This window comes from Podarcis erhardii (genome assembly GCF_964252035.2).
Source record: "Podarcis erhardii genome assembly, chromosome: 8".
Classification (NCBI taxonomy): Eukaryota; Metazoa; Chordata; class Lepidosauria; order Squamata; family Lacertidae; genus Podarcis; species Podarcis erhardii.
Window position 1 is genome coordinate 38458331 of NC_138499.1, and position 236897 is coordinate 38695227.

The following is a 236897-nucleotide window of genomic DNA, read 5'->3' on the forward strand; positions in this document are numbered from 1 at the left end:
TTTCACAAAGAAGACTTTTATGCTAGGACTGAAGGGGATGCAAAGCTGTGTCATACTACAGGGAAGCAAACTATATGGTTTTAGTGTCCATGCACCATTCAAGAATCAGCTGTGAAATTGGGACAGTCCCCACCATGGCTCTTTTGACACCAGAGTGCTAAATCAGAAGCAGGGTAGGATAGTTCTCAAGTGTTTGCCTGTGACAGACAGCCTTTTGGACAAGTGCCTCTGCTGTCGTTTGGACTAGCTTGGATCCACACAGGGGTTGTTCTGGTTCTCAAGTACATTGTGAGTGACAGGCATGTTCAAAAGCTCTGAATTCAAAGCCCAAATCACTCTCCTTCCCATGCCAAGGGAAAGAGGGGTGGACATGTATGGGGAGGGCATGCCACATAGGTGGCAGCAGCTGGGAAACAATGCTGAAAGCCTTAGGCTACCCAGCCTCTTCTCCCACAGCACAGGTGGCAAGATGCAGAGTGGAGTCACTCACAGAACCTTGAGGACAGGTGGTGGAGCAGGAAATATATATCGGATACAAGCTTTTTAGCGGGGTCTTTTTCAGAGTGGCACCTCAGCTATGTAGTGGTCTCCCCATACAGACTCAACTTGCACCCCAAATCCTTCTGTATCACCCAGGATTTAAAATTGTGTTTTAAATTCAGGCTGTATATTGTTTTATGTTTTTATGCAAATTGTTTTATGTTGTCTCTGTAGGTGGTTTTTGGGTGGATTGTGCTCCTGTCTTTTACTGTTCCTTGTTGGTTTCAATCCCTGCGTGTTGTATTTTTAATATTGCTTCCTCTGTAAGCTTCGTTTTGCTTTCTAAGCTTAACCCAGGGAATATTTATTCATAGCTATTGATGAGCAGCTGTATAACTAGGACATAACTGATGAACTAATTGATGGGCAGCTATATAACTTTAATGAACCTATAAATATGGCTTGGCAAACTGTTGAGCACCAGAGTGACGTTCCCAATGGCATCCCTTCACTATGATCTGAGAAACTGATTCACGTCCAACATCCTCCCTCGACGGTGGACGACTCAGGGTCAGAGCCTTCGAAAGCGGGAAGAGATGTATCCTGCCAACATCCACTCCTCACAGCTAGAGGGGAGAAAAAATATGACCTCAACACGTGGGGAGGGTGCACCCTTCCCAAGTGGCAGACTGGAAGTACTCGTGTCGTGTCCCTTCCCCGCGCCATCCATTTTTACGGGGGGAAAGCTACCTCGGGGTGAAATGGATCCCTGAGTGGGGTGGGGAGATGGGGGGACTGCCGGTGAGTAGTGCATCTGCCCACCCACGCCGGGGAACAAGAGAGTCGTGCGTCGTCTGTTGGCCTCGGGCAGCGTGCGAGAGCCCCCTTCCTCCCCCTCCCCAGAGTGCCAGGAACTCCTACTGGATGTCGTCGGTGCTGCGTCACATGGAGGCTGGAAGCGATTGGGGAAGGCTCGGCGTTTCTCTTTTTTGACTAATTATAAAGTCGCTCGCTCCACTTCCCCGGGTGCTGACTTTGCTGGAGAGCTCCCGAGTCCACGAAACAGACCAGCCTCGGGAAAGGGAAAGGAGGCAAACAAGGAGCGGCTCGTCCTCGAAGTTCGCTTCTCGACCATGTAAGCTCTGCTGGAGCCGGCCAGCCTCGAGGGAGCTGTCCGCAGCGCGGCGTTGAACTCTCGTCCACGCCTTGACTCGCTTGTTTTGTTTTCTCTCTTTCTCTCCGCAGATCCTCGACAGCCGCACCTGCGCTCTTCTTTTAAAAGAAGAAGGAAAAACCACCGAGCGAGCTTCTCTAAACTTCAACGGAGCAGCTGCCCCCCTCTGAAGAACGGCCAGGAACCCTCGAGGAGAAGAGGTAAGGGGACGGAGGGAGATGGGCGTCGAGGGACGGGAGGGGATACCTCCTCAGCCTCTTTCCAGCAGCCCAATGTTCACTCTCGTTTCTACTTAGTGCAGAGGTTCGAAGGTCTCAGGTTTCCACCCCCGGTGTCTCCAGGTAGGGCTGGAAAGGGCTCCTGCCTGAAATCCTGGCTAGCTTCTGCCAGCCAGGTTGGCAACACTGAGCTGGATGGAACAGTATGAGGCAGCTTCCTATGTAAATCCATGGGAATGGGTTGCATGCTTTTGCTGGTGCTGCAAGCTTTGCCATGAAGGTGTATCAAACTGTTCTGTCACCAGTGATGTGCTCCCTTTCCTTATGGGACTAACACCGCCGTCTTCTTGCCTTCTCTTGACCTGGTGGCCAAGACCAATGCTAGTCAATATCTGTTCTTCCAAACTCCTAGACAAGGTGTCTCAATTTAGATACCTATTTAATAAACCCGTCTTACTTGTGCTCTTGTGATATAGCCATCAGTGTGATTAAAGAGTAGCAGAGAGGATCCACATTTCCCCTCCCACCCAAAGTATGTCAAATGTCATTCTAAACAGCATTAGGAACCATGTATACAGAACCAATGAGTGGTAATTATTCCAGGTTAATTAATTTTTGGAGGAAGGTAGAAATCAAGGGATTTAACTCATAGTTCTTTTAAATGCTTCTTCATCTGTTGATAACTTTCAGGACCCTACATGCTCAAATGAAGCAGCACAATTATAAATCAGGAATGTGGTCTCTGGACTAAGGAATGAGAGATAGGCACTCTAACTTTCTGATGTGCAGCATTAACACATTAGGTTTAAAAGAGCTTGGATAGATTTTAATGCTTTGGTCTTCAGTGTTCTTTCTTGGAAGCATCTGCTTGATTATGAGCAAATTTGTTCAAATCCATGGTTGTAGAGGGTGTCATTGGTGTATGATGGTTAGTGCTCTTTCACCAAACTTCCTTGTGCATATCAATTTGGAACGCAATGTATGTGCCTTGAACAAGGAAGCAAGTGATTAAGTTCAATTATTATTATTTTTCTTTTTGCAGACCATGACATTTCTTCTGAAATGTTATTTCTTGCTCTTCGCTCTTAGCACATGCCTCATCCTTACAGTTCAGGCAGAATGCAGCAAAGACTGTGCATCTTGCACCCACCGATTGGCATATCATGCAGACATCAACCCCCTGGTAAGCAGAATTTAGGCTTGTTTCTGAAGAACCCAATTAATTTATTAGCCATTTAAGAAGCCTATCATTACTCACATTCCATCTCTATCTATTGCAAGGTGATGTACAATATATAATAAATAACAACAACTTTAAAATATTTTAAAACAACACAAAAAACAGAATATGAATTTTGAAAAACCAATATAAAATAGAAATGATGAATTACCATGAAAAGCTCTGCTAGTGCAATCAGATTTCAAAACTCAAAATTGTGTGTATCTCTAACACAGATTAGCCACCCCCTAATGCACTTTAGCCATTCTTGAAGGGCTGTTAAATAATATTGCAATGTCGTTTTTTACATATGTTTGTGTGTAATGTGTTGCTTCCAATATGTATAAATGAACCTGAGTACAGCTTCAGAGAGAATGAGTTATTCTGGATTAACAATGCACAATACAAGCATGTAATTGTATATGCCCTCAGAGACATATACCTTTCCTCCAAGGAGCTTAAATATGTGCTTCTTCACCCACTAGCAGAAGATTGCCTGAAACCTGATCTTAGTGTAACTGAAGATCATATTGAATACTTAATATTTAGAGTTAAATTATCTATGCTTCTTTGATAAATTAATAATAAATAACCACAAAACCTGTCATATTGGTTTATGCTACACTTCTGTACTTCACTACGAGCTAGTTCAGCACCTTGGAGAACTCCCACATTTCTCACTGTTCAAATACTAGATCTAGCTTGGTTAGGTAATCATGGAACTGATGAGCATAGAAAATGAGGCAGAAAGAATAGGATTATTTTTGCTTACGTAAAGTATGTAAATTGGGCATTTGCATCTCTAAAATTATATGTGGAATCTATTGTTTTTAAGACCAGCATGAACACTGAAGACTTCAATTCCATTGTTCATTATTGTCTCCCTGTACAATATTAATCCTAGAGTTATGGTGGTGGCATAATTAATACCATTCTTGGGTTTTGTAGCCTCTTCCTGGAGCGGGTTATTTTGATCTGCTGTAAGTCTTTAGGCACCATCAATGAACTAATTTGCCAGGGTGCATATAAACATGATTAAGGAAAGTAAAGCAGGCACAGTTCAAAAATGGGTGGTTTCCTTTTTGAGCCCATTTCAACTTTGCCTTTGATTTTGCTGGAGAATGTATGCCTTCTCTATCAAATATTGCTTGCCTGAATATCCAAAGGTTTATGTGTTGTCTGCTTGAGATCCTCAGTGGTACAGATGTTTGGAGTAATCAGTCTGCATGGGTTCATGTGAACTATTATTGGCATTTGGCTTTTCCAACTCTAATGCTCAAATCCATAATAATGCACAACTAGTTCCATTTGCTCATGAGACATTTGAATTTTGGTGGCTCAAACTGAAATCCATGTCAAATGGCAAGCCAGTTTTGAAATGTATTATTTAATTAGGTATTAAATGTACACACCACCTTTTCTCCAAGGAGCCTAAGGTGGCATGCATGGCTTTTTCATCCCATCTCAATTTTACCCCACAACAGCCCTGGGGGTTGGGTTGGGTTAGGTTAGGTTAAGATAGGTTAGGTAGTACAGGGTCATTGAGTGAATTGCATGACTGATTGAAAATGTGGACCTGGTTTCCAAGCCTTGTGACAGCCCAAAATGAGATGAGCTTCAAAGAGAGCTTTTGATGTGGAATGTTTCACAGGTTCTGGTCTTCAAAGGTAATATTTTTAGAAGTCCCATGGGGTGCACAAAAGTCCTTCAACTCCCCTAAGTGAACTCTTCGATTTCTAGCCAAATCTGCTAGATGGAAACCTGAGGGAGAGCCACAGAGGGAAACATGCTTCTGCCTCTGCACTCGGTCTTGCTGGCATTTGCAAGCCTGGGGCAAAAGAATAGCAGACATTTGTTTATAATACCCATATTCCACACCTGTCCAAAATTTCCTTCACCATCTTTTTGCTGAGGGTGCTAGAGACAGTGGAGATGCAGAACTGTTTTTGAATGTGGAAATTAGGCATCACCAGGGAACTGACCTTTAACAACCCCATGGGGGAAAAATATGAAGTACCATGTTGCTTCATCTCCATGTACATCAAAGGGAATGGAGGTAGTTCAAATTTTCAGTCAGACATGCAATTCAAGAGGTTCAAGAGGGTTCCTGTAATTTTGTTAGGCTTTTATTGTTGTGCTTTATTATTTTCTTCATAACTGCATATATTGCAGGATCGTAACAAGGATCCAGAAACATAGGAACTTGCAACTAAAAGCATTATTTAAGTTCAGGACTCTCATTATTTTGACCATATAAAGTTGAAATCCGGTACCCCTGGGAATAAGTCCCATTGCATACAGTGTGATTTACTTCTGACTGAGTAAATATGCATACTAGAACATTAAAGATCCATGTAAAAAAGGTATGGTCACATCAGATCACTTGTTTTAGTACTCACTGGCAACTCTTAACAATGTTTCAGAGCACATTATCTATAAACTGGTGGGCTGTACTGCAAATTAAATACACCATGTTCTAAATTTGTTTCCATTTTAAGCTGTTAACAGATGACATATTTTGACAAAATGTTTGAGCTGGCATTAAATGAAGTACTTTGTACATGAATAGAATTGGTTTTAACATTTCTTTCTGCTATAGTGTTTGATACCATCACCCTTATTATATAATCCACTATAAATCACCTTCATTAAGACCAGACTAAGGAAATAGAAACGTTAATACGGAATGGTATATTCCTTGTATTTAATTTTCACGTTGAAATTAATGGGATGTGCTTGAATTTGGGAGGAAGTCAAGTGGCTATTTATTTTAGTTCTGTGTGTATTTGAACCTATGTTGTTTATAACCATTGTATAACTGTTCTGTCTTGCCTGAAAGAAAAAAAAGAGGGGGGGAAACCCAAGGAAGTTAGACAGCGTAAGGTAAAAAGGTACCTAGAATTACAACATATAAAGATGTTGTAACTCTTTGAAAAGGAATGGATTTTGAAGTGGCTATATGTTTTCCAGATTGTTCATTTATACATGCAAATGACAGCTCTGTTGGGAACAATAGTAGATGAAGATCGTGTTGATAATGATTAACATTTGTATACCATCCTTCATCCATAGATCTCAAGACAGTTCATCACACAAAAATTCCAGTTAAAAAACACAAAATACATAATCAAAACCAAAACAAACCACTAACCTACCCACCCCATCCTCCCACCCACTGAAAGAGATGTTTATGGTCACTGTTAGGACACCTACTTTATTCCAGATATTCCTATTCAAGCATGAACAGCTTCTATTTTGCAGATGGGGGGCGGGCGGCAGCTGAGTATTAACTACCCCTGTATCAGAACTGCGCCACAGGCAACCCTTACACAGTGCCTGCTATAATTTTTTTTGGAAGGGTGTAAAACCTCAGTCTGGGGTCCTCCTTTCCTCTAGATTCCATTTTCAATCCAACCAACAATTTTAATCAGAACCCTCTGAGATATTCATTACCAGCAAACACTATTCGAATTGTAATACTATAGACAATACATTGGATAATTTACACCACAAGCATATATTGACTAACATTTCAAACAACATTTTGCAAACCACTGCTGTCACTTCTCAAGCAATGAGCTAGGTGTTCCAACCGTCATGTTAGATATACTAAATGGGGATTCTGAAATTTGTTATCAGTATTAGACATTTTTGTTGCTGTTTAACTTTAATATGGATATGCTGGCATGATTTTTAAGAAGACTTTTTGGTGCATTGGGCTATTTATATTTGTGCTACAGAGATTTTATTTCTTTCTATGAAGTATTCCTGTTTTAAATTTTGGAAAGCCTTCTGTGAGGAAGTTATACTAAACAGTGTGGTCTAAATATGCAAAATAAAAGAAAAAATAATCCTTTGTTTGAATGAATAATGTATGGTTCTGTTGAAAAGATGCTTGCTTCCAATACGGTTGTATTAACTGGCTGGTATAGCAACCCTGTGATCCCCATCCTATGTGAGTACACAGCCAGAATTGCCCAGGGAGGGCCATGCATGCCGGCACGATGATGCGTGTATTTACAGCAACTTAAATTTCAGCAAATGAAATGGTGTAGAGCCGCTGTGTGGAAGTGCTGCTTCGAAAGCCAATCCCTTCCCATCAGTGCCTTGTGCCAGCCACATGCTCAGCAGCCCCCGCCCCCAAGGTCATGTGTCACCTGCTTTGTTGTTGGCAGATGTTGGCTGCCTGTGGACTGTCTCACCAGAGTGGTGCATGCTCTAATTATCTCCTGCTTAGACTACTGCAATGCACTCTATGTGGGGCTACCTTTGAAGGTGACCCGGAAACTGCAATTAATGCAGAATGCAGCGGCTAGACTGGTGACTGGGAGTGGCCACCAGGACCATATAACACCGGGCCTGAGAGATCTGCATTGGCTCCCAGTATGTTTCCGAGCACAATTCAAAGTGTTGATGCTGACCTTTAAAGCCCTAAACGGCCTCAGTCCTGTATACCTGAAGGAGTGTCTCCACCCCCATCGTTCAGCCCGGACACTGAGATCCAGCGCTGAGGGCCTTCTGGCAGTTCCCTCATTGCAGGAAGTGAAGTTACAGGGAACCAGACAGAGGGCCTTCTCAGCAGTGGCATCCGCCCTGTGGAACGCCCTCCCATCAGATGTCAAGGAAATAAGCAACAATCCTATTTTTAAAAGACATCTGAAGGCAGCCCTGTTTAGGGAAGTTTTTAATATTGAATGCTGTCTTGTTTTTAATATTCGATTGGGAGCCGCCCAGAGTGGCTGGGGAAACTCAGCCAGATGGGCAGGGTATAAATAAATTATTATTATTAATTCTGTTAAATATTTTTTAAAAGATGCTCCTGGTCCTAATGTGACTTCTTCATCTAAAGAAATTCAGAGTTGGCCACACAATAAAAGGCATGGCACCCACCCCACCTCATGCTGCTTTGGTGGATAAATGTTTCACCTCTGCACTGAACATGCAAGTACACATTTGACCCTACGTTAAGATGCAGATAGCCAGTCTCAGTGTGTGCAGCCCACAGACAGCTGTAGTTCCATCAACAAATGTAAGAAAAGGGTTAAGGACTTAAACTGCATGTAGCCCACTCACATTTGCTATCTGCTCTCATTAGGTTTGCCGGGCTTCCCTTCTTGTAACAACATTACATATTGCCACGCAATCTGTGGCTCTGTGCCATGTAATACATTTCATCTTTAATAAATAAATGCATTTTTGGGAAAATGTGATGATGCATCTCTTCTTGTCAATGTAAATCCCACCACAAATCTCAAAGCAATGCTAAGCCAACCCAGGTTAATGGTTCCCAGTGAGCTAAGTATTTCAGAGAAAGATAAAAATAGATAGTTGTGACATCGCCCCCCCCCGCCCCATTATAAAGAACTTGGTTTTATATTCTAACATATGGATTTCTAGTATTGCTGCTTTTAACAAGGCAAAAAGAGGTCACAAATATGTTCTTACTTTGTAAATCAAACTATTTTTCAGGCATGTACACTAGAATGTGAAGGAAAGTTGCCCTCTGCCAAGGCCTGGGAAACCTGCAAAGACCTTCTGCAACTGAGTAAACTGGATCTTTCCCAGGAAGGCATTGGTGCCCTAGGGGACAACCCAAAAGAACAGGATGAGAGTCATTTGCTAGCCAAAAAATATGGTGGCTTCATGAAAAGATATGGTGGCTTCATGAAGAAGATGGATGAGCTCTATCATATAGAACCAGAGGAGGAACCTAATGGAGGAGAAATCCTTGCTAAAAGGTATGGAGGCTTTATGAAGAAGGATGCTGAAGATGATGCCTTGGCTAATTCTTCTGATCTGCTGAAGGAGCTTCTTGGAACAGGGGAAAATGCTGAAACTGGGCATTATCGGGATCTGAATGATGGTGAAATCATCAAGAGGTATGGTGGCTTCATGAGGAGCATCAAGCGCAGTCCTGAATCGGAAGATGACGCCAAAGAGCTGCAAAAGAGATATGGTGGCTTCATGAGAAGAGTGGGGAGGCCAGAGTGGTGGCTGGACTACCAGAAACGATATGGTGGATTTCTTAAGCGTTTTGCTGATTCTCTCCTTCCTTCAGATGAAGATGGAGAAAGTTATTCCAAAGAGGTTCCAGAGATGGAAAAAAGATATGGCGGATTTATGAGATTTTAATTATCTTCCATTTGTCCTTTTTGTCCCAAATCAAAGACTGCCTCATTGATCATAATTTATTGTCATGTGTTGCTTGTACTGTACAGTTTTTTACTGTCCTAGTTTATAATGCAACCTGCTGTCTGTTATTTCAAGTTCTGTGCTCTTTTAAGTCAACAAATAACTTCTGTAATGACTTCTAATTTGTCTGTTGTACTTTTCATGCTAAATCTATTTTAATTACCACATCCATTTCTTTAAAACAGCGCAATTGCTTAGTTGTATATACAATAAATTGTTCATCCTAACTGCATACTATATCCTGAAGTATTTTTTCCCCAACAATCACTACAATTCATTTCTTTCTGCACATGTGAAATTGAATTTATTCCCCTCTTCTCTCTCTTTCATTTTAATTTTTCAAATTTATTTTAGGAAACTTGAAGTGAATAGTCACTACAACAGGCATAGGCAACCTTTGGCCCTCCAGATGTTTTGGACTACAATTCCCATCATCCCTGACCACTGGTCCTGTTAGCTAGGGATCATGGGAGTTGTAGGCCAAAACATCTGGAGGGTTGAAGGTTGCCTATGCCTGCACTACAACCATCTATGCCACACATACACATTTAAACTCTAGAGGATGGTCAGTATATAATAATTTGTACACCATGTTTGCAAACTGAATTAACAGTACACATCCCCATTTTAAGAAAGAAATTACAGTCTCAGAATTTCTGAGGACTTGCTATTTCTCAAATTTAACAACTTTTAACAGAATTCCAAACCTGTATAAATCAGTAGGGTTTAAATTAAGAAAAATGACACCAAACTGCATTAGTTTGGGATCTTCCCGTATTGTATGTGTACAGAAATGGCTTTGCTGGATCTTGAGCTCAGGTTGCAGCTGATTACTATGACTATTTATTAAATTTGTATACTGCCCTTCATCCATAGATCTCAGGGCAGTTCAAAGCATAAAAATACAAGATAAAAACACAAAACACATAATAAAAACAAGACCAGGAACAAAACTAACCAATACCCCCTCTCTCCCACCTGCTCTCACAAACATTTAAAAGGGTATAGGATGTTAATCAGCTGGAGACCTGGTTAAAGAGGAACATTATATCACCTTCTTGGAACTGAATTAGCCTTTTGTCAGAATTATAGGAACTCATAGGAAGCTCAATATCTCTCAAGAACAATCCCAAAATGGATCTGACCTTGTACTGATCTCTACACTTTGCATTGGCATTTCAAGATTTGCTATTCTTTGGTTTTCTAACTACTTTCTCTAAACATGTTCACCTCGTATATGAATATCTGTGAGTCTATCTCACAGGCTTATGTTGCTTCAAACAATGGACTAAATTCCATAACGATGAAGGTCAAGCTAACCTGGTTACTCACGAAAGGACTGTCATTGTTGCCATCCTGATTTTGTTTCATACGCCCGCATGGCAATCAAATAGCAGTAAAACATATTAGAATTTATTTCGGAAAGTAGTAGTTCAGGGTCTCTGTAGTGCACAGCAAATGGTGTAATTTACACTATGATTCCTTATGAGATTGGCCCAAGCACAAGGATTAATGTTAAATTTTTAAAAGACAAGACTGTGTAGCTACCCCTAATTTTATCCTCACAATCGGGTCAGGTAGACTTGACTGAGAGACTGTGATGAGTGGAGAATCACTGGGTGAGCCTCATTGATGAAAGAATTTGAACCTGGGTCTTCCCAGCCTAAGCCCAACCCTCAGATCATTCCACTACATAGGCTCCATTCACTTTCAGCAGGGATGAGGATCCTGTGACCCTGCAGGTGTTGTTGGGCTCCAACTCCCATCAGCCTCAGCTACCATCAGCCAAAAGCCATGGATGATGGGAGCTGCAGCCTAGGAAAATCTGGATTCCTCTTGCCTGGCTTACAGCATCCCAAGCTCCCTTTTTTCCTACACAGTGAAGACTTCTCTTGCTTAGTTGTTTTCCTCCAGTTTCTTTTCAAGCTTTTCTCCAGATGCAGGGCATCTGCTGCATAAACTTTTCGTGCATCTCTCTTTTCCCTAACCAGCCCTTTTGAACTGTCAGATCTTATCTCGTTTCCTCCTTTCACAAAGGGCAAAAATCACAGCTTTTTCCATATGTTTGACAATACGGTTTATAATGTTTTAAGGGGAACATCTTGTAATAGTGGATTACCAATGAATGTGTCAGACAAAAGGAGGCATCTCTGAGTGAATGTGGCAGCAGTTGGGGAAAGGTTGCATGTAGTCTATAGTCATTTGAAGACATTAGGAAAAATATTAAAAGTGTATAAATCATAGTTATTTTAGGGAAGCTTTTAATATTTGATGAATTATTGTATTTTAATATTTTGCTGGAAGCCACCCAGATGGGTGGGGTATAAATATATTATTATTATTATTATTATTATTATTATTATTATTATTATTATTTAGAAAATCAATCATTTTTTCCTCTCCTCATATTTTTAACTTTTTTTAAAAAAAATGCATCTTTGTTTTAGAAGAAAACTCAAGGTAGCTAACATTACAGAATTAAACACAGCACAAAAGCATCAGTATCCACACTGAAACAGCAATCAATAATACCTCCACATCTGCTGGAACAAGGTCGCTGATTATGGATGGGTTGCTGATTATCAGAATATAATCAGCAACCCATCACTCAGCGCTTCCTGGAACAACCACGTCTTTGCCAAATAGCATACAAATAAGATGATCGTGATCATGATGATAACATTGGCAGTTACGTTCTAATGAAGGGCTAGGGAACTTGTGGCCCTCTGGAATTGTTGGGCTTCAACTATCAACAGCTACAGCCAGCATGGCAAAGGCCAGTGGTGGTGAGAATCATTCCAGTCCAGCAACACCTGGAGGGCTGCCTGTTCCCCACCCCCTTTTCTAAACTGAAGGTGTCCTTTCTCCCAAAGACCTCTGCTCTCAATCAGAATGCATGGGAGGGAATTATGAGACAACCTTGCTGTGAGTTCTGCAAGACTTGGTCCCGGTTCTGCTCATTTTCACCTGGCCTGAAAGGGAAGGATTCCGACTGCTCCTGCTGCTCACAGTGCCTAGAGAGCAATCAGGGTGGTGTCTTGTTTAGGGGTTATTCCTGGAAGCAACTTTTAGTTGTGGAGGAAATGTATTGTTTTTGCTCCTGTTTGGATTCTCTTCTTGTATTTCTATGGTTAGGCCTCCGTATGAATTACTAGTGAATTGTTTGATTGTAGCGTATATTTGTTAATATGAGATGTGAGTAGCCTTTAAATATTAGTATGAGAATTTCCGTTTTTGCTATGTCTTGTATTTGTTAGTGAATTATCTGGAAGCGTTGCTATTTAATGTAAACTTTTCTGATATTGTGAGCCGTTTGCAGCATGGCTTATCATGGAAAAACGGCATACAAATAAACAGATGATAATCATTTAATGAGCACTTCCTGTTGTTTCCTCCAAGGATAAAATGAAACCAAAATCACACTTAAATTTAAGCCAGTGCCCAGCATTCCATCCCATGCTAGCAGCACTAAAATGGATTTGTATGTAGTTACTGGGACTGTAGTATAATATCCCCACTCTTGGTGGTATTCTTGAATGTTTCCCTTGCAGACAATTGGAGGAACATTCAGTTCCCTGAGCAACTCCCATTCTATAAAGACAGGGCCAGCCTAACTATGAGGCAGACTGAGACAGCCGCCTTAGGCAGTGGAATCCAAGGGGCTGTGGTGGCTTCCTGGTTCTAGTGAGATCTCACAAGAGGGAACCTGCAGAACCCCAGTAAGTGAGGCTTTGGCAAGGGGGCAAGGGGGTGGAAACCTTGCACACAGAGCAGCATCTTCCCACTTCACCTCAGAAGGCAAAACAGGATGGGCCATCCTTGTATAAAGGCTTTCTAAGCAAGAAAAAACATATTAGAAAAATGCACAAATGTGTGGCAGCTGCGTGCTTTTGGGTTGTGAATTAGGATCACATACCACTGGAAAGTTCTAAATTTCCATTTTAAAAAGGCTGCATACAGATACAACTATAATGGCAAGCAGGTGATTTTGTTATTGTAGTAACATGTTTCTGGTCACTACAACTGTAAAAAAGAAAAGAAAAAAAGCTGTTGTGTACCATTCTCGTCTATATAAACTGTGTTTTCCTATACTCATATACTCCTGAAAAGACTTCAGTCCATTTTACATTAGACGACTTGCAGTGGCTATGAGGATGTCAAAGAAGAGTTTGAAGAGAGTAGTTGTGGAAAATCAGAGCATTCTCTTTAGGAAACTTAGATACAAAAAAGTCTACTTTGTTTGGAACAAATTTTAATATGGTTAGGCTGCAATCCTATGGGAGTAAGCCCAACTGACCCCGATGGGACTTACTTTTGAATAGACATGTGTAGGATGACATTGTAAGGATTCTACATATGACACTCCAGACTGTGTACATATGACACTCCAGACTCACCATGACTAGACCAGTTGAAATGAATGAACCTAACTTTAATGGATCTACTCTGAGTAGGACTAGCACCCAAGTGTGTTGGCAAATATACTAAGCCTTCCTTTCTGTGGTAGGTTTGTGGCTCCATTCCTTCCTGGAGGAGTATGTGATTTTTTCATAAGTCACTCTGAATTACCTTTTCTTTAAAAACAAACCAACCCACAAATGACTAATGAATTCAATAAATAATAGTAATAAATGAAGGGGATACAATTTGTATGAAACATTAGTTTAGTCTTAATGGATATGTTTATTGAATTCTTTTACCAAACACCAAAAATCAACAGACATGGCCTCTTACTCAGCTCCAGAACAAAGAACAAAACAACTCACCCGAACAGAGTTTGTGTTGTTGCTCTTCCAATCGAGCAGTTTGATGACTTCTCCATAGATGGGGGAAATTATATGTATAATAACTAGAAATAAGTAACTTTATAAAAGACATTTTCGTGCTGCGATTTTGGAATACAGCCCCCACAAGGTACACAGTGTGAATTCTTCAAATCCCCAGAACAAAGAGAAATACAGCTCATCAAAAACTCATCAGAAACTCGTGTGTAGGGAGTGCAGAATGGAGCGGAATCGTGTTTCTTTCCCTTTCTCTTTTTAACATTCTTTCTTGCCATCAGAGTGAGGCTCATCAGATCTTCCAGGAATTGGACACGAATAGCATTTTAAGCTCTTGGCACATCCTCAGCATTTTGTCATCCGCTGAAATCCTGGTGCAACAAAGTTTACAAAATCTGGGCGAGTTTCTAAACTCATTCAGTGGAAGGTGTTTAAAAGTTTCCTTCAGGCATTCTAAGCTCTCAATAGTAGGGTGTGCCTGTGTATTCCTCCTTCATACCTGTGTAACCTTTAAGCCCCAACGCAGCTGGCATCTAGTCACACAATTAATTTAGCTTCACCTCCAATATTGCACCACCTTCCTTAGAGAATCATGAATTTCCCAAGGCTGCCAGACAGAAGTCAAACACACAAGCTCCTAGGCCTGCTCATGTATACAGGTTCTGGGCAATCGTGGCTTATGCTCAGCCAGGTGCCCTGCTCATCTACTGGATTCACGTCAGATGACTGCTGGCAAAGTGCAGTGGGACCCAATGCTAAGATGGACCTAAAAGCCTGAGTCTATTCCAAAATCATGACTTTAGTGAGGCACGAGTAGGGCTTCTCTATAGGAAGTGAAGTCCAGTACACAAGCATCCCCTTGTGAGCCATGGCTGCATGTGTTTCTGTCACCTTGGCCCTATTCACACCTTACTCACCTGTGAAGCATACCCACACATGCAAGGCAGAGCTTCACTTTTAGGCCCACCCCCGCTCATCTTTTTCAATAGCAGAGAAATAGTAACAAGGACTGCCTCTTTCCATATGAACCTACCCAGACCTTGAAATCATCTTCTGATGCCCTCATTCATGATGCCCTCCTTGAGAGGTTCGGAGGGTGGCAAGACGAGAACGGGCCTTCTCTGTAGTGGCTCCCCGTCTGTGGGGAGTTCACCTGACGCCGTCATTCCGTCATTATACACCTTTTTAACGTTCCTTTTTAACCAGGCCTTTGGTTGATCCAATTTACATCCTATGCTCTTTTAAAATGGGGGGTGTTGGGGGGACTACTGGGTTGTTGTTTTTATTTTTATTAGGTATTTTGTGGTTTTATATCTTGATTTTAGTCTGTGAACCACCCTGAGACCCCTGGGTATAGTGTGGTACAGATCATTTCAACAGCTTAGGTTGAAGGTGGTCTATTAAATTTCATTTGTGAAATCTCCCCTTTTCTCAAAGTTACTCACCCCTATGAGGTAGACTAGACTGAGAGATGCTGACTTGGTTGAGGCCATCCAGTGAGTTTTTTTGACTGCGTGGAGATCTGAATCCTAGTCTCCTAGGTCCTAATCCAGCACTCTGGCCACTGCACCACACTATAATAAGCAGTACTTGATGAAGCTTAAACAACCACTAAAGCAGCGCCAGTGTGATGGCCTGGGATTCGTGCTCGGACTCGGAACCGGAGGAGTCTGCCTCAGGCGGCATCTGAACTGAGTATGGGGCCTGATTCTGAAGAGCCCCAGTCTGCACAGGTTCCCCTGCAAGAAGCACCAGTTGAGCCGAGTCAGAGGCCTGAGCCTCACCAGGCTCCAGATGCGGGGATTACCTCGTTGCCCTCTGCTGGGCAATCACGGGCAGCTGCTCCATTACCAGTTGGGTCAGGAGAGGCTGAGGTGGCCTCTGGGCCCAGCACAGCCAGATACATTTATAGTGTTTCAAGATAATTTATTTATTGCATGTTAACACAATTTACTGTTTCTACCTCTGCTTGAGTTAAACATCTGCTACGCCACACAACTGGCTTCTTGACATTTTAAGGATCAGTTTAATTTTTGCTGATTATTCTTAACATGTCAGAGCTGGCAACCAAGTAAAGCCGCTTTATCTTATTACACATAACACCAAATTAATATATATAACAGCAAATAATTGCCCACTCATCATAATTCTTAACATGTCAGAGCTGGCAACCAAGTAAATCCGCTTTATCTTATTATACATAACACCAAATTAATATATGTAACAGCAAATAATTACACACTCATAATGCATAGCGTCCCCATATAAACCAGAAAATTCTGTTGACGCCCAGGGGGCGGTAGCTATCGTGGCTACCTGGGGAGATTTTCTAAATTATGTCTGGGATTCTTTTCTGTTCCCTTACGGAAGCGGAAGCACTGTGGAGAGGTCGCTTTGTTGTTGCCTCCTAGAAGACCCGCCCGCCACCCTGCCATCCACTGCTGCCAGTTGCCCACAAAAAGCTCAACAACTTTGGATTGCTCAACTTTGGAAAACTCAGTTCAGTGGTACCTTGGGTTATTTTTTTCTGCCTGTTGTAGCAGTTGTAATGTGCAATGCAAGATGTTGCATGATTTTAAACCACATTTCTTGTGTATTTTACAGTGGTACCTCGGGTTAAGTACTTAATTCGTTCCGGAGGTCCGTTCTTAACCTGAAACCGTTCTTAACCTGAAGCACCACTTTAGCTAATGGGGCTTCCTGTTGCTGCCACGCCGCCAGAGCCCAATTTCTGTTCTTATCCTGAAGCAAAGTTCTTAACCTGAAGCACTATTTCTGGGTTAGCGGAGTGTGTAACCTGAAGCGTATGTAACCTGAAGTGTATGTAACCCGAGGTACCACTGTAACTTTTTGGATGGTCGCCCCAAGAAAGCCCAGCAACTGTGTCTGGATTTTTACCTCTTGAAATATGGCAACTCTAAGTTAGGGAGACTATGGTACATGACTCCACTTAAGACTGTCAAATACCTAGAGAAATTGTAATGATCATTCCTGGAAGTGTGGAAAGAGAAGGCCGGGTCGCACGCCTTACCAAGCCACACCCCCAGGCTACATTCCGAGGCTACATTCCACAATGGCGCTGCCCTGCCCTCTCTTTGTCTGCTGTGTCCTGGCTGGGATGAGTCCTTAATCACTGATTGTGCCTCTTGCTTTCTTAGAACCAGAGAGGTGTGTGTTTGAAAACTTCTTACTCTGACTGTCAAAAGGTAAGTGTCCCACCTGCTGCTCCATCCACTTTTGCTTCTGGGCCTGCCCAGCCCAGACATATGGCTCCCCATTAAGGTTGCCCATGAAGATATGCAACCCTACAGCTGAAAACTCCTGCTTTTAATCCCAAAAGTTATTTATTAACTCATTTAAAAGATGCAGCATTTGTGGGGGGGGGGGGAGAAATAATTATTTTGTTATATAGTGCCATTTTTGCTTTTTGATATATATAAATGGGAAAGATAAAAATAAACCCCTTGCGTTAAATAGTGGCTCATTAAATTATGGGAACTGGCAGTCCTAAGTGAGGTACTATTGACTCAGTGGAAGGAAAGCAACAATGAGAGTAGGAATGGGAGCCATTAGGGAGTTATTGGAATACAAGGCAAGGAATGCTATGGTGCAACGTCTCCCACTCCTTACTGGTGTCAAGCTTGGAGAGTCCTCCCCTTCCTTTGATAACTTCACAGATAAGAATTAACAAGCAGTCAGTGAATTTATAATCCTTTTATTACAGCTTCATTTTGCGATCATAAAATCCACAGCTCCTGGCAAGGAGGGCAGTTGCCTACTCTAACCCCTACTTCCAATTTCCGCAGGAAGAAACACACCAATGGGAAGTTCCTTCCCCCCCCCCACCTCCTTTGCTCTCTGATACGTTCAGACCTCCGAGTCTGGGGAGAAGGAGAGGTCCCCCATACTTTCGGTTGACATCTCTCCTAGCTGCCCCCTCCCTTCTGGTTCCCGTGTCATTACCTTGTAGCTTGGTAGCTCCTCTCTAATCTGTTCAGCTTCTGTGTCTTGTTGAAAGTACACTGAAAAGGATATACCAAGAGCTCTGGCCAAAAGTTTCAATACAAGGAATAATTCCTACTCGAGAGTTGAAAAGAAAAACGTGTATATTCTGCTAAGAATAACAGTTTTAAACTAATAGTAAATTTAAACACAACGTATAAGTGCGACAGTTTTAAAATAATAGTAAATTTAAACACAACGTTTAAGTGCAGAAATAATGTAGTTTCAAATATGCAGTGATATAGTATAAAGGTACATAAAATACCAGTACACAACAATTGTTTTATACAAGTCTCAATGGCAGTCAAAAAGAGTCCATATTATATAAAATCAGAATAAAGAATCAAATAGGGCCAAAAAGAAGTATCCGAAATATGAATTAGATGTACACCTCAGTAGTGGTGACCAGGGAGTATGAATTAGATGTACGACTCAGTAGTGGTGACCAGGACAGGGCCCTGTTTTGGAGTAAATGCCTTCTTCAGCTGGTAATATCAAATAATATGTCAAAATAGATCAAGGTTCTCCAGTACCATAAATCATAAATATAATGAAGTATATACATTCTAAAGTGTATTATCACATATCATGATATTTGGTTCCATACCTCGGTTTTTTAAGAAATATAAATCTGTTGGAAGTCTGTGTCATTCAATTCTTTTGTGTTTCTTTTTCCAACATGCATCTAGAATTGAGAATTTGCAAAAGTTATTATTTCCAGTCAAATTGTTTGTGAAAAACGGACATCAGATGAGTGTTTTCTCACCGTATTCCGCTGATGAGAAAGAAAAAATATTTGGTTCCTTACCTTCCCTTACAAATGAGACTTCTACCAAACCTAACAATGATTGGAACACTTATCTAAACATTTTAAAAAGGCAAACTAGATATAACCTACATGCTAGACTCATGGCCGATTATACTAAAGTTCAGAGGATACCCAGAGGATTACGCATTCAAAAAGCTCCAACTTTGTTTTCCAATAATGAAGAATTTAAAATTAAATGGATGTCTATTCTAAATAGATGCTAAATAGATGCTCTTTTTATAAAGACTTCATTATATGTATGATTTATGGTATTGGAGAACCTTGATCTATTTTAACATATTATTTGATATTACCAGCTGAAGAAGGCATTTACTCCGAAACAGGGCCCTGTCCTGGTCACCACTACTGAGTCGTACATCTAATTCATACTCCCTGGTCACCACTACTGAGGTGTACATCTAATTCATACTCCGGATACTTCTTTTTGGCCCTATTTGATTCTTTATTCTGATTTTATATAATATGGACTCTTTTTGACTGCCATTGAGACTTGTATAAAACAATTGTTGTGTACTGGTATTTTATGTACCTTTATACTATATCACTGCATATTTGAAACTACATTATTTCTGCACTTAAACGTTGTGTTTAAATTTACTATTATTTTAAAACTGTCGCACTTATACGTTGTGTTTAAATTTACTATTAGTTTAAAACTGTTATTCTTAGCAGAATATACACGTTTTTCTTTTCAATTCTCGAGTAGGAATTATTCCTTGTATTGAAACTTTTGGCCAGAGCTCTTGGTATATCCTTTTCAGCTTCTGTGTCTGCCTGTCTCTCTGCTTCTGAAAATGCTGGAGGCTGGGGGGGGGGGCGGCAAATACTTCCCCTGCCCCTCTTCTGAGAGAAGCTAATCTGCCTGCAACTTCATTCCCCCATCTTCAGATCCAGACCATTCCCTGATATCTGGTTTATCTCAGGGCTTCTCGAACTGTGGACCGCAGATGAGCGTTAGTCATGTGGTCTGCAGTGTCTGTGGATTCATGGTTGAAGACAGGAGATGGTACATCTCTCCCATTAAATATTCATACTGATTTCTAATTATATTTCATTTATTACCGTATATACTCATGTATAAGCTGACTTTTTCAGCACATTTTTTATGCTGACAAAGCCCCCCTCGGCTTATACTCAAGTGAGGGTCCTCTTTGCCACTGTCGGTGATGGCAGAGGAAGAACGAGCAGCCCAAACACAGCCCTTTCGGGCTGCTTGTTCTTCCTCCACCACTGCCACCATCAGCCTCTGCCTCTTGGCAGCACCCTAGGTAGGCAGGGGGACGGGAAAGGCTGAGGGGGAGAGAGAAGCCCCCTTTGCCGTGTGCGCATGCATGCACACACACACACTGGCCCACCAGGAGGTTTATGGTGTGGTGAACCGGCTTATACTCAAGTATATACAGTATATTGTATTACAATTTCTATGCACAACAATATACAGTGGTACCTCGGGTTACATACGCTTCAGGTTACATACGCTTCAGGTTACAGACTCGGCTAACCCAGAAATAGTACCTCAGGTTAAGAACTTTGCTTCAGGATGAAAACAGAAATTGTGCTCCGGTGGTGCGCAGCAGCGGGAGGCCCCATTAGCTAAAGTGGTACCTCAGGTTAAGAACAGTTTCAGGTTAAGAACGGACCTCCGGAACGAATTAAGTACTTAACCCGAGGTACCACTGTAAAATACACAAGAAATGTGGTTTAAAATCACGCAACATCTTGCATAGCACATTACAACTGCTACAACAGGCAGAAAAAAGTATTTAATTGGTCTGCCAAGACTCTCAGCAATTTTCATATGGTCAGGGGGCGGGGAGTTGGAAAACCACTGATTTTTATATTGTTTTGTGTGTGTGTGTGTTTTCTATCATCCCTGGTTTGGAAAGGTACCATAGAGAAAGAGGAAGAGGGTATTGTTTAATTGGCAATGTTATTTTGATGTGTCTCGTTTTGAGGTCCCTTACCTTTTTGTTGTTGCAATTGTCTTTTTCCTCTTCTTTTTCCTCCTCTTTAATGATTATCCAGCAGTGGAAAATGTAGAAGTCCTAAAAAAATTAAAAATTGTAATTCCTTTAGTGCCTTAAAATGTTTATATAATGGGGGTGGGTGTTCACATGTAGCGTTTGATAATTAGTACTTTGCAATATTTTATTCCTAATATCCTTAGTAATTACAATAAATATATTTCCTGGTTCTAAAAAAAAGAACATGGGCAACACAATAAATGTGCTGCTGCAACCATATATATATATATATATATATATATATATATATATATATAAACTTCTTTTTAACCTGCATTCCAAGCCAGCCTACTAGATAATCAGAGGCATTGTTCACTCCCTGGGTAAGAAAACAAGTTCCCATTTATATTGCTCTAAATGTCTGCCAACATTTTATACCTGTTGTAAGTTCTTGATTTCAAAATGCCCATAATTATTTCAATCCTGGTTGTGTATAATAAGCTTCAAATGACAGGTCACTACTTTATTATAAATATGATTATTTCTAACATGCAAATGCTAAACACGTGCACAGCAGAAATGCCAACAGCTTACTAATGTATAAACTGGAGGTGGAGCTTCTCCAGTTATACTGCCTATCATTTATCTCATAGTAGCAGCTAATTAATTGCTACTTATACACAGAGGCAGCTCTGTTTAGGGAAGCTTTTAATGTTTGACAGACTATTGTATTTTAATATTTTATTGGAAGCTGCCCAGTGTGGCTGGGGAAACCCAGCAACTGGGCATGTTGCCAGGCAACTATGTGTTTATGTGCAGATCAGAAAAAAATTCACCCCATGAACAAGGCTCATATTCTTGTTGGCTATCTGGAACTAATATCTGTAAAACACCTCTGTGGTATGAAGCATATTGGACAGGCTATAATGATACAGATTAAGCTTTTTAAACGAGGGCATAGTTGCATGCCTCTTTTTAATACTATACTGTATAATGCTGAAAGCAGTCCAGCTACAATCTTTGGACTCCTTATGGTGACCTGTTTATTACGCATTTATCCTGTTTAGCTTGCGCAAAGCTTATGCAGAAGTTGGATTAAATCTGGTCTTTATTAGGCTTTGTTTACAGGGCAGTTACACAACAAGCATTCCTCCTGATTTGGTCTACCCTTTAATCAACTGATTATCCCACACTTCTCTGTGCATTTCGTCCTCACTTTCCTAACCACAAAAGACCCGCCTTACAAAATTACTTTACTCCAATTTAATTCCACATATAATTGCAACCTACATTTCCAGCATGCGACTGAATTACACCTGCAAAATACTGGCAGGCCAGAGGTGACTACAATCATATCTATGTAGAAGTACATTCCCATTGAAATAAATGAAACCTGTCAAGTAATACACTCAGAAACAAGGGGAAAGTGCCACAGAGTTCAAAACGTAGTCGGTTCAAAACTCCAGAGACCCAGAATTTCACAGTGCAGGAACTGTGATAAAAATTGGTTTGGACAAAACTGGCTTTCTGCTTCTGCTTCAGTCATTTATACTCTGGCTAGACATATGTGTAAACTAGTGAGTTCAAACTGCTTAACAACAACATTGTGAACTGATTCTGTAGAAGCAATGTTAATTGATCACCATAGAATATATTTTTGTACAATGTGACTGAAGTTACAGTCAAAAGGCAAGATATTTTTGTCAGCAAACGTTGGTTATAATTATTATTCTTTATTATTTTCGGTCACTGCTGTTTTTAAAAATTCTCAAAGCAGTTCCCAAATTCCAGTTTGTCAAGGTAATATGACGGTCAGGGCAAGGAACGTTTGCAAGCAGAACATCAACTCATGGCTGTCTTTGGCCAACCACACTTCTTATCTTCTTGTCTTCTAATTTGACTAAGGCAGGGGTGAGAAACAGATGTTTGAATCCATCTCCCACAACTGCAGCCATCATAACTGTGAAAAGAAAGTCTTTGGAGATAGGTGATAGATAGATAGAGTCAAACCTCAGTTCCCGAATGCCTCCATTATTGTACATTTTGGCTCCTGAATGTCAAAAACCTGGAAGTAAATGCTCCGGTTTTCGAATGTTTTTGGAACCTGAACGTCCGACATGGCTTCCACTCCACGCCTCAGTTGTCAAACATTTCAGAAGTCAATCAGTCTTCCAGAACAGATTACGTTTGAGAACTGAGGTTTGACTGTAGAGATAGATAGATGAAGATGATAGGTAGATAGATAGATGATAGATAGATGATAGATAAATAGATAGATAGATAGATGATAGATGATAGATAGATAGATAGATAGATAGATAGATAGATAGATAGATAGATAGATGATAGAGAGAGAGAGAGAGAGATGATAGAGAGATAGATGATAGAGAGATAGACACTGTCATGTACTACTAAAGATTAACTTAAATATACCCCAGAACAGCAGCAATTATGTTAAAACTTTAAAAATGGCATGTTACATTGTTCCAACCTATTGAATCCTTAGCCTAAACATTTGAAATGGCTATTCAATTACACTCAGACTTGTAAAATGCTTATATGATGCTTAGACCAGATAATAGTTTACTTTCTCAGGCAGTAGTTAGATTTTCCTCAACAAATAATCTGAAAAATCAAGCACTCATTCCTGAATAACCAGCAGAAACAAAAACTGATATGATAATCAGACAGCAGGGAAATGAAAGACTTCTGGAAAAGAAAGGCTTTCAAACAATGACAGAACACAAAGGGGACAAGCTGGTTTCCCAAGACAGGGAATTCCATAACTTGTGTGTCACTACCGAATGGCTACTAGCCATGGTGGTTCAACCTCCAGTGTCAAAGGCTGCATACAAGTTGCTAGTCATCACATGTATGGAGAGTGATGTTGCACTCAGACTCTGCTTAAAGGCTTCTCATGGGTCTCATCTGGTTGGCCATGGTGATAACAGGATGCTCAACTAGATGGGCCTTTGGCCTGATCCAGCAATAACCTAGATTACTTCAAAAGTCAAATTAGAAGAAGGGAGAAAACCTATGACTAACATACCATGTCCTACTAGATAATTATTTTAGGTTTACTGCATCAACAGCTTCTTCTTTTTCTTAATTCTTTTGGGTCAAGTTTTCTATATCTTTCACTTAATATAGACAAATAATTAGTCATTTAGATATCCCTATTAAAGCAAGCAAATGTTCCTTTGGTCATATTTGTCTTCATTTGTCCAGAGTGCTTAGCATTATTTTTGTTTGTGTGATTATATGGGGGGGGGTTGTCTGGTACAGGGTTGAAAGTTGTACTATGCCATTTCATAACAACACAATTGTAGGAAACTTTTAAAATTTACATATGTTAGCACCATATGTTAGCAAAATATTCAATATTATTAATTTCACCTTTTTAATCTCCAGATTGTGATCTAATCCCTATCCCCCGGTAAACAGGAGAGCATCACTAAGCTAACAAAGGAAAGGCCTGGAATATCATTCAAATTCAAATCTTGACCTATGAGTTCTGCTGCCCTGTAAGTCACCTTCAAGAACACAGAATCCTTTAAAGGTCAAAGCTCTTCCAAAGGCATCTGCAAGAGTTGTCCATCTGGCTTCTTCTTTAGCCCAGCTCTCTTTGTTATACTTGGTTGATTTTTTACCTTTTTAGTAAAAAAATTAACTTTTCTTCTGCCTTGCTTAACATTTCATTTTCCCCTGTTATGTAGATTTTGGCCAATGGCTTTAGCTATCTATTTCTTTTCAATTGGGTTTTGTTTTTTTCCAGTGTGGAAGTTGTGGCTTTCTTTTGGTTTTGTTACACACACACCCACAGAGAGAGAGAGAGAGAGAGAGAGATGGGTGGTGCTGTGGCCTAAACCATCAAGCCTCTTGAGTTTGTAATGCCAGCAGTTCAAATCCACACAACGAGGTGAGCTCCTGTCGCTTTGTCCCAGCTCCTGCCAACCTAGCAGTTCAAAAGCATACCAGCATGAGTAGATAAATAGGTACCACTATGGTGGGAAGGTAAACAGCGTTTCCATGCACTCTGACTTCCATCACGGTGTTCCGTTGTGCCAGAAGCAGTTTGGTCGTGCTGGCCTCATGACCCAGAAAGCTGTCTGTGGACAAACGTCAGCTCCCTCAGCCTGAAACCAGAGATAAGCACCACACCCCATAGTATAATTTGACTGGCCTTAACTGTCCAGGGGTCCTTTACCTTTACCTATATATTAGTACTGGGCTTTTTCACTTTCCTGCCTATAGAAGTTGCTGTTTCCTCTGGCTGAAAAAGTATATTGCAGCTAGCTCAAACGTTCTTAGTTAAGGATTTAGATTGAATAATAATGTTAACTATGTAGAGATTACAATGTTCTCCTTTCTCCTTTGCTCTTAATTATGTGCAGGTCTTTCTAACCAGTGGTATAGTGGTTAGAACAGTGGTTTTCATCCAGTGTGCCATAGCATCCTGGGGACAACACTGGCCTCTGTGCCTATTCCTTCCCTCTGTCCTCTGATGCCCTCTTCATCTCTGCTTCCCAAAGACTCTGCAGGCAAAGGGTGGCATAACTGGGCTCCTGAGCCCCACAAGGGTGCTGTAGAAAGAATGCACAGTGATTCATCAAGGGAGCCATGGACTCAAAAAGTTTGAAAACCTCTGGGTTAGAGTGTTGGAATAGGTCCTGGGAGACCAGGGTTCAAGTCCTGACGCAGCCATGAAGCTCACTGGGTGACCCTGGGCCAGTCGCTGTCTCTCAGCCTAACCTAACATGGTTTATTGCAACTATTAATATTGCTCAGTTTGATGTGGCTGGGTACATAAAAACTGAGACCTTTTGGGATGAAGCATAGTCCAGACCCATTAGATATTATTCAAACTTTTACTTGCAGAACTCTCTTTAAAACATAACCAAAAAAAGTAAATGATACATCTAAACAGTTCCATATTTTGTGCATATCCAGCACAGGCTCAGCACCTAAGCACCTGGAACCCCTGGAATCTCGCACCACTCAGAGATTTGGGGGTGGGGTGGGCCATGCAACAACGTGTTTAGCATCCATCTGGTGTGAAGTTGCTATACTCATGTCCAGGAAAACTGACAATCTCAAGCTAAACTATACCTTTAAAACACATAATTCCCCTCAAATAATAATTTACCCTTCACAGATTTACCATTTCCAGCAACCCTTAACAAACTACAGTACCCAGAATTCTTTGAGGGAAAGAATGCACTTTGAATGTTCTGTAAAAGTAGTGTACATGTAGCCTCAGCCCCTATGTATAAACCCAGATATTTCAGAGCACATTTCAGTAGCTTTTCAACAGACTGGAGTAATTTGATCTCATTTGCCTGAATGCACCAGTTCCAAATGCTCGCTTCTTCACACAAATCTATTATATTAAAATTACCAATCATAGCCAATAGCATGTAACCATAGTGATGAGTGTTACCTGACCTGCCACTGTAGAAACCTCATCCCTATAGTTCATACTACATTTGAAGACACATCTACCCAGGACTTCAATTTTATTCAGCCAACTGAGGGCTTATCCAAACTTACATTTTCCTCTACATTTTCTAGGCATGGTCTGCATTCCATGTCCAAGTGCCTTCTTTCTTTCTTTCTTTCTTTCTTGTCCAGAGCTTTCCCCACAAAAAATTGCACTTTAAAGCTGAATCGGAGTAAATGGCATTCCACAGAAAACCCCAATTGCCATTTGTTGTGCTTCAGCTTTAAAGAGCAGGTTTTCGCAGGGAAAGCTCCAGACAAAAAAAAGAGCGGCTACTCAGACACAGCACTTTAAAGCGGGGATCTGTGCCTGAAAAGAGTGGAACAAAAGGTAAGTGTGGATAGGCCTGTAGTGCTTTCCTCATTTCCCTCTTTATGAATGCCTAGGATGGAAACAAGGCAATATTATTGCAACCTACCTTCCCTCTCCGTTTACAGACCTTGTAATACGGCGGGGGGGGGGGGGCTATGGCCCTGCAGGTGTACTTAGCACGGTGTTATTTTTCTAGAAAAAGAGGTGCCGGAACTCAGCACGAACTTCTCCCTTCTTGTCTTGGAATAGCAATGGCACCCACCTGAGAGAGCTCCTGCTGGGGGGAAAGTCCTGACTCAGCAGGTATTGATGTCAGGTACTTAGCAGGCAAAACTGTTGAAATAAACATGTATTCATTACACAGTGAAAGACAGCCATAGAGTAAGCCACCCACATCTCACATAGCAAGGTGTCCCACCCTATTAGTTGCCATCAGCCGTGCCTCCACTCTAGATGGGATGCAGACAAAAGTTTCTCTTTCTGATCTTAGAGTTCAGGCAGGTTAGTACAGGAAGAGGAGATCTCAGGAATTTCAAAGTTATCGCTAGCACTTTGTATTGTAACCCAAAGCATACAAGTGTAGACTGTTGTGCATGGTCTAAAAGGATGTGGGCAGAGAAATAAGAACTTGTGGACATCCAATGACAATGGATGTTCAAGTTTCAAAGGGACAAAAGAAATTACTAATTCACAAAGTGCATTAAATCACTCCCACAAGTGGCAGTGAAGGCCACTAACTTGGATGACTTTAAAAGAGTATTAGACAAATTCATGGTGGATCAATGGATACTGGCTAAATAATAATGATAATAATGATAACGATAATAGTTTCTATACCACCCTTCATCCAAGGATCACAAGGCAGTTTACAATATAAAAACACAAAAATACCTAACTTACAGGCAATGACCGTTTTGCATGGGGGTTGCATTCCTCACCCCCACACGCATCAGTGTGTGTAAGCCACCTCTGCCCCATTACGCCTCTGCTCACACCTTTCCCAGCCAATTCAAATTTGTGGTGATGTGTGTGTGCATGATTGCTATGCTCTGCCTCCCTGATCAGAGGCAGCATGCTTCTGAATAATACCAGTTACTGGAAACCTCAGGAGTGTGCCCAAGTCCTGCTTTCTGGCTTTCCATTGGCATAGTGCCCAAATGTATAGAGTGCCAACCACACCTGTAAAGGGATGGCATTTCAAGGAAGTGCCAAAGGCAATACTGTATGTGACAGGTGTAAGGTAGCAATTAGAGGATAGTGAGACAATAGGATCACTAATATGAATGCTGAAATAAACCACGAATATCAGGTAAGAGCTAGTTGATGGGAGTTGGCCGGTTGGTATCAGGAGGTGGTGAATGCTTCCTTATGGAAAGGGAAGGTGCTGGTTACCTTGAAAGAGGTGGTGCTTTCTGCACCCATGGTATAACATATTTTTCCGTGTATATGACTATATTTTTTCCTAAATTTTTGAAGTTTAACATAAGGGGTCGTCTTATACACGGATAGTGCATAGTGCATTTTTTTTTTATTTTGAGTCCCAAAAAATAAGGGTCGTCTTATACATGGGGGCATCTAATACACGGAAGAATACGGTAATTATAATTCCCTCCCAGCCATAAATATTCCTGGCGAAGGTGCATAAGAAGTTACTGTTTAGATTTTCTTGATTAGCCAGGCATTTTAATTATTTTGCATTGTTTTTATGCTTTGTTGTACTTGGTTGCCTTTATGTTTTCAAGGTAGGTGTTGTTGTTAAATACCAATTAAATGCCAGAAGAGACTCTGTTTTAAATACATTCATCTGTAATGATCATAGAGTAAAACACTTCCTCTGTGTTATTCAATTCCTGAGGAACACCACCAGGGTGGGTTTTCATTCTATTCAGAAAGCTTGTGAATTTTGCTGTTGCTAATGTTGAGGTAGCTATTTCAAACCAGTTTTGCTACGGCTGATGGTTTAGACTTGTCTTAAGAATTGTTTCTGCTGGCTTTTCTTTCTTTCTAGCGTGTTTCTTGTTTTTGCTGTGTACAGTGGTACCTCAGGTTAAGTACTTAATTCGTTCCGGAGGTCCATTCTTAACATGAAACTGTTCTTAACGTGAACACCGCTTTAGCTAATGGGGCCTCCCGCTGCTGCCGCACCGCCGGAGCACGATTTCTGTTTTCATCCTGAAGCAAAGTTCTTAACCTGAAGCACTATTTCTGGGTTAGTGGAGTCTGTAACCTGAAGCGTATGTAACCTGAGGTAACTAGTTGTTTAATAATTTATAAGTTGCCTAGAGAGTTTATTAGTTGATTATAGCAGGGTAGGGTCCCTGAAAAATAAAATCTTCACTGCAGGTGAGTTAAAATATTATGGCATGAAACCCAATCTCCAAGTGGTGAGAGACTCAAGGGGTGTCTTGTCTAGAGTTTAGTTTCTTTGGAATAAAGGGCAATGGAGAATGTGGCGTCTTTAGGATACTATAGGGTTTCCCCCCACACACAAACTTACAACCTGAGCATAGGATGGAATGGCTCACAGCACTAACACCCCAGCAGATCTTGCTTCCCATTACATTTCCAGGGATGCCACAGCAAAGATCTAGCACAGAGCAAGACATGTCTCTGTGTCTCCAGCTTCCAGCAGTGCTTAACTGGCCAACTGTAATGGTTCTAGGGGTTGCTCGTGCGTAAATCGGTGCCACGCTTGGCTGGGTTACCTGGGTGAACCCTTTCTGTCCGGACAGCCACCCTCTGTGGCTGCCTCAATCTCTGGCAGAATCCGTCAGTGGGCGTTTCTTGAACTTCTTCCAGCAAAGAAGCTCTTTGATGCCTAGTCTCCGCCTACTCTCGCTGCGCGGAAGTCTTCTGCGCAGGGAGGGTGTGGGCAGCGGAGGACCCGTGCTCTCCCCGCTGGTCTCCTGCGAGGAATCATGGAGCCCCCTCGCCGATTCCCCCATCTGCCCCCCTTCTCCACTGGTGCTACGCTGATTTTCTTCCCCAGCAGATGGGCTGCCTCTCTCCCTCCTGGGACGCTCTCTGGCATCCCTCTGGAGCCCTCCCTCCTCCTCTGGCTCCGATGGCAGTTCCCTGACATTATACTTTGAACTTCTTTGAGGTCTCATTTGAACACACACTGTTCTCAGATTAAAGATCTAAACTTAGAATGCGGAAGTACTAAACTTTTTTTTCTAAATTGTTATTCATTGTTGTTTTACACATTGGAGGTTGCTGGGGGTTTTTTAATACATGTATGGTAGTATTCATGGTTTCTGTGAGAAACCTTCTGTGAGAAAGAATTTTTTCAGAATTCCCTACATACTGTGATACACAGAGACAGAGGAAATAACCAAGGAAGGGAAGGGAACTTGTCGAAGTACTATCTCTGTATTAAAACAAAATGTTCTGTGCAGCATGTATCAAAACCCACCTATATTGTTAGTTCTAGGAAGCTCGCTTCTAGATTTTTTTCAAAGAGAGGGGGTTGGCAATGCTTTTCTTTTTCTGTAATTTTATTACACCAAGTTGCTGTGAAGATGGAAAAAGATTGTTATCAGTTAAAATCATATTCAGAAACATTTAATTGTCCTGAAGATATGAAGGATTAACAATTCCATGGTTTATAACCTAATATTATAACTGCAGAAATAGCTAAACAAAAGCATTTTCTATATAAACTGGCCTCTAGCACCCTCCAATGGATTATGGCAGTATAATAATTTGTTGAGGCGAAGCATATTTGTCAAAATGTGTGTGTGTGTTTAAGCATCTTGTTCCTAAGGCAGCCCTCACCAACTTGGTCCCATGCAGCTGTTTTGGACTACAATTCCCATCAGCCCCAGCAATGCTGGAAGGCTGTATTAAAGGATTCTGAATCGGAAATGCGTTCTGTTTAAATCCTAAACTTTAGAAGAGAATCATTCTTAATATTGGATAGAAAAATAAATGCAGAATACATACTTCAATATCTATATAGCCCTGTACCGCAAGACAGCTCCATGTAATCTACATGCCCTTCCACACAAACTAATGGAGATACATCCCAAATTCCCCCCTTGCAAGGGCTTTTCTGAGAATGACTGAACTGGCTGGATAATCTTTTGATGGGAATCAACCCCCAGTCCCCTGCTGTGATCCAAACAAAAATCATCTCCACGCTGCTATTAGCCTTAGCAAAAGACTCCCGTGGCTTTTCTGCTATGGGAGCTTCTCTGCCTGTGGCTAAAAACGATGGGTTTTTTTGACATGGTGGCCAGGGAAACAAAATGTAAACCTTCCCATGCACTACAGTCTTGTCAAAAATGGCCCTGTGTCTTTTGGTATTACAGTGGTACCTCGGGTTAAGAACTTAATTCGTTCTGGAGGTCTGTTCTTAACCTGAAACTGTTCTTAACCTGAAGCACCAGTTTAGCTAATGGGGTCTCCTACTGCCACTGTGCCGGCGGTGCATGATTTCTGTTCTCATCCTGAAGCAAAGTTCTTAACCCGAGGTAATATTTCTGGGTTAGCCAAGTCTGTACCTGAAGCATATGTAACCCAAGGTACCAGTGTACTTTCTAAGACGCTGACACAGTTGCTAATGAAGCATTATTTGTAACATCTAGGTTGACCCTTACTTAAGTACAGGCCACACACTCCCATTTACACGCATTCAATATGTGCACAACCACATATACCCGGTATGTGCATCAAACCAAACCTGGCAAGGGCCCCAAAATGTCACAGAACCGTCATGAAAGGGGCAGGTGTGGCAGGGATGGAACAGGGTGTTTGCAGGATTTTCCAATGATATTTCAAATATATGCAATTTTATTTATGCATGTGGTACCTCAGAATATAATCGCAGCATAAATGGGGGATTGCCTGGATAGGAAGCCATTTTCAAACGAATATCCAATAGCAACTTTTCATATGTCATTTGAAATGCTTTTTAAAAATTGTTCTGTGAACCGCCCTGAGACCTCCAGGTATAGGCCAGTATATAAATTAAATCAAATCAATAGATAGATAGAAGGGGAAAGTGAGTTCCAATCTAACATCAGAGGACTTGTTTCCTTTTGCTATTTGTGCAGAGATTTTTAATGCAGCTCAATAGTCTTTCAATATTATTTCACAAGATCTTTGATTGTAATAAAACCCCAAATCAGTTTGTCATAGGGATATCACATTTTTCAAACAGCCAAACTGCTTTTCCCCCCTAAAAAAATAAATAAATTCCATGTCACATAAGCATATCTATTTATCTATCACTGCCACTGACCTTTTTCTCTTCCACTTATGGTAGGCAATCTCAGGATTGTGTCCACAACTCAAGATCCAAAGGGATGGTCAGGGGTAAATATACTGGGATTTCTTTTTTCTTTGAACCTGTTTTTGAAACTCTCCTTAATTTCAGAAATGATTCACCACATGGCATGAGAATGTTAAGGAATGTTAATGTTAGTATTAAGGAATGTGAATGGATTAAGTCCATTGGTAAGGAAAGAGTTGGCTCCTTCTGAGTCATTTCTGAGATGCTCCTGCCGGAATCTCCTGACTTCCTTATCAGTGTTTCCATGTATATCTGTGAATAATTTGGCTCAGATTATGGTGGTGGATCATAGCAGAACTGGGGAGTTATCTGATGCAAAGAGCTTGTCTGAGAAGAAAACTTGGAGACAGGGTGGATTTGATTTAAATCACTAGTCAGTAAGACTTGATTTAAATTACTAGTCAGTAAGACTTGATTTAAATCAATTTTTTTTACAGAAAGACTCATTCTTGCTGGTATAATCTTAATGTTTACAACCAGATGAAGGTTTCATTTTTGGAATAATAAATTTTCAGAGTAGTTTTTACAGTTATATCAAAAATTACTGATTTGATTATACTATTAGAAATACATAGACAGATAATTATGAAATTATTGTGAGGTTTAATAAGTTAACTGTTTATATTTTGACAACTTTTCTGCTATACTTTATTGGAAGGAGAAAAATAATCATTTCCTTAATAACAATTTAAACAATTTATTTAATTAAAACAATAACATTATAGCATATGTATCCATGTTTGTTAACTGATGTGGTTAAATGTTTTTTTAAAAAAAAAAAAATAGACTGAGTTTTAGCACACATGAAAAACTTAAAACAAATCCTTATTTCCTTTGGACTCTAATGTAACTTAAATAGAAAGCTATCTTTAGAAAGATTTTCCCTCCCAAAGCATTTTATTTTAAAAATCCAATTTAAAATTTAAAAATCCAATTTTTAAATTATTATTTTTAAAAATCATTTATTTTTATCCACCCTGCTTGGAGAACTGACAGACTTCAGGACAAGAGAGCTCCAATCTGTTGCAGGGCTCTATGCAAACGGACTTGGAACTTGCATGTGGACTTTGTTCAACAAGGACTTTGGAGTACAGAAAGCCCCTGTGGGACCAAAGAGAGAAAAGCCTTCAGGTAACCTGTGTTATCATGTGTAACTACAGAGTGTGTGTTTTGTCCATGCCAAGTAAAATAACTCTGCTTAAAAACAATTGTTTCATGTTGGTGATCTTAATTACTTTGCTGACGCTTCTGTTGCGCATACAGATACATATCAGGGAACACATATCATCTTGAGCACATAAAACCACATGAAACCAGTTGCATTGGCTCCTGGCTATTTTCTTTTCAAATTATGGCCAGCTTTTTCCAGCACTGCAGCTGTCACTGCCATCGTGGCACAGCAGCATCAGCCAATGCATTCTTTGGAGGCTAGATCTGCTGCCCCTGTGAATCCTCACCTTGCCTCATGGGTGGGCCAGCCCTGTCCCACAGGCATCTGGGTGGCCACTGTGAGAACAGGATGCTGAACTAGATGGGCAACTAGTCGTGACCAACTCTGGGGTTGCAGCGCTCATCTCGCTTGATTGGCCGAGGGAGCCGACGTACAGCTTCCAGGTCATGTGGCTAGCATGACTAAGCCGCTTCTGGCGAATCAGAGCAGCGCACGGAAATGCCATTTACCTTCCTGCCGGAGTGGTACCTACTTATCTACTTTCACGTGCTTTCAAACTGCTAGGTTGGCAGGAGCAGGGACCGAACAACGGGAGCTCACCCTGTCCTGGGGATTAGAACCGGAGACCTTCTGATCAGCAAGTCCTAGGCTCTGTGGTTTAACCCACAGCGCCACCCGCGTCCCTTTGGATTCACTTACTTAGCTCAAAATGTAACTTCAAAACTTTGAATACCACCTCAGCAATTTAGCTCTATGAGCGCTGGGCTGGCAAAGCCTCACTCCTGTCAGCAATTGTGCTGCAGCATTACGGCGTTCCAGACTAGCTGCAGCATCCCGACCAAGGGCAAGGGAAGCCCCACAGAGAGCGCATTGCTGCAACCCAGCCGACCCTCTGCTCCTAAGTTTGCATGTGTAGAGTCCGAGGTTTCTTCTCCACAAGTGACAAAATACGGGAGAAGTTGTAGCCAAGGTGTAGGGAGGCGACACAGTAGCCGCGCCGGCTCTCCCGGCCCCCTCGGAGGTAGCTGAGATTAGCCGGTAGCCGACTAAGGAGGGCGGGGGCGGAGGCGGAGGCTGCAACTGCTCACACAGCCCAGGAAATCGCTGCCTCTTTAACAACCGCGGCCCTTGGCCGGAGGGGAGGAGACGGGAGCAGCGGCGGGGGAGTGGGTGGGACCTTCCCGGGGCGCGTGCGCTGGCCAAGTGCTTTATAGCTCGGGACTGCAGCCTGTTGTGGGGCGAGGTCGGCTGCGCCGCCGGAGGAGCGTCGCCTGCGGTAAGGCGAGAGGCTTCAGGCAGGCGCGCGCGCGCGTGTCTCGGGCGACTGGCTGGCTGGGGGAGAGAGAGAGAGGGAACACGGGCAGAACTTGGCCCCTGACGCATTTGGCCACTAGCGGCACAGGGAGGAGCGCCGCCTCGGGGGTCCTTCTGGCTGAGCGGGGCCGCGGAGGGGGGCCTGGGGAAATGCGACGCTCGGACGAGGGTCCCCCTGCTGGGCTTCAGCGCGCGCTGTAGGCCGGGGACTTGGACGGCCGCCGGGCAGCTCTTGGAAGCGCCGGCCCTCTTGACGTCACCGCTTCCTCGTCGCCGAAGCCAGCTGCGCTCGGGCGAAATGGTGGCAAAACGGGTCCTGGCGTCGCTGCGGTTCCGGAAAGGGTGGCAGCGGGGGAACTCCTCTCCGTAGGATGCAAACCGACTTGCATGACAGCTAGTCGCGAGCACCTCCGTGAGGCCGACTTCTAGAGCAGACGTCAAGGTGGACGTTTCGTAACGTCGCTATCATCTTCTTTCTTCTTCTTTGGCGATCACTCGTAGCTGAGTAAGATTGTCTTCCATAAACACAGTTTTAACAATGAGTCCCTAAGTGACTGTGGAGGCCAATTCTGGATCCACACGCCCTTCCACAGTGGGGACATTCGTTTCCCGGTGGGAGTAGATTACATGTGGATTTGCCAAGCGTGCCTTCCTCCTAGCACGTTTCTCCCTTGCGTCCTGAGTTCGAGTGTCTTCAAAGCCCATGACACCTTTGGTGAAGGCTGTTCTCCAACTGGAGTGCTCGCAGGCCACTGTTTCCCAATTGTTGGTGTTTATACTACATTGTTTTAGATTTGCCTTGAGACAGTCTTTAAACCTCTTTTGTTGACCACCAGCATTACTTTCCATTTTTAAGTTTGGAATAGAGTAGTTGCTTTGGAAGACGGTCATCAGGCATCCGCACAACATGACCAGTCCTACGAAGTTGATGTTGAAGAATCATTGCTTCAACACTGGTGATCTTTGCTTCTTCCAATACACTAGTATTAGTTCGCCTGTCTTCCCAAGTGATATGTAAACATTTTTGGAGACCCCGTTGATGGAATCTTTCGAGGAGTTGGAGATGGCATTTATAAGTGATCCATGTTTCACAAGCTTAATGTTAAGATGCTTCTAGCAAGGGATTGTTCAACCCTTGGGAAATCGCTTTTTATGAGGTAGAGCTTATCTATTCCTGGCTAAGCCCAAAGAGTTCTTTGCACAAAAGTAGGCTTTATTTGACAAACCAAGGATTCTTGGCTGGGATAGTTAAAGTGAAATATTTTGTTGGTTCCTTTGACTTCAGTTGTGTAGCAATTTCTTCTTTTAATGTGGGGGGGGGATTACTTACGCAGATGGTGGTACGCATGTATGTCCTGAAAGGGAAGCAGGCTGTGGGTAGCTGGAAGCTATATCATGTAGTGTCATTTTCTCAGCTTTTGGCATATTGTAGACAGCAACAATGACCAAAACAGTCTACTAAGACCTCACACCCAAAAAACTGTGTGTACGATTGCACTTGCTCAAGTTTCTTGAGTTGATCAAAAGTGCATAATTTGACTGGATTGAACCAAGTTGGTCCCTCCAGAAAGCATGAGTAGAAAACACCCATGATTTATACATGGTGGTAGATTGCAAAGATTCAAATGGATTTCTGTAAAACACACCCACGTCTTTGTCACTCTACTGTGTCTCTAAAAGTAGCAGAACTTGAAAAGCCGTTTTGCAGTCTGAGGAAAAGTGAGAAGGTTCTTGTAATAATTGAGACAGCAGGCAGTATATCAGTAAACATTTAGGCAGCTTGGAAGCACTTACTGCTGAAACCCAGGACATTTTAATTTGTGGTTAGTAGATGTATTCAGGGCTACATGAGCACACATTGAATTGAGGCCAAGATGCATGAGCCTCTGGCTGGCCATATCTCGCAAGCTAATCCAAATAAAATTAAGTGAAAGAATGAAAGAATATACAGTAGACCCTCTGGATATGGATTTCATTCGTTCCGGGGGTCCATGTGCACCCCGAAAAATCTGTAAGCAGAGGCACCGCTTCTGCACACGCATGCAGCATGCAGAGCACTTCTGCCCATGAGAAAGCAGCAAAACCTGGAAAAATACTTCCAGGTTTGCCGCTTTCGCAACCCGAAGATTACGTCTCCAGAGAGGTACGTAACCCGAGAGTCCACTGTAATGAAAGAAGACTGGATCAAAAACTAGAGCTGCTGAGTTGCTAATCTGTTCATGGTCAGTTATCAAAAGATATATTAATGGACATAATTCTGTTGACCTTTTGGAGATGCTTTGTGGTGGGAAGTTTCACTTGGATCCATGGGCATAGCCAGGATTTTTGTTGGGAAAGGCAGGGCTTTTGTTTCGGGGGGTGCAGAACAGAAGTGATTGGTAAGTTAGTTAAGTATTTCTATTGTTTTACTTGATCTAGGGGGGCAGCTGCGCCCCCTTGGCTACGCCCATGCTTGAATCCTTTTTGGGTTCTTTGATCTGTGTTGCTCAAATCCTTATGTGGTCCCCTTCAGTCATAAGGTCTAAAAAATTACTGTTAAAAACTGAAGGCACAGGCTTTCTGCCACTTAGTTTATTAGATCTTGTGTTTGTGCAGTTTGCAATGCAGTTCTTATTAAGAACAGCAGACCACAATCCTCTGTGTTCCTGGAACCTAGGGCTACCACCTCTCTTTTCCCAAGCTTTTAAAAACTGCCAGTCAGGAAAACAGCAGCTTCAGCTTTTCTCTACTTTTCTGTGCTGGGAAAAGTATTGGTTGCAGACGTTGCTACCTCTTCAAGCAGTATTGCTGTCCATCACACTCTCACTTATGTCCTGCCTTCTGCTGTTCCTGCCAACAACAACTTCTGCTCCTGTGGTTCTGTGTTAGCCCACCCCATTGCACAGTGTGCTGATTTCCTCAATTTCCTCTCTTTTCCTTAGGTCCCTGTTTTCTTTATGCACTCTTTTCCTACATTTGTATTCCTGATGATCATGAATGTTTCAATTTACTTCTTTTCCAGCTTTCCTAGGCAGCACACACAAAAACTTGACATTTATTTAATCGAATCTAACTCATCTTTTTAATCATTGAACAGCTAGTTTGAAATATATATATTGTCCAAGATGAACTTCTTCCTGGAAACACTCAGAGTCATTGGACTGTCAGTATATTTTACACTGGAGAGTTTCATTTTATTATTCATCCCTGTGCGGAAGAAGAATGTGACTGGTGAAATAGTGCTTATCACGGGAGCTGGAAGCGGAATCGGAAGGCTGATGGCTCTGAAGTTTGCTCGTCTTGGAGCTACATTGGTACTCTGGGATATCAGTGTAGAAGGCAACAAAGAGACAGCCAGACTGGCAAGGAAAAATGGAGCTGCCAGAGTGCACAACTACACATGTGACTGTAGCAAAAGGCAGGAGGTCTATCAAGTAGCAGATCAGGTAACTTTGTTTTGCAAGTGGAGTTTTATTTTGCATAACGTTTTATCTAGTCCTCAGTTTCACATATGCTCTTGCAGCATGTTTATGTGTTGCAAGATACAACCATAATCACAGCTTCACTGTGCTTAGCTGCATTTGTTTGAAGCCACCATATCAACCTGATACTACCAGCTCTTTGGTTTATTCTTCATAGCTGCTCCAACTATTCACTTCTTCAGTCCTTTGAAAGAGTTGGAGCAGCTTAATAGTGACCCTGAAGGTAAACAGTAATGAGGCAAACCAGAACAAACGTACCTTCATTCAAAATTACATTTGGCTGTTGTTGGTTTTTTTAATACATCATAATACAACCAATGCTTTGATCTCTTGGGTGTAATAATCACCCGTGTGGTATAGGAGTTGCTGCTATTAGATACCTTCTCTCACCACAGGCAACTCAAGGCTTCTGTTACATTTGTTGTGGATATTCTACATCCATAGGGTGAATTACTGTTTTTCCAATTCCATGACTGCTTCATATTTAGAACTCTTAACCACACTGATTAGCATCATTCCATTGGGAGGTCCTTGCCCCATCTGGGGATTACATAGAAACACATAAACAGGCATTTACAGGTGAAGAGAGAGAGAGCTCTTCAAGGAATGTGTGGGAGAGATTGGCTTGTTGCTTTTTCAAGAGTGCTAATGGGATTGTTTTTTATTTCACACACCCTGATGAATAATCAAAAGTGAGAAGTTGCCCACATCAATTTCTCTGGTTTGTATAAGTATGCACAGGGCCAGAACGTCTCGTATCCTGGTGTTTAATCTGAGAGCAGCTTTTTAATCTCCAGTAGAAGTACCGTATTTTTCGCTCTATAACACGCACCTGACCATAACACGCTCATTGTTTTTAGAGGAGGAAAACAAGGGGGGAAAATTCTGAAGAAACAGTGGATGTATCATTTTTGTGCCTCATGCTGTGGCCACAGACATGTGATCTGATGGTGAATTTGGGGTGACCCAATGCAAAAATCCTGAGGATCCATGTGGATCCATGCTTTGTAACCACGTTTTTGCAGCACTGCAGCCCCGGGCAACAGTGGGTGCGTGATTTTTTTGGTGCAGGCTGTAGCCATGGACATGTAATGTGATGTGATGGTGAATTTGGGGTGACCCAATGCAAAGATCCCGAGGATCCATGTGGATCCATGCTTTGTAACCACGTTTTTGCAGCACTGCAGCCCCGGGCAACAGTGGGTGCGTGATTTTTTTTGGTGCAGGCTGTAGCCATGGACATGTAATGTGATGTGATGGTGAATTTGGGGTGACCCAATGCAAAGATCCCGAGGATCCATGTGGATCCATGCTTTGTAACCACGTTTCAAGTGGGGAGGGAAGGAAAAACACAGAAGGGACAAGGAGCACGAGTGGGGTGTGCAGAGAAGCAGCTGGCTAAGAATGCAGGAGAGGGGTTTAAAGGGAGGGAGGAAAGGAAAGCAAAAGTTTTCCCCCACCCAGCCACCCAAGCCAGCCCTCTCTCTCTCTCTCTCCCCCACCTGCATAAGCACGGAGAGGAATTAGAAGGAAGGACTGACGCGATCCTTTCCTTTCCCCTCTGCTTGCCTGGGGGGGGAGGGGATTTGCCTGCTCTTTGTTCCGTTTGAGCAAACAGCAACCGAAACAGAAGAGGGTGGGCAGTAAGACCCTGAGGCAGAATGCAGGAAAGCAACAGCTTCCTGTCTCACGGAGCTCCCTCCTCCCTGATTTTTGCCTGATTTTTGCCCGTGCGCTCGGGAGGGTCGGCTCCAGGGACCACACATTCGCTCAATAACACGCACCGACATTTCCCCTTACTTTTTAGGAGAAAAAATCTGCGTGTTATAGAGAGAAAAGTACGGTATGTTGCTTCATGAGCTACCTGAACCTCTCAGTGGAAGCATCAAGGATAGGCAATTTTACAGTGCAGTTCTATATACATAGGCACAAACTATGTGGGGCCCTGTTCCATTTGCCAGTATTTAAAGGGGAGATAAAAATTGTGTTGACTGTTTAGAGTTGAACCTTGTACATGGCCTAGACAAAGGGATTGTGCCCGGGAAGGCAGTCTAGACATTGTTCAATAAATAAATGTGTGGGAACTTCTGCATGCAAAGCCCTCCCATGTGGACCCTTCTTTCCTCTCTCAATCCTCTGCTTTCTCTTTCTTGGGATCTGTGAAGTCAGAGGATGCCCTGCTAGGGGAAAGAGGAAGGGGGTGGGGTTTCAACATCCAGCTCTAGTTCAAACCACTGCCCAATACCAGTTCTTACAGTGACCCAAAATCTAGCTTTATTTTGCAAAATATTTACTTGAAAAATGGTAAGACAGTTTTATACCTTAACATAAAGGAGCTATAGTGCTTCTAATTCTGAAGGGGTAGGAGTTTTTAATTGTAAGAAGCATTTGTTTCTGGCTTCTTCTTTTTTAAAACAATATGTTAACTGGCAAAAATGGTTTAGAAAAACCAGCCCGAGAACACTGAGGCTGTTAAAAACTGTTAAACCAAGAGAACAACATCTTGACAATATGAAGAATCATGCAAATCCCTTTATATGCAGAGTCATTTACAGACATTGGTTCTCTCTTTTTAACTATTAAAATTTGTCATAGTTTGAAACATCCTCTGATAAGATGTTGTTGTCCTAGGTGAAAAAAGAAGTCGGTGATGTTAGCATCCTGATTAACAATGCTGGCATTGTGACGGGAAAGAAATTCTTGGACTCTCCAGACGCAATGATACAGAAGTCTATGGAAGTGAACACAATGGCACACTTCTGGGTAATAGCATTTGTGATTTAAAATTTGATTTAACTATGAAAGTATATTTGCACTTGGATTGGGCTTTGATTAGTAAAATGCAGGCTTGCAGCTGTGTTAATAGATGCTCCATCCAGGTTTATCAGAATGTAAACTGAGCGCTCTCCTACGTAATACAGGCCTGCTAGATCAGGCCAAGGGCCCCTCTAGTCCAGCATCCTTTTCTCAATGGCCAACCAGATGCCTGCAAGCTTGACATGAGCAGTAGGCCATCTAGTTTAACAAATCACCTGGACTAGAAGTCATTTTCTCTGTAAATGAAATCTGTGAGTTCAGAGGGAGGAAAAGCACCCTGATTAAATCCCATCTCCTTACAAAGGATTGGAGAGTAGCCACATCGATGGGATTCAGGGGATTTGGGAAAGTGCACATCTGACAGCCTAACTTCTGTCCCAAGTAACTGGTAGTCAATATGATTAAAGTTGGTAATGTTTAAACACATCTTACATGAGGGTAAACATGGCCTTGGCAAAGGGAAGTGCTGCCTCACTTTTTTTTTTTTTTTTAAGTATAGTTGATTTAGACTTCAAAAAAACCCCAAATGACTAAGTCCCTTGACCAAGGCTCCGGAGTAAATTTAGTCACAGTTTTAATAGAAAGCCCAGTTATGTCAGTTAAATATTCTATTGTTCTTGTCTAGCACTCGTCATGCTCTCCTGGTCCCTCAGCACCATAGATATAATCATTTTGGATTGGAAACTGAGTTTAAAGAACAGGTAGCTGAGAATAGGAATAAATGGACAGTTTCTTTTTCTCAGTGGAAGGAGCTAAGCAGTGAGGGCACCTCAAGATATAGAGCAGACCAGTACTATTTAGCTTATTGCTTAATAATCTAGGGGATGAGCAGTAAGGTGGTCAGGCTTACACATGAAACAGTTGTTCACGACAATGAAGAACTAGGTGGAAGGGAAATAAAACATGATCAGGTGTCAGTATAAACTGCAATTATCCACAGAAGCACTTGAGAAGGATGCCATAGCAACAGCCCCTCTTTGCCCTGGCAAGCATCCACTTCTTCCTCAGACAAGTGGATGAACTGATAAGGCTTGCTTGCATAGGCTTTTAATTATTGGCACAGAGTCTAAAGGTCTGGAGATGCAGGTAGCCAAGCACACTTGGGAGTGTGCAAATCTTTACCAAGCAGGGACTCAGGATCAAAGTGCACCTTCTATAAAAGCATGCTTAATGCTGCCCTGTGTAATTTGAAAGAACTTTGAAGGAAAAGTAGCCAAGTGGACAAGTAGAAATTCCTTAGAAGAGCAGCCAAGGCTGCCTTTTACTTGCTCTCACCCTCTGGGTGGTCCCAGTGGGCTTATCACTATACTGGCCCAAGAAGGGGAAAGGGGACGGGTGGAGCCTTTCAGAGAAAGAAAGCAAGAGAGATTGACCAGAGGCCGTGGCGATTATTCACTTCCCTATTCTTTGCAGTTGAGAGAGAAGCAAGGAGTATCCTCCCCCATCTTCCCACATGGCCCCTTACTGGGCAGTGGAATGGGGCCCTGTCTGCTATGCTCAGGTGAGCAAGTAAGAGGAGGGTGTGCCTGATCTTTCCAGCGCTGACTCCCTATGCCTTGACACTGAAAGAGGAAGGATTAGAGAGCAGGTGAAGGCAGCTTCTTGTTATTTTTCTCTGGGCAGCACCATGCCCCCCTTCTTCTTTGCATGGCTCCCTCCCTGGAAGTGGCAGAGCTCAGTGGAGATGGGGCTGATGAGGAGGTAGGGTGTTTCTGCGGACACCCCTCCTTCTCCAACTCTTCTGGGAAAAGGAAACAGTGATTTGCTGTTTACTCTTTCTTAGTGTGCCTTTTCCCTCAAAAGTGACAGCGTTAAGCATGCTGTGTGTGTGTGTGTGTGTGTGTGTGTGTGTGTGTGTGTGTGTGTGTCTCCCCTTTATATAACTAAAACCAAAAGGAGAGCCGGGTGTTCAGGCTTGTGCAGGCAACATTTGATTTCGTTTTTTTGATCTGAGAGTCACAGGTCATACTTAACCAAGCATTTTTAATCCTTGGATTTCAAACTGTTGCCTGTGAGATGCAAGCTAAAACAGAGTGAGTCAATTTAAGACTTGAATCAGAGCCAGGTTGTATTAAATCTCTTTTTCTCCTTGTTAGGATTTCTAGCACTGTGTAAAACCTCTTGCAGAATGAACAAGCATTTTGAAACTGAGTGTAAGGTCATCTAGCTTTCCATCAGACATGTAACATTTAAATTACTGGCAGGAGAGCATGAACATGCTTAGGGTGTGCTGCAGGGTGTGATTGTTCACACTAAGCCTGATTGTTCGCACTGATAGGCGTTCAATGGAACTTTGTCCCATGCAAGTGTGTGCACAGTATTGCAGTCCTAGTTTGTATAATTAGTTGGACGTTCAGAAGTGTTATAATTTGAATACAGCATCCGTGGCGTAGCGTGGGGGGTGCCGGCCGCACCGGGCGTAACATCTGGGGGTTAGGGGTAGGGTTAGGGTTAGGGGGCGCAAATCCACAGGTTAGGGGGCGCAAATTACTTGCCTTGCCCCGGGTGCTGGCAACCCACGCTACGCCACTGTACAGCATTCCCCACCCTCACCCCACCCTTTTAAACATTTATTTTGAAATACTGAATAAAGGTATAACCAATGGGGCTGTTGCATATCATTGAGACCTGGGAGCACCTGTAGACCTCAAGCCTGATCAGACAGGGTGACTTTTTAATGTCAGGGTGAAGACAGACACACATTCAAAAGTATGGTGGAACTTGCATTCCCTGCACCGTGAGGCATTTGTTTTTCAGGACAGAGGGCTATATTCAGCATAGCACTAAAGAGATTGTTCCATTTCTGCTTGCTCAACAGTATAATGCCCTCTCTCTGTGTGCTGTTCTGAGGGTTCTCCCAACCCTCTGGAGCAGATATGGGAAGGGATGTGGGGTACACACAGGGGGAGGAGAAGGCCTAGGTTGCTAGCAGAAATCCTTGCACTGGCTCCCTCTAGCACAGCAATTTAGAGAATGTTGTTTTGGTGTTGTATTTTTACTGTAACTTTTAACATCAGTTTTCAAACCATGTACACCATGCTTGGAATGTCTCCCCATTTTCACACTTTGCTTCTGTCTTAACTACAGAAGAAATCAGAAGCTGGAATTTGTTCTGGGGGTATGATGCTATTGATTTTTTACTAGAAACTGGAAGAAGTTCTGATTTCAGTGGTGCAAACAAGTGCTTAAAAGGCCCAGTAGAATTGGTGAGCAATGGAAAATGGATCTAAGATGCATGTAGAGGAGTGATGCACTTCAACATGATGTTGTCTGAAAAGTGTTTTGTGTTTGCAAGTAATAGTAGAAATTAAAAGAGTTCTGTATAAAATCTGTATTTATTTATCCACTTGCTATAATTAGAAATGGGGCTAAACTGTGGTAAGTTTTTCAGCAGAACAGTCTGTTTGTAAAAAAAAAAAAAAAAAAAATCAGGCATCTAGTACTACTAGCAACTTTTTTTGGTTTGGTTAAATGGTAAGTCTGTAGTTTAGATGTGAAACTTTTGAAGAAGAAAAATTTATTGCAGTGTAAAATCCATAGACTAAACTAGGTGGTATTTCTGAGCATGAAATAACAAATAAACTTGCAGTATTTAGCTTCTTAGATTAGAAAAAAAGAGAAATAGTTAATCTAATAAAGGTAATGAAACTGAACAGCAGCAAAGACTGTCACTGCCAAAAACTAATGAACTACTAAAACTCCACATTTTAAAGATTGGATTACAAAATGTATGGCATGTTGTTCAAATGTCTACAGGGTTGGCGATAAGGAAGGTAAGCTTCCAATTCTATGCTAGTCTTCTGTTGAGCATTAGAAGATGAGTTACAGTGTTGAAATAAGATAGTGGGCCTGCCAAGGTTAAGTAAGGGTTATGTTCCAGGGGTGCAAAGCCAAAACCACATAATCAGCAATCTCTGGAACCACCGCCACCACCCCACAAGATGGAGGCCTGATATTGTTGTAGGAGATGTGAGGACTTTGGCAGCATCCTGGAGCCCTCACGCCTCATTCTCCGTACACTGGTGCCTCACTTACCCAGCTTTGAGGATGAGGTGTCACACTGCCAGAGCCCTTGTGCTACCTTCTGAAAGCCCAGTAAGCAAGGAAAATCCACTGGGTGGGGGAAATAAATAAATGGATAGTGGGGAATGGCAAGTTTCCCACGTCCTCCTTTTTTTATTATTATTCCCTACCCTTGCGAAGCTGTGGATATAGGAAAGTAGCATAAGTTTACTGTACGGTGCAATGCGCAACCCAAAAACGCGCAACCTGAAGCGTCTGTAACCCGAGGTGTGACTGTACTATGAAATGTAAACCACTATGATGATGATGAGGATGATGATGAAAAGAGTAGAACATCTTGCCTTTTGCCACATAAATGCTATTTCTATAAACATTGACCCTGTACGGCCTACAGGAATAGCCTCTCCTCCGGCATGCAACATGCCTCTCGATAATTTTCAATAAGATGGCTGATAAAAACTCATTGCATGGATAATTTATTGCTTTTGCTACCTGTTTCGTTTGTAATTTGTTGTTAATGTTATCACCCTGGGACTCTTGAGTGAAAAGCTGATTGTAGATGCCTCAAGTAAATAACACGTAGTACTAACTGATGCTAAAGTAGCAACAGCAGAAGTCCTGTGCCCAAGATCGCCCAGGAAGGTCGTGGCTGGGGTGAAATTGTTAGAGGGAGTTTGTTTACTACGCTAGCACATGCATCCTTGTATATTTATTTGTTATCGTATGACTGGTTATCTTTGTTTGCTTGTTCTCTAGACCACCAAAGCATTTGTTCCAGCCATGGTAGCTTCTAATCATGGACATGTGGTAACTATTTCAAGTGCAGCTGGCTTAGTTGGCGTTACAGGACTGGCAGGTTAGTACACATCAGATGCACCGATGAACAAACAAAATACACAAACCACAGATCCTTTCATCTCTTTTAGACGTGTGGTCCAGCAGGTGGATAAACAGGGGCTTCTCTGATGTAGAAATAGAAGTCTCACACAGCTATATGGAAGCAATTGGGGATAGCCAAGAATGAGCTGCTCTTGTAGATGACACCAGTAATGATAGATTAGATTGTAGGTGCAGAGAAGTTGGTAGCAGAAGCAGTTTCATTAAACATTCCTGCTAAGGCTAGCATGCCAGGTTATAGGTGCAGGTAGGCCTCTGAACACAGTCTTCAGATTAATTGTCGTATGTTAGCGTTAAGCTACGATGGGTAGCTTTGGCAGGAATAGAAGTTAACTGGGAGGTGGGAACCAACAAAGGAAATACTTTACCAAAAAAGGACAAGGAAGAGTGTAACTCAGAGGATGGGGAACATGTTGCTCCCCTGATGTTAACTCCCATCTGCTCCACCCAGCATAGCTAATGGTCAAGAATGATGAGGAGCTGCAGTCCAGCAACATCTGTCAGACCACAGGTTCCCCTATCCCCTAAATGCGTGCGCTGACAAGGCTGCAGTAAACTGAGGAATGTGCTTGCAGTCTGAAGAAAGCTAGAAGCTTCTGAATGATGATTGTGGAGAAATGTTAGAACATTACAAATAATCATTGCCAGCACCTGTGTTGTTGCTTGTGCATTGGGCCAGAGATGCTTGTGCGGGAAAGGATCTTGCATAGAGAAAATGGTGTACAGTCATACCTCAGGTTACAGATGCTTCAGGTTGCATTTTTTCAGGTTACAGACTGCCGAAACCTGGAAGTAGCGGAACAGGTTACTTCCGGGTTTCGGCGGTCGCACATGCGCAGAAGCACCGAATCGTGCTTTGCGCATGCGCAGAAGTGCCAAGTCGCAACCCACATGTGCACAGACACGCAGCTGCAGGTTGCGAATGCCGCGGGTTGCGAACATGCATCCCGAGCGTCCACTGTACATGCAATGCAACCCGAGCGTCCACTGTACATGCAAGCGATGAGCCAATCAATGGCACAGGTGGCTTTCAATGTGTTCATAATTTTCAAATTCATTCCCAGTAATCTCTGTGTTCGTCCTAGTTCTGTAGAAAGTTCTGTAGAAAATCAGACTTAAACCAGGGAGCCCTGAATTCATAACCTTACTTAGCCATGAAGCTGATCATGTGTCACTGGGCTAGTCAATCTCTGTTGATGTAACCATCCTCATAGAGTTGTTCTGAGTTCATTCGACATTACTCTCTAATCAGTTGTTGTTTTTAAATACCACCTATAATTGCATGAGACTGTTGAAACCATTAAACCAGGATTGCCAACTATTTTACATGTAGGCCATGTCACAAAAGATCCTGTCTTTAATACCTTGCTTTACTCTGATATTGTCCTGCTGCAATGTTTCTAGATCTTTCCTCTCGTTTCACAGATTACTGTGCAAGTAAATTTGCAGTAGTTGGCTTTGCTGAGTCTCTAGCTATAGAGATGTTGGCATTGGGAAAGACTGGTGTTAAATCCACAATTGTCTGTCCATTTTTCATAAACACGGGAATGTTTGATGGCTGTCAAACCAAGTGAGTTAACTGTTTATATATTTGTGTCCATATAATGTTAAAATAATTGTATAAGAGAAATGCTGAAATGGTGAAGATTGATTGAAACATAACCTAAGGCCTTGGAGAACCGCTGTCATTTAGAGTAGACAACAAGGGGCCCAAAAAAATAATCTTTCCTATTATAAGGCTGCTTCCTGGGTTCCTGTATGCTCAAATCTGCATGATATACATAAATTAAACAGCAGGTTCGCCATAGTAGCATATATGCGCTGAGAGAAGTGGCACTTCTTGAATTTGTGCCTATTGTGTCACTCTGCATTTGATGGATAACTGTTGAGGATGGCGTTTTATTTATTAAGTTTCTATCCAACCGTACCTTCCAGGGCAGTACACAGCAAAACAATAAAATAATATAAACAATATGTGGTATAAAAGTATACTACAGTCGTACCTTGGAAGTTGAACGGAATCCATTCTGGAAGTCTGTTCAACTTCCAAAACATTCAGAAACCAAAGTGCGGCTTCTGATTAGCTGCAGGAAGCTTCTGCAGCCAATCGGAAGCCACGGTAGCCCCATCGGACATTCGGCTTCCAAAAATAGTTCGCAAACCAGAATAGGTTTGCAGCGTTAGGGAGCCAAAACGTTCAAGAACTAAACTGTTCAAAAACCAAGGTAGGACTGTATTTAAAACCATTTAAACTATTAAACAACTTTTAAACATTTAAACGAGAGGGATAGCTCTGTTGATAGAGCATGAGACTCTTAATCTCAGGGTCATGAGTTTGAGCCCCACAGTGGGCAAAAAAAATCCTTCATTGCAGGGGGTTGAATTAGATGACGCTTGTGGTCCCTTCCAACTTTACACTCCTGTAGTTCTATATCTAAAAATGTGCAGCCTAGAAGATCTGTTCATGACGGCAGCGTGATGGTCTCGATCTCTCCCCCCCCCCCAATCTCTCACACAATCACTAGTTCTTTCCCAGTATCCTCTGTAGCAAATACCAGATCTAGGGTATGACCTGCAATGTGTGTCAGCTGTTCAAAGTGTTGACCTGATGGTCATGGCAGCCATGAAGTCCTGAGTGGACCCCAGCATGGATATTGAAGAGACCCAAGACTCGTGTCCTGGGATTCTTTAACACCATACTGTCTCCACCAGCTCGGTCCTGAAGATGGTTGGGCAGTGGGGTGGATGGGAGCACCCACAAGATCCCTGTCCTGCCTCTGTACCCCAACATCATGTACAAACCCAGATCCCAGAAGGACTGGCCTCCTGACCAAGTTGTGGTTTTTTTTGTGGGCTGACCCGATGTTTCAAAACAATACCATCAGATAGGACAGATCAACTTGGCTACTGGGGAGTGATTAAGAAGGGGCTATATTCATCGAGTCTCCCACTCTCTTCTATGCGGATATGGTTTTTCTCCACCTGTATACAGTCTCAACCCTCACTCCAAATGATAGAGGTCTTCAGATGACAGGTCTTCTCAAATATTTGCCCTGAAAAAAATGCCCTTTGAAAGTAATAAAGGGAAATCATATTGAAGAAAGAATAAATGATTTCCCCCCTGTTCGGAATGGTGCTGTAGTAGGCAGCAGTCTTCATATCTGAAACTCATTGGCACAGGTGATAACTGTGGGGAACTCCTGACCATTGAGAAGTTCTCTTACCTGCTTTATCTCTTCAGGTGGCCACGGTTCCTGCCTGTTATGGAGCCAGACTATGCAGCTGAAAGAATTATCTCTGGTATTCTGCGAAATCAGGTGTATGTCTACATCCCGCGTAGCATAACCCTTTTGGTTGCACTGAAAGGGTAAGAATGTCATTTTCCTTTTGCATCTATTTTTCGTACATTTCTTTCTTGCTCTGAAGCCTGGCAGCAGGCAAGAGAACTGTTAGGGCATAAAAATATTTAAAATATTAGCAGATTGAAAAGGGTCTTCTCAGTGATATGGGGAAATCTAAGCATTGTGTTTAGAGGCAAATGAGTGCCAGGATCTCCCAATTCTTTCAGAGAGTTTTTGGTATATTCATTTCTCTATTGTTCCAAATCTCCAATCTCTGGTCACACCTGGGGCAATAAGTTCTATTGCCTTGTTAACGACCCACAATGGCTTTCTTAGGTGTTATGTACTAAAGTTCTCACCCTGGGCCAGCAGGGGGATACTGTAGATAGTTCAGGTCCACATATGCAAATAAGGGATCGAAAGTGACGTTCAGTGATTGGATAGTTACAGAAAATGGTTACTGTTGCGTTCTAGTGGAGCTCTATATAAGCAGGCTGGCTGAACACTTCAGTTCAGTCCTGTTCTGGCCTGTGAATAAACAAGAGCTGTTTGAAGAATCGTTGTGTCGTCTGATATGTTCACCCACAACTTAACATTAAGGGCCCTAGTTTGGCCAGGCTACCCAGGAATTCCTTTCACAGTTTATATTCTCCCCTTGTATTACAAATAACCCAAAATCCTAATGCTTATTAATTTCAGTGTTTAGGGGAAAACCCGCCCTCCCCCAGTTTTGTAACAGTATGATGCAGCTGCTTCGGACAGCAAAGTGACTTGGGGCAGATATGGGTGGAAATGACTTACTTTCACAAGAATTTGGTTTCAAAACAGGAGTTTTGAACAAGTGTCAGTAGAAATCTAAAAGAAAGGCAGGTGTTAAGGCAAAAACTTGTCTGGCAATTTATACACTTAAAATCTTGGTGTGACAAACTACCTTCCCTGGCCTTGTCCACAGGCCCCAAAGAAGGCAGGAGGAGTGACTTCAGGACCAAGCTATATAAAAATGATTAGGACTCCAAACACTTTACTCAGTAGATGTGGAAGACGTCAGTTTGCTTGGGCAAAGCTGCAGGGACAGTTAACGCAACCCGCATTCCCCATGCTTTGCTAGGTAAAGGGAACCATTAGGTCCAGTTGTGGCCGACTGGGGTTGCAGCGCTCATCTTGCTTTATTGGCCGAGGGAGCCGGCGTACAGCTTCCGGGTCATGTGGCCAGCATGACTAAGCCGCTTCTGGCGAACCAGATCAGTGCACGGAAACAACGTTTACCTCCCCGCCGGAGTGGTACCTATTTATCTATTTGCACTTTGACGTGCTTTTGAACTGCTAGATGGGCAGGAGCAGGGACCGAGCAACGGGAGTTCACCCCATCACGGGGATTCGAACCGCCAACCTTCTGATCGGCAAGTCCTAGGCTCTGTGGTTTAACCCACAGCACCACATCAGTCTCTAAATCCTCTTGTCTTTCCTAACAATGCTGTGTGACCTTGAAGGGGGTGGAATGATGCATAGGTGTCTGAATCCTTTTTCCCCCTTGTGAGAAAGCAAGCAACTTGAGTTGGGGAGGACCTTAAGTTCTAGAAAAGCAGGATGGGGAGAAGCATGCTAGATAGACCACATGGTCTGGCAGCTTCCTGCTGCAAGTGAATACCTCTCTCTGGATTGTGAAATGTTGCACTGAATTTATTATCTGGAAAAGATTCAAGTGCCTTTTGTGGGAGGGGAAGAAAATATGCAGGTACTGACATGAGATCAATGTAAGGAATAGAAAAGTATTATTATTATTATTATTATTGCATTATTTTTACATATGTCTGAATGCCTGCTTTCCTGTAGGATTCCTGTCTCTTCAAAATCACACAACTTTTAGAAATGAGCAGGAGAAGCTCTTTTTATGTATTTGTTTAGAAGCATTTCTAAACTACTCAGTATTTTAAAATGCCTGAGTGGTACACAAAAATACCAACATAAAAATGATAAGACTCCTAGAAACAGAGCTATGACATAAAAAACAGGATTTCATTAATAAACAAATACATAAGCAGAGGAAATTATCTGTTGAATAAATATGCTGATACAATTACTTTGCCCTTTTATAATTAACTCACTCTGCAGACAGAATAAATATGCTTTTGTCCTTAATTTTTGACAGTTATGCTTCTCATAATAGCTGCTTTATATCCCTGGAAGAGAGAAATAGATGTCTGTATTATTACTTTTCCCACAAGGTGTAACAGGACCTTTCGATGTATGGGCAGGAGCTAGATCAAGGGAGTTGTGTGGAGGTGATGAGCTAAATGCATGGCATTTGAGTAAAATATACTATTTCAGGAGCTCTAATCTTCTATGCCACGTGTGTTTTGGTCCTGAGGTGCAAAAAAAGGGAGACATGATAAATAAGGGCTGTATAAAATGAACAGCAGAGGGAGAAGTTAGGTCAGGGGTTAGCAAAATTTTTCAGCAGAGGGCTGGTCCACTGTTCCTCAGACCTTGTGGGGCCAGACTATATTTTGAAGGGAAAAAATGAATGAATTCCTATGCCCTACAAATAACCCAGAGATGCATTTTAAATAAAAGGACACATTCCACTCATCCATGGGCCGGATTTAGAAGGCGTTTAGGCTGGATCTGGCCCCTGGGCCTTAGTTTGCCTACCCATGAGCTAGGTAGTTCTTATGGTTTGTGGAGGGTGTGGTTGTGGAAGAGAAATGTGTGACAGGTACAGCTTTCTTTCTTTTTCCTGCTTCTGGACGCCCAGGGCAGCTGTAGCCAAGAAAGCCTTTGGCTCACTCTGGTTGGTGATTTCTCTGCACCTTAGTCTGGGACGATCTTACTTAGCCCCAGTAACATGTGTCTTGGTTACATCAGGATTGGATTAACATGACAGTGATGCCTTTGAAGCATCTCCAGAAAGTGTTGAGAATGCAGCAGCCAGGGTTTTCAGAGCATATTGTTGCCCTTCCTGAACACCTGCACTGATTACTGTTAAGTTTCCAAGGAGCATTCGGATGTGCTGGTTATTAAGCCCTACATGACAGGGGTCCAGGATACTTAAGAGACTGCCATGCCACCCTGCCTGTGCTCTGTTGAGAAAGTTCTTCAGGCCCTGCACAGGCTGGTACACACATGAAAGGCTGAGGGCATGTCTTAGTTGTGGAGCTCTTCCACAGGAAGGCCCTCTGCTCCCTCAACTTATTTTGGCTCATCTGGTTCCAGATGTTTTTGTGTTGTTATTATTAACCTGTCCAGGTTATGTATGGATGCTTGCCTTTTTAATCACCTTCCTTTTGATTTTCCAGTTCTGTGGCATGTCTGTGTGTTTTTAGTTTGCTTTAATGAACTTTTTGTTGGACACCTTGAGCATTATGTGCAAGTGGAAAGGTGGGAAAGGAAATAAAACAATGGTGCCAAAGCAGAAGAGAATCTCAAAGTTTGACACTCATCATGCCTGTGTTCGTTCTTTCTTTTTCCCCAGTTTAATACCTACAAAACTTGGTATACTTCTCGGAGACTATATGGGGTATTTCCATTTTATGGAGACATTCACAGGTCGTGCAGATAAGATTGAAGACAATAAATCTCAGTAAACAGCAACAAAAATTCCAACTTTGACTTACCTCCTGAGTGTCAGACATGTGGAACTCCTATAATGCCAATACTTAATGTGTGTGCCTGAAACATCAAAGATAGCATGACTTGTTAGTAAGAAATAAAATTATTTTTGAACTAAATTTCACTGATGGTGGAATATGAATGATTTTTAATTACAACTCTTTTTAGAACTGCTGCTATGTCGTTGTATGTAGCTTGTGAATTAAGTGGTTTTTATTGCAATAAAATATTAAATCTTGGAACAAATTTGTATATACTAAGGCTTTTTGAGCTTTACTTTTTCATGTACAAATTAAACAGCAGCAATAATTTTAAAAACTGTTTTTCTTAATAAATGATTTCTCCAACTCCTGAACTCGTATTTATCCTGTGTATTTTTGTGTGTCTGGCCTAGCACTTTTAATATGGGTGAAATGGGAAGAACAGTAATTTTGGTAACAGAATAGTGTAATATTGATGTACCCATTTGTGTATCGAATTTTGTCTTCCAGCTTTGTGAGGTTCAATTGGCAGGAGCCACTTAGTGAGCTTCGTGATGAAGAAGAACTTTATCTTGAGCCTTCTGTGAACCAACTCTCCTCTCTGCCCATTACATACAGGCAGAGACCATTTAGCACACGTCCAAGTGACATGTGACCACCAATGTGTGGGTCCTTTTGGACCTCAGAGAGGGCAGAACGGGGGGTGGGGCAAGCTTATGCACACTCCACCAACACGTGCAGGAATCAGGAACAAAACACCTGTGCAAAATGGTTGCTGTCTGTACTACCTAATATTAAGAGTTGATGGTATATTTTTACTTTACATTGTTTATGTACAAGTAACAGCTACAATTATTTTTCTTTTTAATTAATTTACTTTCTTACATTTAACAATGCACATGTTTCAGAGATACAAAAATAACAATGACTTGCCTGTTTGACATCATCTGTTCCACAGCTTAAGGAAAAAAATGATGCAGAATTGTTATCGCAGAGAGTTAAAAACAATGCCGTGAATAATAAGATCACGATTCTGTGGAAGCACAACAGAACGATCAATAGTAAGTCCTGGAATATAATATAATCCAGATAAAATTATACTTTGCAGAAACTTTAAAGCCTTAATTTTGTCTTTTGACATAAGCTGTGAATGACCACCATGTAGCTGCATAGAATGAGTGAGTTTTTGGGATATTGTGATAAGACCTCCTTAAACAAGGTGTCAAGGGGGAAAGAGTTTGTCCTCCATCCTGGGCAATGGTTAATAGTGTGGCATCAAGCAAATAAATTATATGAGGTTTACAAGTAAGATCATTCTAATTGGTGAAGATGGACAGCAAAGTTGAGGATATGGTTAGACTAGGATATCTACTATATCCTTGATTTCTGTAAAACTTGGTCAGCTAAAAGTCTTTTAATACTGAATTGATTACTTCCAAGTAGCAACAGCAGAAATCTGTTAAAAATGTATTCCAAAGATCCTTATTCAGTATAATCATCTGTGGAAAAAGCAAAGTGAAACAGAATGCAGTTACTATACAAAGCATCCTGCCACTCCTCACAATCCAAATGGAAAGTGGTGCAATGTGGAGGACAGAAGATGGGACACACAATTCTTTCAAAGCCGTCCCTTGGTTGCCCTTATTGTAAAACTGCCTAAATAGCAACTATAGCAAAACTGGGCAGGGAATCAAGAGATCCATCCTGAATGTGTGACACAATAGTACCATTTTTCACTGAGCATCTAAATGTCAGAGGCAGGGCCAGCTGTGCATCCTGTAACAAGATGCTGCTCCACACCCAACCCTGCACTTGGGCAAGGGAGCACTGGATAAGGCATAAGAAGAGCCAGCTGGATCAGGCCAATGACCCATCTAGTCCAGCATGCTGTTCTCACAGTGGCTGGCCAGATGCCTGCAGTGAACCCACAAGCAGGGAGCCCTAGGCCCAAGAGCAATCTCCCCTCCTGTGGTTTCCAGCAACTGGTATTTGTAAGCATGACTGCCTCGATCAAAAGGTCAGGATTGTGGGGGTGAGGCCCTGGCAAGTCTCACACCGTTTAAAGGCAATGAACTGCACCACGAACTCGAAAACCATCTCTGAGCAAATGATGTGTTCACATCCCTCTCTGTGGAAAAACAGTACACAGCGCTGACGCTGCCTAGTTCATCTTTATATGAGTTCTTAATAGTAGCTGATGGTAGTGTTTGCAAATTGATCTTGTAAACGGGCCATAGTCTAAATAAAAGTTAGGCTAAACGGTTTATTAAAGGGAGTACATCTTCTATTCCTCCTCCTCCTTTTCTTTTTTCTTTTTTCTTTTTTCTTTTTTTTTCATTCAAGCCCCACCTATGGTTGTGGCAGATGATACAATCGGTGCAGAAACACCATTGTGCTCTACCTGTGTACAGGGGGTTGGTTTTTTCTGCTGGGGAACGCATCAATACAGACTTTGATATGCTGCAGATGAGTCACTTTTAAAAGTAATGTATTTTTAAAGTCAGCTTTCTTAAAGAGCAGGTATTCCCAAACTGGTCCACAAGTTTTGTTGAGGTGATCCATGGCATGTCTGTGACGAACACTTGCACAGAATTCCGATTGTCCTAAAATATAAGAAATGATGATTAAAAAATCATACAGCATCTAGCACAGTGTGTTACAATTGCTGTAACAGGAAGAAGAAAAATCCTAAGTTCATGGGGGAGAAGGTTTGGGAAGCAATGTTTTTTGAGCGAAAATCTCAAAGCCCTTTTTTATAGGGTCTTAATATGAGGAGTGCACACAAAAGGTCAGGAGAGGCGAGGTAAACTTCATAGAGTGCTACTAAGGAAGGAATCGCTTACAAGGTGCTGATGTATCAAAATCTCACACTGAATTGCCTCATGTGAATGGCAAATGTAGATGGTTAAATCCACACTGAATGTTTGAGTCAAAATCCCAAACCACTTAATCCAAAGACAGCAACTACTGTCAGGCAACTCTGGCAGATGAATGCATATGTCTGTGTTTCCATATGGAAACCTCAAGCTTTTTTGAGTTACCTCCAATTAGTGTGCTAGGGTGATGATAGCTAGGATAAGAAAATTAAGTTAACTTCACTTGCCTGTAACCAATTTTTTGTGAGGTGTGAAGTATCATTTTACATCTCTCACCTGCATTGGCTATAAAAGGCTCACTAATTTTGCTTAAGAACAAGTAAGATGGTTTAGTAAATGGGCAGCAGCATGCCTGATATTGCCCTTTTCAGTTGGGCTTTCTGTGCTAGTTTAAAAATTTGACCAGTCTGGAGAATATTCTCTCTCTTGGCTTTCTGCAAGGATGGGGAACTAACTCCCATCAGCCTCAATGTGCATGCCCAGTCTCCAGGGATGAAGGGAGCTGTAATTCAAGCACAATATGTTCCCCTAAAAAGCTAAAACCCTGAGCACACTTAAATTTAGGCACCGTTAAATTTAAGTGGGACTTGCTTTTAAGTAAGTAAGCATAGGATCTAGTTGCTAAAACGTTGGGCAATATTACATTGGGCTGCATCCCATTCTAGTCCCACTTGGAGTAGAGCCATTGAACTCAATACCCATGGATTTTAATGTTTCTACTCTGAGTAGGATTTAGATGGATATGACCCATTATTTTTTCAGTAAAAAAGACAAAACGTGTCTTGTTTTCAAACACATATCACTATGTGATGGCTGTAGCTTGACAGGGAAGTTAGGAAATTTTCTCAGGCTGTTTCTTATGACTATTGATGTGTTAAAGCAGAGAGAAAGATCCCTAGATCCATGTTGTGTGCCAATGCGCAAGTATGGCTTCCCACTGAGAAACAAGCACCACATGGCGCCCCGTATTATCATATGTGCTGTCTGATGTATACATTTGTTTTATATTTATCCAGAGACTGTGCAAACCTTTCAGCCTCCACCCTCCCGCCCCTGTTTGCCACATATTAGTTACAGAGATTTACTTCCAAAATAGGAGTTGCTTCTTTATTTTCATTGTGGGGAAGTCTGGTTTGTGTTTTATATAAAAGCTGGTCTCTTCATCTTGATATGGTAATATCTGAAGACAGGGCTAAATGTTTAGCAGACGGTGCTGTAGCAAAACCGTCTTTTGAACAGTGTTTTCTATTTTTATCTAAAACAGCTCACCGAAAGACACTACTCCAAGAAACAATGAAAATAGGAAAGTTATCTTTCCGATCAATCCCAGACAGTTAGCAAGGAGATACATTTGAGTTATTTCTTAGTATCGGGTGGCCCCAGATCTTGTTTGACGCTAGACTTGCACATGAACATTGCGTATTTACTTGTCTTGAACATGTGTGGCAAGTTGTGCTTTGTGATATGTTTGCTTCAGCTATGAATCATCTAGCAGAGCAATCCTGGCCCTCTTTGTGCACTCTGTGTGTTGTGTTTTTTCCCATTGTCTGCTGTCTGTCAAGCTATGTCCATCACTCCATTTCTGCGGTGGATTCCCCTTCCACCCACCAAATGTGCAGGGGTGGAAATCCCATTGGCAGGAAGGTTCAAGATGGGGCTGAGCCAGCCTAGGACCCATTGAATCCCAACTTAGCCCTACTGCCATCGCTTGATGCCATGAGTCTCAACTGCTGCACAAACTCCAGGCTGCTGTGTGTGGCAGGGCTGCAAATGGGGTGGTAGCCCTGCCAGGCTGTGTGGGAACTGAGGATTTGCTCCCTAACTTCATGAAGATTCAAGCTGGTTGGTATGCTGCCATGCTGGCTGGGGGGGTGGTGAGAATTGTAGCATCACCTACACTTTGGAAATCCTTGTCTTTCCATATTAGGCAGGCATCCATACTGCACTGCGGGGACCTTTTTGGCTCCATGGGCCAGGTTCTTAGTAGGATTGGCTTTGAAGGCCCAATTTGACAGGTGTGTAGGGGCGCCCTCCAGCCAATCACTTGATGTCACAATAGTGTCAGATGTTTTGGTGCTTTGAAGTCTCAAAGTCAAGACTTCAAAGCACCTCACACACAGCAAGGCTCACCATCCATCAGAAAGGAGGCTTGGCTCTCCCACCATCAACCAAGGAGTGGGAGAACACAAGCCTGTTTTCTAACAGGGGGTTTTCTCCAAGAGCGTGGAGCAGTTTTTACAGAAACAACCACTAAAACCGGCATTTCTTATTCCATGTTAATGGCAGTTTCAAGGAAAACCTCTACCTGGCAGAAGGCAGACAGTGTGGGCGTGCGTGGTTCTTAGAGGAGCAGTTGAAACACCTGCTAAAATAGAGGGAACACCTTCACTTTAGCAAGGGATTTAATGCAAACCCCCTTTCTGATCACAAAGGGGTTTGCACTGAAACCCCAAGCACATCAGCTAGTATACAGAGGGTTCACTCTGCTTTCTGCAGGGATTGGCAGCTGCATCTCCCCTTGCTCCACACCTGATGCCACATATAATGCCAGGTAAAGGATGTGGGTGGTGCTATGGTCTAAACCACTGAGCCTCTTGGGCTTGCCAATCAGAAGGTCAGCGGTTCAAATCCCTGCAACGGGATGAGCTCCCATTGCTCGGTCCCAGCTCCTGCCAACCTAGCAGTGCAAAAGCACACCACTGCAAGTAAATAAATAGGTATCGCTCCAGCGTGAAGGTAAATGGTGTTTCCGTGCATTGCTCTGGTTTCACCAGAAGCGGCTTAGTCATGCTGGCCACATGACCGGAAAAACTGTCTGCGGACAAACATCAGCTCCCTCGGCTAGTAAAGTGAGATGAGCACCGCAATCCCAGTCTCGATTGGACTTAACTGTCAGGGGTCCTTTACCTTTTTTTATAGGCAGTTATGTGGGGTTTGGGGGAAATGGCCTCATGGGGAAGCCCTGATGGGACAAATTTGTTCTATGAACCGCAGGTTCTCCAGTCCCACTGTTTTAGACTTCTGCTAAAAAAACCTTTTTCCCAACAAGTGTATATATAAATTAGTCATGTATACTTGTTATGTATATCTTGCTGGTCTTAGCTATGCATTGCTGATCATTATTTTTGGTACACTGCTTATTCTTTTATGTAGTGGTTTATAGGGTGTTTTGTCCCTAAACAAATAGTTCAAAAGACACCAGGTTGGCAAAGGCTGATTGAATTCAATGAGAGGCTTATTTGGAATATAGGCTGCTTCACATTTTGTCAAGATTGAGGTGATGGTGCCAGTCTGGCTCGTAGGCTTGTTCTCTTTGACATGCGATGCAGAATTTGTACAGCTCATCTTTCTCTGTGGAGAAGAGTTTTGTACTTTTTAAGACAAGCCTCTAGAGGGCACCAGTTTGCTTTCCTAAATAACTCGCTCTGTCCTTCTAAGCAAGCAACATGTCTGTCTGCCAAACGGCCAGTTTCCTCGGAGCTGCGTCAGTGTCTGTTGCCAGAATCCGTACTTAACACTGGTAGTAAAACTGGGATGGATGCACAGTGGTGCTGCGTTATGATCGCTCAGGTAAGCCAGAGCCCTCTAGAGGTTTCACGTGGAACATATACAAGATTTACAAGCTCCAAAAGGTGGAAAAAGCTTACACTTTAAACTTCAAGTTTCAAATCAGATATTACAAATACCCCCAAAAAAGGCAAGTGTGCTTCCTGGATACTTGCATGTCCTGGGTTCAAAGCCACTCTTTACTGGTGTGACACATGAGCTTCCATTGCAGGAAGAGAAAATTTTATTCAGTTTGCATTTCAAAGCATTCCTGAAACCAAAGCTACCCTTTAACATTCACACTTCTCTGAATTTTGCAATGCAGTTCTCCAGCCAAGTAATGTGTAAAGTGTAAAAAAATGCACATAAGTGTGCATATAAATGCGTATATTAAAGAAAGTACAATACAAAAAAATACAATATATTAGGGGGGGGATGCTTTGCAACTATGTGTATATTTGGATGAATTGCATAGAACAATGTGCATCTTAGGAAAACCTGTACAGTGGTATCTCGGGTTAAGAACTTAATTCGTTCTGGAGGTCCATTCTTAACCTGAAACTGTTCTTAACCTGAGGTACCACTTTAGCTAATGGGGCTTCCCGCTGTGGCTGGGCCGCCAGAGCACGATTTCTGTTCTCATCCTGAAGCAAAGTTCTTAACCCGAGGTACTATTTCTGGGTTAACAGAGTCTGTAACCTGAAGCATCTGTAACCTAAAGCGTCTGTAACCCAAGGTACCACTGTACACTGGTACTTTGGTTTAAGAACAGCCCTGTTTATGAACTATGCGGTATACGAACTCCACAAAACCGGAAGTAGTGTTAGCGAACTTTATCTCGGTCTACGAACAGAAGCCGAATGGTGGAAGGGCACCGGTGGCGGGAGGCCTCATTAGGGAAAACACACCTCAGTTTAAGAACGGTTTCAGTTTAAGAGCAGACTTCCAGAACGGATTACAGTAAGTTCATAAACCGAGGTACCACTGTACTAAAATGCATCATGACTACTGTTTTCCATTGATTCATATATTCAAGAAATCTACTTATCCTATGCCCTTTGGCCCATGGTGACTATCCCATTCTGAAAGCAGTCATAATTGAAACCTTTCTATAAAAATATTTTATCACATTTTCAAATGCTTGGTTTTTCAGAGCTTTTATAGTTTAGAAATTACTTGAATAATTCTCAGGTTCTTAAATATTATGAACAAAAAATCTTTAGTGCTCTGCCTCATTTATATAGAGTATACAAACCAAATGCTTGCATGAACACAAAGCATGCATGTTAAATAACACACCCAAGATGCAGAGACACTCATTTTTTTATTTTTTTTAATCATTTTATTTTGTTTTACAAATATAAAACCTGCCCAGGAGGACTCTCCTGTGTGAGTGTCTGAGGGCCCTGCTCCTTCCTGCCACTTACCACCTGGCCTGGGGCAGGGCCTGAAGCCTCACAAGGACTGCTTGCTGCTTGCTGCCTGCTGCCCAGGAGGACTCCCCTGTGTGAGTGCCTGAGGGCCCTGCTCCTTCCTGCCACTTACCACCTGGCCCAGGGCGGGGCCTGAAGCCTCACAAGGACTGCTTGCTGCCTGCTGCCCAGGAGGACTCCCCTGAGTGAGTGCCTGAGGGCCCTGCTCTTGCCACTTACCACCTGGCCCAGGGCGAGGCCTAACAGGCCTCACTAGGACAGTTGCTGCTACTGCTGGAGGGGTACAGAGTGTTTTTAAAATGTTTTTAAAAATTTCTTTTGAATTTTTTGTATGTGGGGGTGGGGGTGGGATGGATATTTGGTTGGGCTTGGGGAATTTTTTTGATTTTGATGTTTTTGTAATTTTTACAGTTTTTTGTTTGTATTGTTTTATTGGTTTTGTTTGTTTGTTTGTTTTGTTCTTAAGGGGAGGGGTCAGGGCTGCCGGGGAGTGGGCCCCAGCCCACAAAATGGCTGGGGCATGTTCCCCAGGGGGGGATGCACTGGGACAACCGATCTCAGTGATCACGGGTAGGAGGAGGAGTTAAGCTAAGACTAGACCATGTCATTACAGAGGAGGCAGGTTTAGTCGTTGTCTGAGGACTATTCCTGCCTCCGGGTCTGGTCCTGACTGGATGGATACTAGAATCAGCAAGGGATACCCACATGACCTGAAGGTGCTGCTGTGCAATGCCAGGTCAATGATTCACAAGACTACTGCCATCCATGACTTGATCATGGATGGAGGACTTGACCTGGCATGTGTAACAGAGACTTGGTTGGATGAAGCAGATGGGCCTGTCCTTGCCGCTGCTTGTCCACCAGGTTTCTCTTACGCACAGCAACCCAGGTCATGTGGGCGGGGAGGGGGGGTTGCAGTTATTTTTAGGAAGTCATTAGTTTGCACCAGGCGTCCTATTGGGAAGACCCAGTTTTCCGAGTGCATGTTCTGGAAGTTGGGCAATAGGGGCAGTACAGGATTCCTTTTGGTGTACCGACCTCCCCGCTGCACCAAGGATTCCCTGCCCGAGTTGCTTCAGGTCATGGCGGCTGTTCTCCTGGAGACACCTAGTTTGGTCGTCCTAGGGGATTTTAACATCCATGCCGACACGACCTTACAAGGGGCCGCTCGGGACTTCGTGGAAAGCATGGCCTCCATGGGGCTGTCCCTGAATAAATCTGGCCCAACCCATAGCCGCGGACATGCCTTGGACCTGGTGTTTACCTCTATGGATGTTGGTGATCTGACACTAAGTAAAAGCGAAACGAAAGAAGTGCCATGGTCAGATCACTTCCTGGTGCAACTGGACTTCTCTGCGACCCATCCCCTCTGCAGGGAGGTGGGACCAATTTGGATGGTCTGCCCCCACCACTTAATGGATCCAAATGGTTTCCAGAGAGTGGTAGGGGATGCTTTATCCCATGTTGATGGCCTTTCAGCTGATTCCCTGGTGGCCCGCTGGAATGTGGAATTAACCAGGGCTATTGACTGTTTGGCTCCGAAGCGCCCTCTCTGATTGCATGGAGCCCGGACAGCCCCGTGGTTTTCCATGGATCTGAGGGCAATGAAACAATCGTTGAGACGGCTAGAGCGCCGGTGGCGGATAACTCATTCCGAATCTGACCGGACACAGGTTAGAGCTCAACGTCGAGCCTACCAAGTGGCGATAGCGACGGCGAAGAAGAATTTCTTCACCGCCTCTATTGCATCTGCAGAAAACAGTAGCAGGAGACTTTTTCAGGTGGTTCACAATTTAGCGGAACCACCTGCAACATCGGGGCCCAGTACGGGCCACATGTTCTCCTGCAACGATTTTACAAAGTTTTTTGCAGATAAAATCGCTCAGATTCGGGAAGAAGTAGACTCCACCGTGGGAGCAGGGCCGGGGCAGGAGAGTGCTAGATTTTTGTCTAGTCAAGTTGAGTGGGATCAGTTCCAATCTGTTACCTCCGAGGATGTGGACAGGCTGCTTGGACGAGTGAAACCAACCACCTGTCTCCTGGATCCTTGCCCATCCTGGCTTATAAAAGCTAGCTAGGAAGGACTGGGCGATGGGCTTCGTGGGGTGGTGAATGCTTCCCTCCGTGAGTCAGCCTTCCCAGACCCGCTGAAAGAGGCGGTTATTAAACCGCTTCTTAAAAAACCATCTTTAGATGCGGCCACGATGGCCAACTATTACCGAGTCTCAAATCTTCCATTCTTGGGCAAGGTGATTGAGCGAGAGTGGTTGCTGAACAACTCCAGGCACGCCTGAAAGAAGCGGACCATTTGGATCCCTTCCAGTCGGGATTCAGGCCTCATCATGGGACTGAAACTGCCTTGGTCACACTGGTTGATGATCTCCGGCGGGCTACGGACAAAGGTGAGAGCTGTTTCCTAGTTCTGCTGGATCTCTCAGTGGCGTTTGATACCATCGACCATAACATCCTTCTGGACCGTCTTAAGGGGCTAGGAGCTGGGGGCACTGTCATACAGTGGTTCCGCTCCTTCCTCCTGGGCTGTGTTCAGAAAGTGGTGGCGGGGGATGAGTGTTCAGACCCCTGGGCTCTCACTTGTGGGGTGCCTCAGGGTTCTGTCCTCTCCCCCATGCTTTTCAACATTTACATGCAGCTGCTGGGAGAGATCATCAGGAGGTTTGGGCTGGGCGTTCATCAGTATGCAGATGATACCCAGCTCTACCTCTCTTTTAAATCAGAACCAGTGAAGGCGGTGAAGGTCCTGTGTGAGTGTCTGGAGGCGGTTGAAGGATGGATGGCGGCTAACAGATTGAGGTTGAATCCTGACAAGACAGAAGTACTGTTTTTGGGGGACAGGAGGCGGGCAGGTGTCGAAGACTGCCTGGTCCTGAATGGGGTAACTGTGCCCCTGAAGGACCAGGTGCGCAGCCTGGGAGTCATTTTGGACTCACAGCTGTCCATGGAGGCACAGGTCAAATCTGTGTCCAGGGCAGCTGTTTACCAGCTCCATCTGGTACGTAGGCTGAGACCCTATCTGCCTGCGGACTGTCTTGCCAGAGTGGTGCATGCTCTTGTTATCTCCCGCTTGGACTACTGCAATGCGCTCTACGTGGGGCTACCTTTGAAGGTGACTCGGAAACTACAACTAATCCAGAATGCGGCAGCTAGACTGGTGACTGGGGGCGGCCGCCGAGACCATATAACACCGGTCTTGAAAGACCTACATTGGCTCCCAGTACATTTCCGAGCACAATTCAAAGTGTTGGTGCTGACCTTTAAAGCCCTAAACGGCCTCGGTCCAGTATACCTGAAGGAGCGTCTCCACCCCCATCATTCTGCCCGGACGCTGAGGTCCAGCCCCGAGGGCCTTCTGGCGGTTCCCTCATTGCGAGAAGCAACGCTACAGGGAACCAGGCAGAGGGCCTTCTCGGTAGTGGCGCCCGCCCTGTGGAATGCCCTTCCAGCAGATGTCAAAGAGATAAACAACTACCTGGCATTCAGAAGACATCTTAAGGCAGCCCTGTTCAGGGAAGTTTTTAACGTGTGATATTTTAGTGTATTTTTGGTTTCTATGGAAGCCGCCCAGAGTGGCTGGGGAGGCACAGCCAGATGGGCGGGGTATAAATTATTATTATTATTATTATTATTATTATTATTATTATTATTATTATTAAATTGTAACAATCCAAATGCATATCCATATATAGAAATTACTCTGAATCATGAGACTTCCCCCCAATCCCCTCCATGGGTCCTTTTGTCAATATTTACAACTGCATATTATTCCATAGTCTATGTTTTATATCAATCTATATTGTCCATAATATTTGTTACAAGTGAGATTAAAACCCTGCTAATGTTTTCATCTGCTTGTAGTGGTCTCTTAAATAAATTATAATTTTTTCCCATTCTTTTTTAAAGTTTTTGTCCTTTTGGTTCCTGAGCTTTCCAGTCAATTTTGCCATTTCAGCATAGTCCATCATTCCTCTCTGATAGGGACTCTTTCTTCTTTCCATCTCTGGGCTAAAAATACGGAATGCTTCACAAATGCAGAGACTCACATATAGATAGGGAGGGGAGGATATTTGACCAAACGTCATAAAGCCCTCTCAGGTCATCTAATTGAGCATTGGAAATTCCACATGAAGAGTTTGGATTTGATATCCCACTTTATCACTACCCGAAGGAGTCTCAAAGCGGCTACCATTCTCCTTTCCCTTCCTCCCCCACAACAAACACTCTGTGAGCTGAGTGAGGCTGAGGGACTTCAGAGAAGTGTGACTAGCCCAAGGCCACCCAGCAGCTGCATGTGGAGGAGCGGGGTTCACCAGACTATGAGTCTACCACTCTTAACCACTACACCACACTGGCTCATGGTACACACACTTAGTTGCACACGTTCCAGTGTCCAGTTTCTCTTTAGCTTTCTAACTCCTGGTTATGTTTGGGGAGGGGACTCTGAATAGATGAAAGCAACATTGTGATTTTGACTCACACTTGTAGAAGCTGCAGACTAGCCTTATCTCAGTCTTGTCTGATTTATTACTGAAACCAAGCTTTGCTATATAGAGCAGTTTCAGTCTGTGTGATGCTTAGCATCTCCCATTACAATGCTTTTGTGCTTTTGTTGTAAAATAAAATGTTATTCTTTCTGAAAACTAAGAATCACTTTTCAGCCCAAGTTCCATATAGCCCAACATTCTGTGCCCAACTGTCATTGTCTAGATAAAACATCTGTTCCCATGATGCTATGTGAAAAGCTCCCAATATATCTCTCTCTTCACAAAACCTTTTCTTAAATTCTAATTACTGGATATTTATGCTCGTGGAACTCTGCCATCCCTCATTCAGCCCTGAGAAACACAGATAAAAAATTTCCATGAACCTCGAGGTTTGCTTTTAAAAACAGAAAGGATTAACAAAAGTGCCAAGCCACATATGTTCACCCGGAAACCAATCTAAAACCTGAAGGACACGAGGTAATGCTTACTTATCTTTGCAACAATCTATTCCCATCTGGTTCTAGGAGTAGAAGGTAGTTCTAGGTTTAAATAAAAATTAGAGTAGCGGCAACAGTTGCCACCTTACCCCTCCCAGGCTTACCTCTGTGATTTTAGTAGCCATTGGATATGTAAGTTTAGCAAATAAATCACTTTCCTGCACAGAAATCCATAGTGGGAATACTTTCATTGATGTGATAATTGTCTAAATTGGGTTAACTGGTAAAACTGTTGAATAAAACTGTTGAATAAAAACAACAGTTTTGCTTCCATTTCAATTTAGAACGGTGTTCCATCAGCCTTTTATCTTTCAGATCTTTGCATATTTTGAAAAGAAAGAAAAAGAAAACAATTCATCAACTCTAGACGTGCAATCATTCAACCTCTTACTTTACAGAGGCAACATCTGAGGCAACAGTACAGAAACCATATGAATGATACAGACAAGTAGTGACACTTTATACAGTGTGGCATTTTATTAAGGTACAGTTCTTCCAAAAGTGGAAGACCGTAAACTGAACTTATTTCATTGCAGGAAAATTTGCTTGTTTTGCCTCCTCTCCGGAGGTTACCAACAGCACCTTAGACAGGAGGTAAAGTTTTCAAATACCTCCAATTTACTAAATGCATGCTTCTGCTTTTTGGAGAACAAAAATCAAAGCTCCCTCCTAATGAGAACCATGTGATTGGCAACAAAAGGATGCTTTGTTCCAGCTTCAGTAACCAGGAAATGATGGAAGAACCAGAAGAATGTATATATTTTCAGAAGTCCACTGTTGAACTTTGCATTCCACAGTATCCACTTCTCACTCTATAATACATATTTTATTTATGGCGCTTGCTAATTGTGAGGAGCTACCAACTTCAGTAAGATAGAAAAGTCATACCCAATCATTTGAGAGAACTATGATTTCACTACAGAAACTCAACTTTGGGGGGGGGCAGGTTTCAGAGATAAAATGTTGCTACAGGTATACTAAAATTTATTTATTTGAAAATTTACAGGCAGTTTTTCATAAAACATATTAAGGCAGCTTACAACATATCAACAACAGTCTATAAGTAGATGTCATTAAAAACACCAGTAAGGCAGCAGGAAGATACATTATAAGTTTACTTAAGACACAATATGAATTCATCTGTTAGGTTTAGCAGGCAATTCTAGTATATGCACTTATGAAAAACTGGCTTAATCCTGAGTTCTCTTTGGAATTCTGGATTCAGAAAGTGACAATTATAAGCCATATTAAGGAAATATCTTTATTAAGACCAATTAAAATGTCATGAAATAGTGAACAAGCTTTTGAGTTTTGCAGAATTCCCCCATCAGGCAAGATGTTAAAGAAAATACCATTTTGTGAGATTTTTGTTTGTCTGATAAGTGAGTAGAGAGGCTGTTCTGAACAGCCTTATACTCCTCTGCAAGAAAAAAGTCTGTGTCATGGGTATATTCCTGGAGCCAATGTTGGCCTTAGTGGCTTTGGAGTACCTGTTTCCAGCTTCAGACCCTATTACACAGAGATGGCTTGGCCACTGTATTCCATTCAACTTCCGGATTGCCTTGCGCTCTGTATGGGACTGCCCTTGAAGGCTACTGAAACTTAAACCATTCCAAAATGCATTGTTCAGGTTACTGGCCAGGGTTTCATTTAGGGCTCAAATAACCTGTTAACCTGTCCAATTAAAGGTGCTCCTGTTGGTGTTTAAAGCCATAAACAGGCCACAAACAGCTGAAACCTACATGCCCTTTCAGCTGTTAAGATAAACAGAGAGAGGGCCTTTTGGTAGTTCCAGTATAATCAGAAGTACAGTGGTACCTCGGGTTACATACGCTTCAGGTTACAGACGCTTCAGGTTACAGACTCCGCTAACCCAGAAATAGTGCTTCAGGTTAAGAACTTTGCTTCAGGATGAGAACAGAAATTGTGCTCCGGCAGCGCGGCAGCAGCAGATGGCCCTATTAGCTAAAGTGGTGCTTCAGGTTAAGAACAGTTTCAGGTTAAATACCGACCTCTGGAACGAATTAAGTACTTAACCCGAGGTACCACTATACAGGGAATGGTGGCCTGGGACATGTCTTTCTCTGTGGAATCCCATCCCCAGAGAGGTGCATATAGCATGAGTACCCTATATCCCACACTATTCTTACAATTGTTATTTGTTTTAACTATTTTAATATTGTGATTTTATATTCTATATCACTCCTATATTTTATATAAATTCCCCACTCAGTATTTTTCCCCTTCACGGGCCTATACTTTCTCTCTCCCTCTCGTGTGTGTGTGTGTGTTGGAGAATACTAACTTTAATCATACAGGGGAGATCCTGAAACTAGAGGGAAATGGCAGACCACCATGTGAAGAAGCAATATTTGAGTGTTATATGCCTTCTATATGCCTTCCAGCCATCCAATAATGCTACAGAGTTTGACTCCTATTGAGGTTTTCTATTGTGTGTCGCCTAATCAACATGAAGACCACGACTTTGCTCTTTATTGTTTGCTCAGTGCCTCCCAGGCTTCCAGTTTTCTCAGTTTATACTTATATATGAACTTGTTTGTTTCTTGTGTGCTCATGGAAGCCGTTCTGGTTATGTTCCATTTCACTGCACAAAGCAGCTACTATTGTCCATACCAGTTTACCAAAGTCAAAATATTATTGCATACTTGGAGGAATTAGAAAAGTCAATAAATTTCTCCATAAATATTATTTAGTCTAAATTTCTGCCGAAATGGGAGACAGTGAGTAAAATATATTAGCAGCTTGGTGTGCCAATTGCAATGATACAGAATAGCAAGTTGGTTAGTTGTTACAAGCTAATCAGTTGTAACAATAACCAGGCTACTCAAACATATATTGCTGAATCTACCTATAGACTCACACTTAAGTTTGTTTGTACGATAGAGATAGAAATAGATGGAGGGCTCCTGGCTAACCATAGAAAAATTATTGCTAAGCGGCAAGGTTATACGGGAGGCAAGCAGATGGGATCTAGCCAAGGCTAAAGAGACTTACTCTTGCAGACATGAGCAAGGTCAAGCAGGCTTAAGAAAAACAGAGCATGGACCAGCCTACTGAATAATTAAGAAACAGAACCCCTGGATGCTCAGTTACAGGTAAAGGTTTTCTGATGGGTGGTGGCTTCTGGCACAAAGAGTGGCTGTGTTAGGGATAAAGCTGGAGGAAGGCTAATTAAACACTATTAAAAAAAATACAACCAGTCACAGCGGTCAGCAAGCAGCCTACACACTGCCAGAGCTGACTAGTCACACTATTGCACTAATGATTCCCAGCAAAGTTAGAAAATGCAGCAGTTCATCCCAAGAATGAAGGCAAAAAGCCTCAGTGGAAATGTACCACCCACAGTACATACGTTTTTCAGGTTCCTTATTTGAAGTTGATGACAGGGGAAAGGGTCTTTTCCATTATGGCTCTCGTGTGAAATGCTCTCCACCTGCTGCATTCACAAATTTCTTTTTGGCATCCGGTAAAAACTTACCTTTCCCCCCAAGCTTTGGATGGACTAAGATGTTTTTGCTGCTTTGTGCTCCAAAGCTTCCTGAGGCTGTTAGGGAGGGTGTTATATATTTTTATGACTTGCACCTGTTTTTGTATGTGATACATAAATATCCATATATTTGTATAATACGCGTACAAACAATGTGCTTTTTAAAATATGTTGTAAGTTGCTTGAAGACCTCTGTGCAACAAATGACTAATAAGTCTCATAAATCTGATGATTCCTAATGTAATCCTTTGCTTTCTATATGTTCCACTGCTCACAAGCAACAAATTATTAACTCAGCTGATGTTTTCAGAGGAAATAGTTTATTTTTTCACAAAAGCATTGTATGAAATCTGTGCCCATTGCTGTAGACTACATCAATTAACAAGCATTCAAGAAATAAAGGCACTCAAATCAAATCAGGCTTAGCTGCTAAAGGAACACTAGAAGGAAACCAGACTATTTATGAGTAAGTCACCTATGGAGGAATTTGGAACTCACAACATTCCCTGAAGGGAGGTTTACTACTCTGACATATTAGGTCTAACACACTGGATTCTTCCTTTCCTAATTCCCTTATACATCGGGGAATTCCCTTATGCATTCCTAATTACCCTTATACATTGGACCTCCAGGTTACGTTTCCCCATTGTTACAAGGCCTTTCCCCCCAGCATACAAAGGTGGGGCCCCAATTCACTTCAGCTATTTCAGCTACAAAAGCAGAAGCAGCTGAACAGGCCAGAGAACACCTTGCCTCTCTTTCAGTAGAGACCCAACCAGAGCTTCCACAGCCACCACCCACTACTGGCAGCATTATATGTTTTTATTTTATTACTAATTTAAATGTGATGTTTTAAATGTGCATTTTATATTTGACTTCCTTTAGTAATGTTCTTTTTGAAATGTTTAAGATATATTTTTTGTTCACTTTGCTGCATTAAATGCGCATTCTATAGTTGACCTCCTTTGTAATATTTTGAAATCGTTTAAGATAATATCTTAGTTTCCTGTTCATTATGTTGCTTGGAATGTATACTTGATTTTAGTTAGTGACATTTTATTCTTGATTGTTGTATTTAATATTTTAATGTAGGTTGTAAACCACTTTTGAGATTCCGCCCGCCCCGCCCCCCCTAAAAATATAAAGCGATAGAGAAATGAAATGAAAAATAAAGCTAGCAGCTGAACAGAAACAGAAGTAGGATGCAACATGTAGGGGCAGGCAAAAGTAGGCATATTAGGGATTGTAAAAGTGTAGAAGTAGCTAGACCATGTTGTATCAGGTTTTCTTTGAACTTGTTGCAATGTTGCACTCCAAAGATTTTGTGTCAGTTCAGTCTTTGGCAGCTGAAAATATCTCTTTGTTTTCTTACAATGTGTTGCAGTAACTTCATAACATTCTGGTTTCTGCACTGTTTAGAGTCCGAATGGCTAACCTCCAGCCCTCCAGATATTGTTGAACTACAACTATCATCAACCCTAGCCAATTGTCAGGGTCGATGAGAGTTGCAGTTCCATATTTACAGGGTCAGTTTAGCCACTATTGTTCAGTTTTGCCAGCTGTGACTAGTACAGTAACTTTGGAATAATATTATGTAATGTCAAATGAAAATATGCCCTGGCTTTAAGCCTGAACTTAGTTGATTAAGCAACATGCTGTATCAGTGGTAAGACTGCAGCTGTTGGTACTGTGTTCATCTTGTGAGGCGCTTCCACATGCCACTTTTTTACAACTAACTACTGACCGGTCAGCTTGACATAAATACCAGAAAAGGCCCTAGAACAGATCTGTGAGCACTTAGATAAGGATGCTGTGGTTTCTCAAAAACAAGCCATGTGAGATAAATCCTTTTTCTTTTTTTGATGAGAGTTATAAGCTTGGTAGATCAGGGGAATGCTGTGGACGTAGTTTATCTTGATTTCAGTAAGGCTCCTGACAAAGTCCATGGTTCCTCCTGGGAAAAAAGTGAGAAGTGGGGTGCTGCAGGGTTCTGTTATGGGCCAGCTGTTATTCAACATTTTTATAAACAACTAGGGTGAAGGAACTGAGGGGATGCTCATCAAATTTTCAGATGACAGCAAACTGGGAGGGGTGGCTAATGCTGCAGAAGACAGAATTGAGAATCAAAATGACCTTAACTGCTTAACAAACTGGAGAGCTGGGTCCAAACAAAATGAAATTTGAACATATGGCTTCAAATTACAAGAAATGAGATTCCAATTAGACATTAGGGAAAAACTTTCCGACTGCTAGAGCTGTTTTGACAGTGGGCTCCCTCAGAAGAGCTCTCCTTTGGAGATTTTTAAGCAGAGGTTGGATGGCCACCTATCATGAATGCTTCAATTGAGATTCCTGCACTGAAGGAATTGGGGTTCCTTCCAACTCTACAATTCTATGATTCTATGAACTCAATAGGAAACATGCTAAAGATGCATCACAATTTGCAAACTGATGACAGTTTGAGATATGCTGAATCGTACCTCAACTTCTACACAATTCCAGAATTGTGATGTAATAATTGGTGGGAAATAGTGTTGGTTTATAGGAAGTTCTGTGATAGTTTATCAGAAGACTCAGTTGCTATACTACTGAATTATTTGAATCAATCTTTGGTGAAAGGAGATACTGAAGATGTAACTAGATCTGTTACTGTGGTGAGAATATAGTATTGAAATGAAGAATAGCATAACACCAATTAAGTGTTTCATTTTTCAGGATGTGCAATATTGATAGAATTGCAAAACTGATTTACTATAGACAAATTAGAGAATCCCCCAATTATGTAAAGCAAATCTAACTAAAAGTGGTTCTCCTTCTTTCAGAACAATATTCACTCTTTCTCCTAATATAGTATAACCTAGGCTTTTTCTTTCAAATTAAATTCTTATTTGCCACTGTTTGTAATCTTATGAGATTCAACTTTTTGCTTTTTAATAGCATAAAAAATAAAAACCATAGTTTCATCATTAAAAAGGCTGATTTATTACTAAACGTTTCTCTTACATGCCATGTAAGTTACTTTCCGATAGTCATCAAGGCTTCAGGTTTCTGCATTCGTTTCAATAAAAACCAGCTTATAGAGGCAATAGCCTAAATTATTATTCAGAAGGGTATTGTACAAAGGTGTTTAAGAAGGTGGCAACAAGAGCCACCTAGTCTAAAGGTGTTTTTCAACATTCTTTCCAGAATGCCTTGCTTGCAACAACACCACTGTAACACTGCACAATCAGTACGGTATTCTTCCAATTGATGCCAGGATCTTCTCTCTCTCTTCTGCTGTAGGCATATCTGGTTTGATTCCATCTTTTCTTCTCTGCATCACGATCCCATTCTAGAAATACAGAGAATCAGTGTGGCAGTGAATTAAATTATCTTCATTATTAGCAAAATAAGTATTTTAAATATTTAGATAACTGGAAGTCTAGCTGTCTTCAAAGCTGATATATTGGCAACTTTCCCCTACTTGTTTCACTGGGTTACAAGAATTATGCTGCAATACAAAGGTACAAGGGGACAACCTACCAAAACCAGTTTGCACATAAAATGCAATGTATTTGCTAATTAAAAAGCAGCATTTTCTCTGCTAAAAATATTCCGCTTAATTAGAGTCTAAAGTTGGAGAAGTCATGTTAACTCAAAATAGTCATGAACTTCCTGCATAGCTATGCCCATTAAGATGGCAAAGACTGATTCAAAGCGAAGCAGGTTAAAGGAGAATGGTATCAGATATCTAAAGTGAAATTCAATCAAGTGAACTGTTAATGATCCACACTAGCAACGATCGAGCAGTTTGGAAATGGAACGTGGTCCTGAAATGATTTCTTGCACAAATCTGAACTGGACTGTTTGCACTTCCTAGAACTGCCTGGAGAGCACTGTGCTTTAACTTTCCCTCTTTAGCCATACATGGGCATTTAGTTTACTACCAAGGAAGAGCTAGAGATGTGCTAGCAGCTTTAGCAAGGATGTCAGCTTGAGGAGCTACTACCTGGGCAAAGATGGAAATAGTGTTGTTGCTGTAATGAATAACAGCATCCGGCTAGCTCTACTTTGTGAGTCCACTGTCTCACATGAAGTCAATGCTATCTAGTTTTGATCTATTTCTCAAGTTGGCTGCAAAAGCATATGCTCCTGCAGGCCTAGGGTAAGGCAACTCTTGTACTCTTATTGGGACTGGGGTCTGCATCTAAATTCTAGAAATTGGATTATGTGAGTATCACCATCATAATTGTGTTTAAAATATCTTGCCTCGTTAAAATTGCCAGCTTTTCCAGGATCAATGGCTAATTAAAGTGCTAAACCCATTTCCATGATCTTGCAAGTTCAGATATAAAAAAATACCACGGATAACCACAAACATTCTGATTACAGTGTGATTAGCCTACTTACCCAAAACTTTTTGCAGCTCTTGTATTTTAAAAAGTACAGGGTGCATGCATCTCTATTGTAGTTATTCTTATCCATGCATTTGCTAGAGGCATCTGCTTCCTTGAATATGAAACAAGATACACTTAAAAAGCCAATAGGGGACAAATATTAACTTCCCACATGTTTTAAATGCCACACATACTGGTTGAAATGCTGCTGAACAACAAAGCTGAAATTCTGTATGTACGAACTAAGTGGTATTCATTTTGCTTCCTCAGAAGATTGGTTCAAAACTGCAATCCTAAGCATATTTAGAAGAAAGCAAGTCATGCTACACTGAGTACCTAAGAGAGAAATGCCCATTAGGATTACCCTGAAATTGAGAAGCTTATGAAGAAAGGACTCTCAACTGCTTTGCAGTTTTAAGTTCAAATAGACTGGTGCTCAGCCATCTAGATGAAGGTCATTAACAGCAGTCAGGATGCCTCTAAGTTATTTCCCAAATGGAAAAAACCCTAACAATCTGTGCCAAGAAATACATTTCAACTAATGTGCAAATGCAAGAGTGATGGTTGTTTAAAAAAAACAAAAAACCACCAAAACTTATTAACCCAGGGGATCATCCAATCTGCCTACCAGGCACACAAGAAATCAAATCATTCTGTATTTCAGACCATATAATACTAAGAATGCCTTAAACTAACTGATTATATAATTTAATGGGATCCTATCCCTCACATTAAAGTTTGTAGAAAACAACTGTACAAAACAAAGAAAAAAGTTAGTACAGAATGTGGGGTAGGAGAAAAATGGCTCTGTTTCACTCATTTGCAATGAATGATGAAGGATCACTATGTTCCTTCCTAGGACTAATAGGTGTTTGGGGTGTGGTTTTTTAAGGATCACAGATGTGATTATCTTTCTTTCTCCCTTTGACTTGTCTCAAAAATGTACAATTAGGACATATATACTTGTTAAAAACAATAAATCCTATTCTCTGGTGAACTATTTAATGATTCAGTGTTGTCAGATGAAATCAGTACCTCAAACTACAAGACAGAAAAATATCAAGACTGTGTGGCTTGAACAAAAAAAAAATCTTGATTCTTTACATATGTATCCTTTGTTCTCCAGCTGGCTGGTATTTTTGATAACAAATTTTAAATACCTTATTAATGAAAAGGAAAATATTTATAGTGACAAACAATTCTGTACTAGTTTGTACTTAAGAAGGCATCCTGGTGTATATTTGCATTTTTGACAGATGGCAACAAATTGGTTCTATTTATGGAACTTTACAAGAATACAAAAACTATTCAAATGTTTTAAAATGCCTAATAGTGTATAGCCAACTGAAATAACTTGCAAGCTTCAAACTACATAATAATACTAACAAAAAGAATCTGTTTACTACAATTCACATTCTTACCACAAGACAGGGATTTATGTCATGATCTCGAAGACGTTGCAGTTTTCTAGGCATAAAGATATTGGTTTGTGGTGGTACTTTAAAGATAACACCTAGAAGAAAGGAGGAGGTTTTAAAAAGCAAAACTGGCTTTCTCTTAATTAGGATTTAAGGCATTTTCCAAGGAGCGGTGCATATTATCAGCAGTACTTTTTTGCAGGTGGGGGGAAGCACATAGGTTCTCACCCCAAAATTTAACATTTGAATATTATCTTCATATACCACCACCAAAACTATAGATTTAATCCAGAGATCAAATTTCCAAAAGCCATCCTATGTGTTAATGCAGACCAATGCTAGCAGCTAAATGGGTTGCTAAGGTGAGCAGGAAAATACAAGTTCCAGCCAAGTCACTTCTATGTAGAGTCATGAGAGTACTCTCAAACTGGGGCAAAATCCCATTTTTCCATGGTTTGAAACTGAAAAATTAGAAAGCAGAACTGAATAGCCCATTATTATTTTGTCTTTCAGTAAGTTGAATTAATGTTTTAAATCAATGTTTTAAATTACTGTTTCACAGCCAATTCATACTTCTGCAAATCTCTTATAATTTAACAATAGTAAGGCTAGAGATTAAAGTGCTGCTCCTGGCTCAATGCAGATATGTTATCACAGGTTTTGTGCTAACCATGGCTTGCACTTACAAATGTACAATAGGAAATCCACTATTTTTACTTTATTGTTAGAATTTATAGGATTAAGATTCATAACCATAGTTTAAAGCTGTCAGTCTGCTTTCATTTTCCATCTGCTTAGCATTCATAAATTCATTCCAATCTTCAAAGTCTAACAGCTTTCTGAGATGGAGCAACAAATGTAACTGTGCTAGAACTGTGGTTTGTTAAGTTAACCAGCTTAAAGCCATGGTCTGAACGATATCCTTACTTGGTGGCCCCTTGCAGCTGGTATGTGACCCAACACAAGTTTTTACAAACCATGTCTTTATGAAAATTATGACTGTGATGCTGTACTGAATGAGCAATACTTTTAGCACTTATGTAAGTAAAGTGCTTTCAAATTCTTAAAAAATGTAATCAGGGAGAGTGTAAACCATATCCCTCCCGCAATATGGTGGCAAGATTTTGATATAACAGAAGATTCATTCCTCTTACTTCTCATAGATTTCACATTTCTCTTTACTGCATTCAGTGGAAAACCAGTGAAATTTGAAAATGTAGTGCAGCAACATCAGGTGGGTCATAGGCTCCTCACCCCTGCCCCAAACATATTACTAACGTAAGACCGAACTATTATTTGAAGAGAATGTAGATATTTGTAATTAGAAACATATAGGCTTCAGTTTGGCTAGAAATGATTCCTCAAAGTAGAGCTGGAAGAATACTTCAAATAAGAAAAATGTTGGTCTCTCAGGGCGAGAGGCTGGGAGGAGAAAGCAAAGATCCTAGACAACAACTGGGAGGAGCTTCTGTGAATGGTAAGAGCTAAGAATTACTTTGAAGAGAGGACTCTGTATTTTATTTGTGCTATTTGTATCTTTTGAAGCTGCTATTTTTTGTATTATGGAAAATATTTAATAGAAATCATGTTTTAGAAAAAAGGAAGAATACTTCAGATTCTAGGTGCCAGTAGCATATTTTACAATACATCATCACTTCAGATTTTCCCATCATTATCACAGCATCATCTAAAAATCCATGACTCAGTATGCTTTATGAGAGAACTAAATACACTTTCATAAAACACTCTGAACAGCACTTTTAAAAACCTGCTTACTTTTATAATCTTACCAGAAATAATATTGGCAAGATACTACTAACATCTGCAAGGCATCCAAGAAACAGTACTGTCGCAGAGAGAATTTAGATTTAATTTTTTGGCCAGTATGACTAGACCAAGTCACACATCCAAGGAGGTTTGTATTCTAATGAGTACAATTCCAAACTTTTGGTTAAAATACATACATTGTTCACCAGCTAATCGGAATATTTGTTAAATTTGTAAACCACTTTCTCATCAATGGTGCTCTCTAACCTTGGTTCACCTTCTAAGCTTTGGTTTCATTTTTTTAAAGCATGCAAGTCTAGATATATGGGAACAAATCTACCTTCTTACAATTCCTTAAGCGTTTTAATTTAAATTCTTAACACAGCCATTCATACTAATGTGCTGACAACATATATTTGTTCTTACATTTGTTCTACACCTCAGGTCTTTTTTGTTTTGAAACACCTAAATATTTTTTGCTTCTCTCAGGTGGCAGTCATTAATTATAATTATTAGTAATTATCAGTAAAGATGAAAGCTTTGGAACCCACAAGACTTTTTTTGTGTGTGCAGTCATCACAAAAGATTAAACAGCTTCCTCAACTAGATAACCTTGTCTATGGAGGCTAAACACTACATATAGTCCTATCCCTCTTGGCACACTTTAGGAATGAGGAGTGGATCCTCTACTATACCAGATCCCTAAAGTAGTCATTCAGCAAGTTCCTCTTTTCAGCTAAAACATCTGCCAACCACACCTCTAAATTGAAAACTGCATCCCTCAAATGGCAGCTCTTAAACTAGCACTTGAAATCCAGTTTCAAATCCCAATAAATTGCAGTTTTCCCACAGAAGGGGCAAGGTACATGACCCTGCCCTTATTTGGATGAAAGGCCTAAACCATAGTTCAGTGCTATGGAAACAGACCTTGATGAGCCTCAGACTTGTATCTCACCCAGTTCAGAAGAATTTGCTTTCATTTTCAATTGTTGTGCATTGTTATATCCATACAAAGAACTGAAGCTAGTTTTAACTGTGTTCTATCCAAATCCAAACAAGCCAGGATTGTAAAGCCTCAATTTGAAGTTAAAATGAATCCCAGTGTATCCCAGTGCACACTGACAAATCTTGGTTAGTTTATGACAGGAAGCAAATGCTTTTGATCTCTTCCTTGTGGCTGCAATGGAGAAGAGAACAGATGGGAGTGTGCTTAAGTCCAAAGCTGGCAAAGGCTCATTCCTGGAGTGTGAAACTCTAGTTTATCATTGCATCGAAATGATGCTATCTGTCTAGTTCTCTCTCACAAGCAACTTTTTCAGCTGTTGGATAACAGTCCCAAGTTTTTCTAGATTACAATGAAGGTGTCTGTCTCTCATAAGGATGGGGGAAAGCCTAAAAATAATGTGCTAAGTACAAAACCATGTCAATTAAAAAAACCAACTCAATGTGGTTTTGACAGGTTTGTCTTATATAGAAGGTTGGAGAAAAGAACTTGCCACACTTTAACACCAATAGATTGTTTCCTGAAAGTGAAAGGCCACACACAACCCAAGGTACCGATAGCTTAAGTAGCCTAGATGTTCATCTAGAACAGTGGTTCCCAAATTTTTTGGGACACCACCCTCTTGATTCTTAACCTCATTCACAGTGCCCTCTACCCTACAAAAATATTGTTCAGAATAGAACTTTTCACAACCCACTAAGAAGAAGAATTAACACAATAAAATCCAAGACACTAACAATTAAAACATTTATTCATAATTTGGGTTGCTGTTGCACTATAATAACCCCTCTGGACAACAATAATACAGTAGCATTGGAGAAACATCACAGAATAAAGCTATCACTAATGCACTATTACCGGGACGCGGGTGGAGCTGTGGGTTAAACCACAGAGCCTAGGGCTTGCCTATCAGAAGGTCCCAGCTCCTGTCAACCTAGCAGTTTGAAAGCACATCAAAGTGCAAGTAGATAAATAGGTACCGCTCCAGTGGGAGGTATACGGCCTTTGCATGAGCTGCTCTGGTTTCACCAGAAGTGGCTTAGTCATGCTGGCCATGACCCGGAAGCTGTACGCCGGCTCCCTCGGCCAACAAAGCGAGGCAACTGGACCTAATGGTCAGGGGTCCCTTTACCTTTACCTTAATGCACAGAAGACTGCCAATCTGGAGGATCCCCCCCCTCCAGTCTAACATACTGTTCCTTTCCAACCAAGTGATTTCAGGGAGGCCCAGCAAAGCTGCTTTCTCTACCATTTACTGAAACAGTAGAACTCAAGGCAGTCTCTACAGATGCCAGAGTTGGAATAGAAAAGAGTCGATGCAACATAAGAATGGTGCAAAAAGAAAAATGAATGAATGAATGAATGAAGGGGCGGGGCGGGGGAGCCAAACCGCTTTAGATTTGACGTCGAAGCCCCCCACCCTTATCTCTTTAGTTCCTGTCTCACCCGGCGGATGGGCTGGAGGGTGTGGATGCTGCAGCGCCCAACCCACCCCGAGCCCTGGAGCAGCAGCTAGCTATAAGGGATGGGAGCTACAACATGCCGCGTGTCTCTTACACACCCATACCCCGCGCACCCACTTCAGCTGCCATCTCGGGAGCCACCGAGGGCAAAAAGGAGAAGGAAGCGCTTCCTGGCCCAGCCACAGAAACGGCAGCGATGGGCGGAGCAGCCTCAGGAGGCGCACCTGGGCGCACCCACGGGCGCCTTGCACGGGCCTGCAGCCGCCGCCGCCGCCCTCCACGAGCCTCTAGCCTAGCGACAGCTCTCGGGGGCTGCTCCGCGTGGAGCCGCGGGGCCTGACGCCGCCGCGCTCCGTTCCCAACTCGCACGCCCGGCAACGAAGCCAGGCGCCGGAGGGAGCGGGCGGGAGTTTGGCGCTGCCCTTTAGAGCGGGCGGGAGGTTGGCGCTGCCACGGCGAGGCCGGACCGGGCGCCCGGCGACCAGGCGGCTCCTCGGGAGGAGACACTCACCTCGCCCGCCGTGAGGGAAACCGACTCGCGGGCTCGGGACTCGCTTCCAATTCGAAAGACGTCAGCGGCTTGGGCAGCCACCTTATAAGCGGCGCAGCCTACCCCGTTACTGCCCCGCAGCACTGCCGAAACGGACAGGCCCGGCGCCCAATCGCTCTCGCTGAGGCGCTCTGAAAGACAGCTCCGAGCCCGCCGCCGCCGGGCCAATCCGCGCGCGGTTCCTCCTCTCCCTTCCCGGAGTGGCGTCCCGCCCAACCAACGGGGCGAGCCGCGAGCCCCGAAGTGGCCGCCTCCAGGGTGCGGCCAAAGGGCTGAGTGACAGGGGGAGGTGTCCAACCCGCGGCGCGTGTGGGCGGCTGGCGGTGTGGGCGCGGCGTGTGCGGCAGGCTGAGCTGCACCGCAGCGCATACACTACAATGGCTGCTGGAAAGAGGGGAAAGCAAACAATTTCCAGGCCCGCCTCGTCCAGCCCGAAATATGGGGAAAAAATTACAGAAAAATCGGAGAACCCTGTAAAAGGCGGGAAGAGGGCGCTGAGGGGATGCTGAGGCTCCCGCGGTGAGTCTGCTGCGGGTTTGGGGGTCAGGAGCCGGGGTTCAGCAGGGAAATATTAGGGTTATTTAAATTCTGAAGGGGGAGGTAGGAGGAGAAGGGGGGGGGGAGAGCGGAGCGGCAGCGATGAGGGAAAGTTTGTGCGGCTCCATCTCCTTCCCCTGCACTCCTGGGCTGCGTCGCGCTTCTCGCGGGGTCCCCAGGAGCAGCCCCTCGAAAGAAAGCCTCGCTTTCCTCAGCTTTCGGACTTAAGAGTTTCTCCTCTCCTCCGCCCCCCCCCCCAAACTCCTTCAGTGAGGTTTTCACTGAGAGGATCGCACCCCCCCTTCTTCCCCCTCGTTTCTTGTTATACAAACGGGGAGGCGGTTTTGCAGAAACTTTTTGGAGAAGCCCCCAGCCCCCCCACCCCGCTTTCCTCGCTCAGAGTCTCTCTCTTCTCTATCTCTCCCCCCCCCCCGACCTCCGGAGCTTGTGCTTTGAATATAGTGACAGCAGCAGTAGCAGCAGCAGCAGCAGCAGCAGCAGCAAGGAGGGAGCGGAAGACATTAAGAGCCCGCGGTGCCCAAAAAATGAGAGAAAATTAATATAAATTCAGCCATAGCACCAAAGCGGCCACATTTTGCGCAGAAATGTCGCGGGCGGGTTGCACTCTCGGGACGGGGCGGCGGGGACCCCGCGGCCAAAGCTTTAGGGGGCTCCCGAGTCGCTTTGGGGCGTGCAGCGCCCTTCTCCTCCCGCTTTTTATTGGACAAAAGTTTTTTTCTCTCCTTTCCCCCCCCCCCCACCCCATCAAGAGACTAGATTGCCTCCCGCCTGACTTGGACCGGCGGCGGAGGCTTTTCTTTCCCTTCTTGCGTGGGTACGAGAGAGGAGTTTGGGGAAGGCGTTTGGAGGGTGGGTTGTATTGGGGAGGTGGGGGGGGGGGTTCCTCTAACTGGAAGCAGGAGAGATCTGGAGAGAGAGCAGGGACAGCTTGTTGTCAGTATCATAAACAACCAAAATGGAGGGAGAACCGAGGCATATAACAAAATAAAAAATAGCCCCAAAAAATCCTAAAAAATGCCCCAAATCGTCTCCGTCCCCCGATTTCTCCCCTAAGAGATCAGGTTGAACCCCGCGTCCCCTCACGTCGGGGTTTCAGCTCTCAGATAGCAAGGAATTAAAACTGATGCCTATTTTTGTTGTTGATGACTGCTTTGGAAAGGCAAAAGCTCTTTTACAGCTCGTTCCCGACAATGCGAGAACGTGAAAATCCCCTTTCTCCCTTGAATGGTGGTGGGAGGTGGGAATGCACGAGCTGCACAACTTTGGGGCAACGAGGAGCGATTGCACAGGAGATAAATGCTGCATTTGCCAACTTTGTACCTTCGTTTTTGTGCCCTTTGTTTGTTTGGGGGGGCACATGTGGGGGGAAAGGGGGGAGGTGGCGCGAAATGTAATACCTATGCATTGCTTTTCTCCCGACCCAATTATTATATGTAATGCAAAAAGAGCAAATATTTCCGATTTATGGAGTACCTTTTCGTTGCCTAAGGATCCCGGTGTTTGTGTCCACTGTCTGTGAAGTGCTTTCTGTTAGAGTAGTATGGATTGGAAGCAACGTGCCGTAGGAAAAAAAAATGAAAAATACACATAGTGAGACCACACTTTTGGAGGAGAACCGGGGCTTACTTTAGCATGCTTTTTCACCTATTTTGTATTCCGGGGAAGAATGTATTCTGCAATTTTCTCATGTTTATTAAAAAATGATGCCTCAACTTGCATCACATAGAACTAAACGCGAAAGTGCTGCTGATGTTGGTTTCCACGTGGGATCAGGGACAGAGCATGGTATCTTAAAGAGACAGCTCCTCTTTTCTTCTAGCTATGCTCACCTATGCAGAAGTTCTGGCTAAAGTTGGCTTGGATTTGTTAAAGTGTAAAGTCATAAATCAAACTCTGAAGGCAAGCCAGTGGCTACTTATCCTGGTGGATTGCATTAAATCCAAGGGGGCTGTTGAGGTGTAAACAGTGATTGGCTTACCCCTTTTGTAGGAGAAATTGGTGGATATTGTTTGGACCTAGCATTTATTATCTGTAATGCAACTCAAGATTTTGGTATGGTGGCTGAATTTTAATTCCATTGTTGTGTCTTGGATTTAGAATGGTGTGTGTAGAGATAGCCTAAATTATAATAATGTTCTGCTAGTTTTCAAGTCGCTGGAAGAACACAAGACATATAGTGGACTTTATGGTATAATTTTAAAGCCATTTTGCAGACATTGACAACTTGTTTGGATATCTTCTGTTTCATTCCATTGATTTAAAATACAAATCTGTTCATATTTCAAACCTGCAAGTAGTGTTCAAAGGATCTGAATTTCAAACCTGCAATGTTCAAGGGGTTAGAATACATGCAGTGTTCTAAATTGCGCTATTACAGATTTGTGTAATGTCTCTAGATTTTGTTTTATTGAAATACATTCTAATTTTAGGTTAAATCTTACATAGTTGTGCTTTTATTTGTTGGACAGTAAATTTTTGTTAACTGAAACAGATTGCAAGAAAGCATCTATGATAGATGTTGCTGTATCTTTGACTTATAAACGTGTGACTTCTATGATAAGAAATGTTATCTATAAAGACTTGGCTTAAATGTTTAAAATGCTGCTGGGTAGTAGAATGGTATTTCGGAAATCTATTGCCTCAGATCTTGTGTTTCTTATGCACAATTACATTTTCATTTCAAGTGATTTGCTCTTTCACTGTCTTGATTTAAATCTAAATTAAACTCTTGCTAGCATGTATTCTGCTCAAAGAGATGGACCAAATCTTGAGAGAAACTCCATCAGTTATACTTTCTTTTGTTCTTTATATACCAAATCAATTTTCTGCTCAATGTGTAACCTGTTTCTATTCACTTTTATATAAGTCTCACTGTGTTGAGGGGCTTGATTCTCCAGTGTACATAAGATTTCATCATTTGTTATCATAGATGTCTTGTACCTTTATTGCATTATGTAGTGGACTATTGTCCTGGATAATCCTGTGGCTTCAGGTGAAAGCACCTTGTTTTCCAGTGATACAGTCCCCAAAATTAAACTGCGTCATTTATTCTTAGAGAATGGATTTATACAAATTGTATAGTAATAATTATGTGTCTGTGGGAGGGGGTTATTGGTTTGTTTTTATTGTATTTTGTGTTCTCATTTTGTATTTTTATGTTGTGAATCACCTGTGATCTTTGGGTGAAGGGCAGTATACAGGTTTAATAAATAATAATAATAATCAGCTCATAAGGGGAACATTGATCTGTTAACATGGAGTTGTATACACATTTTTTTTTATTGAAAACAACTCTATTTTTGGCATAAACGTTATCATTTAAATCAAAATAGAAAATATCTGAAAGCAAACTTGGCAAATGGCTGATGCATGCCATATGGTTTAAGAATGTCACATGAATTACTAGTGTTTGTAGATCATTTTCATCTACCAGTTAAGATACTAGGTTCATAAGTGCACCTAGCATAATAAGCAGAAATTTAGCTTGTAGTCAGTTCTTATCCTAAATACATTTGATACAGCATGCACGTTTTATCACAGGCATTAACCATAACAATAAGTTTGTGGCATGAATTGTTAAGCTCAGAAGTCAGAACACATGAAGTCTGGTGGCTTTTCCTAATCTAAATTTTAAAGCTATTTTGTAGATATACAGAAGTACAAAACTTGCATTTGGATCTTTAGATGTATATACAGATCTGCTGTGCAATTATTAAGTATCATGGTAAAAGCATTGTGGAAGAAATACATTTTTCTGAAAGCACAAATTACAATTTTGCTTTCTTCCTCTGTCATGAAAGTTCTCCATCATATGCAAATTTAATGCCTTTAAGTTTGAATACTCATTCCAGTAATACATTTAACAGTAAGGAGACTGAGAAAAGTAACTGTTAGTAGAAAAATAGCTTGAAACATTGAATTTATGGATGCTGATAAAGCTGTATTTATCTTTGAGAACTATTTTGTTAAAACTATGGAGCACTTGCATATAATTTTAGTTGATTGGTTAAAACAATGTTCTATGAAATTAGTTGAATTCCTTATAATTCATATAATGTAGATCCATTATTATATACTATAGATTCTGCAGACAGATTCCAAGGTGTCTTGAGTGAATCTTATTGGCCAAACTACTTTGTGACACTACTTGCCTTAAGCAAAACCTTTGAAGTCTAAAGTAGTTTTTGAGCTTTTCATTGTAAGTTTTAAATGTTGGTGTATATAAATATAATTGTAATTAATTGTCATCTTCTTATTATGCATTTTTGTTGGTCAAAATGGTGACTCACCACCACAATTTTACTCTGTTAATACATATATTTGAAGTTGCTCACTTCATTGCATTCAGCTGATTTATTCATGTTGGGAGTTTGCTATGGAGTTGGAGTACTCTTAGAAAAGCACCTTGTAGTGGTAAAATCCTCTGCCACTAATAGTGACAATTTTATGCACTTAATGATATACCATAAAAGCATACTGAAACATTACTTTGATTATAAGAAACTTATATTTTGGGGTATAGTCTTCAAACCCCTTTTGTGGTTCACTATACTGTAGTGCTAAAAGGAAAATCTGAATATATGTTGATGGTATGCTTCTGAAAGCAAATATCTGCATAAACCATTCATTTGTTTTAGTAGAAAGATTTAATAGCTGTCCAAATGAGCTGTTGACCATCTTTAACCAATTCCTAACTATTTAGAAAGCCTTTCGGAACAATGTAAAATAATTCAAATATGTGAACAACGTAATATTTTGTACTGATCTGACATACAATATGTGTTTGAAATCTAACACATGATGGATGGTTGCTGCATCAAACAAGTAAAACATTTCAGTAATAGATAATATATTAGGAAGAAAACATATATATAATTGTAGTTCAGTTCTTGATTTTGAAATGTCATGTATTTGTGAATAGAATCAGTAGACTGAATATGTAGCTTCTTTATTGGAAATTTTAGTATTTTTCTTTGCTATTGCAAAGATTTTATTTGCTATTGCATAAGTAGCAATTAGAATATTCTGTGCACTGTCTTACCCAGCACTAAGTCAGCCTTTAAAATAGTAATGTTTGTTTTTATACATAATTGTTTGATTGGTATCTTATAGCTACCTATCCTTTGCATATATATTTTTCAGTATGTTTTAGGACTTGGCAAAAATAACTTTTGGAATCTCATACCTAAGAATTCAGTTTCCAAAAAGTGTTTATATCAGTTGAAAGTGCCATGTTCTTTGATCAGAACAATTGTTAGAATTCATATAATCTATGGATTGTGCTTTAATTTGCTTCAAAATTGTTATCAAAGTTAATGTGAGTGCTGGGATTTTTTATATGTAAGCTGAATTCAACAAGTAGGAAAGATGATGCAGTCATATTAACATTAGTTAGTTTATAAAAACAGGTTTTTTTACCTATCTCAGTATGTTTAAATATATATTCTCTGAACTTACTGTATTAAAGAATGTACATAGTAGCAGAATGTTTCATATGTATGCATATCTCTTGCCAGATCTATATCCCATTAAATGTTAAAATGTGTGAGTATAGTAATAACTGGTATAATTTCCAAGAAGAAAATGAAGCAGGTTATTTGCAAGACAGCATAATTTCTTAATTCAGCTCTTTTTAAATTGAATGTGTTCTAAGACTAAGCTATAATATTCAAAATGGAATTCATACATCTTGCATTAAATAAATGAAGTATTAAGAACTTAACAAGAAAACAGAGAATTAAGAAAAATATACTTTTAAAGAAAAATTAGGAAATTCAGCATGGGGAGAAAGTGTCTGGCCATAAGCTGTTATAATCTTATTTGCACTTGTTGAGCCAAAAGTGTCGCTTTGTGGAGAATATCCCTAGAAATCAGATTAGAAAGTGTTTAATGGGAATTAGTTATCAGCTTTTTTATGGACAAATACTACTTTTATAAAAGCTAAGATCTGATTCATATGTTGACAAGGTGAACTGGATTCATTAATTTTTAACACATCTTTAATCTTGAATACTGTGATAATGTCCCTCCCACAATAACATCAAACTCAAAATTACTATGGTTACATTGAATTTCTGCCATTTAAGCAGATTTTAAGCATGGATCTCTGATTTTAATTACAAAAGCAATTACTTATTTGTAGCTACTATGTTAATTTTGCAAAGTGCTGGTCAAGTAACTAATAAAGTACTGTGTTACAAAATGTATTTTTCCATTTGACAAGTGCAATAGGGATAGTCCAAGCTTATTTAAATATGTTCTTGAATAGTTGTTTCTTTCTTCCCTGTGTTTCCTTAATGAGAGATGGCTGCAATGTTCTGCAATTACATTTTGAGAAGTGAAAGAAACTTGTTTTGTTATGTTAGCGTATGAGATATATATTATATGTTATAAAGTTATATATATTGTATGATAGCATATAACATATCCTGAATGCTACTGTTATCAGAAGGCTCTTAAAGATATTTTAGTTACGTACTGGTGATCAAGATTTGTTCAGCCAAGAGAACCTCATTCATATGTGTTTGTGTGTGTAGATAGATAGAAAATCATACAAAACATTTTTATTCTAAAAGAGTAGGAGAGTGTAAATAATTGTTTAAAATATGTTTTGGGTATTAAATAGTTGTATATATTTTGATACTAAAAGTTTTCTTTAAAATGCTGACATTTTTTATTGAGGTTACACAGCAAATCATTTAGTATTCTTAACTAGCACAAAACTATTATTTGCATGTTCAGAATAGATTAGTCCTAGTAATACTAACATTACTAAGTACAAACAATTTAAAAAACTTTCTGGAACTAAACTTTTCTGTCAAGTCAAACAGATATTGTTAAAGCTGATTGTGCTTGTTGGAAGAGAGTGTAGTTGATGCAGGTTTAATCGCTTTCCTCTAGGGGACTTTTAAGAAACTATGAACCATGCATCTAAAGAGCAGATACAGCATTGCATGCTTATTGAAAATGCCAGTTCAGTTGGATCGTGTATTTTTTTCAGTGTCAACATTAGAAATATGTATAGAGTGAAGTATAAGAACTTTCCCATAAACAGATAGAAAATGCATTTCAATCCATTGAGAGAGGATACTGTTGTTGTTTGAGCAAGCAAACAAGCAACTTTAATAGTAATTAGATACATATAGCTTGATAGTTGCCTTTTAATGTTATCATTAATAAAAACTGTGATTTTATAGCATGCTCTGATCCTGAGACTTGGAGTGGAGAAGAAATATTTTTAATTCTCAAACCTACAGAAGGCTAAATGATTTCCCACAGTTACTCAAGGAGTCTGTGGCTGGGCTGATTGCTACTAAAGTCCAGGTCCATTACCAAGTAAAGATTAGTTTGAAACAAGAAAATAAATTACTTTAATAAAAAGGTCAACTGTATCCAATATGCTTACTGATTTGTTTCAGTAACCTAATTTTGTTTAAACACCTAACCACCCTAGCTCCTGATAACCGTCATTGCTTTCTTGATTGAGACCATCTGCCAAATAGCAACGCTTGCCAGAGAACTACCAAGCAGAGGTGGCAGTGGTGAATATTGGACCCATGGAGATATAAGCGGCACTTCCATAAAACAGTGAGTTGCAGTGGTGGGGTACTGCAGCAGAGGCAACCCTAAAGGGTATGACACCAAAGCAAGGGTTCTGCTTTAGGAAGGTGCAAGGGCACTATTCTTTTGGTTTTAGTGGCTGCATGTGCCCATTTGAAGGATTCCTGAGTTGGAATACAAATCTTCTGAGTGTTGGGATAGGACCCACACCTATGACCAGGTGAAAGCTTGATAATGGAATCCTTCAGCTAGGGTGGAGGATTCAACTGGGATCTGTTTACAGTATGAGTGCTGGGTGGCTTGAGAGTATGTGTGGCAGTTGAGGAAATAGAATGGGATAGGAATAGGTTTGATGCATTGACTGCTAGGTGGTGGTAGTAAGTGATTGATGAAAAGTTGGCTTGTATAGATATTCTTGGGGATTATGGGCTGGTAGTGGTTGGATGAGATTGTGTTGAGTGTTTTTATGTTGGTACGGTAATCCTGTATGTGTTTAACTGGATATTGAGAATTAATATTGTAAGGGTGGATGGAGCAGAGTCATGATAGTTTTCTGGGATGTGCCTGGGGAGGTCAGTAGGCTTTCCTTGATTCCATTGGTTACAGGCAGAAGAAGTTATGACACTGGAGAGCAGACATACCATTTGCAGAAAAAAGGACACAGCCATGTACAGACTGTGTCCCTTTCTGATCTTTCCCTTATCTCTTGTCTGCTAGTAGCTTGGTTGTTGGGCCTTCTGCTCCGACAATGAAGCTGTTTAACACCAGTTCAGTTCACAATAACACCATACTCACGAGGGAGCCATTCTGGGATGCGTTTCTGAGACATATGTGGGCTAGATATCAAGAAAGTGTGTTCACCTATGTACTTTCTACAGCACCAGCTGAATCGGATAAACACACATGTGCGAGTTGGAGTTGTTATAGTCCATATAATTCATTTATATGGCTAATAAACCTCCCTGATCTGGAATGGGCTTTGAGAGCCTACTATTTGGCCATCAAGACAGACTGGGAGTATTGCTTGTGTACCCCTAACCCTTCTGGACTGAGTTTGCTAAGGTGGTGTTGAAGAACTGTTATTCTGAGGACTAAACATCCATGCTGGCTTTATAACCTCCATGACTGTCTGTTTGTCATTGGCAAACAGAGATGATCACACCCTCAATCTTGTGTTTGATTCAGGGCAGGTGGGAATGAGAGTCTGGAAATGGAGAAAGGTGTCCTGATAACCCCATTGTTATGGTCAGACCATTTCTTGGTAAGCTTTGATCTTATATTACCAGTTCCCCCTTCAATGATGGGACCCCCATTAAGATCCATGGTGCAACTAGAGGTACCTCAGCCCAATGAGTCCCCAAATGCATGGTTTTTATCCACCATGAACTGTGCATTCAGTATTGTAAAGCCAATTTTGTAGAACTCCCTTCTAGTTGAGATCAAACAGGTGCCCTATTCTTTTTCACAATTATATTGATTGGATGGTCTATAAATATTTGTTACAATCCAGTGAATTCAGTCCCAAATTCCATTGGAATTGGTTTATTTTGGTGCACAATAACTCCGTTTTGCAATATGATAACTTACATTTTATAGGTCATAAAAACCAATTAAATCATTGTGCAGGTGAAATGGTTTCCACAAGTGCAACAGTACTTCTCACTCTCCTCCCCCTACAACACCCTCTAATCTGCTCCAGAGGGCTGAGGGAACCCCACAGAGCAGATCTGGGAGGTATTTGGATGAAAGGGAAGGGAACTGTCATTGCACTAACAGAAGTTGTTTCATTTTTGCAGTGATTTAGTTGGGTTGAAGCCATGGATTGGAATCCAGTTGGTGCCCCTCCCTTTCACTTGATGATGAAAGAGTCCCTGTTTTGCCTGAAAGATTGTCTACAATAGTACACAGTCTTAGGGCAAATAATTTTGATGTGTTCATTATGATCAAAGAAATGTGTATAATTTTGACTGGTATTGTGTAATAAATGAATAAAGTGAGTTTTCCAAGGCTTGAAGTCCTGCAAAGTCATGAAGCTTGTCTAAGTTAACTTAGGCAAGTTTTTCCTCTCAACCTGTGTCAAATGTTTCTGTGAGGATAAATGAATTTGGGGCCCAGCATCCTGAAATTAAGTGACAAATCTGAATTGGGTTGACATTCCCACTTATCAAGAAGCTCATTACAGAGCATTTTTATTGTTAGATTATTCAGCTATGCCACACTATTCCAAGTGCTTTCTAACTTGTATGCTTTTTAATCAAGGACAGTGATAACATCATGTATGCATACAAAAACCTGAAATCCTAGATGTCTTTCAGCAGGAATGGGACTTGCGTTTAAGAAAATAGTTCAACATTCACCACCAGATTCACTAAATAAACTGAAACCTGCTACTTCAACAGAAACAAATGTTTTTATCCAAGTTTCATCAAACACATGCCTCAGTAAGAATTTAAAGGAATCTGGTACTTATAGCCTTCTAAAAGTATACATGTGTCTATGCATTTGTAGAAATACACTGTAATTTCGTACCATTCTAAGTGTTAGATAAGAGAGTAATCAAATATCCATGCAACCTTTTCCATGTGGTTACCTGCTCAGATGTTTCAATCTTCAATTACTAGATTTTAATGCCAGAACTAATGTTAGTTGAATAGTGAGCCTATTCACAGAAAAGGTATACATGCTAATTCTGACTAGTGTGAGATATTATTTTTAATGTTTTTATTTTATTAGTATACAGCCCTTCATCTGAAGAACACATGGTGGTTCATAACATAAAAATACAAAATGACAACAATACATAATTTTAAAAACCCAATAACTCTGCCTTCCACAAACACATTTAATCAGCCAGAGGACTGGTTATAGAGAAACATTTTTGCCCGGTGTCCAAAGAAATGTATTGAAGGTGCCAGATTCTCTGGGAAGAGCATTTCACAAATGGGGAGCCATCACAGAAAAGGCCTGTTCTCGTGTTGCCACTCTCCAGACCTTGCGTGGAGGAGGCTCATGAAGAAGGGCATCAGAGGATGATCTCAGGGTCCATGCCAGTTCATATGGGGAGAGGGTGGTCTTTGAGGTATTGCAGTCCTGATCCATTTAAGGCTTTACAGTGGTACCTCTGGATGCAAATGGGATCCGTTCCGGAGCCCCGTTCACATCCAGAAGCGGACGCAACCCACGGGTCGCGATTTGCCGCTTCTGTGCATGCGCGTGATATCATTTTGACCGTCTGCACGAGCGGCAAAACCCAGAAGTAACACGCTCTATTACTTCTGAGTCGCTGCAGCACGCAGCCTGAAAATACTTTAGCCCGAGGTAAGACTATATAGGTAAAAACCAGCACTTTGAAATGGGCTGGGAAACTAACTGGCAGCCAGTGCAGTTGGGCCAGGATTGTTGTAACATGCTTAAACCTTCTTACCCTGGTGAACAACCTAGCCACCAAATTCTGCCCCAGCTGAAATTTCCAATTCACCTACAGAGGCAGCCCATTGTAATCTAACCTAGAGTTTACCAGAGCATAGACAACAGAAGTTTGGCCATTCCTGTCCAAATAGAGGTGCACTGGGCCACTAGCTGAAACTGATGGAAGGCACTCCATGCCACTAAGACCACCTGAGCCTCAAGTGACAGCGGTGTGTCCACTGCTTCCATCTGGTCTGGGGAACCACCCACTAACATTGCCTTGGTCTTATCTAGATTGAGCTTCAGTGAATTGGCTCTCACCCAGTCCCTTATCAAGGCAGTCCAGCAGATCCACAGTCGCATCTACAGATGTAAAGGAGAAGTAAAGCTGTGTGTCATCAGCAAATTGCTGACAATGTACTCCAAACTTCTGGATAATCCCACTCAGTGGTTTTCAGTAGCTTAAAGGTGGGGATTGAATCCTGAGGAACTCCACATTGAAAGTTTCATGGGGCCGAAGAGCACTCCATAAGCATCATCCAGAGTGCAAATGGTTGCACTGACTGTTCCAAGCCCCTTGTCCACATTCTCGAGCCTTACAGATGAACTCTCCTGAGTTACAGACTTGGTTATAAACTTACAGAATATTTCATAGCTCTGTCTCTGAATTTGCCAAGCACTGTGAATTTGCCAAGTGCTACTGAGACTATATGGTTCAAATAAGATAGTTGATTGGAGTTTTGCAGAGCAGCTGAAGTCCAGCTTAAGTTTCACCATTTGATCACCATCCTGTCTTACACATACAAAATATACAGGAATTTAATTTGTGCTTCATAGTTTATCAAGTCAGATAATGTTTGCCACTGACCTCTCAATAATGGAATAAACTAGCTCACAGAATGTTCAAATGGTTCTATTAGTTTGCAATCTGATAATATTTAAACATTTTGTGGGCTGGTATTTGACTGGGGTTGGTACTTGATTACAAAAGTCTGTGATTAACATAACCTGCAAAATAGTGTCTGCCAACTAAGCATATGCTCAGGCTTCTAAAACAACTGCCAAGACAGTTGCCTATTTTGTTGCTTTGATAAGCTTGTACCATTTAAGCAAAATGCACACTTGGAACTTGCTGGTATGAATAGCAAGTGCTAAAAGCACCTCCATGCCCTGTCTTTTACAGATGTGAGTGCTGCAAGGGCATGAGGCTGCACCTTCTCCACAGTGATGCCCACGTAGTGGAACACTTTGCCAGCTAAGGTATACCTGTCCTCATCTCTGTTAGATTTCTCTTGGTGGGCTAAATTTTTATTGAGAGTGTTTACTGATGTCTGAAAACTGCTATGTATCCTTGATTTTGTATGGAATCTTGCCTAGTTCTGTTTATTTTAAAATCTCTTTTTTTAAAAAAGATGGTTTTATTTTTATTTTTGACTGGGTACCACTTTGCTGTTTTTTTAAAGGCTACAACAAATGTGGGCATGTTAACAAAAGCCAAGTTTTTTCTTATTGCTTACAGTTCACCACTTACCTTGAAAAGTAACAACAATGGGATGGGGGTGGGGAGTGGTGAAATGTAGATTTACTCTTTGACTAGTGATGTTTATAAATCTCTAGGTGGGTGATGGAAAGATAGTGTGATAGTAGTTTGGGGTATCAAAGGACCTTGCAGACCAGATACCTTGTTTGGCATGTAGGCACCATAACATCTTACAGAAGTATCTACTGTAGATACTGTAGTTAGCTCAATAAACAAATTACAGTCAACTTATTTATGGCAATACTTTGTGCATTACTTCCCATAATTCCTTCATTGAGGGTGGTGTTGTCAAAATCTGATGCTTGCTATGCTTTGTGCCTGGATAGCTGCTGGTTGTCATCCTCCCTAGTGTTGTTCTCTAATATTTATTTCTTATTTAAAGCATCTTTAAAACCAGATATTCAGCCAAAAGAGCTTACAGATCAATAAAAAAATTCAGGCTTACAGTCTTAAAAATGTAGCACAGAAGGGGGATGAGAAAGAGGGTAAAAAAGCAAACCGAAAGACGCCTTCATCTTAAGAGTTCCCCCTCCCCACAAAAAAACTTAAATTATAACCCAACCTGGCTGGGATGGAAGCAGTTCCAGAAAAGGAGGAGCTGAAATGATCTGAGGCCTCAGGATTGCTTATGGAATGGTAAGTGGTGTTGCTTTCCATGTGTATTTGTAAGTTTTGAGAAATAGGGGATATAAGAATAAGTCATACTTAAAATAGACCTGTTGAAATCAATGGATTTAAGTTCATCATAACTAAAGTCAGTTGTTTTCAATAGCTCTACTCCGACTGTGACTTAGTCTGATAATACCAAGTGATTAAATAGAAGAATGTAAGAGACCTGAGGCATATCAGATCCAACATCCTGTTCTTGTAGTGGTCAATGAGATGCCAAGGGAAGCCTGCAAGCATGACCTGAGTGCAGTAGGACTCACCACTTAAGCTCCCTACCAACAGGTATTCAGGGCATGTTTCCTCTGTCTCTGGAGGCAGTATATAGCCATCAGGGCTAGTAGCTGTTGATACTCCATGAATTTGCTTAATATTTAAAAGACATCACTGCATCTTGTGCGCTGTGTGAAGAAGTGCATGCATTGTTTCATCTGTCCTGAATCTTCTAACATTCACCTTCATTGGATGGCCTTAGATACTATGAAAGAGAGGGTATTTCTCCCTGTCCGCTTTCTCCACATCATACATAAATCTGTATACTTCTATTATGTCCCCATTTACTCACCTTTATACCTTTTGTTAGTAGTTCTAGATCCTTGATCATTTTGGTTGCTTCTATCTGTAACCTTTCCAACTCTACAATATCTTTTTTGAGGTGCTGTATATAGTATTCCAAGTGTACTGTAGTTGTACCATAGACTGTGATATTAGCAGTCCCTTTCCTAATTATCTCCAAGGTGGATTTCACCCTTTTTCATAACTACTGAACACTGGTTTGGCAACTTCATTCCAAAGTCTCATTCCTGATCAGTTGCCACCAATTCAGATGTCATTAGCATATATAAGTTAGGAATTTTGTATCACCTTACACTTAAACTGAATTGCACTTGCCATTTTAATTCTCATTCTTCCAGATTGGAGAGAACATTTTGGAGCTCCTAGCAGTTTCTTGCTTTAATTAAACGATTAAAGGATGCCTCTGCTGAGACACTAGCTGCATTCCACCCAATGTTTTTAAAAGTAGGAACTGTTAGTTAAGTTCAGTCCTAAGTTTGGATGTTATTGGCATGAATTTCTAAACTTTTAAGACTTCTTTGCCACTTCCCTAGCAATAGTATAACTTGTGAGGATTATCTAATTAAAATTACAAGTTGAATGAAATACCACTTTTGACAATTCTCCTGGCACTGTTATTGAGTCTTCTGAAAGAAAAGCACTGCAGTTTTCTGTATTATCTGTGGTACTCCTTTTTAGATTATTAGCACACATGTACATTTTAGGAGTTCTTAAAATCTAACTCCCACAAGCTTCTTTCAATAAACTTATACCACATTATTTTAATGTGGTATTGTGCTTGTGTGAAAAAGTGAGAGCCCAGGGTATATAGGATAGCAGCTGCCATAATTTTAGTTGATTTTCAGCCTCTGGATTAGTTCATTAGGTTACTTTGACCTGCAGATCTAGTCTGTTCACAGATCAAGGGAAAATGTGGATGCATAAATACTGAGCTGTATGTAAGCACAATATGAGACTGTAGGGAAGTGTAGCACTTACGTAGTATGGAATTAAGGTAAAGGACCCCTGAATGGTTAAGTCCAGTCAAAAGCAACTATGGGGTATGGCACTCATCAGGTGTCATATCTATTTCCACGCTTGAGTGAATGTATAAGCACCATGGCTCTTTCCTGAAACTGAAGGCTATACCATCCTAGCATAACTGATTCTGAACTATGGATGCAAATATTAAGTAAGCATCAGTATCTTTTTAAAATGTATTTGAACTTGCATTCTGCAGGGCATGTATAAAACATCGGGGGTAAAATAAAATCACATACCTTTCTGCTAATTGCAAATTATTTGACAGTTGTGACGACGCATCCATAGAAAATATGGGCTTGATACCATATTCACTTTTATGTGCATCAGTTTTTAAAATAGAGCTGTACAGTTCCCCTGCAAATTAAACGCATTGTGGGTTTTTTGAGAGGAAGCCTATTGAATGGAACAGCTTACCTGCCAAAACTCATCCATCAAAAGGAATTTCACACTAAACCACTATATTTGTCATTTGGTTGGCCAACTAAAAGCACAGCTGGAGATCGCATTATATTGTCCAGTTACTTTATGCTGAAGCTCTGTGGGGACAGTAAGCAGTCAGAAAGATTATTTGAGATCATGAAGATGTAATAGTATCTAATGGTATAAAACTTTTAAGTGTGGTGCTGGTTCAGTCATTTGACTTTATATTCCATCTCATGTAAAAGGATCTTGGTTTTCTGTATAGGAATTGGTCTGAAGTATTGACCCAGGGTATGCCTGATCTGAGTTAGTAATCACAGAGACTGGTGGCAGTGACAAGTGGAGATTTCTGCTCTGTGCTAAAACAAAGAGAAAAGAGTTTGCATTCTAAATCAGAGGAAATTATTTCACACATAGTGGTAAAGCCGGGGAAATTAAGATAGCTATGCCATGAGGGTGAGTGCTCCCTATGACATTTTACACCTTTGCCCATTATTGATTTATAACTAGCCTCTGATGCTATTGACCACCATTCTCTTTTTTCACCCAGCCACCTGAGTACTATTTATTTCTGTACTTCTTTTCTGTTATCACTTACCCTTCTGCTTTCCGTTGCGGTCATCCAGGGTTCTGTTTTCAGCAATTTGCCTTCTTTAGGGTCAGTTTTTCAATTCTTTATGTGGGTTTCCCTCTTCTGATCCAACGATCAGCTTCATGTAGACCGGTGGTAGCAGTGTCCTCTGAGAGTCTCATGAGGTTTGCATGTGCAGAGTAGGGCAAAGTGAGCATGTGAGCCCTGGAAGAAAGAAGCAGGGAACATGCAAATACATGAGATGGCCCAAAGCATGGAGGAGTGTGACACTTTGCAAAGAATATGACTTTGCAAGTAGCAGAAGCCCTGCTCTGAAGTCGGCATGAAGAGTTCTCCCATGGAAATTGAATGAACTGTACCACCTCTGCCCATGAACTCCACTCACATTATGACTCAGCATCCTGAGTACTTAAGTGCACTGTACCTACCTTGCCCCAAAAGTGTAACCTGTGGATATGTGCTTACTTGCTGCACACACTCTTCATCAGATCCCCTTCTATAAGGTCTCCTTGCTGGACCCTGACATGCAAATAACAATGCTGCTTCCTCTATGATTCTCATAACTGGCCCCCTTCTAGCCACGCTCTTTTAGCCATACAGCAACTTGGGGGAGCATCTGGGTGCACAAATTGTTATGTTCACTGCAAAAAGGGCAGGACTCCCTCCACCCACCAGTGGGCAAGCATGTTGCCACTACCAGTTGCAGACCCCAAAGAACCCAGTGTCACAGTAGACCTGCCCAAATCCCTAACCCCAAGGAAATTTGCCTGCTTCTTCAGTAACCAAACCCATCTAAAACTTAGACACTCCCCCTTTACTCCCAGCAGCTTAAGAAAGGAGGTGGCATGGGCATAGCAAGAAGTCCAGACCTGGCATGACCAAATACTTATTTAGAATGAGGTATATATAGCATGCTCATTGTTGCAATGTACTAGTTGATGTTAGAATTCTTTTAACCTATGGAATATTATCCCAGCATTACAGGCACTGACTGTATTCAGAATTTGTTTTTCTACAGAGATTGACATTTAAAAGTGGTTAATATTTAGCCCATAGGGACACCGTTCTGCAAACAGATGTCCCACATGTACCAGACCTTCCGGTGCATTTCAATTTTCCTACAGTTCCTAAGCAGGTTTCTCACATGTTAACTTCCTATATTTCCTAACACTAGATTGTTAAGGTAATTTTTATCTGTGATCAGCTATGCTGAAACTTTATAGTTGACAAGCTAACTAAATAGGCTTTGAAGCACCTCACAATCATTCTTATCGATCAATCAGTTATATTTCTCAAACCAGTTTATTACTTTTGCTTATAAATCTTAATTTACAACATTGCATTCCTTTAAGTTCAATTACATTTTAAATACAGGCAGTGACCTGTGCAGGGGTTATGTTCCAAGGTACAGCACGCTTACATGAAATTGTGTATAGTCAGAACACCCATTGAAAAAGCCTGCAAACTCCCCATTCTACCCCTTTTTGTGACTTTTGGGTCACTTTGAGTTTGGTGTGATGTGTACATGCGCAGTCACACACATATTGGACATGCCTAAAATGGTCACTGCCTATATAGTCAGAACACATCACATTCAATGACAGGCGGCATTGCCAGAGTCTTTTCTGGATATCCACCCCCTTGGTATTTATTCTTTAATTTTTTTTGCCAAGTCTGGAAAGCTTGGCAAAAATTTTTTTCCAAGTATGGAAAGTTAAGTGTGTAAGTTGTGAGCTTTAGCGTACATGTTGTTGCATTTTTGTGGTCAATTACCAGGTCTCCATTAGGTACAAAAAAGATAAAGTGGCAGTGCTATTTGCAAAAGAAAGCAGGGGGCTTTTCAGTGGAAATGTAAAAATTAAAATAAAATAGAAGCTGTCTGCTGAATCTTTATTGGCAGAGCATTCTAGAACTGTGTCAATGCAATTTCTTATTGCTGTCAGGTGAGCTTTACTAACTTTGGGAGATGACTAACAATGCTCTTGCAGATGAACTCAGTGATTGAGCTGAAATATAAGGTACCCTGGATCTCTCAAGTTGTCCAGGGCTATGCGAATCAATGAACGTGACGTAGTAATAAATGGGCAGCTAGTGAAAATGTTTTAACGGTGGAGTCACAGTGTCGGCTATGCACCCCTATCTGTATGGGCTTCCAAATCAGGAGCTTCCAAAGCAGCCCTAAGGGCAGCCCCGTATAGAATGCATTACAGTAATCCAGCCTTTAGGTTACCAACACATATAACGGCAGTGGCTGCTGAGACCACATAACACCGGTCCTGAAAGACCTAAATTGGCTCCCAGTACATTTCTGATCACAATTCAAAGTGGTGGTGCTGACTTTTAAAGCCCTGAATGGCCTCAGCCCAGTATACCTGAAGGAGCATCTCCACCCCCATCGTTCAGCCCGGACACTAAGGTCCAGCACCGAGGGCCTTCTGGGTGTTCCCTCACTGCGAAGTTATAGGGAACCAGGCAAAGGGCCTTCTCAGTAGTAGCACTCGCCCTGTGGAACGCCCTCCCACTAGATGTCAAGGAAATAAACAACTATCTGACTTTTAGAAGACATCTGAAGGCAACCCTCTTTAGGGAAGTTTTTAATGTCTGATGTTTTATTGTATTTTTAATATTTTGTTGGAAGCTGCCCAGAGTAGCTGGGGAAACCCAGCCAGATGGGAGGGGTATAAGTAATAAATTATTATTATTAAGTTATCACTGTGCAAGAAAAGCTGTAGGTGGTGAACCAGACAGAACTGGTAAAAGGCATTTTTGGGTTCTGATACCTGGAAAGTGTAAAGTTTCCTCAGCCCTCTGCGATGGAATTTTATTTTATTTTTAAAGGGCTAGACACGAGATGTGGATGTACTGCAAATCAAGAGTTCTGAGTTCCCACTTGCCTGTGAGCTGCTACATATCTAGGCAAGTGGTTATTTACATGTCTGGCTTGAAAGGTGGGTGAAGGTTTTTTTTTTATGTTTTTGCTTTAACAAACTTTTATTACATATGTACTCCGGTATTCCTCAGGATGATTCCTTTTACGCTTACAAAAATCTGGTCAGGTGTGTTTGACCGAAAAATGGGCACAATATTTCATTCTTTAAATGGACTACAGAACTGATTTAGGATTCTGGTCTCCTTCGTCCAAGCATGACACGTCATATCATGATTCCTTTTAGGGTCTCATCCACACCTCTATTTGTCCCGCTGCTTTTCCCCAGAGAAACCCCCAGTTTACCACTGAATCAGACCAAATTGCAATTGGGTTTTCTGTGGATTGTTGTTTTTTTCCGATTCTGCAGTCAAGAGTGTGTTTCCTAGGCGAAAGCTGGGGGGCAAACACATAGCCATTCAGACCCAGGCCTAGAAAGCACAGGACAAGCAGAATACCACTCAGACCAGCCCCATTTTTTTTAGACACAGAACAAGTGGACGAGCTCTTAGTTAGGTTGTACATTGACTTTTATTCACATTTATAATTATAGGTGCATTCCCACGTTTACAAGCAGGGATGGCTGATGCCTCCCAGAAGTGGGAATGCTATAAACCCTACCAGTCCTGTCAACTACCCCTAACCACACCTTTACATGGATCTTTTTTAGTATTCTACCACAGTTCTGTGAATTGAAGGTACCTCTTATCAACCATAATATCAAAACCCACGTTCAGAGACAGTATAACTCTCCATACTGGATGCTAGGGACACTTGTAGGTGGGAAATAGAATCATATTCATGTCTTGATTGTGAACAGAAGCATCTGGCTAGTCACCATTGAAAACAAAGCTGCACATTACCATCATTATTACTAAGTACACTAAATATGTGCAATGTATTAACAATAATACATTGCTAACTTGAACATATAAATTGTATTTGATGTGTGAAACTTTTTTGTAAATAATTAATAAAAATGTACTGGAATAAGTATTACATTTTGGTCTTCATGTGTTCACCCTAATTAAACAATTTTGATATGAAACCAACTAGAATAGGAACATCTGTCTGAATGGAAGTGTTCGCTTTGATAAGTGCTGTTTTCATTCTATTTTAAGTTGTGGGAAGAGAGAATACTCTCTAATATTGTGCATAACTTATTCTTGAGTCAATCATACACAATATCAATGCATAAATGTTGAAAAGTATCTCTTTTGTATAAAGTAAACAACAATAGTGAATTCAACAGTAACTATATTTTTGATTTGTTTTCTTGATTGTATTCTAAAATTTCCTAGCCCATCCCCAGTGGAAATAAATAAGTTATTTCTTTTAGTACTTCTAACATTTCCCAGACATTGTCTGCTCTGTTTTTTCTTGCTTCCTATTAAAACTGTTTAGATTGCATGTTATAGTTTTATATTTTATGATTGTATCTATGGTGGGATGACCATTTTTGGTGAGAGTCTGAGGTGGGGTTGTCAAACAAACCATGGTTAGGTGAGGCTGCAGGATTTTAGACATAATGACAAACCATAGTTAAAAACAAATCATGATTCATATGCCAACAACAAATCATGACTTTGTTAATCTAACCATAGTTAGTCTGCTGGGCATGCTTCAGATGGCTGAACAAATCACACTTTGCCTATATAACCCATGGCTTAGTGTTATATGTGAATAGGCCTTCGAAACTAATACAGTAATCTTTTCATTTTAAAGCTAATCTTTGTCCAACACATCAAAAGTAACATTGTTTGTCTTGTCAATTTGTTCTCTCTAATGTAAATGGATTGAGAAATTGTTTTGTTTGTATTATTATTGCTACAGTTTATTAGCAGCCCTTCACCCAAAGTCCCAGGGCAGGTTACAACAATTAAAACACAGTATTAAAACAGTTTAACAGTACTTAAAATTAAAGAAATAAGGTGGATCCTTAATTTTTTAAAAAAGAATTTGAATTTGATCCATATTGCAATTCATACTTGCAGACGAGGGAGCAAGTTATGTGTAAGTGCGTGTAATGGCTGCCCATCATCCCTTTTCATAACTGGAAGCCCCACTTCAGGGACATGTATGATAGGTGAAGAGACAGGATGGGGGAAGAGTGCTTAACTATTCTTCTAACTGATACTTCTTCATTCAAATAATATGCATGCATGCACCCAACCCTCAAAGTGGAACTCAAACACTTGTATCTCATCTTTGGAGTTATTTAGCTTATGGTATTGCTGTTGCTTATGGAATTACTACCTTTTGTAACTACACCATTATCAGTTACGTGCATTAAATTAAAAAGTAATGGTAAGCTGGTATGCATTGACCATTGTAAAGCATGTTGATTCCGTGTGCAAAGGACTGGAAACAAGTGAGTAAATCAAGGGGAAGGAGCAGAACAGGGAATGAGGACGCAAACAAGAAGAGTAGTGAAGATTGATTACAGCTGACTTATCATTCCTCTTGGTTCTCATGTAATGGCAGTGTCTCACAGAACATTCTTCCTCTGGGCACATTCAGTTACTTGGATCCTATGTGCAGAACTGCTCCTGGTGCTGTTAGTCTGCTGAAGACTAGAAGATTGCATGCAGCCAGAAAGAGGAGTGTACTGTTGGGCAACACTGTTGTTTTAGCACCAAGGGTGGGAGAAGACTATATTAGCTTTCTAGCTTATCTCCTCTTCTGACTTGCTGTCTTCTAGTCCTGTCTAGAGACAAAATATGTTGTTCTATGCATGCAGAATATCTAGATCATGATTACTGTTAATTATTGTTATATACCATAAAAAGTATGAGCACAGGCTATTTTTCTTTCCCATTGACATCTAGTTTTCTGAAGTCAACCTCTTCACTAATGTCTAGCCCCTTCTGCTTTGTTTTTCAGATCAGCAAAAATGGGAAGCACTGGATTCTGGTTTGCTCCTAGACATGTCAGTGGAACTGGTTAAGACCAAAATCTGAAGGTTTTTCTTCGTTATCCATCACCAGGTGTGCACTGAACAGAGGCTACCATAAATCTGTTTTGAGTATGAACACCTTTTAAAATGGTACAAAATATATAAAAGTATTGTTTTTTAACGTAGATCTTAAATGGTTTCTAATAACTGTATCATCCATCCTATAGTTGTGAAAGAACAAATATGAATAAGTAATAATATACTGAAGCTGAAAATAGGCATTGTGACTCAAAAATTTTTCAGCTGGTCTTTGAGAAGTGTAATATTTGAACATTAATGTTAAAATCCTGTCTGCATTGCTCAGCCTGTACATCCACAATTGAATTAGCTTATCTAGATAGCTAGAAATAATAAGCCAGTGAGTGGTTTAATCAGAAATTTATTCCAGGACTAGCATAACCAAATTTAAATGGCTGGGCTCCAGAGGACCATATGCAATGTTCTACGTGTGCACTAGGGCTTTACTGATCCTCCCTTTCTACTGAAGCTCCTTGCGTGCATCCCTCTCCTTTCCCTCTCTCTCCTCCCAGCTGCTTCTAACGGTTAGGGCACACTCTGGAGAGAATTCAGTGAGCACAAGGTGGTGCAGTTGTAAGGGAAGATCAACTTCCCCACCCCGGTACTCTTGGAAGTGCTTTACATGCATGCACACGCCTCTTTGGATCCTGCCTGCTGAAACTGTTTTTACATGAGGACATAGCTGCACTTAATTTATTAGCATTTGCATCATCGTAATGAATTCAGTGGTTAGATTCCAGAGCAATAAAGATCTTTCTTATTCAGCACATAGTTTCAACTCCTTAAATTAAATGTTCTTGAGGCCTTAGCTAGATGTAGTAGCAGTAGACTTGAGCCTTCAAACATGGGTCTGCAGTGCAACTCTAAAGCACAGTATATTTAAAGTGAAAGAGAGGTGGTGAAAGAGGATTGCTGAACTCATTGTCCCTAGCTTTTGAGCCCCACAACCCATTATATGTAGCTGAACTCATAGACCAAAATGAAACATGGCTAGGGGGACTGGTTTTGGCTGCCAAAAATAAGAACAAAAACCTGTTGCTGGGGCAAGGGCTCAGCATTTCTCGTACTGGTTTTTCTCTTTCAGTCATACCCCTCCTGCTGTACAGCTGGACACACCACTACCTGTGGTCCACGGTGCAGGTGATTGTGCTATATGTAGGGTCTTGAGATAGTCTCACCCTTTTTTTTTTAAGTATAGCAATTACACACACATGCACAAACATATATGGTTAAGCCTACTCACAACTTCCTGACAGCAAAAGGCAGTAGTTCTAGTTCTTTTCCAAGGTACTTCTAAGGCCTTACAATTTGTTCAATGTCATCACTGTATTGAGACAAATCCTTGAAAATCTTACCACTAAATCTATGTGGGTAGATAAAATTGCAGTTCACTATAGGTGTAGCTTCCTTTATAGGGCTTGAAGATGCCATAAGGCTACAGAATTATGATGAAGCAGTAATCACCATGAGATGTTATGCTTTCTTTCTGAATTCTTTAAGTATTTCCATAAACACTTCTTGTAGTTTATTATTTTTTTGTGCTCACTTAGGTTTTGCAGTTCCTTCACTTAATACTTTTATAGGGACCCACAAATGAATTTTGGGAATGCATGTTCTGCTTCCCAGTTCCTACTTAATCATATTTTCTTAATTAAACATTATTGGTACCAATAAGGAAAGGTTAGAAAGATGGCAGGCAAATAATTAAATGTACTTTATTTTTTATTTGTAGTTTGACTTGCACTTGTTTGCTTTTGTTGCTAATTAAGGGACACAACAATTGGTCACTGGAACAGCTTCAGTTCCTTTTCACTTAGGACGTCCTCAGAGTATCAGTATCTGGCACAACAAATAGGGGTATGTTATTCAATTTGTTGTGGAAGATGCATTAAAATGTACCATTTTATCAAAAAATGTAGTCCCCCACCCCACCCCCAGATAGTGTGTCAGGTGTGTGTTTCATAGTTGCCCTTTCCTCTCTGCTGTTAAAAAGCTCTTAGAACTATTTTGGGTTTTCCCAGTGGCCTAACCATGAATATATGAGAGATCAGCAGTTCCCCGAGAACTTGAACCCTGAGGTTTGAGCCTTCTCAGGTGGGTCTGGCTCCCACTATCAGCTTTGGGCTAACTGTTATTGGTATTGCAACTGCACCAACATATTCAATAGCCACTTTCTAAAAAATGGTCTTAACTATGGTTATAAACTGTGGTTGATGCTAAGTGTGGTTAATGAAATTGCTGATGCAGGCATAAAATCAATCTTAGCAAGCCCTAAATATCAGAGGCTAGGGAGGCTCACTCGGGAGGACAAGGGCACACAAATTTGCATTCTGGTCCTGACTATACAGCCATGATGAGGCTGCTGTACAGTAGGGGCATTCAGATGAACACCACCACTTCCATGACTTCCAGAAAGGCTTTTCATGAAGGGCAGGTGGCTGCAAGGGGGTGGAAGGGACAGGAAACTTGCTGTCTGCGAACTTCCTTATGTTAAAGTGTAGTGGTAGCCAAGCCTAAAAATCTAGAATTTAATGTCTGAATCTGCTACTACCAGGTTTTAGCATGTGGATAAAACATCCTGGAGATAATTATTACCACTTTTCCCAAAGGGAGGTATTTTTTTCTTATATCATTTATCTAGTTCATTTAGAAAGAAATTGGCACAAATTATGAATAGCAAAATCATTTTCTTTTTACAATGTGAAGTGCAGAACTCAATAAAACAATTAAAAACATGCTAGGCTAATCTATACATTTTGCCATTCCCAGTCCCCCAAGAAGTAGGTTTATTTTTTTATCCACTGATAGATGTTTTTAAAACAATATCAGGTTTTTCAAAAGTTTATATACTGATTAAATATTTGGGTGGTAACTAGGTGTTCATTAGAATACATGGTTTGTTTGAAAGCACCAAAGATTTTACGGACAATCGTTCAGTTAGGAGGAACTGGCCTAGTTTGCATATCACTGTAAGCCAAGCTGTGGCTTATTGCAACTGCATGAACATGTTGGCTCCAGAAGAGAGCCTGGCTCCTCCCCCAACCTTTTAGCACACAGTGGTGCAACAGCTGAGTCAAGGTTCAGCTTAGTGTGTCTTCTGAACCTGGGATTTGTCCTTTGGTTACAGATCGTGGTTGAGGAGACATCATGATCTTGGGTTGGGATGCCATTCCATACTGCTAAAAGGCCTGGGGAGGAGCAAAGCAGGTGTGAGCTTCTTTCCAGGAGCCATCACATTCACTTGGTTTCAGTAAGCCATAGTTTGCTTTACCATGACATGCAAACTACACCACTGAGTAAATCTTATTACGGTACCTTCTATGCTTATGCTTGTCTTTCCTCATAAACCTTTAGTATCTGTCAGTTGCATATCTAGCCTCCAATCTGTTTCCTTAATAGCTTCTTTGGCCTTGCTATCTATGATCTCAGCTTAGTTTTAATATTTGAAAAACAGTACTGTTAGGAATAGAGGATTGCAGAGTGCTCATGGTTACTAAAAGCAAGGATTAGATAACTCTTCTAGATGTTGACATACTTGTGCCCATATAATTCCTGAGCACTAAATCACCACAGCTTGGCTGTCAGTCAGATTCTTATGTAGCTAATATTAGGGTCTTCTACACATGATGAACAATTGCATGGTACAATTGCATGGAATGCAATTTGAGGATTTGCATGATTGAATACATTTATTATCATCATCATCGTATTTTGAAGTCTCTGTGCATAAATAACTATAAGGTCAGAAGACACTGAGTTAGATTAGACATTATAGTTATCTGTTCACAGGGACTTTTCCTTGGCATTTTGTATTCTGCAGGCAATAAAAATTTTTATGTAAGGCTATTCATACTTGCATTTCCCCCAAAGTTCTGTAGTAGTATAGTCATGAGAGTGCTGTATCAAGCACCATTATTTTTAGTCCAGTTTACAGTGCTGCTTCAGACTAGATTCCTTTGAATTGTGCTTTTTTTTTCTTCAGTAGATGGCACTCACTTAGCATTATCACTTTGATTTGATACAAGATAAGAAACTGTTTTCTACAGAAATATAGGAACAGTTACTTTTATTTAAGGCTTAGATAAATTCTTGCAGTACTACTACATTGCCTCAAGAACCTCAAAAGAATGGCAAGATGTAGTTTCAGCACATATGTGGTTCTGTCCATCCTGAGCAGTGAATTATGAGCTGTGATAAATAGCTTAAATGAGCCTACATATATTACATTAGACCAGCTGAACCTAATTTTATATAAGCTTTATTCAAAAACATCACATAGCAAGTAAACTTCAAAATTAAGTGTAGTTACAAATAGTTGTTTCTTATTTTTTTTTCCAGTCCCCTTTTGCTTTCTTTAACGACCACATGAAACTTGAGAAGCCATCTAAAGCTAAATCATTTAGTGGAGTTGGGCAATTCCCAAGTGTCCAACAAGAAGGCCTGGTTTAGGCTGCGATGGCCACTGTCATTCCTGGTGATTTGTCAGAAGTAAGAGATACCCAGAAAGTCCCTTCAGGGAAACGTAAGCGTGGTGAATCCAAACCAAGAAAAAACTTTCCTTGCCAACTGTGTGACAAGGCCTTTAACAGTGTTGAGAAATTAAAGGTTCACTCATACTCTCACACAGGAGAGAGGCCCTACAAGTGCACACAACAAGACTGCACCAAGGCCTTTGTTTCTAAGTACAAATTACTAAGGTATTAAACTCTATTTATTTTTCAGATTATATTATCATTTGTTGGCCATTTTAAGCTTTGTAAACGTATATATCTGTGTACACTTCAGCTGATTTGCAGGGAGGAAATGTTAGTTAATTTAGACATCAGATTGTAGAAGTATAAACTATAGTGCATAGTTTTACAAGCTAATATCTTTCAGTCTTTGTGTGTGTTTTCAAAGAGAGGTTTAAAGCTTTTTTCAGTTGTATAAACATGTTGCAAAGAAGTGTATGAATTGAGCGTTTTTGCTATGAGCATAATTGAAATATTCATATATAATGAAATATATTATTAAAATAACTTAAACATCAAACTAAAATGTCAATTGAAATGAAATCGCTTGTAATGTGTGATTTGGTATATTTAAGTATGACATTTAATGTCTATAGTGACATGTCTTCTGCAAAATATTTGTTTGAAAAAAATAGTTTAGTATTTAGCTGCCATTAAATGAACACGTGTACTTTTTGATCAAAATAATTACTTACAGAATATATCTGTGTTTCAAGGCATATGGCTACTCATTCTCCTGAGAAAACCCACAAGTGTAATTATTGTGAGAAAATGTTTCATCGAAAAGATCACCTAAAGAATCACCTACATACACATAATCCCAATAAAGAGGCCTTTAAGTGTGAAGAATGTGGAAAGAACTACAACACGAAGCTTGGGTTTAAGCGTCACCTGGCTTTGCATGCTGCAACAAGTGGTGACCTCACCTGTAAAGTATGTTTGCAGACATTTGAAAGCACAGGGGTGTTGCTGGAGCACCTAAAAACTCATGCAGGCAAATCATCAGGTGGAGTGAAGGAGAAAAAGCACCAGTGTGAACATTGTGATCGTCGGTTTTACACCCGAAAGGATGTCCGAAGACACATGGTAGTGCACACTGGAAGAAAGGACTTCCTCTGTCAGTATTGCGCACAGAGATTTGGCCGGAAGGATCACCTAACACGGCATATGAAGAAAAGTCACAACCAAGAACTTCTGAAGGTCAAAACGGAGCCAATGGATCTACTAGACCCATTTCCTTGCAATGTTTCTGTGCCTATAAAGGACGAGTTACTTCCAGTGATGTCTTTATCTTCCAGTGAACTGACATCAAAGCCATTTACAAACACTTTGCAATTAAATCTCTACAATACTCAGATTCAGTCCATGCAGAGCTCAACATCTGCACACCAAATGGTTGCCACATCATTACCTTTAGGAATGCCTTGTCCAATAGATATGGAATCTGTCCATCCTTCTCACCAGCTCTCTCTAAAATATCCACTCAGTTCTACCTCATATACAGTTTCTATGACTGATAAAGAGCAGCCATTGAAAGGGGAAATTGAAAGTTACTTAATGGAACTGCAAAGTGGTATGCCTTCTTCATCCCAAGATTCTCAAGCATCTTCATCTAAATTAGGGTTGGATCCTCAAGTGGGGCCACTAGATGATGGATCTGGGGATGTTTCCCTTTCGAAAAGTTCAGTTTCTATTAGTGAACCTCTAAGCACCCCATCACTGGACTTCTCTCAGTTATTCAATTTTATACCTGTAAATGGACCTCCTTTTAATCCTTCTGTTTCTGTAGGAAATCTTGGAATGAGTTACACGCAAGAGGAAGCACATTCATCTATGACGCAGCTTCCTCCACAGGCACAAGATCCACATGACCCTGGTAATGGTATAGGTCTTGGGTCTTTGCATTCATTATCAGCAGCTTTCACGAGCAGTTTAAACACAACCACAACCTTACCACGTTTTCATCAAGCTTTCCAATAGGGTGAAAAATTGCCTTGTGACAGGTTTATTTGTAGAAATGCCTTAGATTACTTTTATTAATGTAGTGCCTACTATGTCATTTGTAAATCTACTTTTGTACAGTACCAATCTCATTAAGCCAGTATGAAATTCAAATTAACTTTTAAAATATTTTGAATGTGTTCATTCACAGTTGTTTACTCTGTGTTTTTTTTTTAAGTCTCTGTATTCTCACTGCCAATAGACCCACACTTAAAAAAGGAAAAGGAAACCATTCCCACTAAAAGTTATGTATCCCTTGTTTAAAATTTCATTAAGATCTGATAATTCACTTTGTCAATGGAATTGTGGCTATTTTGATACTTTCAAGACTAGGAACAAAACATTACTGTTAATACAGATGTCTGTGAAAAATTCAGAATATTTTTGCCTTGTTCATGAACTAAAAATCATGATTTATAAATAAGGAAATGTGTTACTCTTGTATGAGAAAGTTTTTATGTGTAGTCTTCTTCAAAGGTCTGAAGGACCTACCACTTACACTTAAATAACTTCACAGTAATAGAGAAGAAGAAACCTCTCACTTAAGTGCAATTACAAAGTATTATAATTTGGTAAGAAAAGTATGCCTGATTGGGTAGTTTTAAAAGAGACAAAATGTAAGAGCTGACCTTCAAATAAAAATATTGGATCGTATTCAACTAAGTTTTTACTCAGAGTAGACTCTTTGAAATTATAGAACATGATTAAGTTAGGTCTATTAATTTCAATAGGACTATTCTGAGTCAAACATGGTTGAATACTGCTCACTGGGTATCCAATGAGTATCCTAAGTATCCAATGCTTTCTGCTCACTCACTGATGAAAGAAATCCATCAGCACAATGGAGGAGGGAAGCATCTGTGGCAGTTTCCCTTCTCTCCCCTTCAGTTTCCCTGAACTCCCCTGCACCCCCCACCATCTGTGCCAGACCCTCTGGACCAGATTTACAGCAACCATTGTGGGGCAGGGAAGCTGCACTGGAACGAGGAATTGCTAACAAGTGCCTTCTTCCAGTTCTGCTGACTAATTCCTTCAGTAAGTAAGCAGAAAGCATCAAATAAAATCCATTTTAACGTTACCTTTTCCATATTCTTTTTTACCAGTCTCATCAGAAACATGGGGTGAAGTCAAGACAGAAAGTTTTTTATATGATGTCAATTTGATGTTTAGTTTGCAGTCAAAAAATGAATGTAAACTGGCAAATACATTTTTCCATATTATCGTTGGAGCAGATCTCTTGAGTTATATTTCATGGTGTGTAATGTCACCCTAAGTAACAACGCAGATGGTAATCACACTTACCATGCCTGGGTATTTGGCTAGTGATTTTTCTCACTGCCAATAATTAATAACAGGACTCTTAGGAGTGAAGTAAAAGCATATTGCTTATGCCACTTTTACCTAATATAAAAGGGTGTTTGGGAAAACTAACAACAAAATGGCTACTCATGCTGTATGTCAAAGTGCTGTTGCTTTTCAAAATGCCCTCTTATATTCCCTACCCCAATAACCAAAAGAGGGAAAAACTGTGATATACAAATGCAAAATGTAGTTTTGCTGTAACTTGGTAACATTCTATTCCTTGGCATAATTATCTCCAATCATTTGTGTAAATGAATACAAGGTTTTAAGTGGTTGACCTTAATATACTTCACAGAAACAAAAGTTGCTCCCATTAAGGAGCTTTGGCTCCCAATATTTGTATCATTAGTTCCTACTTTTTTATCGTAGGAACAATATGCAGGTGTGATTTTACTATTTTATACTGATGTATTTAAATTTTATTACTGAATGGTAACTTTTTATAAATGTTTATGTTCCAAAGGCATTAAAAAGGGGTATATTAATAAGGAAAATACAGTTTCAAAATTCTGCAAGCTGCTCCAATATGCTGGGAGAAGACTTTCTCAAAGTAGACGTTAGCTCTGCTGCATGATTGCTTCCTTTAGTTTCTATGAAACAGGTTGCTTAAATACAGCTTTAGAGGAATGACTTGTTCAATATTGCTTTCCAGCCTTTTAGCACCATCATTTTAAGGGAGGGGAGAGGAACACATCAGAAGAAAATTGGAAATATTACAAACTTACTTTATGTCCAAATGACAAAGCAAATAGAAAATTGTTTAATTGTGATTATGATTAGTAGTAGTAGTAGAAAAGATGGAAATACTATCTCTTGAAAGGAGTCATGTCCTATGAGAAAAGTATACCTCCTTCCATGCTGTTTTGGTAGATGTTGAAGGAATTCAACACCTTTCAGAATCGGTACCTGAGGGACTGGCCTTCTCTGTCCCATTTTTTCCACACACTCAGTAGTTTTGTGTGTTACTGGGGAAACACCAGCAGGTGACTATTTGAAAAAGCTGTTCACCCATTTCAGAAGTGAGTTGAACTAGTTTTAACCTTTTATTTTCTAATAGAGGCTTACCACTACATTGCTTATGGTGTTTGACAGGGATGGTATGTACAAAGCATGTCACGACAATATTATCTGTTTTCAGTGTTAGTTGCTGGTTAACTTGGTTTTTAAAAAATAAATAAATTAAAAACTAGTTTTTCCAGTACTCCTTAATACATATGAAGGCTCCATGTTGTTACGGCAGTTCCCTCAGGTTGTAAGATGGTTTTAATTAGAGACACAGGTGCACTTCAAATTATAGTAGTAGGTACCTCTGACAAGATATTGAACCTCATTCAGTTAGTACTTCAGCAGATGGCTACACCTTGTGTTTCTGTCACTGAAGTAAGGTGTGGGAGTGTATGGAAGCAGAATGACAGCGTAGGCAATATTTACGCATTAGTGCTTTATGACTATCATTTAGGCAAAGTCATTATTGGCAACTTAAAACTGTCAATGTTAAAGCCTATTTTGTAGTTACCAGGTTAATTCTTAAGAGTGGAGTGTGGTGTGTGCTGGCTGATCATTCACCACACTTTATGCAACTTCTAAACTTCTGCTATGGATTTTTAAAAATATTATATATATAATTTGCTTGTGTTTATTAGTAGTGAATTGTGGAATAGAGTGATTTATTCATTTGGCAGTAGAGGTTTTCAAAAACCATATACTGACTAAAAACATGAGCCAGACCTGATTGCTTTATTAAGCTAATAATGAATGTTAAGAGTACATATTTTCAGATTTTTGCCTAGTAAGCTCTATGTATTGTAGGCTGTTTTTGTTGTTGTTTTTTAACTAAAGCTCGATCAACTTCTGTGTTACACATAATACAAGATATAGCACTTTCAAAAAGAAAACCTAAATCTTATAAAAGAGAATTTCTTACAGGTTATGCTTTCTATTATTAAAAAAAACTTTTATTATAATTTTTCAAGTGCCATTAGATGACATACGTGGGCCTTTTGGTATAATGCTTTGGGTACAGAATGGTAAACATTGTAACTTTTAACAGGTACATCTTAAAAATGTTTTTGTATCAATTTGCTATATTGCACAAAACCAGTGTGTCTTTTTAAAGGGTTTTACAGTGGATTCCTAGGTTTACATGTTTCTACTGCAGTCTTCTACTGCCATTTCATACCAGTCCAAAAATTGAATAGTCAACAATAGTTAAATGTATACTCTGAAATCTTAGAGGTTGCAGTCATGTGCCCGCTAATGCTAAGTAAGTCCCATACATTTCAGTGGGAATTACATGTGTGAAATTAGGCACAGGAGCACAGCCTTATAGCTCAATCCTATGTGTATTTTACTCGGAAGACCCACTGAATTCAATGGAATTTACTTCCAAGTAAGTGTGTGTAGGATTGTAACCTTCAGAACATTTAAGATGCAGTATTGGAAAGATATGTCCTACCATAGCTATGCTGCTGCTGGAATTCAACATAGGGTTGATCCTGTGCCTTTTAGTATAAAGAGAAGACTTAAGCTCTTAATTATTTGTCTCATACACTGGTTTAGCAGCTTAAAATAACGTGCCTCTTAGTAATAAAGTCTATACATTGTTTGCTATGAAGTATGCCATGTAGGTTCAGCTGCCTATCTGCATTCTGTCATATTACAATGAAAACAGCCACTTATTTGATACTATAGAGGAAGACAATTTAAAGTGATGTCACAGTAATAAAAAAAAGAGTGTTTATAGTCCCCTAACTCTTAAAGGGGTGGTCATGTGCTGGAAGGCCATGGTTTTTTTTGTAAGTATTTAACCCTAAAATTGACACAGAACTATTGCTAACTGCATGCAAACACTTTTCAGTCTAAGCTTCAGTGGTACAGTTGAACCAGAATGAATGTTTATTTTCTCAGAAACACTCATGCAAATATATTATAGTGGATCATGCTGCTAATATAACTTGGGATACAACTCCTCTCATGGTGCTACAGACCTCCCTGTCTCATTCAGACTGATGTATTTTTATCCATAGAGAAAGGCCTATACTAGATTTATAGATGTATGATATATTTTTATACTGTGACTTAATTTGTCATTAATGAATTTTGTACACCACCATGTATTCATATGCACTTGCAAAAGGAGAAACTTGGACATGTAAATTTGTACCCAAATGAACCTATTCTCAAAACTAGAAGATGATAGATGAAATGGGGGGCTTTTGATATGGTGTGAAGTGAAGAACATACTTGTTTTTAAGAGCCCTTTGAATATTAACAAACTGGGGGGAAATATAAAAAGAATGACACCTGAACCTGACTTGGATTGCTGAAACTTATATTTTTAGATAGTGAGAAATGTTTGGACTTGTGTGCTAAAATGTTTAATGATACAGATTTTGAGTCAAAATAGAAAAATGCATTCCAGACTGAATTTGTGTATTTCATTTAAAATTACTATCCTGTGATATGGGAAATTGAGTTGCTTATCATGTATATGTACTTTAAAATGTATTCACAAACTACTGTTGTATTTGTATAAAATATAGACAAAAGATTGCATATATATTTTTGTGTATAAGCTCTGTAAAATAGCTATCACATTATGAAGCTGCAGCAGAAATTCATTTTAGACATTCATATCCAAAGAAACAGACTATTTATTGTCCACATACCCTGATAAAAATATAACTTGCTGCTATTAAACAATAGTGCTGCAGCTTCTTGTGGCCTACAGTGTTATGTTTGCTGTACAAAAATATGTGAACTCCACAAAATATCAATAAAACAGAATGGTTTTAGTTATGTACAAAATATGCCTGGAATTAAGTATGATGGTGTGTGTGTGTGTGTCATTATGCAAAAGGCTGTGAACAACATATTCCAACAACCTTTCTTATTTGCAGATAGTAAATTGACAGCTAATGGAAGATTATGGGTACCCTCAGTTCAAAATTTGGTTATATTACAAGTCTCAAAAATGTCTCTGGCAAAGTAGTGACATCATTCCAAATTTAGGCAGTATCAAGATTTTGTGTCTGGAGCTGACAGGTTTATCTGAACCATTTTCACCATTTTTTAATTCATCATATCATTGGTTAAAATTACTGTTGCTTTAAGTAATTCTTTATAGTATGTGTAACTAAACTGTGGCTCTCTCAGATGTTGTTATACTACAACTTCCATAATCCCTGACCATTGGCCTTGATGACTGAGGCTGATGAGAATTGAGTCCAAAAAATCTGGAGGGTTGCAAATCAGTCACCCATACTTTACAGCATTAGAATTATGCTACAAAACATTACCCTTTTAAATATAGATTATGAATCATTTTATAGTAATGGAACTATGCTGTGCATAGTAATCTTCAAAGCCATAACAGTGGTGTAGCTCATAGGTTTCCTTGGGTGACAAAGTCACAGCTGCCTTCCTCTCTTTCCTGAGTGCATTGCCAGAAATGCTTCCTAAACACAGGTTTTCTATATAGTGCTTACAGGTACCTACTCTTGCAGTTAGTAAGCATGGGACAACAGTTAACATTTAGGCCTGTCTGCCTTCTTTTTGCTAATAGCAACATCCATCTGCAATGGGCTCTACGTGGGGCTACCTTTGAAGGTGACTCGGAAACTACAACTAATCCAGAATGTGGCAGCTAGACTGGTGACTGGGGGCGGCCGCCGAGACCATATAACACCAGTCTTGAAAGACCTACATTGGCTCCCAGTACGTTTCCAAGCACAATTCAAAGTGTTGGTGCTGACCTTTAAAGCCCTAAATGGCCTCGGCCCAGTATACCTGAAAGAGCGTCTCCACCCCCATCATTCTGCCCGGACGCTTAGGTCCAGTGCCGAGGGCCTTCTGGCGGTTCCCTCATTGCGAGAAGCAAAGCTACAGGGAACCAGGCAGAGGGCCTTCTCGGTAGTGGCGCCTGCCCTGTGGAACGCCCTCCCATCAGATGTCAAAGCGATAAATAAATACCTGATTTCAGAAGACATCTTAAGGCAGCCCTGTTCAGGGAAGTTTTTAATGTGTGATATTTTAGTGTATTTTTGGTTTCTATGGAAGCCGCCCAGAGTGGCTGGGGAAGCCCAGCCAGATGGGCGGGGTACAAATAATAAATTATTATTATATTATTATCCATCTGGTATGCTGAATGAGGAAACCCAGCAAAGTTCATTACAAAGTTCCTTGTAATGCTTGGTACCATTTCTCAACTTTCTTTCCTTGTCACTGGAATAAATATGCCACTGCCTCCCAGCAGAAACACCAGTAGCCACCATTTGCGGTACTGCATTTCTCCAACTATCACAGATACTGTTCATGTTGGCCTGTAGCATTTTAACTCCCTATAGAAAGCATGGACTTTTTGAATTGAAATCATATTGACTTTGCAAAGATTATGGCAGAACACCCACTCTGTACATGATGTGGTACTAAGTCAGGTCTGCTGAGGCTTGCTGTGTAACTTACTTTCTACACCCATATAGCCATGCATTATACAGGAAGAGAAGTAGTGGTAGACTAGCTGCCCTTCAGCTACTGATCATCTCATTTTAAGAAACAGTTCCCCAGGACACAGCCTGAAAACCATTTGCTCAAATCTGTTAATGTCTGCAAAAACTACATGCTGAAGATACAGAGAAGATCAGAGCTTAGTAGTACAACACATACTCTGTATGCAGAAGGTCCCATATTCAGTCCTGGTATCTTTGGAGGGAGTGAAAGAGAGCCAGTGAGTATAGAAAATACTGAGCCAGATGGACCAATGACCTGGCATGGTATATGGCAATTTATGTTGACAAATGGATATAACAATCCTTAAAAGATCAGTTTCGCAGGTCAGACTGGAAAGGTGAGTGTGGCTGCCCACCTGTTAATCACATGGCACCAGATGATTGGTAGGTGGGTACCACTGCTCACCAATCAAAATCCCTTGCAAGGAGTTTTGAAGTGCTCAGCAAGCTGCTAGTGGCCAGATGTTTGGGAACCTGCAACAGTTTCAAAGCCCTTTTGCTGTTTGCAAATGACTTGAAGACATGTTTTAATAGATAGAGTAAACTATATTGTATTTCACCATAGCAAATGTTTAATATAGTACTTATAAACTTTGTTCTCTTTTGCTTTTGTTTTGGTGGTTCTCACATCACCTGTTCTACAGAGCAGTCCATTTAAAATATTTCTGAATAAAATCTCAGAACTATCCAATGCTTGGATGTAACCATATTGAGATGGGGTGGGGTTGTATTTTATCATTCCTACAATACAAATTTATACATGATTTTTTCATGTCTGATGAAAAGAGATACTGAGGAATTGTACAGTTTTAAATTGTTGATTTCATCAATCGGTTTCATCAAAAATTCAAGCCAGACAAAATACAAGGTTGCCCCCTTGTGTAGATACATTGTATCAGTCTTTTTTGTTAACATTACTAAGCACGCAATAAGAAGTCTTACATTGACTTGCTCAATACCATTTTTTAACTAACAATGCTTTCAGCATGCTACATATTATCTGTATAGGTCACATTTTTTTCAGTAACTTAAGCTGATTATAATAAGTCCAAATTAGTTAATGTCACTTTTTGTATAAAGTGTTACTTCCTAACAATTTTATCCATTCCCATAACTGAAGTCCCAATTCTTTATTAGCCATCTTTGACATCTGAACTCATAGCTACTTTCTAACACATTTTCTGCCACTAATAAGTGAAATTAAATGTAACTATATAATTTCTCCTAGCTAACTTTTGACTATGACAGCAAGATCTCAGAAGACTCAGGAAGCAAATATCCAGTCTCATTATATACATTTATATATTATGAACAACATTTTAATACTACCCATCAAATTAGTTCTCTGGTGCACAGAAAAAGCATATATAAGTATAAAAGCACCAGAAACAAAGAGCACATGCTTGTTTTAACTGGAAAGCCTGGAAAATAAAACCTGGCACTGAAAGGGTCTGGTGAGTCTTTCTGGGGAGAACATTCCCCAACTGAGGTATCCCTTCAAAAGTATCTGCTGCTTACTGGCCACTCATTTTGCCTTATATGGGGGGGGGAGTACACAGAGGAGGGCCTCAGCCTCAGAAAATAATCTCAGGGTCAGGGCAGATACATATGTGAGGAGATTGGCTTTTTGGAACCCGACCACAAGCCATTTAAAGGTTTAAAGGTTAACACTAGCACTGTGTGTATATTTATATTTCTCCTTTTATCCATAAAAGTGCCCCTGGCTATAATATATATTTACAAATACATCAAAAATAGCATTTTTTAAAAAGCTATCAATATACATTGGAAGAATTTTTTTTCAGCCTGCCTAAAAAACCACAAGAGACCAATCAAACCTCTTCAGAAAGGGAGTTCTGCAACCTCCATGACTTAACAATAAAGACGCTCTGCTGCAACCCACCCAGCCAAACTTCTGAAGGTAACAGGATGTGTTGCAAGACCTCAGATTAAGAACGTACTGGACAGGCATGTTCACATGGTAAGAGGCAATCTCAAATACAGTGCTCAAAAAAAGCATTCAGAGTTTTTAAAGTAATATTGAAAACTTAAGGTGAAGACACACATATTTTTAAAGCAGATTGTCCCCCATCTTATATTTGTGTCATAAATTCTTGATGCTTTAAATGCAGGGCTTTTCTTTCTGCTGAATTTCATCTTGCTGGTTTTGGCACAATGTTCCTACGTGTCAATGTATTATTAAATCTTGATTCTGGCTTTTATGGTGTTGGCCACCCCTCCCAGCTTTGTGTCGTCATTTTTCAACCCCCCCGTCTTAAAAAAATGGAATGAATCTTAACAAGTTCATAGTAATACTATGGCAAGTTTAAAAAGCTAATTTAAGAAGCCTCTTTCTAGGGCAAATGACTTAATCTAATCCTAAATACACTTACAAACATAATATCATCCCTACTGGATCATGCCGAAGTCCCATCTTCATGCTGAAGACCCTAAGCTGACTGAATGCTTATTAAGTCACAGAAGGCTACCTGTCAAGCAGCAGTGAAGGTGACAAAAAAGAATTACTTTGCCGCCTCTGTTGCATCCTCAAAGAGCTGTCTGGCAGAGTTGTTTTGGATAGTCCAAAGGCTGCTCATTACCAGAAGTGGTAGACGGACCTCTGGAGCCCTCAGCAGCATGCTGTGATCAGTTTTCACAGCACTTTGAGGATAAAGTAACTCAGCTCCATAGTGCCTTGGGTGTCACCGTCATTGCAGTTCCACCTGAGGTGTCATATATAATGCCTTCCCATGCTCTGCGGGATCAGATTCAATTTGCATGGCCCAATGATTTGGACAAGACTCTTACAAAGATGTGCTTCTTGCTCTCATGAACCATGTGCACAACCAGGCTGTGGTGAGTGCATCTTTATGTGATGGAATGATGCCTGCTTCTCTTAAACAAGTGGCACTGTGTTCACTCCTGAAGTAGCCCATTCCAGTTTCTATAATTTATAATTATAGAACCACCCAGTTGCAATTACAGTTGTACCTCAGGTTACAGATGCTTCAGGTTACATACGCTTCAGGTTACAGACTCTGCTAACCCAGAAATAGTACCTCGGGTTAAGAACTTTGCTTCAGGTTGAGAACAGAAATCGTGCTACGGCGGCGCGGCAGCAGCGGGAGGCCCCATTAGCTAAAGTGGTGCTTCAGGTTAAGAACAGTTTCAGGTTAAGAACGGACCTCCGGAACGAATTAAGTACGTAACCAGAGGGACCACTGTACCCCTTTTGGGGACAAGGTGGTGAAGAAAGTAATGGCTGAGCAGTTGCAGAAGTTCCTGGGGGGTACATATTATTTAGATCCACCTCAATCTGGTTTCAGGCACAATTTTGGGACTGAATCAACCTTGTTTGCTACTGGATACCAGTTGCTGGAAACCACAGGTAAGCAGAGTGCTGTTGCACTCATTTTGACTTGCAGGCATCTGGCTGGCCTCTGCGAGAACAGGATGCTAGATTAGATGGGCCATTAGCTGATTCAGCAGGCTCTTAGGTTTTTATGCTCAGAGCCATATAGCTTCGCAAGGTTGCAACTTTTCTCTGAGAAAGCCCTTCTGTCTTTAATGTGCTGAACAACGGGCAGAAATTTAAGTTATGACTCTTCCTAGCATCAAGAGTACACTGCCTATTGAATTTCTACCTATCATTCAGTTGTTAAACTCCACTAGAAGTCGCTCTATTTAGCTACAGCCTTCAAATGCAATACACAGGACCAGAACAACATAAGAACCTAACATAAGATCCAAATTAAATATTTCTAGCAAGTGTGCTAAGGAATAAGCCTTTCATGATTTCCATGAATGGAAGTCTTGTCACTAAAATCACTTAGTAGGAATAATTTGTACTGAACTCAGTGAGACTTACTGCTAAGTAAACGTGTTTAGGATGTTTAGCATTGTGCTGTAAGTATGTTTAGGATTAGGACTGCAATATCAATTCCCTTTACAGGCTAAAGTTACTAGAGTAATTATTAAAATTGGAATCATCTGAAGCTGATTGGAGTTTGTCATGTGAGATTAAATGCAGCTATTTATGAGAAGGAAACATGAACTTGGAGGCAAAAGGAGAACAAAGTCAAGAAAACCTATTTAATCCTTTGTCTTTGAAGAAACTGTGTTGCCTAACCTTCTTTTGAAATAATTATGCCATCCCCTCTTCCACATAGTCGTCTTCTCCATCTGGAATTTTCTCCATCTGTGGAAACACGACCCTGTAGTAGTCCCTTGGTGTTTCCTGCCAAACGTGAAAAACTCTTGTTGGGGGAAGGTCCATTGCTTAGGGCTCGTCGGCTACCCTCTCGTGTAGCTTGGTGTTCTATAGACTGGGATCAGTTGTGCCTGCTGCACCCTCTAGGTTCTGGTGGCTTTGGTTCTGTCTACAAGGCTACGTACCATGGAGCTACAGTGGCTGTAAAGCAGGTAAAAAAATGCAGTAAGAACCGTTTGGCATCACGGCAGAGCTTCTGGGCAGAACTAAATGCAGCACGCCTTGATCACAAAAATGTGGTGCGTATAGTGGCTGCTAGCACATGTGCCCCTGGCAATGAGGATAGTTTGGGCACCATAATAATGGAGTATGTAGGAAATCGGACTCTGGACCATGTTATCTATGGGACTGGCTGTATAACAGCTAAAAAGAAAGATGATCAGCTGAGTATAGCTCAGTGTCTGGGCTACTCCTGTGACATTATGGCAGGCTTAGTGTTTCTCCATTCACATTTGATTGTGCATCTGGATTTGAAACCTGCCAACATATTCATCACTGAACACAATGTTTGCAAGATTGGAGACTTTGGATGTTCCCAAAAGCTACAGAATGCTGCATCCGACCCACAACTTTGTCAACAAGGGGGAACATACACCCACCGTGCTCCTGAACTCCTTAAAGGTGAGCGAGTCAACCCCAAGGCAGACATCTACTCTTTTGCCATCACCCTCTGGCAAATGGTTACACAGCAAGAGCCTTATTCGGGTGAGCGCCAGTATGTACTCTACTCTGTTGTAGCTTATAACCTGCGCCCTTCTCTGACTGCAGCTGTGTTTAGAGAATCAACCATTGGCCAAAGGCTTGAAAATATAATTGGAAGCTGTTGGAGAGCTGATGTAGCAGAGCGTCCTAGTGCAGAACTTCTCCTTCACAATCTTCAGTCCCTGTCTCTAATAGTATAAAAGACCTTGTCTTGTCCCCCTTCATTTTTATTGTTGATCATCTCTTGCTAAGTTTGTGTATCTTATTGCTCTGATTCTTCTCTGCATGCAAAAGAAGTTTAAAAATATATATGTTGCTGGTGGTCAATTTTCTATAAATAAAGTTCATTACAGGAAATTAGTAGTAGGTTTGATGGTGTTCAGAGAATGCTATTAGCTGTATTTGATGGTTCTCAGAGACTGCTATTAACTGTATTCAGTTTATTATTTTGTCCTAAGCATCTGCATAGGTTAAATATGCTCAAGATCTGAGACTAGGTTGCTATCCTAGGCACACTTTGGTGGGAATTGGGTCCATTGAAGATAATGGAGCTTCCTAATAGGAATGCATACCAAGAAAAATGTAACAATTGTCATACTCCCAGTGTCATATATCAAACTAGTATTGAACAAAGGGGGGGGTAACAGTGTGATTGTTATTTTATTCTCTTTGAAAATGGTGATATATCTGTGTGGATTGAGCTACAAATAAGTTCTATAATTTCTTTCCTTGTTTTAAATTTTTTTGCTAAGCCACAGTGACATGATTTCAATGGTCAAAATAGGCTCACAAACAAGGTATCAGTATGTGTAACATATCCATGCATTTTTGGGGGAACTGATCAGAATGATGAATAATAGATTGGCTCGCTATTTTGTCTCCAGTTCAGATAAACCATCCAGCTGTTCATTACCAGGTGGTACAGTTTATGAAGATACTTTCTTAACTATACCTAGATAACAAAAGGGTTGACAAAACAGAGACTGATCCTTGATGGGCAAATACAACTGCAGTTCACAAGCAGTCATTTAAAGGTCATAAATGTAAGAGTATGTTAAGTTTAACTATCTAGTGATTGCTTTTAAAGTGTGTCCAGACACAATAGAGAACAGGACCCTGCACCTTTAATAGTAATGTAGAAGTCGGAATTTCAGCAGGTGTAGCTTGTCCTGAATCTAGCCACCCTAGAATGAATACTCAAGCATTATTCTCCCAGATTAGTGTTGTATGGAAAGGAAAAAGAATGATCTTAAATTGTTTCCATGCTTTGTGCCCCTACGTGAATTACAAGCATTCTGAAAATGCTTACCTAAGAAACCGGAGGCCTTTCTTCTGGGCATTGTGGACCAGAGAGTACTTAAGAAAGATAGAATTTTTTTTATGTATGCTACCACAGCAGCAAGGGTCCTGATTGCTAAGCATTGGAAGACACAAGATTTACCCACGCTGGAGGAATGGCAGACGCAGTTGATGGACTACATGGAACTGGCCGAAATGACTGGCAGAATCCGAGACTTGGGAGAAGAAACAATCGAGGAGGACTGGGAAAAATTTAAAGACTATTTGAAAAAACATTACAAGTTGTATGAATGTTAAAAAATGCACTTTTTAGAAATTCTAGCTTCAGCAATTGTAAATTAATGAAATGGAAATTAAGGTACAAGAAGTCAGAGGTGGAATAATGAAATAACTTTATTATGTTTAAGCTAAAACCTATAAGATGTGGGTTACAACACTTTGGAAACTAGGTAACATGATAAAATGAAAGATACAATAAGTTTTGAAATAAGTTAACAAATTGCTGATGTTTTGTATCACAGAGAACGCAGAGTTAGGAAGATGTGGGGAAGTCCATTAGATGTGCTGGAAAAAAGGATCATGGAAATTTGTAATTTCTCTACTTTATTTTCTATATCTGTCTTTATTTCTTTTTTCTGTATTTCAAAAACTTAATAAAAATATTATTTAAAAAAAAACAAGCATTCTGAAAATGATAAAACCTTACTTGCGGTCTTGGGGAAACCAAGAACAACACAAAATAGTTAACTTCTAACAATGGTACTGCAAAAAGATTTGGATATATATTCATAACAATGTACTTTTAATAAGTGGTGTGTGAGTTATGCTGCAAATCATCATCTGATCTTTGGGTAAAGCGTGGTATATTAATTAACAACAACAACAACAACAACAACAACAACAACAATTTATTTATACCCCGTCCATCTGGCTAGGCTTCCCCGCCACTCTGGGCGGCTTCCAACAAAATATTAAATTCCAGTAATGCATCAAACATTAAAAGCTTCCCTAAACAGGGCTGCTTTCAGATGCCCCATTGATAATGAAGCAGGAGACTGGAGGACTGCGATAGTTTTCTAACTAAATCTAAAGATATGGTGAAATCCTTGCTATTTTATTGCAACACCCTCTCAGATGACCTTTGAATTATGGATAATGATTTGTTTAATTTTACTTCCATGCAAATGTCAATGTTCCCATTTTGGTTGTTGCAAGTCTTCTGCTACCTTGTTCTTAAATGTTTGTGTTTAACATTTAAGCCTTGCTCTCATATCCACATTTTCTTTATAACTAACACACACACACAAAACTTCAATTTTCTTTTATGTTAAGAAGTGCAAGTTGAAGTTTATTATAAAATAATAATAATCAAAGCTACTTCTGAAAACAGTTTCCCTACCATCCCAATACTCTGGTCACAGTTCAGAGAGCTCTTTTAGGTCACATATTTACTATGGACTTTGGCTTATGATGATGGTGGGGACGTCCTCTTCTCCTCCCCTCAAGTATTTCAAACTGCTTCAAACAGTCATTCAAACTTCCAAGAGACTTACCCTGTGCTACAATATGCTGCTGTTTGTGGGGGGTAAATCATATTGATTTCTGTATTATGACTATGGCGGTATTTGTTGATATGAATAGACTGTGGCTTAAGTTACATAAGCTTATAGGATAGGTAGTTTTAGGAACACAGCTGGGAGCAAATGCAATTCCCGTTCTCCCAATAAGAAAATATTGTTTCCAGCAGAATCAAGTTTTGCCAAGTTAGTCTGTTTTGATTAAGATATAAGGAAGTTTAAAATAGCACTCTCAATTGTATCTATTTAAACAATAATCCAAAATAAGCAGAGTATTTTTAAAAACACAGAACAGCTGCTGATGCTTCCTGACTTCGTGCCTAGAACTCTCTAGCTTTCTTGTTTGGCTGACAGAACGACACTCTGTTGCGACATCTAAAACTTTATATATATATGGCAAAGTCTGAGGCATCTATAACTTGACAACTGGATATGCGTCATACACTACAAATATACAGAGGTGGTGTTTTTAATATAGTATAACTAAATGCTCACCACTGTGTTCACCACTGTGAAAGTGAACATTATTGGGATCAAACCTGCTTGTATTTGTGCAGAAATGTGGTCCAGAAATACTCTTTTACTTGGATATGGCTACAGTTGCAGAAGTAAGAAGTTCTATCTCCCACATTAACATGTTTCCTTCAGGTTCACTCATTACAACCTATGTATGTGCACAAAAACATGGGCCTGAGAATTTCTCTATGCAGTTGTGTTGCCACTGTGAAACTAGTTTCCAAAATTGTAAAACATGGTATCTAGCTACTAGACCCCAGAAACAGCTTTTCCAGAATAGTGTCTATCAACTATAATAAAACAAAAATTCCAGAAGGTATCAAAACACAAGGATTCATAGCTGTTATTAGATGAAATTTCCCTCTCATATGCAGATTGCTGCCTTGAGACTTTAAATGAGCGCTAATTAGGAGATTGAGCTACCTGTCCACACTAACCCACTTTTAAGAACTAAGACTGCAATAGGGATGCGTGAGAAAATTTTTATTCTCTCCACATTTTGGGATGAGCCAAATTATTTTACCATGTCCCCTGCAACAATGTGCAAATCAGGACATAGGTATGTGGATTAGTCTCCACAATTTGTGAACCAATATGTGCATCAATACAATACTAATTATTAGTTCATTTATTAACTGCTTTCTGTTAAGTATTTCAAAGCAATTTCACAATACATAACCATTTAGAAGGCTTGTTGAAAGAGGAAATGATTTTTTGCTGAAAAGACGAGATATGGCACCTGTCTAACGGGCAGGTACTGGCACACTAGAGGGCCCATTGTAGTATCATGCAGACGGACTTCCTGGCAATATGGTATCTGCAAAATGTCTTATGCGGCATATTCTAATTGTTGGTTAGGCATATAAGGGGTGATATTATATTTTAGGTATCCTTGTTCTAGCTGAAGCTGGTAAAAACTAGCTGGCTTAGAGCAGCTAATAACTCCACCGTAGTCATGCAAGTAAAAAAAAAAAAAAAAGTTTAATGCAGCTAGGGAACAAAGCATGTGGTCCCTTCATGGGGAATTGTCCAGAGAAAAAGATAGCTGCTTCCATAAGCAGTCCTCAGACCACTTTATAAATACATTACTTTTATTTTAGTAGAACCCCATGGATTTTTAAGAATGTATTCAAATGCATGGAACAGAAATAGGCTGGGTAGTCCACACATAACATACTTTAATGTATTATTTACAAAGAAGTAGCTTGTGTGTCAACATAAATGGGTTGCTATCTATCATATTTTTTTAACAATAATAACTAACCTTCACATTAGATGCTCACATTAATATAAATGTATATATCAAAATCTGTTGTATATTTGCCTTTTGTCAACTCTCCTTCTATTGCATCTTAGACCCCTGGATTTAGTCCTAAACATCTGTGTTGGTGTGCAGTGTCCTATTACAGTTGGAGATGGGCTGATGTAACAGTTGAATGTATCTTATCTTACAGATTTAGTTTTATGTTTCAGTTTTGTTTTGTTTTAAGAATGTAACCAAACTTTGATCTGAATTGAAGTTCACATGTTCAGTTAGTATACTTTATAAGAGATGGTAGAGGAGGGCTATACCTGGTTCCTAACAGAATCAATGTCAATAAAAAGTTATTCCTTCTTGCCATAACGTGAACTCCTTAGCATCTCTCTAGATAGGAAAAGATAGAAAATTCTTATCTATAATGGAGAAGAAGCGAATAGGTATATATGATAATCCCCTTCTGTTGAGAAAGAAAGGATAAAAAATGAGTGCTGCAGAACTCTAAACGCCAAGAAAATTACTGTGACAAAAGGTTTCACGCATCAAGTGTTATTCTCAGTAAACAGATGTATGGTTACAGTGTTGGAAATGTGGGGGGGGGGCAAAAAGTTGTAGAATGTAAGAGATACATAACATTTCCATACAATAGTACCATACAATAGAAATGCAATGATTATTTACAACAGCAGGAATCAATGTTATCATGTTAGCTTTGCTGAGTTGCTTTTTACACCTGTAGTGAGACAGAATGCCTTTTTCTTATTTAAGACCTAAATCATGTTTGGGGAAATATTCCACCAACAGACTTTTATTTCACTTTTTTTGCCACATTACAAAGTTGTATGGGACTCCCATCTCAAATCTGCTTCTAAGTGTTACATCACTGAACTAGAATTTAACTCCAGCAATTTTGATTCTATTTATTTAGATTTTAAATTTAGGTCAAGGATTTATCTCCCACTGCCAGCATTGTTTTCCTAGCTTTGCTAGCTAATGTATATTGCCAATGACAACTGTTGACACTGCTGTGCATAAATAATTCATTATAATTATTATACTAAGATCCTACTAAAAAGGAATTGTTTTCTCAAGCTCAATATGGATGGCATCTTTTCTTCCTCCCTATCCTCCATGTCTTATTGCAAAACTACCACCAATGATATTTAATCTCCTTTGTCATCCAGCAACTCTGTTTTGTATTCATATTAGCTTCAGCCACTTACCCAACCTTCTTAACAAAACTGTGAGTGTGGAAATGAAACAGGCTTATCCATTTCAATTTATCTACAACCTTCGTCTTTTAAAATAACAACAACAATCTTTATTACGGTCCAGAGACCAACAAAACATTACAAATCAATACAGAGTTCATACAGCCTACATTCAGGTTAATCAAGCACTTTGTTTGGAATATAGGGCTCATTTGTTCTTGCAACCACCGATAGAAACTTTGCCACTGCCAAAGTTCTAGCTTTTGTCCGGTCTTCCAGTAGGAACCTGACATAGTGAGCCTCTGACTTTCCCGGGAAAGGCACCAGCAAGGGTAGAATCAATTCAGCCCTGGCCTGCTCAAACTTCGCACAATGTAACAAAATATGATTTATGGAATCGATGTCTTGAGCACACGAGCAAAGTCTGTCCTGGTAGGGAACTCCTCTCAACCTACCATCCAGCACTGCAGAGGGGAAGACATTCAGTCTGGCCTTGGTAAAAAGCCTTCGATAGTTAGGTACTGTCAGATTTTTGATGTAAGATGTTAACTCAAAGACATACCCATATTGAACTCCTGCTGCCAGTGGACTACAGACTGCATGTGATCGAGATCGCAAGTCACTGTGTGCATTGTCCCATAATCTTTGCTTTAAAGCCTTTTGGGCGCCTTCATAGCCCAGGTAATACAGTTGGGGGGGAGACAGACCAATAGAGGTGGCTTTTTTAGCCATGGTTTTCTGCCATTTGCTGACAAATTCCTCATTGGTCAAATGTTGGTACAGACCCTTCCCTAGATTAAACACTGAAATCCTGAGCCAATGTCTTAGGGCAGCCCACCATGCTCTAGCTGAAATTGGGCATTCACCAGCTTCCAACAAAAGTACGGAGTTGGGGGACGCAGTTAGGTACCTGTCTTTTAAAATAATTCAGAACCCTTTATATAAGAGATAAAAACAAATACCTGATAAAAATGGTTCCATTGCTGTTTTATCCTACTAGATGGGTAAGAGTAGTAACATGATTACTGAAGCCTTGCTAATGGAAGCAAGGAATTAAATCCTATCTTGCTGAGATGTAAGATATGCCTATTTTGCATTTGTATTCCTGAAGGCATTCTGACTTTTGTTCAAAATAATAACCAAATTGTTCCAGGGTGAGTTGTCACCTCCCCACACCCCAACAATCTCATTCCTCGGAGTAAAAAGAGTTAGGATTGCACCGTTGGTTGGATATATCATTGTACAAAGCAGAAGAGAGGGTTTTTGCTGTCCAACAGGTACAAAATTGTGGTAAAATGGTCATCTGAATGGTTCTATTGGAGAACAACATGATTAGACAGTAGGTATAGTCACCTACTACTTTTTATTTTTCTTGCTTTATTTGTTGTTAGAACATGTGTTCACACTAGGATTTTATAGTACCTTATTAAAGGCATTCGGTTCATTATTATGTAAAATGTTCCATTCAGCCTGTTGCTTAAAAACAGGCTCACCATAAATGAACTTGGGTGAGGACTAAGGGGTTAATACGTGTAAGGGTGAAGTTGTTCCAAAGAAAGTATAACCTAATTCCAAAATGTGTCTGATTGTGAGGAAGAATAAAGTTAAAAGTTGGCAGATCTTTAACACAAGGAATACTGCAAAGATAAATTATTCTGCCCTAGTTGCATATGTTCAGAACACTGGTGTTCTTGGCTGTGTCCTGCCTTTGAACCATCCTATTTAAAATGTAAATACTCATATACTGCTGCACCAGTCAATTATAAGACTGAAAAGTGATTCATTCTTTCCAGTACAGTACTTCATAATAGGTCTCCCTAAGGACTAAACAGGACAAAACGTTGAATACATCACTATCTATCCCATGTTTGTCTTTGTCTGGAACTAGAAGTCACAGTTTGCAGCAAGTGGGGAGTGATCCTATTTCTCCCCACCCCCAACACCATTTTGCCACTGCAGATTGCCTCCCCATCCTTTGCACCCAAATGTGCAGAGTTGCTCAGAAATAAGTACCCTCTTGAGTTCAATGCAGATTACATCTCAGTAAGTGGAAGACTTAAGACTGCAAGTCTAAGAATGCTGTGGGTTCCATCACTCTAAAACAGATTGGTTGATCCAGAGTATCTTTGAAGCAAAGCTTTAGTCTCTTGAGCATTTGTGGGAGTAAAACCAGCGCTCAATGGAGTAAGCCCACGCGTGCTTGTTTGGGCGTTAAGCCTCATCGGCTTCAGTGGGGCTTCCTTCCCCCTAACTCCAGCAACGTGGTTAACACAGGTACCTTCCATCTGTACAATTATATTGATTCTATGGGCGAGGGGCTGATCGGAGTCAATCACTGCTGAAATGGAAGGCAGCCTGGAGCTAGAGATATAGATAAATAGTTTAAAAAGGGGCGAGGGAGGTTCCGGGGCCAAATTCTAACTTGACAGACGAGGCTTGGCATCCTGGATAAACCGCCCCAGAGCAGCAAAAGCCGCAGCAGAAGACGCCTTTTGAGTACACCCTTCGATGGAGGGGGCGGGAGTGTCTTATTCTGGATCAATCGGAAATTCCCCATTTCAGAAGGAAGGTTTTAGAGTTTCCTTTCCCCCCTGCCGGAATAAAGAGGGAAATGACAGAAGGGAGATTTCAGGGAGATCCTACGCTTTTCCTCGGGGAAAAAGGAAAAGGACTCTGCTACCGGCATAAGCCTAAAGCACATCGCACAGCCATGGCGGCTACCCACCCTCCCTCCCTCGATCCGCCGCCTCCAGGAACAACTTCCGCCCCTGCCCCGCTTCGCAGGCCCAGCCCTCGCCGTCGCCGCTTCTCCTCCCCATCCACCCACCCACCCGAATCGGTTCCGGGGCGCAGTGGGGGGAGAAAGGGGCGGGGCGTGTGTGGCTCGGCGAGCCTATAAAGCCCGCGCCGCCTCGCCAGCCGCCCTCTTTGCGTCCGTGTCTCGGCGAGGTGTTCGCTTCCTGACTCACCGCTGTTCCCCGGGCCTCGCGCGCTTAGGCCAGGAATAAGTCGGTCAGGAAGGCTCCGCGGCGGCGGCCATGGTGAGGGAGACTGGGCCTCAGGGGTCGCGCGGGAAAGAGCCCTCGCGCCGACGGGTTGCCCTGGATGTGGGAGACGTTCGAATTTAACGGTTGCGCCTAAGGCCCCCCCCCTTCTCGCGCGTGCGCTCTCACGAGCTGCTCCGAGATCGTGCCTCCTCGGTTCTTCTTTCCTTTATGCCTCATTAAAAGCCCACCATGGGTGGAGGCGTGCCCTCTTTCGGGGACGGGGTTATTATTTTTATTACGTGCTTTTCTGTATCCGTTTTGTAGTTTTTATGTTGTGAATCGCCCTGCGATCTTACGAAAGAGGGCGGTATACAACTTTAATAAATAGTGGTAATAGGCGGGGAGGATACGTTTCCATTCCCGCGCCTCAAGAAAGATGGGGCTGCTGCTGCTGCTGCTAAGAGGCACGCGTAAGATCCCATTTTGATGTTCCTCGGTATCGTCACCAGATCGAGCTTTAATGCCGTTTTAGCTGCAGCTCTCGGGAAGTAAACCCAGCGGAACAAAGTCGGATTTACGAATAAATACTTATGCATAGATAGGATCGGGCTGTGCAAAATACCGATTTGGGGCTGCTTGGTTATACCCAGGTTTATACCCAAGTAGGACGGCTGTGCCCACGTGCTGCAGAGAAAAGGCCTCTTCTTCGCTGTTAACTCGCGTGGTGGAGAGGTGCTTTCGTAGGCTTTTAAGAACTACAAAGATTCTTAACTTTGAACACTTTCGATTTCATTGTCCATTAAGGCTCTTGTTATATATGTCTTTGCTGCTGTTTTACTTTTATTGTTTCTTACTACATGGAACATTTTGTTAAGAGCAAGATATGCATTATGAAAATAAATACCTCTTCATCTCAGTCACCAAACTTGCAGTTTTGTAGTCAGTGGATAAGGTTTGCTAGATCCCAATTTAAAATGCAAAGGACACATGGTGTATTCTTGCATGGGTCTTTTAACAGCCCAAGTGGTCAGTAAAAGCTTTTTGTGCAGCTTTTGTGAGAAGTCGGTCATGGGACACCTTTCATGACAAATACTTGTGCACCTACAAAGTTACTCTTTATTGAGTATCCTGGGGGTTTTGTTCTTTGGCATTGAAAGTGTAAATAATTATACTTATTCCTATTCACAAAAGGCTAAGATATATCAATTAATGCTTGAGTTTGAGCAAGTTGCTGCTGTTGTAAAGGTGGTGCAGAAATTGCTTTCCCGTGTGTGTTTGCTGTTTTATGATGTGCAGAGTGCTAAATGCTTCATTTCTGCTTGATACTGTAATGGTGAAGGGAAAGAGTAATATGTGTGGTAGATCTTACTTATGATTTTAAAGATTGATTTGAATTAGTTTTTGAGGTTGCAAAACTAGCATCAAACAAATGCCAGAACTTATCATTACAACCCATTTCTTTCAGGCATTTAAAGATACTGGGAAAGCACCTGTAGAACAGGAGGTAGCAATTCATCGAATCAGAATCACCTTGACAAGTCGCAATGTGAAGTCGCTTGAAAAAGGTAAGTAGCAAAATAGCTGATAGGATCTATCCCTGATAGATTAGTCCAGTGACCCATCTGGTTCAGCTTCCTGGTCTCTCATGGGAAACCCACAGGCAGGACCTGGGTGCATATTCAGAGGCATCTAAATGGGTGGCCATCACTACCTCCTGTGGGAGCTAATTCTATAGTTTAACTATGTGCTGTATGAAGATATACTTTCTTCTGCCTGTCCTGAATGTCCTGTCACTTTCATTGAATGCCTGTGGATTCTAGTTTTATCAGAGCATGAAGAAAACCTTTTCTATGCCATGCATAATTTTAAACACTTCTGTCATGTCGCCTCATACTCTCCTTTTTTTTGTAAACTAAGAAGCTATAGTTGCTGTAACCTTGCTTTGGGGAAATTTCTCCTCTCCTTGATCATATTGGTTGCCCTTTTCTGCACCTTTTCCTACTCTCCCAAATTGTTTTTAAGATGAAGCGGCCAAATCTGTCTTCAGTATTCCAAATGTGGTCACAACATAGATTTGTATTTAAATTCTAAATGGCTGGCAGAAGTCTGTGCACTTTCCCACCCAATTTTCTGTTTTGGCAGTTTCATCCTGTACAGTTTGGTGCTTCTAAGCCCATTGATTTCATTGGGTATTATGACATTGTATTGAGCTGTTAATGTAGTTAATGTTTAAAAATGGTGACGACATGCTTTATTAAATGACGATTTCAGTTGAAATTGGGGGATTAAGGATTCTTTTATAGACTCATTAGTTGTGGTCTGTTGAAGTTTGCTATCTTTGTTACTGAGGTAGAGTTGCATGTTTGTACCATCCGGTTTGCTTCCATATTTTAAGTGCAGGGGTGGGGATAAAGTCTTATGTTGATTGAGGTAATTTTTATGTTGCATAAGTTAAAATGTTTGCAGTGGGCATGTTTATGAAATTTGAGAATGTTCCCCCTTAAGATATATAGAAAAGAGAGCAATGAAATTTGTTATCCTAAATTGTCGTCACTTCTAGTCAGTTGTTGCATTGGCAATTTCACAGGAGGAAACTTTTATCTACATTTGTTGGCTATGAGGACAAAAGTGCACTGAACTACTTTGATTAATTTATACGCTATTCTGAGCCAACACTTGTAATTCTTTTTTATAGTGTTGTTTTTTTTTTACTGATGAACACACAACTTTTTAAAAACCCATTTTTCATTTTTATAGTCTGTGCAGATCTGATCAGAGGTGCTAAGGAAAAGAACCTAAAAGTGAAAGGACCTGTCCGCATGCCCACCAAGGTATGTAACTGCATGCACCTTATTATCCTGAATATTTTTAAGTTTAAATTCTCTCTTGACATCACTTCTTCCTTTGCTTCATAGCTTTTACAGATGGAAGATCCTCTTAATACGGCCTATCATTGCATCATATTTTACTTGTTTTGTAGTGAATACATTGGTTAGGGATGGAGAAGGAGATAAAACTAGTATAGTAATGTGTAGTATAGTATTGAATAGATTTTTTTAAAAGAAAGATTTATAAACGTTAGAAGGTACATACAACTCCTTGGCCCCCCCCCCCCCCAATGTTTTAAAGGTTTAAAAGGCACCAAACAGACTGCAACATAGTTCCTGAACTGGGAACTATCTAGTAAGCACCTATGGTACCTATCTTTAACCAAAGATGCTACGGTAGTGTGGTATAAATGAGTCTGTAGTTACTGGTAAGTCAACATAGCAATAAGATGCTTGTAAACGCTTCAGTCCTTCATAATGGGGCTATTTGCTGAGGTAATGTCGATCAACTGCTCTGTTATCTCCTTGATTTCCCCAGGGATGCAAGTTGAGTTCAAGGGATATTTTGGTGTGACAGCAACTAATCTCCGAAATGCCTTGTCTATTGATATTAGGGAAGGTACTTGGTTGTATTGTTTTTTATGCTTGCAACCCCACCCCATTTTTCTCAAAGGCAGGCCTTTAATATGTATATTTGTTTTTATAACTTGGTTTTATGTATATTTTGATAATTTTATTACACCTAATGTTTTAATGTCTGTTTATCTCTATTTTGAATGAATATTTTATGTAAATACCTCATTTTTTTATTAACCTTGCTAAATATATAAAATATAAACATTTTACTCGCATTTTAGACTCTGCGAATCACCACAAGGAAAACACCATGTGGTGAAGGTTCCAAGACCTGGGATCGTTTCCAGATGCGCATTCACAAGCGTCTCATTGACTTGCACAGTCCTTCGGAGATTGTCAAGCAGATAACTTCTATCAGTATTGAGCCTGGAGTAGAAGTTGAGGTTACCATTGCTGATGCCTAAATGATTGTCATCTGCTTCAATAAAAGTTAATATCAACTTTTACTTTTTGTTGTGTGCTTTATGGCAGTGTTCCTGCTTTAATTATGAATAGTATCAAAAGCCTCTACTTGTCCACAATTAAAAAGCCTACAGATTATGTAATTATCAGGTAGGTAAGAGATCTCTGATTAAACTGATTTTTAGAACTCATTCAGCAAATGAAGCATACCAGTGTGAGTAGACTAGGTGGGGTTAAGGGGAGGGGGTTATTGGTTTGTTCTTGTTTTTAGTATGTAATTATGTGTTAGGTTCCTCCTGTTGATCATGTATATAGTCAACGTTAACTATGTATCTCTTGAACCAAAGTCTTGTATCACAAGAAGTTTGTTGATATATCTGGCTCGTTTGGGAGTTGCATTCTTGCCTCCAGGTGCCAAATCTGTTGTTGTTTAGTCGTGTCCGACTCTTCGTGACCCCATGGACCAGAGCACGCCAGGCACTCCTGTCTTCCACTGCCTCCCGCAGTTTGGTCAAACTCATGCTGGTAGCTTTGAGAACACTGTCCAACCATCTCGTCCTCTTTTGTCCCCTTCTTCTTGTGCTCTCCATCTTTCCCAAATCTAGTGCTTGTTTACCGGACTTCATTACATGTGACAAGGAAGTGGAAATCAGTAACATTAACATGAAATTAAAAATCCTTCAATACAGTGGTGCCCCGCAAGACGAACGCCTCGCAAGACGGAAAACCCGCAAGACGAAAGGGTTTTCCGTTTTGGAGGCGCTTCGCAAAACGAATTTCCTTATGGGCTTGCTTCGCAAGACGAAAATGTCTTGCGAGTCCCTGCGGGTTTTTTCCCCCCGTTTTCCCCCCTTTTCCTAAGCCCTAAGCCGCTTATCAGCTGATCCACTAATAAGCCACTTATCAGCTGATCCGCTAAAAGCCGCTAAACCGCTAATAGCGCTAATCCGCTAAGCTGTCAATGGGCTTGCTTCGCAAGACGAAAAAACCGCTATACGAAGAGCCTCACGGAACGGATTAATTTCGTCTTGCGAGGCACCACTGTACACAGTGTCCACAGTTTGACATAGCACATTGGCCGTAAAAAGTCACTGAAGTATTTTTATTCAAAATATACAAGAATGGTAAATGGAATTTTAGGCCCGGACCACTGCTTGTAAGGAGTTGTTATGATAAATCATGGCTGCGTAGGAGTCTGAAAATTAGAAGGCTACATGTAACATAACGTTTGATTGATAATGAGGGAGAAAGCATTTGCTAATGCCCTCTGCTGGAGAACAGCTGCAATTGTAAAAGCACAGTATTTTTGCATGTATTTGTAAGTATAAGGTGAAACCCCAATGCAAGTGTGTGCATTCAGTTTAGAAGTAGCATTTATGTTTTTTATCCAACAAGAGAAGTTCTAAAGAAGTTCTTTTATTTTATACAAGAACACTTCGAATGGCAGCAATGAAAGACTCAAATCCAGGTAAGTCAGCTAGTTACAATTAGGGTGATTTTTAACTTCCAGTAATCCACACTGGATACATACCTTGGTTAGCCTGCACTTAAGATGCAAAACATGCACCTAGTGTGTGGATAAAAGTTCAAAAGGATATTTTGCTATCTAGAAGTGTAACTTATTTATGTAAAGGTGGTCCTTTAGGGTTTCTCTCCACATTGGAATATATATTTTACTCTTGCTTATTTGTAAGCAGTTATGTACCATTGTAAACACACAAAATGTAGCATTAAGCACTTCTGAAAAAAGTTATCAAGATAGTTTCCTGGTAGAAGCTACTGAAAAGCATCCTTTGTGGTTCTTTTAAAACTTGGGCATCTGTGTGTGTACACATTAAGCGCACTGCTGGATGGTCCTGCAGCACCTGGACAGGCTGAGAATTGATGCATGTAGATGGGTTAAGTATTATGGATGAGGAATTGTTTTTTCCAGGAAGGCTTGTTAGAAGTTAGTCTGCAGCTAAAAGTGAGAGCTGAATCCTAAAGAGGAGTTAGCAGCATTGCACAATTGAGTTCTCTGTGCCATGCCATTCCTCAGGCATCTACTTTCTGTTCCGTTCCATCTCTGCAGGCTTCTGGTTCCTCGGTTTTAAAACATTGAGATAGGGCTTTTCAGCATGGATTATGCTTTCTGTGTAGATACACAGTCATTGGTTTCCAGCAAAGGGATGCAGCTTTGAACCAAGATGAACTTTGAAATCCCTATAGTTCATGGTTGATAGGGAAATAGTAATGTCAAGATTATCTGCATCACCTGCCCTCTGCAAGACAAACTGACAAAAACTATAACTCATAGTTCTATATCTAGGCAGCTGGATAGCTCAGTTGGTTAAGAGCATGGTGGTAACGCCAAACCCCCGTAAGGGAAAGCTGCATATTCCTGCATTGCAGGCGTTGGACTAGATAATCCTCGGGGTCCCTTCCAATTCTATGATTTTATTCTGATTCCCAGTGAGTATTTGAAGTACAAAGACCTATTTCACTATTACTTTCGATTCAAAGAGTGGGTGGGTGGGGTACAGATTGAAGCCCTGAGAAGCAATACTGAAGGCCAGGACAAAAGTAGTAAATGGGGATGTGTGCTTCTAATGCCTGTTCAAGGTTGTTGAGGTTTCTGTGTAGATATAACCTGCTTGGCATATGGGAGTGCCCTGCATATCTTTAAATGGGCAAAAAAGCTGTGGCCTTCCAGATGTTGCTGGATGCTGGACTGCAACTACCCTTATTGCTTACTACTGGAAATGCTAGTTGGGGCTTAGCTGATGGCAGACCTATAGCATCTGAAGGGCACATTGACTATACCTGATCCTGAGATATTTTGTAAATATAGTCGTAATAAGATTCTAGCAGACACAGCTGATGGGAACTGGAGTCCATTAACATCTAGACCAGAGTGGGTGGCAGCCCCATCACTAGATCAAAAATCCAATAGGCCTAATAAGATTGCTGACTCCTGGCTGAAACACAGGTGTCAGAAAACTGAATACAACCATTATCAAGCTTAATCTCTGGCAGTGAGGATGGAGAGGAAACAGAATTTCACCACTGCATTCTTGAACTGTAGTCTGGTATGGACAGCCCAGGACATTTTCCTTCCTGAGTCAAAGGTCAAGAAGGTGTCTACTCTGTTCCACATCCAGCTGAACCTTAATTCATCACTGACATGATGGCGACCACTGGCTAGCTTAGAGGGTGCAGGGTAGCATGTAAACTGCTTTGAGGGTCATTCCCCCAGTCAAGTGGTATATATTTTTTTAAAAATAAAATAAATAAAATAATAAATACAGTTCTATTCTTCAATGACTTACTATGGTCCCCCTGTCCTGAACCCCAGCATCTGCCAACAGAGATTTGAGAAAGGTTGTTTTTAATTTTTATTAGTTTTTATTAAAGATTTTCTCAAGTTACAAAACAAACTGAGAAAGGTTGTTGAGAGCAAGCATGCTGCTTCCCACAGACTACATCGGAGTCTTCATGCTTCACATGTGTGTCATGCCAAGTCCTGAGTGAATCAGGGAGAGTGTTTCTCTCTTCATGTGAGGCTGGGATAGGTTTCCACAGACAGCTAGAGGCATTCGGAAATGCCTTTGGAAAGTCAGTAAAGTGGGCATAAGTGGAAATGCTGAGCTGGATTCCTTAGATCTGGTGAAGGCAGGAGGAGTGGCAAAGCTGCTTTATATGCTGCTGCTTCACCCCTCAAGCCAGTCTCCATCATCCTGGATGTGTACACCACATTTCCTTTTATATAATTATACGGTCTGCCCTCCCAACACTGTTCATCTGAACAGAGGGGAGCAGCAGACAGCAGAGCTTGTTCATTGGTTCCTCTATGACAGAAGTAGCTGGTGTTCTCCAGATACTGTTGGAGTACAACATGTAGGCTACCCCCTGCTCTGCAGGCCAGAGCTCATCTTTATTTTATTCTAGTGTTTCTCTGACCTTCCTGCTTTATGAAATCCTGTTTGCTCAAATCTGAGAGCTTCTCTCTGTGTGTGGCAAGCCTTATGGCAGGGATGTAGAACATGTGACCCACCAAATGCTCTTGGACTCCGATTCCCATCAACCCCACAATATGGCTGTAGTCTCTGGGGTGCTGGGAGTTGTAGTCCAGTAACATCTGAAGAACCAAAGGTTCCCCACCCCTGCCTTAATGGCTTATCTTATGCAGCTGTTTGGTTTCAAGCCAACACAGACTCGTTTTTGCTCCTTCCTAGGCATAGGCCTTCTCAGGGTTGTGGACTTGTCCCATTCCATGTGTTCCTGATACTCCCATGCTCACATTTGGATTCTCAGAAGTACTGCTTTGCTCAATGGGAGTTGCTTCCAGTTAAGAGGGAATGATATAGCAGCTGTGCAGCCCATTCCTATTTGTGTTTATTCAGAAGCAAGTGCCTCTGAGTTCAATGGGGCTTTACTCCCAACCAAGTGAGTATCCACAGGATTACAACCCTATGTTTGTTATTGTTTTCAATGGAGAGGTGAGTCACTCTGCCTGCCTCCAATGCAGTTTTGTTCCATTTAAAACCCAAACCCCCCAAAATTCTCTGCTCTCAGGTGTGCTACAGATCGCTGGTGTGTCCACCTGTTGCTCTTGAATCATTTGGAAAATGGAAATATGAGTTAATTGAGGGGCCTGTGTAGCAGTTTGTTTGTCTCTTCCTCATTGGTCAGCAGCCTGCCTATAAAACTTGGGGGGGAGGGCATAGTAGGTCTGACTGAAGCAGTAGTAGAAAGCACAATTTGTCTGTGTTAGCAAAGACATAAGAAGCTAGCAGTGTTTGTAGGAGTATTAAAACAGGTATGTATGATGAAAATGTAAAGTTCATGATAGAAAAAAGTTATTTGGTAAAGAAAAACAAGTATGTGTATAAAGACTAAGAATAAGGAAAAGTCTGAATGCAGGTATAGGAAGGGTCTAACAGCCTAATTCCATGCATGCTCTTCTTTTAGAAGTAAGTTTGTTTTGTTCATTGGAGCTTTCTCCCAAGTAAGTGTGCAGAAGATTGCAGCAATTGAGCTTGACCCTATTCAATGTTAGATAAACCTAAGAACATTGGAATCAATAGGCCTAAGCTCTCCTTTCAGGATCAAGCTGCAAGTAAAACTAGGTATATGAGTGAAAAGAGGAGGCAATAATGGAACAAAGACATTTTCTTTTTGAAGTAATGTATTGATAGGTGTAAAGTGTTGTGCATATGCAAGTTTAGTTAGTAATTATGTAAGTTTTCAGAACCAGGAGCTAATTCTTTTTATCTCACATTCTGGGAATTTGTGTTTTTTTTATGGGAGGCAATTGAAATACAATTTTTTGCCAGCTCAGAAGTGCTGTTTACCATGCCTTTATCTTCCTGCTTGAGAAAAGAATAGGTTTGTTAGTGCAGGTGCCATTAACTCTGTGCATGCACTGAACTACTCTTCTACATGCTGAATAGACATTGATGGTGGGTCCAGATTCATTTTCTGACGTCATGTACTCATTTTGTAGGCTTCAATGATATGTCTTTAGTTGTTCTGGATCTGTAAAATTAAGAGATTTTTGCTCAGCATCAGAGACTGGGGGAAGACTGTAGCTCAGGATCGGAGCATCTGTTTTGAGACCAATTGGAGAGCTGATGTCAGTCAGTGTAGACAATGCTGAGCTAGGTGGACCAATGATCTGACCCACTAAAAGGCCCTTCCCTATGTTCCAGTGCTGCCTGGCTTAATAGTGGACCTATTGAGACTTGGTTGCTGCTGCTGTGCTTCGTGAACATGGCTACTTATAGCCTTTTCATGTTCTGGTGAGCAAAAACAAAACAACAAGAAAACCCTTAATTTCTTGGAACGATAGCAAATGTTGAGTGCGGAAGGTGGAACCAGGAACCTGGACTTGAATTCCAGATCTGCCATATACCTGTACTCATTTTTTAAACCTTGACAAATGAGTGGGGTAGGAGCAGTCATTGCTAACACCAATGGTACCTTGGGTTACATACACTTCAGGTTACAGACGCTTCAGGTTACAGACTCCGCTAACTCAGAAATAGTACCTCGGGTTAAGAACTTTACTTCAGGATGAGAACAGAAATCATGTGGCAGCAGCGGGAGGCCCCATTAGCTAAAGTGGTACCTCAGGTTAAGCACAGTTTCAGGTTAAGAACGGACCTCCAGAATGAATTAAGTTCTTAACCCGAGGTACCACTGTAGTGATCTTCTTTTGGTGCCTTGTGTTGGCTGTGGTTTTTTCTTGTTTGGAAAGGCTCTGAGAACTAAATTCCTTGTCACCTACTATTACTTTTTGGTTAAAATCCATGTGGGTGGATTTCCTTCACATAGCAAACATCGAGAATTGTAACATTGGGTTGGATCCAGAGTGAATTAGTCATTTATATCAATGGGACATCACTTAGTTACACCTAACTTCTCATGCTGATTTCAGTGCAGCCGAAGTAGAACTTAGTTGCTGTAGATACAACCCATTGACTTCACCAGGAAGTGATCTATTGTCCATAAGATACGTATATATACACTTGTGTCTTGTTTAAAAGTTGGATAGTGTACAGACCTGCTATTTCTTTTCCCCATCTTATACGGTAAAAGAATGAACTGTCAGGAAAGACAAAGAATAACATCCACTTCTGAGGGTATGGCAGAATTGATGTCTATGGACTCGTCAGAAGTATCCAATACCAGAGATGAGCAGGAAGAGGAGGTGGGCTGCTTGCTATTAATTTCATAAGCATTTGTGTGGTTTTCTATTGGCTGTGCATAGCAAATGCTTAGAATGAAAACTCTGTTCCTTTAGACATAGATTTCAAAGACTAAAAACCAATCTGCAATAGACTTCGGCATAGACATTGACTTATCAATACCAGCATGGACAAGCTGACTAGGGCAAACGGGGGCAGTTGTATTTAAAATGTACTGTATTAAATACTAGAAATTTATCAAATGAAGACACAGCTATTAAGACTTTACAGCTTTTGAAATATAAAACTTCCACTCAGTTTTAACTTTGCAGTGAACTAAGTAGGGGAAGCAGGCGGGTGTTGGATATGTGCATTTTATTGGCGTTTTCACTGAGTTCAAATAGGATTTGCAGGACATATAATACCCTCACTGTGCCACTCTTGGTTAAAAATGCAGTTCTATAATTGTATTCTCAGGGGCGGGAGGGGTGGAGACTATATGAGTGTTTAAGAGAAGGAAAGTTTTAAGGTGGAGAAGTAATCTTTTTGAGCAGAAGTCAAAGCTTAGGCAAAGCATGAAGACAAAGGACAGCATATTGAAGACTGATAATACTGAAGTATAAAGTAGTGATGTAGAACTTTAAGAACCATCTTTAATATTTTCACAATTTTAGCCTTAATTTATTATTTTTTTTTTAAGGTGATGTATCAGCCACTGAAAGTATACTTGAGAGTGCGGCCCTTTTCTAAGGCAGAACTTGAAAACAATGAAAACCAGGTTAGTTGTGAAATATGGCATCATTTTTTAAAATCTTTTGTGGGGAATTGGATTCAAAAACAGTTTGGGAAATAGAAATCTTTTACCTATTTTTTGTCTGTAATATGCTGTTTGGTGGTCCTTACTTACCCTTCTCCAAACTCTATCATTACAATGAGGTTACATTGCCTTAGTATGCATATAGTTAGTTTGGTTATACTTGCTGTGAGTCACCCTTCACAAGATTTGGACACTAAAACAGCTGGATAAGCATGACATATATAGCAGTCTAGCTTTTTAGATGATGAAGCTTAGATAACTGTACCACTGAAATGCTCCAATGAGACTTTTAGAAAACTGGCTCTCTTGCACCAGAGCATGGGTAGGCAATGTGGTAACCTTCAGATTTTGTTGGGAGTCCCACTCCCATCAGCCCCAGCCAGCATAGTCAGTGATGATTGGAGCTATAGTCCAATGCCATCTAGGGAACACCATACCCCTGATCTACAGTAATGTTTGAAACTTTGCATTTAACTACACTACTTCAAGGTGCAGCTTGCACATTGACGCTGCATGCATACCACACATTTAAAGCACATGACTGCCCCTAAATAATCCTGGGAACTATAAGGGTGCTGAGCAGGGCCGGCCCACTCAGGAGGCAAGGTGTAGCGGCAGCTTCAGGCTGCATGGGGTAACAGATCACCTTGTTCTTGATGTAGATTTTCCCTCGCCCCTTCTAATCTGGCGAGGAGGGGGACGCCATTTTAGTGCCAAGTTTTTTTGCTGGTCCTGGTGCTGAGAATTGTAGCTCTGTGAGTGGTGAACTACAGGTCCCAGGATTCTTTGGGAGAAGTCACCTGCTTTAAATGCACTTGAAAAGTACAGTGTTTACACAGCGGCAGAATCGCATGCACCGAAAGCTCACAAATGAAACCACATCAGTAAGTGTAAAACAGGTTTGTAGCATGCAATTTAGTAGGCAAAGAATGTTTTAGGAAACTGGTTAAAATAACTTGTGTGCTCTTAAGGACTGTTTGATTATTGAAAATCAAGAAACAGTGACTCTTCACGCACCTAAATACTCTACTGCTATGAAGAACAGTGAAAAGGGAATTGGACAATCAGCACATCAGTTCACCTTTACACAGGTGAGTTCTCCTCCACGGCCAATTTTGGTGAAAATACATAAATAAAAGTGCATAAAGCAGACTGCATTAGAACACTGCATTAGAACACTCCTGTTTCTGTAAGTAGTGAGAACTCAGAGCAAAATATAGCTAACTCCCAAACAGATGCACAGGACTTCAGCATTAAAGTGCACCATTACATTAATTGCATGCTGTTTTCCTATGCTGTATAGTAAAGTTCTTAAAGGTGTTTATTCTTTTGAACTTCATACCAATTGTATGGAAAGTGACAGTGGGACAGTGAAAATGGACTCTATGTGCTCTAATGGTGGCTAAGAGACCAGTACTGTTGAACTGGAGGAATAGAAATATGATTCCCCTTAATCAGTGGCTTGACAAACATGACAATATTAGCAACATATGAGCAGACTGTCTATGGACAAAGACTTTCTTTGGATAAATATAATGATATTTGTAACAACTTTATACAGAATATATGAGGTTGTTGTTAAAGAAATTTGTGTTAGGATACTAAGACTATACACATTTGTATATTTGTGGAAATGTAATGAAGTATTTTTCTTTAATTTGAATTTTCATTCACTTTTTTCTTTTTTTCCCTTCTCACCACTTTTCAATAAATGAAATGCTTCTAATAAAATATCAATAATACTTTTAAGAGGATTCAGTGGTGCATTGCTCTGAGGATCAAATTGGCTGTAGCATGATATGACTTGTTATAAGCAAAGCAATTAAACTGCTTTTCTGTGCCAAACTGGATGCAACATGAATCTATAAATAACATATTCTATGGCAGTTTTTTGAACATTATCAGTAGCTGCTGAAAGTTCTAATTTGGATCAGAATAATTACACTTGGGTTTGGGGGCTAACCCTTCCCCTTCAAGTCGTTCCCCTTCTAATCACCCTTTCCCCAAAGTTGCTATTTGCCTCATGGGGAAAACCATATAGGTATCATTTGACTTCATGAGGCAAATGGCAACTTTGTAGGAGAGGGAAGGACTGGTGGTGAGAAAACGTTAAGCTCCATGGTCCCAGCTTGAAGTAGGCCCCTATAGATGCTGCTATTAACACTTCAGTTAGTCAGAGATCCCACTCACACCTCATGTGTACAGTTTGCTCCTCGCTGTCCCTGTAAAACTTTTTCCTATTCTCTACTTAGGTGTTTGGACCAGAGACTTCTCAAAGTGAATTTTTTGAAGGCACAATGAATGACATAGTAAAAACTTGTATCAACGGAGTGAATGGACTTGTGTTTACCTATGGTGTGACTAACGCAGGCAAAAGTTTCACTGTTCAAGGTATCCAATTATTCTTCATGGGGTCAAATACAAAAGATCTAACAATGGCATGTATTGAAAAGAGGCTCATTGTTTCTGCAGGCTGCTCAAAAGACGGTGGTATCCTTCCCCGCTCTCTTGATCTCATATTTAACCATGTAAGGGGAAGACAGTATCCAAAGATGAACATAAAACCATGCTTCAGCAGTCTTACCAAGAGGCTAAATGATATGCAGGTTAAGCAAGAAGAATCCATCAAAGCTGCCCTTCTTGCTTCTCTGAAAGAGGTTAGTGGCAAGCACCCTTCCAGATCCTGCTTTGGTGTTTACCATGTGTTAAAATTCACACCATGTAGAACTACACATTCCTTGGAAACTCCAACAACAAATTCATATAGCCTCTCAAGGGGCCTGGTTTAAGGGGGTTCTGGACTATAGCACTCCTGTAGTTCTTTGGGTTAGATTATGTGGGGTGGAAACACCGCAGAAAACAGTAGCAAGGATGGGCACTGGTTTACAGCCATCTTATGTTCCCCAGAATTCCTCTGGATCCTGAGATAGCCACCTAACCTTGCACTTCTCTTTGAAACACTGGGACATCTTTGAAAAATGTGGGTGAGATTAAAATGTTTTGGAAAGGAGGTTGGCGCCACTGGTTAAGGGGCTTTATGGGAGCTGTTGGCTCCAGCATTGCCACATTGTGCTGATGGAGAGCAGGCTCTCAAGCTTCCGAATGTAAATGAGGTGGTGGCCTTGCTTCTCAAAACTGTAAGAAAGGCACTGGGGCCTAATTTGATTAGTAGAATGTCTGTCATCTGGTGGGAGGGCCTTAAGTGTTGTGCTCTGGAATTGGCCCATACCTTCGGGGGTTCAGTTCAGTTCAGTTAGATGGAGGGCAAAGTTTGGCCATCACTGAGTTAGAGAAACCAACTGTCATTCTTGCCTCAGGATGTTGTTTTAATTTCTCTCAGACAGTATGTTATTGTGTTACAATTTTCTTTATTATTAAAACTTTGTTTGACGTATGCATGAGCCGCTTACTATACTGAAAGAAAAGAAACTGATGAAGAATGGTGGAATATCCTATACTGTGTGAGTGAGGGGATATTCCCAATGTGACAGGAGGATTGTTTTTTTTTTTAATCACCCCCACCCTCCACAACAAAAAACATCCTTCCACAGAGAAGGCTTGCATGCTTGTTTTAAAGTGATTGTTCTGTAAGATGCTTCTGAAAGGTTGGGATGAAAGCAATTTATAAATAAATACTCTGATTTTTCTTTTCTTCATTTGAGACCGCTTCCAAAAGCAGGAAACATGCATGACTGGTGTTTTTAGCTTCTTGTGCATTTATGCACTCGTGCCACTGCTGTGCATGTTGTGTTCAACAAGTTGGCTTTATTCTCCTAGTCTTATGCATTTCTAAGGTGTGGTAGTTCTGAGTGCTGAATCATGCTGTTCACTTCAGGAGGAATCTTTAACTATTATGATAACACAGCAGAGCATCCAAGGGGACTTCTCAAAGCATTTTGCTGTTTAGCATGGAGGTCTATGGAAGGAAGGAAGAAATAAGATAAATACCACTATGGATTTTTTTCTCAATCCCTTAGATCAGGGGTGGGGAATCTGTGGCCCTCCAGATATTCTGGGACTCCTGTACCCATCAGCCAAGTCAGCATAGTCAGGAATGGAAGTTGCAGTTTAGCAACATCTGGAGGGCCACAACATACTTTGCCTTTCTTACATGTCTTTTTCAGTCTCAACCAAAGTCTGACTTTCATCTTGAATTCTTCTTGGTGATGAAAGTGTTTCTCTTCAACCAGGCATTTGGCTGTTTAACATTCTATAGTTTTAAAAATGTGTTTGTGGGAGGGAGGTTATTGGTTTGTTTATGTTTTATTATATATTTTGTATTCTCATTTTGTATTTTCCTGTTGTGAACCTCTCTGGGTTCTTTGGGTGAAGGGTGGTAAAAGGTCAAGGTAAAGGTACCCCTGCCCGTACAGGCCAGTCGTGTCCGATTCTAGGGTTGTGCGCCCATCTCACTTAAGAGGCCGGGGGCCAGCGCTGTCCGGAGACACTTCCGGGTCACGTGGCCAGCGTGACGAAGCTGCTCTGGCGAGCCGGCACCAGCACAGCACACGGAAACACCGTTTACCTTCCCGCTAGAAAGCGGTACCTATTTATCTACTTGCACTTAGGGGTGCTTTCGAACTGCTAGGTGGGCAGGAGCTGGGACCGAAAGACGGGAGCTCACCCCGCCACGGGGATTCGAACTGCCGACCATGCGATCGGCAAGCCCTAGGCTCTGAGGTTTTACCCACAGTGCCACCCGCGTCCCGTGAAAGGTGGTATACAGATTTAATTATTATTATTAATAATAATCTCCAAAAATTCACTTACCTTGAATTGTTAGGAATATCCCATTCAAAATTGATTTAATTAGGAACTATACCAGTTGTTTTGTTTTTAAAAAACTTAATTGGTGGATAGCTTGCCTCCTGTAGAAATTTAAAGGTGTGAATACAGAGGCAGCAACATAACCTTGACATTTTTGTATTTCATCAAGGATACTGAAAATACTTCAAAGTCTATCACATCTTCAAGTGCATCAGGCTCAACTTCTAGTAGCTGTAGCTCACCAAGTTTTGTTTTGAATGAATCAGGTAATGGGTGAATATTTGTGGTTAAAAATGCATATAGAATTGTGTAAAATGGTCGCTATAGCATTGCGTACTAATTGTATAAAAACAGGATTAATTTTTGTAGGATATTGGGGAAAGAATATCCCTATGTTTATTTATTAAAATATTTGTATATTGGTTTTCATATGTAATATCACAAAATAAAATGATTAAATTCAGAGCAGGCATTTAAAAGAACCCAGCTGGTACTGATTTATCCAGGAATAAATGTGCTTCCAGCATGTGCCAAAGTTGTCAGAGGGGGAGGTGGTTCCACAGGAAGGGCATTGCTGTTGAAAAGACCCCCCTCTTGGTCACCACTAAGTGAATCACCGGGAGGCACAATGCAACCAGGAGCACCTCATCCAATGATTTTAGTGTAATAATGTGTAGTAATCCAAAAGTATGTGCCTTGCACCAAATGCTTAAACAAGAATGGTGCAATAGCTGTCCTGGGAGGAAGTATCCATAAATGAGAACAAAAATAGCACATACCTTCTGCTGCTGTAAGTTGTCTTAAACTGTTTCTGATACTGTGTTTTAATGTTGGAATGCAACCTTAGGGCAAAGGGCAGCTAAATAAATTTAACCTTACAATAAACAGGCATTACAGTTACTCCCTTTATTCACCATCCTTGAATGTTTAGATTCTGAGGTTTATAGCAAGTGCCCCAGGACCCTAGCATCTGTTTGGGTTTCTTTCTTTGAAATCTACAATGAGTACATCTATGACCTACTGGATGTAGTGCCTGCATCGAAAAATCAGAAGCGCAAAGTTTTAAGGATATGCGAAGACCAGGGAGGAAACTCTTACGTAAAAGGTAATGCTGCAACTTTGGTGGTACTGCTTCAAAGGAATAATTATCTTTGGGTCTAGTTATCTCAAGAATCCATCTAGCCCAGAGGTTTTCAACCTTTTTGAGTCCACGGCTCCCTTGACCAACTACATTTCTTTCTGTGGCAGCCCTGTGGGGCTCAGGAGCCCAGTTATGTCACCCCTTGCCTGCAGAGCTGGCAGCCTCTCACCCTTTTCAAACACCCTCCCTTGTGGAGTCTTCCCTCAGCCGCCTCCCCTCTCCTCTCTCCTTGGGAGTCCTTCAGGCAGCAGCTGCTGCCATCCCTGGTCTCTGAGCTGCACCCACATCCCACCTCACCCCAAAGATAGATGCCTCCCAGTGGCACCATTCGCCTGTGGAGCTTATAGCCAGGGCTGCTGCAATAAACAGCTGTGCAATCCTTAGGGAGGCAGAGATGTGAGTGGGCATCAGAGGGAGGGAAGGAAAGAGGGACAGAGGCCAGTGTTGCCTGTGGCACCCCTAACTATCATTCAAGGCACCCAAGGGTGCCATGGCACACTGGTTGAAAACCACTATTTCTTGGACAGTGGACAGCTTCAGCTGCATGAGGAAGCTCTTGACACCAGGGGGCGCAGCTTTCCGACTGTCAGCCAAATTTAGCAAATAGTTGCAAGACCAAATAAATGTACAGAATACACTTGTAAGCCTTGATTTCCATTGTAAATAATCTAAGGTGTAATGAAGTTCGCCCATTTTTTTTTAATCTTGAAAAGGTTCCACAGATGGATTGCTTTGAGGTGTTTCATTATAGTCACTTAATACAGATGGCCAGTTATGGCTCCATGTGCTTGAGAATGTTTAATCTTCCCTCACCATTTTTATAACATGGCTATTTGTGCTGTTAAGGAGAACCTAGGGGCATCTGTAGTGCTGGTGAAGGAGTTTCTGAATTCAAAGCCAACACACATTCATTTTCTTCCCTCCCCTGTTCCCTGCCAGCTGCTTTTAAAGCAGATTAAGAGGTGCGAGATCAGTTATTGATCACCAAAATCTTGTTCATTTTGCATCTAAAAATAATAGTTCTATGCTGCCCCAACTTGTGAAGACAGACATGTATTTTAAAATATGCCATTTTATTTATGTATTACTGTTTTTATTCAAAAATCCAAAAATTCATACTTTATATCTGTGGTCCTTCAAATTCTGGTTTGATTCCAGTTTAGTATAATTTTAAAAACAATAATATTTATTGCTTTTTTACATTAGGTGTGGCTATCCTGTGACCTTCCATATGTTGTTGGACTACATTTCCCATCATCCCTGGCTGGGGCTGATGGAAGTTGGAGTCCAAGAACATCTGGAAGGTCACACAGGTTAGCCACCCTTGCTTTAGGCTGCCGCTGTTCCAAATCTATCTTGATCTCCATTATGTTCTCACACTTAGGTTGTAACCTTACACCCATTTATTTATATACGTAAAACTCCTTGAACTCAGTGGGTCTTATTTCTTGTGTAAGCAAGTAGAAAAGTGCTGTATGCTGTAAATGTGCCAAAATGTTTACATACTGCTGTTTTTCTGATTGTTATGCATACTTAATTGTATAAAATACCTTATTTCCCCAGATTTAAAGTGGATCAGTATAAAGAGTACAGATGAGGCTTGCAAAATTCTTAAAGTAGGAAATAAGAACAGAAGTTTGGCATGCACCAGGATGAACCAACAATCAAGCAGAAGGTTTGCGGTCTTATTTTAGATGTTTTTGTTCCTTAAGGAAGGGGGCTGGTTATTGGGTTGTTGCTGTTTTGGTTTTGATTGTGTATTTTGTGGTTTTATATTTTTATTTTATTCTGTGAACCCCCCTGAGACCTCCTAGTATAGGGCGCTCTATAAATTCAATAAATAATAATAAAAATTGAGGCTAATGGCATTACTAAGACCACAATTAACTATGTAGGGTTTTAAACTAGGGGTGGATAGCTCTGTTGATTAGAGCATAGTGCTGATAATGCCAAGGTTGCAGGTTTGATCTCCGTATGGGGCAGCTGCATATTCCTGCACTGCAGGGGGTTGGACTAGATGATCCTCAGGGTCCCTTCCAACTTTGATTCTATGATTTATGGGCTCACAAGCCCGTTTGGGCCCATAAGGCCATTTTCCAGGCAGCATGCACACCTGTCCACCAGCTGATGCTACTGGGTGATGCCAGCATTCTTCAAATAGCAGCTCTCTGTGCCCATGGCAAGTTGTACACCTGGATTTTCCCGTTTTTTTATACAGCACAAGGGGCTGCTGTTTAGATCAAAATCTTAAAACCTGCTTGATGTGTGCAAGTCACTGGCAGCACCCAAATGAGGGTGAATTGGTTCATATCCTGTGACAGCAATGCCCCTTTCTTGTTAGAAGAAGGATATGCTATCTTGGACTTCCTGGCTAGAAGGATCTCTGCTTGTGGAAAAATCAATGATTAATGTTGAGAACTATCTGTTCGTTAATGATCACTCAGCTGCAACTAGTTTGTGTTGCGGTGTTTCCTAGGAGACTTGGAGAAGGAGACTTAGCCCTGCTTAATTGCAGAAGGGGCCTGTCTAGCCCTGATAGATAAACAAGACTAGAGCATGGCCATCCACACCCAGTGTCCAGCCATTTTTGGTTTTGGAGAGAGTATGTGGATATCCTAAACACTGTAATATTGACCCTTGCTCTTTATCCTTTCTACTGGCACTAGATTTATTCTGGAATCTAGCTGCCAATTTTAAAGGTTACTTTGTATTTGGTGTGTTGGTTTTTTTTTTACATAATCTAATTTAAAGAAAAAGTAATATATTGCCTTAACCTTAACCGCTTAACCTCTCTATAATTAGCTTAAAAAAAATAAGCATATGGGATATACCCACATGCCAAGTTAATTTCCAAATATTTCCTCCAACCGGGGGAAAGTTTGGAAAATATGGGACTTTTCCCATCTTAGGGGAAATGATGGGACTTCTGAATTTGTCCCATTGATCTGTGTGGACCTTAGACATAGCTAACTTTTTTCTGATGAATGCTTTTGCATGTTAAATATCTGTGCACATTGAAGAACAGCACGTTAAGAGTATTATGAAGCTTTGGCATCTGAATATAATTCTAGGCAGAGGTGTATCATCAATTATAGAATGGTATGGTAAAATTTGGGACTCTGCTTTAACGGCTAAATTGACCTCCTTTATCAGACTCAAAGGACAAAATTGAAGTTGGGACATTTTCAGGCAAAAATGAACGTAATTTTTATTGATCATTATAGAAGATGCGTTATCCAGTGCACATTATGGAGTCTTGACGTTTTGATAGAAAGAAATCTATGTTTCTATGGGTGGCTTGCTGTATTATTAAACAGTAAGCCCACAACTTACATGGGGGTTATGTTCTGGGGATCATGCCTAAAGCCAAAATTGTATATAGTCAAAACACATTGGGTTCAATGGTGGGTGGCATTGCCAAATATTCTGCCTCTGGATGCCCACCCCTTTTCTGACCCTTTTTAAATTTTGTATAACACATTTTGGCCAAGCCTATAAAGTTAAATGTTCATAAGTTGCTTGTGTGCTGTATGCCAAAATTTCAGTTAAGTAAAGTTTATATGCATTATCTCAATATGACTAATTGTAAGATACCTTCCCTTCCCTTCTCTCTTTTTTTAAACCCCATCCCATTTTGAGATACCTTCTCTTATATCTTCTACTTTTTAAAAACTATGTACTTGTAATATAAAAGGAATAAAAAACTCTAAATAATATTAATACTTCCAGACAGATGTCAAACAAATATATATGTGATTGATTATTCAAGCACTACATCAGTTAAGCCCCACAGGAGAAAGTAAAGAAGCACAATATAGAACATAATACAGATTAAATAATGACATGATAAAAACATTGAACTTGTCTCTTTTCCTCCAGTCACAGTATATTTTCTATTCGACTGCTCAGCTTGAGTGATGAGAGTGTGCCACGAGTTCTTGGAGTCTCTGAGTAAGTGGTTTTTTTGCTTCTGCTAAATATGTACTACAGTGAATCTTCCTTTGTGTGGAATTATAGCAAAGTTGTTGAGGACAAACTAGTGTTCTCAGTTTTAAACTATGCTAAAGTGCAAGCATTTTTTACTGACCTAAGGTTGGAGCTCCTGTCTTTGGCACTGGAACAATGTTGAGACTTTGCTTTGTAGGTCTCACTGCTTTCCTGGTGCAGAGAAAGTTGAGTGAAGACAAAATCTTCTTCTTTGTAAATGTGCTTGTACAAATGCCACAGTGTGTTTTGATTTTGCAGTATGTAGATCTTTTTGTCCTTGTGTGTGTGTAGCTTCATTTATCAAGGTGAATAGGGTAACTCTGTACATGAACTGATTGTATGTGAATGTCATGATAAGCCAAGGTTTATAGCAGGTGGAGAACCTTCAGCCTGCAGGCTAGGCCTGGCCTGGCCTGGCCTGCCATGAGTTCATATTTGGCCTACAAGGCTGTTTTTCACCAAACCACCTGTGTTCTCCAAACCATCATATGTGATGTCAGGTGTGAGGCAGGTAGAGAACACACCTGCTAGTGCACAAGCTTTGGCAAGAGAAAGCAAACTTCAAGCCTGCTGAACTGGCTGCACTAGCGAGTTCCAATGTTTGCAGAAAGCAGGCTTTGTGTCAGGCTTCAGAGAAACGGCTTCCTCCCCCCCTTTAGCTGTGCATCAGCAGAACAAAGCAATTAGAGTCCCTTACCAGTTTAAGAGTGTTTAATGATCACAGCAAAAGAACAACGCATCCATTCTGGGAGTAAAGGTACTCCCAATTAAGTTTCCCCTCTACTTCCCCCCAAGTCATCTCCGTCACTTCCCCCTTCTTGCAACCTGATCTTGCAACCACTGGAGCCTTCTATGTAGCAACCTTATCAGCTCTCCTTGCCCTTGGAGAGAGAGACTGGACACTTTCCAGCGAAGAGGAGTCGGTTATCTCTCTCTCTCTCTCTCTTCCTGTTCTGCTTCTCCTAGCTGTTCCCCATTCAGCTCTGCCCAGCTGTTCTTTCCGAACTATGTCCCTCTGCAAACCATTTCTCTAAATCTATACTGCTCCACTGTTCCTGGTGTAGCTTCAGGATCCTGGTCAGGAGCAGGAAGAGGGAGAGCTTCCCACCATTCCTCATCAAAGCTGTAATCAGCAGTCTGGTCTTCACCATTCATCAACAGATGGGTGAATAGTCAAAGCCTTGGGCATTTAAAGCATCACATGGGGTTTGTTTGTTTGTTTTTGCAAGAGCTGTGTAGTACTTTGAAGTCCTGATTTTGGAACCCAGCCACCCAACATTATTATGGTGTCAGCTGATTGACAGGTGGGCAGCCTCCTGCATCAGGTTTTGTCTACAAATGTAGAATTTTCTAAGGGTCTGGCCCACTGAGCCAAAAAGGTTCCCCACCTTGGTTTCTAGTGCCAGGAACAACCTGAAGTGAGCTAGGTTTCTGAGCCCACCACATTTCCCATGCAGCTGGGAGATCAGAAGCATTCACTTCAAATTCTAGTTAGCTACAATTTGCTGTTTTCTCTGTTTCTGGAATTGCAGTCAACATTAACTGCAGCTAGCTTCATCCTATCTACTTGGTTGGAAGTAAAGTAACAGATTAACAGTGCTACAAAAGAGAAACTGTTTTAAGGATATACAGTAATATACAGTAAACCCACAACTTACATGCAATTAACTTGTGTGTATTCAACTTTATGTGCGTGGCAAAATTATTATTATTATTAGTATTATTATTATTATTTGAAACGGGACAGGATTTGGAGGGAAATGAGTTTGGTAATCTCACCTGCCATTGAACCCAATGTATTTTGACCATACACAATTTTGGCTTTAGGCACGATCCCCAGAACGTAACCCCTGTATAAGTTGCAGGCTTACTATGAATATTTTATCAATCTGTATTGCATGTTTAGTTGTTCTGTATTCGTAATTGATATACGTATGTATTTTATTGAGATTTTAATTTTTTTTAAAACCAAGCCAATTTGATACCTGTGGTTTGAAGTTGATTTGCTTCAAATGAATTGTAAGTGTTGATCACAGTCTATCGTTCCAGAACAAAATGACAGTAAAAGCTTAGAAACTCCTCCTCCTGACAGGCTGGGGCAGTTCAGTGCAGCTTCTTACTGTCACAGTAATCTACAACTTTGTTACATGCTTATCAACAGCTGAAGGTGGCCACTGGAACACACTTACCCCCAAACACAGTAAAAATACAGGATCAATAATAAAAGTTATTACTTGACAGTGTATATTTTACCTTTTAAAAATACTATGAGTCCATGTTGTACCAGGCTACCTAAAATTCAAATATTGATTGAATAAAAATTAATTTCAAAAGAAAGAATGATTCATATTAAAATCAGCTGCATTCTTTGTACAGACTCTCTCTCTGTGACTTGGCTGGATCAGAACGATGCCATAAAGCACAAACCTTTGGAGACAGACTGAAAGAAGCAGGCAATATTAATAATTCTCTTCTTATTCTTGGAAAATGCATTGCAGCTCTAAAGCAAAATCAAAACCCTAAGTAAGTGACAAAAGTAAATCTTCACATCAGTTTCACATAAAACTGTTTAGTCTAACCTATTGTTACACAACGTTTATGTTCCCCAAGAAGCACGGTGTCTGTTTCATTGGGTAAGAGTGCTGAAAACATATTCTAACATTATTATTTTCATTCTTTTGTATGCACACTTTTTATGAGGCAGCCACATTATGCTGTCCTCCAGTCATTGACAGCCTGCATTTTCTCTGTGCTGCTTATGCCATTTCTCTGTTTTCAAAAAATCTCTGTATGTTTTTTTCAGAGGAAAGGAAAAGTAACACAGCCTTCATAGATACAGACAGTGGTTTTTTTCTTAAAAAAATGTTTAGGGGTACTCTCATTTTCCTACTCATATTGAAATACTGCCTCTCAATGAGGCCAAACTGTTTAGGGGTATGCATACCCCTGCGTCACCCCAGCAAAAAAGCACTGGGTATAGATGCCATTAGCACACCTTTTCTGTCCTTTGGGGGTTTTGACATGGGCAAAACATATTAGGAAAATCAACCTAGTACTTCTCAGCAGGCATTCACTATGACCCTTGCTTTTTTATGACTCCATTTTGTTTTAATCTTTTTTTTAGTTATTACTAAATGATTTTCATGGCTATAATTATATTTTAAATGAAAGAGGTATAGTGCTGTAACACCACAATAATATAACATTATAGTACTGCAGTCGTACCTTGGAAGTTGAACAGAATTCCATTCTGGAATTCTTTCAAAATGTTTGAAAACCAAATTGCGGCTTCTGATTGGCTGCAGGAAGCGAAATAATTCGCAAACCAGAACAGTCACTTCCAGGTTTGCAATGTTTGGGAGCCAAAACATTTGGGAAATAAGCTGTTTGAAAACCAAGGTACAACTGTATAGCATTTTCGCAATATAGTGTTATAGCAGTATTCTTCTCTTTAATTTTAAAAAGATAAGTAGATGGAACAGTCTCTTGGCAATAATTAAAATGAATAAATGAATGAATATGGGACCAATCTGTTGAATCTGAAAACAGCTGTCCTAATAAGTACTTGATCTGCAGATAAAGGGAAGGTCATGTCTGAATCCATGCTTGCTTTTACAAATCACACTCATGTTGAAATTAATGTTAATACAACTTTCTCTTAAGATTAAGGCCAGCATACATTCCCTTCAGAGAGAGTAAGCTGACCCGCCTGTTCCAGCCATTCTTCTGTGGTAAAGGCAAAGCTTGCATGATTGTCAATATTAACCAGTGTGCTTCTACCTATGATGAGACATTGCATGTCATGAAGTTTTCTGCTGTAGCAAAGCAAGTAAGTAAAAGGCTGTGTCCTCCACAACATACCCCAAGCACAGCCTGTTTTATACCATTACCTTGTTTTTTCCTGGGTAAATAATAATAATAATAATAATAATAATAATAATAATAATAATAATAATAGTATTAATAATAATAATAAATTAAATAAATAAATAAATAAATAAATTATTTATTTATTTATTTATACCCTGCCCATCTGGTTGGGTTTCCCCAGCTACTCTGGGTGGCTCCCAACAGAATATTAAAAATACAATAAAACATCAAACATTAAAACTTCCCTAAACAGGGCTGCTTTCAGATGTCTTCTAAAAGTAGGATAGTTGTTTATTTCCTTGACATCTGATGGGAGGGTGTTCCACAGGGTGGGTGCCACTACTGAGAAGGCCCTCTGCCTGGTTCCCTGTAACCTCACTTCTCACAGTGAGGGAACCACCAGAAGGCCCTCGGAGCTGGACCTCAGTGTCCAGGCTGAATGATGGGGGTGGAGACAGCTGTTTGGAAATTACCTTCTTTATGAGCCAATGCTTCCTGGCTGAGGTGTCTCCATGCCAAGTAGCCTGTAGGATCCTGACCTCTTTACTAGGAATACTTACTTGCTTGGGCCATCTACGGTAACTGTAATGCACAACAAAATAAAAAAATGTAGCAGCTAGTCTTACAACCTCAAATGTAACATGCCTGATATATATCAAGACTCTCATGTCTTCTGTCGATGTTCTGAGTCTTCAGTTCACAGCAGCAAATATGCGTGTGTGGTGTTTTTGTAGTTTTAAGGCAGCCTTGTTTAGGGAAGTTTTTAATGTGTGACATTTTAATGTATTTTTAATCTTTGTTGGAAGCTGCCCAGGGTGGCTGGGGAAACCCAGCCAGATGGGCAGGGTACAAATAATAAATTATTTATTATTATTATTATTATTATTATTATTATTATTATTATTATTATTGGCATACCACCCACTCATATAAAATACCAGGGTTGTATACAATACAGTGGTACCTAGGGTTACATACACTTCAGGTTACATACGCTTCAGGTTACAGACTCCGCTAACCCAGAAATAGTGCTTCAGGTTAAGAACAGAAATCGGGCTCTGGCGGCACAGCAGCAGCAGGAGGCCCCATTAGCTTAAGTGGTGCTTCAGGTTAAGAACAGTTTCAGGTTAAGAATGGACCTCCGGAACGAATTAAGTACTTAACCCGAGGTACCACTGTAGCATATACAAATGCAATAAAATATAATATACCATAAAACATCACAAAATAATTGTAAGTGTAATTGGCTCATTTTGGAAAAAATGTTGAAACAATTGAATGGGCCTGTTTGGCTTCAAGAGGAGTCTGAAAGTTAGCAGGGAGGCTGCTTGCCAAATGGCTGCTGCGGGTGTGTTCCACAGCATGGGGCCAGCGACACTAAATGCCTGGCTTATAGTTGGAGCTGACCAGGCTTTTAAAACACAGGCAGCAACTACAGGACTCCACTGGATGATCCCAGAGACTGAGTTGGGATAAAATGGCTCAAGGTATCCTGAACCCGAGTTGTACAGGGCTTGGCGTATTAATACAGGGACACAGAACCTGGCCCAGTAACCTACGAGCAGCCAGTGCAGACATTTTAGCAGGGATGCTTTATGTTGTTGGCTGTCTGCAACCATCAGCCACCTACCTGCTGCATTTTGCACTTGTTGGAGCTTTCAGACTCAGAAAGTAGGATAGAGGGGTGGAGAGTCCAAATTTAAGAACCGAAAGAGCATACCTTACAGCTCTCTGACTCTTAAATCTAAACCTTACCTCCTCTTTGTGTAAATAGAGAAGACATGCATTTTAGAAGGCTTCAGCAAAAGCACGCATATGATTGAGTTCTATGTGTGTATATGAGCTGCAGTGTAAACTGTGAACAGATATGCCATAACAAATGCATTTAAAGCTTGGTTCCTTAGACAACTGACCTTTTCAACCTTGCTTCTCAATTATAATCATTGCAGTGTACTTCCCAAAGTTCTAAAAATTCCCTTTGTGGCCTTCCAGGGCAGATAATGCAAAACTACAATTTATTGTGAAATTGTGCTCTTATTTGTAATTTAAACCACTGACACAGTATTATTTTTCAGGTTATTCAAACATTCCAGCACAAAATATTTGATTATTTTCCCAAAAAATATATTGGAAGGGACGATAGGCCTACAGTGCACTTTGATGACATATCTGCAGGGCAGCTTCCAGAGGATTCTTGTATCTCCTCTGAAGAAGAGGAAATAGATATAACTATTATGAACCATGAGGTAATGTTTAAAACTGTTTTCAGACGATCTGGTGCATGCTTACTCAGTAGGATTTAAATCATCTTAATAGTGTTAAAAATCAATGGAGTGATTCTTAAATCAATATAATACTTCGTTTGGACTGTTTTGAGTTGTGTTACCTGACCTAAATCCTTAACAGACTGTAGCGGTTAGGGACGGGGAAGAATTTTCAGTTTGCATTTAAATCTGAATTTATCAAATCTACACTTTCTGAAACAAAATGAGAACTAAAACAAAGTCCTTCAGTTTTTCCACTTATCTCAATTTTTTGATGCAGTTCTCCAAACAAACAAGGTTTTACAAATTTCTGCAAAAATATGGAGAACTAAATTTAAGTTTGGAAAAATGAGAAACTGAGAGAACCATAACTGACAGTTCCTTCCATCCTTAGTAGCAGATAGAAATCACTAAGTATTTTCCCAGTTGTGTAATGGGTTTCTTAGCCCTACCAACCAGCATGTAACCCTTGGCTGATTATTACCCCTTAGGGCAATGTTCCCCAACCTTGTGCCCTCCAGATGCTTGGACTACAAGTCTGTGCTGGCTGGGGCTGATTGGAGGCATAGTCCAAAACATCTGGAGAGCACAAGGTTGGGGAAGGGAGGCTCTTGACAGGAGGGGGGGGAATGGTCTCCCAGTCCTACTCTGATGAATGGCAAATGTTAGCTCAGGCACGCATGCTGTCTTCTGCTCCTTGATTCCATGTTCTTAATTTGACTTCATTCCTGCAGGATCTCTTGAAAATGACAGAGATCTTGAAGAGCAAGCTGATTGCAGAGAGGCAAGGCAAGCTGCTCCTTGAGGTGCAAATACGCAAGGAGATGGCCGAAGCAATGTTTCAGCAACTGATGGAAACAGAAGAAGCCTGGAGGTGAGCCTTAAGATTTTGTAACTGTGAGGAACTGAAAGGCCTCAGGCACCCACCACTCCAAGCATGGCTTAGCACATCATCAGTTCTAGAATAAGGCATCATATTTACGGATGCCTTATTCTAGGACAGACCACTGATGCACCATGATCTTTTGTATTGTGTTGCATGCTGGACTATTTCAAAGCAGTTGGTTTGAAAATGCCTTGCTTTTCCAAATATTTGTGTAATAGCTTTCTAGCAATCATTTAAATATATTCTGTGATAAAATCTTTGTGTTAGAGACATTTGCTACTGTCTCAAGTTCTCTTAGCTAAAATGATTTTGTATTACTATACTTGTATGGAACCAAGAAAATGTGTCTTGCACAATACAGTGGATGGCCAATATAAGAAATTCTATTAGCCGTTCTTCAGTTTAATTCAGTGTTTATATCCAGCCAACAGCAATAGGACTGTACTACTAGAGCAATAGGATATAACAATAATTAATAATAAATTGTGGGTTTAATTCTGTTGAAAATGGTTGGCATTCACATTTCTAGTTACTTTCTGAATGGAAATCTGAGTTTCACTGTTCAATCCAGTGCACGTTTACTAGAAAGTAAGGTACCGTATTTTTCGCTCTATAACACGCACCAGACCATAACACGCACGTAATTTTTAGAGGAGGAAAACAAGGAAAAAAAATATTCTAAATGAAACAGTGGATATATGATTTTTGTGGTTCATGCTGTGATCTGACAGTGAGTTTGGAGTAGCCCAATGCAAAAATCCTGAGGATCCATGTGGATCCATGCTTTGTAACCACGTTTTAAGTGGGGAAGGAAGGAAAAGCACTCAAGGGACAAGGAACACGCGTGGGGTGTGTGGAGAAGGATGCTGCTAATAATGCAGGAGAGGAGTTTAAGGGGAGAAGGAACACACGTGGGGTGGGTGGAGAAGGATGCTGCTAATAATGAAGAAGAGGGGTATAAGGGGAGAAGGCTCCTCTTCCCTCCCGCTTTGCTCCTTTAAAGAAGCAGGCTCTCTGTCCCTCTCTCCTCCCCACTCCGTGGCTCTTCGGAGGAGGGAAGGAAGGGGAACCATGGATCCTCTGCTCACGACTGCAGCAGATCCCCTCCGCCACCCGCAGGCATTCGCTCCATAACACGCACAGACATTTCCCCTTACTTTCTAGGAGGAAAAAAGTGAGTGTTATGGTGCAAAAAATACAGTATATTGTAGTAAATTGATTTTACTTTTTACTATGTAATAAAATTATAAGCCTGTCTTCATGCTGCAGTTCACATGACCACAGCAACTCCAGCATGATGGCAGACCAGCAGGCAGATGACCCGGGAAGCTGTTTAAAGGAGATCTGGAGAACTTCAGAGAATCATTTTGCAAACTGCTCTCTGAAGTGTTCCTACCCTCCTTTAAAGTGGGAGGGGCTGAGCTATAAGAAAAGGGAGGTGGCATAGCTGTGAGGGAAGGCTTGGGCAGCCTGTGAGGGCATAGGCAAGGAGGGAGGGGTAAAGGGAGGAGGGGCTGGCCAGATGTCAGTTACTATGAGGTTAGTCCTTATTTGTACAGGAAACCTCCAGAAAACATGCATGGGACATAATTTGTGATTTCTAGCTATGGGTTGGAACTGGAGTTCTTCCCATTAAATGAAATGAGGGCTTCTATATAATAGATATGAGATAGGAGACATATTTTGACAATTCCTCTGTGCTACTGCTCAGAGGAAAGAACTTCTGACCTCAGGTGCAGGTTAGGGAAAGGGTGCTGGGATTGGAGACGGCTGCATTTTGTACCCACCCCTATGTAGGCTTGTTAATTGAATCATTAGTATAGATAATTAGTAATTAAAAGTATTTTGTCTGTCTCTCATTGCTAATACTATCCAGTAAACGCTTAGAAGATCTGAAAGAAAGGTATGAAGAAAAAATGGAGAGTAAATTTGAAATGTACAAGGAGGCCATAAAGAAGCATGCATACATGTGTGCAATGGATCAAATTGAAAACCACTATGTGCCAATAGAGGAGTTCATTGCTGAACAAGCAAAGGTCGAGGTACTTATTCTCTAAAACTTGTTATCTTTGTCCATTGTACATGTTGGCATTCTTTGCAAGGCATCTGCAGGAATTCTATTAAAAGGTTAAGTTGTTAAATGAAAGCTCTGAAAAGGTAGGGGTTATATCGGGTGTTTGTTTTTTTGTGGGAGAGAGTGATGTTAGTTAATCCTCGTGAGTTTGGATGTGCCTATGTATTTTGAAATGTTGTGTGCCCCCAAAATATTTTGACAGGTGTCAGCCAAAAGTATATTGTCTGCTTCCGGGTTGGTGCCTCCGGTAATGGCTGAATTCCTCTGATCGGGAGGAATTTGCCCCGTGGGAATTTGGGTCTGGCCGTCACGGCGAAGGCAGAGACCCGCAAAAAATCATAGGCGGGAGAAGCCTGTGAGCGTGGGATTCGGCGGGCACCTTTTGCGCCTCCCCTACACTCGGGGAAACCCTGTTTTGGGGGTCCTGAGCGACGTGGGGTGAGTGGTGCGGTGCTTCGAATCGTCTGCTTCTTCCACGGAGCAAAGCCGCATAGCTGTTGCCGGAGAGTGCTGACTTTTTCCTGTGGACAATTTGATTTTAAAGTAATTACCCGTGAGTAGAGCTGAAGCGGGAGAATTGGATTTCTAAATGTTTAATTTGGTATCATAACAGGGAGGTTCAATACAGGAAGTCCCCTTTTGTAAATAGACTGAAGCATTGAGGCTGCAAGCTGAAGCATTGGAAAGCCTATTGTAAAGGACTAAATTTCCATCGGTAAAAAACATTAAACCCCCCCTTGGAGGCAGGAGAAGAGGGGGGAAAGTTGTGAACTGAATATGCCTGCGGGAGAGAGTGAAGAGAGTTAAAATACCGCCGCTCAGACCCTGGAAACGGGCTGCTAGCAGGACTGACGTTCTTTGGAAGGCTCACTGACAGCGATTAGAATGTTCCTTGACAGCTAGCTAATAAGAGAAATACATTGTTTCTACTGTCTCCGTCTGCTTTTAAAAAGGAGTAAAAGTAACTGAAAATTGAAACTAACTTAATTGTTTGAGCTGTGTTTAAAAGAGGACATTATTGACTAATATAAACAGAAACTGTTTCCCCCTAGAGGAAGCTTTTGAAACTGTTACAAGAGCTGGGCTGGGGAATTTCCAGCTGCAAGATAAAAAGCTGTGAAACTCTGGGACTGACCTTGAATCGGTTAAGTGTTATGGCAAATGGAAAGGAAAAAACGGACTAGTCAATTCCTGAAAAAACATTAAGGTCTGGGAGGACTTGGCAGCAATCTAGGAGAGCCTCAATATCAGGCCCCCCTGCTTCTTCCGCTATTGTTTTTGTAACAGTATATTCAAAATCAAGAGGAATGTCGACAGAAGAGGCCTTAGCGGTTGCATTAAGTAAGATAAGTGATTCACTGAAACAGCTTAACAAGAAAATAGATGTGACAAAGGCGAAAGTGAACGCTGCAACTATTAAAATTGACTTAAATACAGAAAGTATAAATAATCTGGGACAAAAGGTGAATATCAACACAGAAACAATCCAGAAATTGATACAGGAATCTACTTTGATATGGCAGACTGCGGAGGAAGCTAAGGAGAAAGCCGTTGCTGCTGAATGCAAAGTAACACAATTGGTGAGAGAGAGAGTCCCAGCCTTACAGAGGCAACTTGATGACCATAAGTTGACGCTTGCTATGACTGAATTTAAAGAAAAACAGACGAATTTGAGGATCAGAGCCCTACCTGAATTGGAGAAGGAAAGTTTGATAGACTTCTTCACACAGGAATTTGCTGATTTTTTTGACTTGGATCTGGGTCAAGAAGAGTTTAAAACTGTGAGGGCCTTCAGATTTGGAAGAGGAGGGAAAAAAGAGAAGAACAGAATAAGAGACTGTTGGCACTACCAGAAGAACCTAGAAGTACAACAACCAAGAGTGGAAATTTTTAAAGACGTCCCGAAATACCTTTTGGATCTTAGGTCTAACTACGGAGATTTGGTTGCCCTGCTGAGAAGGAATAAAATCATCTTTAGGTGGGAGTTTCCCCAAGGTCTATTCTTCAGCTTTAAAGGAAGGAAAATAAAAATAAGATCAGTAGAAGACAAAGTAAAGTTTTTGTATAAATACGAAGAAGATCTGCAGAAGGGACTTGGAAAAGAGCTAAGAGCATCGGACAGAAGATCACCAGGTTGATGGACTATATGGAATTGGCGGAAATGACTGGCAGAATCCGAGACCAGGGAGAAGAGTCGGTGGAAGAAGATTGGAAAAAAGTTTAAAGACTATTTATAGAAATATTGTAAAATTAATGAATGCTAGAAAAATGTTGGAATGAAGTTATATGGCTTTAGTAGAGATGTTATAAGGAATTAGGTATAAATAGATTATTAGAGTATTAAAGGAAAAATAAGGTTAGAATATGTTAAGATAATTATAGGTCAGAAAATAGAGGAAGAAGGAAAGGAATTGCTGAAACAATTAATAGAAGTGGAATACAAAAAGGGAGGTGTGAGGAGGTCGTTGAAACAAGTGAATGAAAGATAAGATATTGAAATTGTATGATGTGTGTTACACTGTTCTTGTTTTGTTTAGTTTATTGCGTTAGTGTTGTGTAATCTTTTTATATTGTATTGTATTGTCTTTTTTCCTTTTTTCCTTTTTTCCTTCCTTTTTTGTAGTGTTTAAAAGTAATAAATATTATTTTTTTAAAAAACAAAAGTACATTGTCTGGTGATATACCAATAAAGTTTTAGACATGAAAGGGTTCCTAAATATATTGAATGCAGAAAATATTAGACCAAGGTGGGATGTGACACAAATATGTTTGTTTTCCAAAGTGCATCATATTGGATAGGGAAATAGGTGCTTACAGTTATCTTAATTGTTGCTTAAAGTTATGGGCGGGGAGCGGGGGGGGGGGGGAAGAACAGCTAAGCTTTTTTTTTTTGAAAGCACATGCTGTTACTACAATAAAATGTACGATTTGAGTAAATTATTATGATTCAAAACTATTATAATTCATCTTGTTGCTCAGGACAGAGAAATGAAAATACTAGAGTTGAAAGCAAAACTTGGTAAACTCAATACCTTGCCTTCAGAAAGTCCTAATTTAGATTCTGCAGAAGGGAACATTGATCCAGGTAAGCAACCTGCATTCTTGAGCTTAAGTTTTTTTTCCTGAAAAGTGGTCCAAATATTCTTAACCTTGTTTTGCTTCACAGATCTTAAATGCAATGCTTCAGATGCTTCGCAGGGACAATGTGATGAGAGAGACAAGGTAACTTCCTGATTCCTTCCGCGGTCCCTCCCAATTCTCTGTTTCATTATCAAAATATTTCTTAGAGCTCTTTGATCAAGGGGCTGGTAAAATAAGTAAGGTGGGGATGGGGAACCTGTGGTGCTTCGGTTGTTGCTGGACCATAACCCCCACAATTCCTGACCACTGGATGGGACTGATGGGAGTTGGGAGTCCAACAGTATCAGGGTTGGGGGCTACCGGATTCCTAAACCCTGACCCTACAATAGAGCAAAATCATGGTCAGTCAAAGGTTGCAGCAGAGAGTTACACCAACATGACTCTCCCTTTAATCACTAATTGTAACAATAAGATTGTTTTGCAGCAAATAAGATCCTTGAACTTAAAAGTAGAGAAATTAAATGAAATGTTGCAAGATGCCAATGAACTCTACAGACAAGCAATGGAAGAAAATAATAGACTTAAGCAAGTGATGATGCATAAGGTTGGTCACATGGCTGTTAAAGCTGCATTTGGCTGTTCTCTCTCTCTCTCTCTCTCTCTCTCTCTCTCTCTCTCTCTCTCTCAGCTATTTCTCCTGCTTATGACTGCTATACCTGTTAGTCTTAACCTCCTCCTGCATGACTTGAAACTGTCTATATTTCAAATTTATCAGGATAAGAAGATAAACTTGAAAATGCAGTTTTGTGTTCTCTTCCTATTCAAGCTTTTGGTGAGCAAATATAGAAAATATGAGGTCTTACAATGCATTTCATTATATTTGAAGTAGATTGCTGTACATACCAGCTAAGCAACAGAGGTATCGTCTTGACTGAGAACTGGCGATTTCAAGTGGCCTCTAACCTATTAGAAAATGTTTAACTATGTATTCATTTTGGCTGCTCACCTTCAGAGGATGCCAGTGAGATATATTAAAATCAGGACTCATTCTACCTCTAATGCATCCTTCCATGGCTTAACAGGAAGAAGAAGTCAAGGGTCTTCAAAACTGGGCTAAGCGTGGCAATGAGCTTGAAGCCACAGTGTCTCTTCTACAAGAGGAGCTACGTGGAAGCAAAAAACTCCTAAGCACAGATTCGAAGCATCAGAAATCCAAGAAGGGCTTCTTTGCAAATCTGAAACATACCCTAGCAGATGTTCCTAAAACACTCGGTGACAAAGACTCAGAAAAACCTGAGGCATCTTCTACAAGCTCTCACAAGTGACCGCAGCAACACGCAAAGTAGGAGAGTAATTAGGATCCTTCTTGGGGAGGGTTTAATGCAGCTACTGAATTAGTACAGGTACTGAATTGGTGATTAATCAGAGAAGGCAAAAGCACTGGAGGCAATTTCTACTTTGAAAATAAAATGCTTTGCTGAACATAAAGTTAAGTTAAGCATGGCTTAAATGTGACCTCAGATGATCTTGTTGCTGTATAGTGCTACTATCTGCATCAATAATGCCAGAACACATTAAACACACCATTACTTATGTTTTTCTTGTACTAGGATACATTTTGGAAGTTCCCTTGTTTTAAGAAATATACTTAATGTTCAGATCATAATATCCATTATCTCAGCTTCAGGACCATTGTAATAATGTGTAGAATGAAGCTACATGAATTCTGTGATTGAATTGCTTTCCTTGTATAAAGAAATTGGATGGAAATGTGTAAAGCAGCCATTTTATACATTTGCTAATAAAAATGTTTACCAATACTTGACAAGCAGCAGCGAATGAACTAAACACAATTGTCTACGGAAGCATAGACTTAATATAGTTGCTGCCATATACTGTGATTGTCTCCTTATCAGGGGAAAACAACTTAGAACATACTCAAAATCTGCCAGGTTTGAAATTTCAAGAATGCTTATTTATTAAAATCACAATAAAATGAAAACAGTATTTACAGGTTGACAGCCTGGTTGACAGTTTGTCAACTGGATTCCTTCATTTAAAAAGAGTAAATATCACGTGTACTACAAAAATATTGGTTTGTGTAACTGAACATAGTTAGAATCACAGTGTTCCTATAGTAACCAAGTTGTGAGTAAGTATTTTGGAAAAGTATCAGCATGATAGAGAGAAAAAAACAACCCTTTTGGAGAAAGCTGAGGCACAGTGAGATCACATCCTGTTCATAACTTCAATCCTGACTTTATACAACTAGTGCCCTTAAACCTGATTTTCAAGTGTATCCCCCACCCCGCACTTCCGCATCCTACTTACGTAATATGTGCAACAAATTGTATAGACTTTGGTTATAATAGTAGCTGGCTGTACTTTCTAATGGGAATGTTGTGTTAGTTGTGCTTTTTAAATTTAAACATTAAATTGCCTAATGTTAGAACTAAAGTAGGGCAGCTTTATGAACCACACTGGTAGAAAGGTTTCTGCCATGACTCTAGGTTACACTTCATTTAATCCCTATCCCTACTTGAAAACAAACTATAAAGCCATATACAATATACCTTTAGATAATCAGGTATAAATGTACTGCATTTCAGATTCTACAGGTAGGTCCTTTGAAGGGAGGTAATGTGAGCCAGAAAGACTGTTTCTTGCTTAAAATCATGGTTAGCTCCTGGGGGTTGGGGGGAACCACTCTATTATGATGTCTCATTCACTTCATTGCAACTGTGCCAATTCCACCTTACTCTTTACTTAAGTATAGACACTACAGCAGCTTTTACTGTTTAAGCCCCTTCATCCAATCCACTTTTACAAGGCAAAACACAAAAGAGCTGGGCTTTTTAACATAAAAAGCAATTGCAGCAGGCTGCTAGCATGAGCTCCTCAGTGGTGACCAGGTAAGAGATGAGTGGGCAGACTGATTAAACATTTCCTCTGTCACTGTTTATTCAGTCAAAGTTGTCTCTCCAAGCTAAGAAAGATGCCATTCCTGTGTTTTCTATGCTGCAGGTGGGCAAGCCATTCCAAAAGATGCAATTCTGAGCAAATAAATGATGGCTCTACAGTCCTCCCTCCTCCCCTCCCACAAACTCAAAAGCTTTTCAGTTAAAATAAATGGGTGGCGAGAGCTCATGCATCACTATAGCATATAGATGGGCCCTAAAACAGACCTTTTTTTTTTTTTAAGATGCATGTCATGACTGGAACATGTGGGGCATTCTGGTTGCTGTCATGAACTGTTGTTGTTGCTGTTTCTCTTCATTACATTTGCAGCTGTCTCCAGTTTGATTTTGGTCTTCTGCTGTCAAAAGAATCTGGGTACTTAAGAAAAATAGAAAGAAAGTGCCAGCAATAGAGGACATTAAAGCCTTAAGCTGGATAGTGGTCACCTGCAACGTTTTCTTGAGCTTCAGTTTCAGGATCCAGAAGCAATTAGGATATCCTAATGCATAAAAGTAACTGGCGCAACCACAATGTCCCATTAAGAGGTCTACACCAATTTGGAGGCAGGAGCTCCTCCTTCTTCCTGTTAGGGCTGCTGCTGATACTGTCCTTCTGTAGCAGTGTAGAAGTCATCAAGGACACTCTGTAAATATTCAAAAGTTGGTCTCTCTTCTGCTTTATCTTTCCAGCATGTTTTCATAATATCATAGAGCTCAGCTGGACAGGCCTCCATGCGTGGCATGCGATACCCACGTTGAAGAGCTATCATGACATCAGAATTACTCATCCCTGAAACAATAAAAAACATATTTCTTCCACTAGCAAATTTGGCTATGTCAGTCTAAAAAAACAACCCAAACAATCCTAAACCTTCCTCCACCCCTGCAATTCTAATACTTTTATCAAATTCATTCATTGAATAGTCAAGCTTTCGTTACTGGAGAAAGTCAATTGTAGGAAATTAAGATAATTTATGGAGTCAGCTGCAGTGGGACCTACTTCTGAGTAAACATGTATTTGATTGCACTGTAAACTGAATGTCAGCTGATCCAAGCATCCAGAAGTAAGGTCTCTCTGCCCCCTGCCCCCGCACTACACCCTGGTAGGATACATCAGCATTCCCCCCACCCCGCCCCCCGATGGATCTCCGTACCTGCTGCCACAAAACCTCAAGATGCCCTTGTCCTCCAGTGTTGGCTGGGTTAAAAAGTGGGTGGTATCAAAGAGGGTGCTGGGCAGCTAGGGCCCAAAGATTACTTAGCAGAAAGCCAAATAGGTCACCTGTGTTCTCACAGACTGTATGCTTGCATTTTGGCCTTTCAGTGACCTTCCCTAGAGAAGTAATCACCTGCCATAGCCATTGTATCAGCAGCAGACAATCTTATCTGAGATCTGCTCAATTTCCCCCAAAGGTACTAAGGATTTGTAGTCCATCCCCAGAGTTTCATCACCTGTAACATTCAGCTCTGACCCCAGGGCCTGCTTTCAGCTTGCCACTCCAGTTATGATACAGTGGTACCTCGGTTTAAAAACGATTTGGTTTAAAAACTCTGCAAAACCGGAAATAGTGTCCCGGTTTGAGAACTTTACTGCGGGAGGCAGTGGAAGACAGGAGTGCCTGGTGTGCTCTGGTCCATGGGGTCATGAAGAGTCGAACATGACTAAACAAGAAGAACGGAATCCGAACAGTGGAAGGACACTGGTGGCAGGAGACCTCATTAGGTTTAATAACGTTTTCGGTTTAAGAATGGACTTCCGGAACGGATTAAGTTCATAAACCAAGGTACCACTGTACAGCAAACAGACCTGCTTTTGTAGCAAAGACTATCATCGCACAACGTGCTGCTGTTGCTGCAGAATATGTTTCTTACATTGAATGAAGCCAAGGCATTCATTCATTAATTCATTTTTTTAAAAAATGCTGCAGGGAGGCCAAAGACTCGCATGGTTTCAACCCACATTCCTCCTATAACGGAGTAAGGTAATTTGAAGACACTTTCTTAAGTACAGCAACCAATACACATTTTCTAATTATCAAAATGTCTCTTGCATGTTTGCACCTATTCTATTAACTCTGGTACCTGTATAAACTGAGGGCAAATAAGCAGTAAATAAAAAGTACATACCTGGATAAGGAATTTTCCCATAAGTAATTATTTCATACAGAAGCACTCCAAAGGACCACACGTCAGACTTAATAGTAAATGAGCCAAAATTAATGGCTTCTGGTGCTGTCCATTTGATAGGGAATTTTGCACCTACGGAGAGGAAAACAACAGCACCATTTTAAATCTGGTTTCATTCATGTAACCATTAAAAACTATTCGTAAGGTGATTCAGATGGTGATTCATAAGGGAAAAGTGACTGAAAAATTGGAAGTGACAATGAAGATTCTTCAATAGTATGGAAAATAAACTCTGACAAAATGTTGAAGGAACTGGTGTTCAGCCTGGAAAGAAAGACTGGGGTGGGGGAAAAACAAATTTGCACTCTTCAAATACCTGAAGAGTTGTTCTCTGCTGCCCCAGAGGGTGTAAGTTACTGAAGAGTAGACCAAGGTGAAGAGTTGGTGGAAGAAGATTGGAAAAAAATTAAAGTTTATCTACAGAAACATTGCAAAATTAAGGAATGTTAGAAGGTTGTTGGAATGAAGTAATGTGGTTTTAGCAGAAATGATATAAAGGACTAGGTTAAATTGATTTTTTAATTGGTAAAGGACGAGAATTACAGTATATTAGGATAAATTATTAGGATAAAAACAAAGCTGGAAAGGGTTTGCTGAAACATCTAATTGAACTAGAATACAAAAAAGGGAGGTGTGAGGAGGTCAAGGAAATAAGCAAAGGAAAGAAAATTATGTAAAGGTTTGATCTGTTTTTTTTCTTTTTTTATCAATTGTTTGTATCTTTTTCTGTTTTTTTATTTTTCTTGTTTTTGTCCTTTTATTTTTTGTATCTTTGTAATCTTTAAAATTTGAATAAATACTATTTTTTTAAAAAAGAGTAGATTTTGGTTTAATGTTAGGAGAACCTTCTTGGTTTCAAGATCAATGGAACCAATTGCCTAGAAGGCTGCGCCTCATTGGACATCTGCAACAGACACTGTTCTGGAGGTTTTAAAGCCATCTTCTGGAGATGTTCTAGCTCTGGATTTCCGGCATCAAGCAAGGGGTTAGCCCCTATGGCCTACAAAGGTTTCCTCCAATTCTATGATTTTATGACAGGAGCCAGTGAGAAAAATGTGGAGGTCTGCTATGTCTCTCTGTAGAAATGTAAGTGCAAACCAAGTAGCAAGGTAGGAAATCCCAGGGGCAGAGAGCAGAGATAGAACAGTGTGTGTTGACATTTAGATATTTCTAGTGAAACAAGTGGCCATTAACAGAATTATTCTTATAGGACTTAAAATTATAATGTGATACAAACCTTCCCTGGCTGTATATTCATTATCTTCAATTACTCTAGCAAGTCCAAAATCAGCAATTTTGCACATTAGAGACTCTGAAACGAGAACATTAGCTGCTCTCAGATCACGATGGATGTAGTTTTTTCTTTCTATATATGCCATCCCTTCTGCAATCTGCAACAACAAATAAAATATCTTTAACTTTTGTACTGTTCTTTTTTGTAAGCACTTTTATACGCACACAAATAATATTTGTAAACAGTCAGGGAAACTCCTTTTTTAACATATCATTTTTACACATTAGCCATGATATGCACAGCAGTATGATATGCACACAGTATTTAAAAAATGAAAATAGGGACACACTTGGGTACAGATAACACCCCTTTGCTTACATTATATATCATTCATTGCTCAATGGTAGATTTTATCTACAAATGGAGGGGAGAGGAGGGGAGTGGGTTGGTCAACATTCATAGGTTTTCCTTATTTTCAATTTACAGAAGTGCCATAAAGTACCTTTACATACAGCCAAGGACAGCATTTGGTATAGGCTTGCCATATGGTTTGTTAACTATTTAGGCTTTTTCTTGTGCAATGGAACATTCCCCTTGTGGGTTCCTTAAATCTGTTCTGAGGTGCACACAGTGGGGGAAAAGGGGGCAATTTCTGCTATGTTACTCCTTGTGTTGTGTTAATCCTTGTGCTAGCACAAATATTTAGCTTTCTATGAATCAGCTCCCATCTATAAATATGCTTTGCTTGAAATAATTATTATTAATAATATTTCCAGCTCCTTTCCCCTCCCCTCCTTGCAGCTCACTCACACCCCAAGTTGATGGCAGGTTGCCTCCCTTCTTTCTCTCTTGCACCTCAACCAGTAGGGGCAGAGGACTGTGTAGGACAGGGGTTGCCAAGTTTTTAAGGCCAGTGAGAACATTTGGAATTTTGAGAAATGGCTGTGAGTGCCAATCACAAAATGGCTACCACGGTGCATGTCACATAACACAAAATGGTGGTCACAGCCAAAAGAGAAGAGGCAGGAACACAAAATGATTCAGGCATGCCTCCCTCCAATTGCATTGCGGATTTCTGAGGTGATGGTTACTGAAACCTATCCTGGGCACCATCAAAGGCACTGGTGGGCATGGAGACACCCAGCTGACAACTCTTCGTGTAATGTAATGTCTCTGCCTGGCAAGGTAAAGATGTCAGAAGACAGACAACACAGCTCAGATCATAGTTTCCCCCCTTCTGTTCCTCAACTTCTAGTACTTCTGTCAGGGTGCAGCCAATTCTGTCCCTTTGTAACACAGTTCCAGAACATACCACCTGTCTCTTTGTTATGATACAAACATAGGGGTCCCTAATCCAGAGAGACCAGGACAGATGCAGACTGGAAAAGCTACTAATCATTGTTTTTCAGGGCTGCATTAGCTAAAAGTTTTCAGCTCAGTTCCCAGCTATACATTTATTTTACATTTTCTAAAACAATGCAACATGTAAAAAGTATCAGTTCCTAGTTTTGTTGAGCAAGTTTGTCAACACGCAGCCCAACCAAGCCTGATGAGCAACACACTTTTGTCTTAAGTTTTCACACGCAAACCAGATTTCATTCTTTTTAAAGTCAGTTGGACTTATTTGGCTTAAATAGTTTTGGCTGTTCAAGGGACTGCAGAGCTATTAATAGATACCATAAATGTCTGCACACACTTTAAAATGTCTCAGGTACCGGTCCTGTTGCAATATGCAGATCAGCATCTATTTAAAAAAGGGAACTGCACACTCGCTTTGTTCCTCTTTTTGTGGGTCAGGCAATGGAAAAATACCCATGGTGGTACTTCCCACCGCACTGTCACAAGTGCTGAACACAGTTTTTGTGAAGAGAAATATTGCACAAAAGCTAAGCCCTTGAAGAGCACCAGCAGTTTCTCTCTGGTGCAGAAGGCTCAGAAAGTAGGGCTTCTTGTAACCAGAGGATGTAGCTACTCCCTTAGTGGCAAATACTTCCCGTCCCTCAGGATCTGTTGTTGTTGAACAAGGCTTTCCTCTTATTTTTATAAATATCATTTTTCTACCAGGAGGGCTAAGGCTAAGATATCTGTCAAAGTGTGATAAGAAGCCTGTTGACTGAAGGGATTTATAAAGACAAGAAGCCTACAACAGGTCACTTTAAAACAAATAAAATGAGATGAAATGGGGGCACAAAAGGCTGCATTGGACAAACCCATTACAGATTGGAACTGCATTGAAAACCTCAATAAAGTTGGTACAAATAATGCCAGGAGGAGAAAAAGGAAGGATCATGCTTCCTGACACCAAGCATAGATTGGCCCTTGTGCAAAGGATTTGTACCTTGCAGATATTTCTCCCCCTGCAAGTAAACAATTATTGTATTGTATCCTGGAGAGAGAGAAAATGAACAAGTAGATGAGCTAACTGCAGCAAATTTAGACCAACTTTCAGTCCTTGGGTGGGTCTAGAAAAGAGGAAGCAGCAGTGGGAACTTCCAAGGTATGCCCAAAGACTTCTTGTTATTTTAAAAGGCCTAGGTCCCTTCCTTTCCCTTCCCTTCCCACCAACCAAAATCCCAGTTAGAGCACGACTCTTTAACATAGGCAACAGAGTGCAGCATACAGGTGCAAACCCCCAACAGATAAATTTGGAACTTAAACTCAAGGGAAGCATGTGGTCTGCTACCCATGATGAGGGATCAGAGAAGGTGTGTCATCAGCACCTGCTCCAGTCCATTTTAGGAAGCCGCCCACCCCTGGCCACAAAATCACATTTTAACTGTGAAGCAGACTTGCTCCTTGACAATGGAAAAGTTTGCTTGAATGGCTGGATTGGTTTCAGGCAAACGGGGCGAATTCCAAGGTTGTGTGGGGTCCCTGAGCAAAGCAGTCTTGGGTGAGTCCCCTCCTTTTGCTGGTGACAGTGCTATAAACACAGCCAGATGGCTGGATTAGCCACCATTTTAATTTCCCACAATGCCCCCAGAGTGTTGTGACATCGAAAGCACTGTGGAAATTAAAATGGCAGTTAGACCCAGCCATCTGGCACAGCTCAGAGTAGCAGGCCAGAAAAAAGTTAAGGGGGGTTGAAGCAGGCATCATCGGTGAGCTCAGTCCAGGTGCCAGGTTCCTGACAGTTGCTTAAGGGTGCCAGATGCTGATGCCAGCTCCACAGGCAAGCACCCGTGGCCAGAGAGACAAGCTATTTCTTTTGCCTGGGGCTGATGGGAGTTGTAGTCCAAACCATTTGATTCAGTGAAGGCTGGCCTATTGGGAGAGTATATTGGGCATATTGGGAGAGCATATTGAGCATATTGGGAGAGCATATTGCACGTACACTGGAAGGGAGATATGAACACACGAAACTGCTTTATACCAAGTATTGACCTATTTAGTATTGTCTACTATGATTGGCAAGACCTTCCCAGGGTTTCTTTCTCAGTCCTATCTGGAGATGCTGGGATTGAACCTAGGACCTTCTGCACTCAAAGCATGCCCTCTACCTCTGAGTTCTGGTCTCCTTTCCAATTGACTCATGGTCACATGCTTTATCTACTCCACATGTCCAAGAAGTTCAGGTACATAGTTTACAATTTTGTGCAGAAAAAAAATTGTGAGATTCCCCTTCCATGCCAGATATGACCCCCCACCCCCCAGACGTTTAATAGCTAGCAATGCATTCCAGATGTTCCCCAAGAATGAACTTCTAAACACAACTTGCAATCCTAGCAAATGGTTGTATCACTACTCCTGAACCAATGATGTTCAGTGCTGTAAGATTAGGGTAACTGCATCAGGGAAAATAAAAATACTTCTGTTGGAAATGCTCCTGGTGCATTTCTAATATAGCATATTTATTTTTCTTATATTTAGTATTCAGAGCTTAAAAAAATTAAAACTACCAGGCATGCTCAATATTTATTCACAGTCTGCATCTATTCCATGAAATGAAAATTTCCATGAGGAAAAATACTATTTTAAACCGTGTCTGGGTTGTGTTTGAAGCTATAACTCTCAAGTTCTATCAAAACAAATTCCTTCCAGTAGCACCTTAAAGACCAACTAAGTCAGTTCTTGGTATGAGCTTTCAGTGTGCATGCACACGAAAGCTCATACCAAGAACTGACTTAGTTGGTCTTTAAGGTGCTACTGGAAGGAATTTGTTTTGTTTTGACTATGGCAGACCAACACGGCTACCTATCTGTATCTCAAGTTCTATATTACACTGTTTCAAAACTGTGTTATTGTGAAGCCACTTGTGTGTTTTAAAACAGAAATGTGGAATATACAAGTGTTAGTAAAGAAATCACCACGAAAAAGAAAGCAACTGTAACACAGTCTGAAGATAGATATTAATCGTTGCTAGTATGGCATGTGACATAGATAAAGATGTTGATATGAGGCGTCTGTTACTATTACAACCATTTTCAGCCAGACTGAGGCCAACTTTTGCAACAGGAAATTAAGGTCATGTTCAAAGTATATTTGGTACAGGACATGTTGCTCTGTAGTGTTGTGCCCTCTGGTAAATATTGATTTAACAGGATTTAAATGTTTTTGTTTAAAATCTACCCAAGCACTGTGGGCCCTTTTCCACATAAACTTTTTCTTTTCATTGGCATTGTTTTGAAGATGAGCAATGAATACAGCATAGTATATTCCAACCAGCTGCTATTTGTTCTAAAGAGAATGAAAGCCATTTGCAAAAATAAGGAAGACGAAACCAAGAGCAAGCTATTGTGCAACCTTCACCAGAATGCAACGTGCTTGCTCTGACTCTCATCTGACTTGCCTTCCCTGCTTCTGTCTCTGGCCACATCCACACCAGCCCTTTAAAGCACCATTCTACTACATTAGACAAATGGTAGTTTGTTAAGGATGCTGGGAGTTGTTAGGAGACCCCTAGTCCTTTCACGGTGCTACAACTCCCAGAGTGCTTAAACAATCAATTCCTCTTTCTGAGAATTGTAGGTCTGTAAAAGGGAATAGGGGGTTCCTAACAATCCTCACATCCCTTAACAAACTACGGTTTTCAGGATTTTGTGGTGGAAGCGATGACTGTTTAAAGTGGTGTAATAGTGCTTTAATTGCATGGTGCAGATGAAGCCACTCCATAGTCATGGGGTCTGTTTCTACAGGGACTTTTGTAGCTCCTTTTACTGCTTTGGGGAAAATAAGGGTGCAAGTTACTTGGAAGCACTCTCTAAACTGACGGAAGGGACTACAAACACCATTCTGCATGGGTTCATGCTCTGTTATATGTCTTCCAAGGTTTGTGGAATTTTGGAGCCTGTTACAGTTTCACACAGCTCCAAGCAGCAGCAAGGCGATCCAGGATGTATTGAGCCAGTGGATGCCCATCCCTTGCAACGTGTCACTTCTGTATAAGAAGCAATACTTCTAAATTTGCTGCACACTCTTTGGGGCTACCCATCATTGACAGGAAGTAGTATCTGTCCCTGGAAATTTCATTCATTCCCATTTCTTCCTGGTTAGGAGCAATCCTCATCAGAGGTTGTACATCAGCCTCTTAGACAACCCTGCCACCGTACTAAGCTAGTACACCTTGGCTTGGGCAACATTCATTGTATTCTCCTTGGCAGTAGCAAGCAGCAATTTATTTTACTAAACACAGTGACAGCCTTCTTCCAGACAGCACAAGAACAATCTCTTTCTTCTCTTCTCTTGTCAATTCCCCCTGATAATTAGAATATTTGTGAATATTCCATGACATCACAGCAACTCAGGCAACATTTGGAGAGACAAACAGCCAGCAGCCCTCTAAATACAATTAATTACACTTTCGTAACTAAGCAAAGTTTACACAGTAAAGGTAGCATTGTACATAAACTGCAGTTAGGGCACCTTTACACACCTAGGGTCAGGATGAGGCCAGTTACATCTTCCCATGCTATGCACTGGGGTAGCTATTATTTATATAGTTCAACACAGGCACCTCATTCTATTATTCCACCTATAGTTGACCTGCCACTTCCTCTTCAAAACGGACCCAGATGTGACTTGACTAAGCCACAAATGGTAGGGGATAACACAATGTGCCTGGGGCCCCAGCAATTCAGAGAGCAATTTTCTCTTGCCACATCTGCAGGAGAATCCACTTTAAACCAAACTTTCAGCATCCAAAACCTGTCTCAGTAAACCTGGTTTCCAGACAACGGTGAAAATGAAGCATAGCCAGTGCCAAGCCAGCCAAGTACCAAAAATAAAAATAAATTATTTACCTGAGCTGAGAAGTCAATGAGCTTTGGAAGTAGTAATTTCCCACCATCTTGACTCTTCAGGAAATCCAGCAAGCTCCCTGTGTGGTAAAGGAAGGGCAAGACAAGGTGGTAAGAAACAAGTCAAACTCAGATGTGAGTGAATGCCATAAAAATATTTCTGGGGGTCTTGTGAGTGAATGAGATTTTTGAAAGCAATCATCTCTATTTAAATGGATGGGGAAACTTACCTTTTAACAACACTAATACATTTCAGCTTTCTGCAAAACCATACCAAGGGTGATTGATTTTATGAGATTAGTTTAAAAGCTGCTTTAAGAAATTGGCAAGAGATTCATAGTGTGTACACATCAGGCTTATGTGCAGTGGAAGAGATCTCAGTAGCACATGACAAATCTGCACTCACTTTGCACCCATTGTTATTATTTTAAATGAAGTAGCCAAACAAGTAGGCCATGAGAACTCTACCACTGCAAATAGCTGAGGACTTGCCATATCCTGCTAGGAACTCAAAAAACACAGTAACCTTTCAAAGTTTACAGAAATATATTGGTCCTTCAGTTTGACATAGGGCTTAATGTGCATGGTGTGTGTATGGGGGGGGGGGGTTCCAGGAAAAATTCATCAGATGCATGTGCAGCAAGTGTCTGGGGAAGTGGTGCCTTTAGAATTTTGTGCCTGGCTGTTCAGTACAAGTTGCTGTGCTGAGGGAGCAGAGTGTAGTTGGTTGCATGAGGCAGAAATTATTAGGTGTGTATTAAGTGTTGGAAAAGTTGTGACTGCTAAATTATTTGCTGGACACATTATCCACTGCTAAACAGAAAGAGTGTGGGTTCAGGGAGCCTAACTTAAAAGTGAGAGGAATATGCAAGACTATAATGTCTTCAGCTGCTTAATTTAGGCGTTCCCAAACTTAGTACTCAAAGGGCCCTCTTGAGATGGCTGGAAATTATTGAGACCCTCCAGTCACAAAATGGTGACTTATCAAAGCAGTGACCAGCATGAGCAGCTGACACTGACATTGTTTTCTTTTGATTTATGATCACTCTTTGGAAACTGCTTTTAGTCTTTACCACACTGTTTTCTTTCTAGCAAGCAGCTCCACAGTTCAGTTTCCTTGAGTTAAAATACAGACATTAGGTATGGAGGCATTCTGACTCAGCTTTCCATTTTAGGAAGAAGATATTGATCCAAAGACTCTAAGGAGAGAGGCCTTCCTATTTTATATTTTCATCTCCCCGCACCAAGCTTCTAAGAAGTGTTTTTACTCATTGTAATTTCTCCTCCCCTCTTCCATACCTAACTTATCCACTTCTCATAAATTGCCACTTTTTCTCATCCCTTCTTCACTTTAATTTGTTGTTACTTTTAAATGACTGTTTCTCTCTCTTCCAACACCTGTTCTAGCCCTTTCCAGTCAGTGGAGGGGCAACCTCTTATCTGCTTCCCCTGGCATCATTCCAACAAAAGGCTATACAGTGGTGCCTTGCAAGACGAAATTAATCCGTTCCGTGAGGCTCTTCGTATAGCGGTTTTTTCGTCTTGCGAAGCAAGCCCATTGACAGCTTAGCGGATTAGCGCTATTAGCGGTTTAGCGGCTTTTAGCGGATCAGCTGATAAGCGGCTTATCAGCGGATCAGCTGATAAGCGGCTTAGGGCTTAGGAAAAGGGGGAAAAACCCCGCAGGAACTCGCAAGACATTTTCGTCTTGCGAAGCAAGCCCATAGGGAAATTCGTTTTGCGAAGCGCCTCCAAAACAGAAAACCCTTTCATCTAGCGGGTTTTCCGTCTTGTGAGGCGTTCGTCTTGCGGGGCACCACTGTATAGAGGCCCGAATTCCCTCTCAAGTGATTACTAGGCAGCAGTGGCTTATACTCAGCACACGTATGAATTTTCAAATTTTCTCCGTTGGCTGAAATGGTTGGGGAACTGCATTTTCAGAAAAAACTACAGACACTTCCGCTTCTGCCAAAGTAACAGTACATACTAATGTTTCCTTTGACCTAATGCAACATGCAGAACAGAGAAATATTCTCCTATGCTTCAGCCCAAGAAAATCTAGAGAGATGGGGGAAATCTGCAGCACCTGTCAAAATGCCAGCCATTCAAATATTTACCCTGCATGTGCCCACTCAGTTGCTTCAATTGGCGGAATTGGTACAGTGGTACCTTGGGTGGTAGCTTCGGGTTACAAACTCCACTAACGAGGAAGTGGTTGCTCCAGGTTAAGAACTTTGACCCAGGATAAGAATGGAAATTGTGCGCCAGCGGTGCAGTGGCAGCAGGAGGCCCCATTAATGAAAGCACACCTCAGGTTAAGAACCATTTCAGGTTAAGAACGGACCTCTGGAATGAATTAAGTTCTTAACCCGAGGTACCACTGTACTGCTATAGGTGCCACATACCAGTTCTGTATTTGTAAGAACTCAATCATTTAAGCATGGCAGGGCCTACACTTTGGAATTCCTTGCCTGTTGACCTCAAGCAGGTACCTTCACTATATTCTTTTCAGTGCCTGCTTAAAAACATCCTTGTCTAGACAAGCCTACCCAGGTGATTAGAAGGTTAAGCTAATTTTAATCTGCTTTAGCATTTTAAAGTATGCATATTTTTTTTCTTGTTTTCACTTTTGTAAACCACTTTGAGGGTGGTGGTTGTTTTTACAATCAAGTGGTGTATAAATTTTATTAAATAAAAACGAACAAACAAATGTTAATTGGTTCAAAATAAGCCACTTATCTATTCTATCCAAAATTTGGCATGAACCGCCCTCAAGCTTTCATCTCCTACCCACTGCAAAGTTCAAATGTAACCTGCTGCATGATTTTCTAATTATAATCCATAGAACAGGTTCACTCCACCAATTCCTCATGATGATGGCAGAAGGCAATTCAGCAGACCGTGGCCCCTTAGAGCTCTAGTGCAAAGAAAGGCTGTTTCTGGATGACAACTCTCATCATTCCTGGCCATGCTGGATGGAGATGCTGAGAGTTGAAATCCAACAACGTCTGGAGGGCACAACTTTGGCTATTTGCAGAACAGACGAAACTTTGACCAAATTGTTTCTATAAGTGTATTCCTCTTGACCTATTTCTTTCTATAAGTATATTCCTCTTATGATACTTAATTTAATGTGTAATATTTTTTGCCCAGGGTAAGAGACTGCTAACCAATACTCAAGTTACTACAATCCCATAATGAATGGCTATCAAATTGTCAGTTAGAAGTGCCTGTTGCAATTGTACCATACACCATTTCCTACATGCAAATGGTACTTCTGGTTAATGAATTCAGTAATACCTACCTTTTGCCATGAATTCAGTTATGATATAAATTGGTTCTTCTTTGGTAACTACAGCGTAGAGTCTGACCAACCTGTCATGCTGAAGTGATTTCATAAGGTTGGCTTCTTCCATGAATGCCTGCGCAGACATGGTGCCTGGCTTCAGAGTTTTCACTGCTACTTTGGTATTGTTATTGTAGTAACCTAGAACCAAAAGGGATGGTTATAGGAGAAGAGACATCCAGAGCGCTGAATGTGGTGGTCAAATGTCTTGCCATGAGAGATCTTTAACAATAAATTTATAAATGATGTATTTACAAGCAGGCACCAACAAATGCTACTACAGTCGTACCTTGAAAGACCTACATTGGCTCCCAGTATGTTTCCGAGCACAATTCAAAGTGTTGGTGCTGACTTTTAAAGCCCTAAACAGCCTCGGTGCAGTATACCTGAAGGAGTGTCTCCACCCCCATTGTTCTGCCCAGACACTGAGGTCCAGCACCGAGGGCCTTCTCGCAGTTCCCTCACTGCAAGAAGCCAAGTTACAGGGAACCAGGCAGAGGGCCTTCTCGGTAGTGGCATCTGCCCTGTGAAACGCCCTCCCACCAGATGTCGAAGAGCAAAACAACTACCAGACTTTTAGAAGACATCTGAAGGCAGCCCTGTTTAGGGAAGCTTTTAATGTTTAATAGACTATTGTATTTTAATATTTTGTTGGAAGCAGTCCAGAGTGGCTGGGGAAACTCAGCCAGATGGGCGGGGTATAAATTATTATTATTATTATTATTATTATTATTATTATTATTATACCTTAGTTGTCAAACGGAATCTGTTCTGGAAGTCCATTCAACTTCCAAAAACATTTGATAACCAAGGCGTGGCTTCTGATTGGCTGCAGGAGCTTCCTGCACTCAAGCAGAAGCATCGTCGGACATTCAGCTTCCAAAGAACGTTCACAAACCGGAACACTTACTTACAGGTTTGCGACATTTGGGAGCCAAAATGTTCGACTCACAAGCTGTTCTGGATCCAAGGTATGACTGTACTGGCCTAGAAAACTACTTCAGTCTTTGCCAACCTGGTGCCTTCCAGATGTTTTGGACTATAAGTCCCACCAGCCACTGAGCACCAGGTTGAAGAAGGCTGAATACTGTAAGTACAGAACAGCCTGACACACATGACCTCATTTTCCATTTCCCCCACCGCACATTTACTTCAATAATATTTTGTAAAAAAATAAATACACAAATACATTTTGATGGCAGGAATTAAACTTTGAGATTTAATCTTGTCAATGAAGAATGCAGACCATGGCAGAAGTGTGGGGGAAATATTTTCACATCGTTAACCAATATAAACTTGATGGTTGCCAACTTCCTGCAAGCTTAATATTCTGTGATGATTGACACTGCAGAAGAATAAGATGCTACAAAGAAGAGGACTTCAAATCCCAATGTTTTCATGGTGGACATAACATGGGTTGACGTGTCAGGAGGCCTCAGTTGGCTGTTTCCCCAATGAGTGCCCACCGTGTACCTGCGAAAACATGTATCTCCTTTTCAAGTGGGATTCTTTCCCAAGGGAGCCTTGCCTATCACTTACTCTGATGTCATCTGTGCACCAAAGATGTTTTTATTCTCCTGGGCATTTTCATTTTTAGAGAAACACAGCCATGTCATCGCCCCTGCTGAGAGATCAGCTGCTTCAACTGTCACCTGGCAGGAGCCATTCCATCAGGCTTCCTTCTCAGCTGGTCATTCTAAAACTGTAACTTTAGGAACTGGTGCATGAACTTGTTTTTCCCCCCTTTCCCTCCACATCCCTTTCTCACTGTGTATAAATGATGTCTTTCAGACTGTAAGCCCCAAAGCATATACTGGCCTATGACCGATCCTGTAAGCTGCTCTGGGAACTTTTTAAGCCAAAGAGCAGGATAAAAGTTCCCTGTCCACGTGGTAAGATGCAGAGGACACATGACAAAATTAGCATTATCTGGCTGATCAGATAGATTTAGACAGTACCTTTCCCTAGAGCTTATTACTTAGCTTACTTGAGCCTTGTAGAACTCTTTGCTCTTTGAGGACCTTTCAGTCCATTGCTGCTTCAGGCACACTATGGGAGATGGTGAATAGACCCACATTGCACAACTGGTTGGTCTAAAACAGTGCTTCCCAAACTTAGGTCTCCAGCTGTTTTTGGACTACAACTTCCATCATCCCTAGCTAAGCAAGATCAGTGGGTCAGGGATGATGAGAATTGTAGTCTAAAAACAGCTACTAGAGACCCAAGTTTGGGAAACATTAGTCTAGAATTATGGCAACAAATGACCAGAAACAAATCTTGCCATATTAGGGACTGAAGGTAGACAGCAAGAACTATGCCAAGCTAATGGTGTATATTACACTGGGAAAAGTGTAGGTCTATGAACTATTATACTGTGGATGATATAATTTGGATCTGAAATATTGCCTGTGCTATTAAAAGGACGGAAGACAAGACTGGGGTGGGGTGGGGTGTTGATTCCAGTTGATCAACTGAAATCACCTTTCCAATTTCATAGTTAATCTCCTCTTGCAAACAATTCCATCCCTGTCATTTCCTGTGTCTGTTGAAGTAGGCTCTTGCTGATGGAAGCTCATAACACGATAGAGTTATTAGCCACCATGAAAATATTTGCAGCCTGAAACTCAGGATACAAATAAAATAAAGCATAATAAAGTGCCCCACAACACTGCTGGTTTAGTACTATGTACAAACACAACCACTATTCTAAAATGTTTTCCTAAAACAAAACAAAACAAAACAAAAACAAACATAAACCTTCTCTTATCACACTCCCATTTTCTGTGCACTCACTGTGCTTCCAGAGCTGAGTTTTTAATCCATGTTCACACAATGTGATCCAAAATGCATATGCATCCAGTAGTTTGTTATAAAATACTACTGTCCAATGTGTTGTTTCTCAAACCAGCTCACATCACTGGAGTTGTTAAGCCATTTCTAGTTCATCTCCAGCCAAGGTCTGAACACCTTTAAATAGGGTAAAGACAGCCCACCCCATCAGTGCCCCCTGGTGCATACACAAGCAGAAATAAACAGAACGCTAATGAAGCTATGCCAATGTGAACAGCTAAGGGGAAAGAGCTGGAAAATCCACTGCGGATAAAACAGTAACTTCACTGCAATGTAATGTGAGAACAGCCTAGTTTTTTACAATTATATTTCTTTTCATTCCTTTACCATCCTGAAATCATTCTGAAACAAGCAGTGCTAAGTAAATGCAATCCTTGGGAGCTGATGGAACTCTTAGGCCCTCCAGGGAGAAAGGCAACTAGAGCTCTACCAAAGCATGCAGTTTAGTTCCAATCAAAAAAGGTCTGCCATCATGCAAATCAGCTTTTCATACTTGTAGCAGGGAAAGGAAGAATGTAGTCAGGCTTCACAGTGCAGTAATTTTACCCATAACGTAAAAGTAACCCACAGAGGACCAAGCCAAATTTAGACGTCAAAGAGGCTCACATAAACAAGAGGAAACATCTTGAACCAGAAACACTCCCCCTCTACCCTTTGTGAGCACATACGCAGGAACATAACTTCCTGAAATTAGTTCTTTCTTCTGCAGCTGACAGTGCTTCAATAACCCCTGCATATTAGCTCAGTAGGCAAACTGTTTTCATATGGGCTCATTAAACAGCAAATGCCCTGATGATGTCATCCTCAGAAAATGAAGGCACGTTTTCTATTACACTAACAAAGTGGCCAACCAATATGGTGGGTAGAGAAGGGAGGAACTCATGAAGATGGGATCACCAAAGCATACCAAGATGCATTACTTAAGAAAGCACAGGCAGTGCAGCTCAAGTGAAATGCTAGTGGACACCAAGACTCCTTGTGCCAGGGAACAGATTTTGCCTCTGTGCCAACAGTATCCACCAAGTACAACAGGGACCCCAGCTTCATGCTGTCAAATGGGAATCAAGCTAGGGATGCGGTTACTATTCCTACACTCCCTGGTGCAACTCTACCTGTCCCCACAACATCGGATACGTGCCTAGGGAACAACAGATGAAAAGGCTACTTTTTTTGCTTCCAGCTTCTGTCCATTGAGCACTCCCACCACTATGGTGGACTGGAGCCTGGAGAAAGAGCAACAGCAGATGCCATTGTTGATGCAAATAATTATTTGCAAGCCCTCTTCAAATGGTCAATTCACATTTTGGTTTACAGCAAAATCAAAAGCATGTTCGACCATTTGGATATTATCCCTACCCACAGTTTATCTGATGATATCCCACTTTTTCTGTCCCACAGCATGGGATTCACAAAACATTTAACAACAATAATTTAATGCACAACATTTTAAACCAGAAATGGCTAAATTATGGCACACCAAATGTTGTTGGACTCCAACTCCCATCACTCAAGTCTGCATGGTCAACATTCAGGGATGATGAAAGTTGCAATGAGTTAGCATGACACTGGAATTGAGCTTCAAACTAAGGCACAGTGTGGATCACCTTCTGTAGCATTTGTAGGCTCCAACACAGCCAGCTAAAGCTGGCTGAAAAATCAATGCTGATTGCAACACTATATATACACTAAGTAGTATTACTCTTGCCTCTGACAAATATGCTAACACATTACATCATTCTGTCAGGGCAACCATTTCTGCTTGCCAGAAAGAATTATTTCCCTTTCCCTTGTGTGCTGTTCTGGGGTTCTACTGATACCTCCCAGAGCCAATCTGTGGGGGCACAGAGTGGGGAAGGGGAATAAATCTTTATGTGAATGCACACATATGGCGCTTCTCCATTCTAGGAGTTCAAACAAAATGGAGCATTTTTAGAAATGAATGAACCTAGTTCATTTCTTATGTTGCATCACTGAACATGAACATACTTAACAACCTAGCATGTCAGTACTGTGGTGTCACACATGTTGCTAAATATCTGAATTATCCACATGAACAAATATCTTACCCATCCAGACTTCTCCAAATTGACCAGCTCCAAGCTTTTTTACTAATTTGATTGAGTCCCGCGGAATCTCCCAGGCATCTTTGTCCCACGGTTTCTGTGGTTTGGGACTGAGGCATGCCTTCTCCAACTTTCTGCATAATCCATCTGGCTGCTCTGTTTAAGAGACAAACATCCTTACATCTGTACCTTAAGCAACACCAAAGTGCATAACAAAGGACAACATACATGCAGAGATTTAATTTTTCTTTTAAATCCTGCTTGCAATAATTTTTTGAAAACCTGACAGGAACAAAACTATTTTCTTCGTTGCTGGTAAACAACGCAACATGTGCCATAGGTTCCGCTGCACTGGATTTCTCCCTCTGACCTTGACACAACATGGTGTAGTAGTACAGATACATGCTACTAGGACAAAATAGTCTCTCACTTTGGTATGTGGCAGCCTTCCCCAACCTGGTGTCCTCCAGATGTTTTGGACTAGAATTCCAATCAACCACAGAAAGCATGGCTAGTGGTCTGAGTTGCAGTCTGGAGGGCACCATGTTGAGGAAGGCTGGTATATGGCAACAGGTACTGGTGGGAGGCATACCCTTCATGATTCTCAGTTTTAAATGCATATTTGCCTCCTTTTGCCATGAACAGAAGGTTAACTTTAACTACACCAGTAGATACCGCAGTTTGCATCTTACATGGATTACTGACAACTATCAACAGTTGATAGATTTTAGTCAGATATGTGTCCTATGAAAACCTATTTTGGTCACTGGGGTAAGTAAATATTGTTTAGGCTTCTGAATATAGAGCATGTCAAGATCCCAGGAATTCATAGATTAAGTGTCATTCTTTTTGTTTTAATGAGTTTGCTTTATATATGTGTTGTTGTAACCCACCCAGAACTCTTAGGACAAATGGTGAGATCTAAATTAAAAGGAATTTGTTAAGTATAGCTGTCACCTGTTTTAACCTCAGAAAATACACTCATATGAAGTGAAGGCTCATAGTTTTAAACCAAGGATCATTATTTTGCCAAATGCCATATATTAAAAGTCATGCCCTGAAGTATTTAAGATCTGCAATCAGGTTGAGTATGGTTTCCCAGCTGATGAAAACAGCTTCATGGGTTGTTTTTCAGCAAACTTCTGTATAATGCATTACTATGCATGAGCTACATGTTCTTTTTAAATCTCACTGGTGGTTTTACTTTCCCACATCAAATATGTTCACAAGATTGCCACCGTGTTGGCACACAATAATTACAATGCCAGTAACTTCTCAGCTTATCACTATGTCCATACTAGTGTTTAAATATTGCTTATACTCAGCAAGCAAAGTGTTCCCATTTACAGTGAGCTGATATTTCTCATACAATCAACTCGGTTTCAGGCTGATGTAAAATCCTGTGACCAAAGGTGACATACTTTTAGTTCCCACCCTTGAGAGAGTTGTGTAGAACTTTCATCAATGTCCACCTTTACACAATAAGTTAGAATGCATTTGACTCGAGTGATCTGAAATACAGCAGTAGTTTTTTTTATATAATTATTTGATAACAACTTGCATTTTAATAATAGTCCAGTAAAGGTACTGGCTTACTTTGGTAATGTTTGATCATGTCACTGATGCAGGGAAAAGTAATTCTTGGAGAGATGTAATATCCTCCATTGTCTAGACTTCTGATTTTGTAGTGCTTGACGACATCACCATGTTGTCTGTCATAGTCTCTCATGGACAGAGAGTAGCTACCTGTGTACAAAAAATAAAAATAATAATCATAGCCACATGTTAAATGGGAGTTAGAACTAGCCGCATCAAATCAGAGTTTTGCTTTCATGTTGCTGTATTTTCCGAATCCAACAAAACGTGGTTAATCATAACTATGATTTGTATGAAACAGGCCCGATTCAAACTGGTTGAAGTGAAGTGAAATATTCTGACCTTCTCCTTGCAGATGTCCTGGAGGAGAGGTGAAAGGGGAAGCCCAGGGGTGGATAGCCATTCTCATCACGATAAACCACTGATTATGACAAACCATTGTTTACCATGGCATCTGGATGCAGCCACTGTGTCAGTGCCAGATTGCTCCATAGTGCAATACTGCAGGTACTGGTCACATTAACATTGTAATATATCTGGCTGTATGATTATGAATTGGGCACTCCATAAATGATTCAACAAGGTTTTGATGTGAAAAAGAGGTCTAGATAAGACCAGAACAAGTCTCTTTGACCGTTTTTGTACTTTTTATACTATGCTAAGTCTAAATTTCCCCCCATGCAAACACATAGATCCATGTTAGTATATAATCCTTTCACCAGTGCCCAATGTCCAATATAATCCCTTCACCAGTGCCCAATCAATATTTGTATAAGAGTTTCTCCCATAGCTATTCTCTATTTACAAAGACTACACAGGCATCATATCCCAGTTTCTGCATATATTTAAGAATAACACAAAAACAAAAATGGATTTGGATATACAAAATCAAGATTTGACTTGGAGTTATTAAATAACAGAGTTAAAATATTATCTAAAATGTATAAATTACTATTGGAATGGCATTTGAAAGGTGAGGAAGTTAAATAGGTTATGATTCATTGGGCCAAAGATATTGGTCATAATATACAAATAGAGGATTGTGAAAAATTATGGAAAGTGGGAATAAAATTTACTGCTTGCAGTGCATTGAAAGAAAACATTATGAAAATGACGTACAGGTGGTATATAATACCAGTGAAGTTAGCTAAAATGTACAAAACAGATAACATATGTTGGAAATGTAAAGAAAAGTAGGGTACTTTTTACCATATGTAGTGGGAATGTAAGCAAGTGAAGGAAAGTGGGAAATAATTTATAATGAATTGAAAAAAAATGTTGAAATATACATTTGTTAAAAAACCAGAAGCCCTTCTACTGGGTATTGTGGGTACAGAAATTCATATTGTCAGGGGTTCAGGGAGAGAGGCGCAGATGAGGGAGGAGACAGAGAGTGAGGGGGAAGGATTCCAGAGTGACGAGGAAGAGGATGACAATGACCCAAGATTGTCCATGAGTCCGTCCAGTGAATCGGAGGACTCCCAAAAGGGAGCCCCTCTGGTCAAGCCAAGGGAAGCTAGAGGGGGAAGCAGTCAGGAGCAGGGAAACGAAGGGGGAACCCCCAGTGGGAGTTGGAGAGCGAGACCGGCTGCTCCGCTGGAACGGAGTGAGGGGGGAGGAGTGACCAGTGTGTCAGAAGGAGCAGAACAGGAAGCAGAGAGGGGAAGGAGATCAGGGCAAAACGTCCTGCCGGAAGGGGAGGAAAGTAGTATCGAGGGCAGTGTAACTGTCGAAGGCAAGGTCAGGAGCAACGTACGCGCGCCAAGTTCAAAATGGGAGGCGCGCGGAAATGAAGAGAGTCCTGGGGAGGAGCCTGGTCCCAAAGCCCGAAGGAGGGGGGAGGAGGCGGCAGAGGACTCAGCCTCTGGAGAGTCCCGAAGGGAGAGAACACAGGGGGGCAGAAAGACCCTGCGGAAAAGGAAAGAGAGAAAGAGGTGGACCAGTACAAGCCTCTTAAACTGGTGTAGAGGGGGGACCGACTCAGAGGGTACTTCAGCGGTCTAAGCGTAACAGACGTAGAGTCACGGAGCTCGGATGTAAAGCTAATAATGTTCTTCAATTAAAGCTTTTGTACATAAGCTGGAGTGGACTTTGGTCTCTTGTGAGCTGGGACCACGGGTGACTCTGACACGTATGAATGATAAAAAAATGTTTTTATATGCGGTAACTGCAGCAAGGATACAGTGGTGCCTCGCAAGACGAAATTAATCCGTTCCGTGAGGCTCTTCGTATAGCGGTTTTTTCGTCTTGCGAAGCAAGCCCATTGACAGCTTAGCGGATTAGCGCTATTAGCGGTTTAGCGGCTTTTAGCAGATCAGCTGATAAGCGCCTTATCAGCGGATCAGCTGATAAGCGGCTTAGCGGCTTAGGAAAAGGGGGGGAAGGGAAAAACCCCCGCAGGAACTCACAAGACATTTTCGTCTTGCGAAGCAAGCCCATAGGGAAATTCGTTTTGCGAAGTGCCTCCAAAACGGAAAACCCTTTCGTCTAGCGGGTTTTCCGTCTTGCGAGGCGTTCGTCTTGCGGGGCACCACTGTATTGTTAGCCCAAAGATGGAAGCAAGAAGAAATGCCAACTAAAGAAGAGTGGCAAGAGAAATTGATGAACTATGCTGAGATGGCGAGATTAATCGGGAAAATTTGGAACCAGCAGGACCAGGCTTTCCTAAAGGAATGGAAGAAGCTTTTGACGTATTTGGAAAGCAACTGTAACCAATTGACAACGCTTATAGGGTTAAAATAACTTTTGTAAGGAGTAATATATAAATTACTGTGAAAAGAATTCAGAATAGGTATTAAGATTTGAATTTATAGCAATAAATGTAGTAACAAAATGCGTAATTAGAAAGGATTTTAGAAAACCATCAGTTGAGGTTGAAGGAAGTCTTAGGCTGTGATAGCCAAAGATTTTGAAATGATGTTTAAAAGGATGATATGCTGGAAAATATGTGCAAAAACCAATAAAAATTATATATATAAAAAGTGTAACATGGCTTAAGGGAAATTCTTGGTCTACAGTTATCTTCCCTCTTTGCCTGCCCTTTCCTCTATGATAATTTGGTGTGATTAGCCACATTTATCAGGCTAATAGATTTTTTTTAGTAATGGGGGGGGGGAGCTAAATGTAAATTGAAAATGCTATCATCATTCTTTGGTGACAGATAATTAGTAAATTCACTCATACATAAACAGAAAAGAGAACTTACTGGAAAAATTTGAGCTCATCAAGGCAGAAGGCTGAGTTTCCTTTTAATTCAAATGAAATACAGAAAGCTCACCTTTCAATGTTTCACTCTCTCTGATAAGGAATGACCCAGGAGCATTCCCAGGTGCTAGAAGCTGCCTTTCTGCATCTTTCCTGGTTATGTCTTTAAAGAACCATCTGTAAAGTATTATGGAGGAAAAGTTACACCTTCTTTGTCTTTCTCAAGTGCACAGCGCAAAGTAGAAAATCAAGTATTTACAATATATGAACCTACTCTTCTGTTTCTAAGGTGTTAACTTTTGCGACATAGTTGCTTGGGATAAAGCCTTCTCTCTTGGTCCAAAGGGACTTGGCTCTCCACCATTCTCCATGTCTGAGAAAAAGAAAAGAATCTTTTGTAAAGAGGTATTGATCATCTTCAGAGCCATCCAAAAAGGCTTAGACTTCACCGGAGGGAGAAATATGTTGCTTTCCACCAAACATTTCTGGAATCAACTCCTCCAAGAACATGCCCATATTGCTGAAGGCTGCAAGTTGAATTCTAGATCATGCAATTATAAAAATAAATTTACGATGATTCAGAGCAGAGAAATACAAGGAGGTTCAGCCCATTCTGCTGTGCATCAACTTGTCCGCATTTTGATTAGTATTTTCTGGAGAGGCAGTTATATTAGTCTGTTGAAGCAAAAACTGACACAAGTCTTAAGATAGGGTGCCAGAAAACTCTCCACTGCTAGTCAGACTAACCCCAATAAGTAGTTTGACATTTTTATCCAGGCAGGCATTTGGGGTTTGGGACAAACATGGAACTTCAAAATAGAAAGCTTGTGTACATATGTATAAGTAACTAGCATAATGCTAGTTATTAGGTGGCAACATACACATAAACGTGATCTAGGAGCAACAAACAGAGCGGTGACTATTTCGATACTTACTCCTCCAGAATTTTCATTTTTTCTCCTTTTTTGAAGGACAGGTCATCTTCATGAATGCCATCATAAGGATACAAGGCTACCACAAGGTCCTGATGTTCCTTTTCCTCTGCTAATACAGAAATTCAAGCAAGATATTCTTACTCATTTTTCAAGTCTATCAAAACAGCAACTTGTAGTAATAACCAACTGCCTTTTAGAAACATACCTTCTATAAACCTCTGACCTGGCAGAAGGATATCATCATTTGCCTTGAAAAACAACAAGAAGAAGAGTTTAAAAAATTGTTTTATAACACTATCATATTTATATAAATGCACACTTATAAAATTAGAACATGTTTAAAACATAACTATACTATTTTTTTAATGATGACTCACTCTGTTATCTCTGGCAGATTTAGATATAATTTATAGCATCTACACTGAGATTCTTAGAAGACAAAGTGTAACGGTTTACATGCCTTCGGCAGTCAACACCTTTGCAGCTTACAGGAGAAGAGGCACATGCTCTGAAATACAGCTAATTGGGAAACTGCTCTATGTTTATCAAGGGACAAGTGCTTTATTAATATGCCTAATCCAGAGTTGCTTCTTGAAAGGGGTGACTTGCAGCCTGATCCTATTTGTGCTTAGAATCAAGTTCCACTGTGCTGAATGGGACAGCCTTGCAGACAGCTGCTCACAGGATTCTAGATTGTCTGAAACCAGCCTTTGGGCAACCTAGCAGCAGTTAGACCATTAACTGTTGAAAAAGACTTGTTGCAAGCATGGAACAAAAACTGAATACAGTGGTACCTCTAGTTACGAACTTCATTCATTCCAGAGGTCCGTTCTTAACCTGAAACTGTTCTTAACTAGAGGCGTGGTTTCGCTAATGGGGCCACTTGCTGCTGCTGCTGTGCCGCCGGCACACAATTTCCGTTCTCATCCTGGGGCAAAGTTCTCAACTCGAGGTAACTCTTCCAGGTTAGCGGAGTTTGTAACCTGAGGCGTTTGTAACTCAAGGTACCACTGTGTTTTGAAAGTATGCTGATGCTTAATAAATGCTTGAGAGGGTTTTTTTTAAAAAAAACACACACAAAAAACCAGCTGCACAAAAGGACACAAAACTGCTTTTACTTTTAAAACAACCCTCTTCATAAATTTAAGATAGAAAATTGCTAGTTAATTTTCAAATGGTCTACAAAAAGTGGTGGAGAAACCTCTGATGGGCCTTCTGCTAGGTCAGTGATGCTGTGGACTTACCTAGCAGAGGGCTGCAGTAGTGGCTCCAATAAGAACCTGGCACTTGGGTCAGGGGGAACTACTGTTTAAGTTTCCTAAAATGACCCTGATGTACCATCATTCTGGAGGACAGTGGAAAATTTAAAGGGACAAGGTCCTCAGATAAGCTGCCCAGTGTTCACTGGAGAGCACTGACACTTTTATTTAAATAAATTAGTTGGTCTATAAGGTGCTACTACACAATTTTTTATTTTTCTATTTTTATTTCGACTGCATCAGACCAACACAGCTACCTACTTTTATTTAATTATTTTTTTAAGGAGGAGACCAGGGCAGGTGTCAACAGTGAGTCCAGCCATGGAAGTGGGGCTCCAATAGCTGCCTAAAGATACCATGCACTGACTCCAGGCCTGTCAAGAAGAAAAATCCTCTGTTAATGTCAGTGGATCTATGGTTGTAACTCCATCACTCAGATTCAGTTTACCGTGAAGCAAGATGCATATAGATCCAGTCACATAGAGTCCTGTGCCTCTGGCAACTAAAAAAAAATGTTCCTGCTATTTCAGAAAAATGTAGCACTCATACTTGTATGTTTTAGTATTTCTCCATGTGATTATGGGTGTGCACAAAATCTTCTTAACAGACACAGAGCCTCTTTTATAGACACAAGTTCCCTGGGCTCATAAAGCACAATGTGCCTTTGAAATAGTGATGCCTTGGAAGCATTTAAGATACATTGTTCAATAATTTTTGCGACTTTCTTTAAAAAGGAGTAGGCAGCATGGCACTCAAGTGATGCTACTGGGTTACAGCTCCCATCATCCCTGTCCATTCATCATGCTGGCTGGGATTGACGGCAGTTAAATTCCAAAACAACTGGAAGGGACCACACTGGCTCCCTATGGCATACAGCAAGGGGGAGAGGGTCTCAAAGCAGTTTTGGGTGTTAGTTTCTGTGCTGCAGCCATCTCTGCTATTCTTCTTTATTAAAACTTTGTTTGTTTGTTTGTTTTGATTGTTTGTTTAAAGAACAACCCCTCAGTGTATCTCCATCTCTGCTTTGTTCACACCTATGCCATTGTTTAAAACAGATATTTTTCCTTTCAGTGTTACTCCCTTCTCACTATACTCAATGTCTCTCTCCTTCCATTCCTCATCTGAGAGAGATAAAGGGTGATGAACCCTCAAATACTCCATAGTACACAATGTATAATACTTCTGGTACTCTGTGTTGCCTTACGTTTCAGATTCAACTGCAGTAATTTAGAATATGTATCTTATTAACAAGCAAACATCTATATATTTAAAACATCCATCAACTGAACTGAACTTTCTATAACTGAACAAGCTAACTGACAGGCTTGTTCTTAAGATTCTAGTTATCTTACAGATACAGTAACATATACCATCATGGAGTGTGTGCACAAAGGGGGCTGTAGAATAGGAGAGAGGATGAACGAAGGAATGGTGGTTTGTGAGCAAGGGACAGTTGAAAAAAGAGAGGGAGGAGGAGGAGGCAAGGAAAAGGGGAGTGTAGGCGAGAATGGTGTTTGTGTGCAAAGTTGGCTGAAGAATATGATAGAAAGGAGAAAATGTGGAGACGGGGGCATGATTTGTGTACAAGGGAGAGTTGAGAAAAGGAAAGGGGAGAGGAAAAAAGGCAGTTGCAAAAAAGGGCATATGAGGCATGAGGATGGGGTTATAGATGAAAGCAGGGGCATGAAAGGGTTTGCAGAAAGGTGGTTTCATAAGTGGGCAGATGGTGCAATATGTAGATGTAATATGTGGGAGGAGGAAGACATAAGAGGTTACTTTGTGTGCGACAGGAGATGCCTAAAAGAAGGGGAGAGGCATTGACATGAGCATGAAGGTGAAAATAGGGGGCTGCAGAATGGAATTGGCTTCAGAAATGAGGTTGCGAAGGTGGAAAGCAAGCTTGCATAGGGTGGGAAGCGGAAGCTCTGCGGGGTTAATGCGGGGAAAACGGCAGGAGGCTGGTGAATGGTGCGAGCAGGGAGGCAGCCCCTAGTTTTAAATAAAAATTTAAATTATGCCAGTCGTGCTGTGATCTCACTCTTGGGAATTCTTCCCTGAAACTAATCTACTTACTGGCCTTTGCTGTTTATTGGACGTTGGATCCCTCACATAAATAGTTCGTTCAGATTTACGTACTGGTTCAGTCTTCACATCTCCCTGCAGATTGTCTTTTCGTTTGGATTTTATACATCCCATATTTTCCTGTTGGAATAAATAAAAATTAAGCAAAAATCAATGTTGTCTAGGTTATGCAGCAAAAATCTTCCAAGGCCTTTCTCTCAATCTCTCTTCTATCAGGGCTGCAGCGATTATCTAGAAAGGATGGGGATTTCCTGACAGAGGTTCCTTGGTTCCGGAATCTGCGCCCCAAACAATTTCACTATGTTGTAGTGGGCAAGGAATGCTTTAATTTGCTGGACCATTTAAACGGATGTGGTATGAACAAATCTTACATTTGTTTAATGAGTTTATCTGCCACTTTGTTTCTTTGTTTAAAAGCATTTCTAAACCAGCAGTGTTTAAAAACCTTGTTGCAGTATACTATGCAATTTTGTGTTTCGTTGTATTGGTCTTATGTTCTATGTCGTCTTCATCATATCAGATTTGAGGGCAGCACAAGATATAATGAATACATAAAATCGTTCCCACACTAAGATGTATTGCACAACTTCTAGAAATTGGGCGTACATATCTTCAGATTGTTGATTTTGACCAACTGGATTTAAAGAGGAGGATAAAGAACTGAGCTTAAACAATTCTTACCATGAGCCAAGTTTCTCTCTGTATGTATGAATGTATATAGATAAGTGCATATTTACCTAAGATAGGATTGTATTCCTTTACAAGAAAAAGAAAAGCAATATATTTTAATGTTGTTTTTAAAGCAAAGAAATGATTTTAGAAAGAAAGACTTCTGCCAGGAGGATTTCGCTTTAATTTTTTTTTTTTTTTTTAAAAAGGCTAAAATGCTGACTCATCTTGGACAGTTCAGACATAAATACGAACTGAGCTATTAATGGCCTTATCTCTAACACAATAAGTGTTTCCTATTTCCTCTGACATGCTGGTTTATCTACAAATTACAGGGGGGGAACCTTCCTATCCATTGGCTGACAATTTTTCTAGGCCATTTTGCAGCAAAGTCTATTAAAATTCTCAAATGAGGACATGATACAGCTAGGGTTATTTCTGCTGTGTAACATTTATTTCTGCCAGGTACAAAGTTTGCCAGAGAAATTATGTTCCAATGCTGATCTGGAATGAACCAAGTTGGCAAAACTTGGTGGTAAGCAACAGTGCACCAGTTTCTTTTTTAAAAAAACCATATTTTTAAATAAAGATTTCTTGGTCTACAAAAGTATGTGCAATGTCTCTTTTTTCAAGTTACATTTTCTACAGATCAGTTTCATTTGTTGAGACATTAGTGTTACCTTAGGAAGAAAAGGGCGAAAGAGGTGGAGGGGGGCATGGTGAGTGGGGGTGGGGTCCGGTGGCAATGTTTCTATTCTGCTTAATGTATGTGTGGGGTTTTGTGTCAGCATCGCTTGTGCGGGTTCTCTTTATTATTCGCTTGTGTTCCTTTGGTGGTGAGAGCGGTTGGGGTTGGCCTAGGGCAGGGGTCTGCAACCTTTAAGACAAAAAGAGCCACTTGGACCCGTTTCCGAAGAAAAAAAACTGGGAGCCACAAAACTCGTCATTATAAAAATAACTTTTTTGTCACTTTTTTATTATTTCTTTGTTTTACCCCTCAGAATTACTCCTCCTCATAGAAATAAACGTTAAATTAACAAGTTACCTTTGTGTGTGTGTGTGTTCTTCACTCCCCTTCAAAACAGTGACCAGCGTACATGCCCCCTTTCATTGCAGTGACCAGCGTACATGCCCCTTACAATGTAGCGGGTGGGCGGGAAGGTGACGTCGGGACGGTGCGTGACTAACGCACGCACCGCCCCCATGTGACGTCACAGCCAGTACAGCACCCGCCACAGTGGGGAGTGTCGGGGCGCACAATGTGCCTCCTCCCCTCACTAGTATCCGTCCCAGAGCCGCGGCAAAGGTGTAAAAGAGCCCGGAGCTGCGGGTTGCAGACCCCTGGCCTAGGGTGTGGTTGTTTGTTTGTGATTGGCTGTGGTGAGAGTGCACCAGTTTCCAGCACAGAGTTTATTTGCTCACAAATATCTGCTTATTCTTACATAAATGAGCATAAAGTGAATGGAATGCCCCACCAATGAAATTCAAGGAGGAAATTCTTCAAATCTGAAACAGCTGTGGGAGAAAGCTGAAGACTTGGAAGTTGTAAGGAGGAGGCTACACATGGAGTAACCAAAATTAATTATCCACCCCAAATTAAGCTCAAAGATGTATTTCCATCTCTGCTCACCCCTCAAGACTTTTACAACTGGAAGACTTTGAGGCATCTACATTACGGAGTGCTTTGTCTCCCTTTTCGTATGAAGAAGAGTTCTATAAACTAAAAAGCTCACACACTAATTTGTGAAATTTTAGTTGGTTGCACTAAAAAGTATTCCCCTTTTGTCAATGGGTAGGAGCCAAGTGTGTCAGAACCAAGACTACAGATGTCTGAGAGAACAATGCTTTCAATGGCATTCCCATGTTGAATTATCCCCCTTTTTCTTGCAATGTACAGGGCCACTTACCCTGGGCAGTGACATTTTTATTTAATAATGAGAATATATTTATATTACTTTTGGGTCTTACAATGCATATTTTTTTTACTGCTCACCTAAAAACCAGTAGGGATGGGGCTAATGAAATCAGTAACCAGGGACTGCTGCAGAGAAGGCCCTGTCTCATGTACCCACCAACCAAACATATTTAGCTAAAAAGCAAGTCTCTGAATATTAATGTAGCCTACAAGCAACCCATAAGGAAGTAAGTAGTCTTTCAGATATCCTGTCAAAATCACAAAAATCCCACTGAATCTTTCACTAATCTGTACGCAACTGTAAAAATGACCACTTCCTAATCCTCAGTTTCAGAGATAAGTGTAAATGTGTAACATCAAGAATTTCTGTTCCTCTTCTCTTGTAGTTTCTTAGGGGATGGAAGCCATTAAATACAACTTAATGAAGTGTGGAGGATGGAAAAATACTCAGTATATAAGTGTGATGATTTCACATTGGAGTTTGCACCAATAAGGAAGGGTCGTCATTTACTGTTCATTTTAAACAGATCATTGGACTGAAAAATTCTGTGAAAAGGGGAATCTGTTGGGTTTTTTTTTTTAAGTGAAACAGAAAGTGAAAAAGAAAAATATTTCAACCATGATCCAGAAATAGATGTTTCAGGAGTCTGTCACATCTATATGCATAATTAAATTATATAATTCCTGTGCTAAGCCACAAAGTGGTAGGTCAACACGGCAAGTGTTCTCTCATCAAATACTGAACAGGCTTATGCTGTAGGTTATGTTATCACCAAAGTTGATCATGCATTTCATAAGAAGACAAGAAGCTGCCTTATAGCAAGTCAAGCCGTAGGATCAGGTACTGAGACCACTGGTAACTAGCCACGGTTCTCCAGGATTTCAGACAGGAGTCCTTTACCAGCCCATTAATATAGTACTACTGTAGTTTGAGTTTCACAACTCGAAAAGGCATCTGACATTTTTTGTCTGGGTGGAAGATGGTGGGGGAATAGGCTCTAAAGGCCCGAGGCTCCTAAAAGCTGTGTACTTCCCTATTTCAAGAACTAACATTTTTTGAGTCATTTCCCTTTATGACTGACTCCCTTCCCTAAAGGCATAGTTAGTGAGCACTAATTATCCTGTTGCATTAGCAAAGATTGCAACAAATGCATGGTGTACTTGCATGCACCACTTAACTGCCTGCGTAACCAATTGACCCTCTCAGCAATACACTTCAGCTTATCTGATCTCCTAGCCCAGGGCAAGGGGAGTAACTTGCCCGTTTCTTAAAGCCAACAGATCTGTCATCACTCTGCTTTTTTTTTCCAGTGGAGGAATACAGTACGGTGTACTCTGTGTTCAAGTGAGGGTGGGGTATGAAGCTATCTTTGCACATATGGGCCCCTCCAGCCTGGTGGTTTTTTTGTTAGTGTATTCTGTAATATGTCATTGAAGTACAGTGGTGCCTCGCAAGATGAAAAGAATCCGTTCCGCGACTCTCTTCGTCTAGCGGTTTTTTCGTCTTGCGAAGCAAGCCCATTGACGGCTTAGTGGATTAGCGCTATTAGCAGTTTAGCGGCTTTTAGCAGCTTATCAGCTTAGCGGATAAGCGGCTTAGAAAAAGGGGGGGGAGGTGAAAAAAACCCGCAGGAACTCGCAAGACATTTTCGTCTTGCGAAGCAAGCCCATAGGAAATTTGTTTTGCGAAGCACCTCCAAAACGGAAAACTCTTTCGTCTAGCGAGTTTTCCATCTTGCGAGGCATTCGTCTTGCGGGGCACCACTGTAATAATACAGTAGTGCCCTAGGGGTGAATTTATACCAGATGCTCCACACATAATTCTGCTTTATTAAGTGTTCTAAGGTGCTTCCTCAATATTACATTACTGCTGTCTGGAGGGGCACCTTAGTGCTATACCACAACAAAATATGAACAAAAACAAACCCCCGAAACATTTGTGGTATAGAAAAGCAACTGGATTTCAGCAGGAAGCTATGAGGCATGCACTGTTTGGAGATGAAGAAGTGTGACTTCTCAAAGTGGTTGCAGGGGCCAGTGTTCAAAACTCCCATTGTTGTAGGCACATTTTTATTAGCACAAGCAGTTTATGAACTCTGGGCACAGTACTGCGCCAAAGATTTCAGATTAAAACTGCAGAGTGGAAGGAAAGGAGGACCTTATTCTGCCCCCACTTCCATCTACTCTCTGAAGACTGAAGAAGAGACCTTCTTAAGAATATCGGTGGGGGGGGGGAAGGACTAGACCATGTGAAAAATTAACATAATATTTTAACTGCAGTTCATACACTTTCAGCTTTGTATTCTTGTTATAAAAAAAGCGCGCCTAGACATTCCGTTGTTACGCCCATAACCTAGGTTTAATGTGCCATTTAAGCTCCTTGCTTTCATACCTCAGTTTCTAACACTGGCAGGGGCAAACAGTATTGAAAGCAGGAACATCTATAATCACCACATTACGATCATGAGCACAAATCATCATGAATGCACAATAAAGAAGACACCTGAATGGGCCCTATCCTCGCAGAACACTAAGCAAAGCTCAACAAATAGGTGCTATACAATGTAGTTCAGGGAAGGGAAATAAAATAAGGCTTAAGAAGAAAACTATTGGTGGACAAGAAACTGACACCTTCTGTCTGGAGGGTTCAGGCTAAGGCAGGCCTGATGAAAGAACCCACTCTCATTCAGGTTATTTATTTTGTCAGGAAGTTAGTGTGTGAAACAAAGTAAGTAATATGCTAATAATAATAAGGCAACTTGTTTTTCTTCTTAGTGCTTTCCTATTTTAAACTATCACTTGGAGGGGAAGGGCTTGCAAGTGTTGCATGCATGACAGTTGAGTAAAAGTGATAAACTTGGTCAACCAGGGCCGGTCCACACATCAGGTGAGGCAAGCGCCTCAGGTGGCAGAATCCATAGGGGCCACAGATCACAATGCAGTCTGTCCTTGTTCCTGATGTAGATCTTTACTCACCCCTTATTCCTTGGTGGGGAGAGGGGACACCATTTTGTAGTTTGCCTCAGGTACCAAAATGTTTTGGGCCAGCCCTGTGGTCAACTGTGAGAAGTGCCACTCTCTGGTGCTCCTTGTTGAATTCTCTCAGGTAGCCTTATAGGTGGGAAGCCTGGGTTAAGAGAGGTGCCTGCTTACTTAGTTGTTCAAGTTTTTGTAGATGCTTTCCCACTCTTCCCAGAAATATTTCTTGTGAGCTGCTTATTGCAGACAAAGAAAGGGGGAGGCCTTTGAATATCATAGTTTACTTTCTGTTCTTGTACTTGTGCAGGAGTGAAGTGAAAGTTGCTAAAGACTGGAATCTGCAAATGCAGCAAAAGACACAGATGAAACAACTGCATGTGCTGGGTGTGTGCATGGGAGCAACAGGAAGGGAAAAAAGAGGCAGCAGGCAATGGGGCAAGAGGCTGCTCATGAGACTGTTCCTTATTCATTAAATGGAAGTCACAACTAGACATGATGGAGTCTGTCATTCACATGTCTGTCCCACCCATTACATCCCAGCAGTTGGTTGTTCCCCACACTTCTCTTCCGTCCTGCCTTCAACACTTGACCGGAGTCAGATGTAGATAAAAATGCATTAATCAAATGATGGAGGGGGCCAGGCGCCGATACAGCTTGTTACTCCCTCCTTTTCTTTAACCTGCTTGGCTGAGGAGCATGTGGCTGCCCTCACACAGTGGTATACAAATACTTTAATAAATATTGTTCATTCAGTTTCTACCGTTTTCTAAACCCTTTCCTCACTAGCATCACACATCAAGCCAGATGAGGTTTATGTGCTTCAACTATAGGCAACCAATGTACATTGGAGGTACGCAAGATGAAAGTAAGTAGCATCGTAGGAGATTCACGTCTGTCTGGGGCAGTACTAGACACGCCTATGGAAACTGTTAGCTACTTCCTGTCTATCTATAGTTGAGCGTTGCAATAAACAGTCAATGTCCATGGGGACAACTTTCTGGGACATTCAACAATGAAATAGAGCAGGGGTCAGCAAACTTTTTCAGCAGGGGGCCGGTCCACTGTCCCTCAGACCTTGTGGGAGGGCTGGACTATATTGCTTTACCAATTCTGCATCCATCAGCTTGGTTGAGCTCCAAATATAGATTTCTTCACTTCCTCCTTCCTGTTCATGGCAAGAACTTTTGCTCCTCATCTGAATCTCCAGCATCTCTCAACCTATGCTTCCCACCTTCATTTTGCAAATAAATCACTTAAACAGAAAGTCTGAGGTGGAAGAGACTTGGCAAAAAGGCATCTCTTGTAACCTGCAGTTATCAGAGATGGCTGGAGATTCCAAAGAAAATGTATTCTTCTAGCCCCAATATATTGCTAAACTCTATTCAATGGCAACAATTTATTGTTGCATTTCTCTAAAACAAATGTTTTAGCAAAATGCAACAACATAACATTGTTATGGGAAACATGACATGACATCCACATGTCTGCACTCAGTAATAAACCTCAGCGACTAAGAGAAGGCAGGAAGAAAACAATACAATCTTGTCAAGGGCTGATATAGATTGAACAAGAAACTTCTCAAAGGCAGACTGAGCTTCATTGGGGGGGCAGGGCTAATTCCATGTTAGGTACCATTATGAAAAGGATGAAAAACAAAACTGCCCAAGGCCTTTCCATAAACATGTAGTGTGACTACAAGTGGAATACGAATGACAACTCTGGATAATGTAGAACTAGAAAACGTGAATAAAAAGGCAACCCAAATGATCAGGGGGCTGGGGCAAGTCATCCTACGCATTCATCCTCAATGTTTTGGGCTTTTTATTTTTTGGTGGGGGAGCACAGTAAAAAGGGTTGTGGTACAGGTAAACATAATTATGGATGGTATGGATAAAATGTGGTAAGTCTCTATGAGGCACAGGATGATGGAACAGATGGGCTTTGGGTGTGATCCTGCAGAGCTCTTCTTAAATTCTTATGGGATTAATAGTCACACAGGAGGAACTATAGCTCAAAACTAGAAATGTTTAGGTTCAATTGCCAATATCTCAATTTAAAAATACATATATTGGGTACCAAGCCTGGGGGGAAATGGCATAATAGAGGTACAGTAAGCCCAAGGCAGAGAAGACTTGTGTTCAACTGAAGCTCCTACCCAGTATAAGATTCTTATGTACTAAGAAAACACTGGTGTGCTACCTTCTGTATCTCTACAAAGCTATAGGTTCATAAGTATGAGAAACTGCATGCCCAAAAGTTACATGTGAACGTAGATTCCATTCAGAAGATCCAATCAATGCACACTTTCCATATGTTTTATTCTACACAGACTAGAAGTCTACACACCTCTTATTTAACTCAGAGGGCTTTCCAAGCTCAACATTTACTCTCTTTTAAAATGTTGTCTAAGTTGCATAGAACCAGAGGGACTTAGGTGTAGTGGTAGTCTGGGAGAGATTTTCTGAATCCAGACTCTGCAGGCAAAACCAGAATGCTTAACAAACTTCAGTTCCCATGTGGAAGCCACAGATTCCCCATCCCTGAAACAGATAGTGGAGTCAGGTGGTTTGGAGTCACGCTTTGAGCCCTATCATTGGAGGTGGGGGGAGCCGAGATATTTGCCTGGTAGCAGATGATTCACCAGAGAATTCTGAATGGGATATCTGCGTAAGAGCAGGATTGATGGATGTGAAGTGCATACAATAAACAGCCTAAAACATAAAGGTTATTTTAAGGGGGGGCAGGCTTTTTGGTTTTTTGGGGGCAGAACCAAGTTATCTGTAATTCAATTAGTCAGTTAAGTATTTTTATTTATTTACTTGATGGGGGGGAGCTGCCCCGCTGCCTGCACCCCCTGGCTACACCCATGAAGTAGCATTTTTAACTACTGTCACAGATTTGACATTTACAAAAACATAACATACTAATACATTAAATCTTCAGATCACCAGAGATGTACATTATGAAAGCTATCAAAGCTTTACTAGAGTAACAGAGCTACTGTGTGAACACACACACACCTTAGCACCCTATGTATCATAGTATCTTTCACTTTTCTTTTAGAATATTCTAAAGGGGTGGGAAACCTCCAGTCTGCAGACCAAATTTAGCCCAGCATGGGTCCCAGTTTGGACATGGGTGACTCAGCTGCACAAATGAGTTCCCCACAGTTGATCCCTGCAGAAAGCAGGCTTGAGTCACTGGCTATGAGCTAGTGCTGCATAAGCTGCACAACTGAGTCCCTCTTGGATAATTTCATCAAGCAGCCAATCCCTGAAAAAAACAGGATTGAAGTCACCTCCCTTGAGTTGATATGTGGTAGCTTACGAGCCCTGCCCCACCCGCACCTCAAATTTGAGCCACAATGGCTAGGGGCAGGGCTTTTTTCAGCCAAAATTCCGTTCCAGCATCTCTCAGGTGAGTGCCACTGCCATTATAAGAGAACAAGGTGAGTCCTGGCACGGCTTTTTCTAGAAAAATAGCACTGGGGAAATAAGAATTTGGTAATACCCGATTCCCCAACCCTATTTTAGACTCTAAAACTTGAGAGCAGTCTTTTTTAATGACTATTAGCTATATCAGGTGTGTTCTACCTCCACTGTCAGACGCTTCTGAATACCAGCTTCTGGATACCACAGAAAGGGAGTGTGTTCTTGTGCCCAGGTCTCCTACTTGCAAGTCCCCACAGGCATCTGGTTGGCCACTGAGAACAGGTTGCTGGACCAGATGGGCCATTGGCCTGATCCAGCAGCCACTTCCTATGTTCATCCTGGTGCCCTCCAAATGTTTTGAACTACAACTGGAGGATGGAGTCCAGCCTGGCTGCAGGCTATTTTAAAGAATAAACTGGTAATAGCTAGCATACATTGACAAAGCTGCTCAGAACACCATTCACAGAATCATAGAGTTGGAAGGGACCCCAAGGGTCATCAAGTTCAATCCCCTGCAATGAAAGAATCTCAGTTAAAGCATCCATGCCAGATGACCAGCCAACTTCTGCTTTAAGATTTCCAATGAAGGAAAGCCCACCATCTTTTGAGAAAGTCCGTTCCATTGCTCTACATCAGCCTTCCCTACCTAATCTGGGTCCCGCTGGATGTTTGGACTCCAATTCCATAAGCCCCAGACACAAAAGCCAATGGTCAGGAATGATGCAAGTGATAATCCAGAACATCAGGAGAACCACAGGTTCCCCACCCTTGCATTTCACTGTTGGTAAAGAAACACAGGTCTGGCAGTAGCACACAGCATCTTTATGATGCCTGCCTTCCCTCTTCCCACTTTCCATGAATATTGCACACTGGCAGTTGATGGCCACCAATTTGCTTTTTCCAGTGTGCAAGCTATCATATCAATACATGACGTGGGGGTGGTGGGGAGTGGGGAAGAGTGTTGTACAAACTTAGAGCAGCAGAACAAACAACTCAAAACCTGTGGAAACAAAAACTAACAACACCCCCACAAGACAGCAGCTTGTTAAAAACGTTGCATGCTGAGGACATCTGCACATTAGCTATGCATGCATGCCACCAGTCAACAGCACATGGTGATAACAGAAGCACCATAGCAGCACACCCATCTCACACACAGTGCACAACTATGCTCCCAGAAATAAAGGTGCGTGTGTGTCCTTTTTTTACAAGTGACAATCCTTTATCTGAAGGGCTGGCAAAAAACACAGCCCTCTATGTGAAGGACCAAGTTTAAAGATAAAGAACATTAAGAAGGGAAAGCAGAATCCTAAATAATATATATTTTTTATTAAAGATTTTCTTGGTTTTCAAAAGTACATGCCTTGTCTCATTTTTCAGGTTGTACAGTTCAGGTTTCCTATAGATCAGTTACATTTGTTATGAGACATTAGTGTAGAGTACAGTATAAGGTCAAGTATAAGGTCAAGAAGAATGCGGGGAGGAGGAGGGGTGGTGGTAAAATTTATATTTCTTTACAGTGTACATGTAGGGTTTTGTGTAGGCATCAACTGGATAGGTTCTCTTTCTCAGAATCCTCAAAGTTGACCTACAACAGCACCTGGACTGAGCAGGCACAAAGGTCACCTGGTTATAGCCGTCTCTGCTGTGTTGAGATCTATTTCTGTTACCTAGTATTTCTAAGTTGCCACCCAACCAGGAACAGAAAACTCAGCTTCCTCCACCAGAGGCCCCAGCAAGCAGAAGGCATATACAGGTAGAACCCAGAAGCTTCTCAGGAAAAGGGTTCAATTCCTGTTTTGGTGCCAGTGATTCCACACAGTAAACACTAACAATACTAAATAGAACATGCCGGGTGCCTGTGGGAGGAGAACTAGCTTTTTGCAAAGTAAAGGGAAGGAAGCCATTTGTACAAGAATGAAGTCTTCAGCAACAAGGTTGCTGGAGGCAGGAGAGAAAGGTAAGCAATGGGTAAAAGAGGTTTGGGCTCAATATGTACCCTATGGAGATAAAATTGTGGCCTCCACAATGCAAAACCTACTTTTTGGGGAATCTACTGGAAACAAGCTTGGAGTTGAAACCAGGCCTCCCAAACTAGAGAACAATACCATAATCACAGTAACAGGAGCAGACCAGAGAATGAACTCTCATAGAGCCTCTCTGGGGGGCCAGGCCTACAACATAGCATCCTCCCCCCACTTTATCCACTAGTGGTGAAATATAGGGATTCTAGTCACATCGGCCAGCATGGGGTGGTACCACTACCACTATGTGAAGTAGTAGCATAATAGAAAATGTTTAGCTGACATGAAATCCCAGGGGAAAGGGGGATGGAGAGATATAGAAGGTGATGTGCAGGGAAGCTTTCATTTCGGGATCTCCATCGACTCCAGTGGGAAGGTTTAAGCTACAACATCTCTTGCTTGCTAGCTTTTAGGCACCAGGCAAAGCTCATTCTGTTCCCTTGTACATTTAATAAATTTCTATGGATCAGAGATCCTTTCAATCGCCTTTAGTGCTGTCTCTATTAGGGCTTTTAATTGCCGACTACATTTTATCTATTTTTATGTGCTGTTTTATGTGTGTTGGTTATTGTATTTTAGTGCTTTGCAATGTAAGCTGTTTTGAGACTATCTGGAGAAAGGCAGGACAGACATCCTGTGAATGAAAATAGAAGTGCATGCATAATATCATGTTATCATCAGAGTTGGGATCAGCTCATAAGCATGCATGTAACTCTAGCTACGTAGTTTCCTTTCCTCTCCCAAACTAAAACAATCATCACTGAAAAGTGAAGAAAGAAAGTAAGGAAAGAAAGAGGAGTCATAGTGCTGCAGTCACCAACACAGCGACTATATGCAGAACGGTTCCCTAGAGGACATCCCTTGGTGCGTTATCATGAAAAGCAGATTTCTTAGGTGTTTTGTCATCATCCTATGTAAAATAAAAATGAAGACCCATGACAACTGATGCCTTGCATCAACATTCCTGCAGTTCTGGCAAGAACCGGATCTGTGATTTTATATATACCGATATATATATTTAAAAAAACACCTGTGCAGTTTGGTACTGTAAGCTTTAATTAAATGGCATTTATGGTATTTTTGGAACTGCATGTTGTAAATTCAATATATTTCATTATTAATTCTATTGATTCTGATCTAGACTTTCCCCACCTCACCCCTGCCTTGGAAAAGCAGAGAAGTGTTTGTGTTTTCTCTTTGCGTTTGTCTTCTTTTGGGGAAACGATCCCCTGCGGAGGGGGAAGAGAAACTACTGGAGAACAGGGAGCTCATAGCACTCCCTCAAAATTATTCAGCCTTCTAATCCCAATGTAGCTGAAAGAAATTATTTTTTAAAAAACAGACTTCCTGCATGAAATAATGAAACCTCAACAAAAGGAACTGTGGCACCATCTTTAGCAAACGGGTAGTGGAACAGTCCCTTCAACAGAACATGCACTCTACCAGATGATAGTACAACAACTGACCAAATGTTTGAAGCAGTAGAATAAAATAATAATAATACTTTATAATACTACTTTATTTATACCCCACACATCTGGCTGGGTTGCCTCAGCCACTCTGTGGAATTGTATTAGAAGTGTCATCTGCTACATGTCTACTCAGAAGTAAGACACATTGAGTTCAGTGGGGTTTACTTCCACTTCAGTAGGTGTAAGATTGCAGTCTCAAAGTACTAGAGCATGGCAAGTGCACAAATGGTAAACAGCTGCCTGGGTAAACAGATAGAAAGGAAGACAGGCAAGATGTATAGAAGTTGTCACTTTGGCAGGTACCTCAATATATAGTGCTTTTGTTTATACAGTGCTTTTGTTCTAAAAAAATGTTTAGGGGTACTCTCATTTTCCTGCTCATATTGAAATACTGGAATTATATATTACACATTGTCAGATATAGCCTCCATGTGATATTGGACTCCAATTCCCATCAGCTCCAGCCAGCATGGCCAGTGGCTAGGGATGATGGGAGTTGGAGTCCAACAAATGGAGGTCACCATGTTGGCTATACCTGTGTTATATATAAATATTATTAAAAGCTGCTACACAGCTATTAAAAGCATGGAAACTTCTTTTGTATCAAGTCCCATGAGCCAACAGTAGCCCCCATGTATGATAGCTTAAGGTTCTTTTGACAAAATAAGTTGACTCAACAGTGCAGCCATGCATTAAATAGTAGGTAGTCAGATGTTGTTAAGACTCCAACTGTTATTAGTCCCAGCCAGCATGGCAAATCCATGGTCAGGGATTATGGGAACTGTAGTTCAATCAGGTCCCAAGGACCACAGGTTCTCAATTCCTGGTTTAAAGTACTGTAAGATGCCTTGTCTTGTCTTGGGGTTTCTTTCCAAGCATGATGAAATCACCTTAGTTGTGACTGTACAAACCACGGCTGCACGGAAACCTCTCAAGTGTCATTCACTTGAAATTTGGAAACGAAAAATGTCCCCAGAAATACAAAAAAGGGAAGTCACTGCAGTACAGCTGAGTAATTAAAGCCAGTTCGAAGCCAAAAGTTCACTGGCAGAAGCCCCTGAGGAATTATTTCACTTGCAAAGGTAACTAGAACCCATGTTCATTCCTCTAGTTCTACATGCAACCCTTTAAACAAGCATCGACTTTTATTTTGAGGAAGCACACTCACTTTCTATTTAGAAGTCCATTATGCATAACCTCTTAACTCTTTGCTGACTGAAAGAATCGCTCTTCTAAAGCACAGTGTGCTGCTAGTCATTATTTGTCTCACAAAAACTGCCATGGAAAAAGAAAGCAATTAATTTTGACATAGGTGAAAAATAAGCAGATCTATATATTTTGATACACTTCTGCGATGCCACAAAAGAGTATGTCATTTTATGTCAAGAGTAAGTACATTGTCCCTTCTAGAGCAGAAAACCTTTTGACAATGTCTGTTCTTCTGGTGAAGTATGTGGTCACTACCAGCTATGAATATGCAAAGCCTTTCTTTATTAAAATGTGAATAAAACTAACTTTCCACTCTGTGTCCAACGAAAGCAACACACATTTGCCATCCCTTCCTTAAATTAACTCTGCATGATTCAAAACTTTATCAAAAGCAGTGATCTATTTCTTCTTCAGTACTTTACTTCAAACCAGCATACAGTGGTACCTCAGGTTAAGTACTTAATTCGTTCCGGAGATCCGTTTTTAACCTGAAACTGTTCTTAACCTGAAGCATCACTTTAACTAATGGGGCCTCCTGCTGCTGCCGTGCCGCCGGAGCCCGATTTCTGTTCTCATCCTGAAGCAAAGTTCTTAACCTGAAGAACTATTTCTGGGTTAGCGGAGTCTGTAACCTGAAGCGTATGTAACCTGAAGCATATGTAACCTGAGGTACCACTGTACTACAACAGCCACTGTAGCACGGAGGGCACCCCGTGGGGAGCTACAGCACAAGATGCTGCTTGGACTTTTGGCACAATCTTTGTGTCCACTTTATCATTCTGTCTTCTATGGAGTGTGTGTACAGAGTCCCCATCTTGTCATGACTCTCCTTCAACCAGTAGTGACTTGATGCCTCCTGTGACTGGTGAGGCAGGAGAATGGTAGGCAGAGGCAACTCATTCTAGTTTTCTCATCATCCTGCTTCCTTCCCTGCTGAGTTTTATAGGAGGAAAACTGAGACTAAGGAGAAAGAAGCTGATTATAACTAAGAAAGTAGGTAGGTAGGTAAGGCCTGGCTGAGGGTGGTTGGTAAGACAGAGTCCCATTTGCCCTAATAGACCAGCCTACACTGCCTTCAACATTTATTTCAAATCATTCTGCAAATACATTTACTAGATGTGACTCCCAAATTGTACAATAGTCATTGCGTTTATATAGCCAAGGACTAGACTACTTACTATTCAGAGAACAGTTTATGGATACCTATAATGTAGCATTGTTGCAGCTAAGTATGTGTAGACCTGATTACTGATTGACTTTAATATCACAATGCTCTCTACTCTGGGGTAAACAAACAAAGCAAACAGTTTAGTTTCCTGCCTTTGCTTCCCAAGGCACCAGTGCTTAATACATATATTTGGTTGGTTCCCTTTTCCGTGCCTAAGAAGACAGGAAGCCATTTTTGCAGCTGTTCCGGTTTTGGAGAAAATACCAACTTTGTGAAATACCAATTGGGGAAGCTTAGAATAAAACAAATGAAAACTTTAATTTATCCAGCATTATATCTGTTTGCTTTAGGATTCCTTTTTATATAATTGTTAACTTTAGTTCCAACCAGATTTCTAAATCCGACAAATTAATCATGAATGGTAACAAAACAAAACACTAGCACTTGTGGTTATTCATTGCAAGCTTTACTTTTACTAAACCTTTTGATTACTTAACAGAGCTTAACAAAAAAGAAAAGTCATCAGAGTGCCTGTGGGGAACAATAGATTATAATGCATCAATATCAGATGAGTTCCCAAAGTTTTTTTTTCTTAAGCAAACAAACTCCGATCGTAACAAGAAGGCAGGAAAATGTGAGCGGTACTTACAAAGGACTAAAACAACCAGTCAGATGACCTTAAGAATTCATCAGCACCACATGAGAGAATAGGCCGGATAAACGCCCCTTCCCGCAGGCTAAAGGAAAAGCGAGCCACTGCGAAAATAACGCTACTTCCTTTTAACTAAACTACTGTAACATGTTTTAATCTGGGGTCCAGATAGAAGTTCCTCTAGGGGTCAGGCGCGCGCACTGTCCAATTAGTACCACACTTCCTCTTTTTACAAAATGTGCTCCGCGTATGGTTCACAATACAGGACTTTAATAATTTTCATTTTAATAAAAGAGAGCGCACAGAGGGAAGGAGCATTTATCAGATTTCAGGGCTTATTGGTGAAAAATAAAAGCTCCCTTGGTGTATTACCGCAGCTGAATTATGCAAGGTGGTTATCTAAAAATGATACAAAAGCCCGAAAGGCTGCAGCTGAGAGAAAGGGATTTATCAAAGCCCTCCTCCCAGAAAACTTCACGGTTGATAGGAATCCCAATCTCCCGCAATGCTCTCTATTCATTGATCTCCACCCCCCGCGCCACTTCAGAATAGAGAAATACTCCTGTAATCGATCTAAAAATCTGTGGCCACGCCTTCTTTCCCCTTGTTCGGGACTTATCTCGCGCAGCCTTTCTCCCCCCTCCAAAGAAAGGACCGGGCTCTTTGCGTGTGCGAAAGTTATGTTTGGCTGGCAAAATGCAAGGCGAAGAGCTGCACCACCGTTCGCACAGGTTTGGCCAAGCACGAGCCCAGGTGCTCCTGCCCTGGGCGACATCAGTGTCGCCTGCAACCCTATGCACGCTTACCTGCGAGTAAGTTCCACTGAACTCAATGGGGCTTACTCTTGAGTAGGCACGCCGCAGCCTTGCACTAAAGCAACCCACAGATTTTTAGACAGATTTCCTCATGGAGGAAATTATGAGGAACCAACCAGCGAAGATTCAGCTTTCTCTCGGCAGGGCAACAGGACTTTGCTACGTGGCTAAAGGCAGCAGCAGCAGCAGCAGCAAGAACCCCGACGCTATTAGCCCGAAGCGCGGCGGGGAAGCGGCATAAATGCTTCGGAAGCGGCGGGAGAAGTTCAAATTGCCAGGCTTCGTCCTTGGGAAGCCAAGCCACCTTCCAGCCGCTCCTTCCCGCCACCCAGCCGGGGCTTTGCCGAGAGGGTGAGGGGAGCCCACTTACTTTCCCCGGGGTCCCGAGCTTGGGAAGTCCACGCTCGCTGCTTCAGCCCGGAGAGAGCCCGAGCCCGGCGGGAGCGCCTCGCCGGCAGCCGCGCCGTTTTCTCGGCCACAGGGGAACTGAGAGCGCGCCCGAGGGGAACCAGCCAGCCGCCGCCGCCGCCTCCTGCCAAGCGCCCGTCCGGCTCCCTCGCCGAGAGGAACTTGGGCGGCTTGCGCAGCCTGTCGGGGGCTGAGGCTTCGCCGCTCACTTCCTGGTCCCGGGAAATTTGCATAGCAGCTCGGGAAGGTGGCCGGCCGGCCGGCGAGGGGGGGGGGGAGCCGGGATGGCGGGCGCGGGGGGGGAATCTTTCTGGGAAACCGAAAGGCGGGTCCCGTCGGCACGGCGACGAGGCGCTCCAAGGGCGGTGGCAGTGCGGACACACCCGCTCCGAGAGCGGGAGAACTCGCTCGCTCTTTCTCGCGCTCGCAGCCGGGGCTCTTGAGGGCAGCCGGCCCCACGGCGCGGAGGGGGCGGAGGGGAGGGGACTCGGCCCGCGGCTCCGAGCTCGGTCAACCCAAGGAAAGCAGCTGCGCGCCTTCCTTGTGGGTGGGGAGTAATTATTCTGACCGAAGCAACCGGGTGCGTGAGGGGATAAGAATAGCCGAGCCAAGTGGACTCTGGTCCCAGCTCTTCGCCGTCGCCAGCCTCGGAAACGAGCCTCCCTCGGGGCCTAGTCTCCCCCCAAGAAGCCTGCCCAAGTCTGGCTCGCGTGGTCCTGGGCAAATCAGGGCCTTCCGGCCTTTAGCCCCCTCTAGTGAAATGGGGAATAGAAACCTTGATTGCATAAGGAAGGCCTCTGAAGATCAAGAAAGACTCTAGCCACAGGCTCCAGTGCTGCCTTACACCACCCCAGTCTCACAGCCAGGAGAAATGCAAGGGGTTCTGGTGCTTCCCCAGGGTTCCGCTTCCTTAGGGCCAATGGAGATGGTGGGGTCTTTTGGAGATACGGTTTTATTTACACACATATACCACCTGAGCATATGGAGAATGGAGAGGCTGGCAGCAATGACACCCCAACAGATCTTGCTTCTCCTGTAGGTTTCCAGGGGAGCCCCCAAAGCCCAGCACATGTTATGCTAGCAGCTTCTAGCATTCCGGACCCAACTGACTGTCACACACACTAGCCTATTGTTCTACATAGCAGCTAGGTGAGGCAGTGGGGATGAGACCCTTCTGTCCCTTCTGTGGCATGGAGCAACTTTGGTTATGCTAAATTGTGGTTTTTAAGCCATTGCCTTGACAAAGGAACTAGTTTGGCAAGCTTGCTCTTAAACATTCTACCCCCACAGACACAGGATCCGGAGAACTGGAAAGGGACCCAGGGTACCATTCAGACTGACACCTTCCAAACCCTTAACAGTTACTACGCAGGATCAGCTCTGTGGCTGTATACACATCACCATTTATTTTGCATCCAGTGTACTCCCATTGCTAGTTTTTGAAGCCACATACACATGAGGTCAACCCAGAGCTGGCTCTGCCCTTAGGCATACTGAGGCAGGTACCTCAGGAGGAAGGTACCCAAGGCAGCTGCCCTATAGGTGCCTTTCCCCCGCCACAGAAGCAGAGCCAAGATCAGCAAGATAGATTGTGTGGGATTTCAGCAAGATCTTATTCAAGATGAAAGCCAGCAGCAGAGGTGACAAGGTGGGCAGAGAAGTGGCAACAGCAGGGCAAGGCAGCGCTTCCCATTTTGCCTCAAGTGGTGAAACGAGATGTGCCACCCCAGTTTAGCCACAATCTATATTGGTTATCGGTTCTGTAGGTTCTTGAGAAGTGCTGTGGATTGCATTTTTCATCAAAGCAGCTTTGCTTCAGCTGGAAAAGAAGCCACATCCACTTTGCAGGGGTCACCCAGTTATGTACATTTGAGGCATCTGTTGCACATGTGCAAATGTCAGCTTTGTGGAGAGGTGTTCGGGGGGGAGGGTGCATGGGGGAAAACCAAACAGGATAATACGCATTGGGTAAAGACACCCTCTTACCCGTCTCTGATGTGTACAGCAAGGGGCAAATGTGGCTTGAATCACAGCAGGAGGGGAAATACCTTCACTACGTTTTAAGCCAGTAATGCGTACATAGCCTGATTCAGTTGCGCGCACTGCACGGCCTTGGACAGCTCTCAGCATTTCAGCTTGTAATCCCTCTATCTATAAAATGAGGGAAACCAAGGCTTACCTTAGAAGAAAGGCGAGCACAATAAGATTGTAAAGTTAAGAGTTGTTAAACCTCTGGCAGGGGAGCCTTCCTGTGGATGAATCGGCATGACTTCTGCTAATGGAAGTCTTGCTAATCTGAAGGCATTAACCGCTGTGTAGATACAGCTGAGTGGCCATCATTTCAAGATAGACAAACTGTTTCATGCAACATGTAGCTCATGTATGGCAAAAATGGTAACTAGGTGGGATGGCGCTTCAAATGGATTAGACAAGAAGCAGAGTCTACTGAAAACCTTTAGTTATGATAAAAATGGAGCCTCCATGTCCAGGAACAGTGTACCCCTGATAATCACTTGTCAGGAACAAGCTCTCTCAGTTTTGCTGCTGCTTGTGAGCATCACAGGAGCATCTGTTTCCCAAGTATTGGAGGCTGTATATGTGAAGCAGAACTTTGGCCTGCTCTTCTGATCCTGCAAGAGCTGTTCATGTTCTTCTTTCCTTTCCATATTAAACATGCCATGCAAATACCTTTATGGAAACAAGTGTCAGCTTGCCATGCATCCAGCACCAGCAGGAATATTTTCCCTGCTGGTATCCCATTTGTTCCCAATTTTTTGCTGTATGAAAAGCCAGGAATTATTAACAAGGGTTTTGGATTGTCATTGTATTTGATTGTGTGTGTGTGTTTTCATTTTGAACTACCAAGAGGACACTGTTGACTGGGAGGGATAAATAAGCCATAAATAAATAAATAAACAACACAATAATATATAGTTACAGGTAAGTAGCAGTGTTGGTCTGCCGTAGTCAAAACAAACAAAATTCCTTCCAGTAGCACCTTAGAGACCAACTAAGTTTGTTATTGGTATGAGCTTTCGTGTGCATGCAGGTGCTACTGGAAGGAATTTTATTATTTTTATTATTTTATTATTTTGTTTCGACAATAATATATACTTACAGTGATGCTGATGCTGCTAATAAATAACAATTACTTAACAGCAGGAAAAGTAGAGGTAGGAGGCCACTCAGGTTTTCCCCAGAACACACTTAAGTTGTGTCTAATGTAGAAAGTTCTGGGGCTCAGTCGTTACACTGGAAACAGGTTTAATGTAAAATAAAATTAATACATTATCCATGTGTGTCTGTGTTTTTAATGACTGAGTAAATTGTTGCTGTATATGCTTGGAGACAGGGGTGGCAACTTGAACAAAATATTGGGGGAGGGCAGGTCCCCGCCCCACACAATTGATCATAAGATGTGGCACACACACACCATTTGAATGACAATGCCCATCAACTTTTGGTGGTCTATCTCCTCAAATATTTTATGGGGGGGTGCTGAAGGAACCGTGGCCCCCAGGAGTTGGCTCCTATGCTTGGAGAGGTGTAGAGTGCTGAAATCTTCTGATATGACTTCAATAGGAAACAGCTGGGAAACAGCTAAACAAGAGAGTTTTCATTTATGCCTATTTACAATGGAATTCTATGCCTATTTAGAAGTAAGTTCTGCTGACCTGTGGGGTTTTCTCTCTGATAAGTGGTTATAGATTGTAAGCCTTACAGGGCACTCCCATGCATATTTACTCTGAAATAATTCACATTGTGTCCCATGGTGCTTGTTCTTAAGTAATGTTGCATAATATTGCAGTCTTAAAAGGCAAAGCTGTGCACATTACTTGAGTTTTAAGTCCCAATGAATTCAAATAAAAATAAATTCCACTGAATTCAATGGAACTTACTGTACTTATTTATACTGTATTAGATTCTATTTATGAATCTCATCCCATAAGATACCTCAAATTGATTTCACTGTAAAAACATCAGCAATACAAAGAAAAAATAATTTCATATAGAGAAACAACTTCTGAGTATGCATGCTTAGGGTTGTGCTGTGTACAGTAAGTCACATATAGGTCAACTTAATGGTTAGGCTTTCAGATGAAAAGGTGAATATGTTTCTCAGCTGTCCGAAACCCCTTTGAGTTATAGGAGCTTGCAGGTACCAGTAATTGGAGCCTATTTGCCTTGCTAGCCATTGTGTGTTTAAGCGGTTGTCTTCTGCTGAGCTAATTGCACCAGTAATTTATTTCACACATTATCTTTTTTCTGCTTGACTTGAAAATGCAAATATCCTCCAGCTATTCATGTATATATCACTCACACTAACAATATGTATAGTAACAGAGCCAGCAATTATTTATGAGTACATCTTACTGAATATGTTTGTCAATGCACTTGTGCTTCATTAATACCCAGCATCAGGGGTTCCCACTACAGATGACTGGGGAGGGGGATAAAAAGAGTAGCAACAGGGAAAAAGAATTGAACAACAATTTTTAAATATTGCAAAATATGGCACTTCAGTTAGAACATTTGACTCCTTGACTAATATGCCCTACTATAGACATCAGCTGTAAGAATTTGGTGGGAAATACAAATAAAGCTTTGCATAAAGCTGTCCTGTGAAATGTTTATATTCAAATACATAATTTAGGTATGATTTCTGATAATAATGCCCTTCAATGACAGAGTTAAAATGTTTGCTGTGGGCTAACCCTGTAAAGAAAAATAATAAAAAACATGTCATAGATTTACTGTGCTAAGAGCAAAATGCATGGATCAGAGTACCAGTAGATGTTCAAATTCTTTAAGGCTGGGTGTCACTGACAATTGCCCAGGGTGATCAATGGGCAGAGCATTCACTTGAGGAACAATGAAAACAAATGCACAGTAAACTGAAGTCTGGAAATAATGTGATTATAACTAACCATCTCCTAAACCCTTTCCCACTCGGCTAATCCCCTCTTGCTCCCCACCCTGTTCCCTCTCCCTCCAACTATCAACTGACAGAATCCCCACACTGCCCAGGCTGTCATTTCCTCCCTCCCTCCTGCCCTCCAAACACAAACTCCAAACATTTGTTCAAAACAGTTCTGTACTGCTTGTGAAGGATGCCATGACAAACATCTAATTACATAGCCAACTCTCTAACTGACAAACAAAATAGCTATTCAGCTTTGAAATGCCTCAGATCAGGCTTTGATTACACAAGGATTACTATAGGATTATTATTTTTTGCACCTTTTCCCTCTTATATGACTGGTGAAAAGAAGGAGTCACTGCTGCCTATAAGGTTGGGGTGCCCTTCTGGCTGTTGGACCAGATAGCTGGATCAGAAACTACAAAGTCACTGTGCTTTGTAGTGTTGCCCATCAGATCCAGCGAATGATTGGGCAGGAAACCTGCTGCTCTTAGGCACTGAGCCTGACAAACTCCTAGGATGGAGCAGCCCATTGACTATCACCGAGCTCTTATTTGTGAAGCTGAATAGCAGATGGATGCACTGCTTAGAGTTCAGGTGAATCCAAAGAGAGTCTCCTTCTGTTATGGCTCTCCATTGTTCAGTCATGTTGGTGGAATGTATGTCGTAATCCATGCTACTGTGGAATTGGGCATGAAGCTGCCTAAGACCAGGGCAGTGCATATGTCATTTTAGCTTGATGATGTCTTCTCTTCTTGGCAACAGTTCTCCAAGGGATTCGTACAAGGAACTTTCCCAGCCTGCGAGATATCAGGAACTGAACCTCGGACCCTCAGCTGCTTTACCATCAAGCTACAGGCTCACTCCAATAGTAATTCTGAATTCATTAATGCAGAATAAAGGAGCATAATCCAGGATAATGCGGCAGACAGCAATCTTTCAACAGTGAAACTCTGTAAAGTACCCCTATCCATAAAGGTAGAGGCAACAAATGCAGGTTTAACCAGTTGCAGGTATTTGCACAGCCAAAGATGCATGAATCTGGGTGCTTTAGTGATGTAGTTGCTGCTGAAAAAAATGCTTTCCATATAGCCATATAGTCCATAGGAACTGGAGGCCCCTCGACTGTCCTTGGGCCCAGTATAGGACCACTTTGACTGGATATCCCCAGCCGATGTGAACAGACTCCTCCGAGCTGTCCAATTACCGCCCGGTTTCAAATCTTCCATTCCTGGGTAAGGTGATTGAGAGAGCGGTTGCTGAACAGCTTGGTGGGTTTCTGGATGAAACATCGGCTCTGGATCCATTCCAGTCCAGCTTCCGCACTGGTCATGGGACCGAGACAGCTCTGGTTGCCCTAACAGATGATCTCTGCAGGCAGCTGGATCGAGGCGGGTCGGGGCTGCTGATTTTTCTAGACCTGTCAGCAGCCTTCAACATGGTCGATCACGAACTCCTGGACCACCGCCTTGCTAGTCCTTTGTTTCTATAAGGAGGCCCTATTTCTGCCAGCTTTAGTTCCATCTGCAGCCTACACCCTATTCCATATTCAAAACATTCAGAGGCCCCTGGAGCAGATTTTCAGGGGAATGCAATTGGAAGGGAGAGGTGAGAAAGCCCCATTCTGTGAATATGTTTTGTTCAGGGAAGGAAAGATAGGATCCAAAGTAATGTATGCAAGCAACAAATTGTGGGCTGGAGCATCAGTTCATTCTTTTCCCCCTCACCATCCTAGAACAAGAAGGGTAAAAGGCAGCCTTGAAATATTCCAATTGTATACACAGATGTCCTCTCTTTGACCTAGAAAACCATGCTCTGTCCTGCAGGCATTATATCCTGCAGATTGGATTGCAGACTGGACTGGAATGTATGACCTCACTTTGTACATGTAGTATGTAATGCAAATTTACATAGGAGCTTTCCTAAATGTTCAGAAGGCTTCACATGTATTATCTCAGTAATACAGCCAGGTAAGGCAGGCAGGTTGTAGAGACTAGACTAGTGTAATCCCAATATTATAGAAAGTCAGAAGGGTAAAGCTAGGAGACTATAGACCTGAACTTACAGTGAGTGCATAGCTGACCTGAGATTTAAACAAAGCACTTCCAACTTCTTAAACTACAACATTCTAAACACATTTTTTCCTGAAAGAGAGAGATAATATGATGGTTACTGTTTTAAAGCATTTAAAAAATCAGGTTATAGAATCAAACTATACTACATGAAGTCAACCTTAAATACTTTTCTCCTACGGAAGAAGGAAGTGCACTTTGTTTTTGTGAGCTGCGTTGCTATCAAGAGTCTTTTGTTCATAATCACACATTCCTGAACTGGTTACTTGAGGTGAATTCTATTATAAGGAAAGAAGCAAAGGACTGTTACAGTTAAGTAGACAACGGTAAGTGATGAAAGCATAATAGAAGATTACTATCACAGGAAGCAAAAGCAAACATTTGAAGCCAACTCACTAAGTAACCAAACAGCTTTTTAAAGCCTCTAATAAAAACCCCCACAACCAGCTCATATTGATTACAGTATTTTGAAGGAGTAGTAGTGTTGTTCAGAATCCTTTACAAAACTAACGTGGTTAAGGAATGACTCAGGCAAAGTTAAGTATTTGTGAGTCCCAGCACTTTTACTGTAATAGGAAAATTCTGTGCTTAACCACCTCGCACCCAAAATAAGTGAGGGTGTGGGAAAAAGAAAGTATAAATTGGACTTCATTGTGCTTAATTTTGGAGGAATCGTAACCTTACGCTAGTATTTTGTATTTTAAAACATGTTCATAAGGGAACTTCCTCTTTGATTCATTGAACCCATTATCACTGCTTACCGTTCATATTTTTCCTGCTTCAAATGTCACCACAACTCTTCTGGTAAGGTTGCATGCACAGTATAATAATAATAATAATAATAATAATAATAATAATAATAATAATAATTTATTTATTTATACCCTGCCCATCTGGCTGAGTTTCCCCAGCCACTCTGGGTGGCTTCCAATCAAGTGTTAAAAACAATACAGCATTAAATATTAAAAACTTCCCTAAACAGGGCTGCCTTCAGATGTCTTTTAAAAAGAAGATAGCTGCTTATTTCCTTCACATCTGAAGGGAGGGCGTTCCATGGGGCGGGCGCCACTATCGAGAAGGCCCTCTGTCTGGTTCCCTGTAACCTCACTTCTCGCAGTGAGGGAACTGCCAGAAGGCCCTCGGTGCTGGATCTCCGACACCCGCCCGCCCCCCTGGCCCCCCAAAACAGTACTTCAGTCTTGTCAGGATTCAACCTCAATCTGTTAGCCGCCATCCATCCTCCAACCGCCTCCAGGCACTCACACAGGACCTTCACTGCCTTCACTGGTTCTGATTTAAAAGAGAGGTAGAGCTGGGTATCATCTGCATACTGATGTATATACACAAAGTATCAAATGTGGTCACAGTAATAATAATACAACAAAACACCACCACCACCACAAACTGACTTATAAGTATAAAACCAAATTTACTAGAATAATAGCTAGAATAGAGATAGACTTGTAACTATTCAAACAACAAACATACTAAGGTGCCATGTGCAAGACAAAGCCTGGAGATAATGTAAACATGGAGTGGATAAAAGTACAACTGTATCTTAACAAGTTACATGTGCAGAAAACGTTATACAGACTGGATAAATGAATCGTTCAACAAGTAGCGTAAGTCCAATCACAGAACAACAACCCCGTGCCGCCACAACGGCAAGGGTAGCACACTGGAGAATGAGAAAAAGTTTTTCAAAGCTGTTTTTCAAAAATTGGGCTGGATGAGATGTTCTTCAATGGGTCTTGAGTTGGAACCACAAAGCCGTATGATGGATCAATCATGGGAAGGCAAATCAAAGCCACCACCCTGGTGAGAATAACACAAGTGGGCAAAAGGAGACCTGTTCTCCGAATATATTACAGGTTTCGCTACACGCTTCATCAGTCTGAAAAGCTGCATGATACAAAATAGCACTCCAATTACAATGTGTGGTACAATGTGTGGGCAATCTCCCAAGAAGCTCTCCTAGCCCGTAAGTGGTACCTCAGGTTAAGAACTTAATTAGTTCTGGAGGTCCGTCCTTAACCTGAAACTGTTCTTAACCTGAGGTACCACTTTAGCTAATGGGGCCTCCCACTGCCGCCAAACTGACAGAGCGCAATTTCTGTTCTCATCCTGAAGCAAAATTCTTAACCTGAGGTACTATTTCTCGGTTAGCGGAGTCTGTAACCTGAAGCGTTTGTAACCCGAGGTACCACTGTAGTTATAATGCACTCTTCCATAAACTACCCCCTCTAGCGGGAAGAGTTGCTTCCACATAGCAAAAGCAGCTGGAAAACCACTTAGGTTTTCCTTTCAGCCCCCCCACCCCCGCCATAGGACAAAAGGATAAACAGGTCTCAAAGATACCACAAATGATGGCGTGTTTGATTGTTAAATATGACCAATGTGTTTCAGCATAGAAAAGCTTAAAAAAACTTATTTTGTGTGTGTGTTTCCCCTAACAAATAAAATTATAAAGATACCACCCTTCAAAACCTATGTGCCCTCTCCCTCCTCCTACTCCCCATCTGATCATCTTGAGTTTTTCTTTGATAAATTGAACGTTAAAGATGAAATTGTATAACAGTTGTGATGCTGAAAATTTGCTAGATATCATTTCATCTGTACTTCTAATTTGATGGTGCAAAGTAATCTTGCAAATGACCCCACAGCTTTTGGTGTGAAATAGTTGTTTTCGACCACATCCTGGCCATTAACAGAAAAGGAATGAGACAGATCCTGTGAGCCTAGTACCACAGGATGGAGCTCAAAGGCTCCCAACAGTATGGGACGCTAAAGCAGAACCATCAGCAAAGCACTGCCCTTTCACATACCCGTCTTGTACAAAAATATAGAACTTCTGGACACAATTCACACAGCATGTACAGAAAAATAAGAAGGGCCAGGGAGGAAAATGCACTTTAATAGGTTGAGTTCTCACAGTAAGAGAGATGTATGTGGAAGAAGAAGAGTTTGGATTTGATATCCCACTTTATCACTACCCGAAGGAGTCTCAAAGCGGCTAACATTCTCCTTTCCCTTCCTCCCCCACAACAAACACTCTGTGAGGTGAGTGAGGCTGAGAGACTTCAAAGAAGTGTGACTAACCCAAGGTCACCCAGCAGCTGCATGTGGAGGAGCGGAGACGCAAACCTGGTTCACCAGATTACGAGTCTACCGCTCTTAGCCACTACACCACACTGCAGCTCAGTGGGAGAGTCCACATTTTGCATACAAAAAGTCCCAGGTTCAATCCATGATCTCTCCAGGTAGGGCTGGGGAAAGACACAGTCAGTGTTGACAATACTGCGCTCAGTGGATCTATTCTCTGACTCAGTATAAGGCATATGATGCTTTCACACTAATGAAACCCCCTCCCCGGGTGTTGGAATGAAGTTATGTGGTTTTAGCAGTAATGTTATAAAGGAGTATTTAAAGATGGATTGTTAACAGGTGAGAATGTAAAGTTATAATATATTAAGATAAATTATTAAGATAAAAGCAAAAATGGAAAGGATTTGCTGAAATAACTAATTGAACTAGAATACAAAAAAGGGAGGTGTGAGGAGGTCAGGGAAACAAGTAAATGAAAGTCAAGACATGGAAAGGTTGATTTGTTTTTAATTGTTTTTACTTTTTTGTATTTTGTATTTTTTGCTTCTTTTTTGTTTTGTTTTTTCTTCTTTTCTTCTTGTAACTTTTTTGAAACTTTAATAAATATTATTTTTTTAAAAAATGAAACCCCCTCCCCGCCTATATTCAAAATATTTAAATGCAATACCATAAAACTCAGAATCAAGCAAACAAATTAGACCACATTCTCTTGTCATGAATTAGCAAGGCTGGCATTTGGGCTAAGTTCAGTTTGTGGAGCCTACCAATGTATAGGACTCGTACACACAGAGCATACACATGAAGTCTCCTTTGATGGAGACCCAGATGTTACGCCCAGTCCTATTTGCTTTCCTTTCTGAATCTGGGAGAGTGGGCATATCATGACAAATTGTACAATCATCTTTGACAATACTAAGCACTTTGCTTGGGAGATAGAAGATTAAAGTGCAATATTCTGGACCGGCTCCTTTTTAAAACTATATTAAAACGTTTTGTTGGGGGGGGGGGAAAGCTGTCCAAATGCAGACATGAATGTGAACATTTTATGATGTTTTTGAAACATATTCTCCTTTCTTCCAGGGATGTGCTGAGAGTCTGAAGTATGAAAGGTTCTCTCCTTCCTTCTCCCACTTGTTTTCCATCCATGCTCATCAGATGGGAGAGCAAAGAAGTGAAAGGAAAAACTGGGCAGCAATATCAGGATATCCTGCTCTGTTTATCTAGCAAAGTCAGATACATGACTCATCAAACTGTTTAATAACCAGACCCTGCTGGGCAGCTTTCTGCTCATTTAAAATTTCTCTCTCTCTCTCTCTCTCTCTCTCTCTCTCTCTCTCTCTCTCTCTCTCTCTCTCTGTGTGTGTGTGTGTGTGTGTGTGTTTAATACAACCTTCTGGAACAGAAGCAAGTCATGGGAAGGAGGAGCCAGAAGGGGCATCTCTTCCAGCTGCAGCCAAGTGGAATGGCTGCTGCCACATGACAATTGAGGGAGGAAAGGATGAAGCTGATCGCCTGGAGCTGGTCTTCTAGCAGAGCAGATAGAGGCTCTGCTTCCCATCTCAAATATATCTCAAATATAGTTATCTTTATTTCTTGCAGTGCTAGATAACCATAAGAAGCTGTCAGAAGTGCTACAGATTCTACTGCATTTAGGTAAGCTTTCCAGTACAGCGGTACCTCGGGTTACATACGCTTCAGGTTACAGACTCCACTAACCCAGAAATAGTACTTTGGGTTAAGAACTTTGCTTCAGGATGAGAACAGAAATCATGCTCCGGCGGCGCGGCAGCAGCTGGAGGCCCCGTTAGCTAAAGTGGTGCTTCAGGTTAAGAACAGTTTAAGGTTAGGAAAGGACCTCCAGAACGAATTAAGTACTTAACCCGAGGTACCTCTGTAATCCTGGAGAATTCACAACAGATTGCGATAATCACTTGTGCCTTGGCTGCTTTAGTTGCTAGTTTCCTTAAGCGAGTTTTTCTAGAGTCACGTGTGTGAGCACATAGCAGCATGAGAAGAGCCTGCTGGTTCAGGCCTATGGCCCATCTGGTCCAGCAACCCATTTCTCACAACGGCCAACCTATGGAAAGCCTAAAAGCAGGATTTGGGCACAGTAGCACCCTCCCCACCTGTGATTCTCAGCATACTGCCTCTGACGGTGGAGGTAGAACATATGACACTGTGTCTAGGAGCCATTAATAGTCTTACGCTTTCAGCTGCTCTACAAATAAGATGCCAGCCTAGCCTAGTTTTATTGCTGCTAATCATGACAAATGATTGAATGTTTTCAATAGAGCAATAAAAAGCAGCTGGATGCCTGACTCAATGCATTCTATGCTTCTAAGTTCAACTGCAAATCATAATCATCTAATGCAGCTCAGTAATTTAGCACTCGGCTGGTTACTTGTAACAATTCTCTTTTCACTGCCACAGAGAGAAGAGCGGCAGGAGCAGCTACCATAAATACTGTCTTGCACAGGGCTGTGTGAGCAGAGCAGCTCTGTTTCTAAGTGCTACTGGTTCTTAGACTACAAGAGAGCATGAGACATGTAGGCAGCTTTCATAGATCCACCCTGAATTAAATGATGGCGGAATATGACAATGCTCATTCTGTTCAGTTCAAAACTCTGTAACTAGGACTGCAACAAAATTTTGCAGAATGTCCTCCCTCCTAAAAGTTTAGGAATCTGGTCAGTCATTGCCTCCAATAAGAGTTCTACTCTTCTTTCTTTCCCTCCCCCTACTGGATTTTCCCTTTCCCAGCTACTTTCCCAGGCTACTGAGCATGCAGTTTTCATAGTTTCGGAGTTTGTCTTGCTCTTTTAGTAGCAGGTCACGTGATCCCCATGAACATGTGGATACCTACCTCTCTCATTTCTCAGTGGCCCTGTTTTGGCTACAATCCTAGCAGCACTTGCCACCAGAGATCTCTATTAGGGACCAACAATTTTGTTGATTTATTAACAAACAACACTCCCAGAATCTTTCCATGTTAAAGATGGTTCAGTTTCAATTTGCCCCCTGTCAGTTTTCACTAATTCTCTGGAAAGAACAAAACAAATTCCTTCCAGTAGCACCTTAAAGACCAACTAAGTCAGTTCTTGGTATGAGCTTTCGTGTGCATGCACACTTCTTCAGATACACTGAAACAGAAGTTTCCAGACCCTTCTATATAGTGAGAAGGTGGGGAGGGGTATTACTCAGAAGGGTGGTGGGAATGGGTGATTGGCAGATAGCTGTGATGAGCCTGTTGACGACTCTTAACGACTGCAATAGGTCTTACAGGAAAAAGCAAGGGGTGAAAAGGTGAAAAATGGCTTTGTCATGTATAATGAGATAAGAATCCAAGGTCTTTGTTCAGACCAGGTTTCTCCATTGTTTTGAGTTTGGTGATAAGTTGTAATTCAGCAGCTTCTCTTTCCAGTCTATTTCTGAAATTCCTTTGTAGTAAAACAGCTACTTTGAGATCTTGTATAGAATGTCCTGGGAGATTGAAATGTTCTCCTACTGGTTTCTCTGTCTTGTGATTCCTGCATGTCCGATTTATGTCCGTTTATTCTTTGGCGTAAGGTCTGGCCTGTTTGTCCAATATAGAGAGCTGAAGGACACTGTTGGCATTTTATGGCATACACAATGTTAGACGATGAGCAATTAAATAGTCCCGAGATGGTATGTGTGATGTTGTTGGGGCCAGTAATGGTGTTGTCCGGGTGTATGTGGCAGCAAAGTTGGCATCTGGGTTTATTGCAGGCTCTGGTGCCAGTGTCCGTGTTAGGTCTGGTTGTAGTATTATTGTGGGTTAGGAGTTGTTTAAGCCTGGGTGGCTGTCTGTAGGCAATGAAAGGTCTTCCTCCCAGAGCTTGAGAAAGAGAACTGTCATTGTCCAGGAGAGGTTGTAGATCTCTGATGATGCGTTGTACTGTTTTAACTTGGGAGCTGTATGTGATGACTAGAGGTGTTCTGTTATTTTCTTTTTTGGGTCTGTCTTGCAGCAAGTTCTCTCTGGGTATCAGTCTGGCTCTGTTGATCTGTTGTCTAACTTCATCTGTTGGGTATTTTAGTTCTAAAAAGGTTTGCTGTAGATCTCTTAGGTGAGAGTCTCTGTCTGTAGAATTGGAACAGATGCGGCTGTAACGTAGTGCCTGGCTATATACAATGGACTGTTTGGTATGTTTGGGATGGTAGCTAGAGGCATGTAGATATGTTTGTCGGTCAGTTGGTTTACGGTATAAGGTGGTGTCTATGTGCCCATCCTGTATTTTTATAGTAGTGTCCAAAAAATGTATTTCTTGCATAGATTGATTCATTGTTAGGTTGATTGTGGGGTGAAAATCATTGAATTTCTGGTGGAAGGTGTCCAGGGTCTGTTGACCATGTGTCCAGATGATAAAAATATCGTCAATGTATCGCAGGTACAAGAGAGGTTTGAGTGGGTAGGAGTTTAGGAAACGTTGTTCTAAATCTGCCATGAAGATGTTGGCATACTGTGGGGCCATGCGGGTGCCCATTGCTGTGCCGCTGATCTGAAGGAACAGGTCATCACCGAATTTGAAGTTGTTGTGGGTAAGGACAAATTGGCAGAGTTTGGTGGCAAAGTCCGCTGTGGTTTTATCTGAAATGGTGTTCCTTATAGCTTGTAAACCATCGTTGTGTGGGATGTTGGTATACAGAGATTCCACATCCATAGTAGCTAGTATAGTATTGTTGGGAAGATTATTTAAAGATTGTATTTTCCTCAGAAAATCTGTGGTGTCACGTACATAGCTGGGAGCACTGATGGCATATGGTTTCAGAACAGAGTCCATATAACCGGAGACACCCACTGTAATAGTGCCAATACCCTAAATGATGGGGCGTCCTGGATTTCCTGGTTTGTGTATTTTAGGTAGAAGATAGAAAGTTCCTGGTCGAGGTTCTGTTGGTGTGTTAGTGAGGATCTGTTCTTGGATGTGTGGGGGTAGCTCCTTAACAATCTTGTTCAGTTCTTTTTTGTATTCTTGTGTGGGGTCTGAGTCCAATTTTATGTAAAAGGCGGTATTGGAAAGTTGTCTGTGAGCCTCCTGAATGTAGTCAGTTTTGTTCATGATGACGACAGCTCCACCTTTGTCCGCTTCTTTAATTATAATGTCTGGGTTGTTTCTGAGATTATCTATGGCTCTCCTTTCAGCATGGTTTAGATTTTGTTGTAAGCGATGGTGTTTTCTGGTCACATCTGTTTGGATTCTGTGGCGGAAGCAGTCAGTGTACAAGTCCAGTGTGGTATTGCGTCCATCAGGAGGGGTCCATGTGGAGTCCCTTTTTGTGTAACACTTTTTCGGTGGTAGTTGGTGGTCAGTGTTCTGTTGGGAGGGTGGTTGTTGTTCTTCTCCAGTGGGTTGAGAGGTGTTGTGTTGTGAAGTTGTTGCTTGTTCTGCTTTGTCTTGTTGTTGTGTGTGTTGAAAATACTCCTTCAGGCGTAAACGGCGGAAAAATGCTTCCAAGTCCCCGCAGAACTGGATCATATGTGGGGATTTGGCAGGGCAGAATGACAGTCCACGTGAAAGGACTGATTCCTCAGCTGGGCTGAGTGCTTGCTGTGAGAGATTGACAATATTGTTGATCTTGTTTTGATTTGTAGCCTGTAGGTTGGAAAGGTTAGAGAGTTTCTTGTTTTTCTGTTTTTTCAGTAGCTCCAGTTGAGAGTGGTAAATGTTTTGTTTTTCCTTTTGGAACTCTTGCCAAGCTTGGTGGTTCCTGATAGAGTTGTCCAATACAAGGAGTTCCTCCTTTATTAGCTTCTGTTTAGAGTAGAGAACGCTGATCAGATGTTTGAGCAGCTTCTTAGAGAAAGTGTTGCATAGTTTTCTTGCATATTCAGTGGGATACGTGGATTGTAGAGGGTTCTTAATTCTAAGACCCTTGGGTATAATGTCCAGGTTCTTGCATTTAGTAAGAAAGAAGATATCAGTCTGTACCTGTGCAAGTTTCTTGGTGAGGTTGATGGACTTCCATTTCATGCGGCTCAATGTGGTGCCTTCCATAGTTCCAGTTACAGATAGGTAGCCGTGTTGGTCTGCCATAGTCAAAACAAAACAAATTCCTTCCAGTAGCACCTTAAAGACCAACTAAGTCAGTTCTTGGTATGAGCTTTCGTGTGCATGCACACTTCTTCAGATACACTGAAACAGAAGTTTCCAGACCCTTCTATATAGTGAGAAGGTGGGGAGGGGTATTACTCAGAAGGGTGGTGGGAATGGGCGATTGGCAGATAGCTGTGATGAGCCTGTTGACGACTCTTAACGACTGCAATAGGTCTTACAGGAAAAAGCAAGGGGTGAAAAGGTGAAAAATGGCTTTGTCATGTATAATGAGATAAGAATCCAAGGTCTTTGTTCAGACCAGGTTTCTCCATTGTTTTGAGTTTGGTGATAAGTTGTAATTCAGCAGCTTCTCTTTCCAGTCTATTTCTGAAATTCCTTTGTAGTAAAACAGCTACTTTGAGATCTTGTATAGAATGTCCTGGGAGATTGAAATGTTCTCCTACTGGTTTCTCTGTCTTGTGATTCCTGCATGTCCGATTTATGTCCGTTTATTCTTTGGCGTAAGGTCTGGCCTGTTTGTCCAATATAGAGAGCTGAAGGACACTGTTGGCATTTTATGGCATACACAATGTTAGACGATGAGCAATTAAATAGTCCCGAGATGGTATGTGTGATGTTGTTGGGGCCAGTAATGGTGTTGTCCGGGTGTATGTGGCAGCAAAGTTGGCATCTGGGTTTATTGCAGGCTCTGGTGCCAGTGTCCGTGTTAGGTCTGGTTGTAGTATTATTGTGGGTTAGGAGTTGTTTAAGCCTGGGTGGCTGTCTGTAGGCAATGAAAGGTCTTCCTCCCAGAGCTTGAGAAAGAGAACTGTCATTGTCCAGGAGAGGTTGTAGATCTCTGATGATGCGTTGTACTGTTTTAACTTGGGAGCTGTATGTGATGACTAGAGGTGTTCTGTTATTTTCTTTTTTGGGTCTGTCTTGCAGCAAGTTCTCTCTGGGTATCAGTCTGGCTCTGTTGATCTGTTGTCTAACTTCATCTGTTGGGTATTTTAGTTCTAAAAAGGTTGCTGTAGATCTCTTAGGTGAGAGTCTCTGTCTGTAGAATTGGAACAGATGCGGCTGTAACGTAGTGCCTGGCTATATACAATGGACTGTTTGGTATGTTTGGGATGGTAGCTAGAGGCATGTAGATATGTTTGTCGGTCAGTTGGTTTACGGTATAAGGTGGTGTCTATGTGCCCATCCTGTATTTTTATAGTAGTGTCCAAAAAATGTATTTCTTGCATAGACTGATTCATTGTTAGGTTGATTGTGGGGTGAAAATCATTGAATTTCTGGTGGAAGGTGTCCAGGGTCTGTTGACCATGTGTCCAGATGATAAAAATATCGTCAATGTATCGCAGGTACAAGAGAGGTTTGAGTGGGTAGGAGTTTAGGAAACGTTGTTCTAAATCTGCCATGAAGATGTTGGCATACTGTGGGGCCATGCGGGTGCCCATTGCTGTGCCGCTGATCTGAAGGAACAGGTCATCACCGAATTTGAAGTTGTTGTGGGTAAGGACAAATTGGCAGAGTTTGGTGGCAAAGTCCGCTGTGGTTTTATCTGAAATGGTGTTCCTTATAGCTTGTAAACCATCGTTGTGTGGGATGTTGGTATACATACCAAACAGTCCATTGTATATAGCCAGGCACTACGTTACAGCCGCATCTGTTCCAATTCTACAGACAGAGACTCTCACCTAAGAGATCTACAGCAACCTTTTTAGAACTAAAATACCCAACAGATGAAGTTAGACAACAGATCAACAGAGCCAGACTGATACCCAGAGAGAACTTGCTGCAAGACAGACCCAAAAAAGAAAATAACAGAACACCTCTAGTCATCACATACAGCTCCCAAGTTAAAACAGTACAACGCATCATCAGAGATCTACAACCTCTCCTGGACAATGACAGTTCTCTTTCTCAAGCTCTGGGAGGAAGACCTTTCATTGCCTACAGACAGCCACCCAGGCTTAAACAACTCCTAACCCACAATAATACTACAACCAGACCTAACACGGACACTGGCACCAGAGCCTGCAATAAACCCAGATGCCAACTTTGCTGCCACATACACCCGGACAACACCATTACTGGCCCCAACAACATCACACATACCATCTCGGGACTATTTAATTGCTCATCGTCTAACATTGTGTATGCCATAAAATGCCAACAGTGTCCTTCAGCTCTCTATATTGGACAAACAGGCCAGACCTTACGCCAAAGAATAAACGGACATAAATCGGACATCAGGAATCACAAGACAGAGAAACCAGTAGGAGAACATTTCAATCTCCCAGGACATTCTATACAAGATCTCAAAGTAGCTGTTTTACTACAAAGGAATTTCAGAAATAGACTGGAAAGAGAAGCTGCTGAATTACAACTTATCACCAAACTCAAAACAATGGAGAAACCTGGTCTGAACAAAGACCTTGGATTCTTATCTCATTATACATGACAAAGCCATTTTTCACCTTTTCACCCCTTGCTTTTTCCTGTAAGACCTATTGCAGTCGTTAAGAGTCGTCAACAGGCTCATCACAGCTATCTGCCAATCACCCATTCCCACCACCCTTCTGAGTAATACCCCTCCCCACCTTCTCACTATATAGAAGGGTCTGGAAACTTCTGTTTCAGTGTATCTGAAGAAGTGTGCATGCACACGAAAGCTCATACCAAGAACTGACTTAGTTGGTCTTTAAGGTGCTACTGGAAGGAATTTGTTTTGTTTTGACTATGGCAGACCAACACGGCTACCTATCTGTAACTGGAACTATGGAAGGCACCACATTGAGCCGCATGAAATGGAAGTCCATCAACCTCACCAAGAAACTTGCACAGGTACAGACTGATATCTTCTTTCTTACTAAATGCAAGAACCTGGACATTATACCCAAGGGTCTTAGAATTAAGAACCCTCTACAATCCACGTATCCCACTGAATATGCAAGAAAACTATGCAACACTTTCTCTAAGAAGCTGCTCAAACATCTGATCAGCGTTCTCTACTCTAAACAGAAGCTAATAAAGGAGGAACTCCTTGTATTGGACAACTCTATCAGGAACCACCAAGCTTGGCAAGAGTTCCAAAAGGAAAAACAAAACATTTACCACTCTCAACTGGAGCTACTGAAAAAACAGAAAAACAAGAAACTCTCTAACCTTTCCAACCTACAGGCTACAAATCAAAACAAGATCAACAATATTGTCAATCTCTCACAGCAAGCACTCAGCCCAGCTGAGGAATCAGTCCTTTCACGTGGACTGTCATTCTGCCCTGCCAAATCCCCACACATGATCCAGTTCTGCGGGGACTTGGAAGCATTTTTCCGCCGTTTACGCCTGAAGGAGTATTTTCAACACACACAACAACAAGACAAAGCAGAACAAGCAACAACTTCACAACACAACACCTCTCAACCCACTGGAGAAGAACAACAACCACCCTCCCAACAGAACACTGACCACCAACTACCACCGAAAAAGTGTTACACAAAAAGGGACTCCACATGGACCCCTCCTGATGGACGCAATACCACACTGGACTTGTACACTGACTGCTTCCGCCACAGAATCCAAACAGATGTGACCAGAAAACACCATCGCTTACAACAAAATCTAAACCATGCTGAAAGGAGAGCCATAGATAATCTCAGAAACAACCCAGACATTATAATTAAAGAAGCGGACAAAGGTGGAGCTGTCGTCATCATGAACAAAACTGACTACATTCAGGAGGCTCACAGACAACTTTCCAATACCGCCTTTTACATAAAATTGGACTCAGACCCCACACAAGAATACAAAAAAGAACTGAACAAGATTGTTAAGGAGCTACCCCCACACATCCAAGAACAGATCCTCACTAACACACCAACAGAACCTCGACCAGGAACTTTCTATCTTCTACCTAAAATACACAAACCAGGAAATCCAGGACGCCCCATCATTTAAGGTATTGGCACTATTACAGTGGGTGTCTCCGGTTATATGGACTCTGTTCTGAAACCATATGCCATCAGTGCTCCCAGCTATGTAAGTGACACCACAGATTTTCTGAGGAAAATACAATCTTTAAATAATCTTCCCAACAATACTATACTAGCTACTATGGATGTGGAATCTCTGTATACCAACATCCCACACAACGATGGTTTACAAGCTATAAGGAACACCATTTCAGATAAAACCACAGCGGACTTTGCCACCAAACTCTGCCAATTTGTCCTTACCCACAACAACTTCAAATTCGGTGATGACCTGTTCCTTCAGATCAGCGGCACAGCAATGGGCACCCGCATGGCCCCACAGTATGCCAACATCTTCATGGCAGATTTAGAACAACGTTTCCTAAACTCCTACCCACTCAAACCTCTCTTGTACCTGCGATACATTGACGATATTTTTATCATCTGGACACATGGTCAACAGACCCTGGACACCTTCCACCAGAAATTCAATGATTTTCACCCCACAATCAACCTAACAATGAATCAGTCTATGCAAGAAATACATTTTTTGGACACTACTATAAAAATACAGGATGGGCACATAGACACCACCTTATACCGTAAACCAACTGACCGACAAACATATCTACATGCCTCTAGCTACCATCCCAAACATACCAAACAGTCCATTGTATATAGCCAGGCACTACGTTACAGCCGCATCTGTTCCAATTCTACAGACAGAGACTCTCACCTAAGAGATCTACAGCAACCTTTTTAGAACTAAAATACCCAACAGATGAAGTTAGACAACAGATCAACAGAGCCAGACTGATACCCAGAGAGAACTTGCTGCAAGACAGACCCAAAAAAGAAAATAACAGAACACCTCTAGTCATCACATACAGCTCCCAAGTTAAAACAGTACAACGCATCATCAGAGATCTACAACCTCTCCTGGACAATGACAGTTCTCTTTCTCAAGCTCTGGGAGGAAGACCTTTCATTGCCTACAGACAGCCACCCAGGCTTAAACAACTCCTAACCCACAATAATACTACAACCAGACCTAACACGGACACTGGCACCAGAGCCTGCAATAAACCCAGATGCCAACTTTGCTGCCACATACACCCGGACAACACCATTACTGGCCCCAACAACATCACACATACCATCTCGGGACTATTTAATTGCTCATCGTCTAACATTGTGTATGCCATAAAATGCCAACAGTGTCCTTCAGCTCTCTATATTGGACAAACAGGCCAGACCTTACGCCAAAGAATAAACGGACATAAATCGGACATGCAGGAATCACAAGACAGAGAAACCAGTAGGAGAACATTTCAATCTCCCAGGACATTCTATACAAGATCTCAAAGTAGCTGTTTTACTACAAAGGAATTTCAGAAATAGACTGGAAAGAGAAGCTGCTGAATTACAACTTATCACCAAACTCAAAACAATGGAGAAACCTGGTCTGAACAAAGACCTTGGATTCTTATCTCATTATACATGACAAAGCCATTTTTCACCTTTTCACCCCTTGCTTTTTCCTGTAAGACCTATTGCAGTCGTTAAGAGTCGTCAACAGGCTCATCACAGCTATCTGCCAATCGCCCATTCCCACCACCCTTCTGAGTAATACCCCTCCCCACCTTCTCACTATATAGAAGGGTCTGGAAACTTCTGTTTCAGTGTATCTGAAGAAGTGTGCATGCACACGAAAGCTCATACCAAGAACTGACTTAGTTGGTCTTTAAGGTGCTACTGGAAGGAATTTGTTTTGTTTTGACTATGGCAGACCAACACGGCTACCTATCTGTAACTGGAACTATGGAAGGCACCACATTGAGCCGCATGAAATGGAAGTCCATCAACCTCACCAAGAAACTTGCACAGGTACAGACTGATATCTTCTTTCTTACTAAATGCAAGAACCTGGACATTATACCCAAGGGTCTTAGAATTAAGAACCCTCTACAATCCACGTATCCCACTGAATATGCAAGAAAACTATGCAACACTTTCTCTAAGAAGCTGCTCAAACATCTGATCAGCGTTCTCTACTCTAAACAGAAGCTAATAAAGGAGGAACTCCTTGTATTGGACAACTCTATCAGGAACCACCAAGCTTGGCAAGAGTTCCAAAAGGAAAAACAAAACATTTACCACTCTCAACTGGAGCTACTGAAAAAACAGAAAAACAAGAAACTCTCTAACCTTTCCAACCTACAGGCTACAAATCAAAACAAGATCAACAATATTGTCAATCTCTCACAGCAAGCACTCAGCCCAGCTGAGGAATCAGTCCTTTCACGTGGACTGTCATTCTGCCCTGCCAAATCCCCACACATGATCCAGTTCTGCGGGGACTTGGAAGCATTTTTCCGCCGTTTACGCCTGAAGGAGTATTTTCAACACACACAACAACAAGACAAAGCAGAACAAGCAACAACTTCACAACACAACACCTCTCAACCCACTGGAGAAGAACAACAACCACCCTCCCAACAGAACACTGACCACCAACTACCACCGAAAAAGTGTTACACAAAAAGGGACTCCACATGGACCCCTCCTGATGGACGCAATACCACACTGGACTTGTACACTGACTGCTTCCGCCACAGAATCCAAACAGATGTGACCAGAAAACACCATCGCTTACAACAAAATCTAAACCATGCTGAAAGGAGAGCCATAGATAATCTCAGAAACAACCCAGACATTATAATTAAAGAAGCGGACAAAGGTGGAGCTGTCGTCATCATGAACAAAACTGACTACATTCAGGAGGCTCACAGACAACTTTCCAATACCGCCTTTTACATAAAATTGGACTCAGACCCCACACAAGAATACAAAAAAGAACTGAACAAGATTGTTAAGGAGCTACCCCCACACATCCAAGAACAGATCCTCACTAACACACCAACAGAACCTCGACCAGGAACTTTCTATCTTCTACCTAAAATACACAAACCAGGAAATCCAGGACGCCCCATCATTTAGGGTATTGGCACTATTACAGTGGGTGTCTCCGGTTATATGGACTCTGTTCTGAAACCATATGCCATCAGTGCTCCCAGCTATGTACGTGACACCACAGATTTTCTGAGGAAAATACAATCTTTAAATAATCTTCCCAACAATACTATACTAGCTACTATGGATGTGGAATCTCTGTATACCAACATCCCACACAACGATGGTTTACAAGCTATAAGGAACACCATTTCAGATAAAACCACAGCGGACTTTGCCACCAAACTCTGCCAATTTGTCCTTACCCACAACAACTTCAAATTCGGTGATGACCTGTTCCTTCAGATCAGCGGCACAGCAATGGGCACCCGCATGGCCCCACAGTATGCCAACATCTTCATGGCAGATTTAGAACAACGTTTCCTAAACTCCTACCCACTCAAACCTCTCTTGTACCTGCGATACATTGACGATATTTTTATCATCTGGACACATGGTCAACAGACCCTGGACACCTTCCACCAGAAATTCAATGATTTTCACCCCACAATCAACCTAACAATGAATCAATCTATGCAAGAAATACATTTTTTGGACACTACTATAAAAATACAGGATGGGCACATAGACACCACCTTATACCGTAAACCAACTGACCGACAAACATATCTACATGCCTCTAGCTACCATCCCAAACATACCAAACAGTCCATTGTATATAGCCAGGCACTACGTTACAGCCGCATCTGTTCCAATTCTACAGACAGAGACTCTCACCTAAGAGATCTACAGCAAACCTTTTTAGAACTAAAATACCCAACAGATGAAGTTAGACAACAGATCAACAGAGCCAGACTGATACCCAGAGAGAACTTGCTGCAAGACAGACCCAAAAAAGAAAATAACAGAACACCTCTAGTCATCACATACAGCTCCCAAGTTAAAACAGTACAACGCATCATCAGAGATCTACAACCTCTCCTGGACAATGACAGTTCTCTTTCTCAAGCTCTGGGAGGAAGACCTTTCATTGCCTACAGACAGCCACCCAGTCTTAAACAACTCCTAACCCACAATAATACTACAACCAGACCTAACACGGACACTGGCACCAGAGCCTGCAATAAACCCAGATGCCAACTTTGCTGCCACATACACCCGGACAACACCATTACTGGCCCCAACAACATCACACATACCATCTCGGGACTATTTAATTGCTCATCGTCTAACATTGTGTATGCCATAAAATGCCAACAGTGTCCTTCAGCTCTCTATATTGGACAAACAGGCCAGACCTTACGCCAAAGAATAAACGGACATAAATCGGACATGCAGGAATCACAAGACAGAGAAACCAGTAGGAGAACATTTCAATCTCCCAGGACATTCTATACAAGATCTCAAAGTAGCTGTTTTACTACAAAGGAATTTCAGAAATAGACTGGAAAGAGAAGCTGCTGAATTACAACTTATCACCAAACTCAAAACAATGGAGAAACCTGGTCTGAACAAAGACCTTGGATTCTTATCTCATTATACATGACAAAGCCATTTTTCAACTTTTCACCCCTTGCTTTTTCCTGTAAGACCTATTGCAGTCGTTAAGAGTCGTCAACAGGCTCATCACAGCTATCTGCCAATCACCCATTCCCACCACCCTTCTGAGTAATACCCCTCCCCACCTTCTCACTATATAGAAGGGTCTGGAAACTTCTGTTTCAGTGTATCTGAAGAAGTGTGCATGCACACGAAAGCTCATACCAAGAACTGACTTAGTTGGTCTTTAAGGTGCTACTGGAAGGAATTTGTTTTGTTCTTTCCAGAGAATTAGTGAAAACTGACAGGGGGCAAATTGAAACTGAACCATCTTTAACATGGAAAGATTCTGGGAGTGTTGTTTGTTAATAAATCAACAAAATTGTTGGTCCCTAATAGAGATCTCTGGTGGCAAGTGCTGCTAGGATTGTAGCCAAAACAGGGCCACTGAGAAATGAGAGAGGTAGGTATCCACATGTTCATGGGGATCACGTGACCTGCTACTAAAAGAGCAAGACAAACTCCGAAACTATGAAAACTGCATGCTCAGTAGCCTGGGAAAGTAGCTGGGAAAGGGAAAATCCAGTAGGGGGAGGGAAAGAAAGAAGAGTAGAACTCTTATTGGAGGCAATGACTGACCAGATTCCTAAACTTTTAGGAGGGAGGACATTCTGCAAAATTTTGTTGCAGTCCTAGTTACAGAGTTTTGAACTGAACAGAATGAGCATTGTCATATTCCGCCATCATTTAATTCAGGGTGGATCTATGAAAGCTGCCTACATGTCTCATGCTCTCTTGTAGTCTAAGAACCAGTAGCACTTAGAAACAGAGCTGCTCTGCTCACACAGCCCTGTGCAAGACAGTATTTATGGTAGCTGCTCCTGCCGCTCTTCTCTCTGTGGCAGTGAAAAGAGAATTGTTACAAGTAACCAGCCGAGTGCTAAATTACTGAGCTGCATTAGATGATTATGATTTGCAGTTGAACTTAGAACCATAGAATGCATTGAGTCAGGCATCCAGCTGCTTTTTATTGCTCTATTGAAAACATTCAATCATTTGTCATGATTAGCAGCAATAAAACTAGGCTAGGCTGGCATCTTATTTGTAGAGCAGCTGAAAGCGTAAGACTATTAATGGCTCCTAGACACAGTGTCATATGTTCTACCTCCACCGTCAGAGGTGTGCATGCACACTTCTTCAGATACACTGTTTCAGTGTATCTGAAGAAGTGTGCATGCACACGAAAGCTCATACCAAGAACTGACTTAGTTGGTCTTTAAGGTGCTACTGGAAGGAATTTGTTTTGTTTTGACTATGGCAGACCAACACGGCTACCTATCTGTCTCTGGAAAGAGAGCATCTAGTACTGATCAGCTTGGTCTCTCCTTTGCCCCAGTGCAGCAATCCAAAGGAATTTGGCAGCAATTAGAAAGTTATTGTTGCTAGTATGATGTTTAACAGGAAAGGACAAATCCAAAGGATGTTGCTCCTTTGAGGTTGTTACTTTTGAGTGTGGAATAAGGCTGGGGGTCCCTCATTTCATCCCTTGTTCTCTTTTTTTTTTGCTGTAATATTGCTAGTAGTATATAAAGAAGGCTGATCGCCGAAGAATTGATGCTTTTGAATTATGGTGCTGGAGGAGACTCTTGAGAGTCCCATGGACTGCAAGAAGATCAAACATTTCCATTCTTAAAGAAATCAGCCCTGAGTGCTCACTGGAAGGACAGATCCTGAAGCTGAGGTTCCAATACTTTGGCCACCTCATGAGAAGACTCCCTGGAAAGGACCCTGATGTTGGGAAAGATGGAGGGCACAAGGAGAAGGGGACGACAGAGGACGAGATGGTTGGACAGTGTTCTCGAAGCTACTAACATGAGTTTCACCAAACTGCGGGAGGCAGTGGAAGACAGGAGTGCCTGGCATGTTCTGGTCCATGGGGTCATGAAGAGTCGGACACGACTGAACAACAACAATAATATTATTGTATGGGATTAGGAAATTGGAGAAATGTACAGTATGTGGGTTGTTTGACCATCCATAGGATTAAGTGTGATCCTTGGGATACCCAGTGTGGAAAACAGTTGTGATTTACGAGTTAGCACCCACTGGGCATGAGCTAGATGATGCATGTTTGCAATACTACAGGTTAGAGTGGAATGCCTGTGAACAGGATTTATATTATGGGTGCTAGAAATTATTATGCTATGTCCTTTTAATGTGAACTGGCTGTAGTGCGTCTGTGGTTGGGTTGTCATCTGTGGGTAGTGTATATAGCTGTCTGTGACTATTTTTGAGGTGGATTTTAGGAGGAATGTGCTTGCAGGGAGTAAATCTTAGGGCAGTCTCTCAGTGTCAGGCCTGTCCCAGAGAAGGCAGGCACATGCCTGATAATTAACTGTTTATTGGCAAGAGAAACAAAGCAGCTTCCAAGGTGCTCCGGATACCACACATTTCTAGCCTCTAAGCAGCTGTCCACAGGTTTGGAGCCTATGGAGCACTTGCAGCAACAGTGGGGGCCCTCCTCTCCTCCAGCTTACATTGCAACCCTGATGGGTTGCGTGCCTGCAACCTGAGGCTTCTCCTGCACAGAAGGTGCCGCTGCTCTTCCCACTTCAAGCCCCCCCCCCCCCTGGTTCTAGGAGGAAGTGGGGTGGGGGAAAAGTGGAAGTCTACTGTCAGCTGAACCACCTCCATATCTGGCACACCTTCCTCTGCCCTGACTTTCCCTCCTCCCCAGTTCCTGCCTTGCAGGCAGCATCACCCCACCTCGCATAAATCACTGGTCCCCTCTTCTGGGTCACTCCCCTTGTCCCCTACCTCCACCACACTCTTCAGAGCCCTTCCAGTCCCTGACACTCAGTGTTCAGGGGGAGAGGCAAGCATGGCCAGGGTGAGGAGATTTCACCCCTCCCATATCCAAGAATCTGCTGGTGTTCTCTGCTGATTCTCCAGAGAGGAGGGGGCGGTTTCTGCTCTCTACTTCTTCCGCTCCAGCCTCACATCAAAGAGAGAGAGACTGAGTGTTAGTGAGAGATCGTGTGTATAGATAAGGTTGCTGCTAAGAGCAGCTGCAAACACTCAGTGCAGTTCAGCATTTTCGTTTAGACCTCATTTAGCTCTGTACATAGTTGTGTATTATAGTTGTAGATAGAATAAAAGATATTCTACAGAGCTGCTC

The 236897-nt window shown here is 41.2% G+C and overlaps 8 protein-coding genes and 1 long non-coding RNA gene across 50 annotated transcripts; 6 read left to right on the forward strand and 3 right to left on the reverse strand.

The window, feature by feature from the left end:
* Window positions 1-1454: 1454 nt before the first annotated feature.
* Window positions 1455-12655, forward strand: PENK (proenkephalin). The gene is made up of 4 exons (XM_081874745.1): window positions 1455-1615; window positions 1726-1854; window positions 2915-3055; window positions 8561-12655. The coding sequence occupies exons 3-4, from the start codon at window positions 2918-2920 to the stop codon at window positions 9221-9223; spliced, it is 801 nt and encodes a 266-aa protein (XP_081730871.1). The 5' UTR covers window positions 1455-1615; window positions 1726-1854; window positions 2915-2917; the 3' UTR covers window positions 9224-12655.
* Window positions 12656-17187: 4532 nt separating this feature from the next.
* On the forward strand, window positions 17188-52955 carry SDR16C5 (short chain dehydrogenase/reductase family 16C member 5). Of its 3 annotated transcripts, none has more exons than XM_081874686.1 (7): window positions 17188-17270; window positions 37529-37877; window positions 40545-40676; window positions 45510-45609; window positions 47076-47220; window positions 48892-49017; window positions 52464-52955. In XM_081874686.1, the coding sequence occupies exons 2-7, from the start codon at window positions 37557-37559 to the stop codon at window positions 52573-52575; spliced, it is 936 nt and encodes a 311-aa protein (XP_081730812.1). In that variant the 5' UTR covers window positions 17188-17270; window positions 37529-37556; the 3' UTR covers window positions 52576-52955. The 3 variants fall into 3 exon arrangements, with proteins under 3 accessions (XP_081730812.1, XP_081730811.1, XP_081730813.1); XM_081874685.1 differs by lacking the exon at window positions 17188-17270 and adding an exon at window positions 34279-34414; XM_081874687.1 differs by lacking the exon at window positions 17188-17270 and adding an exon at window positions 34745-34894.
* LOC309349154 lies at window positions 22108-28184 on the reverse strand. The gene is made up of 2 exons (XR_014159774.1): window positions 26934-28184; window positions 22108-22759 (listed from the first exon to the last, which is right to left on the reverse strand). It is a non-coding gene; the product is annotated as an uncharacterized lncRNA (long non-coding RNA).
* An 18943-nt stretch (window positions 52956-71898) lies between the features above and the next one.
* CHCHD7 (coiled-coil-helix-coiled-coil-helix domain containing 7) lies at window positions 71899-129080 on the reverse strand. Of its 2 annotated transcripts, XM_081874902.1 has the most exons (7): window positions 128944-129080; window positions 95867-96064; window positions 95263-95384; window positions 81549-81602; window positions 74738-74829; window positions 73330-73428; window positions 71899-72271 (listed from the first exon to the last, which is right to left on the reverse strand). In XM_081874902.1, the coding sequence occupies exons 5-7, from the start codon at window positions 74789-74791 to the stop codon at window positions 72167-72169; spliced, it is 258 nt and encodes an 85-aa protein (XP_081731028.1). In that variant the 5' UTR covers window positions 74792-74829; window positions 81549-81602; window positions 95263-95384; window positions 95867-96064; window positions 128944-129080; the 3' UTR covers window positions 71899-72166. The 2 variants fall into 2 exon arrangements, with proteins under 2 accessions (XP_081731028.1, XP_081731027.1); XM_081874901.1 differs by lacking the exons at window positions 81549-81602; window positions 95263-95384; window positions 95867-96064; window positions 128944-129080 and adding an exon at window positions 79479-79632.
* PLAG1 (PLAG1 zinc finger) lies at window positions 79820-144936 on the forward strand. Of its 27 annotated transcripts, none has more exons than XR_014159529.1 (9): window positions 79820-80036; window positions 87529-87662; window positions 88821-90076; window positions 92227-92303; window positions 98699-98808; window positions 101670-101773; window positions 106099-106457; window positions 106988-109346; window positions 144656-144936. XR_014159529.1 is itself a non-coding variant. In XM_081874419.1 (9 exons), exons 8-9 carry the CDS (start codon window positions 106216-106218, stop codon window positions 108249-108251), a joined length of 1506 nt encoding a protein of 501 aa, XP_081730545.1. In that variant the 5' UTR covers window positions 79820-80036; window positions 87529-87662; window positions 88821-90076; window positions 92227-92303; window positions 92966-93219; window positions 98699-98808; window positions 101670-101773; window positions 106099-106215; the 3' UTR covers window positions 108252-113459. The 27 variants fall into 27 exon arrangements, 26 of the variants coding, with proteins under 26 accessions (XP_081730545.1, XP_081730537.1, XP_081730555.1 ...); XM_081874419.1 differs by lacking the exon at window positions 144656-144936 and adding an exon at window positions 92966-93219 and having other exon boundaries at window positions 106988-113459; XM_081874411.1 differs by lacking the exon at window positions 144656-144936 and adding an exon at window positions 104888-104967 and having other exon boundaries at window positions 101670-101832; window positions 106988-113459.
* Window positions 118932-120363, forward strand: MOS (MOS proto-oncogene, serine/threonine kinase). The gene has a single exon (XM_081875143.1). It carries the CDS (start codon window positions 119288-119290, stop codon window positions 120311-120313), a length of 1026 nt encoding a protein of 341 aa, XP_081731269.1. The 5' UTR covers window positions 118932-119287; the 3' UTR covers window positions 120314-120363.
* RPS20 (ribosomal protein S20) lies at window positions 128876-132871 on the forward strand. Its single transcript, XM_081874882.1, has 4 exons — window positions 128876-129015; window positions 130427-130526; window positions 131719-131792; window positions 132647-132871. The coding sequence occupies exons 1-4, from the start codon at window positions 129013-129015 to the stop codon at window positions 132827-132829; spliced, it is 360 nt and encodes a 119-aa protein (XP_081731008.1). The 5' UTR covers window positions 128876-129012; the 3' UTR covers window positions 132830-132871.
* Window positions 138523-198312, forward strand: LOC309348643 (kinesin-like protein KIF20A). 7 transcript variants are annotated; one of them, XR_014159501.1, is made up of 20 exons: window positions 139214-139518; window positions 140196-140273; window positions 141284-141403; window positions 142565-142703; window positions 142785-142969; window positions 145249-145345; window positions 146011-146184; window positions 147784-147895; window positions 150100-150171; window positions 152584-152730; window positions 153871-154036; window positions 156153-156323; window positions 157076-157215; window positions 159104-159269; window positions 162281-162386; window positions 162468-162523; window positions 162867-162986; window positions 163465-163724; window positions 170825-170909; window positions 198202-198312. XR_014159501.1 is itself a non-coding variant. In XM_081874170.1 (19 exons), exons 2-19 carry the CDS (start codon window positions 139408-139410, stop codon window positions 163705-163707), a joined length of 2403 nt encoding a protein of 800 aa, XP_081730296.1. In that variant the 5' UTR covers window positions 138523-138607; window position 139407; the 3' UTR covers window positions 163708-164399. The 7 variants fall into 7 exon arrangements, 4 of the variants coding, with proteins under 4 accessions (XP_081730296.1, XP_081730298.1, XP_081730297.1 ...); XR_014159502.1 differs by lacking the exon at window positions 198202-198312 and adding an exon at window positions 173032-174162; XM_081874170.1 differs by lacking the exons at window positions 170825-170909; window positions 198202-198312 and adding an exon at window positions 138523-138607 and having other exon boundaries at window positions 139407-139518; window positions 163465-164399.
* Window positions 164336-209295, reverse strand: LYN (LYN proto-oncogene, Src family tyrosine kinase). 7 transcript variants are annotated; one of them, XM_081874395.1, is made up of 13 exons: window positions 209036-209295; window positions 192386-192451; window positions 189196-189238; window positions 188991-189096; window positions 188330-188428; window positions 188129-188232; window positions 184852-185001; window positions 183259-183411; window positions 178301-178483; window positions 175000-175076; window positions 168764-168917; window positions 167467-167598; window positions 164336-166129 (listed from the first exon to the last, which is right to left on the reverse strand). In XM_081874395.1, exons 2-13 carry the CDS (start codon window positions 192443-192445, stop codon window positions 165927-165929), a joined length of 1464 nt encoding a protein of 487 aa, XP_081730521.1. In that variant the 5' UTR covers window positions 192446-192451; window positions 209036-209295; the 3' UTR covers window positions 164336-165926. The 7 variants fall into 7 exon arrangements, with proteins under 7 accessions (XP_081730521.1, XP_081730518.1, XP_081730519.1 ...); XM_081874392.1 differs by having other exon boundaries at window positions 192323-192451; XM_081874393.1 differs by having other exon boundaries at window positions 188991-189099; window positions 209036-209293.
* Between the last annotated feature and the right edge of the window lie 27602 nt (window positions 209296-236897).

Excerpts from the sequence above, each read along its gene's own strand:
- PENK (XM_081874745.1), top strand. The coding sequence starts at position 2,918 with ATGACATTTCTTCTGAAATGTTATTTCTTGCTCTTCGCTCTTAGCACA. Across the intron at positions 3,056-8,560 it reads ATGCAGACATCAACCCCCTG|GCATGTACACTAGAATGTGA; the intron begins GTAAGCAGAATT and ends ACTATTTTTCAG.
- SDR16C5 (XM_081874686.1), top strand. The coding sequence starts at position 37,557 with ATGAACTTCTTCCTGGAAACACTCAGAGTCATTGGACTGTCAGTATAT. Across the intron at positions 47,221-48,891 it reads TTTGATGGCTGTCAAACCAA|GTGGCCACGGTTCCTGCCTG; the intron begins GTGAGTTAACTG and ends TTATCTCTTCAG. Across the intron at positions 49,018-52,463 it reads CTTTTGGTTGCACTGAAAGG|TTTAATACCTACAAAACTTG; the intron begins GTAAGAATGTCA and ends CTTTTTCCCCAG.
- CHCHD7 (XM_081874902.1), bottom strand. The coding sequence starts at position 74,791 with ATGCCTAGAAAACTGCAACGTCTTCGAGATCATGACATAAATCCCTGT. Across the intron at positions 73,429-74,737 it reads ACATAAATCCCTGTCTTGTG|GAAGCAGATGCCTCTAGCAA; the intron begins GTAAGAATGTGA and ends TTCATATTCAAG. Across the intron at positions 72,272-73,329 it reads AGAGCTGCAAAAAGTTTTGG|AATGGGATCGTGATGCAGAG; the intron begins GTAAGTAGGCTA and ends CTGTATTTCTAG.
- PLAG1 (XM_081874419.1), top strand. The coding sequence starts at position 106,216 with ATGGCCACTGTCATTCCTGGTGATTTGTCAGAAGTAAGAGATACCCAG. Across the intron at positions 106,458-106,987 it reads TCTAAGTACAAATTACTAAG|GCATATGGCTACTCATTCTC; the intron begins GTATTAAACTCT and ends CTGTGTTTCAAG.
- MOS (XM_081875143.1), top strand. The coding sequence starts at position 119,288 with ATGCCATCCCCTCTTCCACATAGTCGTCTTCTCCATCTGGAATTTTCT.
- RPS20 (XM_081874882.1), top strand. Across the intron at positions 130,527-131,718 it reads TGTGAAGTCGCTTGAAAAAG|TCTGTGCAGATCTGATCAGA; the intron begins GTAAGTAGCAAA and ends TCATTTTTATAG. Across the intron at positions 131,793-132,646 it reads CTGTCCGCATGCCCACCAAG|ACTCTGCGAATCACCACAAG; the intron begins GTATGTAACTGC and ends CTCGCATTTTAG.
- LOC309348643 (XM_081874170.1), top strand. The coding sequence starts at position 139,408 with ATGAACTGTCAGGAAAGACAAAGAATAACATCCACTTCTGAGGGTATG. Across the intron at positions 141,404-142,564 it reads ATCAGTTCACCTTTACACAG|GTGTTTGGACCAGAGACTTC; the intron begins GTGAGTTCTCCT and ends TTCTCTACTTAG. Across the intron at positions 152,731-153,870 it reads AAGCAAAATCAAAACCCTAA|ATTAAGGCCAGCATACATTC; the intron begins GTAAGTGACAAA and ends CTTTCTCTTAAG.
- LYN (XM_081874390.1), bottom strand. The coding sequence starts at position 192,445 with ATGGGATGTATAAAATCCAAACGAAAAGACAATCTGCAGGGAGATGTG. Across the intron at positions 175,077-178,300 it reads AACTGAATTCATGGCAAAAG|GGAGCTTGCTGGATTTCCTG; the intron begins GTAGGTATTACT and ends TTTACCACACAG. Across the intron at positions 168,918-174,999 it reads TCATTGACTTCTCAGCTCAG|ATTGCAGAAGGGATGGCATA; the intron begins GTAAATAATTTA and ends TTGTTGTTGCAG.